The sequence below is a fragment of the Schistocerca nitens genome, chromosome 2 (assembly GCF_023898315.1).
Source record: "Schistocerca nitens isolate TAMUIC-IGC-003100 chromosome 2, iqSchNite1.1, whole genome shotgun sequence".
Lineage (NCBI taxonomy): Eukaryota > Metazoa > Arthropoda > Insecta > Orthoptera > Acrididae > Schistocerca > Schistocerca nitens.
In genome coordinates this window covers 902,685,312-902,973,669 of record NC_064615.1, presented here as the reverse complement: position 1 = coordinate 902,973,669, position 288,358 = coordinate 902,685,312, and the positions used below count along the sequence as shown (strand labels likewise).

The 288,358-nt window shown below is 41.2% G+C and overlaps 1 protein-coding gene across 1 annotated transcript; it reads right to left on the bottom strand.

Annotated features, from left to right (window-relative positions):
* Positions 1-105,167: 105,167 nt before the first annotated feature.
* On the bottom strand, positions 105,168-287,799 carry LOC126237214 (bone morphogenetic protein receptor type-1B). Its single transcript, XM_049947100.1, has 8 exons — positions 287,684-287,799; positions 159,326-159,501; positions 153,124-153,344; positions 142,186-142,312; positions 132,825-133,017; positions 119,339-119,636; positions 110,341-110,656; positions 105,168-106,341 (listed from the first exon to the last, which is right to left on the bottom strand). Exons 1-8 carry the CDS (start codon positions 287,769-287,771, stop codon positions 106,213-106,215), a joined length of 1,548 nt encoding a protein of 515 aa, XP_049803057.1. The 5' UTR covers positions 287,772-287,799; the 3' UTR covers positions 105,168-106,212.
* Between the last annotated feature and the right edge of the window lie 559 nt (positions 287,800-288,358).

Here is a 288,358-nt window from a genome sequence, read left to right as displayed (position 1 = left end):
ATAAGTGTTTCAAAGTTTTACTGACCTTCAAAGTAGTCACCAACGTTGTGTATCACACGTTGCCAGCAATGTGAAAGTCGTAGGATAGTCTTAGCAGTGCCAGTTGTGTTGACCGTTCGACCGGCGAAGTCTATTGGCCGACGAATTTGTAGCAGTTCAGAATGCCGTGAAGTGTTTCCTTCAGTTTAGAAATCGAGTTGAACTCACGAGGGCTTAAGTCAGAGGAGTGCAGTAGGTGGTATAGCACATAGCAGCCCCATCAGCGAAACAAATCAGCAACAGCTTGCACTGTACGTGCTTGAGCATTGTCCTGCAAAATGATGGTCAGGTCCTGCAGAAAGTGTCATCACTTCTGTCTCTATGCTGTTCATTTTTGGAACACAACCTACGACCAGCTTAGAGACAGAACTGATGACACTTTCTGCAAGACCTGGCCATCATTCTGCAGGACAATGCTCAAGCACGAACAGTGCAAGCAGTTACTGATTTGTTTCGCTGATGGGGCTGCTAAGTGCTGTACCACCTACTGCACTCACCTGACTTAAGCCCTCGTGATGCAGTGATTCACGATTCACGAAGCCATCACACACAATGTTGCTGACTCTCGTATTTGTGAACAGATTCTTAAATACCCAAACCCTTTCGGTTCTGCTGCTTCTTGACTATCAACATTCCTGCGAAAGTGCAGCAGACAGTTTTGAGGTAGCGCCTATTTATTGTGTAGACAGATGTGTGCAACGTTTTTCAAAGACCCACAGTATCGTTAGCACAAAACAACTGTGTAATGGCAGTACAGGAAATGCTCCCAACTCATCTGCCGTGATACGTGACGATAAATTTTTTGCTGAACAATCAGTCTATTTGCAACTTGACACTGGAGGTTCAGTGACTTTTCTCAGCCGTAGCACTTACGAATTGCTTGGCAGTCCGAACTTGTGCACATCACCCCGTAAGCTAACGGTGTATAACGGCCAAGACATTCCTGTCTTGGACACTTGTACCCTTCCTACAACTTCCCAAAATCTGAGAAGGACAGCCGGCCGGGGTGGCCTAACGGTTCTAGGCGCTACAGTCTGGAACCGCGCGACCGCTACGGTCGCAGGTTCGAATCCTGCCTCGGGCATGGATGTGTGTGATGTCCTTAGGTTGGTTAGATTTAAGTAGTTCTAAGTTCTAGGGGACTGAACGCCTCAGAAGTTATAAAAGTCCCATAGTGCTCAGAGCCATTTGAACCATTTTTGAGAAGGACAGTGACTTTTCCTGTGCTCCCGAGACTTTTGAGTTGCTTGGATTAAGCGTTCAGGTCACTGTTACTTCCTATCATCCTCAGGACAGTTGAAGTCATCGGCAATGTTGCGAAATGGTTTGAGTCTTATGTAACTAACAGGAAACAAAGGGTATCGTCTCGTCTGTTACGTGCCAGATGCTAAGTTTGTTTTGTTTGCAGATGATATAAACACTGCAATAAGTGGCAAGTCACGTACAGATTTAGAAATATCTACTAATCAAACTTTCACTGACATTAATAAATTGTTTAAAGCTAATGCACTGTCATTAAACTTTGAAAAGACCACTACATGCATTTCAGAACCTGTAAGAGATTTCCTTCCAGCATGTGTATAACATAGGAAAACATGCAGATTGAAGTGATTGACAGTGTCAGATTTCTGAAATTACAACTCGATAATAAATTTAATTGGGAAAGATGCACCACAGAATTGCTGAAGTGCCTAAAAAGCCTGTATTTGCAGTGAGAATGATGTCAGACGTAGGAGGTTATAAAGAAACTTGCATACTTTGGTTACTTTCATTCTATTATGTCATGCGTGATCATATTCTGGGGTAACTCACCGAGCAAAGGTTTTCAGAATGCAAAAGCGCGTAATAAGAATCATGTGTGTTGTAAATTCAAGAACATCATGTAGAAACCTGTTCAAGAAACTTTGTATTATAACCACTGTTTCTCAGTATATTTATTCCTTAATGAAATTTGTTGCAAGTAATATACTTCTATTTCCAACCAATAACTCAATACACAGTACCAATACTAGGAGTAAGAACAGTCTACATAAAGATCTAAAATCACTAACCCGGTTCCAAAAAGGGGTCCAATATTCAGGAAAACACATTTTCAATAATTTGGCAGCAACCATTGAAATCTGGGTTTCAGATAAAACACGGTTTAAACAGAGTTTGAAAGACTTTTTGATAGGTAACTCCATCTACTCTATAGATGAACAGGGACTGTTAGACGAGCTTAAGCAAAAATGTCTGTTAGATTTCAGTTTTGACAGCACGTCGTCACAACAGTCAAGATTAGGTATTTTGTGTATGATAAATTTATTAAAAGTGCATGACAATGTTTCATTCTGACAGTGTATTAATTCTGTAAATATTAGCAGTCCCATTTTACTGTAAAGTATTCACCTATTTTGACAATCTCCTGACAAATGATCAGGGTAGTAAGTATTATATTCAAATGTTTTATGTTTTTTATGTTATACTTCCTGGCGTCTTTCACATCCACGAGAATCATCTCATTTCTGGCTGTACCGAACGAAAACAGAATGTAATCTAATCTAATCTAAAGTGCTGCTAAGTTAAGTCAGAATTTGTTTTCTGAGCGACTTGGCAAAGTCAATGATTTTGTTCCTCATGTTACAATGAGGGTCAATGCACAGCAGCGATTTGTTCGAGGTCGTCCTGTTCCTCACGCTCTTCGAGAACAGGTGTCTCAGGAACTTACTGCTTTGCAGAACAATGGGATCTTAGCACCCATTACGGACAGTCAGTGGGCGTCCCCTCTTATTATTCTAAAGAAGCCATGCGGTAGACTCCGGTTGTGCGTCTGTTTTAAGAATACTGTGAATCCTCAAACGGTCATTGACAGTTATCCCTTGCCACGCCAGGAATAACTGATGGACCAGTTGGGCGCCGGACGCTGGCCGGTGCGGCCAAGCGGTTCTAGGCGGTACAGTCTGGAACCACGTGACCGCCACTGTCGCAGGTTCGAATCCTGCCTCGGGCACGGGTGTGTGCGACAGGTACTTGCAGATACCTCTGGATGAGCAGTCGCAACAGGTCTTTGTCATCAATAAATATCTGCGTCTCTTCAAATTATTGAGATTGCTGTTTGGCAGTGCTTCCGCACCCGCCATATCTCGGCGCTTTCTGGAGCAGCTGACTGCAGAACTTCCTTTCTGGCTCGAATTATGTAGATGACATTATAGTCTCAAGTCGCACTCCTGAAGAACGCATTAGCAGTCTTCGTATTCTGTTTCAAGTGTGATCTGCAGCAGTTCTCGAGTGTAACAGAGATCATTTTATTTTTTTCTGACAAATATTGAGTACTTGCCACTGGTAACCAGGGTGTTCACCCATTGTAAGCTCATGTGCTACATCTGGTTTATTCCTAACACCGCGCGGATCATGGTTGCCTTGCGTCTCTTACGCAGTAAGAATCTTCTTTTTGCTTTGCCGCAAGAGTGTCAGCCTACTTTCCAGAACCTGAAGGATGCTTTGCTTAATGATCGATGCCTTGTTCATATTGATCCAGCCAAACTGGTGTGGTCTTGGCTGTAGATGCTTTCTCTTGCGCTATTGGTCAGTTTTGTCGCATAAATTTGATTCTGTTGACTGCCGATTGCCTCTGCTTCGAAGTTGTTCAAATGGTTCAAATGGCTCTAAGCACTATGAGAACTTAACATCTGAGGTCATCAGTCCCCTAGACTTAGAACTACTTAAACCTAATTTAACCTAAGGACATCACACACATCCATGCCCGAGGCAGGATTCGAACCTGCGATCATAGCAGCAGCGCTGTTCCAGACTGAAGCGCCTGGAACCGCTCGGCCACAGTTGCCGTCTTCGAAGTCGTTGACCAAAGCTCAGTGTAACTAGTCGTAAATTGAAAAGGATGCTCTCGCCATTTTATACGGTATAACTAAGTTTAAGCGGTAGAACAAACGTTATTGCACATGCAACGTCTAGATGACCAAATTGAACAACTGAATTCTCAGTGCCAAGCCTGTGCTGAAGATCAGTCAGCCCCGACTCAGTAATTCTTTGAATGGCCTTGACTTCAAGCATCTTGGCAACTTTTGCAGTTGAATTTCGTGCGTCCTTATTCGAATATGCATTGGCGCATCGTAGTTAATGCTTTCAGCAAATTTCTCTTCATGGTTTCTATGCACTCTACTACGGCTAGTTCCGTGATCCAGGCCTTGTCGTAGGTCTTTGGTCTCGAGGGATAGTGTTGTGACTGACAACGAACCTCAATTTGGAAAATTTGGAAATTTATGGTAAGATCTTATGCGACCAAACTGCTGAGGTCATCGATCCCTAAGTTTACACACTACCTAATCTAATTAATCTGACTTGATTAAGGACGACACACACTCACTGACGCCCGAGGTAGGACTCGAACATCCGACGGAGGGAGCTGCGAGGATCGTGACAAGACGCCCAAGATCGCGTGGCTACCCCGCGCGGCGAACCTCAATTTGTTTCTGTCGAGTTTCAACAGTTTTACACTGTCTCCGGCATAAATCACATCATTCCACCCAAAATCCAATAGTGAAGCAGCGCGTGTTTTACGAACATTTCAGCAACAGATGGACAGCCTTCGTGCCTTTCACACACGGGATCTTGCTCTGTTGCTCTTCTTGTCTTCCTGTCGCTCTCAGTCATCGCTGGCGGAATTGTTACTTGGACGACTCCACCGCACTTTGCTTCAGTTGCTGCACCTGCCACAGCAGGTGGCGACCACTCCGCCCAATCACACAAAATATAACACTAACATTTCGGTCTTTTACAGATTGCATGGCGGACAGAGGTACTGTGAGCGAGACATTTCTTGGACTTTCTATGTTTTTACTGCAGGAACCGAGAGAATGCTGAGACGCCACCAGAATCAAATTCATCCATGTGAACTGCGTTATCCTGCCACAGGCTTTGTGCTTTCAGATTACATACCTGCGTGGACGCAGCAGTGCTCGCTGTATTTGGCTCCTTCTGGGGCCCTGCACTATCGGCGCCAGTCCTGCAGCCGATGGTAGTCGCCGCCCTTTCACGGTCATTGCCACCTCAAGAGCCACTGTCGCCTGGGGATGGTCCCTCCTCCCAGCGGCTGTACCACATGCCACCCCTCTGCAGTCGTCGAGATGCCCCCATCTTCATTTGCTGCTGCGCTTCTGGATGTGGGTGCGTGCCTTCTACCCAGTTGTTCGGCTGGCGTTCCCAAGCGGGCTCAGAGAAAACGCCAGGGAGTGGTCAGGAGCTTAGCACCAGCCTTCGTTTCGGGGCCCATGTCCTCATTGCCACCTGCATCCTTCCTTCCACCGCCCCCCCCCCACCCCCCTGTCGTTCACTCATCCACATTATACAGTGATGATGATGATGTTTGGTTTGTGGGGCGCTCAACTGCGCAGTCATCAGCACTCGTACAAAGTCCCAATTTTTCACTGTCAAGAATGATGAGGGATGAGGACAACACCCAGTCCCCGGGCAGAGAAAATCCACACCCGGCCGGGAATCGAACCCGGAACCCTGTAATTCAGAAGTAGCAACGCTAGCCACTAGACCACAAACTGTGGACACATTACATTTACATGGTGATGGTTAGGAGGCTCGGGGGGGGGGGGGGGGGGGCAGGGACGTGATATCGTACATCGGTACCTCACAATTGCCAACAGAATACATGTTTCTGACAGACGCCGATAGCGGTCGCACCGGGATCCTGGACCCAGTGATGCTGCCCTCTAGGCCGCGCCTTCAGCTGCTCTGATTAAGAGCACTCTCTACTGCTGCGATATAGGATGGCCTGTGGCCGCTACATGCCCAGTCTCAGCCGCAGTCTTCGAGTCTTCAGTCTTATCGTTAGTCAACCTTCAGCTGTTCGCTAGTGTATTGGTAGTGGGCGCCTGACACTGCATCATGCTCTTAGTTACTTCTCGTAATAACTGGACTTTATTGCTGTTTGTTCATTTGTCATGTTTCTTTGCAACGATTGGAGAAAGCTGTGACTTAAGCACAACATCTTTTTACTGTATTTACGTGTCTGCTAATTATGTCCAGCTTCCCAACGACGACAATTGCTGCGCTGCTCTGTAGCGCACCTCTCCTTACCATTGTGTATGAAGTAGTACACAACAAATTGTATCCTGAAGGAAAAGTACTCCTTAAGTATCCATTCGTCTTTGCTCAGATTTCAGTACAGAGCTCAGACGCGGTGGTCATGTTGTAACATCTGCAGCCGGCCGGAGTGGCCGAGCGGTTATAGGCGCTACAGTCTGGAACCGCGTGACCGCTACGGTCACAGGTTCGAATCCTGCCTCGGGCATGGATGTGTGTGATGTCCTTAAGTTAGTTAGGTTTAAGTAGTTCTAAGTTCTAGGGGACTGATGACCTCAGAAGTTAAGTCCCATAGTGCTCAGAGCCATTTTTTTAACATCTGCAAAAAGAGGCAGTAATTACAGGAGTTCCAAATTCCAGCATAGACATTTTTCTGGCTAACCTCTATATTCGGTACCTCAATGACAGTCACCTCAGTGACAGCACCAAGAAAAGAGCAGCAATAGATTTGTGCATTGGAACTGACACAGTAGTTAATGAGGATACTATAAAATTGGTGAAGGTAACAATATCAGATGTGGTTAAGTGGGATATGGACTCTCACTCCCTAGCACGCACATTGGCAAAAATACATATTTGTAATAAATACACTCATCAGTTGCAATGATACTGACGTATTACAGTCCATTTATCATCCGTTGGTGTCACCCAGTAGCAACTATGGAACAGAAGTATGGTGAGCCATAACACATGCTTTTACTTGCAACCTCCCCCTTCCTAATCGACTTCCTAGATTGTGATATAATATTGTCTGTGATCGCGTATGCCTAACGAAATTTTACTGTGAGTAAGACTATTGCTACCGAAGGTAAATAATACCGGTTAGTAGGAGGAAAGTGTACAACAGACCCTCATGAAGGAAGAATCTATTCTAAACATAGTCTAAACACTGATCATAATTTTGAAATGGGTAGAATATAGTGCAATCGCTCACGAACCACACGGGACGGAAAAGGGTGCCACGTAATATTTAATATAAAAAATACTGATAACACAAAAAAACATTGATTAGCTAAAATGGGGATAATTAAACGGTTGCCAGCGCGCTAGGGCAATGAATCTCCAGAATCTTAAGAAAGGTAATGGCAAAAAACTTTAAACAGATAATCACTGGCGTGACAACAGAAGGTAATCATGCTTTTCCACAATACAGTAGTTCACGAGAAAATAAATGAATCAGAAAGCACTGACTTTGCACTTACTTGTCCTGAAATGAAAAAATTTGAAAGTAAAGTTAAATAAATGTAACTAAAACTTTGTTATGCAAAAACTGACTTTCAGTAATCTCCGTGTAATGAAACGCAAAATTTAGAAAAAGGCAAGCAAAGGCTTTATTGAAAGGTTGAATTGAATTTACTTTAAGCAAATGAGCAACTGATTTTATTTTTAAAATAGCAACAATAAAATACACACCAAGCCAGCAGAAGGCACGTGCTAAGATAAATAAGGAATAAATGAAATCGCGCACTTTTAATTTGTGCTGTATCTTTAGTTATTAATTTTTCCAGATAAATTTTACGTTACTTTAAATGAATGAAGTTAATCTATAAATTAGTTAAGCTTCTGTTATGCAATATAGGAATGAACAGTTACTGAGGCAGAAAATTTGGACTGAACCTGGTCCGTAGCAAACAAAACTGACAATAAATAGTTAATCAGTTTTCATACTTTTCCAACACTCCGTGGCTACATGGAAGGGAAAGATACCCTGCTTGGTAATAATGTCTAAGGACAATGATAACACAGCTGCCCTACAAGCTTTAACTATTGCAGGTTGTTATTCAAATTAGTCACACTTTGTGAAAGAAATCCCACTGGGTAATGTCTCTACAAGGTTATGTTTTTCTCACTTAACAATCTTCCGATGTTGTAGCTGTGCGGAAGATGAAGAATGTAGTGACGACAATGCTGAGCTGCCGCTGTTGCTAGTTGAGAACCCGAGTCGTCTCCAGGCAATAGTTAAAACTGCTGCTTCCTCCTCCTGTCCACTACTATCGTGCTCTCAATACTCGAGGGTTAACGAATTGGGTGCGCGTACACTAGCGCGATCGTAGCTGCACATCGCGTCTGCGGGAGCGCCCAACAGACACTTCCGCTCTCTTCCATCTCTGAAGCTGCTTTGCAAGGTTACTAAATAATAAGGTTGGACAGTAAGCGCTCTGCTCTGCCATTGGCTGGCCTAGTGACGTCAGCGTGGAAGCAAGCGCTCACGAGCAGACGACACGGCATGCGCGTTTACGTCAAGTTTTCGGCGGAAGATTTTGTTTATACCAGAATTGAGATGTCTAAACTGCTTTTCTGCTGCTAAAATATTACAGTTAAAACTGATGAGTTATATTCTTTCGCAGATTATGCCTTACACTTCGGTAAAATATCACATCACAATGACACTGACATATACTTGAAATTCGAAACCTCGGCTCAAATAAATCAGAAACTATTCATTTAATCGCATTGAAATGAATTTACTTAAGAGCTCGAAGTTGCACACACTTGTTTGTAAGAACAGCATTCCTTCTTTCTAATGCCGCTATAGTATTCATCAAAGTAACTTTATCTGTGTCTGAAAAAAAACTGTCATCTGTACATGTGCTCTTATTATGATGTTTCTTACTTGGTGACAGCTTTTCCAGAGATCTCTTATGTAGTTCTCGTTTCTTATCCCGTTTGGTTCTGTCTTCTGTTGCGGGTGACACATTGACAGTCGCACTGCTGCACGGCAAATTGCACGAAGGAGCTGCATCTGGCTTGAGCATTCTTTTTTGGAGCAAATTAAGCAATTCAGACTGTAAATCCATTAAGTAATCTGTTTCCGCGAAATGTCGAGAGCATATTTGTGCATGCGCTACATTTACACTGTCTTTCCTACAACATTTCGAAAACCATAGTTTTTGTAATGTTTCATTACGCGGGAAACTGTGATACATTACGTCAGTTCCCTTTGTGCTCAGGTTGTAGGAAAAACAGGCCGTAACAGCACAGCCTGGCATTGTAAAAATTAATTTTTCCATTCACTTGTAGTTTCTCCAATAAGAATTTCACAGGACGAATCCTAAACTATAGAGTTGGCGAACACAATGTTGATCTCGCTGTCCACTATCGCTAACTATTTCAGTTCCGAATCAAATATCAATTACAGCAAAAACCATAACACTCCCGAATTCCGAATGTTTCCCCTGTTGACTGAGTACCTCAGAAGAAAGAACTCAATCAAAAATGCTCCTTCAAACACAACACAACACAACAACAACAATCTCACACAATTCGAACTGTGTACTGTTTGGCACAGCTGCTTCCACTGTGACGTCATGCGCACAACTGAGAAAACACGTTGCTTTCTGCCCATCGCTTTCTGCGCCCCCCTGCTGCTTTGCTTCAACAATGCTCGCAGCGGAGCAGAGACTCTCCACACGCAAAGATAAACAACGGCACAGCTACTGCCATCTCGTCGTTGCTATCGATACATTAAAATAAAGTTCCCTTGGCTATTACCCAGCAATTTACAATGTGTCCATTATAATTACAATCATCTACATCTACATGGATACTTTGCAAATCACATTCAAGCGCCTGGCAGAGGGTACATCGAACCACCTTCACAATTCTCTATTATTCCAATCTCGTACAGCGCGCGGAAAGAATGAATACCTATATCTTTCCGTAGGAGCTCTAATTTCCCTAATTTTATCTTGGTGATCGTTCCTCCCTATGTAAATCGGTGTCAACAAAATATTTTCGCATTCGGTGGAGAAAGTTGGTGATTGGAATTTCGTGAGAAGATTCCGTCGCAACGAAAAACGCATTTCTTTTAATGATGTCCATCCCAAATCTTACATCATTTCTGTAACACTCTCTCCCATATTTCGCGATAATACAAAACGTGCTGCCTTTCTTTGAACTTTTTCGATGTACTCCGTCAGACCTATCTGGTAAGGATCCCACAATGCGCAGCAGTATTCTAAAAGAGGACGGACAAGCATAGTGTAGGCAGCCTCCTTAGTAGGTCTGTTACGTTTTCTAAGTGTACTGCCAATAAAATGCAGTCTTTGGTTAGCCTTCCCCACAACATTTTCTATGTGTTCCTTCCAATTTAAGTTGTTTGTAATTGTAATACCTAGGTATTTAGTTGAATTTACAGCTTTTAGATTAGACTGATTTATCGTGTAACCGAAGTTTAACGAGTTCCTTTTAGCACTCATGTGGATAACCTCACACTTTTCGTTAATTAGGGTCAACTGCCACTTTTCGCACCATTCTGATATTTCTTCTAAATCGTTTTGCAGTTTGTTTTGATCTTCTGATGACTTTATTAGTCGATAAAAAAACAGCGTCATCTGCAAACAACCGAAGACGCCTGCTTAGATTGTCTCACAAATCGTTTATATAGATAAGGAACAGCAAAGGGCCTATAACACTACCTTGGGGAACAGTCACAAATAAGTACACATTACTTCCATTACATATTAACTATAGTTTCTGTAATAAAGCATACATATTCAGAATCATAAGTACAGTACGAGTTATCAATGGATATTAAACGTCGAAAAATTTTGGATGATGCAGAAGGTATTTTATCTGCATTTTCGGTGTTACATAATGTTGCAGAAAAGTTTATTTCTATAATATGTGGTATAAAATCAAGAAACTGCTGTCGTTATTTTTTTCCTTAAAGCTAGGATACTAACCATTATAACTGTGTACATTTGTAATTCGACCATGGGAGTACAACACACAAAGTGCTAACTCTAACCCGCCCAAACAATACCAGGAACTAAGATCAGATTCATTTCATAAGCCACAGAAATGTTCTCTATAAAAGAAACCAACTATACACAGGATCGAGGCTTAACATTACATTACCGAGCTTAGTCACATGTGTGCAAATTGCAAAATTTTAAGTCGGCTAAAAAGAATATTGACTGCTGATGCACAGTAAGATTTCATATAGGCTACATGCGTGTATGCTGAATTATTTTACATAACTACTTAACACTCTATCTTGTTCTCATTCATTTTTAAAATTAATAATCCTGAATCGTTCAGTTGCAAAGCGGAAATATTTCTGCTTTTCAATCAAGTATCTCATATATGAAGTTTATAAAGTAATGACTTCAGAAAAATTATCTTCATCTTATCCAATCCCGTGTAAATTTAATAATGGATTCGTTTACAAAATAACTTTCTCCTGCCAGTCTTTATTTATCTTTTGCATTAAGGTTTCCAGTAAATGAGTCTCATTTTCATTTGTGTTTTTCATGTATTATGCCATTATTCGAGATGGTATTTATGTGTGAGCTACTTCATTGTTCAGTTGCTTTTACTGAAATACGTAAACCGCGAATACAGAAACGGCGAATTTCGAAACAAAATTTGCCGATGAGTATCCTAAGAGCAATCATTAATTACAATATTTTATGTTTATAGGTTACAGTAAAGGTTACAGATTTTACTGTAATACATAAACCGCGAATACAGAAATGGCGAATTTCGAAACAAATTTGCCGTTGACTAAAGAGCAATCATTAATTACAACATTTCATGTTTATAAGTTACAGTAAAGGTAAGAGAACAATGCAGCATCTTACATCGAAAACATAACGAATAAATATTATAAAACACGAAAAACACACTTAAAAACTTTTATCAAATCCCAGAAGGAGTCGTACGAAAGATATACGAAAATGAAATCGCATTTGGCAACAGAGGAAGGTCATATAGTTCACATATTTTCGTTCGCTTCCTAACAAGACGCCAAGCACGATATGTGGACAATACGGAAGTGAAGAAGATGTCTGTCTAACTTCCATCTAACTCTATTCGATCACGAAAGTCCATAGCAGTCGACACATGTGCTAGGCACCTACAGCTGACTCGTATAAGTGATTTTGACGTCGCTTTAGAGGACACGGAGGTGTGAGTAACGCTTCCCTTGAAAGTAATGATGGGCTATTAATTGCAATTACTCGTCACTCGTACTTATTCTGGTAATCGATTAAAATATAGCGATACTGAATTTCTTTCACACTGGTCAGTTTTACATAATTGAATCCTTACGATTGCTAATTTAAAATTCTTTTTCTTTTTTTCGTTTTAAAACCTGTAGACGGTTGATCTTTTGTCTGTAGCTTGATTACATAAAGAAGTCCGACAGTCCCGCAATACTGATCGTGTAACGTTGGCACAAGTCGGAACATTTCGCTTTAACTGTGTCCTGTTTATGATTGCTGCCAACATCATCAATATAACAGTAATGACTCTTGAGTAATGGTATAAAGTCTTGTGTGTGTCTATACAGAAATAAATAACGTAACAAGTATGTTTAAACATGAACGTTTCCATGATGGGCTTTCACCAAACCTTGTTATATCGATCGTAATTTATACCTTAGCTGCTGATCTTTACAATGTGCGCGAGCCCATGAGTATTCAGCACTGGATGGAAATAAGTAAACAATCTCGCTTTCGAGTCCCATCTGTTCCTTCTGAAAGACTATTTTCTAAGGGAAGAGACCTGGCAACAGCTTGCCATTCGATCCTCGGAAGGAACAGATGGCATAAATTAATGTTCCTCAGTTCACTTTGCGATAAAGTTTGGAGCTTCTACGCATATTCAATACAGTTTCTGCGTTAAAAACAGCAATATGAATCAGCTTTTTCTAATAAATGTTAGATAGGTATATATTTCTGCTAAAAATTAACAGTGGTAATTACTCGTATGTATTTCACAAAACTGAGCAAGTATTGTCAATTGCAAAAAGATAAATGTACGTGTATTAGCAATACTTTATTTCTTGTGGAACAAACCTTTTTATCATAAAAATATATTTTTAGGGGAATGCTTTATAGACCTAAAAATAAAGATGTTACATAACAATTTATCAAGTAATCTATCATTAATACAGTTAACCGATATACTTGATCGATTCATATAAATAATCGGAAAGACCAGTTAACCGACTGTAACTCATAATCCCTAACCCTAGTCGAAAGACACAACTAGCGGTGGGAGTGTACAGTGTTGATTATTTAGAAGCCATAATCCCCCATCCCTAGTTGAAAGGCCCAACCAGTGGCGGAAGTTTCTTCTGCTGACTGTTTGCGAGCAACATTCAGATTTATGGATTTTTGGGTTGCACCTCGTAAATGCCTCATACTAATGGAAAGAAATAGGTTTACCTTCCTCTTTCCCAAGTCTTCTTGTCATCACCGGTAACAGAGAAAAATGGATTCGTGATTTCCTGTCAGAGAGGTCACAGTTCGTAGTAATTGACGGAAAATCGTCGAGTAAACCAGAAGCTATTTCTGGCGTTTCCCAAAGTAGTGTATATAAACGATTTAGGAGACAATCTGCACAGCCTTGTTTGATTGTTTGCAGATCGTGGTATAGTTTATCCTTTAGTAAAGTCATCAGAAGACCAAAATAAATTGCAAAACGATTTAGAGAAAATATCCCAATGGTGCGAAAATTGGCAATTGACCTTAAATAACGAAAAGTGTGAGGTCATTCACATGAGCGCTAAAAGGATTCCGTTAAACTTCGGTTACATGGTAAATCAGTGAAATCTAAAGGGCGCAAATTCAACTAAATACCTGGAAATTACAATTACGAACAACTTAAATTGGAAAGAACACATAGAAAATGTTGTGGGGAAGGAAATCCAAAGACTAGGATTTATTGGGAGGAAACTTAGAAAAGATAACAGATCTACTAAAGAGAATGCCTACACTATGCTTGCCCATCCTCTTTTGGAGTACCGCTGCGTGATTTGGGGTGGGCATCATTAAAACAAAGACTTTTTTTGCTGTAGCTGAATCTTCTCACGAAATTTCAATCACCAACTTTCTCCTCCGAATGCGAAAATATTTTGTTTACGCCAACCTACATAGGGAGAAGCGACCATCATAATAAAATAAGAGAAATCAGAGCTCGCACGGAAAGGTTTCGATTCGTTTTTCCCGTGTGCTATTCGAAATTGGAATAACAGAGAATTATTGCGAAGGTTGTTCGATGAACTCTCTGCCAGGCACTTAAGTGTGATTTGCAGAGTATCCATGTAGGTGCAGTTATAGGTTAACTTGCCAGCTTTTGGAAGAGTTTGAAGTGAAAGTAGGAGAAGTGGGTAAGATGTTGGGCGCATAGAGAGAGTGTACGTGCTACTGTCAGAGGCTGAATCATGGGGATCCAGGAGAAGGGACCGCCCGACGGGGTCGCAGGTGTGTGTTTGGCACGGAAGATGTTCGCCGCTGGATATTGCAGCTGTCTGCCTGGCGCTGCTATTTCAGAGCCGGCGAAACGAAGAAACTCATTTCCCGGCCGCAGCGCCGCCTTTAGCCAGATTTAAAAGCGCCGTTCAGCGCAAAGTGCGGCAAAAGTCTCTCTCTTTTTGCTTCCCCACTCGCCTTTGACGAAGTGCGGCAGCCGAGCAGCATATTTCGCCCCAAAACCCTCGCAGCTAAAACTCCACGCGCATGCAATTACACCTAATAGATTCAATATCCTTACATCGGTCCACAGATAAAGTGCTCCAAAGAGTTGTGCCTACACTGGTTTTCGTGTGAAGGACTAATAGTATTAGGAACCTTTATCCATCTTGTTACTCCAGAATTTAATTTTCTCCGCCTAACGAAGGAGTCTCGCGGCGATTTGGTCTGGAAAAGGGCGCTCACTGTGTATACTGACCTGCTGTGTGACGGAGGGTTATTTTATTGTCAGATGTTTACCATTAAAACTACAGTAGGTTAACATGAAAGATTGGTTGTGCTACTCATCCGTATGGGAGAAATTAATTGCGTATTTCGAACTAATAAATAGTCTTAGTGACATTCTTACTGAGGATTCATTCGTTCTCATAAGAATAATCTTCTACATGTCGTTGCCAGTTGGACATCTTCCTACTGCAGCTATCTCGCTCAATCGCTCCTTAGCTGTGAGCTTGTTACTAATCTATAAAGACTACACAAAGGTTACCTTTGCCAAGAAAACTACGACAGTCTTTGTTGGAGGAGCCATATTAAGCTGGGTTCACACACGCTACAGAAGTGTCGCCACAGCTAGTGGCATATTGCAGTTGCAATGCATTTGCATGTGTGGACTCCCAGTTTTTAATGGCGCAACTTAAGAGACGCAACTTTTGTCATGCCACAAAAAGTTCAGCTTGGTTGTAGTTTGTTACGCCACCTTCCTGCCACCACTGCTCCCTGGGGGCAGTATTTCGAAACAGGAGCATTCTGTCGCAGTTATCGTCGAGTAACTGCAGCTGTACTACATTCGATTTGAGGGTGTTTTATTTTATTTCTCCAAAAAGTGAAAACAGTGGTCGGTAGGTACACTTTTGCAGCTTCTGGAACTACAAGAACAGCCACCTCTCTTTGATTTTCTGCAGCAGTGCGTGTGTGTGTGTGTATGTGTGTGTGTGTTAAACCAATGACATATCCCATAAACTTAAGAGTTTTTTCGATACGTAAATAAAAAACTTAATATATGTAACCAAAAAAGCGAGTCATATAAACTTCACGGTTTGTGAGACCAAACATTCTATATATTGTGGATTATATGCAGGAAATAGCTCCAGAGTATGATATGACAACTGTTACTCTAAAAATTAGTTAATCTAAATGCCTATATCAACAAATACAACAAGATTCTAAAATTCTGGTAGAGTGGCATATCGGCAGATGATATTTACATGCCATCTGTTGGTTAGTTTGCCGCTGTAGACAGCATTTTCATCTCCAAATGTTAATTTTATTATAAAGAAATATTATATGTATATTATCAACAATATTCTAAAATCTTGATAGGGTGGTGTGTCTGTAGATGATATTTATGTGTCAACTCTCTGTTAGTCTGCCATAGCAGACAGCATTTTCGTCTTCCGAGTGTTGTTTCTTTTGTAAATGCGTTTGTGGCCCCTGATTTATCCCTGTGTGATATCTGTTTTCGGATCAGACATTTGGGTTTCGTCTTTCTTGTATTTAACTCTTATCACAGCTTTAAAAGGTCATAACTTGCACTATAATATTCATATCTGCACATTTTATTTCAACTGACGCCATATTGAAAGCTGTGCAACAACGTAGAATTTGTGGCGTCCTGGGTGAAAGGTAGCTCATTATGCCACTACAGAAAGCAACAAGCTGTGGCGCCACATTAGATGGGTGTGTTAACCTGGCTTTAGTGATGAGCGATCTTAGTTTTTTGTAATTTCTGTACTTGTGGCTTTAGACCGATTATGTCGGATTCTGTCTTATAGTTCAACAAAACTGACTAAAAACTGTGTTGCATATGAATGCAATAATCAATAGATAACAGGAAGTGGCATTAATGCTGCGTTCACATACACAAATAATGTGATACCAGAGCTTGTGATTTCTGTAGTAATACACATGGTGTCAACTGAAAACATACAGGTGGGTATTAATGTTATACTGACTGACTGATTGGTTTTATTTCATGTTCCATAGGTCCAACTGTGCTGGGTTCACAATGACGTGCACTGAGTCAGTTTTTTACAAATACTATATGATAATCTTATAGCATATACAGACATTTGAGTAAATAATTATATAAAAAGTTACACAGTAATTTCTTTGAGCAGCAATACAGAAAAAAGTCGATGCATATTTTCTTAGAATCATTAAAGAACTATAGAAAAACAGATACAGACCACACAGAGCTCAAGTTAATTAACATTCTTAGTGGCATTATGTCAACTTGTATTATATAATATTAAAATTTTACAGTTTATTTATTTAAAAAATCATCTAGACTGTAAAAAGCTTTTTCTAGCAGAAATACCTTCAATGTTTTCTTAAACTTTCTCTTGATATGAATCTCTGTCTTTATTTCAGGAGGAAGAGCATTGAAGAGTTTTGCTCCAGTGTAGTGGACATCCTTTTGCAACAAGCTCAGATTTCTATACTCGCTGTGTATGTCATTCTTCCTCCATGTGCCATGCTCATGATAATTACTGTTTGGTTGAAACATCTCTATATTTTTACAGACAAGACACATCAGAGAAAAAAATATATTGGCATGTAGTTTTCGAAAGCTATTTCTACATGAGCCTCTTGGGTGCAATCCACATATAACTCATAAATCTTGCTTCTGAGCAACGAACACTTTCCTTGTTAATGGCTGGTTGTCCCAAAAAATAATGCCATATTCAACGAGTGAGTGAAAATAGCCGTAGTATACCATGTTTGCAATGCTAGGTCTGACACATGTAGTGACAACCTGTAAAGGATACGTAGCAGAGCTAAGCCTCTTAACACATCTATAATATGTGAAGACCATTCATTTTTGTGGTGTCACCGCCAGACACCACACTTGCTAGGTGGTAGCTTAAATCGGCCGCGGTCCATTAGTACATGTCGGACCCGCGTGTCGCCACTGGCAGTGATCGCAGACCGAGTGCCACCACACGGCAGGTCTCGAGAGACTGACTAGCACTCGCCCCAGTTGTACGACGACATTGCTAGCGACTACACTGATCGAAGCCTTTCTCTCATTTGCCGAGAGACAGTTAGAATAGCCTTCAGCTAAGTCCATGGCTACGACCTAGCAAGGCGCCATTAATCATTTGTACCATTGCATGTATCGCAAGATAGTCTCACTTGTATCATCAAGAATGCTGTATACCAAAGGACAATATAAAAGTTAAGTGTTCGAGTAGCTACGTTCTTTTCTGTATCACATTCATCACATATCCTGTTCCAGACTTAACGCCAGACGGCGTGAGTTGACGTGTGCCCTTTCGGCTACTTCACTGTGGACTGGCTGCCTTAACAGTCCACTACAATTTTCTTGTCAATGTGTACTGCAAGAAATTTTGTAGTTTCCGTTTTTTCTATTGGCTAACTACCACATCACCCTTATCTCTCTCCTTTTTTCTGTTTTTGTGCAGAACTGAATAAAACTGGTCTTACTGGAATTTAATGAGAGACCATTCACCTTGAACACATTAACCACATCTGAGAATATGTGATAAATGAATTCCTCAGGATTACTACATGTTCTAGTGCTTATAAAAGTTGTGGTATCCTCAACAAATAAAGTAAATTTTCACAGCAGGCTTGTACATGATGGTAGATCACTTATAAAAACCAAGAATAATAGTGGCCCAAGAATTGAGCCCTGAGGCACTCCACATGTAATGCAACTCCATTCAGATTTTGCAGAAACATCACATACTTCACCTGAGCTATTTAAGGTAACTTTTTGTTTTCCGTTTTGGAGATACGACTGTAGCCACTTACCTGCAATACCACTTATTCCTACACATTTTGCTTTTTGCAAGAGAATCTGGTGATCAACACAGTTGAACGCTTTAGACAAATCACAGAAGACACCAAGTGCTAGCATTTTCTCATTAAGAGTTTCTAGGGCTTCATTTGCAAATGCACAGATTGGCTCTTGCTGGGAACTCCATTCTTCATGAGATGATCAATAATTCTTACATGTATTAGCTTTTCTAGAATTTTAGATAAAGCTAGATATAGGTCAATAGTTAGTTATTTCAGTTTTATTACCCTTTTTGTGCAGGGGCTTCACAATGACGTACTCAAGTCTACTTGGAGCAACACCTTTTTGAAGGGAAGCATTGAAAATATGACAGAGAATGTCCCTTATCCACACACACAAGAATATTTCAATAAATTATTACAAATATTATCAACCCCTGCAGAGTTCTTACTTTTTAGAGACATGAAGATTTTTTAAATTTCATCTACAGTAACAGGATTTAGGTGCATTTCTGGAACTGTGTTTGAATATACAGCTTGACAAAGAGTTATGGCTTCATCAACATAGAGCTTGCAACCAATGTGTTGAGGTACTGATAGGAATTGTTTATTAAAAATCTCATCCACATCTTTCGGGTTATCTACTAGGGTACCTTCATATATGATTTAATTTACATCTTCTTTTTGCTCCAAATTGTTATTATTTTTTATTAGAAATATCTATTTTCTTCACATTATAAAGGGATTTTGATTTCTGAATTACTTTCATTAAAATTTTTCAGTATAATTAATTGTGTCCCCATTTTTCTACATCTTTAAATAATATTATTGCAGCATAAGTTTCCCTTTTGGTTTTACGTGACTATTTTATATCTTTTGTAATCCAAGGCTTACTTACAGAATTGGAAGCGCTGTTTCTGATCCATTTCTTTGAAAATATTTCTTCAAAGGTGCACAGAATTCATTTATAAAACAGTTAAATTTAGTATCAATATTATCAAGGCTACATACTGATGACCAATCCACTTGCTGAAACCTATGGTTGAAAGTTCCTTTTGCCTCTTTGTTCATTACTCTTACTAACTTCTATTGAGGAGATTGTTTTTTAAACAGATTACCATCATAAAGAGTGAGAATTTGTCCATCATGATCTGAAAGCTCGCTTATAACCTGCCTGACTGTATAATTCTGATGTCTACTTACATCTTAAAAATGTTGTCTATCACAGTTTGGGACTCAGATGTAATTATTATTGGAAAGCTTATTACTGATATCAGATTATATAAGGTCATCACAATCTCAAACTCAATTTTATTCTTATTTTCTGTCAAAAAGTTTATATTGAAATCAACTAAAACTACAATATCCTTTGCTTTTGCATGTAACCCTGACAGCAGGAGTTCTATTACATATACAAAAGTTTTTATGTCACCTTAAGGCGCCCTGTAGACAGCCAGCACTATTATTGTGTAGAAATTAGTTATTATTTCAGCTGCACATGCCTGACATTGTTGTTCCTTAATATCTATAGCTTTGTATGCTACACTATCCTTAACATAAATTGTTACTCTACCTTTGTCTTTACCTTCCCTACAGTAGTATGTTATTAAACTATAACTTACTATAGATGGCAAGGCACATTTATCAGTAACATGGTGCTCAACTAAGCACAAAATCTGAATATTATTTATACAATCCATGTTATTAAGTAGTTGATCTGTTTTGCTTAAGAGGCCTCCTATATTTTGATGAAAGAAACAGATGCCTTCCTCTTGCTTTTTTATTCTATTAGTGCTGTTGTTACCTGCATCTTCATGTAGTTGTGGTAGGTTGTTAGCATTAGATATTCAATTTCGTTCCATATAATGAATCAGTCCAAACAATAAAAAAATTATGTCAACCCAGTGTCAGTCATGCCAAATGTGATGCAAGTGTGTAATGCATCATATTGAGATCATGTACACTGCAATGTTTTCATCTCCGCTAATGTTCACGTAAAAATCCAGAGGACCTTTGAAAGTCCGTATCGGTTTTCTGTTCTATCCGCTGGTGTAAAGAAATAATAAAAATGATGAACAGCCATTTTCGACTCCCTATTCTTCATCCTGACAGGTAATTATCAGAAGGTACTGCTATTATATTCTGATTAGGCAGTAAATGAGATACTTAGTTCAAATATATAAGGCTGTGTTCGTAATTTAAATTAAAATTTGGCCATTAATATTCATCTATAATATTAAAGTCGTAATTTTCATCATTTACCGAGAGATTTCAGCAAGAATGGAACACTGTAAGTTTCTGTTTGGCTGGTTTAGTAACAATAGTAATAATAATTCTTTAGGGTGGCTCAATGGACTGGTGTAAGTCCTTCAACTGGATGCCGCTTTGATGAGTTGCGTGTCCCTAACCTGTCCCAATCATCCAACCAGAGAAAGGGGGCTTGCAGTAATGTGGAACCCGAACATGAACTGTCTCTCGCGACTTCTCAAATCATTGAGAGGTGAAGGCTACGTTAAAACAAAGACTGAAAAATTCATGGTCCGACGGACATTCGACCCTGCGATTCTCGGTATACAGACACACATTTTTGCGCTAGATAAAAAGGCCTGTCGTAGGATCAGTAATTGAGACGGTATACGCTCACGTCACTTACTACGTGAATTCGAACCTGCCATTTCATAAATTAAAGTGAATTCTTGTTTACAATAAAAGTAAATTGTTTTATCCCACATACCACCAGCTACAACAAGCGGTAAAAAAAATGATCTGATTTTAGAGCGTACAAATTATGAAATAGGGGCTACGCCAGACAGGAAATGTGTATTTATTGAATAGCATGGCCTAGAGTTTTAGAGATAGCAGCTACATACCATTTCATGCGTCTGCTCAGTTAGACTGAGCCACTATGGCATCCTGAACAGAAGGTGTTTTGTTTACTTCTATTTAGCAAGAGTAAGCCAGTGGTTAATGTCGAGCATGGGTTTCATCGACGTTTGGGGATTGATCCTCCTTTGACGAAAAACTTCGACATTGATATCGTCAGTGTGACGAGACATGATGTTTACTCAAAGATCTACCATGCACTTCATATGAAATGGTGGAAAGAATTTGACAAACTTTTATGCGTAGTCCAAGAAAGTCTACGCGTGCGCAAGAAGCGAATTTGCAATTCCTCGTATGACTGGCAAGGCCTAAAGGCCTGGCCAGACAGAATACGGCCTGGCCGTCCGGCCTGTGGCCTTGAACTGCAGCCGGCAGGCAGCACTGTTGAATCGCTCGTTACTGTATGGCGGCGGCCACACAGAGTGCGGCTCTGACGCACCGGCAGCCGGCCTGCCGCACCGGCCGCCGCCGGGTTGTCACAGATTACAGATTCGCCGCAAGCCGGAGCGGCTGCTTGCCTCTGTTGGCGCACTCAACTGCTGTGTGGTCACACTGGAAGCAGCGGCGTGAGGCGGTTTTTGCCTTGCAGCTCGTAGTGCATGCATCATGGACACAGAAAGACTTACAGAGGAGGTGAGACAATACAACTTTTTGTATGATACACGCGATCCTGATTTGGAGGTAGAATACTTTTGCCCTCGATACACTCTTGATAGAAAGCTGAATTCTCAGAAATAGTATTGTCACTGTGACGTACATAATTTCCAATATCAACTACTGTAAACTCGTAGTATGGATCAACGATCGCCAGGAGAACCAGCGAAAAGAATTGTTTGTAACAGAAGAACTGGGATCCACTATCCTTCGGGCATTTTAACCTGATATGCTTTCCGTCTATGCTTCCAAGGCAGTTCAGAATCCCCCTAAGATCTAGAAATCCTTCTTCAGATTTCTTCCTCTTCTCCGTTGTAGGAGTAGGTAAATACTTGGGTTGTAGAACAGTCCATATTGCCTGGCACACTTGTTTCACAATTTCTGAGACTGTTGAACGTCCTAACCGAAAAGAAAAAGCTATGGTCTGGTGACTGTCGCCTGTAGTCAAGTATCTGGAAAAGATTAAAATAAATTATGCCGATAGAACAAATAGATAAGTTAACGACCAATGATACGTTTGTTTAAATTCAATGACTATGTTATGAATAAAATGAAACAAAACAATCTATTAAGTAGAAAGTTCTCTCTAGCGGGACATACGGAACTAAATGTTACTATCGTTTGCTGAATTCGTAAACATTGCAGATAAATTTATCACTCCACTCGTAACTACGTTGTGGGATAGCACTTTCTTCCGCCGAATCTTTCATATGATACAGCAAAACTGAAATGAAATAAATTATATGACTTCTGTTTGAAGCAAAAAGAGGCCACAAATCGTAAAACTTACCTCAAACAAATGGCTGGTCTGTGGCTTGTATCAATTGGCTTTCTCCAGTTCGTTGTGCACTTCTCGGTGCTACCTTTTTATCAGGCGATGCAGTTCCTCGAAACATTCTCGCGACATACGAAAATATTTGAAGAACCTATCTTCGTCAGACTCTAGATCAATACACAGACGATGGTATTCTCCTAAGCTTTCTCTCTTGCTATTAATGTCGTGCACCCAACATCTCTTCTTCGAGCCATTTCGTATCGCTAGTGCGAGCTACTCATTTCTCGCACAAAGATAAAGTGTCCCGCGTGAAGCTTCCAAATCGTCTAACGCCAAGACAATCGCGCTACGCACGCAAGCTCAACAATGGGGTTCGGCCCTTTCCACAGTGTAACAGCTGACGCATCAAGAGTCGCTGCGGCCGGCCGGCCGGCCGTTGCCTGTGTGGCGTCCCTGGCCTCTGACTGCTATGAACTGCACAAACTACAATTACTGCAAATTCTTCAGTTTGGTGATAAGAGGTAATGTGTTGGCTTCAGCAGTGCTGAGCTGGAGAACACGGAAGACACTATATTGTTATCACGATTAGTTTGCAATGACGAAGCGACATTTCATATTAACAGTAAAATGAACTGACAGTGTATCTGCACACGGGGACTTGAGAATCCTCGTGTAATCGTTGAGGGTGAAAGAAATTCGTCTACAATGAATGTTTTTTGAACGATTTCTTAAGCAAAAGTTTATGGCTCTTTCTTATTTAGAGGAAAGGACAGTGACTGGAATGAACTATCTTTGCAGGCTGCAGACTTGGCTTTTCCCACAACCCGAGGAGAAATCTCACAACTTCGTGGCCCAACAGGATGGAAGTTCACCACACTGGCGTTAACACTGTACGACAATTCTCAATGACACACTGCTTCAGTGCTGGATAGGGCGAACAGGATGCCAAGACACTGCACTACATCATTGACCTTCCAGATCTCCAGATATAACCTAATGTGATTGTTCCTGTGGCGATTTGCTAAGGAACGTGTCTTCATCACCATTCTCGCAGGTGACGTAGCTGAAGAACAGAATAATAGCTTCAGTGACTTCTATCACTGTGGACAATTTATAACTAACGTATCTATTTTACTCTCCGAATACAATACACATTGTAACTATTGAAGCATATTAAAGGACTTTGTAGCTAAAGTGATGCAATATTTCATGCTTTGTGAATCACATACTAACGAAATCTCAGTGGAAAAAGCAAACCTTTGAAGGCAGAAAGATTAATTTAAAAAATGGGAACCCAAGAAGAGTCAGATTTTCGTCATTTGAGCAGAAACCACAAGTTACGATTTACGTATTTTCATACTGCCTTATTTGTATCAAGTACTCGATTAGAATAGCTCAGAATACAGCATAGTAGTCTTATAGCAGTTTCATGCAGTAGTTACAAATTTTGAAAAGTGGAACCTATGCACCTGCACAGCAATGAAATTCGACTCCAGCAGACTATTTTCTTATACACCCAATTATAATGCAACCATCATTGTTGTAAGTTAATAAACAATGTATTAAGCGCTATAATTAGTTATTTTAATAGGAGAGAAATGCAATTTTTTTAACTTCAGGTTATGGTAAAATCAAGAGCGCAAATGTTAGACATGAATCCTCCCGAAGATAATGTAATCGAATTTACCTCTGAAGGGGAAGGACCCACCGCTCAAGGGAATCAGTCAACAGCGCTGTTTAAAAAATTATAACTGATTTGTTCTAAGATGCCTGTTTTATTGAATAGTGTAGGTGAAATTTCGGAAGCTCAGACGGTAATGTCTGCAGCGCTGACCGATATTTCGAGGAAACAGGACGCGATGTGGTCTGAATTTGCAAGTAAACAGAATGTTATTGCATTACAGATTTCAGAACTTTCAACAAAGTGAAACATCAGTTCTAAAATTAGCACACTCCAGCATATTACTCGGACACTATACAGGGTGGTCCATTGATAGTGACCAGGCCAAATATCTCACGAAATAAGCATCAAATGAAAAAACTACAAAGAACGAAACTCGTCTAGCTTGAAGGGGAAAACCAGATGGCGCTATGGTTGGCCCGCTAGATGGCGCTGCCATAGGTCAAACGGATATCAACTGCGTTTTTTTTAAATAGGAATCCCCATTTTTATTACATATTCGTGTAGTACGTAAAGAAATATGAATGTTTTACTTGGACCACTTTTTTCGCTTTGTGATAAATGGCGGTGTAATAGTCACAAACGTATAAGTACGTGGTATCACGTAACATTCCGCCAGTGCGGAAGGTATTTGTTTCGTGATACATTACCCGTGTTAAAATGCACCGTTTACCAATTGCGGAAAAGGTCGATATCGTGTTGCTGTATGGCTATTGTGATCAAAATGCCCAACGGGCGTGTGCTTTGTATGCTGCTCGGCATCCTGGACGCTATCATCCAAGTATCCGTACAGTTCGTAGGATAGTTACGTTATTTAAGGAAACAGGAAGTGTTCAGCCACATGTGAAACGTCAACCACGACCTGCAACAAATGATGATGCCCAAGTAGGTGTTTTAGCTGCTGTCGCGGCTAATTCGCACATCAGTAGCAGACAAATTGCGCGAGAATCGGGAATCTCAAAAACGCCGGTGTTGAGAATGCTACATCAACATCGATTGCACCCGTACCATATTTCTATCAACCAAGAATTGCATGGAGATGACTTTGAACGTCGTGTACAGTTCTGCCACTGGGCACAAGAGAAATTGCGGGACGATGACAGATTTTTTGCACGCGTTCTATTTAGCGACGAAGCGTCATTCACCAACAGCGGTAGCGTAAACCGGCATAATATGCACTATTGGGCAACGGAAAATCCACGATGGCTGCTACAAGTGGAACATCAGCGACCTTGGCGGGTTAATGTACGGTGCGGCATTATGGGAGGAAGGATAATTGTCCCCCATTATATCGATGGCAATCCAAATAGTGCAATGTATGCTGATTTCCTACGTAATGTTCTACTGATGTTACCACAAGATGTTTCACTGCATGACAGAATGGCGATGTACATGATGGATATCCAGCACATAGATCGCGTATGTTGAAGCGATATTGAATAGCATATTTCATGACAGGTGGATTGGTCGTCGAAGCACCATACCATGGCCCGCACGTTCACCGGACCTGACGTCTCCGGATTTCTTTCTGTGGGGAAAGTTGAAGGATATTTGCTGTCGTGATCCACCGATAACACCTGACAACATGCGCCAGCGCATTGTCAATGCATGTGCGAACATTACGGAAGGCGAACTACTCGCCGTTGAGAGGAATGTCGTTACACGTATTGCCAAATGCATTGAGGTTGACGGACATCATTTTGAGCATTTATTGCATTAATGTGGTATTTACAGGTAATCACACTGTAACAGCATGCGTTCTCAGAAATGATAAGTTCACAAAGGTACATGTATCACATTGGAACAACTGAAATAAAATGTTCAAACGTACCTACGTACTGTATTTTAATTTAAAAAACCTACCTGTTACCAACTGTTCGTCCAAAATTGTGAGCCATATGTTTGTGAATATTACAGCGCCATCTGTCACAAAGCGAAAAAAGTGGTCTAGCTAAAACATTCATATTTCTTTACGTACTACATGAATATGTAATAAAAAATGCGGGTTCCTATTTTTTTTAAAAACGCAGTTGATATCCGTTTGACCTAAGGCAGCGCCATCTAGCGGGCCAACCATAGTGCCATCTGGCTTCCCCCTTCAAGCTAGACGAGTTTCGTTCTTTGTAATGTTTTTCGTTTGACACTTATTTCGTGAGATATTTGGCCCGGTCACGATCAATGTAGCACCCTGTATATCGTGGCAGCCGGCCGCGGGCGTAAACAAACGAGGACTCTGTTGTTGTTGTTGTGGTCTTCAGTCCTGAGACTGGTTTGATGCAGCTCTCCGTGCTACTCTAACCTGTGCAAGCTTCTTCATCTCCCAGTACCTACTGCAACCTACATCCTTCTGAATCTGCTTAGTGTATTGATCTCTTGGTCTCCCTCTACGATTTTTACCCTCCGCGCTGCCCTCCAATGCTAAATTTGTGATCCCTTGATGCCTCAAAACATGTCCTACCAACCGATGCCTTCTTCTAGTCAAGTTGTGCCACAAACTTCTCTTCTCCCCAATACTATTCAATACCTCCTCATTAGTTACGTGATCAACCCACCTTATCTTCAGCATTCTTCTGTAGCACCACATTTCAAAAGCTACTATTCTCTTCTTGTCCAAACTGGTTATTGTCCATGTTTCACTTCCATACATGGCTACACTCCATACAAATACTTTCAGAAACGACTTCCTGACACTTAAATCTATACTCAATGTTAACAAATTTCTCTTCTTCAGAAACGCTTTCCTTGCCATTGCCAGTCTACATTTTATATCCTCTCTACTTCGACCATCATCGGTTATTTTGCTCCCTAAATAGCAAAACTCCTTTACTACTTTAAGTGTCTCATTTCCTAATCTAATCCCCTCAGCATCACCCGATTTAATTTGACTACATTCCATTATCCTCGTTTTGCTTTTGTTGCTGTTCATCTTATATCCTCCTTTCAAGACACTGTCCATTCCGTTCAACTGCTCTTCCAAGTCTTTTGCTGTCTCTGACAGAATTACAGTGTCATCAGCGAACCTCAAAGTTTTTACTTCTTCTCCATGAATTTTAATACCTACTCCGAATTTTTCTTTTGTTTCCTTTACTGCTTGCTCAATATACAGATTGAATAACATCGGGGAGAGGCTACAACCCTGTCTCACTCCTTTCCCAACCACTGCTTCCCTTTCATGCCCCTTGACTCTTATAATTGCCATCTGGTTTCTATACAAATTGTAAATAGCCTTTCGCTCCCTGTATTTTACCCCTGCCACCTTCAGAACTTGAAAGAGAGTATTCCAGTTAACGTTGTCAAAAGCTTTCTCTAAGTCTACAAATGCTAGAAACGTAGGTTTGTCTTTTCTTAATCTTTCTTCTAAGATAAGTCGTAAGGTTAGTATTGCCTCACGTGTTCCAACATTTCTACGGAATCCAAACTGATCTTCCCCGAGGTCCGCTTCTACCAGTTTTTCCATTCGTCTGTAAAGAATTCGCGTTAGTATTTTGCAGCTGTGACTTATTAAACTGATAGTTCGGTAATTTTCACATCTGTCAACACCTGCTTTCTTTGGGATTGGAATTATTATATTCTTCTTGAAGTCTGAGGGTATTTCGCCTGTCTCATACATCTTGCTCACCAGATGGTAGAGTTTTGTCATGACTGGCTCTCCCAAGGCCATCAGTAGTTCTAATGGAATGTTGTCTACTCCCGGGGCCTTGTTTCGACTCAGGTCTTTCAGTGCTCCGTCAAACTCTTCACGCAGTATCTTATCTCCCATTTCATCTTCATCTACATCCTCTTCCATTTCCATAATATTGTCCTCAAGTACATCGCCCTTCTATAAACCCTCTATATACTCCTTCCACCTTTCTGCCTTCCCTTCTTTGCTTAGAACTGGGTTGCCATCTGAGCTCTTGATATTCATACAAGTACGTAGAGGAAAGAAGAGAGGTACGGTGGGACATGCCCTGAAGCCCTCTCGCAGAACAGGCAGGCACACATGTCTCGCGCTTCGGTGAGAGCAGATCTGAAGAATGGTGATAGTGAATGCCGAAACCAGTGAAGAGATCTATCGCTACAAAGTGCGTAACAGTTATCAGAAATGGTATAAATAACATAAATTACAAACACAATTTCTGATAGAAAAGCAATGTAATCCAATACATACGACATTTACATACTGCATGAAACAGTTTGACGATTTGTTTTAGTCACTTGCACGGTCACTCTCGTGTCAGTACGTGAAGATTCATTACCTGCTGTGTCCGTATGGGATGAGCTCTTATTTTCCGCTGTGTCTGTCGTAGATGGGTCCTCACTGGAGTCATTAGCACATATTACGAGGGTCGTTCAATAAGTAATGTCCCACATTTCTTTTATAAAGCAATTAATATACATAGACAAACTTCCTTGTTGGTGCTTCACATTTGATGTTTGTTCTGTGCGCCAGTGAAGTTTCAAACCGCTCTGGCAGATGGCAGAGCGGTAGTACAGGGTCAAAATGGCGTCTACATACGATTCACGTTACAACCAACGTGCTGTTATTGAATTCTTGTGTGTAGAAAAAGAAACCATGTTGAACATCCATGGACGTTTGTGTGTAACGTAGATCTATGCTGCAGTTGATAGGGGTTCGGTTAGGCGATGGGTAAAGGAAGTTACAGCCTCAGAAAATGCAGGAACAGATCTCCAAGATAAGCCACGCTCGAGGCGTCCTGTCACAGCCACTGCTCCAGATAGGCTGAATCGTGCGAATGCCATTATTCGTGCCGACCGGCGCATCACAACTCGACCACTGGCTCTACCGTTGTCGGGCAGCATTGTAAGCGCGTCTGCAGTGATCGAGACTCTCGGATATTCAAAGAGGTGCTCACGATGGTTTCCACGAATGTTCACAGCGGACCACAAGATTCAAAGAAAGGCCATTTCATCTGAATTGCTGGAGCTTTTGGAGACCGACGGAGAGATTCTCTACGGGGAACACACTTTGAAGATGACGAGAGTGTCAGTCATACAGTGAAAACATGGCTCCGCCTACAGGGCAAGAGCTTTTACCAGCAGGGAATACATGCACTTCCACAACGTTGGCGTACAACCATTGAACGTGATGGAGACTACGTAGAAAAATAGGACATGGAAAAGACATGTTGATCTATACTGTCACCAAATTCTGACTCTTAACAATAAATATGTTCGGAGAAAAAAATGTGGGGAATTACTTATTGCACGCCGGCTGGAGTGGCCGAGCGGTTCTTGGCGCTACAGTCTGGAACTGCGCGACCACTACGGTCGCAGGTTCGAATCCTGCCTCGGGCATTGATGTGTGTGATGCCCTTAGGTTAGTTAGGTTTAAGTATTTTTAAGTTCTAGGGGACTGATGACTTCAGAAGTTAAGTCCCATAGTGCTCAGTTCCATTTGAACCATTTGAACTTATTGCACGACCCTCATAAAATGTCGTCAATTGCAATATCCGCTACACCACCGCGCCATCTGTAATCATGCTCCATCTCTTGCACTTTTCTGCAGTACCCTTCCCAGTCGCTTAGAGACAGAATTAAAGTCATTGTCAGTTTTTTGAGATTGGCTACAGACATGTCGCCAGAGACGTTGGGCTCCCTCACGTACCGTTTAATTTTCGCCCATGCAAGTTCAACTGCGTTCAGATCGCAATGTTACGGTTGTAGGCGATGTGACCTGCACTGTAAGCCAGTTCGTCTGCTACATACGTCTTTTCACTTGATTTATTCGCCTGCACAAGAGCAGGCCTTTGTCATGCTGTCATTGCATTTAACTTTTCTTTTTTGCATCGATTATACATCACCACCCTTGGGTAGTATATTGATGGTGTTTTATCAACCTGCCTACAGTGATATGACGCATTGTCCGTAAAAATGAGAGAATTTGGCGGAAGATTTGGGAGCACCTTCTCCGAAAACTACTTCTTGAAATTTTAGGAGTTCATTTGGCCATGACAATCTCCTTCCGTCTATTGCGCCGAGAACTTTAGCTCCGCTTGCTTCACAAACCCGGTTTTCGAGCCAACACTCGCCAGCCATTACGCCCAATACGTTTTGTGGTCTCTTGCCAGCCTCATGTCAGATTGCTGTCAATCCACGACTCATCAAGATAAAAAATATTTTGTTGTGCTTCCCTAATGCTCTTCATGCACAAGGAAACGAGACCACCAAAGAACAATGTCACCAGGCTCTAGCAAGAGATATCGTTTGTTCATTACGAATTTCCACAGTAATCACGTCAACTTAAGTAAAGTTTTCACTCAGGTACTGCCCTATCTCCAATTTACCTTCTCACGCAGCACTGGAAGAAGTTTTGCCATGCTAGGTATTACTTTCTGTTGTGTGTAGAATTCCGCGATGGTGTTCCTTATAACTAATTTTGCTGAAGTCGTCTAGTTGTTCTTGAATATCCCTGCGTCTCTTCCTAAGTGGAACAAAATAAAAATGAAGTAATTTCAACCCAGAGTTGCCTAGTTGGAAGCATTTACACTTATACAGTACAAATTAGGACTGAAACTGACTTTTCTTTCCTGGGGTACCAGGCGATTCGCCTGGATGAGAGCTTGCAAACACTTCAATCCTATCTAATGTTCGCATTCTTCTGCCGAATAAGTGGCAACTCTCTTAGGCGCCTCAGTGACAGGGTGTAGCAGCTTTTGCTTTCCTTTTCCACCTTGCAGCTCTCCAGCACGTTACGTATCATTTCACGTGAACCGCTTCGTACTATGAATCTCCCTTTCCTTTTAGGGGTCGCGGGAGTCGTCCACGAACCCTGTGATGGAACTGGAGTAACGTCTTCCTCACTTATTTCAAAATACGACGCGAGCATAAGCAATGCACGACACAAGCCAAAAAAAAAAAATAGAGGAGAATACACGAGGCATTCGTTAATAGTTGGCAGTGCTGTAAAAGCTGTAGGACAGGCCCGACCTCTACCGGTAACTTCAGCAATCAAAACAACCTCCACGTAAAACTGCCACGATATAGTGTGCGAAAGTACATGAGACTCTTTAGACGTTAAGGAATGAACTAGTTGAAGTTAAACAGCGCAGCCCGACCTGTCTGAAACTGTTCAGCAGTTATCCACTATTGCTGTCAGGCAGGAGCGATCAATACACGATCAATTCGAATCACATCGAAATCAGTTGGCAGAAGAGCACGCTTCTTGAACATCTGAAAAGGACGCATACATTCTTCAATTAGCTGATACGAAATGCCGAGAAGCTAGAGAAAAAGAGTTAGTTATTGTAATCGGCTGTTAACATGAATCGTTACCTGTTACAAGGACCTGGAGCAAGCACTCACACATCCAACCAAAGCATGGCACACATCACCAATGTGTTCCCTACAGGCAGGCTTGTCTGTAGAAGGCCTCTGCATCAAAAGGCCCCCAGACTTAACATCGGTCTGATTTTTATTTATGGGGCACACTAAAAAGCAAAGCATATACTGACAATCCTACCACAACTGACGATCTTAAACGGAACATTACTAGAGAAATTAACAACAACATGCCTGCAGAATTGCAGCTTGAGCCGGCCGATGTGACCGAGCGGTTATAGGCGCTTCAGCCTGGGACCGCGCTGCTGCAACAGTCGCAGGTTCAAATCCTGCCTCGGGCATGGATGTATGTGATGGCGTTAGGTTTAAGTAGTTCTAAGTCTAGGGGACTGATGACCTTAGACGTTAAGTCCCATAGTGCTCAGAGCCATTTGAACCTTTTGAATTGCAGCTTGTTGCTGGTAACGTCATCACAAAAAGTCAGCGATGCTTGGATGCCCATGGCTACTAACTACAGCATCTCTTATAAACAGATGACTATGTGTTTTTTAATGTTATTATTATAAATTCTTTTTTATTATGAATTATTTTTTATTATGAATTCTTTTTAGTTAGTTCATTGTTAATTGAATCTTGGGCATGAGGCGTACTGGTTGTATGTGGGAAACCCTGTACAACAGTCCACTTTGGATGCTTTCTTTCATTAAATCGATCAGCACTGATTACGTTACTTTATTTATTTATTTATTTATTTATTTGATTAGCCATCCGTAGACATTTTGCAATGTATGGATGTTGTCAGTTTGGATACAGTGATTTTTGCAGATACATTGACACTTTTATATGCATTTACAGAGTATACGAATACAATGACATTTATCACTTAAATTACATTCAAACAATTAAATATTCACTTATTGTTTAGAAACAGTGTTCCTGAAAATATAGTTTAAGGGTTTTCTGTAACAGTACATGTTGTTAATTTCTTTGATGTCCTGTGCAGCTTGTTATACATTTACAGAATATACAATACAATGTCATTATGTCACTTAAATTACATTCAAACATTTAGATATTCACTTACTGTGTAAAAACAGTGTTCCTGAAAATACAGTTTAAGAGTTTTTCTGAAACAGTACATGCTGTTAATTTCTTTGATTTCCTGTGGCAGCTTGTTATACAATTTTACACCCTGATACAAGAAACTTTTTTGGGTCTTATGCTTGTTTCTCCTATCTAGATGAAGGCAGTGGCTTGTTCTTGTGCTATAGCTGTGTAAAATGCTGTTTGTACTATAATTCACTATATTTTTCTTTATATATACTATAGTGTGGAACATAAATAAACAGGGAACAGTTAGAATACCAAGAATTTTGAATAGTTCTCTGCAGTGAGCCCACTTACTGCTTTTAGTTATAATTCTCACTGCTCTCTTCTGCACTTTAAAAACTGTTTGTAAGTTGAGTACATTATTTCCCCAGAAAATTATCCCATAGCTTATGACTGAATGTACATAGCTAAAATATACAGTTCTTAGACATTCATCGCTGCATACTGAGGAGAGAACTCTAAGTGCGTAACACGTTGTAGATATATTTTTTGTGAGTTTTTTGACATGTTCACTCCACCTAAGCTGGCTGTCAATATGCAACCCTAGGAATTTTGTGGTGGGCACTTCGTCTACAGAGGTGTTATGTAGCTTTAACTTTAGGGGAGTGTTTTTTCTATTTATTCTAAAGCGTATGCTATTTGTTTTCTTAATATTTAAAGTCACTTTATTCTCTGTAGACCATTTGTAGACATCTTTCAGTGATTCATTACAATTTTCCAACATTTGTGCTGATGTCTCACTGGTGATTATAATATTGCTGTCATCGGCAAACAATATCTTCTCTCCATGTCGGATATATTGTGGAAAGTCATTTATATAAATCAAGAACAACACCGGACCCAGCACACTTCCCTGAGGGACCCCAATATTAATATGTTGTGGATCTGACAGGTGTTTTTCTATGAACTTTGATCTACTGGAGACATGCGAGATCTCTACCCACTGTACTCTATTTTTTAGGTATGAATGGAACCATTTGTCGAATACCCCTCTTACTCCTAGTGCTTCTAACTTAAGTAATAGATTCTGGTGGTCAACTGTATCAAAGGCCTTTGACAGGTCAAGGAATATGCCAGATACATAGTTGCCTTCATCCAGTGCTTCTAGAACCACTTTAGTGAAATGTGCTATTGCCATTTCTGTATCTCTGCCTGGTCTGAAACCAAATTGGTCATTTGAAAGAAGGTTGTATTTGTTTAGATAGCTCATAAGTCTGTTCTTCATTATGGACTCTATTATTTTGGAAAATGATGACCGTAGGGCAATTGGCCTGTAGTTCTCAATGTTTTCTACATCATCTTTTTTGTGTAAAGGTAAAATTTTTGCATGTTTCAGATAATCAGGGAAACAACCGGCTTTGAAAGATTCATTTATGATATTGGTTAGGGGGGCTTTGATACTATTTATGCATTTTTTCAGCACAGACATTGGAATTTCATCTAAACCTGCTGAATTTTTGCTCTTTAATTTCCTTACCACATTACATACTTCTTCCTCAGTAGTGGGTAGCAATACCATTGAATTTGATGTATATTCCCGTGTTCGTGGATTATGAGATTTTGAAAAATTTTCCTGTAACTTTGTAGCTATACTACTAAAGTAAGAATTAACAAAGTTTGCTAGTTCTTTTGGGGTACTTGTTAGGTTTTCTTTGTTCCTGATTTGGGTGTTTATTTGCCTATGTGTTGCTGTTCCTGTCTCTTGTTTCACTATAGTCCATGTAGCTTTACTTTTATTTTTAGCTATATTTATTAGTCTATCATTGGCCTTTTTTTTTGCAACATTGAGCACCTTCCTATAGATTTTTTTTTAGTTTCTGTAGTAATGAAGAAAATCTGGATCACTGTTGTTGTTTTTTATAGAGTTTAGGTATTTAAAAGTTTGGGCAGATTTTCTAATTCCTGTGGTAATCCACTTATTTTTGGTGGATGTTCCAGTAGAACTTAGTGCTTTGGGGAAGGCTTCTTCGAATATTATCTTAAACTCCGACATGAATTTGGAGAATTTCTGATTCACATTATTTTCTGAATATACTTCTTCCCATCTTTCATGTCTTAATTGTAAGCAAAATTTTTGTATTGCTGCGTCTGAGTAGACTCTTTTAAACATGTGGAGGTTTACTGGTTTTTCTACAGAAGCTTTTACTTTTATGATTTGGCATAAATGATCTGATAGTCCAAGATTTTTGACAGTTATGACACAGTTTTCCCCACCTATATCTGTAGCTACATGGTCAATGGTAGATGTTGAGTGTTTGGTTATTCTTGTTGCACAATTAACTAAAGAGGACATGCCAAAACTATTCAGAATATTCAGAAAAGTGTTACTGGTTTCATCTGCCTTAGCTGTGTTAATGTTTAAGTCACCACACAAGAGTATATTACTTTTCAGGGATGACACTTGTTCTAGGCTTTGCATAAGTTTTGAAAAGAATGTTTCTAAATCACCACTGGGAGAACGGTATACACATAGTACAATTAGTTTTTTGGGCATATCTACAGCTGGTATCTCTACTGCTGACACTTCAAAATGCTTGTCTACACTTAGTAGGATAATATCATTCCTGACTTTAAATGAAATACCACTCTTAACAAAAATACATGATCCTCCACCTTTCATTGAGTTTCTGCAATAAGAACAAGCTAGTACATATGAGGGCAAATTTATGTATTGAATTTCATTGACTTTGCACCAGTGCTCTGTGATGCAGATAACTGGACTGCAACAAACTAAAAATGTATTTTTTACAGATGTTGGAAATGAAGAAATTTTAACACAATGATATCTTCTGAACTGACTACACCAGATTGAGAACAAGCAGTAAAACTAGAACTAACTTGTATTTTTAACATACCTTCACAATTGTCTTCACGGTATTCTTTTGCTACTGAAGTTAGTTTACGCTTGCGAGGGGCTATTTTGAGCTGCAGATTCCATGTTTATTCCTAAAAATAAGCAATAAACATTTGAAATGTACAGTGTAGAAATGTTGTGACACTTTAGAGCTAAAATACTCATAAATAATAAAAGAATGAAAGTAGTCTAAGTATGGTGATTTTTAAGTATATATGTTTTCTAATACATAATCCGAGAAGTGAGAAATTAAATAGAATTAAGTGATTAAAAATTTCACAGACTGACTTTAGTAATATCCAGAAAAGTGATCTGTCCAAAAAACTACGATTTCTTATTCATTGTAACAAGATAACTAATAACTTTGAAGGTATCAGTTATGGCACATCAAGACATTCTGAGAAACATTACTATATGCCTTCTCTGAAAACTACCCAGAACAGATAGTTCGGAACCCTATTCAGAACGGAAGTATTTTAGATCTAATGGCAACAGTTAGATATGACCTCTTTGAGGATTCCCACATCGAAGCTGCTATTAGTGCATACGAGGCGACTGCGGCAACGATGACTGCCAAATTACAAAGGACAGTTAAAACAAGTAGACAGATGTATATGTTCAGTAAACCAGATAAAAAGAAGTAGAGCCATATGTGAATGAGGAAATTAAAACCTTCAGCACAGGACAGGAGCATGTAGAGGAATTATAACTCAAGGTTAAAAGAATAATTGACGATCCACTGCATAGGTATTTACTCAACAGAACATTTCATACGCTCCATGATGTCATGATGTAGAATCACTGTAAAGAACTACTGTGTAATAGTTGTACAAAATAAAGTATAAAAAGGAACATATGACTATAGATAGAGAGATACTGAATGAAACGCGTTTCACTGTCAGGAGAGCAATGCGTGAAGCCTTCAATGACCTTCACAAAACTCAAAAAAATTTTGGTCGTATGTAAAGGCGGTTAGTGGCTCTAGAGTAACTGTCCAGTCACTCGCGAATGAGATAGGAACCGAAATTGAGGGTAGCAGAGCGGAAGCTGAAATGCTAGCTCCGTTTTCAAATGCTCCTTTACGGAGGAAAACCCAGGAGAGTTGCCCCAATTCAGTCCCCACACCACTGAAAGGATGTGTTGAGAAAAAACTAAAATCCTTAAAATTGGACACAGCTATAGGGCCCGATGGAATTACAATCAGCTCCTCTATTAAATTTGCTTCTTACTACACAGGAGAGCCAAAGAAACTGTTACACCTGCTTAATATCGTGTAGGGGCCCCGCGAGCACCCACAAGTGCCGCAACATGACGTGGTGTGGACTCGACTAATGTCTGAAGTAGTAATGGATGGAACTGACACCATGAATCCTGCAGGGCTGTCCATAAATGTGGAAGAATACGAGAGGGTAGAGATTTCTTCTGAATAGCACGTTGCAAGGCATGCCAGATATGCCCAATAATGGTCATGTCTCGGGAGTGGAAGTGCTTAAACTCAGGAGAGTGTTCCTGGAGTCACTCTGTAACAATTCTGGACATTCGGGGTGTCGGCCGGAGTGGCCGAGCGGTTCTAGTCGCTACAGTCTGGTACCGCGCGACCGCTACGGTCGCAGGTTCGAATCCTGCCCCGGGCATGGATGTGTGTGATGTCCTTAGGTTAATTAGGTTTAAGTAGTTCTAAGTTCTAGGGGACTGATGACTACAGAAGTTAAGTCCCATAGTGCTCAGAGCCATTTGAACAATTTTTTTGTCTTGCTGGAATTGCCCAAGTCCGTCGGAATACACAATGGACATGAATTGATGCAGGTGATCAGACAGGATGCTTACATACGCGTTACCTGTCAAGAGTCGTATCTAAACGTATCAGGGGTCCATTATCGCTCCAACTGCGCATTCCCCACACCATTACAGAGCCTCCACCAGCTTCAACAGTCCACTGCTGACATGCAGGGTCCACGGATTCATGAAGTTGTCTCCATACCCATACACATCCATCCACTTGATACAATTTGAAATGAGACTCGTCTGACCAGGCAACATGTCTCCAGTTATCAACAGTCCAATGTCAGTGTTTATGGGCCCAGGTGAGGCGTACAACTTTGCAGTCATCAAGGGTACACGAGCGGGTCTTTGTCACTGACACTTGTTGATGGCCCAGCATTAAAATCTGCAGCAATTTGTAGAAGGGTTGACTTCTATCTTTTTGAACGATTCTTTTCAGTCATCGTTCTGTTCTTGCAGGATCTTTTTCCTGCCGCAGCTACGTCAGAAATTTGATGTTTCACCGGATTCCTGATATTCACGGTACACGCATGATATGATCATACGCGAGATCCCCACTTCATCGCTACCTCGGAAATGCTGTGTCCCATCGCTACCGCACCGACTATAATACTACGTACAAACTCACTCAAATCTTGATAACCTGCCAACTGTAGCGCCGTATTCTCCCTATTTACATAGCTCAGACTTCAAGATGAATATTATAATTCCAATCCCAAAGAAAGCACATGTTGACAGATGTGAAAATTACCGAACTATCAGTTTAATAACTCACGGCTGCACCATACTAACGCGAATTCCTTGCAGACGAATGGGAAAACTGGTAGAAGCCGACCTCGGCGAAGATCAGTTTGGATTCCGTAGAAATATTGGAACACATGAGGCAATACTGACCCTACGACTTATCTCAGAAGCTAAATTAAGAAAAGGCAAACCTACGTTTCTATCATTTGTATACTTAGATAAAGCTTTTGACAATGTTGACTGGAATACTCTCTTTCAAATTCTGAAGGTGGCAGGGGTAAAATACAGGGAGCGAAAGGCTATTTACAATTTGTAAAGAAACCAGATGGCAGTTATAAGAGTCGGGGGACATGAAAGGGAAGCAGTGGTTGGGAAGGTAGTGAGACAGGGTTGTAGCCTCTCCCCAATGTTATTCAATCTGTATATTGAGCAAGCACTAAAGGAAATAAAATAAAAATTCGGAGTAGGTATTAAAATCAATGAAGAAGAAATAAAAACTTTAAGGTTCGCCGATGTCATTGTAATTCTGTAAGAGACAGCAGAGGACTTGGAAGAGCAGTTGAACAGAATGGACATTGTCTTGAAAGAAGGATATAAGATGAACATCAACAAAAGCAAAACGAGGAGAATGGAATATAGTCGAATTAAATCAAGTGATTCTGAGGGAATTAGATTAGGAAATGAGACACTTAAAGTAGTAAAGGAGTTTTGCTATTTGGGGAGCAAAATAACTGATGATGGTCGAAGTAGAGAGGATATAAAATGTAGACTGGCAATGGCAAGGAAAGCGTTTCTGAAGAAGAGAAATTTGTTAACACAGAGTATGGATTTAAGTGTCGGGAAGTCGTTTCTGAAAGTATTTGTATGGGGTGTAGCCATGTACGGAAGTGAAACGTGGACGATAAATAGTTTAGACAAGAAGAGAATAGAAGCTTTCGAAATGTGGTGCTACAGAAGAATGCTGAAGATTAGATGGGTGGATCACATAACTGATGAGGAGGTATTGAATTGAATTGTGGAGAAGATTAGTTTGTGGCACAACTTGACTAGATGAAGGGATCGGTTCGTAGGACATGTTCTGAGGCATTAAGGGATCACCAATTTAGCATTGGAGGGCAGTGTGGAGGGTAAAAATCGTAGAGGGAAACCAAGAGATGAGTACACTAAGCAGATTCAGAAGGATGTAGGCTACAGTACGTACTGGGAGATGAAGCAGCTTGCACAGGATAGAGTCGCATGGAGAGCTGCATCAAACCACTCTCAGGACTGAAGACAACAACAACAACAACATACCTCTGTTTTTGAATACTCATGCCTATATCAGTTTCCATAGCACTTCAGTATATAATCGATCATAGATCTCTGGAACAAAAGACCATGCTCAGTAGCTGAGAGAAATCACAGGTCACACCTGTTTACAATAAAGGTAGCAAAAGCTATCCACAAAACTACCATCCAATATCCTTTACATCGATTTGTTGCAGAATCTTATAACATATTCTGAGCTCAAACATAATGATATAACTGGAACAGGATGACTTCCTCCATGCCAACTAGCATGGATTCTGAAAACATTGATCTTGTGAAACCCTACTTGCCCGTTCCTCATATGACATACTGAAAGTTTTCGATCAAGGGATTCAGGTAGATGCAGTATTTCTTGATTTCCAAAAAGTATTTGACTCAGCCCCATATCTGTACTTGTTGTCAAAAGTACGATCATATGGGGTGCAAAGTGAAATTTGTGACTGGATTGAGCATATTTTGGACAGAAAGTCATCATGAGATGTAGAAGTAATTTCGGGTGCGCCCCAGGGAAATGTAAAGGGACCCTTTCTGTTCATGATGACTATTAATGACCTCGCAGACAATATTAAAAGGAACCGCAGACCTTTTGCAAATGATGCAGTTATCTGTAATGAAGTATTGTGTGAAAGAAGCTGCATAAATATTCAGTCAGATCTTGATAAGATTTCAAACTTGTGCAAAGGTTGGCAACTTGCTTTAATTATTCGGAAATGTAAAACTGCGCAGTTCACAAAACAAGAAAATGTAGTATCCTACGGTTACAATATCAATGAGTCACAACTGGAATTGGCCAACTCATACAAATCGCTAGGGAGACCTGTTGTAGAATATTGCTCAAGTGTGTTGAATCCATACCAAATAAGATTAATAGGCAATATTAAACTTTTACTGAGAAGGGCAGCATGAATTACCACAGATTTACTTGATAAGTGGGGGAGTGTCAAAGAAAAGCTAAAGAAACCAGACTGGCAGACCCTTGAAGATAGATTTAAACTATCCTGAGAAAGTCTATTTACGAAGTTTCAAAAACCAGCTTTAAATGATCACTCTAGAAATACATTACAACTCCCTACATAGCGCTCACTTATGGATTGTGAGGATAAGATTAAGTTAATTACATCATTCACAGACACATTCAAACAGTCATTCTTCCTGCGCTACATATGTGAATGGAACGGGAAAAACCCTAATAACTGGTACAATGGGACATAACCTCTTCCATGCACAGCGCAGTGGTTTGCAGAGTACAGTGTAGATGTAGAAAATGAGTAGTTGCCATACCATTATTCACATATAAGTTGGAGTTTTTTTAAATTTAAAATCAAGAAGCTGTCCTGTCTGAGTGAGAGTAGTGGACATCTAACTTGGATCACATTTTCTTTCACGGTCACGTAGTGCCAACGCAAGCAATTATGCTGCTTCACAAATAAATATTTGCAGCATATAGCCTTACAGTTTCTTATTTTGTACAATAGGAATGACTGCATTCGTGTAATGTAACCATACTATATAGGGTGTATCAGCTAAAACTTGCACCACAAATATTGCAGAAATGGAAAGTGCCATTGATGCGCGGTTTTCGCAGAACAGAGTGGTCGTCAGGGACTCTATTGTCAGCGAACAAACACATTGCAATAAAACTTAGAAAGTGTATTTTTTGAGCAAACAAGCACTTTTTAAATAGAGCAATGCCTATGGACATTAAAAGAAAAAAAATAGGGTAAATTGGAAGTTCAGTGGTGTTTGTTGCAGGATTCTAATGCGAGTCATTTATGAGATATCGTACTTCGAAAATTTCCACATTGACACTTATTTATGCCATTCAACCTACGTAGTTGCTAGGTACAATGTTATTGTGTTTGGTTACAGTGTGCTTGTGTATTCCTCGAGTGCACTGTGACTTGCTAATCGGTTAATGTGTGACAGTCCAGGCGGTAGGTAGTGAGTGGAAGATGGGATTTACCAATGTAGAAAAAGTTGCTATTCTCATAGTGTATGGAGAGTGAAGGAAGAATGCAGTTCATTCGACTATGGGGTATGTGGCAAGTGGCAAGATATCTGAATATACGTCAACCCTCTCGACAATTATTTATTAATCTCTTCAACCAATCGTGGTGCAACACCTAGGCAATGTAACAGAAGGAAACAGTGACAACAGAAGAGGGAGAAATTAATGTTCTTACTAATGTTGCAGTTGATTCACACACTGGCTCTTGGACAACAGCATGAGGAAGTGGCATGTGTCAGACAATTGCATACTCCATCAACATAGATTTCATTCCTGTAACATCTGTCTTCATCAAGAACTGCATGGAAACGATTATGAGAACCATATTAACTTCTGTACATGGGCATTAAGAAAGGATACGCCAGATGTAACATATATCTTCTTTAGTGATGAAGCCACATTACCAATCATGGCCAGGTAAACCGCTGAAACATACGTTATTTGTCTGTTGACAATCCCTTTTTGGTTCGTCAGACGGAGTGTCAGCATCCACGGAGTGTAAACGTTTGGTGTGTGACAGTGAATCATCACCTCACAGGCCCATGTTTCATAGATGGAACACTGACGTGCACAAGTATTGCAGATTCCTAAGTGACCATCTTCCATGGATGCTAGAAGACCTTCCTCTGCAGACTAGGAGGAACCTGTCATATCAAAATGATGGCTGTTCATCCAACGTTTCTAAACATTTAAATCAAGTTGCCAATCTTTGTACTACTTTGAAATCTTATCAAGATCTGACTGAATATTTATGCAGCTTCTCTCAGATAGTACTTGATTATAGATACCGCAATATCCGCAAGAATCGTGATTTTACTATCAATATTGTCTGCAAGGTCATTAACATACAACATGAACAGCAAGGGTCCCAACACACTTCCCTGAGTCACACCCCAAGTTACTTCTACATATGACGATGACTCTCCATCCAACGTAACATGCTGTGTGCTCCCTCCCGAAAAGTCCGCAATCCAGTCACATATCTCAGTTGATACCCATATGATCGTACTTTTGACAATAAGCGTAGTTGCAGTAATGAGCGAAATGCTCTTCGGAAACCAAGAAAGACTGCATCTACCTGGTTGCCATGAAGTGAAGCTTTCAGTACGTCGTGTGAGAGAAGTGTAAGTTGGGTTTCACATGATCGATGTTTTCGAAATCCATATTGGTTGGCATTGTGGTAGTCACTCCGTTCAAGATGCCTCATCATGTTTGAGATCAGAATATGTTCTATGATTCTACAACAAATCGATCTCAGGGATATTGGATGGTAGTTTTGTGTATCCCTTCTACCAGCCTTCTTGTAGACAGGTGTGATCTGTGCCTTTTCCCAAGAACTGGGCATGGTTTTTTGCTCGAGGGATCTATGACAGATTATAGTTAGGAGAGGGGCTAACTGAGCCGTGAATTCAGTTTAGAATCTTGTAGGGATTCCGTTGGGGCCTGGAGCTTTGCTGAATTTTAACGATTTCAGCTGTTTCTCAACACCACTGACCTCTTTATTCATTTTTTCAGTGGTACGAGGATTAAATTGGACCAATTCTTCTGGATTTTCCTTTGTAAATGGACATTTGAAAACGGAGTTCACCATTTTAGCTTTTGATTTACTACCCTCAATTTCAATCCTGTCTTATTCACTAGGGACTGGACATTAACTCTGGTGCCACTAATAGCCTTTCTATACGACCAGAATTTCTTTGGATTTTGTGAAATGTCATTTGACAATATTCTGCTAATATAGTCATTGAAGGCATCACCCATTGCTCTCGTAACAGCCAAATGCATTTCATTCAACATCTCTCAGTCTATAGCCCTACACTTTGTTTTACACCTATTATGCAGTAATCTCTGTTTCTTTAGAAGTTTCTTTACAGTGACTGTATACCATGGAGGTTAGTTACCTCCCATTATGAACTGTCTTAATGGGCACATAGCTATCCAGGTTGTGATCGATTATTCTTTTAAACTTAAGCCAGAGTTCCTCTACAGGCAGCTGAACTGTGCTGAATTTTTTGAGTTCCTCATTGAGATATGACACAACTGATTTTTTTTATCTAGTTTACTGAACATATATATCTTTCTGCTTGTTGTAGTTGTCCTTTGTACTTTGCTAATCATTGTTGCCACAGTCGCGTCATAGTCACTGACCTCCTCAAATAAGTCAGGTGTATTAGTTGCCATTAGATCCAATATAGTTCCATCATGACTGGGATTCCTAACTATCTGTTGTAGATAGTTTTCAGAAAAGGCATTTAGTAATGTTTCACAGGATGTCTTATCACGACCATCACTAACAAAACTGTAATTTTCCCAATTAATTGTTGGATGATTAAGGTCTCCACCGATGATTACAGTATGATTAGGAACTTACGTATAAGCGAACTGAGGTTTTCTCTAAAGTTTTAAATACGGAACCAGTATGTGTAAAAACGCGCTTCATGAATGTGGTAGATGGCATGCCGTACAATACAAATTGCTCCCTAACTGCTTCAAGTAATCTTTCGTCAAATATTAAAAATAATAAATTTTAACAAAAGAAATAACAAAACGAAACGACTTATAACAGCTAACAAAAATGACGAACAACAAACAACTGATATTAACCACGAAAATCAAGACGAAACGAAATATAGTGATGTGACCCTGTGTGGGGGTTATGTGATCAGCTACGGATGGATGAAATCAACAGTCGAAACTTCCTTCCTGAGAAACACTGATGGTCTGGATGTCACCATTTGAAATGCAGTTCAAAATGTTTTGACAGGATGTGACGTGTTGTGATATAACGGCCTGTGTGAATCGATCTTCACACTTAGTACTCAAACTCCCTCCTCGCTACCAGTGTGACGAAACATTTTAAAACTTCCACAGACTGTATTCGTCATTTACCCTCATTTAAACAAACACACACTCAGTGATGGGTCAGTGACCATAGTAACAACAACGAGGTGGTTTTTGTGTGACGGAAGTAGGTCCAACGAATGTATTAAATATAGGACTGTTTCATCACTAGGAATGAAACTCTGGCACATATTAAAGTCAAAAACATTAAAATCCTTCACGTTTTTGGTAAACACTTTGATGTTTAAGCCATGTTTCTCTTATTTCAAATTTTAGTGATCTTAAACACTATGGTTCTGTTCTGTAGATACTGACAGAATTCAATATAAGTGGTCAGTGCAATCCATTTCGTTGTAAAATATTTTAAATCTACATCTATACTCTGCAAACCACCACGAGGTCCATGGCAGAGGGTACGTCCTATTGTACCAGTTATTAGGGTTTCCTTTTCCATTCACATATGGATCATGGGAAGAATGATTATTTGAATGCCTCTGTGCGTGCAGTAATTTTTCTAATCTTATCCTCACGATCCCTATGTGAACGATATAAAGGGAGTGGTAGTATATCCCAACAGAAATCATTTAAAGCCTTTAACCTCAGTGTGCAGAGAAAACGGGAGGGAGAACTTGGTCTCCACGTTGAGGAGGGCTATACAGTGATGCCACTTTAGACATGCCTACGCAAATAATCAGCAGCAATGGTATACATTACTCACGAAAGTACCAAGGTTATGTGAAAGCCTATTATAGAGTTCAGATTCAGATACACTTCTTATGCTATTTATTTTTGAACTGTCACACACAACACCAGTTTGCCACACTACTACATCGAGGTGACAAAGTCATGGGATAGCAATATGCACGTATACAGAAGGCGTTTAAACCCAGAATGGTCAGTGGAGCTAGAAGCATAGGACATTTCATTCCAGAAATTGTTAAGGAATTCAATATTCTGTGATCGACAGTGTCAAGAGTGTATCGGAGAATACCAAATTTCAGACATATCGTTTCAGCACAGACAGTGCAGTGGCCAATGACCTTCACTTAAAGACCAAGGGCAGCAGCATTTGCGTACAGATGTCATTGCTAACAGACAGGCAACATTGCATGAAATAACTGCAAAAATCAATGTGGAACAAACAATGAATGTATCCGTTAGGACACTGTGAGAAAATTTGGTTGTAACAGGCAATGGCAGCAGATGACTGACGCAAATGCCTTGGCTAACAGTATGACGTCGCCTGCAGAGTCCCTCCTGGGTTCATGACCATATCAGTTGGACCCTAGACGATCAGAAAACTAAGGCATGGTCCAATGAGTCCCTATTTCAATTGGTAAGAGATGATGGTAGGGTTCAAGTGAGGTGCATATCCAATGAGGCCATGTACCCAAGTTCTCAACAAGGCGTTATGCAACCTGGTGGTGGCTCCATAATGGAGTGGGCTTGTTTATACGGAATGGACTGGGTCCTTTGGTCCAACTGAATTGATCATTGATTGGAAATGGTTACATTCAGCTACCTGGAGACCCTTTTCAACCATTTGTAGACTTCATGTTCCCAAACAATGATCAAATTTTTCAGGATGGCAATGTGTCATGTTCAAGCAAATGATTTGGCCATCCAGATCACCCAACATGAACCCCATTAAAGATTTATGGGATGTAACTCAGAGGTTAGTTCATGCACAAAATCCTGCACTGTCAACACTCTCACAATTATGGATGGCTATAGAGGCAATGTAGCTCAGGATTTCTGCAGGTGACTTTCAACGACTTGTTGAGACCATATCACGTGAAGTTCCTGCACTACACTGGGCAAAAGGTGGTCCAACATGATATTAGGAGGTATCCCATGACTTTTGTCATCTCATTTTAAAGTGCTACAGCTGTTCGGTCACTGATGGTATCAGTCGTAAATTTATGAGAGACGACATGGAGTATGGTGACATGTACCATTAAGTATTAGGTAGCCAAAGCTCAGCTTAGCACAGGCAACTTGTAGAGTTCATGCTACTTCCCACTGCTGTCAAACGTTGCAATGTGAATGTCACTATAAGTGTTCAACAGGCAAATTTTAATTTGATATTCATTACAACTAATAATTGCAATATTTAATGTAAGTGACTTTAAACCCACCAAAGAAAAGGATGAGTTCATGGTCTGGGAGAGTTTGGATCCCCTCCCCCACTCCCACTGTATCTATGCCTCTGTTTTTATCACAGCATAAAAAAGAACATACTGGCAGTTAACTTCTCTAGTATCCTATATAGAATAAAGACGAATAAAAATTTTTCCCAGTTCAAATTAACAGCAGCCCCTAAGCCTTTTAATTGTTCTTTTAATTGATTTCTACCTTTTTTGATCTGCAAAAATGATTCTTCACACTTCTAATGCATCTAAAAATTACTGTCTATCCTATTCAATTTATTGTCAGCTTGGACTGTTGCATATTTTAACAGTTAAGCTTGGAATTACCTCAAATTATTTAATTTTATTGGGAGGGAACGCAACTTGTGTACCTTCTCCTCCACAGCTTTTTATATGACCACTGACTTTTTATTGCTTCCTTTTCACTACTTTTTAAATTTCTACTGCTTTTCTTTGCCTACTCCTGCCCATGTTTTAACTCTTCCTGTTGTTGTTTAGTTTCCTCTTTTAACTGTTCCTATCATGCAATTATCTGAGTGAACATATCCATTTTGGAATTTCCTTCATTTTCTTATTAAATCATAGACACAAACCTCAAGTAACAAATACAATCCTTATTCTTAAATATACTCATTAAATACACCATCAATCTTTTACCAAATAAAGGTAAGGTTATTGGTCCCATTTGGTTAGAAGCAATAGACACAATATGCCAATATTGTACCCTACAGTAATATTCACAGATCAGACTATCAATCACTTCCATCAATTAAAGTCAACTACCTGTATCAAATAGAGATATTTTTAAGCCTAATATGGTATGACTGCTTTGAAGATTCTTTGACCTGTCAGCTTGATGGCTCAGACTTGTAGTCTACCATATTGGACTATTGTCTCCAGCTTAAGGTAAGGATAACAGCCCATTCTCTTTCCTGTACAAGAGTTTGGAGACATGGATTAGTGTTGTCACGGGTAAATACTTTTCCAACAGTAACTCATGAAATGCTTTGATGCCGATGTTTTATGTCAGTAAATTTCACAACTGTTGTGGCTGCTTCAACATCCTGGCAGGGTTGCCACTTTTGTGAACATCTCACTAAATCCCTGTGTGCCATACTACACTAACTAGAGGTGAAAGCAATGACACCCACAACTACTCAATATCCTCATATGTTATGTTAGTGCAGTATGAAGAAACCCAATATGGTATTTGAAAATACTTCCTATTAAACACCAATTGTTAAATCTGCAATACGAGTTACTTCAGAATAGTATTTATCACTTCTGAAATGACATACCACATAACTGTTAGAAAACACTTACTGCTGCTGAGACTCATGTCTATTAAGTTTAAATTTCATTCAGTGATATAAATGCAAACTTTTTCTTTTGTGAAGTAATGGTTTTAGATTATTTGACAGTACAGTGACTGCAGAGTCTTGACTTTAGTACATTTTTGTTGAACATTCACATATCCATCCCTGTCATATTATTTCTGAACACTTCTTTCTTAGTACCGTACTACTTTTGAAAGTGAACTGTTGTTAGCTCTTGATGAAAATCCTTCAGACTATTTCATTTTGTACTAGATCTTACACTACTCCATCTATCATTTCTTTTTTAATATTAGGGATAGCTTTTTCTTTCTTTTTAAAAATTTTGAATGGAATATCTTTCTTTGTAATAGTTAGTTACTTTTCTTTCTTTTGGGATTAATTGCTAATATTTTTATTCGTCTTTATTCTATATAGGATACTAGAGAAGTTAACTGCCAGTATGTTCTTTTTTATGCTGTGATAAGAACAGAGGCATAGATACAGTGGGAGTGGGGGAGGGGATCCAAACTCTCCCAGACCATGAACTCATCCTTTTCTTTGGTGGGTTTAAAGTCACTTACATTAAATATTGCAATTATTAGTTGTAATGAATATCAAATTAAAATTTGCCTGTTGAACACTTAGAGTGACATTCACATTGCAACGTTTGACAGCAGTGGGAAGTAGCATGAACTCTACAAGTTGCCTGTGCTAAGCTGAGCTTTGGCTACCTAATACTTAATGGTACATGTCACCATACTCCATGTCGTCTCTCATAAATTTACGACTGATACCATCAGTGACCGAACAGCTGTAGCACTTTAAAATGAGATGACAAAAGTCATGGGATACCTCCTAATATCATGTTGGACCACCTTTTGCCCAGTGTAGTGCAGGAACTTCACGTGATATGGTCTCAACAAGTCGTTGAAAGTCACCTGCAGAAATCCTGAGCTACATTGCCTCTATAGCCATCCATAATTGTGAGAGTGTTGACAGTGCAGGATTTTGTGCATGAACTAACCTCTGAGTTACATCCCATAAATCTTTAATGGGGTTCATGTTGGGTGATCTGGATGGCCAAATCATTTGCTTGAACATGACACATTGCCATCCTGAAAAATTTGATCATTGTTTGGGAACATGAAGTCTACAAATGGTTGAAAAGGGTCTCCAGGTAGCTGAATGTAACCATTTCCAATCAATGATCAATTCAGTTGGACCAAAGGACCCAGTCCATTCCGTATAAACAAGCCCACTCCATTATGGAGCCACCACCAGGTTGCATAACGCCTTGTTGAGAACTTGGGTACATGGCCTCATTGGATATGCACCTCACTTGAACCCTACCATCATCTCTTACCAATTGAAATAGGGACTCATTGGACCATGCCTTAGTTTTCTGATCGTCTAGGGTCCAACTGATATGGTCATGAACCCAGGAGGGACTCTGCAGGCGACGTCATACTGTTAGCCAAGGCATTTGCGTCAGTCATCTGCTGCCATTGCCTGTTACAACCAAATTTTCTCACAGTGTCCTAACGGATACATTCATTGTTTGTTCCACGTTGATTTTTGCAGTTATTTCATGCAATGTTGCCTGTCTGTTAGCAATGACATCTGTACGCAAATGCTGCTGCCCTTGGTCTTTAAGTGAAGGTCATTGGCCACTGCACTGTCTGTGCTGAAACGATATGTCTGAAATTTGGTATTCTCCGATACACTCTTGACACTGTCGATCACAGAATATTGAATTCCTTAACAATTTCTGGAATGAAATGTCCTATGCTTCTAGCTCCACTGACCATTCTGGGTTTAAACGCCTTCTGTATACGTGCATATTGCTATGCCATGACTTTGTCACCTCGATGTAGTAGTGCGGCAAACTGGTGTTGTGTGTGACAGTTCAAAAATAAATAGCATAAGAAGTGTATCTGAATCTGAACTCTATAACAGGCTTTCACATAACCTTGGTACTTTCGTGAGTAATGTATACCATTGCTGCTGATTATTTGCGTAGGCATGTCTAAAGTGGCATCACTGTATAGCCCTCCTCAACGTGGAGACCAAGTTCTCCCTCCCGTTTTCTCTGCACACTGAGGTTAAAGGCTTTAAATGATTTCTGTTGGGATATACTACCACTCCCTTTATATCGTTCACATAGGGATCGTGAGGATAAGATTAGAAAAATTACTGCATGCACAAAGGCATTCAAATAATCATTCTTCCCACGATCCATATGTGAATGGAAAAGGAAACCCTAATAACTGGTACAATGGGACGTACCCTCTGCCATGGACCTCGTGGTGGTTTGCAGAGTATAGATGTAGATTTAAAATATTTTACAACGAAATGGATTGCACTGACCACTTATATTGAATTCTGTCAGTATCTACAGAACAGAACCATAGTGTTTAAGATCACTAAAATTTGAAATAAGAGAAACATGGCTTAAACATCAAAGTGTTTACCAAAAACGTGAAGGCTTTTAATGTTTTTGACTTTAATATGTGCCAGAGTTTCATTCCTAGTGATGAAACAGTCCTATATTTAATACATTCGTTGGACCTACTTCCGTCACACAAAAACCACCTCGTTGTTGTTACTATGGTCACTGACCCATCACTGAGTGTGTGTTTGTTTAAATGAGGGTAAATGACGAATACAGTCTGTGGAAGTTTTAAAATGTTTCGTCACACTGGTAGCGAGGAGGGAGTTTGAGTACTAAGTGTGAAGATCGATTCACACAGGCCGTTATATCACAACACGTCACATCCTGTCAAAACATTTTGAACTGCATTTCAAATGGTGACATCCAGACCATCAGTGTTTCTCAGGAAGGAAGTTTCGACTGTTGATTTCATCCATCCGTAGCTGATCACATAACCCCCACACAGGGTCACATCACTATATTTCGTTTCGTCTTGATTTTCGTGGTTAATATCAGTTGTTTGTTGTTCGTCATTTTTGTTAGCTGTTATAAGTCGTTTCGTTTTGTTATTTCTTTTGTTAAAATTTATTATTTTTAATATTTGACGAAAGATTACTTGAAGCAGTTAGGGAGCAATTTGTATTGTACGGCATGCCATCTACCACATTCATGAAGCGCGTTTTTACACATACTGGTTCCGTATTTAAAACTTTAGAGAAAACCTCAGTTCGCTTATACGTAAGTTCCTAATCATACTGTAATCATCGGTGGAGACCTTAGTCATCCAACAATTAATTGGGAAAATTACAGTTTTGTTAGTGATGGTCGTGATAAGACATCCTGTGAAACATTACTAAATGCCTTTTCTGAAAACTATCTACAACAGATAGTTAGGAATCCCAGTCATGATGGAACTATATTGGATCTAATGGCAACTAATACACCTGACTTATTTGAGGAGGTCAGTGACTATGACGCGACTGTGGCAACAATGATTAGCAAAGTACAAAGGACAACTACAACAAGCAGAAAGATATATATGTTCAGTAAACTAGATAAAAAAAATCAGTTGTGTCATATCTCAATGAGGAACTCAAAAAATTCAGCACAGTTCAGCTGCCTGTAGAGGAACTCTGGCTTAAGTTTAAAAGAATAATCGATCACAACCTGGATAGCTATGTGCCCATTAAGACAGTTCATAATGGGAGGTAACTAACCTCCATGGTATACAGTCACTGTAAAGAAACTTCTAAAGAAACAGAGATTACTGCATAATAGGTGTGAAACAAAGTGTAGGGCTATAGACTGAGAGATGTTGAATGAAATGCATTTGGCTGTTACGAGAGCAATGGGTGATGCCTTCAATGACTATATTAGCAGAATATTGTCAAATGACATTTCACAAAATCCAAAGAAATTCTGGTCGTATAGAAAGGCTATTAGTGGCACCAGAGTTAATGTCCAGTCCCTAGTGAATAAGACAGGATTGAAATTGAGGGTAGTAAATCAAAAGCTACAGCGTGTATCGAAAACCGACACACGCGGACCGATACCTGCACAAACTGTCAAACCACCACCCGAGCCAGAAAAGAGGCATGATTAGTACGCTCGTAACGAGAGCAGGACGAATATGTGATCCGCAACACCTCAAACGAGAAATGCAACACCTGGAAACAGTTCTGAGGAGCAATGGGTACTCCACAAATTACATTAGAAGTGTAACAGAGCCAAACACTCGGCGAAGTAAGGAACCAGAAGGAGAAATGTCGGGTACGGCCTTTCTGCCATACATTCCCAGAGTGACGGACAGAATCGGCCGTATATTGCGCAAACATGGCGTAAAGACGATTTTCAAACCGACAAGGAAGATCAAAGAGTGTCTTAGATCGGCGAAGGAGAAAAGAGACCCACTTGCAATGTTGGGAATATACCGTATACCTTGCACATGCGGAAAAGTTTATGTCGGAATGACTGGACGATCCATTAACACCAGGATCAAAGAGCATAAGCGTCATTGCAGGTTGGGGCAGGTGGAGAAATCGGCCGTGGCAGAGCACGCACTGAATGAGACCGACCACGTAATAAAATTCGCCGACACGGAAGTTCTGGCTGTAGAGAAGCACTATCACACGCGCTTGTTTAGAGAAGCTGTAGAAATACAAAAACACGCGAACAGTTTCAACAAGAAAGAGGAAAGCCTTAAGGTAAACGGATCCTGGCTTCCCGTACTGCAGCGAACGACCGTCGCAGGTAGCAAGAGGAGAACCTCACCGGAAATGACCGCGGAGAAGCCCTCGGACGTTGGCGCGCCAGGTACATATAGTCTGCGGCCGCGAGCTCGGCTCCAGTTCACCACCGGCAATGGAGGGTGAAGCTTTGACAATGCCAGCCACTCGTGCTGGCGAAACGTCAGAAAAATCATTAGATGAACGTCGGCCGAAGAACCCGAGACAGAAGCCAATAGGCAGTTTGTCAACAAGTGGCCACGAAAGCCTTAACAATTTTGTAAAAGCTGAAATGCTGAACTCCATTTTCAAATGTCCATTTACAAAGGAAAATCCAGAAGAATTGGTCCAATTTAATCCTCGTACCACTGAAAAAATGAATAAACAAGTCAGTGGTGTTGATAAACAGCTGAAATCGTTAAAATTCAGCAAAGCTCCAGGCCCCAACGGAATCCCTATAAGATTCTAAACTGAATTCACGGCTCAGTTAGCCCCTCTCCTAACTATAACCTGTCATAGATCCCTCGAGCAAAAAACCATGCTCAGTTCTTGGGAAAAGGCACAGATCACACCTGTCTACAAGAAGGCTGGTAGAAGGGATACACAAAACTACCATCCAATATCCCTGAGATCGATTTGTTGTAGAATCATAGAACATATTCTGATCTCAAACATGATGAGGCATCTTGAACAGAGTGACTACCTCAATGCCAACCAATATGGATTTCGAAAACATCGATCATGTGAAACCCAACTTACACTTCTCTCACATGACGTACTGAAAGCTTCACTTCATGGCAACCAGGTAGATGCAGTCTTTCTTGGTTTCCGAAAAGCATTTGGCTCATTACTACACCTACGCTTATTGTCAAAAGTACGATCATATGGGTATCAACTGAGATATGTGACTGGATTGCGGACTTTTCGGGAGGGAGCACACAGCATGTTACGTTGGATGGAGAGTCATCGTCATATGTAGAAGTAACTTGGGGTGTGACTCAGGGAAGTGTGTTGGGACCCTTGCTGTTCATGTTGTATGTTAATGACCTTGCAGACAATATTGATAGTAAAATCACGATTCTTGCGGATATTGCGGTATCTATAATCAAGTACTATTAGAGAGAAGCTGCATAAATATTCAGTCAGATCTTGATAAGATTTCAAAGTAGTACAAAGATTGGCAACTTGATTTAAATGTTTAGAAACGTTGGACGAACAGCCATCAGTTTGATACTTGTGCACGTCAGTGTTCCATCTATGAAACATGGGCCTGTGAGGTGATGATTCACTGTCACACACCAAACGTTTACACTCCGTGGATGCTGACACTCCGTCTGACGAACCAAACAGGGATTGTCAACAGACAAATAGCGTATGTTTCAGCGGTTTACCTGGCAATGATTGGTAATGTGGCTTCATCACTAAAGAAGATACACTCCTGGAAATTGAAATAAGAACACCGTGAATTCATTGTCCCAGGAAGGGGAAACTTTATTGACACATTCCTGGGGTCAGATACATCACATGATCACACTGACAGAACCACAGGCACGTAGACACAGGCAACAGAGCATGCACAATGTCGGCACTAGTACAGTGTATATCCACCTTTCGCAGCAATGCAGGCTGCTATTCTCCCATGGCGACGATCGTAGAGATGCTGGATGTAGTCCTGTGGAACGGCTTGCCATGCCATTTCCACCTGGCGCCTCAGTTGGACCAGCGTTCGTGCTGGACGTGCAGACCGCGTGAGACGACGCTTCATCCAGTCCCAAACATGCTCAATGGGGGACAGATCCGGAGATCTTGCTGGCCAGGGTAGTTGACTTACACCTTCTAGAGCACGTTGGGTGGCACGGGATACATGCGGACGCGCATTGTCCTGTTGGAACAGCAAGTTCCCTTGCCGGTCTAGGAATGGTAGAACGATGGGTTCGATGACGGTTTGGATGTACCGTGCACTATTCAGTGTCCCCTCGACGATCACCAGTGGTGTACGGCCAGTGTAGGAGATCGCTCCCCACACCATGATGCCGGGTGTTGGCCCTGTGTGCCTCGGTCGTATGCAGTCCTGATTGTGGCGCTCACCTGCACGGCGCCAAACATGCATACGACCATCATTGGCACCAAGGCAGAAGCGACTCTCATCGCTGAAGACGACACGTCTCCATTCGTCCCTCCATTCACGCCTGTCGCGACACCACTGGAGGCGGGCTGCACGATGTTGGGGCGTGAGCGGAAGACGGCCTAACGGTGTGCGGGACCGTAGCCCAGCTTCATGGAGACGGTTGCGAATGGTCCTCGCCGATACCCCAGGAGCAACAGTGTCCCTAATTTGCTGGGAAGTGGCGGTGCGGTCCCCTACGGCACTGCGTAGGATCCTACGGTCTTGGCGTGCATCCGTGCGTCGCTGCGGTCCGGTCGCAGGTCGACGGGCACGTGCACCTTCCGCCGACCACTGGCGACAACATCGATGTACTGTGGAGACCTCACGCCCCACGTGTTGAGCAATTCGGCGGTACGTCCACCCGGCCTCCCGCATGCCCACTATACGCCCTCGCTCAAAGTCCGTCAACTGCACATACGGTTCACGTCCACGCTGTCGCGGCATGCTACCAGTGTTAAAGACTGCGATGGAGCTCCGTATGCCACGGCAAACTGGCTGACACTGACGGCGGCGGTGCAGAAATGCTGCGCAGCTAGCGCCATTCGACGGCCAACACCGCGTTTCCTGGTGTGTCCGCTGTGCCGTGCGTGTGATCATTGCTTGTACAGCCCTCTCGCAGTGTCCGGAGCAAGTATGGTGGGTCTGACACACCGGTGTCAATGTGTTCTTTTTTCCATTTCCAGGAGTGTATATGTTACATCTGGCGTATCCTTTCTTAATGCCCATGCACAGAAGTTAATATGGTTCTCATAATCGTTTCCATGCAGTTCTTGATGAAGACAGATGTGACAGGAATGAAATCTATGTTGATGGAGTATGCCCTTGTCTGACTCATGCCACTTCCTCATGCTGTTGTCCAGGAGCCAGTGTGTGAATCGACTGCAACATTAGCAAGAACATTAATTTCTCCCTCTTCTGTTGTCACTGTTTCCTTCTGTTACATTGCCTAGGTGTTACACCACGACTGGTTGAAGAGATTAATAAATAATTGTCGAGAGGGTTGACGTATATTCAGATATCTTGCCACTTGCCACATACCCCATAGTCGAATGAACTGCATTCTTCCTTCACTCTCCATACACTATGAGAATAGCAGCTTTTTCTACATTGGTAAATCCCATCTTCCACTCACTACCTACCACCTGGACTGTCACACATTAACCGATTAGCAAGTCACAGTGCACTCGAGGAACACACAAGCACACTGTAACCAAACACAATAACATTGTACCTAGCAACTACGTAGGTTGAATGGCATAAATAAGTGTCAATGTGGAAATTTTCGAAGTACGATATCTCATATATGACTCGCATTAGAATCCTGCAACAAACACCACTGAACTTCCAATTTACCCTATTTTTTTTCTTTTAATGTCCATAGGCATTGCTCTATTTAAAAAGTGTTTGTTTGCTCAAAAAATACACTTTCTATGTTTTATTGCAATGTGTTTGTTCGCTGACAATAGAGTCCCTGACGACCACTGTGTTCTGCGAAAACCGCACATCAATGGCACTTTCCATTTCTGCAATATTTGTGGTGCAAGTTTTAGCTGATACACCCTATATAGTATGGTTACATTACACGAATGCAGTCATTCCTATTGTACAAAATAACAAACTGTAAAGCTATATGCTGCAAATATTTATGTGTGAAGCAGCATAATTGCTTGGGTTGGCACTATGTGACTGTGAAAGAAAATGTGATCCAAGTTAGATGTCCACTACTCTCACTCAGACAGGAAAGCTTCTTGATTTTAAATTTTAAAAAAACTCCAACTTATATGTGAATAATGGTATGGCAACTACTCATTTTCTACATCTACACTGTACTCTGCAAACCACTGCACTGTGCATGGAAGAGGATATGTCCCATTGTACCAGTTATTAGGGTTTTTCCCGTTCCATTCACATATGGAGCGCAGGAAGAATGACTGTTTGAATGTGTCTGTGAATGATGTAATTAACTTAATCTTATCCTCACAATCCATAAGTGAGCGCTATCTAGGGAGTTATAATGTATTTCTACAGTGATCATTTAATGCTGGTTTTTGAAACTTCGTAAATAGACTTTCTCAGGATAGTTTAAATCTATCTTCAAGGGTCTGCCAGTTTGGTTTCTTTAGCTTTTCTTTGACACTCCCCCACTTATCAAGTAAATCTGTGGTAATTCATGCTGCCCTTCTCAGTAAAAGTTTAATATTGCCTATTAATCTTATTTGATATGGATTCAACACACTTGAGCAATATTCTACAACAGGTCTCACCAGCGATTTGTATGAGTTGGCCAATTCCAGTTGTGACTCATTGATATTGTTTACTTCGAGATGTACATGTGCAAAATCTATCTTTTAGCTGACTGATCATCTCAGATTCTGCATTACCATGTACCTCTTCTTCTTTTTCGGAAGGAAGCAATAATACTTTGTTTGAATTGTTGAAGTTAATTTAATTAGTTTTTCCTTAGGATATTTTGCTTCACACAGTCGTTTCTTCTTTATTGGCGATTCACCAACGGACTGCAAAGAAGCATTCAACCTTTCTAAGGCCTCACTTGCTGCAATGTCTTGTACGTCACTATCACATAAAATCTTTTCACTTTCTTCTTTCACCACAGAATACAGTAGATCATCATCACTTTCTGTGCTAGACATATCACAAATTTCTACTCGTGCAATTTTTTTATGGTAGTTGTCACACACTTTTTGATTTAAAGTTAAGAAAAGTTTTCTTGCTATCATCCATTGTGAAACAGGCCGTTAAGTTTTTCTTGTGATTATTGTGGCCCTTTTCATTAAATGGATTACAGCACAAAGCTGAAATTTTATGCATTTTATATTTCTCAAGTGAACAAACTAATTTAAAAAAATGTTTTTGAAGTTGAATGCCCCAGCTTTCTATATTCAATACTACACGATATTACTTCTCTATTCTTTCACTTCCTGTAAAAAATTATTTCATTATGTTAATAGTATGCAAACATTAGGTGATTGTGGGCATACAAACTCACAGACTCTTGTGAGGTTTGTACAAAAGTACCTTCAAGCTAGATTCAAAACACATTTCAGACTTAATCACATAATTTTACTACAGCTGCCTCACAACAAAAGAATGTGTGGGTCACTTTCAACAATAGGTGAAAATTGCTGACAATATTAACCAGAGATAAAATACTGAATAGATTGCAGATAGTAACACCAAAGAATCATTTTATATATAATCTTTAAAATGAGAGATAGCTTCCTTACCCCCCCCCCCTTGTGGTTTTACAGCTATTAATAAATAGTTAGCACTAAAGTTTAATAAGCAGTTATTCGTTTTAAAAGTACTATTTGTGGACCATGTAAGAAAATCTAATACTGTAATATTTTCATGCGTAGCAAAATAATAGAAATTCACCTATCTGACTGTGATTTTGGAGAATCGTGGAAAACATAAAATTGCTTTTGATAGTGATCCCGTGCTCATCTCAGGTTGAAACTTTCAGAATATTTAGATGTAAAGTGTATCTTTCACATATATTTTTTTGAGAAGTTTAAAATTACAGTTTTTCAAAATTCGATAAATTCGTATCTACATATTAAACTAGTGATGTTTGGTATCATATAAAAGGACTTTAAAAGAGCTTTCCAATGAAGTAAATTTTAGTGTTCTAGCTTAATTAGAACACGAGTTGTAAAGAAAATAACATTGTTCCGTGAGTCAAAAATTTGTCATCTTTTCAATTTTTGAAGGTCCATTACTCGGTAACTTTTTATCAGAAAAATGTGAAAAAATTAATTTATGGTACTATTTATGAGTACTATAGGCATACTTAATTTAATTTAAATCCAAGACGTAAGGTTGAAAACGATGGTTTCATTTGTTGATTTGACGTGGAATAACCCTGACTTGCTATTCTAATGCATAAAATATACAAACAAACGACAACAATGTTACAGTTATAAACAGCAAAAAGTATATATAGTGCATAGCAAAAAAATATAGCGCACAGGAAGAGTTGTCTAAACGAAAGAAAATATAAACACTGCCAAAACTGAAAAAATAATGGATATGAGATAGCTGACTCTGACATAAACAACAACTTATTTTGCTACCAGTTGAAAACTTACTCTATAGTCAGCTATTTTAAATATATTCACAATCATTGTTACAAAAAATAAACATCTATTTTTTATTTTAATAGAATAACTTACATGGACTCCAAACTATGAGTCACAATCATAATAATATTTTACATTTTGATCACTTCAGCTTTCACATTAGATTAGAGATATAACTTGGAGTCATAATGATCCAAATGTGGTTTTTCACTTGGATCAGTATGGCAGAATGTATTTTTCAAAGTAAGATGAATTCTAAAGTGGAAGATTGAGACATTCTTACAAAACGCAGTAGTTTTTGCACTTAGATCAACGTGGCATAAAAATTTATATTTTCTTCCATGTGCCCATGCAAAAAGCCCTAATAACAAAGAAATTTCACTTGGATCTGTATGGTTCTACTGCCCCCATATTACATTAATCCATACACATAATGTTTATTGATTACAAATATAATGGAGTGGATAAGGCAACTGCATAAACATTGTTACATACAGAAACAGAAACTTCCATGCAAACTCTTAGCACATACGCACACAAATACTCCCATCTGTTTTTATTACAGGAAATGCCTATTCCAAGTCACACATAGCATCATCAGAATGCCCCCTATCTAAAGTAGATTGTTCTGGAAACAGATGTTTTTGACTTGTGCTTAAGAGTTGTATGGAATGGATGGTATACTGGAGGCACAAATAGAAGTAACCAATATCTCTCTATTGTTATGGCAAGTGATTATAATACCTTCAACTGTATTATTGCTGAGCTTGAGCATCCTGGGTTTCATCCTGAATTGAATTAAAATTCATGTCATCACTGAGAGTAGTAGTCTTACAGAACTTTCCATACACTAGTGGCCTGAAGTCAGGATCTTGTAGTCAGTGTTCTTCAGTGAGGTGTGCTTCTCTTTGTGACTCTGTGCATTCTCACTAAAAGCAATGAGGGTCATTACAGGCTGAGGAAATTGTACGTACTAGAGCAAATCATAATTATTAGCATTTTCATGGGCTGTCTATTCATTACCTCCATTCAACATATGGCATTGGGTGTGAAGTGTCCCAAGAATGTAACAAAGTTGAAAATAAACATCATACTACTATTGATTTTGGTTGTGTGATATTAACTATATGTGAATAGAATTATTCAGCTTGTTAATGACACATTATCAGTAATATGGATATTTATTAAATGGTCATAAAATTAGAGTTTATGCTGATCACTGTCCATTAAAAATTTTGATGACAAGGAAGTTATTACAACAAAAAAACTAATTGAAGGGCTTTATTTTTACTGTAATATGGCCTAAAATTAGTTGCTTTTAGCCTGACACTTTGTGCAGATTACCGCTAAGTACGGAAACTGATGACTAGTGTATAGATGTTGGAAAAAGGTTTAATGTAACATGAGAGAGTACTAAAATTGTTGGTGAAGAATGTAGCCAATGAACAGTAAAAGGATAGTTGTATCAGCAAAGTGATCAGACATTTAACTGAAGCAAAGGACAATAATAATTGGCTGGTGGTATGAATGTTCTGAGATGGGATTTTGTTTCATAAGAACTAGAAGGAGCTACAGAGGTAGAATGCATGTCTTCTGAAAGCATAAGCCACAACATTGGTTTTATACTTTCACTATGAGTATGGTGACTGTGGACATAAAAATATATATCATACTTTCACAAATTTTATAACAGCAAAAACAATCAATTTTTGTGGATATAATTGGGCAATTGGATGGATAAAAAATCTATTCACCAAGCAGTGGCAGAACACACACATAAAATATGGTTATAATTAGGCAAGCTTTCAGAGCCAGTGGCTCCTTCTTCAGGCAGAAGGATTGAAGGGAAGGAAGAGGTGTGAAGGAAAAGGACTGGACGGGTCTAGGAAAAGGGGTAGATTTCAAAAAAGTCATCCAGAGAAGACTTACCAGACAGGATGAGAAGGAAAGACTGATTGTTGGGGACTGTACTGGATGAGATTTGAAAACATGAGAGCTTAAAGGTGGAAGACAGGGTAATATGTAAGATAGAGATTACTGCTAAAACCTCATGTAAGTGTTAATGAGATTCAGAAGCTAAGTGCACAGTGTATAACAGAGGTGGAAAGGGGATGGTGAAAAACTGACAGGTAAGAAAATGAAAGATGTAGGAAACTAAAACAGAGTGAAAAAAGGAGTAGTTACTGTGAAGAAATGCTGAGACAGAAGAAAAAATACTGCAAATTAAGGCCAGATGGGAGACAAGAACCAAGGACATGATGTAGCGCTAGTTCCTGCCTGCAGACTTCTGAGAAACCGGTGTCTGTGGGAAGAATCCAGATGGCGTGTGTGGTTAAACAGGCACCGAGATCACAATTGTCATGTTGTAGAGTATGCTCTGCAACAGGATATTGTGTGTTGCCAGGATATTGTGTGTTGCCAGTATACACCCTCTGCCTATGTTCATTCATCCTAACTGATAATTTGGTTCTAGTCATGCCAATGTAAAAGGCAAAAGACTGTTTACATAACAGCTGTTATGTGATGTGTCATTTCACAGATGGTTCTCCCATTGACAGTATACGTTTTGCCAGTTGCAGGCTGGTATAAGTGTTGGTAGGAGAGTACACAGGGCAAGTCTTGCAGTGGGGATGGTCTCAGGGGTAGGAACTGTAGGATAGGGAGATGGGTGCAGAAGGAGCATGGGGTCTGACAAGATTATTGTAGGGATTGTGAGGGCAGTGAAAAGCTATTCTAGGTGTGGCGCAAAAAATCTCAGACAGAATGGATCTCATTTCAGGGCATGATTTTAGGAAGTCATGGCCTTGTTGAAGTAGCTGATTAATACATTCTAGACCAGGATAATAATGAGTGACCAAGGCTGGGCTCTGAAGTTGTGTTTTTGAGGTATCAGCAGTACCAGGATTGAATGTGATGGCTTTGGAAGGAGGGGAGGAGGTGAATTTTGGCATTTTGCTGCAATTTGAAGTTGACTTGGTGGATGATACCACCAAGGAAACATGAGGGGCAGACAACTGCAGGATTTTGTAGAAGGAGAGAAGTCTGGTGGAGTGGAAATTGGCTGATGAGACATATATGTCACAGATTAGCCAGGTAAGAGCAAGGGATTGCTGTATTTTAAACTGTAAAACAGGCTGGTGTAGAGCAGGATTACACCAGGAACAGGGACTTCAGTGTTAGGCCTTTTGGAGAACTCCAAGGGTCAAGCAGGTTTCAAGAAATAGAAGGTGTAACCTTAGTTTTGATAGTGCAAAAGCATGTTTTCGAAAAGAATGGATGTAATATGTGATGTGATTCATCAAGCCAAGAGAGGACAGTTTAGAGTGTTAGAAATGATAGAAGTGGAAAAAATGTTTTGATATATTTTACACAGACAATATTCTTGAGAATGAGAAGCACAATAAAGAAAGTGACTGTTGAGACTGAACTCCATTATTTGTGTTCCTTCATTGTTTACTCCTAGATCCCTAAATCAGTGTATTCAAGTTCTGATATACTCTTGGATTTAAGTGTTGCAAGTAAAAATAACTTCTTTATGCTTTTATAACTATAATTTCTTTTATTATCTCGACTGAGATTCATATCACCATTACAAAACTTGAGTGACCAGTCATCACGTTCTGCTGCATTTATGTCTGACATCCAACTGACTAATTAATGTTGGCCTCAAAACAAAAAAGCAAATACAATTGAAAGTCTGATTACAATGTTCATGCATAAAATTTACTATCTATCAGTATAATTCTTTTATTATTTTACAACAAATTATTTTAATTAGTCAATTTTCTTTCATTTACTTCATGTTTTCTAATTTTTGTCTTACATTTTTAATTTGAGCATCCATATACTTATGGCATCTTCTTTACTAGACTACAAGGTAGTGTTTCTGTCTGGACAATGCCACAACAAATGCAGAAAAATATTAATGTATGTATGAAATAGAGTTTTTTAATACTATATAGCTACAGTATCATGGATAGACATGGTTAAAACTGCTGACAAAAAAAATCCCACAGAGTGATGTGAATGACAAAAATACATTATAATTGTCAACAATATTCTTATCAGTGTTTTTAGATCACAGCTGTGCATGATAGATTGTTCCAACTTATCATCTCATTTTTACAAATGTTGATGAAGCTTTTACGAACCTCTAACATGTTGCTGTATGCACTGTAACTGTTCATTTTCACTTCATATTATGTATATCTTTTTGACATGGTTCTTGTATTTTTGTAAATATCGTTTTCACTATCTGCATGATTTGAAAATAGGTCCTGGCATGAAACTAGTCATCAAGTAAATAAAAAAATGAAATTTGCAACTTTGGCTGGTTTTCCGTTGTACTGATGAACCTTTTGACAACTTAACTGATCTTCTTTCTAATATGTTTAGTAAGTGTCATCCTGAAGTACTAAAAAGACACATGGGGAAACCAAGCAAAAGTAGTTATTGAAGCATACAATGCTAGCTCATATCTCAGCCTGAAAGATTAAGAAAAAGATCATGAACCTCTATGACAAATCAAAGAACAAAGAAGAAGATAAACTTCATCTCCTTCAACCAAAGAAGAGGTACAAATTGGAAACTATAGAACAGAAGTGAATGGCAGACAGTAGCTATATTCATCAACCACAAAATAAATGCAAGGCTGCTTGGATATTTATGAATGCAGAGTTGGGTAGTAGTAACAGAACCACTTGTGATACAGTGCACACAATTGTTTCTTTATTAATTCTGGTAACACAGGACACCTAGCACAACAAAATGGCAACTAATAAACACCTAGAAAATACATATCTATGTTCTAGTTGGCACAAAGTGCTGTCAAAGATATTGTGTAATATCTAAAGTATAATTTACTGTTTTTCTTGAATAGTAATGTATTTTATTCAGTAATTAACCTTTGCAGGACAGAAGCCGCTAGAACATTTTATATCACATCACAAATTAAATATTGTGCAACGTTTGTCTATCGCAAAATCCAAGTTCTGTCATCACCTTTTTCCCAAGTCAGCATAGTTTGATGCAGTATGTAATTTATGACTGTTCTCATTATATACATATTATACATGGTGTTAGTGATATAAATGCAGATACTTTATTGGTGACTGAGGACAGTGTACATCAGTATTTACTTCATTTGCAGACTAATAATTATAGCTATTAGGAGTAGTACGTCTTTAGGTTGGGCAGTACCTCTAAGTACATGTGGCAAGAGCAAGCCGTTAAAGCTTATTTTCCCCTTGGCAGCAAGTCAGATGTTGCAGTGTGGACATGTGGGTGCAAAATGATTAATTTATACTGACAGGCATAGTCCACTTATTGTTTGTGGAAAGGCTGTTAGATGCAGAGAAAAAACAACTACCTCACTGTAGTGGGTACATATTGGGTACGAATGATCACAATATCTGCACTCATACCCCTGACACCTTTTACGCATCATATATACACATGTCTCGAAAGAAGGCTATAAGATGAACATCAACAAAAGCAAAACGAGGAGAATGGAATGTAGTCAAATTAAGTCAGGTGATGCTGAGGGAATTAGATTAGGAAATGAGACAATTAAAGTAGTAAATGAGTTTTGCTATTTGGGCAGCAAAATAACTGATGATGGTCAAAGTAGAGAGGATATAAAATGTAGACTGGCATGGCAAGGAAAGCGTTTCTGAAGAAGAGAAATTTGTTAACATTGTGTATAGATTTAAGTGTCAGGAAGTCGTTTCTGAAAGTATTTGTATGGAGTGTAGCCATGTATGGAAGTGAAACATGGATGATAAATAGTCTGGACAAGAAGAGAATAGAAGCTTTCAAAATGTGGTGCTACAGAAGAATGCTGAAGATTAGATGGGTATATCACGTAACTAATGAGGAGGTATTGAATAGAATTGGGGAGAAGAGAAGTTTGTGGCACATTTTGTCTATAGGAAGGGATCGGTTGGTAGGACATGTTCTGAGGCATCAAGGGATCACCAATTTAGCATTGGAGTGCGCCACGGAGGGTAAAAATCGTAGAGGGAGACCAAAAGATGAATACACTAAGCAGATTCAGAAGGATGTAGGTTGCAGTAGGCACTGGGAGATGAAGAAGCTTGCACAGGATAGAGCAGCATGGAGAGCTGCATCAATCCAGTCTCTGGACTGAAGACTACAACAACAAGAACAACAAATACAGGGTGTCATTTGTAATAGTCTTTTTGTTGTGCCTATATGTGACTCTGCATCTCCACTATATGGGATGTAGCAACTTTCCTTTTCATAATATTGCTGCATTCTATCCTGGATTTTCCTCCATTTGATACATATATGGTGCATGAATCTCAGTGATGAAGTGATTCATGTTATGCTACATGGACTGATTTACTGGATTATTGAAATTAAGGTCAACTAACATATATGCATTTCCCATTTGTATCTAGTAAACTATATGTACTCATTGTAACAGGATGGTTTCGTTTCTGCTGAATTTACTATTCTTAATATTTTGGTGTTTTGCAAGTGTGTGGCCTAAGCAGCTACAAGAACCAGTAAGCAAAGTTTGCTGATGTAACATTTTATCCCGGCAGACTGTACTGATAATTGAACCTGCAGCATAATATGGTTTGAATGTGATTTATATGTCATGTTTACAATTAGTCAAATATTTACTGGGGATCCATGGTATGAACTAATTTTCAAAAGTGTAATAATTAAAAATAACAATTTTTAATTATGTTCCTGCCACACTTGCAGTATTTAAAGCAAAACTAAGCAACTCAAAATCAGAAGACTTATATCACCTGTCAAATTTTGTCATTAAAAAGATTACTGACATTATACTACAACCACTTTGTATACTAATAAATTGGATAAATTGGATTTGCTTAAAGATAACAGCATTTGTTGTCCTACATAAAAAAGGAGACATGGCATATATTGATAAATTTTGTCTGACTTCTCATGTGACAATACTTTCAAAAATAGTGGACTATTGTATGCATCAACAAATTTATAAACATGTCATCTATAATCGAACTTTGACTAACACCATCAAGGTGTTGAAAATGTTGTTTCAGCAATACTTAATGCCTCTGAAACAAAATCAACTGTTGATGGCCTGCTTGTCAATCTGATTAAGGCATATGAATTTGTGCATCATTGAATTCTAGTAGATAAACTGAGATACTGTGGCATTCAGAATTCTCTCTTATAGGACCACATCTTCACAGTAGGAAGCAGAAGCTACACTTCAATGATATTACGATATTAGCTGTGTTCTCCTAAATATTTCAAGAGATGTGCCTCAAGGTTCTTTGCTGGGACCCTACAGACTGATATACAATTTTTTCCCATTTACTAAATTTTCTTTCACATCTTTCCTGCTTTATCTTCACCCCACACTGAAAAAGGTATTTCAGAATGAATTTTACTAATTTAATTCTTGGTATAATTATGTTTCTGTTCACAAAAATTGTTGTTATGAATGTGATTGCCTATTTTCAGTTACTCTGATGTATACTTCCTTGTCTGTTGATAAGTTATTTGACTTCATTTTCTATTGGCAGAGTAATATGAAATTGTGATTTTATATAAAACTGTAAGTCAATGTAATCAGAATCTTCAAAAGTGTTGTATGAAGCTAGGTGTACGAGTGATGTAGAAACATATTGGAAGGTTGAAAGAGAAGGTATCAAAAAAAAAAGTCAGAGTGAGGAGAGTGGAGGTGACTGTTGTGCCACATATGTAGTGATATACATTGTGTTCATGGTTGGTGAAAAATATCAGTGTTTGGACAGTGCTGCATTTATGATCTTAGTGTGTACTGCTGTTAAAGACCTAACAACTTTACATGTCACACTGCTCATTTGCCAGAACTGTGTTTTGACTCATTAAACATGGAACTAGTGACCACAGCTGTCATCTGATGTGTGTTGTCTTAGTGTGTGAGTGCCAACTAAGTGCAAGTGTCAATTTTCACACATGCACCAGGTTATTCCGCATGTTCCGATAGGGGCACTGTGTTTTGTTATCATGAAGCACAGAGCTTTTATCCCTTGTTTTGTTACTTTTTGTATGTTGGTTGTTCTGTTTTTTACCTATAGTCTTGTATGGATACCTGTGTACAATGTACCTAGTAACACACAATGAGCTCACAAAGCACAACTGGTCTGTTCTTGTGTTTCTAGTCTTGGGAGCCAGTATTTAGCATTCATCCTTGTGAGCTCTGTATTTAGCATTCTACGATCAAATAAAGTTCCGTTGTTGTGTGGAAGATATTCCAGTGAATGCCTCCTCTAGCAGGATTCAGGACCTGAATCTCATACAATGTGTCCAAACTGGTGACCCCAAAATGATCGGCCATCTGCACGTATGTAACACACATAAACAACACAATGGTTGAAAGTCCAGAGAGTGTGAACTCGACCAAGTCCAGACTAGCCATGAGGTTACCACCGGTCTGACTGCACAACCCAGCCTCATGATTTGTCCAGAAAGAGACAAATTTTTTTCTACTCTCATGTAACTGCAATTGCTCCTAAAGCTGGATTGGTGGTGAGCCAATTGGAACAGCAATACATGGCAGAAGTTCAGGACATATTGTCACTCCACCTGAAGGGAATTCATAGGACAACTTGAAGTCAGAACTGGTCCACCATGTTTCAACATATCAGGTACTGACAAAAGAGGAATTCAGTGACTAAAGACCATCACAGTAGCTCTGGAATCTTAGAAGCAAAATCAATGCAGGTACTGTAGCCAGTTAGCTGTTGTGTACAATCTGGAGCAATTGTTCACCTCCGTCTATCAAGGTGATTATTGTGACACTGTCAGAAACGTCACTAGACACCATGGCAGAATTGACCAGCAACATACTGCATACCATGTCACCTGCGCCCATTATGGTATCAACTGCACAATGCACGAGTACAACGATCATGATAGTGCGTGCCAAGTACAAGGCATTAGCGGTGAATGTCAATCAATTGATGCAACATATTAGTCAACTGATAGGTATTGCAGCATTGGTGGGGATTGTAGCTGACAAAGGAATAGAAGGTTCTCTCACAGCAGGGTCATGACTCACTCACCTGCACTGATGTTTGATGGACTGAAGGATGTCTGTTGGTACCATCGGCATTTTGGGGAACTGCACAATGCTGCACCAATCCACATGTGTACCTAAATGCCAGCGGCAATTGACAGTAGGTACATTGTCAGATTGCTGGCCAACATCAAAGCACTTATTCATCAGTGATCAACACATTAGCTGCACATACCTGATAGACACTAGTTCCAATTTATGCATCTACCCATGCTTGCTGCAACGTCGTTGCTGACCACATACGAAATTTTATCTGGAGGCTGCGAATAACATGCCTATCTCTACACATATCCTGCATGGAACAGAGCTGGATTTCGGCATCTGCCACACCTTCCCATGGAATTTCACTGTGGCAGACATGGGTGAACCAATTATAGGCACAGATTTCTTGGCCTAATATAATCTTTTGCCAGATATGTCAAATGCCCACCTTGTAGACCAGACCACCAGGCTGATGGCTGCAGACTTCCAGCACCAGATATCTATCCAATATGCCTGGCTGATAACAAATGTGAATGATGAATATGCCATGCTACTGAAAGACTTTCCATTGTTAATGAAGCCACCAGGTATATTGAAAGACATCTGGCACAAACTGACCATCACATCAAGACAATTGAGGGGCTGCCAATCTCCTGCTGGCTTCAAAGATTAGCCTGGACCAGTTGAAGATAGTGAAAGTTCAGTTCGATAACATAATCAATCATAATCTGAGAGCCCCTGCTCTTCACCTGTACACCTTGTATCTAAGAAGTATGGTGTGTGGTGGTGTTATGGAGACTACAGAGCTTTGAATGTCCACACTATTCCTGACAGACACCTGGTACATCTGCTCCAAGACTACAGCTATATGTTGAGTGGTGCTTGTGCAGACAGTGTACTAGATTGCGCCAAGGTGTACACAGAGAACGTCCTGAAGACAGCCATTATTATGCCATTTGGCTTATTTGAGAGCAAGTTCATGACTTTCCGCCTATGGAATGCAGTACAGATGTGGCAAAGGTTCATCAATTCAGTGTTGTGCAGTCTGTCATTTTGCTTCACTTAGCTGGACATCATCTTAGTGTTCTATGCATCACCAGAAGAACACCGCCACCATCTTGTCCAGGTTTTCCAATGACTGGGTGAACACAGAATCATGCTGAACGTAGTGAAATGCTTCTTTGGACAGCTGCAGATAGACTTTCTAGGCCAACGCATTACTCCCTCAGGCTCAATCATTGTCGGACAAGGTTGAGGCCAACAGCTACGCCGGTCAGCCACATACAAAGAATTAAGACACTATTTAGGCATGCTGAACTTTTATTGACAGTACCTCCCACATGCAGCTGAAGTTCAAGAGCCACTCACAACCATGCAGGTGGGCCCAAAGGCTAAAAGCATCTTAGCAATTACCTGGCCAGACAATATGATCGTGGCATTTGAGAAGTCTAAACAAGAAATAACAGATGCAGCATTTTTGGCACATCCTGAGCTGAATGCACTGTCAGCTGAGGCAGTAGATGTCAGTAGGATGTCAATAGGCAGTGTGCTTCAACAGCATGTTGGCATGACCTGGCATCCACTAGCTTTCTTTTCTAAAAGGCTAACTGCTTCACAGAAGAAATGGAACATGTACAACCGGGGATTACTGGCAATGTATGAAACCATCAAGTACTTCTGCTCTCATCTCAAAGCTGACACTTTCACAATATTTACTGACCAAAAGCTGAAAGCTGGTGACATTTATCTTCCAACAAATTAACCTGAGCCGCTCACCGAGACAACACAATCAGTAGCTGTACGTAGCTCAGTTCACCATGGATGTTCAGCTCGTCTCAGGTATGGACAACAGCACGGAAGACTGACTCTCTGATGTCACAAGCATCTCTGTGATGGACTATTGGCACTTACAGAAGCACAGAGGTCAGATCAAGAGCTTCAAGACCTGTTACAAAACACATGATCATGATTACAACAACAACTTATGGACATTCCTGGTACTGGCAAACAACTGCATTGCAATGTGTCCACAGCCAAACCATGTCCATACCTGCCTCCAAACTTCCATTAGCAAGCATTCGAATCCCTGCACAACCTGAGCCACCCAGATAAGAGGTTTATGCCCCGTCTAGTTCTAGTTCACTTCTTGTGGCCAGGGGCAAAGAAGGATTGCAGAGAGTGGACAACATGCTGTCTACAGTGCCAACACAGCAAGGTTAGAGGCACATTCATACACAAGTACGTAATTTCACTGACATCACAGTGCACTTTACATGTGTCCATGTCGATGTCATCAGACTGCTACAACCCTTGAATGGCCAGCGTTACTTGCTTGCCATTGTAGACTGAGTCACTCGTTGGCCCGGACCTATTGTGATAGACAATATCTTGGTTGAAACCTTGGTGCAGGCCTTCATAACGCACTGGATATCATGGTTTGGCAGCTCTCTTTGTGTCACAAGTGGTAGAGGCAGACAATCTGAGTCTGAGTTCTTCACAAAACTGGCAGCACTTTGAGGCACGAGCCATCATCGGATGATCAGCTACCACCCAGCCAGCAATGGAATCAGGGAGTGATGGCATCACACCATAAAAGCACCACTAATGTGTCATGCAGCCAGGTGGACTGAGGCTCTGCCAATCATCCTCCTCAGGCTTCACAAACACCTACAGACCAGACCTGGGTGGTTCTTCAGCAGAGTTAATTAATGGGGAAACACTGAGACTATCCTGTGATTTCGTAGAAGCCATCCTGTGACAAGAAATTGACCCATCTATGCTCACTGGGCGTCTCAGAGAGTACATAGAGAAGATACACCCCTCACGGCCATCCAGACATGCTACCGTTCTGCTGTTCGCACACAAGGATGTCAGCTCTTGCTCGTAAGTGATGCTATGTAGTGACAGGATCAGACCAGCTCTGCCCTACAAGGGTCTACACCATGTCATCAGCAGGGACATTCTCTTCAATGGAAGACATACCATGGTCACTGTAGACAGAGTGAATCTGCCCTACATGTTTCATAAGCCGCCACCTGGGCCAACAACCACTGCTCCTCTACCACCTGGTCCAGCATGCACCTGTGCCCCAGAGGTAACCCAGACAACTGCACTGCCTTTGCCATCAGCTTCTGTACCACACTGCACCATGAGATCAGGCCATCATGTGCACTCCCCAGTGGGCTTTCTAGATGGAGCTCCACTCCCACCGGGGGATTGTTGTAGTGACCACAGCCATCTTCTGGCATGTGTTGTGTTGGTGAGTGAGTGTCAGCCTGAGTGCAAGTGTCAATTTTCACACATGTGCCAAGTAGATCCACATGTTCTGCTAGAAGTGCTGTGTTTTGTTCTTGCAACATGCAGAGCTTTTATTCCATGTTTTGTTACTTTTTGTGTGCTGAATACTATGTCTTTAGGTTTTGTCTGGTATGGGTTCCTATGTACAACGTATCTAGCAATGCCAGCAAACAACAAGCTCACTAAGCACAACTGATCTGTTCTTATGTTCCTACTCTTGCAAGCTGGTATTTATCATTCATCATCATGAGCTCTGTATTTAGCATTCTATGATAAAATAAAGTTCTGCTGTTGTACATGTTACTCTTGTAGCAGGCACAGTAAAGTCTCAAGGCCTGATTCTCATACACAGCAGCCAAAACTTTGATATGCAGACCGGTAAGCCGTTGCACCCTAGAAAGACACTATTTTTGACTGCAGGCAGCACAAACAGTTTAATACATGTGAAGGACTATGGAATGAAACAGAAAATATGGTTATGAATATAATAGAGGGAAACATTCCACGTGGGAAAAATATATCTAAAAACAACGATGATGTAACTTACCAAACAAAAGCATTGGTATGTTGATATAGACAATAACAAACACAAACACACACACTGTGAATATGCAGTGTGTTGCTTGCCACATGATTGAAGTGATTGCATAGAAATTTGTGTATGGCATTTACTGTTCTGTTTAAACAACAAACTCATGATTTTAACTATAATTGACTTGGTTAACTGTTGTGTGGACAGGTGTACTGTGAAAAGTGCTGCATCGCTATCGTAAACAGTAAATATAAAAACTGTGGCTAAACTGTATGACAAACACTGTGATGTCAGAGTACGTTATGCATTAATGGGAAAAAGTGTGTTTCATTATTGTTGTTGTATGCAGATACGCCAACTTGAATTAATTCTGCAAACACCGAGGGTGCTTTTTACTTTCACTACTGGCACTCATGATCAAGGACATCAGCAAGACAACAGAAATTATTGGATTATACGCTCAGGGATCATGGACTGATGACACAGATGTTGATAACTCACTGGCAGCATCAGCGAAGTGGAAACTATTTTGAAGGAATATTTGCTAAGAGACACTGTGAACTACACCACTCTAACAAGTGATATAAAAACTCTTTGTATAGAAATAACAATAACATTTCTTAGTCATGCATTTTACATAATTGTAAACTGCTATATTGTAATTTCCCCTCCCCCCCCCCTCCCCCCCGCCCCATGAACCATGAGCCTTGCTGTTTGTGGGGAGGCCTGTGTGTCTCAGCAACAATACAGATAGCCGTACTGTGGGTACAACTACAATGGAGGGGTATGTGTTGAGAGGCCAGACAAACACGTGGTTCCTGAAGAGGGACAGTAGCCTTTTCAGTAGTTTCAGAGGCAACAGTCTGGAAACGACTTAAATGGTTACAGAGACAGCTGCATACAACAAGGAAGCGGTTTCATAACTAGTTAACATAGAAGTTTTTCCTAATTCCAGTGTGTGGGGACCTTTTATATCTCCATGAATACTAACATAGAAGTCGTTTGAAATTTGATGTGTACTCGTACAGAAGGTTGTTCAGTCAACCTACACTGAGGTGACAAAAGTCATGGGATAGTGATGCGCACATATACAGATGGTTGTGATGTCATGTACAGAAGGTACAAAAGAGCAGTGCATTGGCAGAACTGTCATTTTACTCAGGTCATTCATGTGGGAAGGTTTCTGACGTGATTATGACTGCACGACAGGAGTTAATAGTTTTTGGGCATGGAATGGTAGTTGGAGCTAGCTGCCTGGGACATTCCATTTTGCAGTTCATTAGGGAATTCAACATTGTGAGATGCAAAGTATGAAGAGTGTGATGAGAATACCAAAATTCAAGCATTATCTCTCACTGACCCTCCCCCTCCCCCCAATGAACCATAGACCTTGCTGTTGGTGGGGAGGCTTGCATGCCTCAGTGATACAGATAGCCGTACCGTATGTGCAACCACAACAGAGGGGTATCTGTTGAGAGGCTAGACAAACGTGTGGTTCCTGAAGAGGGGCAGCAGCCTTTTCAGTAGTTGCAGGGACAACAGTCTGGATGATTGACTGATCTGGCCTTGTAACACTAACCAAAACAGCCTTGCTGTGCTGGTACTGTGAACAGCTGAAGCAAGGGGAAACTACAGACATAATTTTTCCCGAGGGCATGCAGCTTTACTGTGTGGTTCAATGATGATGGCGTCCTCTTGGGTAAAATATTCCGGAGGTAAAATAGTCCCCCATTCGGATCTCCGGGTGGGGACTACTCAAGAGGACGTCATTATCATGAGAAAGAAAACTGGCGTTTAATGGATCAGAGCATGGAATGTCAGATCCCTTAATCGGGCAGGTGGGTTAGAAAATTTAAAAAGGGAAATGGATAGGTTAAAGTTAGATATAGAGGGAATTAGCGAAGTTTGGTGGCAGGAGGAACAAGACTTTGGGTCCGGTGAATACAGGGTTATAAATACAAAATCAAATAGGGGTAATGCAGGAGTAGGTTTAATAATGAATAGAAAAATAGGAGTGCGGGTAAGCTACTTCAAACAGGATAGTGAACGCCTTATTGTGGCAAGATAGACACAAAGCCCACGCCTACTACAGTAGTACAAGTTTATATGTCAACTAGCTCTGCAGATGACTAAGAAATTGAAGAAAAGTATGATGCGATAAAAGCAATTATTCAGCTAGTGAAGGGAGATGAATATTTAATAGTCATGGGTGTTTGAATTCAATAGTGGGAAAAGGAAGAGAAGGAAATGTAGTAGGTGAATATGGATTAGGAGTAAGAAATGAAAGAGGAAGCCGTCTGGTAGAATTTTGATCAGAGCATAACTTAATCATAGCTAACACTTGGTTCAAGAATCATAAAAGAAGGTTGTGTGCATGGAAGAAGCTGGAAGATACTGACAGGTTCCAGATAGATTATATAATGGTAAGACAGAGATTTAGGAATCAGATTTTAAATTGTAAGACATTTCCAGGGGCAGATGTGGACTCTGACCACAATCCATTGGTTATGAACTGTAGATTAAAACTGAAGAAACTGCAAAAAGGTGGGAATTTAACGAGATGGGACCTGGATAAACTGACTAAACCAGAGGTTGAACACTGTTTCAGGGAGAGCATAAGGAAACAATTGACAAGAATGGGGGAAAGAAATACAGTAGAAGAAGAATGGGTAGCTTTGAGGGATGAAGTAGTGAAGGCAGCAGAGGATCAAGTAGGTAAAAAGACGAGGGCTAGTAGAAACCCTTGGGTAACAGAAGAAATATTGAATTTAATTGATGAAAGGAGAAAATATAAAAATGCAGTAAAGGAAGCAGGCAAAAAAGGTATACAAACGTCTCAAAAATGAGATTGACAGGAAGTGCAAAATGGCTAAGCAGGAATGGCTAGAGGACAAATGTAAGGATGTAGAGGCTTATCTCACTAGGGGTAAGATAGATACTGCCTACAGGAAAATTAAAGAGACCTTTGGAGAAAAGAGAACCACTTGTAGGAATATCAAGAGCTCAGATGGAAACCCAGTTCCAAGCAAAGAAGGGAAATCAGAAAGGTGGAAGGAGTACTTAGAGGGTCTATACAAGGGTGATGTACTTGAGGGCAATATTATGGAAATGGAAGAGGATGTAGATGAAGATGAAATGGAAGATATGATACTGAGTGAAGAGTTTGACAGAGCACTGAAAGACCTAAGTTGAAACAAGGCTCCGGGAGTAGACAACATTCCATTAGAACTACTGACAACCTTGGGAGAGCCAGTCCTGACAAAATTCTACCATCTGGTGAGCAAAATGTATGAGACAGGCGAAATACCCTCAGACTTAAAAAAAATATATATAATAATTCCAATCCCAAAGAAAACAGGTGTTGACAGATGTGAAAATTACCGAACTATCAATTTAATAAGTCACGGCTGCAAAATACTAACACGAATTCTTTACAGACGAATGGAAAAACTGGTAGAAGCCGACCTCGGGGAAGATCAGTTCGGATTCCGTAGAAATGTTGGAACACGTGAGGCAATACTGACACTACGACTTATCTTAGAAAATAGATTAAGAAAAGGCAAACCTACGTTTCTAGCATTTGTAGACTTAGAGAAAGCTTTTGACGATGTTGACTGGAATACTCTCTTTCAAATTCTGAAGGTGGCAGGGGACTGGGAAGAGCAGTTGAACGGAATGGACAGTGTCTTGAAAGGAGGATATAAGATGAACATCAACAAAAGCAAAACAAGGTTAATGGAATGTAGTCGAGTTAACTCGGATGATACTGAGGGAGTTAGATTAGGAGATGAGACACTTAAAGTCATAAAGGAGTTTTGCTATTTGGGGAGCAAAATAACTGATGATGGTCGAAGTAGAGAGGATATAAAATGTAGTCTGCCAATGGCAAGGAAAGCATTTCTGAAGAAGAGAAATTTGTTAACATCGAGTATGGATTTGAGTGTCAGGAAGCTGTTTATGAAAGTATTTGTATGGAGTCTAGCCATGTATGGAAGTGAAACATGGACAATAAATAATTTGAACAAGAAGAGAATAGAAGCTTTCAAAATGTGGTGCTACAGAAGAATGCTGAAGATTAGATGGGTAGATCACATAACTAATGAGGAGGTATTGAATAGAACTGGAGAGAAGAGGAGTTTAAGGCACAACTTGACTAGAAGAAGGGATCGGTTGGTAGGACATGTTCTGAGGCATCAATGGATGACCAATCTAGTATTGGAGGGCAGCTTGGAGGGTAAAAATCGTAGAGGGAGACCAAGAAACGAATACACTAAGCAGATGTAGAAAGATGTAGGCTGCAGTATGTACTGGGAGATGAAGCAAATTGCCCAGGATAGAGTAGCATGGAGAGCTGCATCAAACCAGTCTCAGAACTGAAGACCACAACAACAACAACAACAAAATCTCTCACTGTGCACAACACAATGACTGATGGCCTTCAATTAATGACCAAGAGCAGCAGCGTTTGCAAAGGACTGTCAGTGCTAACAGACAAGCAACACTTTATGAAATAATCACAGAAATCAAGGTAGGATGTTTGACAAATATATCCATTCAGACAGTGTAGCGAAATTTGGTGTTATTGGGCAATGGCAGCAGATAATCGATGCAAGTGCCTTTGCTAACAGCACAACATTGTGTGCAGTGCCTCTCCTGGTCTCATGATGATGTCAGTTGGACCCTAGATGCCTGGAAAACTGTTGCTTGGTCTGATGAGTCCAGAATTCAGTTGGTGAGAACCAATGGTAGGGTTTGAGTGTGACATGGACCCCATGAATCTATGGACCCAGGTTGCCAACAAGGCACTGTGCAAGCTGGTGGTGGCTCCATAAAGGTGTGGGCTGAGTTTACATGGGATGCAGTTGGTGAAAACTGATGGTATGGTTTGAGTGTGGCACAGACACCATGAAGAAAAGGATCCAGATTGTCAATAAGGCACTGTGCAAGCTGATGGTGGCTCCGTAATGGTGTGGACTGAGTTTACATGGAATGGACTGACCATTGGCTGGAAATGATTGTGTTCAGCTACTTGGAGACCATTTGCAACCATTAATTGACTTCATGTTTCCAAACAATGGTGGAATTTTTATGGATTACTCTGCATTCTGTCACTGGGCCATGACTATTTGGTTTAAAGAACATTCTGGACAATTTTATGAATGACTTGGACACCCAGACTGCCCAACATGAGTCCGATCAAACATTTATAGGACATATTTGAGAGGTCAGTTCATGCATAAAATCATACACTGGCAACAGTATTGTAATTGTGGATGGCTGAAGAGGCTGTATGACTTCCTATTTCTGCAGGTGACTTCCATCGACTTGTTGAGTCCATGCCACATCGAGTTGCTACCCTTCACCTGATAAAAGGAGGCCTGACATGGTATTAGAAGGTATACCATAACTTTTGTCATAGCAGTGTATGACTCCTCTGAAAAAGGCAAACGTAATAAAAATATGTATATCGAGGAGCCGATATCAAAGAAGTTCAGGGTTACATAAGTTGAAGTATATCAGTCTCTTTATTGAGATAATAGACTAAGGAAACAAACAGTATTCACCTACAGAGAGAAGTCTTAAGTATTTTAAAGGAAATGAGAGTAGACACATTGTAAAAAGAGCGATGGCATGGTAAAATGTTTAAATATGACGAAAGACTCATAATGAAGAAAGCACATTTTATCAAATGATGTTAAACATGAGCTGGAGTAGTAGTCACTAATGATATATCTAAATGACATACCTGTAGATGAAATGAAAATATTTATGCATGTGAATAAGCAATTATGCATGATATATGTAGTTTGATTGCTGGGATATGTAGTGTAACAGAACATTTTATCGAATAGCCTGGTCCACTATGGGTATTTGAACTGGCTAAAGATGATCGCGATAGCAGATATTTGTCAAGTAGTGTATAAGAAAGGGGCAGACACTGTGTGCCCTGATCTGTGTTTGTAGAGAGAGTGCATGTGCTGTAACAACAAGGACAGCAGCAAGCAGCTGTGTGGTGCGCAGTGATTACTTGCAGTACGAGACCACATGTATCCTTTGGTACTCTGAGTTGGCAGCATCATTGACAGCTCAAAGTAAGAGGGCCACTGACAGTTTCAACAGGGACTCAAAATGAATTAATCAATTTGATGTTGAAAAGAACTCTGATGAACTACTGCCTAAGGGTCAGAAGTTATGCATCACAATGTGTTAATGCTGCATTAAACTATTTTGAGTTACAACCACCGGGGTCTGTCATTGTGAGATTTGAAGACTTTAAATACAGAGAAGTGCAAATGGAAGTTCAGTTTATTTAGTAGCTCAAGATAGTTGTCGTGATCTAACATTTCAGCATCACCCAGCAGGGTTGAAGTACAGAAGGAAGTTTGTACACAGTGGTGGGACAGAGCTGCTGAACCACCAGAACAAGTTCTAAAGTGACTGTTCATCAGCAATATTTATAACTGGTAACTGACAGATCCAACACAATTAAAACATACCAAGTGCAGACAGCAGCTGAAGTTGTATCAGGCCTTCTGCAAAACACTTCTTTTTTATTTATTCACAGTTTTCCTGCAGCCATTTGCCTACCCTTTCCTGCACTATATATTTATTTCATTCTGAACTGACTTATGCTGTTGCACACCTGTCTTTTCATCAGCAATTTTGTTGCTACTTATATTCCTAAGTTACTTGTTCTGCAATATTTCTGTCTTTTGCCTAACATTTTAGCATTTCCTTCTTTTGTTGATCAGTTGAGGTATTTCTTCTGTTTCTGAAACTTTCTTCACAGTTATGTTCTTGGCAGCTGCATTTGTCTGCCCAACTTCTATAACTGCCCTTTTTGGAGATTATTAATTCTTTTCATCTGAACTACTTATGATGGTACTAATTATTACAATATCTACAGTTATAGAGAACTTCAAACACACCTCATCATTCCATACTAAATCAGTATCCCACTTCTTTCCAAGTTAATTCTTGCAGACAATCATCTGAAACTTCAGTCTATTTTTCATCATTACTAAATTATGACCTGAGTCTATATTTGGTCCTTGGTATGCCTTACCATCAATTATCTAATCATGATGTAATCTGGCAGAAGTATTCCCATGTCTCCAGGCCTGTTGCATGTATACCTCCTCTTCCTCTGGAGATTTTTTAACAGTGTATTCCTGTTACTAGCTGACATTTACTGCTGAACTCAATTAGTCTTTCTTGTCTCTCATTCCTACCACTGATCCCATATTTTCCTCTAACCTTGTCTGTTGTTCCTCCCCTACTGCAGTATTCCAATCAATCATGATTATTACATTTCCATCTTCCTTTAGAAACTTAATTACATGTTCAATAGCCTCATGTATGTTCTCTATCTCTTAACCTTGTGCTTGTGATATTGGCCTGTGTACCTTAACTATTGTTATTGGCATTGGTTTGCTATCAGTTTCTGTAATTGTTCATAGCAACTCACTCTGAGTCTTATACCCTCTTATTCAAGATGAATCATACACGTGTTACAGTATTTTCCATTGCTGTTGACATTACCCTGTATTCGTCTGATCAGAAATTCTTATCTTATTTCCATTTCACTTCACTGACCCCAACTTTATCTAGACTGAGCCTTTGAAATTCCTATTTCAGACTTCCTAGCTTCTAGACTTCTGACATTCCATACCTAGACTTGTAGGATATTATCATCTCGCTGGTTGTTTGATCTTTTTCTCGCTGTTATCTTCTTCTTGGCAGCCTCCTCCTGGAGATCCAAATGGGTGACTAATCTGGAACATTTTGCTTTGTAGAGACCATCATGACACTTTTTCAATTACAGACAGATCCTGTAGATAAATATTGTATGTCGTTAATGCAATTGCTTCAGTTTCTTTCTGCATTCTCCTATCATTGACAATTACTGATTCTCCTGCCTGAGGAGCAGTTTCCCATACCAGGGACAAGAGGGGTTCCCTAAACTTCTGACCAGTCCTCCACAGTCATTGACAATGGTATTGCCAGTACAGGGGTGACTCCTTGTACCACAAGTCTTTGGTCACCATTGTTGTTGATTTTCTATTCAAAGATTAAGCAGTGGCTGTGATAGAACCTGGGACTCAGGGCATTTTGATCACTAGTCACAGATGCTATCCCTAGACCACTCAGGTCTTGTATAGTGTAATTGTATCTTGTTTGTAGAATCAGTTTGTCAAGAATGCCACTGAACTCTATACTTTGGTCACAGATGCTATCCCTAGACCACTCAGATCTTGTATAGTGTAATTGCATCCTGTTTGTAGAATCAGTTTTTCAATAATGTCACTGAACTCTTTACTTTGGTCTACAAAACAACATAATGGCATGGTCACATTAGATGAGCATGATGCAGGTTTGCAACAGTGTTCATCCACTTGCGGACACCAGGAGACACAGAAGACTACAACTGAAGTAATGAGTTTGTTGAAGAAGTAGAGGAGGAAATTAATATGGCACAATCACCTAGAAGATTTTACTTTCGTTAACTGCAGACATATAATGTAAATAATTGTGTCAGTAGATTGGCCTTTTGAAATATAAGTTGTGATTGCTTAAGTACTCTATTATCACACAGTTATATACGCTTACTAGGTACCATACTTAACAAAGATACAAAAATTTACAGTTCTCACGTTTTATTCTGTTCTTGTGTTTGGGATGTTGTAAGCTACATAGTGCTTCATCTGCCTCGAATATTTCTATCAATTTTGTTATATATGCGATTCACCATGTATATTTGGGAGTCATACTGATAAACATTGTGTGTCGGACAACTGCAGTGATGCTAGCACTCCAAGCGGTTGATTTCTCCATGAAGTAAACATAAGAGGAATGTTTCCTTTGATCAATCTAAGGCAAGGTGCTAGATTTGATCAAAGAAAATTTGACCAATGTCTAACTTTGACAAAGTTCCTTATTACACTATCAAATTTTATTATAGTCTAATATCGGCCTTACCAGTCCACTTCCCAGCAACCCACTCTGAAACACTGCACACTGCATAACAACTTGTGCACACTGTGGATTTTCACGGGGGGAGGAGGGGGGAGCGTATAAGTCAGGAAAATGTATAAGTGAAAAACATATAAATGAAGTTTTACTGTATACATATTTTAATCTGTCTGTGAAAATAACATGAATTAATGATGTATTATTGCTGTAATAAAGGGTATTTAACATGATCATAATGTATTTAGTGTCTTGTTGGATAGATAGCTCCCTTTGTATTTATTTATTTATTTTTGAGTGTGTTTAGATTGCTTGATAAAGAGTCTTATTTGTGCCAGGGGATGCGAGAGAAATTTTAATCTTTCTCCATACTGTTTCTTCAACCTATTAGTTTGTTTTCATCTTCTGAACTATGTGCAACAACTTTCTCTACCTACTTTAAAAAATCATTTATTACAATTACCTGCTATACATAACCTGCCTGCAAAACTGCCAAAATCTGAAACTACATTGTATTCCTTGGTTTCTCTCTGTCTCTTTGATGATATTCTGAACTGATTTGATTTTTCAGTTATACATTAAAATTAGGAGGCGGCAGATTTTTCCAACAGCAACTTCCAAACCACTTTACTAAATTAAATTTAGATGGCATAAAAGTGAACAGCATTAAGCAGTATAGTTAGTCTATTGTTAATACAGTATAGAGATTCTATGGTGTCTTCGTCTTATGTTGATGTATGCCTTGATTCATTCCACCTCCCTACTCCTTCTTAATGGGACCTACAGAACACGATCAATGAATGAATGAAGTTTCAATCTTAGCTGTCAATTTCAGACAAGATGTACACCTTCTCAGTGTTTTTACAATTTTTCATAATATGACAGTGTGGTTTGTAATATAGGAGTACATCAGAGCTTTTACCAGTTATAGCCATTTACTTTTTTCCTTCACCAAGATAAGCTTATCAATCAAAGGTTTCTTTGGTGATTTCTAATACTTAATTCAATTATTTTTTCAGACACCTGTTTTCAAATCAAAAATGTTTTGAATGTAAATTTTACATTGATGCTTTGTCATTAATCAGTATCACAGTTTGTTTATAACTGTTTCTGAACTTTGCATTAAACTAAATTATGTAATGAGACCTTGTCATGATCTAACAAACCTTTCATTACAGGACAGTATATTATCATCAGGAGTATTGGTCTGTTCAGTACATGATTTCAAGATGTGGGCTTCTGGAGCTTGCATTTATTCTTTTTGTTATGAAACATTGGTCAAATGCCTTTGTGATATTCAAGATGTAGGGTACGTGACCATACTGGTTGTGCAGGAATGTGCATGTGGTGTCGATGACCAAATAAAATACAGTCTCTCTCATCAACTCACAGAAAATCAAAGTTCTAACCTGTTCATAAGTTCTATATCAGCTCAGAGCCCCCATGTGCTACTGCATGAAAAGATTTACTCATACATTACACAGCAAAAACACTTCAGCGAGTCCCTGTTAATATAGTTGAACTTACAAGTTTGACTACACCTTGTCTATGGGGCACCAACTCGCATTCATCACAATGCACCCAGTCTTCCACAAAAGTACTTAACATAAACACAGGCAGGATTTGTTATGCAAAAATCACACCACATTCACATATTTTTAAAAGTTTCACAAATTCCAGTTTATTTTCATTAAGAATAGAGAAAAACCAAAAGTCACAGTTCACAATAAATACATTTCAGTACCTGATAGTTTCTTAAGATCTTACAGCTGGTTGAATAAACCGTAATCAATTGCACTAGTTATCTTTAGAAAATTGTTGGAGTTCCTTGGTATTTAAAACTATAAATTCCACAATGGCTACACACCGAAACCTTTTAAGTGTGGCTGGTATCACATACAACCCAGAAAGTAACAAGTCCATCAGATGCCAAAAAATTTCCATGTCCAAAGACAGGAACTCCGAATAATTCACACATGTGAACTAGTGGCTGTTTCCCTGCTCATCAGATAAAACTTTCTTGGAAAACAGACTAACACAGCCTGACCATCTCCAACTGTGTCTGAACACAGACTCCCTCCATACTGCCACTGTTCACCCAGAAAGCCTTGGTCAAGCACCACTGAAGTCAGTTAAACTACTGAACATGAAAATGACTGAACTTCTTAATTTTAACCTTTAATACTAATATAAGACATCAAATCACTTGGAAATTTTGTGAGAAATGTTTGCTGTTATCAGTTTTCTTTTATCTGCCATAGTTTATTTATAAACAATAATTTCTATGGTTCTCCTCCATTTTTTGATTTGTAAGTGCAAACAATTTAAATTATATGTTAAATAATTTGCTAAAAACAAAGATGATGTGACTTACCAAACGAAAGCGCTGGCAGATCGATAGACACACAAACAAACACAAACATACACACAAAATTCAAGCTTTCGCAACAAACTGTTGCCTCATCAGGAAAGAGGGAAGGAGAGGGAAAGACGAAAGGATGTGGGTTTTAAGGGAGAGGGTAAGGAGTCATTCCAATCCCAGGAGCGGAAAGACTTACCTTAGGTGGAAAAAAGGACGGGTATATATTCGCACACACACACATATCCATCCACACATATACAGACACAAGCAGACATATTTGAAGACAAACAGTTTGGGCAGAGATGTCAGTCGAGGCAGAAGTGCAGAGGCAAAGATGTTGTTGAATGACAGCTGAGGTATGAGTGGCGGCAACTTGAAATTAGCGGAGATTGAGGCCTGGTGGGTAACGGGAAGAGAGGATATATTGAAGAGCAAGTTCCCATCTCCAGAGTTCGGATAGGTTGGTGTTGGTGGGAAGTATCCAGATAACCCGGACGGTGTAACACTGTGCCAAGATGTGCTGGCCGTGCACCAAGGCATGTTTAGCCACAGGGTGATCCTCATTACCAACAAACACTGTCTGCCTGTGTCCATTCATGCAAATGGACAGTTTGTTGCTGGTCATTCCCACATAGAATGCATCACAGTGTAGGCAGGTCAGCTGGTAAATCACGTGGGTGCTTTCACACGTGGCTCTGCCTTTGATCGTGTACACCTTCCGGGTTACAGGACTGGAGTAGATGGTGGTGGGAGGGTGCATGGGACAGGTTTTACACCGGGGGCGGTTACAAGGATAGGAGCCAGAGGGTAGGGAAGGTGGTTTGGGGATTTCATAGGGATGAACTAATAGGTTACGAAGGTTAGGTGGACGGCAGAAAGACACTCTTGGTGGAGTGGAGAGGATTTCATGAAGGATGGATCTCATTTCAGGGCAGGATTTGAGGAAGTCGTATCCCTGCTGGAGAGCCACATTCAGAGTCTGGTCCAGTCCCGGAAAGTATCCTGTCACAAGTGGGGCACTTTTGTGGTTCTTCTGTGGGAGGTTCTGGGTTTGAGGGGATGAGGAAGTGGCTCTGGTTACCGTATTTACTCGAATCTAAGCTGCACTTTTTTTCCGGTTTTTGTAATCCAAAAAACCGCCTGTGGCTTAGAATCGAGTGCAAAGCAAGCGGAAGTTCTGAAAATGTTGGTAGGTGCTGCCACAACTAACTTCTGCCGTCGAATATATGTAGCGCTACAAAGGCATGCTTTGTAGGCACAGAGATAAATACTGGCGCCAAAATCTCTGCGTCAGTAAATACATTTTTAAAAAAAAGGTGGAAGTCCAGCTTTTTTTTCTCCGCCCCGAGTTTCGACCACTGCATTTTCATACATTATCCAACGAAGTAAATACAAATTCCCTATTGATCATCTTCGAATGTAGCAGAATTTCAATGCACTATGAAAATCCGACTGGCAAGACTGTTTGTTGCCAATAGGAACCTGATGAAATGTGAATCACATGCAGTATTCTCTTCACCGTAAGAATAATATGAATATAAACATTTTTCCATATATTCTTTCGTGTTTGCTGCTACCTCATAAAAAACCTATCTGCCTAATAAACTACGAAACTAGAATGAGACAACAGCAAACGCGGAAGAATATACGTAAATGAAGCATGGAAACTGACTAGATTTTTAAATCTAAGATGACTAATTTCTGTGCAGAATTTGATGTATTACAGAAGCGGCCGCAAAGATTTTCAAACGGAGAAAAATTTTCGCCTAACTCTCGTTCAGAACATGTTGTATCATACGCAATCTATTGTTTGGTTCTTGTTGATCATTATCAAAGAAAGCAGCAGTGTAAGTAACAACAAATAGCAGTCTCTTGCCATTGTTTCGCTAATGAGATGATTCCTCTCCTTTTTGTTTTTGGTTTTTTTCTTTTAATTATTGTAAGCGGCGGTAGCGCGCACAAAAGCAAGCCATGCCGCGAGCGGCGACAGGCCGTAAACACGCACTATCAGAATACGACAAACAATGCATGACGCAGTACAGTAAGGCATTTTCAGCTTAGAGTGACGTAAACACCTATAACAAAGAAAACGGCACTTATCAGATCAAAGCAAAATAAGCAATCGATTCAAACCAGACGAAGCACATGAAAAAGGAATGGTACCCGTAAAAATAGGGACAGAGCGTCTGACGCATAGCAATGGCTACCTGGTAAAGCTTAACTGCTAAGCTTACGACTCGAACCAAACTACTGTAGCTGTATCGTCTTTCTTTCAACCAAATTGTGTCTCATATTACAATGGACCAACTTGGAGGTGCGGCCTAAAACCTTTTTCTCAAATTTCAAGTGTGGCTTGGATTCGGGAATTTTTTTTTTTTCCCTTTATTTCGAGACTCATTTTTCAGGTGCGGCTTAGATTCGAGTGCGGTTTAGATTCGAGTAATACGGTATTTGCTTCTGTACCAGGTCGGGAGGGTAGTTACGGGATGCGAAAGCTGTTGTCAGGTTGTTGGTGTAATGGTTCAGGGATTCCGGACTGGAGCAGATTCATTTGCCATGAAGACCTAGGCTGTAGGGAAGGGACCGTTTGATGTGGAATGGGTGGCAGCTGTCATAATGCAGGTACTGTTGCTTGTTGGTGGGTTTGATGTGGACGGACGTGTGAAGCTGGCCATTGGACAGATGGAGGTCAACGTCAAGGAAAGTGGCGTGGGATTTGTAGTAGGACCAGGTGAATCTGATGGAACCAAAGGAGTTGAGGCTGGAGAGGAAATTCTGGAGTTCTTCTTCACTGTGAGTCCAGATCATGAAGATGTCATCAATAAATCTGTACCAAACTTTGGGTTGGCAGGCCTGGGTAACCAAGAAGGCTTCCTCTAGGCGACCCATGAATAGGTTGGCGTATGAGGTGGCCATCCTGGTACCCATGGCTGTTCCCTTTAATTGTTGGTATGTCTGGCCTTCAAAAGTGAAGAAGTTGTGGGTCAGGATGAAGCTGACTAAGGTAATGAGGAAAGAGGTTTTCGATAGGGTGGCAGGTGATCGGCGTGAAAGGAAATGCTCCATCGCAGCGAGGCCCTGGACGTGCGGAATATTTGTGTATAAGGAAGTGGCATCAATGGTTACAAGGATGGTTTCCGGGGGTAACAGATTGGGTAAGGATTCCAGGCATTCGAGAAAGTGGTTGGTGTCTTTGATGAAGGATGGGAGACTGCACGTAATGGGTTGAAGGTGTTGATCTATGTAGGCAGAGATACGTTCTGTGGGGGCTTGGTAACCAGCTACAATGGGGCGGCCGGGATGATTGGGTTTGTGAATTTTAGGAAGAAGGTAGAAGGTAGGGGTGCGGGGTGTCGGTGGGATCAGGAGGTTGATGGAGTCAGGTGAAAGGTTTTGCAGGGGGCCTAAGGTTCTGAGGATTCCTTGAAGTTCCGCCTGGACATTGGGAATGGGATTACCTTGGCAAACTTTGTATGTGGTGTTGTCTGAAAGCTGACGCAGTCCCTCAGCCACATACTCCCGACGATCAAGTACCACAGTCGTGGAACCCTTTTCCGCCGGAAGAATGACGATGGATCGGTCAGCCTTTAGATCACGGATAGCCTGGGCTTCAGCAGTGGTGATGTTGGGAGTAGGATTAAGGTTTTTTAAGAAGGATTGAGATGCAAGGCTGGAAGTCAGAAATTCCTGGAAGGTTTGGAGAGGGTGATTTTGAGGAAGAGGAGGTGGGTCCCGCTGCGACGGAGGACGGAACTGTTCCAGGCAGGGTTCAATTTGGATAGTGTCCTGGGGAGTTGGATCATTGGGAGTAGGATTAGGATCATTTTTCTTCGTGGCACAGTGATATTTCCAGCAGAGATTACGAGAGTAGGACAGTAAATCTTTGACGAGGGCTGTTTGGTTGAATCTGGGAGTGGGGCTGAAGGTGAGGCCTTTGGATAGGACAGAGGTTTCGGATTGGGAGAGAAGTTTGGAGGAAAGGTTAACTACTGAATTAGGGTGTTGTGGTTCCAGATTGTGTGGATTGGAATTTTGAGGTTTTGGAGGGAGTGGAGCTGGAAGTGGGAGATTGAGTAGATGGGAGAGACTGTAGCCTCATTTTCATAATCTGCCACCACAAAACCACTCCTTTTAATACATTACACGCAGTTTTTTCGAAATTTTCCCGAATTTCTCCGTCCTTTAACGTGTTCTGGCGGCAACACAACCACCTAACCTTTGTGCACATCGTTGTCTACCAACCCAAGTCCAACATAGCCCAGCTGTAACCAACACCTTTTCGCCTTTTTCACACCAGATCTCCAGTTACTTTCCAGTTCACCTTTATCTCTCCCCATATATTTTTATTTTCATTTTCATTTTTCAGCCTCATATTACACTTTCCACCTTCTAATACGATGTCACCCTCACAACACCCCCACAACGACCCCATTAAGTTTTATTTACATTCCCTCTGCAAACATGCCTTCGCCATAGCCAGATTACGCTCCCATATTCTATTTTCTCAGGCTTGTCTAACATTTGGCATTACCCCCAAAGGCCTCACACTTAAAGTTCCCATCTCTGGCTGCAACCCTTCTTTCCATCAGTCCCTATACCAGTTCCAAACTGAACAATCCATTGCCCTCACCCACCTGATCCTTCACCTACACATCAACTTAGCCAATGAACACACCCGTCAACTCCTATCCTTAATAAAAGTCCTTAATCTTTCCTCTCCCACATCCACACTGGCTGTTCAGAGCATCCTCCTACAGGCCAACCGTAAATTAGAACAGCATGCCACCCTCCACCTCAAAAAACTATCCAATCTCCTGGTTTCCCACCTCCGGAAAGGCAACTCACTCACCCTTCACAACCTTTCCAGCAAACCTCAACCTCCTCTCATTGCACACAAATCCAGTCTCTCCCATCTACTCAATCTCCCACTTCCAGCTCCACTCCCTCCAAAACCTCAAAATTCCAATCAACACAATCTGGAACCACAACACCCTAATTCAGTAGTTAACCTTTCCTCCAAACTTCTCTCACAATCCAAAACCTCTGTCCTATCCAAAGGCCTCACCTTCAGCCCCACTCCCAGATTCAACCAAACAGCCCTTGTCAAAGATTTACTGTCCTACTCTTGTGCTCTCTGCTGGAAATATCACTTTTCCAAGAAGAAAAATGATCCTAATCCTACTCCCAATGATCCAACTCCCCAGGACACTATCCAAATTGAACCCTGCCTGGAACAGTTCTGTCCTCCGTCGCAGCGGGACCCACCTCCTCTTCCTCAAAATCACCCTCTCCAAACCTTCCAGGAATTTCTGACTTCCAGCCTTGCATCTCAATCCTTCTTAAAAAACCTTAATCCTACTCCCAACATCACCACTGCTGAAGCCCAGGCTATCCGTGATTTGAAGGCCGACCGATCCATCGTCATTCTTCCGGCGGACAAGGGTTCCACGACTGTGGTACTTGATCATCGGGAGTATGTGGCTGAGGGACTGCGTCAGCTTTCTGACAACACCACATACAAAGTTTGCCAAGGTAATCCCATTCCCAATGTCCAGGCGGAACTTCAAGGAATCCTCAGAACCTTAGGCCCCCTGCAAAACCTTTCACCTGACTCCATCAACCTCCTGACCCCACCGACACCCCGCACCCCTACCTTCTACCTTCTTCCTAAAATTCACAAACCCAATCATCCCGGCCGCCCCATTGTAGCTGGTTACCAAGCCCCCACAGAATGTATCTCTGCCTACGTAGATCAACACCATCAACCCATTACATGCAGTCTCCCATCCTTCATCAAAGACACCAACCACTTTCTCGAACGCCTGGAATCCTTACCCAATCTGTTACCCCCGGAAACCATCCTTGTAACCATTGATGCCACTTCCTTATACACAAATATCCCGTACGTCCAGGGCCTCGCTGCGATGGAGCACTTCCTTTCACGCCGATCACCTGCCACCCTACCTTAAACCTCTTTCCTCATTACCTTAGCCAGCTTCATCCTGACCCACAACTTCTTCACTTTTGAAGGCCAGACATACCAACAATTAAAGGGAACAGCCATGGGTACCAGGATGGCCCCCTCATACACCAACCTATTCATGGGTCGCTTAGAGGAAGCCTTCTTGGTGACCCAAGCCTGCCAACCCAAAGTTTGGTACAGATTTATTGATGACATCTTCATGATCTGGACTCACAGTGAAGAAGAACTCCAGAATTTCCTCTCCAACCTCAACTCCTTTGGTTCCATCAGATTCACCTGGTCCTACTACAAATCCCACGCCACTTTCCTTGACGTTGACCTCCACCTGTCCAATGGCCAGCTTCACACGTCCGTCCACATCAAACCCACCAACAAGCAGCAGTACCTCCATTACGACAGCTGCCACCCATTCCACATCAAAACGGTCCCTTCCCTACAGCCTAGGTCTTCGTGGCAAACGAATCTGCTCCAGTCCGGAATCCCTGAAGCATTACACCAACAACCTGATAACAGCTTTCGCATCCCGCAACTACCCTCCCTACCTGGTACAGAAGCAAATAACCAGAGCCACTTCCTCATCCTCTCAAACCCAGAACCTCCCACAGAAGAACCACAAAAGTGCCCCACTTGTGACAGGATACTTTCCGGGACTGGATCAGATTCTGAATGTGGCTCTCCAGCAGGGATACGACTTCCTCAAATCCTGCCCTGAAATGAGATCCATCCTTCATGAAATCCTCCCCACTCCACCAAGAGTGTCTTTCCGCCATCCACCTAACCTTCGTAACCTCTTAGTTCATCCCTATGAAATCCCCAAACCACCTTCCCTACCCTCTGGCTCCTACCCTTGTAACCGCCCCCGGTGTAAAATCTGTCCCATGCACCCTCCCACCACCACCTACTCCAGTCCTGTAACCCGGAAGGTGTACACGATCAAAGGCAGAGCCACGTGTGAAAGCACCCACGTGATCTACCAACTGACCTGCCTACACTGTGATGCATTCTATGTGGGAATGACCAGCAACAAACTGTCCATTCGCATGAATGGACACAGGCAGACAGTGTTTGTTGGTAATGAGGATCACCCTGTGGCTAAACATGCCTTGGTGCACGGCCAGCACATCTTGGCGCAGTGTTACACCGTCCGGGTTATCTGGATACTTCCCACTAACACCAACCTATCCGAACTCCGGAGATGGGAACTTGCTCTTCAATATATCCTCTCTTCCCGTTATCCACCAGGCCTCAATCTCCGCTAATTTCAAGTTGCCGCCACTCATACCTCACCTGTCATTCAACAACATCTTTGCCTCTGCACTTCTGCCTTGACTGACATCTCTGCCCAAACTCTTTGTCTTTAAATATGTCTGCTTGTGTCTGTATATGTGTGGATGGATATGTGTGTGTGTGCGAGTGTATACCCGTCCTTTTTTCCACCTAAGGTAAGTCTTTCTGCTCCCGGGATTGGAATGACTCCTTACCCTCTCCCTTAAAACCCACATCCTTTCGTCTTTCCCTCTCCTTCCCTCTTTCCTGATGAGGCAACAGTTTGTTGCGAAAGCTTGAATTTTGTGTGTATGTTTGTGTTTGTTTGTGTGTCTATCGATGTGCCAGTGCTTTCGTTTGGTAAGTCACATCATCTTTGTTTTTAGATATATATATATATAAACAAAGATGATGTGACTTACCATACGAAAGTGCTGGCAGGTCGATAGAAACACAAACAAACACATACATACACACAAAATTCTAGCTTTCGCAACCAACGGTTGCTTCGTCAGGGAAGAGGGAAGGAGAGGGAAAGACGAAAGGATGTGGGTTTTAAAGGAGAGGGTAAGGAGTCATTCCAATCCTGGGTGCGGAAAGACTTACCTGAGGGGGAAAAAATGACAGGTATACACTCGCGCGCACACACACACACATATACAGACACAAGCAGACATATTAAAAGGCCTTATTATATCTGAAGGGGACTAATTTGAAAAGGACAAGTTGACAATGAATAAATAAAAATACTTTAAGAAAAACAAAAAATTCCATTACCTTTTTATCACACCTGGTATGTATGTGAAGCAGTCTACAAGTAAATGCCATAACTGTCAGTTTGAGTAGATTAGCGATTGTTGTTGGTGTACTTCAAAGAATTAACTCAGCAGTGATTGCTTCTTCCTCTTATGGTCTACCATAATTTGGCTTATTGCACATACCAGAAACATCTTCTTCATGATGGGATACATGGAACACATTGTGCTAATGAATGAATGAATGAATGAATGAACGAACCTTAGAATATTGTTCAGGTATGTGGGACAGCTATCAATTAGGCCTAACAGGGGATATTGAATGTATACAAAGGAGGGAAGGAGGGAGATACAAATGGTCACAGGTTTATTTGACTCACGGGTGAGCATTAGGTACCATATATGTTGGAAAATCTGGACTGACAGCTGCTTGAAGGCATTCACTTATTACCCCATGATGCCTACCTAAAAAGTTTCAACAACCAATATTATGAGAAGTATATAGCTATATTCTTTATGTGAAGATAAGATTATACTAATTACAGCATGTACAGTGACATAAAATCAGTCATTTTTCCTACAATATATACATGATCGGAAAAGGTAGAATCCCTCACATGTGGTACCATGCTAAGTATCCTCTGCCATACACTTCACAGTGGTCTGCTGAGTGCCTATGTAAATGCAAATTAAACTTAGCTGCCAAAATCATGACTACTACCATTAAGCAGCCTAGTGACAGTTTCCTGTTATACATTATGCAAATTAAGTTTCTACAGTTTCCTTGTCTTTTTTTAATACATACCTCAACTTGTTCCACATCATGAGATTCTCCTTCTTGATGGAATTTATGGAATATGATGAATGAGTGTATGAATGAATGAATAAATTGGGCTCTGAGGTCATACTTGGTTCATTTCTGTGACTGAGAAGACCAGCCTTGCTCAAAGAGTTTCAATGAAGCTCACAATATCCAGCATTTTCACCAGAACTTATTGTTGCCCCCTTGGTTTAGACTCAAAAGGAACACTTAAATTACTGAGTTTGAAGGTTCTGTAGTATTTTTTAGTTGTGCCACAGCGATGAGAACTGCGGGGTCTGACAAATGGGTCAGGGGTGCACTACAAAATGGTTCAAATGGCTCTGAGCACTATGGGACTTAATATCTGTGGTCATCAGTCAGGTGCACTACACATCAGAGGCTGCTACCTAAGATGATGACCCCCTGTGGGATGCACACAAATGTTTTTAGACTAGGTAACTCTCTATACAGTCAGATAATGTTAGCTATATGAGATCCAGAATTATTAGTATACAATATAAAGAAATTCCTCTGACAGATGCTACCATTTAAAATTCTAGTGATCAACTGCCAAAGCTTTTGAAATAAAGTCCCATAGCTTGAAATGCTCCTAAAAATAAGTGGAGCTTACTTTATTTCTGGTAAAGATGTTGAGTAAAACCTGAAGTTGACAGCAGTGGTGTATTCACTGCAATAGACAAACTCAAATCCACTGAGATAGAAATTGAAGCTGCATGTAAGATTGAGTGCTCAAGATTCAGTATCATTGGTTGTCATGTAATTGGGTTCTTTTCTCAACCATCAGAATCACCCTCAGATGAACCAAAACTTTAAATAAAACCACAGCTCCTTAGCATGCCCTAATCATACTTTCATCATTGAAAGGACTTTTAATCATTCACAACTCGATTGGAATAATTACCAGTTTTGTAACTGGTGAGTGTAACAAGATGTCCAGTGAAGCAATACTAAATGCTTTTTCTGTAAAACACACAAAATGGATAGTTTGGAAGCTTGCTCAGGACAGTTATGTATTAGATGTAATGGCAACAAATAGATCTGACCTCTTTGAGGATGTTCACATTTTAACTGGTGTCAATGAACATGAGGCAATTTTTATATCAATGGTTACCTAAGTGAAAAGATCTACTAAAACAAACAGAACTATTTATGTTTTCAGTAATGTAGATAAAGAGGCAATAGTATCGTATCTCTAGAGGGTGCTCGAAAAATTTAGCTCTGGTAGGACTACAATGAGGAACTCAGACTCAACCTTAGAAGAATATCTGTCCAGGAACTGGATAGTTACTGGTAGAACAATTCATGATGGAAGGGACACTCCATGGTATACAGACTCGGTATAAAAACTTGTAAAGCAATAGCAGCTACTGCACAAACAATGTAAAACTAAGTGTAGTGCTATAGGCAGAGAGAAGCAAAATGAAATTGGTTTGGATGTCAAGAGTGCAATGCATGAAGCTTTCAACAACTAAAAGAATATTACTAAAAGACCTTTTGCAAAACCCAAAGAGTTTCTGGTCTTACATAAAGGCTATCAGTAGCATCAAAGTTAGTGTCCAGACACTCATGGATGGCACAGGAAGGAAACTGAGGGTAGTAAAGCAAAAGTAGAGTTCCTGAACTCCATTTTCAAATGTTCCTTTACAAAGTAAGAAACAGAACAACTGCCCCAGTTTAACAGTTTAATTCTTGTAGCACTGCAAAGTTGAATGATACAGACATTCGTTATTGAGAAACAGATAAAACTGCAAAAATTTAATAAGGCCCCAGAGCCTGCTTGAATCCCTATCAGATTATGTACAGAATTTCTGACAGCGGTAGCCCCACATTTGACCCTTCAAATAGAGCAGTATGCCCAGTAGTTGGAAGAAATCATAGGCAATGTGGTCTAGGAAAAGGTTAGTAGAAGTGATCCACAAAAATATCATCCAGTATCATTGTGCTATCAAATCTTAGCTCAAACATAATGAGGTATCTTGAGCAAAATTACCTCCATGCCAACCAGAACAAGGATGGACTCCACAAAAGTTGTTCATGCAGAATCCAACTTGCACTTTCCTTACACGACATCCTGAAAGCCACGGATCAAGTAAATATGCAGTATTTCATGATTTTAAGAAATCATTTGATTCACTACTAGTATTAAAGTGATGCTTAATGATCAAAGTGTGATCATTAGGTTATCAGATTAAATTTTTGACTGGATGAAGGATATTTTGGTAGAGGGGATGCAGCTTGTCCTCTTGGATGGACAGTATTGACAGATGTAGGATTACCTTCAGGAATGTCCCACAGATGTATCCTGAGGTGACAAAGGTATTGGGAGACCTCCTAATACTGAGTTGGACCTCATTTTGCCTGGCGTAGCGCAGTATCTTGGCATGGCATGCTGCCTCTGTAGCTATTCATAATCGCGAAAGTGTTGCCAGTGTATTAACTGATGCACAGACCAACTTCTCAATTACGTCCCATAAATGTCCGATGGGATTCATGTCATTTACTCGAATTGTTCAGAAAGTTCTTCAAATCAATTGTGAACAACTGTGGCCCAGTGACATGGCGCATTGTCATCCATAAAAATGAAGTCCATGAATGGCTGCAAATGATCTCTAAACAGCCAAAACTAGCCATTTCCAGTCAATGATCAGTCTAGGTGGACCAGAGGACCCAGTCCATTCTGTGCAAATGCAGCACACACCATTATGAAGCCAACACCAGCTTCCAGTGTGTCTTGTCGACAACTTGAGTCAATGGTTTCATGGGGTCTGTGTCACACTTGAACCCTACTATCAGCTCTTGGTACTCATTTGACCAGGCCATGGTTTTCCAGTTATCTAGGGTCCAACCAATTGGTCAAAAGCCCAGAAGAGGCACTGCAGGTGACGACGTGCTGTCAGCAAGAGCACTTGCATCTTATCATCTGCTGTCATAGCCTGTTAACACCAATTTCACTGCACTGTCATAACAGGTACGTTTGTTGTTTGTCCCACATTGACTTCTGTGGTTACCTGACTCAGTGTTGCTTGTCTGTTAGCACTGACGACTACACACAAATGGTGCTGCTCTCGGTCATTTAGTGACGGCCACCAGCCACTGTGTCATCCATGGTGAGAGATAATGCCTGAAATTTGGTGTTCTTAGCAGACTCTTGACACTGTGGATCTTGGAATATTGAATTCCCTAAAGATTTCTGAAATGGGATGTCCCAGGGATCTAGCTACAATTAGCACTCTGCATTCAAGGTGTGCTAATTCATGTTTTTTGGCCATAACAACATTGGAAACATTTTCACATGAATCAGTACAAATGGCAGCTCTGCCAAGGCACTTCCCTTTTATACCTTGGATATGTGATACTACCACCACCACCTATGTATGTGCATATCACTATCCCATGACTTGTCATCACAATATATGTTCGCATTGTATACAAATAACTTTCGAGATTACTACTACTGTTATCTCAGACTTTCTCCCATGGGACCTGTGGTACTAATCAAAGGCCCCCTTACAGCCAAGGACTATGTGAACATTGTTGAGGACCACTTGCATTTTTTCATGCTTGATATCTCTCCGGATGGCGATGGCAGTCTACAGCAACATAGCTGTTTCAAGGCCAGAATTGTGCTACAGTGGTTTGAGGAGCAAGATAGTCAGTTTTATGTCTTGATGTCTTAGCCATGAAATTCAGCTGGTCTGAATCCAATAGAACACACCTGTGATGCTACCAGTTGTCAGTTCCACACTCACAAACCTCTGGCTTGTAATTTATGTGAATTGTATGACCTGTGCATAGACACCTCGTGCCACATACCTCTGGAAACCCATCAACAATTTGTTGAATCTGTGTTACGTACAATTTGTGTTGTATTGCAATCAAAAGGTGGACCAACATGCTATCAGCAAAAAAGTCTTGTTGTGTCGTTGCCATAATCAAGGCTACATGAAACAACAAAAAACAGATTCCTTGTCACTTCAGATCTTCAATGTACACACAAGTAAAAGGCTCAGTGCAACAACTAATCATTTCACACTATTAGTTTTCGGTTGTCATCTGTCAGTGGTGGAGTATTCATCCCTTGTGAAGAAGAACATTAACTACAGTGCACCACCAACTGCATTTGAAGTGGTGCCAGACTTGAGACAGACATGCTATTAGTAGGTGCCATCAAATCATTTTCAGCAATAACTCTCAGTTTAGAAATATCATTGGTGAGAACCCCCAAACAAAATGAGAGGGCAGGCACATCCTCACAAAGTTGTGGAGAGGTGCATCAGTATTATTCCAGGTGTCACCACATGGAGAGTCTCTATTATAATGGCTATACATGGTTCCCCAACAGAAAGGATCATCATTTGACGCAAAAAATGTGCATACAGAAAGATCCTTTGTTCCAAATGATTCCTGAGATAAACACTTCTAAAGGTTTCTTTGTGAAATGGTTTTATTTTGCTATTTATTTTTCAGGTATATGTTTAAAAATGTTCACAGAACATTTTCAACAATTTTTAATAAATTTACAACATTTCCAAATCAATTTACAACAGCTCACGAACAAAATTTCGATTATTTTAAATGCATTTTTTTTTAATTTGCAGAATATGTTTTAGTACTTCCTACAGAGCATCTCTACACTGCTTTGTGAAGTCAATATAAAACAGTGAGATACTAGAAAGAAACTAAAAATAAAATGTGAATGAAATATATTTTATTTTGGAAAACATTCAGAATAGTACACATATTAAGAAAAATGCGTTTTCATCATCATCTCTCAGGATATTTACGTTAACCCCTGGGAAGCCTGTCCATCAGTTCTACCATTCATGAGATGAGTTCTTAATACAGTCATTTACCAAGACAATACTGCTTCACTCGTACTGTATCTATGGATATTTTTATAATCTACACAAATACCCAACCTGATTCACAAAGTACTCTGACTCGATCAGCTAAGCAATATTCCAACAATGTTTCCATCTATACAATGAAATGGAATTGTGAGAGTTAGATTGAAAGGTTTCACAATGTGATAGAGTTGATCAAAAAAACTTGAGAATATACAGGGTGATTCAAAAAGAATACCACAACTTTAAAAATGTGTATTTAATGAAAGAAACATAATATAACCTTCTGTTATACATCATTACAAAGAGTATTTAAAAAGGTCTTTTTCATTCAAAAACAAGTTCAGAGATGTTCAATATGGCCCCCTCCAGACACTCGAGCAATATCAACCCGATACTCCAACTCGTTCCACACTCTCTGTAGCATATCAGGCGTAACAGTTTGGATAGCTGCTGTTATTTCTCGTTTCAAATCATCAATGGTGGCTGGGAGAGGTGGCCGAAACACCATATCCTTAACATACCCCCATAAGAAAAAATCGCAGGGGGTAAGATCAGGGCTTCTTGGAGGCCAGTGATGAAGTGCTCTGTCTGGCAGCCGATCCATCGCCTCGGGTAGTTACGGACAGATAAGTGCCAATGTGGTGGCGCTCCATCCTGCTGAAATATGAATTGTTGTGCTTCTTGTTCGAGCTCTCTGCTAGCTCTGCGAGTCGATTTTCCTGGGCTGCGAACAAATGCTTGCTGGATGCGTGCTACATTTTCATCACTCGTTCTTGGCCGTCCAGAACTTTTCCCTTTGCACAAACACCCATTCTCTGTAAACTGTTTATACCAACGTTTAATACACCACCTATCAGGAGGTTTAACACCATACTTCGTTCGAAATGCACGCTGAACAACTGTCGTCGATTCACTTCTGCCGTACTCAATAACACAAAAAGCTTTCTGTTGAGCGGTCGCCATCTTAGCATCAACTGACGCTGACGCCTAGTCAACAGTGCCTCAAGCGAACAAATGTACAACTAAATGAAACTTTATAGCTCCCTTAATTCGCCGACAGATAGTGCTTAGCTCTGCCTTTTGTCGTTGTAGAGTTTTAAATTCCTAAAGTTGTGGTATTCTTTTTGAATCACCCTGTATTATGCAATTGTGAAATGTTGTGCACCTATGGCCATGAAATGTGGGGGAAAAGTAATGCATATGAGCTATTACTCTCAAAATAGAGAGATAGTCTACAGCAATTCAGGAAGCTCTAATTAAGTTCAGTATTTTTGCTGGTGAACTACAGGACAGAAACAAAAAGAATAAAAGACTCCAAGGAAAGAGACCCTCACAGTAATGAAATTTACAAATTAATTAGAGTAAAAGATCAATTTGCAAAAAGTTCTGGTTGTAAGTTGTCTCTTTCAAAGTAAAAAGTTTTCGTGTATGAATTCTATTGCTGCCCATTCTACCTTCATGCAATCTCTCTTTTTGGGTGGAGCAGAATGTAAAATAAGGGAAAGCAAACCACTCGCCTACAGCGGATCAATTGTGGAGCACAGAAATACCACAGAAAACGGAATTCACACTAGCTTTCGATCACTAGCTCTTTTTATAGCAGTAGCACACACATTTACACACACAATGATACAGACACCCAAACAGACAATCACGTGGCCTTGGAAATACTAATTACTGATACTCAATTACTGAAAGTCACCTGAGCTGCTGGAGGTGAGGAGGGGGTAGATAAGAACATAAGGAAGGGGTAGTGGGAAGGAGAAAGGCAGGTCTTTGGACAGATGACTCAGTAGCTGCACAACAAGATGAGAAGATCACAAAGGATATAACAAAAAGAGTGACAAAAAGAAAACTCAGAAAGATGAGAGAGAGGGAAGGACTGAACAGGAGCAGGAAAAGGGGAGGGAGGAAAAAGAAAAAGGGTGAATACAAAGAGGGAGAAGGGGAGCGAGGAGGGAGGGGGGGGGGGCAGGGAGTACTTGAAAAGGAGCAAGAGAGGAGACGGAGAGAGAACGCCCACATGCATGTAAGGAGACAGGGAAGAAAAGTACTGGGAGAAGGCAGTGTACAATCTGGGCAGAGGAATGGTGTGGGCAGAAGAGAGAGAGAGGAAAAGACAAGGTGAGGCAATAGGAACAGGTTAGAAGGGATTTAAGCTAGGGTGATTGCGAGAGCACAGGAACTGTTTGAGAGAGAATTTGCTCAATGTAGTTCAGAGAAACTTGTGCTGGAAGACAGTATCCAAATGGCCTGCATAGTCGAAGTCATTTGTGTTATGGTGTTCAGCGTGTTTGGCAACTGAATGGACACATTTGTTGTTTGCCACAGTTTGGTGGTGGCCATTCATGCGAGTAGACAGTTGGGTGCAGTAATTGCAGCACAGGTGTTATGTAATATGGCTGCTTTCGCATGTTGCCCTGGCTTTACAGGATCAGATGGTATGGCCACATAGTCTTAATGATCCTGATTCGTGACCACTGCCATGGATCCTTTGTCTGTGGGGAGAATAATGAGGTCTGGATTGTTTTTCAGGTTACAGATAGCAGTGTGTTCCATAGGAGTGATGCACTCATGGCAGGTTAAAAATGAGGAATTTCTGAAAGATTACCAGGAGCTAACTGAGTGGAAAAGGAGGCGGCTCACATTTTGGCAGAGGCTGGAACTGTTTTAAACGATGTTCTATGTGTGGTTTTGGTTGGCTGTCGTTAGTGGACTGTGTGATGAAGAAATGTTTCCACAGCGAAGAACAAGTAAAGGAAAGAAGGTCCAGCATGGTTGAAATTAGGGTTGGGGCTGAAGGTGAGGTGTTTAGAAAGTACTGAGACTTCTGCAGGTGCCAGAGTTTTGGCAGAGAAATTGACAACAGTGTTATGGGATAAGTGTTTTGGACTAGTGTGTTTCATGGAGGCTGGAGGAAGTTTTTGGGGGATGTGGTAGGTGGAGTACGTCAGTAAGGCATAGTCAGGAGGAGTTGGCAGGGAGAGGGGGGGAGGGGGTGTTAGGATCAGAGAGATAGCCTTTTCTTGGCTGGGACAGCTTCCTCAAGTGACAGACAATATCCTATCCAGATTATCATCACATCCCCGTTTGTCCAGACAATGTACCTAAGACTGTAGTAATAACTCCATTTGGTTGGTTTGAGTTTTTGCAACTTCCGTTTGGACTCCGAAATGCAGCACAAACTTTTCAAAGTATATCGACAATATACTGAGAGACCTCTATTTTGTGTACTGTTATATAGATGAAATTCTAGTGGCATCACAAGATGAAGAAGAGCACAAGAAGCATCTTCAATTGCTTTTCGAATGCCTCAGTAAATTCAACATCAGAATCATTCTGAACAAATGCATTTTCGGTTCAATAGAAGTACCTTTCCTGGGATATGTGGTAACTGCAGAGAGAATTAGACCATTACCAGATCGAGTACACACCATTGTTGACTATCTGCTACCTACAACAACAAAATAACTGCATCGATTTCTTGGCCTCATTAATTTTTACCAAAGAGCACTACCAAATTCTGCCAGTAAACAAGCAGAGCTTTTGAACCTACTCCTTGGGACTAAGAAAAATGATAACAGGAAAATTAATCGGACAGAAAATCTTCGACAAGCCTTTAACGACCTAAAAAATAGCTTGGTTAATACAGCACTTCTGGCTCATCCATCTTCAAATTTACCTCTAATTTTAATAGTTGGCGCTCAGATTACAGTATTGGTGCACCTTTACAACAAATCAAAGATAATAATATGTAACCATTAGCATTCTTTTCCAAGGAACTGACAAATGCAGAGAGGAATTACTCAACCTATGACAGAGAACTCCTCCCTGCCTCCTTGGCAGTGAAGCACTTTCAGTACACGCTTGAAGGATGTGATTTTCCAGTTTACACCAGCCACAAGCCACTCACCTTCATGCTCAAGCAACATTTGGACAAAGCTTCTCCACGTCAGATCCGACACATTAGTTTTATTGGGCAGCTCACCACAGACATATGTTACACTATGGGGAAGGAGAACCTCACAGCCGACACTTGTTCACAAATTGCTTCAATCACTATACCGCCAACTTTTACCATGGAACAATTGCAGAAAGCCACCGATGAGACGAAGAGCTTTCACACATTAAGAATACGAAGTCCCTTGCACTTCAAACAATAATGTTGCCAAATGGAAAATAACTTGTTTGTGACATAGCTAGAGATACGATTTGCCCATTTGTTCCTCAACAACTGCGACAAGGAATTTTCAACTCGCTACACAATCTAGCTCACCCTGGTGTTCAAGCAAGCATTAATTTGGTGAGAAAGCACTTAATTTGGCCGTCACTAAAAAAAGATGTGAAGGCCTGGACTTCAGCATGTATTTCTCGCCAACGAAGTAAAGTCTGGAGAAACACCAACAGCGTAGTGGGACATTACCCTCAAATGACAAGATTCAGTCACATCAATGTGGACATAGTTGGGCCCCTATCTCCATCACAAGGACATTGCTATTTACTATCAATTATTGATCTTTTTTCCGATGGCCAGAAGCAGTTCCGTTAGCTGACATCACAGCAGAAGCAGTTTCATTTGCCATAGTTTCAACATGGATATCTCATTTTGGCATGCCTCATATCATAACTATTGATCACGGAAGGCAGTTTGAATGTCAACTTTTCAAATTTCTCACAATCACACTGGGCATTGTCCACATTAAAACAACAGCATATCATCCTGCAGCAAATGGAAAAATTGAATGACGGCATCATCTCCTTTAAAAGCACAGATGTCTGATGACTGGTTTTCGGAGCTTCCTCTGGTTCTGTTAGGGCTTCGCTTCTACATAATCCTGCAAGTCAATACCTCGAAAGTGGAAATGACTTACGATTCAGCAAGTAGATTACCAGGAGAATTTCTCAGTGAACAGAAATTAGTAACAGAATGTAATCAGCATGTTATGCCCTTAGAATCCTAAAATCAGTGTGTAACATGCAGTGCCTTTTAGTTACATATTATTCACATGTACACTCAATTCTTAGCTATGAGAGTCTTTTTTGGAGAACAAATGCACAAAATATGAGCACAATTTTCAAACTCCAGAAAAGAGTCATAAGAATGATAACCAAAAATACTAGTTGAGCTCATTGTAAAGATCTGTTCAGAACACTGGGGATTTTAACTGCTCCATGTGAATACATTTACCAGTCAGTTGCACACATCAAAAATAAAATTGGTAATTACTGCACAAACAGCTCTGTCCATGACCACGCAACGAGAGAGAGACTCAACTTACATTCACCAAGAAAAAATAAACATAAAACTCAAAACAGCATTTTCTACCAAGGATTAAAACTGTACAATAAATTAAAGAAATTGCAAAAATACACTTATTTAAAAAAGCAGATATCAAGTACCTGTTATGCAATACATTTTATACATTGAAGGATTACTTAGCTAAAACAGAGTAGGTGTTTGATAAAAAAAATTATACAAATAAATAATAATGATTATGAAATATCCAACATTCCACATAACACCTTCACTTTATGTATTTTTTGTTTTTTTTTTCTTCCTTTCAAGAAATACTTGCCACCCAAAATAAGCATGGTACAATAATAACACCTCTTCCTCTTTCTGAGCTCGACATCTCACTCATTATGGAAGGATGCTGACTCAAGTTTTTCAGGATAGCAAATGGGAAGTTGCAGTACAGTAAACTGCCTGGAGATCACTGTGTGTGTGTGTGTGTGTGTGTGTGTGTGTGTGTGTGTGTGTGTGTGTGTGTGTGTGTGTACGAATTAGCTTATTTTAAATTGATCTAAATTTGTAAATACTTTGATATGTCCTATATCCTTGTAAAAAGAGATCTACGGATGAATAAAGCTACCACTACCACTACCACTACTACTACTACTACATCCCAATCTTTGTCTTCAAATTGAAGGAATAAATGAGGAGCCTAAGACCAGTTCCAACAGAACATCACGACCACAAAAAGATCTTTATTTACCCCCAAATGATGACAAGCAATTCATCTTCGTTCATCATTATGCTGCCAGAACACCACTTCAGCCAACATATGACAGGCCATATCTAGTCCTGTCTCGCGATGACAAGTACTTCAAGGTGGATATGTCAAGAGGAAACCAAACTATTAGCATTGACCAACAAACTGGCCTTCCTTCTGACAGACTACACATCGGACAACGTGGAAGACACAGCAGGAGACACCACTTTGGATATTCCATCACACTCCGTTCCAAAGACTGTCAACCTTCAGAAGACAACAGATAGCAATCAAGCCAATGCACCTTCACCACGAATCACCAGATCAGGTAGACAGGTCACCTTCCCTCAAAAATACATGGTTGCTGTCACTGTGGAGGGAGTGTGTGGCAGATTCTAGTGTTAATATTTGTAAATTATATCTCTGAACTTTGTTTACCTTCCTTTTACTTAGGAACTGTTATCATCTCTGATCTCATTCACATCTACAATTTTGAGTGTTCATTAAGTGTATAAATACAACATTTCTTGACTTTTATGGTCATTCTACCATAAACCATAATCCCATCCAAGAAGTAAAACATGACCTCAATCAGCTTCTCAAGGCCTCAGGTCCATCCATAGACCTGACACCCGAATCCATTTCCTTCCTCACACCAGCAACCCACACACTCCTATCTTTCATTTAATCCCCAAGCTCCATAAACCCAGCCCCACAAGACTCCCTGTTGGTTGACCCATTGTGGCTGGATACGATGCTCCTACAGGATGAACCTCTGCCTTTGATAAGCAGCACCTCCAAACTATTGTCCGTAACTGCCTACCCTACATTCATGATGCTGCTCACTTGTTTCACTGCATCTTCACAATTCCTGTCCTATTTCACCAGAGTCCTTGTTGGTCACTGTGGATGCAATGTCCTTGTACACCAACATCTGCCATTTCCATGGCCTTGCAGCTATGAAATACTACCTGTCCTAGTGTCGTTCTCATACCAAACCCACCACCTCTTTCCTAATCTTGTTAACCAACCACATCCTGACCCTACAACTAGTTCACTTTCAAAAGCCAAATCGACAAAAAACGCCATGGTATTGCCATGAATACTCACAAGGCACCATCTTATGCCAACATATTTATGGGCCAGCTGGATGAAGCCTTCCTATCCAGATAACACCTAAAACCTCTTGTAATATTCAGATTCACTCGACATTTTCATGATCTCTACACAAGGCAAGGACAAGCTTTGCTCTTTCCTCCATAACCTCAACACCTATTCTCTAATTTGCTTCAGCTAATCGTTCTCAACTTGTCGAGCCATCTTCCTAGACGATAATCTCCACTTCTCAGATGGCTCCATAAATATGGCATTTCCTACATAATGAAAGGCAAGGCCACATGTGAAAGCAGCTATGTTATATATCAGATATGCTGCAGTTACTGTACAGGGTTTCATGTAGGATGACAAGTAATCAACTGTCTACTCGCATGAATGGCCGCCACCAAAACAGTTGCAAACTGCAAACTTTACCATCCAGTTGTCAAACATGCTGCACACAACACAAAAGACTTCAACAGCCACTTCACTAGATGAGCCATCTGAATACTCCCTTGCAGAACATGTTCTCTGAACTACACAGATGGGAATTGTCTCTCTAACACATCCTGAATTCTCGCAAACCCCCAGCCTAAATCTCCCCCAACCTTTTCTCGCTGCCCCACTTCACCTTTTACCTTCTCTTTTCTTTTCTTCTGTCCACATCACTCCCCCCCCCTCCCCCTCTTCCTCCTTTTCAGTTACTCTACCTTCTCTCCTCCCTTCATATTCACCTCTCTCTCTCCTATTCTCCCCTTCTGTTTCCACCCTCTCCCTAATCTCTATTTGCTGCACCCTCTGTAATCTTTTCATCTTGTGTGGCAGCAGTCACCTGTCCAAAAACCTGCCTCTTTCCAGCTGCCCCCTCTCACCTCCACCAGTTTTTTCAATAATCGTATCAATAATTAGTCTTGGCATAGCCACTGGGATGTGCATTTAGGTGTCTGTGCGGTTGGTTGTGTGAATGTGTGTGTATTTTCTAGAAAAAGAGCTAGTGCTTGAAAGCTAGGTTGATTGCCATTTTCTGTTGCATGTTTATGTGCTCCTTGCACCAATCTGCTGTAGTTGAATAGTTTCCTTTCCCTTAATTTCCTTATTGCTCCAACAATTCTTTTTCTTACAAGATAGTAGTGCAACTAAGAGAGCACCAGTATCTCTATTGTCCCACACTTCAAACAAGACTAAATAGTGTCATTACTTTACTGAGCTATTAAAAGAGAGCTTCAGTAATATAACTATCGTTGCTTAGTGATATTATGAGCTTTGGTTGCTCTCTTTGCTTAAAACAGATTTATTTAAAGCTGTGTATTTGCAGCCTTCCAAGATTCCTAATGAATGTGGCTAACAAGAAACATTTGCTAGTGCGAAGAACTGTCAGCTGTTCAGAAATCACACACGATTATACCTGATGCTGAATATTATTCTGTTCCACAGTAATAAATTGTGACATTTCTTACATCAGTGATAATTGGATAGGAAAAATAAAGAGACCATTCTTTCAAACTGTCTAGAAACAATATATTTCACATTTGTGGTATATTTAAACGGAGACCAATAACACTGCAGATTCCTTACAACCAGTTTCACAATCAAGTGATGTTTAAAACTCTCATTAGTATCTGCAAGGGCCATAAGCTCTGGACTTATAATACACACACGTATTTACAACAAACACAAAATGTGACACAAACTATACAAACAAAATTATAATTTACCAATGAAATACATCTCCATGAAGTTAGACAGTATAATGCTACTCAGCACAGGATAGGCAGGTACAAAACTCACTATCACAACAAACGCTGTACTTACATTTTTGCATATGTAATTTATGAACTGAATCAAAATGGGTTTGTTAACATGTGTCCACAGTACACAAATTTTTCCAAGGGCAAGAAAAGTGAACAGCAACAAAGTTAAGCTGCTTGACAAAAACAAATTACTCATAATGAAATGTATTTTTGAAACACATTTAGAAGGGCGGTATGTTCATACATGGAACACCATTTCCTTAAGGCTGCTGAATAACCGCTGAGCCTTGAAAAATATATATACACAACCTTCTGCAAAAATACAAAACCTTTCCAAAAACAGTGCAAATACTGAAGTAATTTCATCAGTAAAACACCATTAAAAATAGTCACCTTAACTTATAAAGTGAGCAGCAATTAGTTTCATCATTTCTGATGGAAAGAGAAAAAAATAAATATTTCCGAACACTGCAGTCACTATTGTGTGCCATGTCTTTCAGGAAGTATAAAATAATAAATATTTTTTCATATAAAATGTCTATGAAGTAAAAAGAAAGTATCACAAATCTTGAGTCACTTTGGCCCTGATGTCAAGGCAATATCTCCCCCCCCCCCCCCCCCCCCAATTCTCCATAAATGTACACGCACACACAAACACACCACACATTCGCGAACATTCTTCGAAGTACAAAACTGCACAGTGTCTTCCTAATATACACATCGTCAAAATTGCACATCACTTTTACATTTGAGTTGACAGTGTATGTCACACAGAATCCAACAGCGACTACACGATTTTTAATGTTGAATCTGCATGCAATTTGCAGAGTGTTTTCTTTACACGAAGTGCTGTTAATCTCACAGCTGGGTTTGGGTGCCAGCACTCTTGCATTATCTTCGTTAAAGTCCGTAAAACCTGAAATAAAATATATTATTATAGTATTTATACAAGCACATACTATGATCCAACTATCTCGTTTCATAAATTTAACATTTCTCTTATGTTACCAATAATTTTGAATATAACTTAAAGATGAACATTTCGACATCAACTCACATTCAAACTTATTGCTTTGGGAGGTACAGATAGTAAAAGAGTATGGTGAGAACAGGAACTGATGACAAAGGGAGAGAAAATTATACCACTCAAAACAGATTATTTTATAGGATAGATAAAAAAAATCTATTCACCAAGTGGCAGCAGAACACACATATAAAAGACTTGTGATTGGCAAGCTTTCGGAGCCAGTGGCTTCTTCTTCATGCAGAATGGTTGAAGGGGAAAGAAGAAGGGTGAAGGACAAGGACTGGACATAGCAGAGGTGGGAATGGATGGTGAAAAACATATTTTGTTAACTGAATCTTCCATCGGTTCTCGGTAGAACAACATCATAATAAATGGAAAGCACCAGTTTGCTTTTGTTCTACAGTACTGTAGAGCAAAAGAAACTGGTGCTTTTCATTTATTTGTTCAGATGCAGACTCTTTACAGCAATACACCACCATTCTCACACATCAGCCTTCACTCCATGTAATTACCCCACCAGCCTAGTTAAAAAGCAGATTTTCCAGGCCATTACATGCAATCTTGATACTGCTGATCTTCCACAAAACTGCGTCAGAATACACCACTGGTGACTCAGTATTATCCTGGGCTGGAATGTTTAATCAGCTACTTCGACAGGGCCATGACTTCTTAATATCATGCCCTGAAATGAGATCCATTCTGTTTGAAATTTTGCCCACCACATCTAGAATAGATTTCTGTCGCCCTCCCAATCCGCGCAATATTCTTGTCAGACCCTATGCCCCTTCTGCACCCCATCTCCTACCCTATGGCCCCTATGCCTTTGATGGTCCCCGCTGCAAGACTTGCCCTTTGCTCCCTCCTACCACCCCTGTAATAGCCCTGTAACTGGCAAAACACATACTATCAGCGGGAGAGCGACCTGTGAAATGAAATGTCATATACCAGCTATTATGTAAACACTGTTCAGTCTTCTACATCAGCATGATCACCACCAAATTATCAATTAGGTTGAATGAGCATAGGCAGCGGGTATATACTGGCAAATCGCAATATCCTGTTGCAGAGCATGCTCTACAACGTGACTTCTGGTGACCTCAGCGCTTGTTTCACCACACGTGCCATCTGGTTTCTTCCCCCAGACACCAGTTTCTCAGAACTCCGCAGATGGGAACTAGCACCACAACGTGTCCTTAGTTCTCGCCACCCACCTGGCCTTAATTTACGTTAATTTCTTCAGTCTCAGCTTTTCTTCACTATAACTATTCTTTGCTTCAGTCTTAGTTTTCTACATCTTTCATTTCCTTTCCTGGCTATTTTTCACCGCTCCCTCACATCTCTGTTACGTACAATGCACTTAGCTTTTCATTCTTATTAACTTGTGCACAATGTTTTAGTATCAATCTCTGTCTTGCATATTACCCTGTCTTCCACCTTTAAAATAAGCCCTCAGGTTTTCAAATCTTATCCAATGCAATCCCCAACTTCCTTCTCGTCCTGTACAGTAAAGTCTCCCCTGACCCACAGTTCTGGGTGACTTTCCCAAAATCTGCCTCCTTTCCTAGACCTCTCCAGTCCTTTTCCTTCACACTTCTTCCTTCCCCTTCAAGCCTTCTGCCTGAAGAAGAGGCCACTGGCTCTGAAAACTTGCCAATCACAACAGACTTTTACCTGTGTGTTGTGCCGCCGCTTGGTGAGTACATTTTTTTTTATCTATCCAATTAAATAATTTTTTCAATAATTGATTGGTATCGTTGTTATACAATCAAAACAGATGATACTGTTAGTTTCACATGTACTATGGAGGTGATAGTGGAGAGTGAAATGTGAACCAAATAGATAGAAAGCACTGAGAAGATCTGTAGAAAGATAAGAAACAGACTGTTTTCCACACCAAAAGAAATACGATAGACAGAAATCAGCGAACTGTATAAAGAAACTTATATACGCAGAAATAGATGAGACACAAAGAAACAAAAAGAAACCAGGTGACGGATAGGTGGAAGAAAAAAAAAAATTCCCCGGAAAAAGTGAGAGAGTTTGTGAAACTGTATGAAAAAATCTAAGGGGGGGGGAGGGCAGAGAGAGGGTGAGGGGGGAAGGGAAGGGGAGGGGAGAGGAGAGAGAGAGGGGGGGGGGGAAGGGAAGGAGAGAAAGAGAGGGGGGTGAGGGGGGAAGGGAAGAAGAGAGAGAGGGTGAGGGGGGAAGGGAAGAAGAGAGAGAGGGTGAGGGGGGAAGGGAAGGGGAGAGAGAGAGGGGGGAAGGGACGAGAGAGAGAGAGAGAGGGGGGGGGTGAGGGGGGAAGGGGAGGAGGGGGGGAAGGGACGAGAGAGGGGGGGAAGGGGAGGAGAGAGGGGGAGGGGAAGAGAGAGAGGGGGGAGGGGAAGAGAGAGAGGGGGAATGGGAAGAGGGGGGAAGGGGGAGAGAGGGGGAAGGGGAGGAGAGAGAGGGGGAAGGGGAGGAGAGAGAGGGGGGAGGGGAAGAGAGAGGGGGAGGAAGGGGAGGAGAGAGAGGGGGAAGGGGAGGAGAGAGAGGGGGAAGGGGAGGAGAGAGAGGGGGGAAGGGGAGGAGAGAGAGGGGGGGAAGGGGAGGAGAGAGAGTGAAAGAGAGGGTGAGGGAGAAAGGGGAGGAGAGAGAGAAAGAGAGAGGGGGTGTGGGGGAAGGGGAGGGGAGAGAGATGGGGGGAAGGGGGGAGAGAGAGGGGGAGAGAGAGAGGGGGGAAGGGGGAGAGGGGCAGGGTGTGGAGGAGGAGAGTGTTGTGGGGAGGGGAGAGGGGAGGAGGAGGAGGAGAGTGGGGTGGGTAGATGAGAGGGGATGAGGGGAGAAGGAAAAAGGGGTGGGGGTAAAGGGAGATGGGAGAGGGAGAAGGATAAGGGGGACAGAGGGGGGATGAGGCAGGTGGGAGGAGGGGGAGGGAGGCACTTGTCGAGCTAGTGTTGCCTTTGAGCTAACTGCAGAGAAAGTACTAACTGAAGTTGCCAATGTAACAAACTCATAATAATGAATAAACAACTAATTGTCTGGCCTTAGCAGCCAAAGACACAGAGAGTGAATGTGTGTGTGTGTGTGTGTGTGTGTGTGTGTGTGTGTGTTTGTTTGTTGGGGGTGCGCGCGTTCTCTCTTGTGCACTCACGCACACACACTCTCACTCATGGTCTAATGGAGAAGAAGCCTTTTGGTCAAAAGCTTACAAGTTTTACAGTCTTTTTGTTATGCCTATCTTTGACTCAGCATTGACACCATATAGTGAGTAGCAGACTATCCTTTTTATAATACTTTCATTGTTCCATCCTGGGTTTTCTATTGTTTGAGTATACAAGACCAAGTTCTTTAATTTGTTGCTTCCAAAATAGTACATCATCATCAGGTTCCACAGCCACATAAACGGGTTTGTACAGCGTTGTTTTTGGAAGTGTCGAGGTGTCAAAAAATAAACTACTGAAACCAATGAAGATGCAAGTAAGTAAATTAAAAGAACAGTATGCATAAAGGCCACGTAGAGAAAGTGCTGACACTCAAGTGCACACTCAGATAAGCAGATATGTGCATGTTTGCATCTTTATCTTCACTTCAACACAGGTGTAGGTTTAAGTATGGGTAAAGGGTACAACTGGAGATATGCACAAGGAATGAGGTGACAGATTGGGTTTGGCAGTAGGTTGAGAAAGACACACACATTAATGCCATGTGTACAGGGATTTTTGTTTAAATGGAAGTGGCATCAACAGTGACACTCATTGGAATGACACAAGAACTGTAAAGAGGTGATGGAGGAAGGAGTCTGAAGTCTTTACAGAGGTGTATACTATCAATGGACACACAGTGGCTCTAGTTGCCTTTAGTCACATCATTATTTGTAGCACAGTACTCCAACAAAAATGAACTTACCTCATCAGAGTACCACCTCTCTGATATAATGGGACGGATCTTTTTCATGCAGACAACTGTATGCATATCTTCAAATGATGGGTCACTTGGAACACAATCATAGTAAGGCAGTTGATAGTCATCTGCTGCAGTGTGTTTGTTACCAGTAACACACCTCCGGCACATTTCCCAAAAAACAAGGCCTAATGAGTACATATCAGCCATCTTAAAAGCTTCAAAAGCTGTTGTATCAAGTGTTTCATCCAAAACCTCTGGTGCCATATAGCGCCTAGTCCCCACACGAGTATTTGGAGCAATATCAATTTCATTGCTTTCACTGAAAATGGAAAGAAAAATAATATATTTGAAATGGATACAACACAATAAATACATATGAACAAAGGAACATTACTATATTTAAGCACAACTAAAACAGATAAACTTAGGCATTCTCAGACTGAAAGCGACAATATGACACAGCATGTCAGATTGGAACATTTCATTGATTCAGAGACCAATTTCTGCAGAAAGAAATGTTAGAAGATAAACTTTGTAGATGGACAATGTACAACCTTACAGATAAAACTCTAACTGACAGTGCAGTTTTGTCTTTATGAAGGTGCTGAACGTCGCATCAACCCAAAGAGCAACTGTCAGTCTGGATATTCATCTTATGGTGTTGCAGTTCTTCGTATGTCTGTACTTGCTATGAAAATAGGATGAGGAATTCTGTCTTATGCGAGACACCTTTTCAGTTTCGTTTTACCCAGACATGTTTCAGCACTTTTTGTGATATCTTCAGTGGGTTATTTTATTACTGCAAAATTTTTGTTAGATATTAACATTTAGAAAAACTTTTGGCACAAAATATTCACAATATGTCTAAAATTCTAATTACAGCTGTAACTTAATTGGTGAAAGAGTGGCTGATATGTCTTAGTTTACATACCTTACATGAAGCTATTGGGTATTTACGTCTGCAGCTAGTCTGCTACACAATCTACAACTTGTTATCTGCAAACAGCAAAACTTAATTTTTATTTCTCTGCTTATTATGCATTTACAAACAGAAATGAGTATATATCACACTTTTTTGTGTGTAGCTTACGGCTTTGATGTAGTGTTTTCTTATATGTTTTAGCGCGGTGAGTACGCTGATTTCTGTGACTTATGGTCATTTTACAATGCACTTTCTACGAATTTTCAAACATGGGCAGAGTTCTCGCCATGATTACATGTTGTTGTAGCTGTGTGTTATTCATTTGTTTCGTGGCATGTTTGTCGGGTGAGGCGCGCAAGATTGAAGTGTAGTTGGTGTGTGTGTGTGTGTGTGTGTGTGTGTGTGTGTGTGTGTGTGTGAGAGTGTGTTTGCAGGACTGGGGCACGAGAGAGAGAGAGAAACCAAACACCCCAAACGCCAAATACACTTCAAACTTGCAAGCCTCCCTCAGACAAACATACCACCAAGCAAATGAATACTACACAGCTACAAAAACACACAATGGCAGCGAAAACTCTGCCCATGTTTGAAAATTTGTAGAAAGGGTGTTGACAAATGATTACTAGTCACAGAAATCAGCATATTCACCTTGCCAAAACATATGATAAAACACTACAACATCAAAACCATGTTGTTGTTGTTGTTGTTGTCTTCAATCCTGAGACTGGTTTGATGCAACTCTCCATGCTTCTCTATCCTGTGCAAGTTTCTTCATCTCCCAGTACTTAATGCAACGTACATCCTTCTGAATCTGCTTAGTGTATTCATCTCTTGGTCTCCTCCTATGATTTTTACCCTCCACGCTGCCTTCCAATGCTAAATTTGTGATTCTTTGATGCCTCAGAATATGTCCTACCAACCGGTCCCTTCTTCTTGTCAAGTTGTGCCACAAACTCCTCTTCTCCCCAATTCTATTCAATACCTCCTCATTAGTTATGTGATCTACCCATCTAATCTTCATCATTCTTCTGTAGCACCACATTTCGAAAGCTTCCTTTCTCTTCTTGTCCAAACTATTTATCGTCCACATTTCACTTCCATATATGGTTACACTCTACACAAATACTTTCAGAAACGACTTCCTGATATTTAAATCTATAATCGATGTAAACAAATTTCTCTTCTTCAGAAACGCTTTCCTTGCCATTGCCAGTCTACATTTTATATCCTCTCTACTTCAATCATCATCAGTTATTTTGCTCCCCAAATAGCAAAACTCCTTTACTACTTTAAGTGTCTCATTTCCTAATCTAATTCCCTCAGCATCACTTGATTTAATTCGACTATATTCCATTATCCTCGTTTTGCTTTTGTTGATGTTCATCTTATATCCTCCTTTCAAGACACTGTCCATTCCGTTCAAATTCTCTTCCAAGTCCTTTGCTGTCTCTGACCGAATTACAATGTCATCAGTGAACCTTAAAGTTTTTATTACTTCTCCATGGATTTTTAATACCTACTCCGAATTTTTCTTATGCTTCCTTTACTGCTTGCTCAATATACAGACTGAACAACATCGGGGAGAGACTACAACCCCGTCTCACTCCCTTCCCAATCACTGATTCCCTTTCATGTCCCTCAACCCTTATAACTGCCATCTGGCTTCTGTACAAATTGTAAATAGCCTTTCGCTCTCTGTATTTTATCCCTGCCACCTTCAGAATTTGAAAGAGAGTATTCCAGTCAACATTGTCAAAAGCTTTCTCTATGTCTACAAATACTAGAAACGTAGGTTTACCTTTTCTTAATCTAGCTTCTAAAATAAGTCGTTGAGCCAGTATTGCCTCACGTTTTCCCATATTTCTCTGGAATCCAAACTGATCTTCCCTGAGGTCAGCTTCTCCCAGTTTTTCCATTCGTCTGTAAAGAATTCGCGTTACTATTTTGCAGCTGTGACTTATTAAACTGATAGTTCGGTAATTTTCACATTTGTCAACACCTGTTTTCTTTGGGATTGGAATTATTATATTCTTCTTGAAGTCTGGGGGTATTTCGCCTGTCTCATACATCTTGCTCACCAGATGGTATAGTTTTGTCAGGACTGGCTCTCCCAAGGCAGTCAGTAGTTCTAATGGAATGTTGTCTACTCCCAGAGCCTTGTTTCGACTCTGGTATTTCAGTGCTCTGTCAAACTCTTCAAGCAGTATCGTATCCCCCATTTCATCTTAATCTACATCCTCTTCCATTTCCATAATATTGTCCTGAAGTACATAGCCATTGTATAGACCCTCTATATACTCCTTCCACCTTTCTGCTTTCCCTTCTTTGCTTAGAACTGGGTTTCCATCTGAGCTCTTGATATTCATACAACTGACACTCTTTTCTCCAAAGGTATCTTTAATTTTCCTGTAGGCAGTACCTATCTTACCCCTAGTGAGATAAGCCTCTACATCCTTACACTTGTCCTCTAACCATCCCTGCTTAGCCATTTTGCACTTCCTGTCAATCTCATTTTTGAGATGTTTGTATTGCTTTTTGCCTGCTTCATTTACTGTGTTTTTATATTTTCTCCTTTCATCAATTAAATTCAATATTTCTTCTGTTACCCAAGGGTTTCTACTAGCCCTCGTCTTTTTACCAACTTGATCCTCTGCTGCCTTCACTACTTCATCCCTCAGAGCTACCCATTCTTCTTCTACTGTATTTATTTCCCCCATTCCTGTCAATTGTTCCCTTATGCTCTCCCTGAAACTCTCTACAACCTCTGGTTTAGTCAGTTTATCCAGGTCCCATCTCCTTAAATTCCCACCTTTTTGCAGTTTCTTCAGTTTTATTCTACAGTTCATAACCATTAGATTAAGGTCAGAGTCCACATCTGCCCCTGGAAATGTCTTACAATTTAAAACATGGTTCCTAAATCTCTGTCTTACCATTATATAATCTATCTGATACCTTCTAGTATCTTCAGGATTCTTCCATGTATACAACCTTCTTTTATGATTCTTGAACGAAGTGTTAGCTATGATTAAGTTATGCTCTGTGCAAAATTCTACCAGATGGCTTCCTCTTTCATTTCTCTCCCCCCATCCATATTCACCCACTATGTTTCCTCCTCTCCCTTTTCCTACTCTCGAATTCCAGTCACCCATGAATATTAAATTTTTGTCTCCCTTCACTATCTGAATAATTTCGTTTATCTCATCATACATTTCATCAATTTCTTCATCATCTGCAGAGCTAGTTGGCATATAAACTTGTACTACTGTAGTAGGCATGGGCTTCGTGTCTATCTTGGCCACAATAATGCGTTCACTATGCTGTTTTAAGTAGCTTACCCACACTCTTATTTAATTTATTTATTTTTTTTTTCATTATTAAACCTACTCCTGCATTACCCCTATTTGATTTTGTATTTATAACCCTGTATTCACCTCACCAGAAGTCTTGTTCCTCCTGCCACCGAACTTCACTAATTCCCACTATATCTAACTTCAACCTATCCATTTCCATTTTTAAATTTTCTAACCTACCTGCCCGATTAAGGGATCGGGCATTCCACGCTCCGATCCGTAGAACGCCAGTTTTCTTTCTCCTGATAACAACGTCCTCTTGAGTAGTCCCCGCCTGGAGATCTGAATGGGGGACTATTTTACCTCCAGAATATTTTACCCTAGAGGACGCCATCATCATTTAACCATACAGTAAAGCTGCATGCCCTCGGGAACAGCCGTTCGCAGTACCAGCACAGTAAGGCCATTTTGGTTAGTGTTGCAAGGCCACATCAGTCAATCATCCAGACTGTTGCCCCTGCAACTACTGAAAAGGCTGCTGCCCCTCTTCAGGAACCACATGTTTGTCTGGCCTCTTAACAGATACCCCTCCGTTGTGGTTGCACCTACGGTACGGCCATCAGTATCGCTGAGGCACGCAAGCCTCCCCACCAACGGCAAGATCCATGGTTCATGGGGGTTAGGATCAAAACCATAATATACTCATTTCAGTTCGTAAATGCATAATAAACAGAAAAATAAAAATTACATTCTGCTGTTTGCAGATAAGTTGTAGATTATGTAGTAGACTAACTAACAACATAAATACCCAATAGCTTCATATAAGGTATGTAAACATAGGCATACATCCACTCTTTTACCAATTAAGCTATAACTAGAACTTTACACATAATGTAATAAAGAACATACAGTGCATCAGGTCGTTAACACATATCTGAACTGTGAACTGTAAGCAAATGATGTATAATATTTTGCAACAATTATTCATTCATAAATGTAAATATTTTGTACCAAAAGTTTCTCTAAATATTTTTATGTACCAACAATTTTACAGTAAGAAAATAAAATAACCCACTAAAGATAGCACAGAAAGTGCTGAAACGTGTCTGGGCCAAATGAAACTGAAAAGATGTCTTGCCTAATCCTATTCTGGATATTATTAGCTGTGGTGAACAGGGAATCCTGGCACTGCCATGAGATGCTGCATACGAAATCAGAAGAAAGACTTGCTGTGCTCTGACACTGACAAATAATGCCTTGGTTGCAGAGAGGTCAGCACTTTGATCTCTATGTGAGGATCCTAATGTTGTAATCTTGCTGGCAGATAAAGGCAATGCAACCACATCCTCTCCAGACCAATGTACTTGAGCAAGATGAACCAGTTATTCGATGACACTGCATACTGGACCAAAATACAACAGAGAACTTTAGACCTTCCTCAGAACAGCATGATCTCTGATGATGTGCTGAAGAGACTTCATACATAAGCACCTGTTCCTCCCAGACTATATGGATTGCGGAATATTCGTAAGGATACTGCACTTCTTTGACCTATTGTTCTTAATATTGGGCTGCCAAATACAATCTGGCTAAAAATGTAGCAGCCCAATTGAGCCCTTTCGTGGGAAAATGTGAGCACCACATTCGAAACTCGCGTTTTGTCTGTCGGCTCAAGAACTTGCTACTTCCACCATCAGATATTTTCATTAGTTTCGATATTGTTTCACTTTTCACTTTAGTGCCATTGCAGATATCACTATTGCTGATTATGGAGAAGCTAAAAGGTGAATTTATTGATTTGTTTAAGCACATGCTCTCCTTGGCTTACTTTTATTTAGTAACCAATATTTGGAACAGATTGGTGACGTCACTTTGAACAGACTGACAATGTCACAATGGGTAGCCCATTCACACCCATTGTGGCCAACATTTCTATGGAAGATTTAAAGAAGACAGCACTCCAGTCAGTGGAGATGAAATCTATGTGCTTTCAGCGATATGTGGACGACACCTTTATTACCTGGCCCCAAGGTACTGCATCACTGGATTCACATTTACAACACCTAAATTCTCTTCATTTTAAGATCAAGTTTATGATAGAGATGCAGAAAGATAGCAAACTACTATTCCTGGGTGAGTTGGTGCTGAGAAAGTGGGATGACACCTTTGGTCACCCAGTGTACCGTAAACCTACACTTACTTTTCACACACACACACACACACACACACACACACACACACACACACGGGGGGAGAGAGAGAGAGAGAGAGAGAGAGAGAGAGAGAGAGAGAGAGAGACTTATACTTACAGGCTATCAGCTGTCACATCCTGTACAACAAAGTGTGTGCTTAGAACATTGGTTCACAGAGGATAAGCCATATCAAATTCAGACAGCTTATCTGATGTGCTACATCACCTCTGTACTAATTTTTAGAGAATGAATATTCTGAACAGTAGAGTCACTGTACCTTATGCCTAGCGCATGTTAGACAAAGAGAGGGGCTGGGAGAAAGTGATGACATGTCGGGCAGATTTCTTCAAAAATTGAAAGATAACTGGAGAAGTTAAATGTACCTTTTGTCTGCCAACAAAACTCACAGCTCTTTTATTAGCCCTAGTGAAAGATGATCTTGGTTTAAAATGCCTGGTGTCTATACAAATCCTTGTAGCTGCAAGATGTCGTACAGTGGACAAACTTGTCACACTGCAGACAGATGTGTTGAATATTGATGCTACACACATCTGGATCAACCAGAGAAATCTGCATTAGTCTAGCAGTACAGAACACACTATGGAATTGAAAAAAAAAAAAAAAAAAACTCTCTGGGACAATGTTATTAAAACAGCAGCGGAAATACACAGTTCTACAAGTCTTCCGAACAGGGATGCAGGATACCAACTTAGCAAAGCATCGGATCCAGTGCTGGCCATGTGAAAATCACAATGACCACAAAGAAGAACTGTTGATTGTACAAGTGATTACCTGCAGTGACAACATAGATATTCAGATGACAATGAAGAGGATGGGCATACACCAGCATAGAGACACATATCGGCAGGCAGCTCTTGACAGAGGGTGTTAGTTTGGCCAATGGCAGCACACAATATTACTGACAGCCTATGTGTGTGTGTCGAAGCTGTTGGTTCATCATCTGACAGCTGGTGTAACTGTCTCTCTCATTACTGTTCAAGATATCTCCATCACTGGTCACCAATTTTGGTACGTTCTTCTCTGCCTGGCATAAATAAGCAGCTTTGGTCACAGCCTCGGCAGTGTGTGTGACACACCTGATGATGTCGGTCAATCATGTTGGTGAAATGTTCAGGAAACTTCAAAATGACATTGACACCTGGGGAAGTCTCAACAAACACAAGTGTTAATCTGTTCTCTGAAGGCCATGTGCTGATGTTACTGACTGCCATATTAGCCTATCATTATATTACAATTCCACATCTTTCAAAGAAACACTTTTGTCATCTGTAAAGAGAACAATTTGTGTGTGTCATCTGTCACATTTAGTACCAGATCTCAAAATCTGCCCTGATACCTCTTTCACAACTGGCCGCAAAGTTAAATTTTGTTCAGAGAGCTTTCTATTCCCTTGATGTAAAACATTATTTTAGCCCATCTGATGACATTCCTCAACATTTTGGAGTATTGTCTGCAATAAAATTCTGTTACCAGACTATCCATAATATTATGATACAGCTCCAGCTTTGTCCCACATAAAATTCTAATACCATTACTTGTTCATATTGATTGCTTATTAGTAATGCAATCTGTCTGCACTTTTTTAATCAGAAACTGCCGTTAAAGAAATTGATAAAAGGTCATCTGTGTTGTACACATATAGCCCTTCGAGACTGGCTGTAAATGTCTTTATTGCAAGCAGATTCTAATCTTTCAATCCTAATCTGTGGTATAACTATGTCTTGATTCCTTTCAATATTACTACCTGTGCAGCATGGTCTGACACACTGTTACTAATTTGTCACACTGTGTCCCAATTAGTTAGAACATCTATGAAGATTTTGTCCAAGAGCATGCTGCAGTTTCCCTAAGCTCTAATTGGAAAATACGTAGTCTGTACCAGGTATTAAGATTCAAGTAAATCCATGAACATTCTTTTTCTGGAGAATCATTCAGAAAGTTTATATTAAAATTCCCACATAAAATCAACCAGATGTCTTTGTTAAGAACTGAGGCTAGCACAGCATCAAGCCTGGAGAGGAAAACCCTGTAATCTGAACTAGATCTGTAGAGGCCTATAATGAAGAGTATTCATTGGGAAAATTGACTCCCTCCAGCATAACCTTCAAACATTGTGTGTTTACAATGTTTTGATACGTCAACTCCCTTAAGTACAACATATTCGGCATAAATGGTCATTCTTCCCTTCTGCAATGTACCCTTACATAGAAATCAGGTAAGATGCACCCCCTCCCTCTCCCCCCAAAGGAAACTGTAGTATTTCTCTCTGGTACACTGCAAATATGCAGTTTACATATTGGATATGAAGAATCCATCTAATTTGATGGAACAATTTAACATCTTATGCAACACCAAAATCATAAAGGCACAAGAGAGAGAAGAGTAGTTGACCCTATTGTCCATCACAACTTGTTAAGTTCATTTGTAATATATGTGAGGAAGACATAGATATAATAAAATATCCAAATTCACATTTTATTTCATACTTGCAGTCACTATCATTTGGCAACCGTACACTACAGTAAACACTTTACATTAATAGCGCTCATGTAAGAATGCAAGAAGAACATACTTACCTAATATACCTCACTGCCAAGCCAAAGTCAGCAATCGCACACTCTCCATTCTTTTTGACAAGTATATTTTTACTCTTAATATCTCTGTGTGAAATGGCAGGTTTGCCTCTAGTTCCAAAAATTTCTGTATGCAAATGAGCTACACCACTTGCTGCTGATAATGCTAGAGTTAACAGAGACGATGAGTCTAGCACGTGCGTTTGAAGATAGTCATGAAGAGACCCATTTTCATGGTAGTCTGTTATTAATAGCATTTGGGTCCAAGAGCCTGTACCTTTAATATCGGCAGCTATGAATCCTGGAAAAGAAACAATCAAGGTTGTAGTACTGATCTGTGTTAAACATTACAATAAAAAAAAGGAACATTAAATATTATGCTACTAATAGACAAAATTAACAATAGTAACATACCACCAATGAACATAACTTGCACTTAGGTGATAGAAGTCATGAGATACTTCCTAGTATCATGACAGACCCCTACAGTGCAACAACCTGACGTTGCATGGCTCAACAGGTCGTTGGTAGCCCCATGCAGAAATACTGAGCCATGCTGCCTCTATAGCCATCCACAATTCTGAAAGTGTTGCTAGTGCAGGGTTTTGCGCACAAACCGACCTCTTGGTTCTGTCCCATAAATTTTCAATGGGAGTCACGTCGGGCGAGTGGGTGGTCAAATCATTTGCTCAAACTGTCCAGAATGTTCTTCAAACCAAACATGAACAATTGTGGTCCAGTGATATATTGCACTGTCACCCGCAAAAACTCCAATGTTGTTTGGGAACTTGAAGTCCATGAATGGCCACGAATGGTCTTCAAGTAGCTGAACGTAACCATTTCTGCTCAATGATCACTTCAGTTTGACCAGAAAACACAATCAGTTCCATGTAAACAGAGCCCACACTGTTTGAAACCAACACCAGGTTGCACAATGCCTTGTGTACACCTTGGGTCCATGGCTTCGTGCGATCTGCACCACACACAACCCAATTACCAGCTCTTACCAACCGAAATCTGGACTCATCTGAGCAAGACACTGTTCACCAGTTGTCTATAGAGTCCAACTGATATGGGCATGAGTCCAGGAGAGGCACTGCAGGTGATGTAGTGCAGTTAGCAAAGGCACTTGCATCATTCGTCTGTTGCCACAGCCCGTTAACATAATATCTTGCTGCACTCTCCAAATAGATATGTTCATCGTATTCATTTGTCATAAGTCCCACACTGACTTCTGCGATTATTTCAGGCAGTGTTGTTTGACTGTTACCAATGACAACTCTATGCAAATGCCACTGCTCTGTGTCCTTAAGTGAATGCAGTTGACCAATGCATTGTCTGTGGTATGAGGTAACGCCTGAAATTTGGTACATTGGGCACACTCAACACTGCGGATCTCTGAATGTTGGATTTGCTAACGACTTCTGAAATGGAATGTCCCATGCATCTAGCTTCAACTACCTTTCTGCATTCAAAGTCTGTTAATTTCTGCAGTGCAGCCAAAAATTACCCTGGAAACCTTTTCACACCAATCACATGAGTACAAATGACAGTTTCGTCAATGCACTGCCTTTTTGTACCTTATGTACATGACACTACCACCACCTGTATATGTGCATATCACTATCTCACGACTTTCGTCACTTCAGTGAATTTATATTGCAGAATAGGATTTTTCAAATAATTAAACTGGGGAAACATAGTGTGAATCCTTTGTGATGTTAAAGTCTCATGAGTGAGTGCTAAAGTCTGTTACATTTAGTATTAACAGCTATGAAGGAAGTGGTGCAGCACGGCTTATGAAGTAGGCAAAACAAGCTTTAAGGCAGTCTCTTGAGATCTGTAGCCACAGCAACCACCCAGACCTCCATCTCCAAACCCCCCCCCCCCCCCCCAACAACACTCCCAGCTTGGAGTATGCAGGCTGTTTCAAGCGGCATGCTTTCATATGTAATCATACGTTTTGCACAGTGATTTTCTTTATTTTGTATTTCTTACAGTTGCGGGGTTGTTATTTTATCTGACATTACTATTGACTGTCAAAAGCAAGTTCAACAAATGTTATTCAGGGGAGAAAAGCAACATAGCTCTCTCAGCCTGGGTATTGTTATACAGGGTCAGCCAAGAGAATGGTTTGAGTGTTATGGGCCTAAACTGGCAGCAAGTATTCTTGATAAAGGCCCCAGTCATTCTGTTATTATTGATAACATGTCTACTATGGCAAAAGCAAAACTAGCAGACAATTAGCTTTGGTGTCAAAACGTTGAAGTAAGTGATAAATTTAAATAGGTGGAGGTTATGGACCTAACATCTCTCCATAAGCCACAGTTGTCTACATACAAAATATACAAGTTGACAAATACATAAAGGCATACAGTCATTGGGCAGTAACCTTGTCACTGCCATTCCAACCCAGAAGAATGGATATGGACCAAATTGAAGGTTACAATACCAGAAAAAAAAAAAAAAAAGCAACAACAACATCTACAGTATGGCACTCGGCAATGTAGCTATAATAAATCCACTTCTGAAAACTTGAACAAAGCAACCAACCTTACACAGCACATCATGGAAAAAGTTATGTAGAAACTGTTTTTAAAAATTTGTTATAAGAAATGACGTGACAATAAGTAATGGCAATGTTACTTCAAGCATGTCATACAATAAGAGGGGGTAAAAACACACGCACGCACGCACGCACGCACGCACGCACACACACACACACACACACGGGACTTAACAGGAAGATAGGAGAATAGGGAAGCCTACAAGGCTGCAAAAAAGATGGCAAAAAGAGCAGTGGTAAAAGCAAAGGCTGAGGCAATGGAAGACGCATATGAAAAGCTGGAAAGAAGACAGGATGGCAGGCAACTCCTCCGGATTGCTAAAGCAAGAGATAATGTGACCAAGGACATATCAATAATGAATCAGGTGTAGTATTACATGACCTTGAGAAAATCCTGAATTGGTGGTGGGAATATTTTGAAGGGCAAATGATAATTAATTTAGACCCTCAGCTGCTGACAGGTGGTGTTGATATACCTCAATGGGGACAGCTGAAAATGTGCGGCCCGACTGGGACTCGAACCCAGGATCTGCTGCTTACATGGCAGACGCTCTATTCATCTGAGCCACCGAGGACACAGGTGAATAGCACAACTGCAGGGACTTATCCCTTGGCTCTTCCTGTGAGACCCACATTCCCAACTGTCCACAATCTCCATACGTAATGTACCTAACAGATATTTGCCCATCCACTCATTGTGGACAGTTGGGAAGGTCTCACGGGAAGCGTGCAAGGGAGAAGTCCCTGCAGTCGCATTATTCATCTGTGTCCTTGGTGGCTCAGACGGATAGAGCATCTGCCATGTAAGCAGGAGATCCCGGGTTCGAGTCCCAGTCGGGGCACACATTTTCAGCTGTCCCCATCGAGGTATATCAACAATGCCTGTCTGCAGCTGTTTCAATTAATTATGATTTACTCTAGAGAAGCTGCGCAGTCATCAATGGTATCTGTTCTTTCGAGAACAGTTACTATCTTCATATATACTTTGAAGGGCTATTGAATGAGGAAAAGGTAAGAGAGAAGTATGACGATAGAGATATAAATGAAGGAATGACCCAAAGTATAAGTAGGGAAGAAGTCTAACACACAATGAAGAAAATGAAAAATGGGAAGGCCCTAGGGACAGACCAAATCCCAACAGAAGCATGGAAAAGTCTTGGAGAATAGGGAACTGTTGTTCTCTGGGATCTAATGCAGAAGATCCGGAAAGGAGAAAGAAAGCTGCATGCATGGAGGAGCAGTGTACTGGTTCCCATATACAAGGGGAAAGGGGGTATCCAAAACTGTGGAAATTATAGAGGGATAAAACTGATGTCTCACACAATGAAGATCTGGGAAAGGGTAACTGAGAATAGGTTGTGTCTAGAAACTGAAGTATGTGAAGAACAGTTTAGGTTTATGCCGGGAAGAGGAACAACTGAAGCGATATTTGCACTAAGGCAACTGATGGCAAGGCACAGAGAAGTACAAGACGAACTGCATATGGCCTTTATCGATCTTAAGAAGGCATATGACAGAGTGCCGAGGCAAGAGATATGGAGATGTCTGAGAAGTAAATGCCTGCCACAAAAATATATCAAGGTGGTAGAAAACATGTATGAAGGTGCAATGTCATAAGTCAGGAGCAGTGCAGGTGTAACAAAGGCATTTCCTGTGAGAGTAGGACTACACCAGGGATCTGCCCTCAGCCCATATCTCTTTCACCTTGTCGTGGATGTACTAGTTAAAGATTTGAAAAAAGAGGCACCTTGGAGCATGATGTTTGCCGATGATGATGTAATCTGTGAACCCATTCAGGAGGCACTTCAAGACAAGCTTGAACAGAGGAGAAAAGCTCTAGAGGAAAGGGAAATGAGAATTAGCAGGGTGAAAACAGAGTACATGTGTACAAAGGATGCCAAAGACCTATATATTAACCTGCAAGGAGAACAACTGATGCTGGTCAAGAAATTTAAATACCTAGGCTCTTACATGCAAAGTGATGGAGGACTGGAGGCCGAAATACAGCACAGGATAAACAGTGGATGGATGAACTGGAGGAAACAGCAGAGTACTGTGTGATAAGAAGGTTAGCTGCAGAATGAAAGGAAAGCTTTACAAGTCTGTGGTGAGGCCTGCGATGCTGTATAGCGCAGAAACTTGGCCAATTACAAAAGCCCAAGAGAAAAAGATGGAAGTGGCAGAAGTGAGAATGTTAAGGTGGATGAGTGGGGTGACGCAAAAGGATAGACTAAGGAATGAGTACATCAGGGGAACAGGGAAAGTGGGGTCCATAGGGAAGAAGATCCAAGAGAGTAGGCTAAGATGGTATGGACATGTGCAGAGAAGAGGGGGGTACTACGTTGGGAGAAGAATTGAAGACCTAGAAATTGAAGGATGAAGGAGAAGGGCAAGGTAGCAGGGGATCTACAGGAGAAAGGATGGCTCAGAGAAGAAGCAGTCAATAGACATTTATGGAAGAGAAGGATCCAGCAAAGCAATGCCAACCCCACATGATGTGGGAAAAGGCTGATGGCGAGGATGGGAGCTATGGGACTAAACAGCAAGGTTATTAGTCATGCGATTCCGAAGTCACATGCGGAAGAGAGTGGGTCCAGTAAAAGTGGACAGATCCAGTCAGAGGAGTCAAACTATAAAACAAGGAAGTTAAAAGACACACAGTACAAGGTAGAAAAGAGTATCCAAAATCTAAGAACTGGAAAAACAGAGGAATAAGAGAGTGATCTTTGCATGGGGGAGTAATCATGGGTTCCAGACTGAGAAATCATGAAGAGAGACCTCAACCACAACCACCCTAAAAAAATAAAAACCACTTTCATGGAGGAAACTGAGGACCAGTTCAACCATCTGTGAATCGTCTGCTAATATTAAAATAAAGGAATCTGGAAGACTATACTTAGTATGAAGAGTCAAAAGAAGGGGGCATTCCATCAATACATGTGATACTGTCAGTCTGGTTCCACAGCCACACTGTGTGGGTGGTTTGTTACGCAAGAGGAAACAATGAGTGAGCCTGGTCTGACCAATGCTTAGATGGCATAAGACAGTGGACTCCTTCAGAGGAGCGGAAGGAAGAGCGCCACAGTGCAGTAGACTCCTTGATTGTGATAATTTTATTACTGAGAGCAGTAGTGCAACAGGAGTCATTCCACTTTTGGGCAAAGAGAGATTTGATGTAGATCCACATATCCACAGCTGGAATCATGAAAGGGAATGGAAGGTAAATATCTGCTTCAGTAGCCAACAGTCAGCCAGTTCATTCCCTGGGACGGCCACATGACTTGAGACCCAGAGAAAGACAACTGATAAGGTGGCACGGCCGAGGGCAGAGAGAAGGTCATGGATAGCAGAGACCAAAGGGTGACGACAGTACCATCGGTCGATAGCCTGCAGATTGCTCACTGAGTTGATACATATTAAAACACTGTGGAGGGAGGCCTAAGTAATAAAAAGGATGGTCCTGTTAAAGGCCAGCAGCTCTGCTGTGAACACACTGCACGATCCCAGCAACAAACGGTGTTCTACGTCAGTAGGATATGTAAAAGCATATCCCACCTTTTCTATAGCAATAGAACCAATAGTGTAGTATTGGAACTCTGCAAGGATGAAACGTACAAGATGGCGGAAGACCATAGGGGTGACAGGGACCTTAGGACCATGGAATAGGTCAGTCCTAATTTGTGGTCTATGCAACATCCAAGCGCAGGTGTCGGAGGAAGTACATAGGGTGCATTCCAGTGACTGGAAATGGCGATCCCGACAAAGGGAAGTGAGACACATTCCAACCAGCAGTCTCACTGGTGGGCTGTTATCAGGAGGGAGACATCACTCATTTGCAAAAAGGACAGGATACATGGGATGGTCAGGGAATTGGCAAATAGTGATTGCAAAAGAAATCAGGAGTTGGCTCCACTGTTTTTGTAGAGGGGGGAACGCCTCCTTCTGCGAGGAGATTGCAAACGGGACTACTGCGAAGGGCACCAATAGCTAGACGCACCCCACAATTGTGAACAGAATCAAGCATTTTCGGAGCAGAAGGAGCTGCTGAGCCATAAACCTGACTACAATAATCTAGTCTGGACAAGACCAGAGCATGGTACAGATGGAGAGAAGCACGGTCTGCACCCCAAGATGTGTGGTCCAGGAGGCTGAGACAATTAAGCTTCCTCATGCATGTAGACTTCCGGTGGCGAATAATGGGAAACCACATCAGCTTTTTATCAAAAATTAAGGCCCAAGAAAGGAGACTGTGCTACAATATCTAGGAACTGGTCACCTAAATAACATTGTGGACTGGGAAGTACTGCCGGTCGACGGCAAAAAGCATAACCCGCTTTTTTTGAGGGAGAAAATTGGAAGCCATGGGAGACTGCCCATGCAGAGGTCTGTCACATGGTACCTTGAAGCCAGTGCTCAGCAGATGCTACTGATTGGGAACTGCACCAGATGCAAAAATCATTGACGCACAACTCAGGGTAACCAAAGGCCTAACAGAGGTTACAAGCCCAACGACGGCTATGAGAAAGAGTGACACACTTAACACAGAACCCTATGGGATAATTCTCCTGAATCCAAGGGGTGCCGAGATGTGCCAACTCTAACCTGGATGAGCGGATAAAAATCTGAAGGTGGACACAAAAGTGCCAGTCATGGAGAGTAACTAAAATGTGATGGGACCAAGCCTTGTCGTATGCCTTATGTAGATCAAAGAAGGCAGTGACAAGGTGCCGGCATTTAGCAAAAGCCTGTCAGATTGCTGTTTCCAATCTGAGCAAACGGTCAGTTGTAGATTTTCCTTCCCAGATGCCTCACTGATACGGGGACAAAATGCCCCAAGATTCGAGTACCCAACATAATCTGAAGTTAACCATCCCCTCAAGCAGTTTACTATGTACGTTCGTCAGGCTAGTCGGGCAGTACCTGTCAAGAAACATTGGGATCTTCCCGGGCTTAAGGATGGGGATAACTATACTGTCTCGCCACTGTAATGGCAAAGCACCTGTGAGCCAAATGTGGTTGAAGACGGATCATTTGGTTGTGGATGGAATCCGAGCTTGGGGGCTGTGTCATATGAAGAGATAAGAGCCTGCATGAATTCCCCTTCAGTTAAAGGTTCATTACAGGGTTCAGCTTGGTGGGGGTTGTAACAGAGGGGGGTCTGCTCAACTTGACATTTCTGCTGGAGAAATTTAACAGGACAGGAGGAGGATGCCGATGCCATCACAAAGTGCATCGCAAGGCATTCTGCAAGGATCAGTACACAGCACACCTTGAAAGAAAAGATGCTGGACAGTTGACTCTTGCTGGTGGCCCACAAGGCTACGGAGCTTGGACCAAACCTGCATTGAGCCATACATCCCCAGGCAGGGAACATGGCATTCATTTTTACTTTGCTTGATAAGGTAGATAGCCTTAGCATGGAGACACTTAAAAGAAGGAGGTTGGCCTGTGTGGGGAGTCGTTTAAATCACAGTGCCTGTCAACAGTCCTGTAGAATGACTGCAACGTCGTTGGTCCACCATGGTACTTGTCAACGACGAGGGGGACCTATGGATGGGATGACAGCAGTGCCAGGAGCATGAAGAATAGTGGCAGAGATGCCCCACATGACCACATCAATGCAATTCAAGAGAAGTGTCTAAGTGTGCAACAGATATGTATAAAGGACAACTGACCCTGTGGAATGCCCAACATGGGGGCCTGTCTGCCTGGCAGTGGCAGCAGAACGATAGAATCACTGGAAAGTGATCACTGTCACAATGATCATCGTGGGGTGACCAATGTAGGGAAGCCATGAGAGCAGGGGAGATCTTAAGATCAATAGCAGTAAAGGTGCCATGAGTGGCATTGAAGTGGGTAGGGGAACTGTCATTTACGAGAGACGAATCAAAGTCTGTAATAAGCTGGTCAATTAAGAGACCACTACATGTTGAAAAGGCACTCCCCACACAGGGTGGTGACCACTGAAGTCCCCGAGGAGTAGAAATGGGCGCTGGAGTTGCTATATAAAGGTAGACAGATCAACATAAGGACGTGGTCTGCGTGGAAGGAGGTAGACATTGCAAACGATGATTGCTGGAGTTGTTTCCACTCGAACCACTATTGCTTCCACGTTGGTATGAAAGGGTTCCAGTTACTAATGACATCTGAGCAAACCAATGTGTAGACCCCTCCAGATGCTATCCCGGGGCCAGCATGGTTTCAATGGAACACCCGATAACTACAAAACGTTGGAGAGTGGTCATCACAGAAGAGCGTTTCTTGAAGAGCAAAAGAGAATGCAGAACAGGAGGAAACAAGACATTGTATTTCCAGTAAGTGATGATAGTATCCGTTGCAGCTCCACTGGATTATCGTATGGCGAGAGTCCAGGATTGACATAAAGAAGCTAAGCAGAGGTCAGACTCACGGTCAGTGGTCGTCACCAACACGGATGGAGTGACATCCACAAATAAGATGTCACACTCAGGTTGCGAGGGGGGAGATGGCGCCTCCAGGGGTGGTGTGTGTGTGTGTGGGGGGGGGGGGGGGCACGCATGCCTGCGTGGGAGTGGGAGGGGTTGTCCTGCAAATTATATTTCTTCTCCTCCTCCTCTTTCAGAGGTGGAAGAGGTCAAGGCACAGAGGGGGTACAGGTTTATCCAAGATCCGGAAACGAAAAAGTCTGGGCGACCCTCGGGCTCACAGATGGTGCGTCTCATGATGGAGTTGTGGTGATAGGCTTGCGGCCTGAGAGACTCCGGAGAAAGCGGTGGGGGGGGCTCATCACTGGCAGGTGCCGGAGAAGGGGGCAGGCTTCCAAAGGAGAGGGTTTGGGAACTAAAGGGGAACTGGAGATGGGGACGGGGCTGGGGTAAGGGAAAGGTAGGAGGCGGACAGGATGTGGCAAAAGTTGAAGAAAGTGACTCCGGATGGAGGCTCTCATATTTGTGGCAAGCCTCAGCATAAGACAGGCAATCCAATAACTTGTACTCTTGGCTCTTCTTTTGTCTCTTGTAAGCTGGGCAATCTGGCAAGCAAGGAGAGTGCCAGTCATGACATTTGACACACAAAGTTGGTGGAACATAGTGGCTTCCCTCATGGAGTGGGTGTCCACAGGCACCACACACACAGAGGACCCACTGCACAGCGGGAAGACATGCCCAAAATGCAAGCACTGACAGCACCTCAAGGGTTATGGGACATACGGCTTCACATCGAATCTGTAGCACTTAACCTAGACCTTCTCTGGGAGGGTATCCCCTAGAAAGCCAGAATGAAGGTGCCAGTATTGGTGTGATTGTCTTTACAACCCTTCTGCACAAGTTGAACAAAATTAATGCTGTGTCGCTCAAGATTAGCCTGGAGTTCCTCATAAGTTTGCAGGATGACATCCCTATGAAAAATCACTCCCTCCCTGTACCATATTCAGTGACTGGTGAGTGATAATAGACACTGGGACATTGCCAAGATGATCACAAGCATGTAGAGCTACAGGTTGGGCGGCAGAAGAAGCTTTGATCAGAAAGCCCAACTGCATCTTACTGAGACATTCCACTTCACCACACTTGTCCTCGATATTCTCCACAAAAACCAATGTTGCAGTGAATGTGTCCCCATCTGTCCTACTACAGATGTGGTAGTGGGAAAAGTGTTTATCCCGAGACTGCAAGCCTAGCCTTCCTCCCAAGGTGTAACCAGGAAGGAAAGGCTGGGTCATACGAAGCAGCATTCAATGATCCTTCATTATACGAAGAGACAGCCACTTGAGAAAGGTCAGATTTTTGCAGCTTGATACGCTTCATGTGCCAAGCACCCATCCTGATACCACCCACTCCAATCAGAGGCTCTCTCCATGGGTGCCACCCCGCTACAGCAAGGGCCGCCTGGCATGGCGGCCATTGCTGGGAGTTCTGATGCTACAGGAAGACAAGTAACTACTCCTTGGCATACATGGGGAGGGAACAACTAGGGTCTCCATAGCGTGATCCCTTTTTTGTCAGGGGGCTCAGCAAGACAGGTACATTAAAGCCCCACCACAAGGCTGGATACACATGCCAGTGACTTAGCAACCTAGCAGGATGGAGGGGGGGGGGGGCTATGGTGGGGAAGGAAGGGGCAGAGGAATCCACGCTTCAGATGCTAGGGAGGGAGTTCTTTCCCAAATAGTTCACATTAAAAAACAGAAAATTTAGAAGTGTAAGTCAAACCTCAAGTGGGGACCTGAAAGCCAAAAAGGATGAAAGAAAGCAGACAGGAGGAACAAAATTGCAAGCAATTGATGGAACCAGTTGGATAGCCAGGTCAACATTAATCTGAACACAGAGAGAGGGGAAGGAGGGGGCAGTGGGGAATGGGTAAGGATAGGGAGGGAAGGGCAGGGTGAAGGAAATGCAGCCAGGGAAGGAAGAATGGGCTACAAGAGCTCGGGGCCCCGTGTGCCCCACACACAAACTCACAAAAAAAACTGTGATCCCTGGTGGGGGAGGGGGGGGGGGGGTTGTTATTTTTATTATTGCTGGCAGTGTAACCTTCAATTATGAACTGCAGATTAAAACTGAAGAAACTGGAAAATGGTAGGAAACGGAGAAGATGAGATCCCCATAAACTGAAAGAAACTAGTTGTTGAGGGTTTCAAAGGGAGCATTAGTCAACAAGTGCCCAGCACAAGGGAAAGATGAATTGGTAGCTTTGAGGGATGAAACAGAATGCAGCAGAGAATCAAAATGGAAATGGAAATGCCTAGTAGGAATCCCTGGATAGAACAACAGGTCTTTAAATTAAACAACAAAAGTAGAAAATACAAAATTGCAACAAATTAAGCAAGTTAATGGATATTGACAAATTGGTCCTTTGAAAGAGAATATAAAGTTGACTTAATAATACTAGTAGTAGTAATAATAATAATAACACACACACACACACACACACACACACACACACACACACACACACACACACACACACACACACACACACGAGAGAGAGAGAGAGAGAGAGAGAGAGAGAGAGAGAGAGAGAGAGAGATTATCAAAATATTTATTCTGTCACAATTACAAGAGAAACAAAAGACAGACAACAAACTACGAAGTGTCAGCACAGAAAAGAGAGTAGTTTCCAACACAGGTAAAAGGTAGTTCCAAGAGGTGCAAAGAGGTGAAGCAGAAATGGCTAGAGGAGCAATGGAAAGCTGAAAAATTATGCATGGCTATGGAAAAGGCAGATGCACTGGGAAGCCTATATTAAGCAAAGATAGGAAGGCTGCAAGGTGGAAGGAATACATAGAATAGCTACACAACAAAATGACCTGGAAGACGATATTAATGGAAAGAGAATGAGAAGTAGATGAGGATAGGATGAGGGAGGTGATATTAGATGAATTTGACAGTGCACTAAAAGACTTAAGTTGAAACAAGGTACTTTAAACATACAACATTCCAAAAGAATTATTAAATTCTTTGGGAGAACGTTACATGATAAAACTGTTCCACCAGTTACACAAGATAAATAAGGTAAGTTAGCTACCTTTGGATTTCAGGAAGAAATTTAACAATTTAGAATAAGGTGTCGACAATGTTGACTGTAAGACCCACTCTGAAATTCTGAAGGTAGCGCAGATAAAATAGACAGAAAAAACAGTTGCCTACAACTTTTACAGAAACCAGACTGCAGAATAGGAGCTGAAGGGCATGAAAAGGAAGCAGTAGCTGAGCAGGGAGTGAGAAAGGATTGTAGCCTAATGGTATCCCTGATGTTCTACAATCTGCATTTTTATCAAGAAGCACAGAAAATCGAGAAGTAGTCAGAAAGAGAACTGAAATTCAGAAAGAAGAAACAAGATTTAGAGTTTTGCCGATTGCAAGAACAGTTGAACAGAATGCATAGTTTCTTGAAAAATAGATTGCAAGATGAATATCAATGAAAGCAAAACCAAATGTAATGGAATGTAATCATATTAAATCAAGTGATGCTGAAGGAATTAGATTAGGGAGTGAGACACTAAAACAGGTAGCGAGTTTTGTTATTTGGGCAGCAAACTAAGTGTCAATTCCCAAAGTAGGGTGGATATAAAATGCAGACATAGCAATATATCAGGTGATAAGTCGCAACCTGGGGCCAAGGAATCATCAATCTGGTAATGGATGGAAGTGCAGAGGGTAAAAATTGTGGTGGGAGAACAAGGCTTCACTACAGTAAGCAGCTCAAATAGATGTAAGTTTCAATAGTAGTGCAAAGATGAAGAGTATAGAATTGCATGGAGATCTGGATCAAATCATTCTTCAGGTTGAAGACTGCAACAACAACAACAACAACAACAACAACAACAAATTTACCATGTAAATGCAGCATCTAAGCAAGCTATTTTTGACTTGTTTTAAGTTCAGTGGAGCAGTGTAATTAATTATTATAGTATCAGCTAAGTTCTTGGAATGTGCACACTATCGGGTATTACAGTGTAACTTAATTCCTAGTAAACTTTATCTTATTTGTCAGCACTCAGATCAAAGATGGGGGAAAATGACAATAGGTCTTTTATTGACTCCTGCTTAGTACTTTGCTCTCATGAGCTTCAAGAATGATTAAAAAATTAGATGAAAGGCAGTAAATGTATCTTCAGGGTACGTTCATCTACACACACAATTATGGAGTAATATTAACATACATTGATGCCAAGTGACAACTTATTTATACACTTTAAAAATGTAAAGATAATTTTAATTACAACTGCACAGAATTTGAAGGCCATGGATTCTAAATGGTGGAAATAGGGATTGGTAATGACACATGACTTGAAACAAAAAGGAAATTTATTTTAAGCATCTACCACTGCAGAATTTGAATACAACCACTGGAAAATTAAATAATAGCAAATAATAATAGGCAGTATTTCTGTAATCCATGTACTATGCCTCCTTTATCTTTGGAATAGGAGAGAGAACATACCTAATATATTTTCATGACGCATTAAAACTGTCTGGTAAATTTCTGTTTCTCTGAACCAGCTTGCTTCTTCTGTAGTAAAGAATACTTTCACTGCCACTTTCTCTCCTCGCCATTTCGCCAGCCACACTTCTCCGTACCTGCCCTTCCCCACAGAATGTACCATCTGTATTTGCTTTGCTATAGTGCGCTGAACCTATTAAGGAAAATCAAAATATTAGAAGCTAATAAACCATAGTAATCATCTAGTACAAAAATTTGTGCCATCTATAGAGCAAGGAAATGTCTTCTTAATGGCTTATCTTCCTTATTACATCTTTTTATTTCTTACGCAGAACATGGGACTTGGTCACACAAATATTAAATTAACTGTTAACAATGTAGGAAAAGATAGATTGCTATTTACCGTAAAGAAGACAAGTAAAATTGCGGACAGGCATGATTAAAAGACACACTCATGGAGTTTTCAGCCACAGCATCCGTCAGTAAACACACACACACACACACACACACACACACACACACACACACACACACATGCGCGCGCGCGACAGCAAACTCTAGACCCGAGTCTCTCTCTCTACTGATGAAGGCTGTGGCCGAAAGCTACATGTGAGTGTCTTTTAATCATGCCTGTCTGCAGCTTGATTTCTTCTTCTTCTTCTTCTTCTTCTTCTTCTTCTTCTTCAGTAAGTAGCAATCTATCTATTTCTACACTGTTGATATTCCTACCTGGAGTGTCCATTGTTTGAACTTAACACTTAATCTACACAAAAAACCTCAAGTACGAGTTAATGAGCTACAAACAGATTCTAATGATGAACTAGTGCCCCTTAAAGATACTACCCTCACAACATATTTATTACAAATTTGTAAGTATCATACCTTCACTTAGTAATTTTACTGTTAGGGTAGTAAAAAAAAAAAAAAAAAAAAAAAGAGAGAGAGAGGACTTTTCTCTCAAACTGTTCAAATAATAAAAGTAATAGCATACTGATATGCACAAAAACGTATATTCAATACCAACCATTAACTTAAATTACATAGAAAATGTACTAATTATTTTCCATACTGTACACAACATCAATATAATGAATAATTTAGGTCTTCTGCTTGGTGGCTTGCATACATTTTAGTGCATATATTTAAAAAAAAAAAGTGTATTTCAGTTACAACTGTAGTGAAAAGTGCTTCTAGTTTGTCTAAGTTTCCCCATTTAGAACAGCTGAGAAGCAGACGTGCCCTTTTTAGAATTGGTCAGAAGTATTTCATTTCCTTTAAATAACATCCGATCAGGGAGACCATGAGGTGCTTTTCTTCTGCCAGAGAATCAGCAGATTTTTGCTGAGCAGAGGATTTTTTAATATTTGTACATTAATGTGTGAGGTTCTTTGAGTCACTTTTGCCATTACTGGTGGGATTTATTATTCAGGGTGTATACGCAAAAAAAAAAAAAAAAAAAAAAAAAAAAAAAAAAAAAAAAAAAAATTCCAGGATTTCTCGGTTAAAAATACACTTTCTCCCAGGTGGAAACATAGTTTTTCCCTGTTAATTGACAGTATATTTTCTCTCGCAACTGTATAACTTCTCAATCCATTGAATGGTTATGGTTTTATACAGGGACATAGAATTTCCCGGCACTTTAGAAAGCGAAACTCGGGAAAAAACACCTTTTGGAAAGATGTTTGATGTGCAGTAACATGTACGCTGAATATTTTCGTATTATGAAAGTATAAATTCGAATTCCACCAAACACCGCATGTTACTTTCCGAAGCACTGAAATCGAGATTGCGATGTGTATTTGTAAGCCAGTCATAGCTCATGTCACGTGATCTCACCAGCCGATGACATCGGATATTCAGAGCTTCGGACACGTGCTGCAGTCGGCCAATAGCAACATCACTGTTATGTAGCGCGAACACACGAACAGGAAAAGTGAATGGTTTAAATTAATATGTATAATGTTGCTACAAGAAAAACAAAGCTTTCACATATAATATTGGTCTCTAAGGCCAATATGCTGCAAGAGAAGCTAAGCTTTCACATATAAGGTTGGTCTTTTATGCACGTATTACATTTTAAGATATATCATACAAATGTGCCAGTAAATTTTTTTATAACGACATAAAACTGTGATCTTCTGGGGTATACATTCTTCTAAATGGCTCATCATCAAAGAGCTGATTTTTAACCAAGTCCCAGATTCCCAGTGAAGTAGGCATCGACCTGATATTATGCTTTTCAATATGGTTTCAGGATGTAAATTTCCTTGGGTAGCAGTACTTTGTTATCTCATGTCTGTTTCTTTGTTATGGCATAATGCCATACATACTAGAAGATGAAAACGTACACTTGAAATGCACCGAACAGTTGAAACTAGCAAACAGTTTGGAATTAAACCCTCTGTTTCAAATATACTGACTGTCTCAGAGGAAAAGATTAATAAAAGAAAATTTCTTCAGCAAACTGATAAAAATAACTTCATTGTTCTGCATGCCAATTAATGCTCGACTGTCAGAAAGGTGGAAATAAACTAAAATCTGAAACTAATAACGTATTTTAGCTTTCCGTAATTATGTGAATGTATTTTAATTCACATGATAGCTCCCGGCCAAAGAAATCAATTTTGTTTTCATTTGACGTGAGTGCAGTAGACAAAGAGGAAAAAGCAAAATCACTAAATGTAAACACGGGTCACATGGAGACTACCCACTTCCCTATTATAACCCAGACTGCTCTGCATATCAGACCTGTATCTATGATATTTCTGAACCGGGGCAATAGTAGATAGTGGCATCCCTCAAGAGTTTGAGATAGGACGTCAAAAATTTTTAAAAATCAAATTTTTGAAAATATGTTCATTTTTTAGTGCACATCTTTCTGAAGAGTCTGATACATAAAACATACGTGTCCGAGGAAGACATGGTATTTGATCTTAAGTGTGTCAAAGTGCAGCGCCACACCACTTCACACAGCATTCTTCTATCGCACGTCACTGTATTTCGGTCTGTGGAATTGAAAGGTGTAAATTTTGTACTGGATGCCATCAAACTATACTCAGGACAGTGGAAATTAAAATGTCCTATGGTGCCTCTCCTGCTTCCAGTCGGTCAGTTTAACATCCTGCCCCTCATTTTTAAAATAAAATAAAAAAAAAAACAACAGAAAATTTGCACTCTTTATTCCGTATTAGCTAACAACTTGCTGCTTTGTGTGACATAAAATTAAGTATAGGACACATAAAACCAGTAAAGAGAAGACACAAACAAGACAGTGCACATTTCTTCAGTCCTAGCTCCCAGAATTCTCTCTCTAATCTTGCTACAGCTTTACACGGCGTGCTTTCCTTTCTGCGAAAGGATCTGTTACCTCATCAAAGTTCGTCAAACGATTTGCTACATGAAAAATCGAAATGTTGTTGTCTAATACTGAAAAAGCTGTAATTACAAATAGGCCCAAGACTGGTGTGGTTTCTCGACCTGATTACCTGTATTTTGTCACTGTCTGCGAGATACAACAAAATAGGCCTTTATAATACTGCAGCAATTGTAACACACACCAAATAAACGAGACTGTTTTGACAGAAATGGTCATTTTTATAACACTGCAGAATATAATTCACAAAGTACCAATATCAAATGCCTATTAGGCCTACTACAAGCAAAAAGCTTTACGTTAGGAAATAGTTTTACACTTCATTCATATGCTCCGGTTTCTCAAGCAGGAGATCGAAAAGTAGTAGTGCGAAATTTTTATATAAATTTGGAATCGCCATATTCTTCCATAATTTAAGTGATGTCACCGTTTCTTCTCCTTCCTCTTTCTAACAAACAATGTTGTCATCACTAATTCTGTATCTATTCCTGCCAATGTCAAAGCTTATTCACCGGTTAACTTGACTAACTCTGCCAGAATCACCAGTTTAGTTATCCCGCGATTATTCTCTGGTTAGGCATTATTATGTGTTCGTACAACACGTTTTCCGCGCTACTTCCAGAATAGACCTTTAAGCGGCTGCTAGCCGGAGACTGTACAACTGGCCCTTGCTAGTATAACGATCCGGCCAAAATTTTTTCTGTCAAAATTTCCTTTTCTTGGATACACCGAGAAGGTAATATGTAATATTTCTTACCTGTTATTCCTGTTAGTCGTTTATTCGCACTCTGGTAGCCTGAATCTATGGATTTCGCTGGTAATTATAACAAGGCTCATCATTAGCAAACCCAATCAACCACATAATCAGACAGTGGTTGTCTTTCTTTCGTTTGGCTATACTCTGCTCAGCTCGTATAGCCCCTTTTGTCTGCAGGAAAGTTTATCTCTAGATGTGACAAGGATTCCACTGACAGAGACATCACGTACACTATGCACGCATTCACAAATCAACTTATGATTCATTCAGAAATCAACTTGGAATGTGTTCAACAATGTTCAAAAACCAACACGGACACGTTTCGAAGTCATACGAATAATCGATAGACGAACATGCGCTGGATGCTAGGCGCTTTGTGAAACAAGGTTTTTTCCTCGAGAACATGAATTTGCATCCCCCTCCCCTCCTCCCCCACTCCTAGATCCAGGGCTGCTGCGCAGTCTGGCAGCTTGGGCGCGCCAGTAAAATTTTTCCCGGTAGGACCTAGCTGCCCCCCCCCCCTTTTTTTTTTTGCTGTGACTGCTTACACAGCCAACAGCCACATTTCTGTAGCCAGAAGCGGGAGAAGATACTACTCAACTGTGCATGCGCATGATCCCACTTGTAACTGCTAAAACAAATCTAATGTTAACAGTTGTGACGTCATGCTCATCAGAGGCAATTTGTTGTTACGAAGCCTTTAACACATTTTGCTGTTGGCAGACACTTGTATTAGCACTGTGTTTTGTTGCTGTATATGGCACATTTCCTTTGCAATTTAAGTTTTATTTTAGTTTTTTCTCTCATTCATGTTTTATTGCTGCAGTATTATTCTGCAGTAGCAGGATACAGTAGTATCCTTTGTTAGAGTATTGGTTCTTACCAGCCAAAATTACAAAAATTTAACTGAGAACAAAAACAATGAAAAATTACTGGAATTCAAAAAAATTTCTGGGTTTTTCCCAGTTTTCACATAGATGAAAAAATTCACGGGTTTTTCTCAGATCTCCCAGTTGTCCTGGGTCATAGACACCCTGTTATTGTATTTTGCAACTAGACACGTTATCCTCTCCAGTGTAAGCTGAGCCCTTTCAGAAACATTGTAACCATACATTTGCGCATCTAAATAAGGATTGACTTTTTTTCAATACAAGATAGATACTGGTATGTTAGCACACACAAATCATTCATTGTCAGTGGCAAATTCAAAAGTGAGGGTGGCTTTACAATGAAAAGCTAAGTGCTTATAAATGCATTATTTTTCGCACCAGTGTTTAAGAAGGGTAGTATGTTAATCCATCGAACTACAGACCTATATCATTGACATCGGTTTGCAGTAGGGTTTTGGAGCATATACTGTATTCAAACATTATGAATCACATCGAAGGGAACAATCTATTGATACGTAATCAGCATGATTTCAGAAAACATCGTTCTTGTGCAACGCAGCTAGCTCTTTATTCGCACGAAGTAATGGCCGCTATCGACAGGGGATCTCAAGTTGATTCCGTATTTCTAGATTTCCGGAAAGCTTTTGACACTGTTCCTCACAAGTGACTTCTAATCAAGCTGCGGGCCTATGGGATATTGTCTCAGTTGTGCGACTGGATTCATGATTTCCTGTCAGGAAGGTCGCAGTTCGTAGTAATACACGGCAAATCATGGAGTAAAACTGAAGTGATATCAGGTGTTCCCCAGGGAAGCGTCCTGGGACCTCTGCTGTTCCTGATCTATATGAATGACCTGGGTGACAATCTGAGCAGTGCTCTTAGGTTGTTCACAGATGATGCTGTAATTTACTGTCTAGTAAGGTCATCCGAAGACCAGTATCAGTTGCAAAGCGATTTAGAAAAGATTGCTGTATGGTGTGGCAGGTGGCAGTTGACGCTAAATAACGAAAAGTGTGAGGTGATCCACATGAGTTCCAAAAGAAATCCGTTGGAATTCGATTACTCGATAAATAGTACAATTCTCAAGGCTGTCAATTCAACTAAGTACCTAGGTGTTAAAATTACGAACAACTTCAGTTGGAAAGACCACATAGATAATATTGTGGGGAAGGCGAGCCAAAGGTTGCGTTTCATTGGCGGGACACTTAGCAGATGCAACAAGTACACTAAAGAGACAGCTTACACTAAACTCGTTCGTCCTCTGTTAGAATATGGCTTCGCGGTGTGGGATCCTTACCAGGTGGGATTGACGGAGGAAATTGAAAGGGTGCAAAAAAGGGCAGCTCGTTTTGTACTATCATGTAATAGGGGAGAGAGTGTGGCAAATATGATACGCGAGTTGGGATGGAAGTCATTAAAGCAAAGACGTTTCTCATCGCGGCGAGATCTATTTACGAAATTTCGGTCACCCACTTTCTCTTCCAAATGCGAAAATATTTTGTTGAGCCCAACCTACATAGGTAGGAATGATCATCAAAATAAAATAAGAGAAATCAGAGCTCGAACAGAAAGGTTTAGGTGTTCGTTTTTCCCGCACGCTGTTGGGGAGTGGAATGGTAGAGAGAGAGTATGATTGTGGTTCGATGAACCCTCTGCCCAGCACTTAAATGTGAGCTGCAGAGTAATGATGTAGATGTAGATGAAGCATATGACATACATAATGTGAGCCAAGTGGTCCTCATTTTCAAGCATTTTAAAATACCACGGCCTACTGCACCCAGCACCTTTTATTAAAGTGGCACTGCCTAGCAGCTGGTTTTGAGACCAAAGAAACCGCTATCTTTCCTCTTGTGAAGTGCGGTTGGAACACACTAGCAGTACGAGCATCCTTTAGTGGTTGTGATGACAGGTGTTTTCCTTCTTGAATCACTGAGGCAAGAAGTAATGTAGGTAGATGTTTATGCAACAGGTTCCTGTCAAGCCATTAGATGGGTGACAATGGAGTTACATACTATTCAGTGTTCTCCTGAAGAAGTGATTTGGAGTTGTTTCTCCCAGTTGTCACATGGCTTGTTAACACACAAATTGTGGAAGCACCAGCTAGTATCAGTAGTATCCTACTAGTTTTAGTTCAGTGTTTGTTTCCTGTTGCAGGCACTAACAAATTGACCTGTGAATGGTTTTGAGGCAAGTCTGGTATCGAGTACTGTCAGTTGTTTCTTGGCTGTTCAGGTTTGGAAATCTTATCAACATCAAGTACTGATTCCCTACATCAGTGATTACATGATTTGATTTGCATAATGAGTTTATTGATGGGGAATGAATTCTGCATGTCATATAGGAGGAATTGACCAGCCTTCTTTGTGGTGCTGTTTACTGTGTCAAGCAACTGTAATCAAAAGTCTTAATTAAAATGACTGCCACACGGTGGGTGAAATGGTCACTCAGTCATGTGTGTCCCTGTTGGATTGTCTGAAGAGTGTGGTTTATGAAAGAAATGTCCAAGCGAGCATTAAGTTGGCTGGCAGTGTTTTCTTAACTTTTCTTGATCCAGTTGGCTGTGCCTAGTGCACATAGTGGTGCGTATTGGAGTTAGGTTGTTGCTATATATTGAACAGTGTCTTGTCTGAGTATTGTCATCATGTGTGTGGCATTATGTGTCAATCACTGTTATAGAGTTGAAGATTTGTTCTAAGGAACAACGTACAATAGTTGTTGGTAGTTCATCCGCTTGCTCAGTGGGTATCCTGAGCTGCCAGCAGCAAAATCTTACACTAGGAGTTGTTACAGTTCTATCAGTGATAAATCAGTATTAGTGCACTGGCTACTAGCAAGGCCTTTGCTGTACACTTATGTTGTACTGGCACTGTTGATCAGGCTAATGTCCGTCTAGTTATACGAGGGTCAAGTCCCCAGTATAAATCAAAAACCTAGATTAAGTTATGGCTAAAGCCATTTAGCCTAAGTGGGTTATCACCCAATTGTTGGAAGTATGATACACAGCTATTGCCTTCGTTGTAAGTGAGGCTATCTCATTAAAACTAAGAAACATCAAATGAACACACTAGGTTAAGGATCCAGCTGGGATGTATCTCAGTGAGCATCACTATGGTGTGCCTTAATTCACAGTAACCCTTAATATTAACAGGTACAAGGTAACACATGCTTTACATGGCTAACTAACTCTACTATTGACACGGTTTGTCATCATTAACCTGTGGTGACCACTGAATCTGTTTTTATCAATGCCACTAGGCGGTTGTGTTTGTGTGAAATGGTATGCACAGAATCACCAGCTTTATGATAATGACTTTAATTATATTTTCTGCTGTAACACGTAATAACAATCTTGCCAGAATTTTATTTGTTTTAAGTTTTTATTCTGACCAGTTAATGTGGAAAGGATAGTTGCTACTCACCATATAGCAAAGATGCCGAGTCAAAGACAGGCACAACAAAAAGACTGTTGGAAAAGTGAGCTTTTGGCGAACAAGGCCTTCGTAAAAAAAAAAAAAAAAAAAAAAAAAAAAAACACCCACACCCACACCCACCCACACACACACACACACACACACTTCCAGAAGCCAGACTGTGTGTGTGTGTGTGTGTGTGTGTGTGTGTGTGTGTGTGTGTTTTTGTCCATTTTCAACCCATTTTCAACGTGACGGCCTTGCTGGCCGAAAGCTCACTTACCGTCAGTCTTATTCATGACTGACTATGACTCAGCACCTCCACTATATGGTGAGTAGCATCTATCCTTTTCATAATATTGTTACATTCCAACCTGGAGTTTCCATTGTTTGATTTTGCCTGATCAGTTGCGTGTATCATGCAATATTTAAATTGTTGGCTAATTGTATGTCATATATGGTGCATTTTAAATATCAATATTATCAGCCAACTGTGTACTGATCAGATTGACAGAAAGGTGGAATGTCCCATAAGTCACCATAGTTATTCAGATTTCTGTTTCATAATAAAATTGCTTGCGTCTTCCTTTCTCTTCCACCCTCAACAATTCCAAGGTCTACACAATGACTTATCGACAGTCAAGCTGGATCAATTTCTGGTGTACAGCACTGGTTTCACTATGGAGACACGGGATTGTTGAATCTCTCACCTGATTCCAAACACCAACCCGTTGTAAGGTTATAAAATTTGAAACTGAAGGATTAATAGAACAGATTGTTTCAGCCCGACTAGCTCTCAAGTTAAAATAACTAAGTGCTACACTCCCCAACCACATTGCCCTTTTACAAATGTTTGAACAATTATCCCAGTATCCTTTAAGAATATTATTGCTTTCCTATGTAAGTCTGCTTAGCTGTTAAGAACACTTACCAGCAAAGGAAGACCAGATCCTGAACCAGAGCTCTGGTCTATTAGCTCCTGTAGTGTACCACTATTTGTTAGATATGGATCACAACTGTGTTCCATATAAAGCCGTCTATCTTCACGCTTTTTGTACCTAGAGACAAAGAAACTTATGAGTTAGTCTACATCCTTCATTTATCCACACAAAGTCAGAAGTCCAAGAGAAGTAGTAGTAGTAGTAGTAGTAGTAGTAGTAGTAGTAGTAGTAATAATAATAATAATAATAATAATAATAATAATAATACTCCAGAGTTCTCACCACAAACACAATCTATACTTTAAACAAGTTGTCGTAACTGGTGCACAACTCTTGTGAGCACACACAACTTTAATTGATAATGAATCATTTCTCACACAAAAGAACGGAAATGAATCAATATATTTCAATAGAGCTCATGCTAAGGGTGTTATTTTATACCCTTCAGCAAACTATATTCTTTAAAACTGGTGCAACATAACTATTTGCGGGTACTAGTAGCAATCAAACTCATTCATCGAATTCCCCATATGCTATCCACATGGGTTTGTCGAAAAAGTGCACATACGTACACACCAAGTTTGTCAAATTTAACCTCACATTTGAAGCTGCTGTCATCATGTTGCAAAGCATTATGACTCTAGTGGGAATGGCTGCCATGCAGGCAAAGCATTTCTTGCTTTGACTTTAGCACTGTGTACAATGAAGAAAAAGAAAACAAGATGTTGGCCTGGGTTATCATTGAAATCAAAAGATTAATAAATGCATGAAAATCTGCTGAAGGAAATATTAAACTCAGAACCTGATGATTACATAAACTTTCTCCAGACAGACAGTCAAACTTCTAATAACTTGTTAGAGTAACTTCACACACACACTGATGAACACACTGTTATGTGACAATCTATTCTTTTCTACTCAGTCCTCTAATCAAATTTTATTAAAATACACAATGTGGAAATATATCCACTGCCCATGAAAAAAAGATAGCTCTGCTTTTTTAATTTTACCTCATGTGATGTGTATGCAATACTGATTTTCTTCACTGCCTTCATGTGTAATTTATGGCTGGGGTAGATGAAACAGCTATCATTTTGGTTATTGTCAGTGCTCTTATTTCTATCCTTTAGCGCAGTTTCCATAATTGTAGAAACTCTCAAGACAATGAGACTAACTCTTTCTTGCTAAATCTTAGCAGTAAAATATTATGAACAACGTACCATCAATCAAAATTCCTCTTTAACATGTCAAACAGTCTACGTTTGACAAACCTATCTAACAAAGCCACACACTGCCGTATAATTTGACAAACTAGAAAAACTGAAAAACTGTTTGAGCGTTTATGGAAACGCTAAGAAATTTGTATTTTTACCTACATTTTAAATTTACAAATTAAGATGTGTAAGTTTATATAATTTCTGACCTAGCAGTACTAACGCTGTAATACAAATGTCCCAATGTCAAAATAAGGATTTTATCTTTGTGTGTCAGGTGTATCATGTAAGTGGATATAAAATTCCCATGTATACCACAATGGCACACACATTTCAGTCTGGAAGTGGTAAAGTTCATTAACTTGAGACCAACAAGAAGTATCAATAGGAGTATTCCTGCATATTCAAGTATTTTGAGAGTTTTTAAGTCTGTCAGTGAATGGAACAATTTCCAGTATGGTACTTTTAAAAGCAGTTATGAAGTCTTTGTTTGGTGTGAGAAAGCAATGAAGTATAAATACTCTCTCAATGGAAATTGCAGGTGTGGTACCAAAGGTTAAAGTTCCGACTTTCTTAAGGGCAATGTCATTAATTCAAAATAACAAGCTCATTTGGAGAGAAACAGAAAAAGACATTGGCTCTAGTCTTGAAGTTAAATTTGATTCATAATTGGCGGCAATAGCTGCAAATAAAGAATGGTGACAAAAAAAAAATTGTAATGTTGTTGTTGTGGTCTTCAGTCCTGAGACTGGTTTGATGCAGCTCTCCATGCTACTCTATCCTGTGCAAGCTTCTTCATCTCCCAGTACCTACTGCAACCTACATCCTTCTGAATCTGCTTAGTGTATTCATCTCTTGGTCTCCCCCTACGATTTTTACCCTCCACGCTGCCCTCCAATACTAAATTGGTGATCCCTTGATGCCTCAGAACATGTCCTACCAACCAATCCCTTCTTCTGGTCAAGTTGTGCCACAAACTTCTCTTCTCCCCAATCCTATTCAGTACCTCCTCAGTAGTTATGTGATCTACCCATCTAATCTTCAGCATTCTTCTGTAGCACCACATTTCGAAAGCTTCTATTCTCTTCTTGTCCAAACTATTTACCGTCCATGTTTCACTTCCATACATGGCTACACTCCATACAAATACTTTCAGAAATGACTTCCTGGCACTTAAATCTATACTCGATGTAAACAAATTTCTCTTCTTCAGAAACGCTTTCCTTGCCATTGCCAGTCTACATTTTATATCCTCTCTACTTCGACCATAATCAGTTATTTTGCTCCCCAAATAGCAAAACTCCTTTACTACTTTAAGTGTCTCATTTCCTAATCTAATACCCTCAACATCACCCGACTTAATTCAACTACATTCCATTATCCTCGTTTTGCTTTTGTTGATGTTCATCTTATATCCTCCTTTCAAGACACCATCCATTCCGTTCAACTGCTCTTCCAAGTCCTTTGCTGTCTCTGACAGAATTACAATGTCATCGGCGAACCTCAAAGTTTTTATTTCTTCTCCATGGATTTTAATACCTACTCCGAATTTTTCTTTTGTTTCCTTTACTGCTTGCTCAATATACAGATTGAATAACATCGGGGAGAGGCTACAACCCTGTCTTACTCCTTTCCCAACCACTGCTTCCCTTTCATGCCCCTCGACTCTTATAACTGCCATCTGGTTTCTGTACAAATTGTAAATAGCCTGTCGCTCCCTGTATTTTACCCCTGCCACCTTCAGAATTTGAAAGAGAGTATTCCAGTCAACATTGTCAAAAGCTTTCTCTAAGTCTACAAATGCTAGAAACGTAGGTTTGCCTTTCCTTAATCTTTCTTCTAAGATAAGTCGTAAGGTCAGTATTGCCTCACGTGTTCCAGTATTTCTACGGAATCCAAACTGATCTTCCCCGAGGTCGGCTTCTACTAGTTTTTCCATTCGTCTGTAAAGAATTCGTGTTAGTATTTTGCAGCTGTGGCTTATTAAACTGATTGTTCGGTAATTCTCACATCTGTCAACACCTGCTTTCTTTGGGATTGGAATTATTATATTCTTCTTGAAGTCTGAGGGTATTTCGCCTGTTTCATACATCTTGCTCACCAGATGGTATAGTTTTGTCAGGACTGGCTCTCCCAAGGCCGTCAGTAGTTCCAATGGAATGTTGTCTACTCCGGGGGCCTTGTTTCGACTCAGGTCTTTCAGTGCTCTGTCAAACTCTTCACGCAGTATCATATCTTCCATTTCATCTTCATCTACATCCTCTTCCATTTCCATAATATTGTCCTCAAGTACATCGCCCTTGTATAGACCCTCTATATACTCCTTCCACCTTTCTGCCTTCCCTTCTTTGCTTAGAACTGGGTTTCCATCTGAGCTCTCGATATTCATACAAGTGGTTCTCTTCTCTCCAAAGGTCTCTTTAATTTTCCTGTAGGCATTATCTATCTTACCCCTAGTGAGACAAGCCTCTACATCCTTACATTTGTCCTCTAGCCATCCCTGCTTAGCCATTTTGCACTTCCTCTCGATCTCATTTTTGAGACGTTTGTATTCCTTTTTGCCTGCTTCATTTACTGTGTTTTTATATTTTCTCCTTTCATCAATTAAATTCAATATTTCTTCTGTTACCCAAGGATTTCTACTAGCCCTCGTCTTTTTACCTACTTGATCCTCTGTTGCCTTCACTACTTCATCCCTCAAAGCTACCCATTCTTCTTCTACTGTATTTCTTTCCCCCATTCCTGTCAATTGTTCCCTTATGCTCTCCCTGAAACTCTGTACAACCTTTGGTTCTTTCAGTTTATCCAGGTCCTATCCCCTTAAATTCCCACCTTTTTGCAGTTTCTTCAGTTTTAATCTACAGGTCATAACCAATAGATTGTGGTCAGAGTCCACATCTGCCCCTGGAAATGTCTTACAATTTAAAACCTGGTTCCTAAATCTCTGTCTTACCATTATATAATCTATCTGATACCTTGTAGTATCTCCAGGGTTCTTCCATGTATACAACCTTCTATCATGATTCTTAAACCAAGTGTTAGCTATGATTAAGTTGTGCTCTGTGCAAAATTCTACCAGGCGGTTTCCTCTTTAATTTCTTAGCCCCAATCCATATTCACCTACTACGTTTCCTTCTCTCCCTTTTCCTACACTCGAATTCCAGTCACCCATGACTATTAAATTTTCGTCTCCCTTCACTATCTGAATAATTTCTTTTATTTCATCATACATTTCTTCAATTTCTTCGTCATCTGCAGAGCTAGTTGGCATATAAACTTGTACTACTTTAGTAGGTGTGGGCTTCGTATATATCTTGGCCACAATAATAAGTTCACTAAGCTGTTTGTAGTAGCTTACCCGCGTTCCTATTTTCCTATTCATTATTAAACCTACTCCTGCATTACCCCTATTTGACTTTGTGTTTATAACCCTGTGGTCACCTGACCAGAAGTCTTGTTCCTCCTGCCACCGAACTTCACTAATTCCCACTATATCTAACTTTAACCTATCCATTTCCCTTTTCAAATTTTCTAACCTACCTGCCCGATTAAGGGATCTGACATTCCACGCTCCGATCCGTAGAACGCCAGTTTTCTTTCTCCTGATAACGACATCCTCTTGAGTAGTCCCCGCCCGGAGATCCGATGGGGGACTATTTTACCTCCGGAATATTTTGCCCAAGAGGACGCCATCATCATTTAATCATACAGTAAAGCTGCATGCCCTCGGGAAAAATTACGGCCGTAGTTTCCCCTTGCTTTCAGCCATTCGCAGTACCAGCACAGCAAGGCCATTTTGGTTATTGTTACAAGGCCAGATCAGTCAATCATCCAGACTGTTGCCCTTGCAACTACTGAAAAGGCTGCTGCCCCTCTTCAGGAACCACACGTTTGTCTGGCCTCTCAACAGATACCCCTCCATTGTGGTTGTACCTATGGTACGGCTATCTGTATCGCTGAGGCACGCAAGCCTCCCCACCAACGGCAAGGTCCATGTTTCATGGGGGGAAAATGTCATAACAGTTACAATATATACTAACTTATGCAACCACTGTACTTAAATTTCAAAATCATATTATCAAAACAGCATATAATACAGGTTAAGCTAAGGCATGCTGAACTGTTCACGAGCTTGCTGTGCAGCAAGCAAATGGGCTGAACTTCTGTTTGTCTCAGCTCTGGTAGGTCCTCCTTGGAAGTATTCGGTACAGCATGACATTTCATTTAGGGTTGTTTGCACAAAGAGAGGCAGTCTAGTGATCATCGTTAGAAACACTTAAAAATGAATGGTAATGACACAAGAGAAGGATGAGAATTCTCAATATGTATTATGCAGTCATGTAGTCAACATGTACCACAAATTTGATAGGGAACAACGTTGAAACAACATGAATGAATAACTTAAAGATATCACTGACAATGAAAGAGCAAGAAAAGATAATGATTGACAGACAGGGATTTGATTTTCTGTGCATTAAAAAGCACTTTGAGCTAATTTGCAGGCTTGAAGCACATGATGAAATTGGTGGAATGAATATTAAATTTTCTGGAGTCTCACAAAATATTACACTGCCAGTTGCAACAGTTTTCGATGGAACTGAACAAAGAGTATGGAGACACTATACTGTACAGCAAAGTACATTGGGCAACTCAAGGGACATGCCAGGAACGATTTTTCCATTTAAAACTCTCTATCGTTGAATTTATGAAGGAAAAAGGAGACCAGGAATGAAAATTACAACATCCGGAAGGGACTACAGTTCTCGCATTTTAAGTGGACTTTACTGTATACCACCCACATTAAGATATCACAAGGTGAGAACAACTTATTTCTGATCTGATGGGGATGAGTTTAAACAAAAATTGCATTGTGGAAGGGACAAATTCTGATGAAAAACACTGTCCACTCCCGTAAGCTCACCGACATTATAATAATAATAATAATAATAATAATAATAATAATAATAATAATAATGCAATTTCTGAAGAGTTCATTGTGGCCTTTAAAGAATTACAAGGACAGATTTCTAAACATTTTGAGGAAACTGCCAATCTTTTCTGAGCTGTTTTCGAGACTGCTTGACATTGCAGCTGAAAGTGCCCCTGTGCATGTGCAGGTAGAACTGATTGAGCTGTAATGTAATTCCCATTTAAAAGAAATTCTTTTATGGTAAAACTGTCCAAGTGATCAAAGCTGTTTTCCTTCGGAAGAGTTTCCACATACCCATAATGAGACCGCTAATGTGATTAAATATTTCGAGTAACTTATGGTTTTGATGGCTTCTTTCAATTACGGAACTCGGTAAGCCATGATTACTCAGCAACCCAAGTGTGAAAATCTGTGAAACTGTCTATCTATCTGAATGCCAACAGTTTGTGGCAGATAACCGTTATAATATGCCTCTGAAGTGCCAGAAATAATTAAATTTTACTGAAAATTTCTTTTATTTGTGATCTCTGTTGTTGACAAATATGAAATCAAGTAGTGTGCAATGTGACTGCGTTACCATCTAAACAGGGCACATTTCCAGTTTCCCCCTCTTCCCCCTCCTCCTGCTGAGATAGCATGCCGTGGTGGTGGTGGTGGTGGTGGTGTGCAGCCAGGTGAGATAGCTATGCCATCCCCGATACAAAAAATACAGAAATAAAATTGCTAAAAATTAATTGTTTTAAAATACAGTAAGACTGCGGTGGTCCAGCATCTGTAATCCAGAGGCCTGACAGTCTGGCAGGCATCAGAAATTTTCCCAGATTTTTAGCTTGGCACTGTTGGCAGTACAGACGAGCAGTTGATGCCTTTGAGAAATATTTGAACTGTTCAGCATGGTACTTTGTCAGTAACAATTGTCTGCCTTAATGAGCAATTATATTTTCGCCAATATAAAGCCAGTTCCGCTGTTAGCTTTGTGCTACAGTCGAGTCAATGTAAGACTATCTCTGACAGCTAATAGTGCTGTTGCCAGTTTTCAGTGGCTACATGCAAATGGCTGCAGGTGAGAACAACAGCCTCTACAGAGCTATGACAATATGGAGGAATTACCATAGAGATGTTTACAAGACTGTGTTATATGATGGGTTGAGGTCGAAACCCAAAGCTGCTGTGCCCAGCCCACTCCAACCACCAGTGATTAATTATGCCGTGTGTACTAAAGGATCAATTATTTTTCATTCATTAGAGCTAAAGTTACGATCCAAGAAACAAGTTAGCACTTCTGCAATGTTTCAGAGGGCTCAGAAGAAAACAACCAGTGACAGATATGACTCAGACATATTCCATATACCTGTGCATTCCAAAGACAGTGATTCTAATTACATTGCACCATTTAATTGGCAACATTTTGATTAACTACTGCTTGTTCCTTACAAATCAATGGTGCTGATTTTATTTTGTAACTAGTGCACAAAATTTGTCAGAAACTGAGACTATACAAAATTTGTCAGAAACTGAGATCTAAGGTCCCTTGTCGGAGGAAAAAAAAAGGATCTTCTAAGTCAAAGCAATCAAGAGATATGGCTGACCTACACTTGTGAAATTTGGTAAAAAAAGCAAGGGTTTGCAATATGAGTAAAGGAAAAAAAGCAGAAAATTCTTAATTATAATGACACTGTGCAGTCAGATTAATGTGATCACCTGTCAGAATCCTAAATATCCACCTTTTGCAGCACGAAGCACTGCGAGAGATGCAGGAAGAGTGTCAATGAATGAGGTTCTGGAATGAACTGATGGGGGATGTGGAGCCATACCAACTCTAGTACCATGGCAAACTTCTCAGCTGAGGACACATGGCACGAACAGCCTGATCGAGGTCGTCCCACAGATTCTTCATTGGGTTTAAGTCTGGGGAACATGGTGGCCAGAGGAGTACAGTAAACTCAACCTGGTGCTTTTAAAACCATGCTCACACTCTGCAAGCTATGTTACACATTGCATTGTCCAGCTGGTAGATGCCACTGTACTGAGGAATAACAAACCAAATGTAGGTATGGAAGTGGTCTGCAAAAACAGATGCATACTTGTGTTGATCCAATTGTGCCTTCCAGAATACCACGAAAACATTCTTCAGAATCAAATGCCCCCCCCCCCCTTCCTCCAGCCTGGACCCTTCTGGCAATTGTTGCAGGGTGTTTGCTTTCAGGCATTTTATGTCATATACACCATAGGCCATCTGTCAGATTGAGCATAGAACGTGATTAGCCTGAAAAGGCCACCTGGTGCCACTCAGTGGATGTCCAGTAGTGACATTGGCATGCATATTCCAGCCTTCGTCAATGATGAAAAGCAGTCAGCATGGGTACATGAACCAGTCGTCAGCTGTGGAGAATCATATGCAGCAACATTCGCTGAGCAGTCCTGAAGAGATGCCCCTTGGTTCATCTGGGTGGTCAGCTGTTCAACAGTTTAAGGACTATTCACCCACATCCATCACCACCGCTGCTGTTCATCTATTATTTATGCATATGGTGCATGACATTTGCTTCAATGCTTGTTGTAGAGCGCACCATTTTGTCATACACAGTATACTTTAATCATGGCAGCACACCGACAGTTTAAAAACTGAGCTGTTTCAAAAAGGCTTACACCCTTGGCCCAAAACCAATGATCATGTCCTTTTGGACATCAGATAAATTGCTCCTATTGTATATTATGACAATGACTGCACTGCACTCCCCCCCTCCTCCTCCCCCCCCCCGCCCCGCCCCCTGCCCCTCCACCTGACATGCTTTATATCCAGTGGCAATGCTTCCATTTTCAGTCTTTGAGTGGTTATTGCATGTTGACATCAACCACAGGCAGTGGTCACATTAATGTGACTGGGCCGTTTATATCACATGAAAAACATATTTCTTTAGTCATTTGTTATCTGATTTCAAACTTACAATTAAAACATTTTCCAAAGACTTTGAATTCCCTGGACCAATATCTTATCAGTATCAATGCAGATAACAGGCAAAATTTGACAAGATTCTCATTTCCATGAATTGACATACTGTCTACATATATGAGCCATTTCAAAAGCCCTGCACACTGTGCACGTGTGATCATTACGGTGATGTCATCAAGTAGAAATTCAAGTCAGTTGTGAGTGAGACTTTAGGTGTGACAGTCATAAAGGTGTGTGTGCTGGTTTGTGTCACTGCGTGGTCAGTAAATCAGTTTTAAAGTGGAAGCTGAATCTGAGTTAGACTGGATTACATGTTAAGAGAATCCCAACATCAAAATCAAATTGCTACATGGAAAGAATCCAAGAAACTTCCAATGCATTGACAGAGGTGTTTTGGAACAGTGTGAAGGATTTTAGTACACACAATATCACAATGGCCTACTTGTTTCTGTGAAGGTTGGGTTAGCACTGAGGACATCCCAAGAAGTGGAAGACCATCAACTGCAATAGACTACACCTTTCAGGTTATTGTTAATGAGATTTTGAGAGAGGATTGACAAAAACGTGAGCAAATTGCATATGAAACCAGAATATCTGTCACTTCAGTTTACAGAATAATAACAGAAAAGTTAAAGATGAGGAAAGATGCTGCCAGATGGGTTCCACATGAGCTGAGTACAGAGGAGAAAGCAGATCACAAAAGAATTGCAGAAGAATAGCTTCAACATTACTGAAAAGAAGAACAGTTTCTGTAAAGGAGTGTTGCACTCCATGAACCCTGCATACAAGATTTTGAGTCAGAACTGAAGTCTCAGTCATCACAATGGAAAAGTTCCAGTTCTCCACGCCTGAAGAAATTCTGCTGCCAACAGCCAATGGTGAAACTGATAATGATCTTTACGTATGACATGAATGGGGTCACAGCTAGAAATAATGTGTTCCACACAATATGTGTAACAAGCATGTTTCTGCAAAATGTTTTGTGCCTGAAAATTCATCAAAGAAGGCCCCATGCTTGCAGCTGGTGTTCTCATTTTGTATGATAATGCAAGACTGCATACTACCCTACAAGCGAGAGAAACATCTGACAAAAACATTTGACACACAGTCCTGATATGATCTCGCCAGACTCTGAACTGTTTTCCTAATTGAAATAACAACTCCATGGAAAACATTTTGATAGTGCCCTGTTGGGAAAACAAAAGTTCTCAAAACAATGGGAAGCTGTCATATGCAACGAGATTCTATTGAAGGCCTGGGAAGGTATTCTGTAGAATAATTATTTTCTTCAATTGTACCTTACAATGTGCTGAACTTTTGAAATGAACCTCTTATATAGTTAAGATTGTAAAAACCCTGTGAGTGCAAGTCCTACTCGTAGATGGCCAATTTTTTTATACTGTAATCTCCCCTCTTGTGTTTAATAAATAACATTACTTGTTTTTGTCTGTTAAAACTACAGGTTTTTCTAATAACCCTTTTTTAAAACTAAGTATTTGAAAATGGCCTTGGTAACCCATCACATTAGATAATGCAGCACAGAGGCATGAGTCTGCTGGATCATCAAGGTCCTACTGTATTGACTGGAAACAAAAGGTTATATAGCTTTTTCATTATCATATTAGGAATCAGCCTGGTGTCCACTGGACCATGTTACCGGAAGAAAGTGCCTTCACAAACAGAATTTAAATAAAATAGCAGCAAAATACATAACAAATCCTAAAACTAAAACAGTGAACAACTATCAAGACAGAGAGAAAATAATTAAGTGACAGGTGTTTGTAATCTCTATTTATTTGGTTTTCAGACCAGCTACTGGTAACTGACCTACCTCAGATACACACATGCGATGATTACTAGAAAAATTATGAGGCAGATTGTTATTGACACAATGAGAGCAATATAAGGTATGCTCTCATCATATCCAAATCCTGGTTTTGGTGTTGTAACTCTGTTTTCTATTTTTGGTTCAAGATTCTTGTTGCAGTAATCCGTATCATTACAACACAAGATCGATCTCGCTATTTTATGTGGGACCAGATTTCCTTTACACTGCAAAGAACAGGAAAGTACCATATTTATTAAAAACATTATTGTTACACAGTTACTAAAGTATGTATCTTAGAAGTTAATTTACAATGCAATACATAGCATGAGAGAGAGAGAGAGAGAGAGAGAGAGAGAGAGAGAGAGACTATGACAGCTCATTACAGGAACTTCCTTACATCCATTACTCTATATGAATGCTAAGGACAATTTACCCACCTCTCAGTTTGCTTCTTCCTTCCCATTTACTTGTTCTTTCATTGATAATAGACAACCATTTACCATAAGAATACTTGAAAATAACAGCCTTATCAACCGCTGAATATGGTACCCCAGGAAGACTTTACAGCTCATATGTACAAACAAGATGATGTCCGACTAAATAACACAAGAATGATTGCTGATCTTCTCAAATCAACACCTACAGAATGACTGCCAGTACTACGCCCCCTCCCCCCCTCTTTCTGGCCCCAACTACGATGCATTAAGGTTCTCAGGAACAAGTACAAAATGATCATGGATAACAAAAATCTATTAATCCATCAAGATCTCCACGACACAAACCATAACTGAGTCCACTATAGGTGACCACTAGCAATAACAGCAAGGCTCACTGTGGAAGCTGGGTTGAACTTTACTAAAGCATGGAAAAAAATGGTTCTAATGGCTCCGAGCACTATGCGACTTAATATCTGAGGTCATCAGTCCCCTAGAACGTAGAACTACTTAAACCTAACTAACCTAAGGACATCACACACATCCATGCCCGAGGCAGAATTCGAACCTGCGACCGTAGCAGTCGCGCGGTTCCGGACTGAGCGCCTTAACCGCGAGACCACCGCGGCCGGCTACTAAAGCATGGACTCAAGAATTGACTTGACTAATAATAATAATAATAATAATAATAATAATAATAATAATAACAACAACAACAACAACAACAATAATAAGAACAAACCAATACAGGATCAAACAATAAACACCAGGTATTACAGCAAGCATATTATTAAAGATCCCAATACCACAACAGATAAATGCAGACTTTGTAAACAACAAATAGAAACAGTAGATCACATCACAAGCGGATGTACAATACTAGCAAATACAGAATACCCCAGAAGACATGACAATGTCGCAAAAATAATACATCAACAGCTTGCCTTACAACATAAACTTTTAAAACAACAAGTTCCTACATACAAGTATGCACCACAAAATGTACTGGAGAATGATGAATACAAATTCTACTGGAACAGAACCATTATAACAGATAAAACAATGCCACATAACAAACCTGACATCATACTCACCAATAAAAAGAAGAAATTAACACAACTAATCGAAATATCCATACCCAATACAACAAATATACAAACGAAAACAGGAGAAAAAATTGAAAAATACATCCAACAGGCTGAGGAAGTCAAAGACATGTAGCATCAGGATAAAGTTGACATCATACCAATTATACTATCAACTACAGGAGTCATACCACACAATATCCACCAGTACATCAATGCAATACAGCTACATCCAAACATATATATATATACAACTACAGAAATCCGTAATTATTGATACATGTTCAATTACCCGAAAGTTCCTAAATGCAATATAACACATACCGTACAGTTAATAGGAAGTGACGCTTGATCAAGGTCCGCGTCACTTTCCATTCTTAACCAGACTTAACGTCTGAGAAAGTAAAGAAATAATAATAATAATTCCCATGGAGGCTCGGGAAAAGAATAGGCCTCCGGTATGTTCTGCCAGTCGTAAAAGGCGATGAAAAGAACAAACCACTAATAGGGCTAACCCCCCTTTTAGTGTGATTAGTTGGTTCAGGACAGAACTAAAGAAGCCTCGGACAAGCGCCGTCATGATCGGGGACGACGCTTGAACCCTATGCCCGCCCACAATGGTAACGACACTGCTAGCCAACTGGAAAATGATTTAAATCCAAATAGAGGTGTTTTGCAGGATATGCTTCCTGCAACCACCCTAGAAGGAAAACAAAGACAGAGGATGAGATGGTCAGATGCAGTTAATCGACACCTCATGTTCTGTTATTACCAAGCAACAAACCTAGGAACCAACACAACTGGATACAGATCACAAGTATACACAACATTTATTACCAGATACCCAGAATTAAAATTTTTAACTGAACGACGACTAGCTTATCAGATCCGTGTAATAATCAAAAATAACAGGATACCCCAGTCAGAATTAGAAAACATCAAACAACAAGTACAACAAATACTGGAACAAAATAATGTGCAATCAGAAGAAGAAGAAAATACAGTAATGGACTCAAACATCCCAGAGCAAACAAACAAAGAACAACACGCATCAATTAAACAATCAGAGGAAAACGAAATCTTAAGACAGCCACCAGAACAAGCACAAATAGAACACGAAGTGACACACATGTTAGATATAGAAGAAAAATTTCAGCTGACATATATAGAATACAAAGACACAAATACAGACATAAGACCATTCTTGCATAGACCACCAAATAACCCACAAGTCGAAACAACAATAAAAACTATCAACACAATCATACACAACAAAATAAATGAAAACACAACTATGGAAGAGTTACAACTACTGGTTTATATAGGAGCACTCACTACACTAAATATACACACTAGGCAGAGATCAGAACCAACCAACACAGAGAAGAAACCCACAAAACCAGCATGGCAACACAGGCTACAGATCAGAATAGAAAAACTGAGAAAAGACATCGGAAAGCTAACACAATTTATAAGAAATGAAATGTCAGAAAAAAAAATGAAAAAGGTTAGGTAAAATCTCACAACAAGAAGTGATAGAGCAATTAGATGAAAAGAAGCAGAAATTACAAGCATTGGCCAAACGACTTAGAAGATACAAAAAAAGTGAAAATAGAAGGAAACAAAACCAAACATTCAACACAAACCAAAAGAAATTTTACCAGACAACAGATAACACACACATTAAAATAGACAATCCACCAAACATAACAGACATGGAACACTTCTGGAGCAACATATGGTCAAACCCGGTACAACATAACAGGCATGCACGGTGGATACAAGCAGAAACAGACACATACAAGATGATACCACAAATGCCTGAAGTGATAATTTTGCAACATGAAGTCACCCAAACAATTAATTCTACTCACAATTGGAAAGCCCCTGGAAATGATAAAATAGCAAATTTCTGGCTAAAGAAATTCACCTCAACACATTCACATCTAACTAAATTATTTAACAGTTACATTGCAGAACCATACACATTCCCTGATACACTTACACAAGGAATAACTTATCTGAAACCTAAAGATCAAGCAGACACAGCAAACCCAGCTAAATATCGCCCCATAACATGCCTACCAACAATATACAAAATATTAACTTCCGTCATTAAACAGAAATTAATGACACATACAACACAGAACAAAATTATAAATGAAGAACAAAAAGGCTGTTGCAAAGGAGCACGAGGATGTAAAGAGCAACTGATAATAGATGCAGAGGTGACATATCAAGCTAAAACTAAACAAAGGTCACTACGCTACACATACATTGATTACTAAAAAGCTTTTGATAGTGTACCCCTCATGGTTACTACAAATATTGGAAATATACAAAGTAGATCCTAAATTGATACAGTTCCTAAACATAGTAATGAAAAATTGGAAAACCCCACTTAATATCCAAACAAATTCAAATAGTATCACATCACAGCCAATACAGATTAAGCATGGAATATACCAAGGAGACTCATTAAGTCCTTTCTGGTTCTGCCTTGCTCTGAACCCACTATCCAACATGCTAAATAATACAAATTATGGATACAATATTACTGGAACATACCCACACAAAATCACACATCTGCTATACATGGATGATCTAAAACTACTGGCAGCAACAAATCAACAACCCAACCAATTACTAAAGATAACAGAAGTATTCAGCAATGATATAAATATGGCTTTTGGAACAGACAAATGTAAGAAAAATAGCATAGTCAAGGGAAAACACACTAAACAAGAAGATTACATATTGGATAACCACAGCAACTGCATAGAAGCGATGGAAAAAACAGATGCCTATAAATATCTAGGATACAGACAAAAAATAGGAATAGACAACACAAATATTAAAGAAGAACTAAAAGAAAAATATAGACAAAGACTAACAAAAATACTGAAAACAGAATTGACAGCAAGAAACAAGACAAAAGCTATAAATACTTATGCCATACCAATATTGACCTACTCATTTGGAGTAGTGAAATGGAGTAACACAGACCTAGAAGCACTCAATACACTTACACGATCACAATGCCACAAATATAGAATACATCACATACATTCAGCAATTGAAAGAGTCACATTAAGCAGAAAGGAAGGAGGAAGGGGATTTATCGACATAAAAAACCTACATTATGGACAGGTGGACAATTTAAGAAAATTCTTTATAGAACGAGCAGAAACTAGCAAAATACACAAGGCAATCACTCATATAAATACATCGGCTACACCACTGCAATTTCATAACCACTTCTACAACCCTTTAGATCACATAACATCAACAGATACGAAGAAAGTAAATTGGAAAAAGAAAACACTTCATGGCAAGCACCCGTATCATCTAACACAGCCACACATCGATCAAGACACATCCAACATATGGCTAAGAAAAGGCAATATATACAGTGAGACGGAAGGATTCATCATTGCAATACAGGATCAAACAATAAACACCAGATATTACAGCAAGCATATTATTAAAGATCCCAATATCTCAACAGATAAATGCAGACTTTGCAAACAACAAATAGAAACAGTAGATCACATCACAAGTGGATGTACAATACTAGCAAATACAGAATACCCCAGAAGACATGACAATGTCGCAAAAATAATACATCAACAGCTTGCCTTACAACATAAACTTATAAAACAACATGTTCCCACATACAAGTATGCACCACAAAATGTACTGGAGAATGATGAATACAAATTATACTGGAACAGAACCATTATAACAGATAAAACAACACCACATAACAAACCTGACATCATACTCACCAATAAAAAGAAGAAATTAACACAACTAATCGAAATATCCATACCCAATACATCAAATATACAAAAGAAAACAGGAGAAAAAATTGAAAAATACATCCAACTGGCTGAGGAAGTCAAGGACATGTGGCATCAGGATAAAGTTGACATTATACCAATTATACTATCAACTACAGGAGTCGTACCACACAATATCCACCAGTACATCAATGCAATACAGCTACATCCAAACATATATATATATATACAACTACATAAATCTGTAATTATTGACACTTGTTCAATTACCCGAAAGTTCCTAAATGCAATGTAACATATACCGTACAGTTAAAAGGAAGTCACGCTTGATCAAGGTCCGCGTCACCTTCCATTTTTAACCAGACATAAAGTCTGAGACAAGAAAGAAATAATAATAATAATAATAATAATAATAATAATAATAATAATATGCTGTGTTTCACCCACATCCCCTTGCCTTGCCACAGAAAACATGGTCAATACTAAACAGAATTAGAACGCAATACAGCAGCTACAGATCATCAGATACATCACAGAAGAATGCCTCACAAGATCATACAAAGGCAGATCAGAAGACTTCCTGCTGGCGACTCTTAAGTCTATAGATTATAGAAATGCTCTAGAAGTTTTTTTATGAGGTTTTATATTCTAAATATTATGCTCTGCACTATGTATTTTATTCAGCATGTCAAAAAGCCATAGCTAAATAAATAAATAAAATGTTTGCACACAAGATGAACGAGCATTTCTAATAACAAGAAAGGTTTCATGCCATTACATCAATACGCACGTGACCTACAGGATATCTATAGTATATTTTCTGTTTCTGTAGAGACAATAACACTAAAGCAAGGTAAATTTGCAAAACCACGTAGATAATTACCTGCATCAGAACTCCCTCTGGTGCTAAGCAGCCATAAGTATGAATAAGTTCCCAAGTTCCATCCTTCATGGGGGCTTCTTCAATTGCTGCAAAACATTGTCCTCCAGGATAGCCAATGCATGTACCATTTGCATTATCTGGGCAGTCTCCATCACAGTAACACAGAACACCATTTACTGGAAATAAAAAGATAGTAAATACTAATTCTCACTTAATAATGACATATCAATCAGGTTATCATACACATTTTCAATGGAAGGAACCTAGTATTTATAGAAGATATGAAATGGAACTGGTTGAAGAATAATCACCTCTGTGGAGTGTTACTGGCTGCAGCATAATTCCTTTACAAGGAAAAGAACAGGATGACAGATTTAAATATCTGTTTGTAAACCAGTTAGAAAAAAATAAACTGAAGTCCTAGCTTTTTTCTACCAGTAAATTTTACACCGAAAACTAAATACCTGAACATTCATTATAGCCAAGCAGTCGTTTACAAAAGCACTACAAGTTAATGTATATGTTTCAGTACAATGTTATTCAAGCTTCTCATCCTGTCAACCAGACAACTTTGCAGTTCCTACACAGCAGGCCACATGGTGGGGAACAATTCCTCCATCTAATCTGAAGCCACATGTTTGATTGGCTAATAGCAGGGTCATCATCTTGTTAAAGTTCAGACATACTAATTTATTCACAGTGCTCCTCCATTACAGTCCCGGACACACACACACACACTCATAAATACACCACAGAACACTGCTTTCACTCTTTCAGAGATTCAGATGTGACTTGTGACAAAATGACCTGTTGGAGAACATATAGATGACAGAAAAAGTAATGTCTTTAGCTGATGCCTGGGATTTCAAACATCATCCATGCAGTATTATGTGCTGAACAGTTTTTGTAAACATGCAGCTCAGAAAACATATGTAGCAATTAAGAAAAGAGTTTATTTATTCGGCAGAAGAGAAAGACTAGCTAAATCACCACCTGACTGCAATAGAATTTGCTGACATTTCATATCTTCACGTAGTTTGTTACCAGGTTATTTCTCATACTAAAATTGAAGACATGTTTCACACTTCCAAATGAAATTCAAATCTGGCAAATAATATTACATGGCACATGTCTGAGCATTAATATGACTTTACAATTTGTACATTATTTTTAAAAAATGGACAATTCTTTTTATTTAACTGGCATCAGAAGTGCACCAAAAACTAATTCTGCACTACAATTTAAACATTATCCAAACTAATTTTAAATAAATCTGCAATCAAAATTACCACCTAGATCTTGTAATTCAGAGCTAATTCAGAATGAAGACAAAACAGAAATGTGTGTCACTTTACAGAGAGATCTGTCAGTTGTCTTTGACAGTGAAACCATTTGAACATTGAGAGAGAAAAGACACCAGCGAAGAAAAATAGCTACTGCAGCAATATAACTGCCAAAATGTAAGAAAGACAATTTACAACTGCATGAACTGCTAGTCAGCCTTTTTATATTTCAAATGTCATTAACAAACCATGACAAAAGCTCACAGTTTGTTATATTATGAAATCCTCATCCATCATGTAAATGCACATTCTGACTACAATTTCACTTGTTTTGCATTCTATGGTTTACATTCCGGAGTGAGCAAACTCAACATTTATCCACTGTAGTCATCATAAACTTACTTTATTTCAGTATATATTCATCTTCTGATCCATGTGCACCATATTACATACAGCTCACTGTACAGTAAGCATTAAAGGCAGGGAAAAAATTTTCTTCATTTAAAATTCCATTTACTAAAATGTTTCTGCATTACTTATGCTCTTGCTCCTAGAGTAGCACACTTCACAGTAGCTGTTTACTTTTACAGCCACTATATGATTCTTTCATCACTGAAGATATTTTATAATTCTTCATGCAAAATGTCATGTGAATGGCAGAAAACAAATTTTGGTTTTTCTTTTGGTCGGTCTACAACCCAGCAGCCGGTCTATTCCATAAAGAAAAAAAAAAATTATAAGATGGATGAAAATCTGAGAAGGAAGGTGAATGTAACTAGTAGCTTTGTGCCAGCACAGGGAAGACATATAGTGGCAGTTAAAACACCCATAACATACAAGATGTCACCCTAATAACCTGTTTCCCATTACTTTAATTCCCCTACACACCAGATAGTTGCTAAGCTGATGAAAATTAATTCCAGAGGCACTGGATAGTATGTAAATGCATAAAGTGCTGGCCATAAGGAAAGAGTAAAATAAAGAGACAGTATACAAAAAGTGTGGAAGAAATATACTGCATTTTTATCAAAACTGCAATACTATAAAGGAAACATGTAAATATTAAAGACAGAAGAGGACATTCAACATAGACTAATGCATGTAAATGTTCAGACTTTCAGAACAATATGGTATCTACAATTCAAGATCAGTCCCCTGAACAGGTGAGTTACACAAAATGCATGCAAATGTTTTTAAGAGAAATAAATAAGCTGAAGCAACCACCAATATTACACACTACCTAAAATGTGCACTGTTCACAGCAAAAGATGCTACACAGGAGCATTACAGAGTCTGAACAGGAATGAACTTTGTTGTTGTTGTTGTTGTTGTTGTTGTCTTCAGTCCTGAGACTGGTTTGATGCAGCTCTCCATGCGGAATGAACTATAAACTGTTGTAAATGTCATTTGTCACATTATACAGTTGTGGGTCATATGTATGAGTGTAATGCTTTTAAGGCATTGAATGAATCAAATCTGAGCAGATGAAAACTGAATTATTTTATACCTAACAGGTACATCACATGCATGGTAATGGCTGCCTGCAAAGCTCCATCTCCTTTTGATACAAAGCTGGAGCTCTACATCATTTGTACCACTGTCTGATAGTACTCCTTTAGCTGTAATAGTTATTACTTTCTTTATTCCATATAGTGGTAAAGCATTTAGTGTAAAATAAATACTTCCTACAGATGTCTGCACATTGCATTCAAACTGCATTACAAAGCACACTGTAGCAGGGTGAGTATAACTTGGCGAAACTACCTGTAGTTGCTCCTTGTGACATAGCCATGTATAGAGAGTGGAGATTCCCTTGCTCAATCTTCAGTTCACTGACAGACTATACAAATGATGTCAAATCAAATGTGATATGCTTCACTACTCTCTGTTTGGCATTACAGGCAATCCTGGTTTCTCTGAATCAGTGACACTTTCAACTACAAACATTTCTTTGGTGAAATTCTTCACTCAATGCATTTCTGGGTATATATTCTAACAGAAATGGAGGTGACTTTTTGTGAGGAAAGTTCACCACTACTAGCAAGGAGGATAGTTAGTTTGAGTGTCCATTCATTTACTAGATCTGAATTATTCTGTGAGTTTGTCTGTCAGCTAGTAACTGGTAACACTTTTCCATTAACTGAGCATTGGCCTGCCCTTATATTCTACAGGGCAGTTATAAATAAATTTTCACTACCCAGTGCAGAAAGAGGATCTCTCTCTGTTCCTATAAGGTGTCAATACCCACTTCAAGCAGCAGCACTATTGCTGATGTTCTGATAAAAAAAAATTTAACGAATAAAGCCCTGCTCACCTCTTCCAGGACCATGTTGACTGTCTGCAACAGTAATGCACACTAATGTTTAGTGTCATTCTACTGCTGGTGCCGAAGAGCAAGACATGACACTAATACTACTAACAATACAAATCCTGCAATGCACAGTCTGGGCATCATTCCTATAAAGTTGGGTACTCGTACAGCAGAAAGTTTTCATCTACACTGGCTAAAGCAGTAAAAGTTTAATTAAACCACCTTGTAAGTCTCTTTAACTTTATACTGTAACACAAAAGCTCTAGTGGTTAAGGAAGAGGCTTTACCAAATACAGGTTCTGGGCAAGTAACAGTTTTATCTGCCCCATGAAACTCAGACAATGCCACGGTTGGGTGGCTTCCATGCCTAAACAACACAGACAGCGGTACTGTTGGTGCAACCACAATGGATGGGTATGATTTCTGATTATGTGCAGCACCGTTTTCAGCAGTTGCAGGAGTGACAGTCTGGATGATTCACTTATCTGGCCTTATTAACATCATCCAATGTGGCCTTGTTGGGTTGGTACTGTAAACAGCTGATAGCAAGGGTAAACTATGGCTGTTACTTTTTCCAAAGACATGCAGCTCTACTGTATTGTTATATGATGGAATCCTCTTGGGTAAATTATTTTGGATATAAAATAGTTCCAATTTGGACCTCTGGGAGCGTACTACTCAGTACGATATCAATATCAGGGAAAACAAAAATTGGCATTCAGATCCCGTAATTTAGTAGGTAGGTTAGAAAATTTAAAATGGGAAATGGGTAGCAAGGAGTTAAAGAGGAATTCATCTCATAGAACGTAATTTAATCATAGCTAACACTTGGTTGAAGAACCATGAAGAAAGGTTGTAAATGTTGAAGAGACCTGGAGACGCTGGAAGTTTCAGATTGGTTATATAATAGTACGACAGATTTCAGAACCAGAGTTTGAACTGTAAGAAATTTCCAGGGGCAGATGTGGACTCTGAACAGAATGTATTGGTTATGAAACTATCAAAAACAGAGCCTGTGGTCATTTGTGTGTGTGTGTGTGTGTGTGTGTGTGTGTGTGTGTGTGTGTGTGTGTGTGTGTGTGTGTGTGTGGGCGCGTGCATGTGTGTGGTCTATTTTTGACAAAGGCATTGTTGGCTGAATGCTAACTTTCCGACAGTCTTTTTGTTGTGCCTTTCCGCGACTCAACATCTCTGACATATGGTGAGTAGCAACTATCCTTTTCATAATATTGTTACATTCTATCCTGGATCTTCCACTGTTGGATTAAAACTGAAGAATTTGCAAAAAGGTAGGGAGTTACGGAGATTGGACCTGGATAAAATGAAAGAACCAGATGTTGAGGGTTTCAATGGGAGCATTAGAAAACAACTGACTGAAATCAGGGACAGAAATACAGTAGAATACAAATGGGTAGCTTTGAGAGATGAAATAGTGGAGACAGCAGAGGATGGATACAACAGGAGATACTGAATTTAACTGATGAAAGCAGAAAATATGAAAATGCAGGACACAAAGCAGGAAAAAGAGAATACAGATGTCTAAGAAATGAGACTGATAGAAATTGCAGAATTGCTAAGGAAGAATGGCTAGACAGGAATGTAAACTTATAGAGCCAGCCACGACAAACCATTCCACCTGGTGAGCAAGATCTATGAAATGGGAAAAGCCTCTGACTTCAAGAAGAATGTAATAATTACATTTTCAAAGAAAGCAGGTACTAACAGGTGTGAATAATACTGAACTATCAGTTTAATAACTAATGGTTGCAAAATACTGATACAAATTATTTACAGAAAACAGAAAAACCAGATGAAGCCAATTTCGTGAAAGATCAGTTTGGGTTCCAGAGAAATCTTTGAACACATGAGGCAATACTGAACCTTCAACTTCTCTTAGAAGATAGTTTGAATAGTTACAAACCTACATTTGTAGCATTTGTAGATTTAGAGAAATGCTTTTGACAATTGTGACTGGAATACACTCTTACAAATTCTGAAGGTAGAAGGGGTAAAACAGAGGGAGCAAAAGGTTATTTACAATTTGTACCAAAACCAAATGGCAGTTACAAGCACCAAGAGGCTTGAAAGGAAAGCAGCGATTGAAAAGGGAGTGAGATAGGGCTTGTAGCCTATCCCCAATGTTATTCAATCTGCACAATGAGCAACCAGTTAAGGAAGTCAGAAAAATTTGGGAAGGAATTATAGTTCAGTGAGAAGGGGGGGGAGGGGGGGGGGGAAACTATTAGGTTTGCTGATGGCATCGCAATTCTGACAGTAACAACAAAGAAAGAACTTCGAAGCACAGTAGAATAGAATGGACAGTGTCTTGAAAGGTGAATACAAGAGCAATATTAACAAAACCAAAACAAGGATAATGGAATATAATCTAATTACATCAGGTGACACAGACAGTTAGATTAGGGAATGAGATGCTAAAAGCAGTAGATGAGGTTTGCTAATTGGGCAGTACAATAACTGATGATGCATGAAGTAGAGACAATAAAACAAAGAATGACAGTGGCAAGTACAGTTTTTATGAAAAAGATAAATTTGTGAACATCCAATGTAAATTTAAGTGTAAGGAAGTCTTTTCTGAAGGCATTTGTATGGAACTGAAATATGGATGGTAAGCAACTTTTTAGGAAAAAAGAAAGGGAATAGCATATTTTGAAATGTGATGTTAAAGAAGAGTGCTAAAGATGAGTAGATCATGTAACGAGTGACAAAATAATGAGAAGAATTGGGGGGAAAAGCAATTTGGGGCATAACTTTACTAAAGAAGGAATCACTTGATAGGTCACATTTTAAGACATCAAGGTATCACCAGTTCAGTACTGGAGGCAAGTGTGTGTGTGCGTGCGTGTGTGTGTGTGTGGGGGGGGGGGAGGGTGTTGTCAGTTTTTCCCTTCTACATAACCTTCTAAAACTGTTTTTATCAGTTCGTCATTCTTTTTTAATATGTGCCCAATCCAATTTCTTTTTAGTCTTTTTATTACATCTAGTAACTGTCTTTTCTCTCCCACTCTTCTCAGTACCTCTTAAATTTTTTGCTCTGTCCATCCAACTTATTCTTTCCATCCTCCGCCATGACCACACCTCAGAAGCCTCCAGCCTCTCTCTGTCTTTCTTCCCCGAAGTCCATATTTCAGTGCCATACAGAACACTCCTTAAAAGACACTTCATGAGTCTTTTCCTGAGTTCTACTTCCAGACTGCTGCAGAAAATTCTCCTTTTCTTATAAAATGCCTCTTTTGTCATTGCTATTCTGGTTTCAATTTCTGCACTGCACTTCGAGTCTGTGTCTATCCTGCTTCCAAGATACTTAAAATTTTGCACTTGTTCTAATATTTCTCCATTTAGCATAATTTTTATTTCTTTTATTTTCTCCTAGTGCCAATTCTTTTGTTTTCTTTGTGTTAATTTTCATTCCATAATTTTTTTCCATTAGCTTCAATGGTGTCCACTAAATCATGTAATTCTTTTTTCCCTGTGATGAGAAGGACTATGTCATCAGCATACCTCAAACACCCTACTCTTCTTCTTCCAATTTCTACTCCTTTGTCATCTAATGAGCATTGGTCAATCAGATTTTCCAAGTAGAGGTTGAAAAGGGTAGGTGATAGACAGCATCCATGTCTTACTCCTTTTCCTAGTCTGATACAGTTTGTACTTTCTCCTCTCACTTTAAATGAGGCTTTTTGATTAAGATATAATGAGTTTACGAGTCTTCTGGTTTACCAGTCCACTCTCTTTTCCCTCATTATAGTTGCCAGCTTGTCCCAAGCCACATTGTCAAATGCCTTTTCTAGATCGATGAAGCACATATATAGGTCTCTTCCTTTTTCAATAAACCTTTCTCCCAAGATTCGTAGGAGCCCTATTGCATCTCTGGTGCCAGTATTCCATCTAAAGCCAAACTGCTCCTAGCCAAGATTCTCCTCCATTACTTTTTCAAATCTCTTATTAATTATTCTTAACATCACTTTGGCTGCATGTGAAATAGGCTGATTGTCCTGTGCTCACTGCATTTCTTGGTTCCTTTTTTTCTTTCTTTTTTTTTTACAGTAATGGAATCATTACTGTTGTCACAAAGTCCTCATGCCGTTCACCACTGTCATCTTTTACTACATAACTTCAAAATTTCTCTTATTCCATCTTGTTTCAACACTTATTAGTCCGCCACAATATTACTGAACATGGGATTGAGGGTGTTTCGGGCATCTTATCCTGAGATTCAATAACTGTATTTCATGAGGACGGGCTGAGCCACTTGATAGTATATGTGTAACTGTTTTGAAATCATTCAAATGTGATGGGTCGGTTTTCATAAGTCACCACCACTGTACTTGTTTACTGTAATGCCACCACATGTTTCTGGTAATGGCCACAGGAGGCCAAGTGCAATTCTATCACAGTCAGGCAGTATGTTGCTTGTGTGTTGAATCAATTATTTGTGCCACTATACATCAAAGTGAATCAGTGGAGACCTATATATGTGCTTCATCGATCTAGAAAAGGCATCAATATTGTTTCTGAGGATGGCATGGAGTGTTAAGAACATTACTTTACAGAAATAATTTATTTATTATTACCATCATCATCATCATCATCAAAAATGGAATAATACACTCTGGAGCACTCTACCACAAACGTCACGACCCACACAAGTTTCATCAGTGACTATGAGACCATCATACAATTTACATTGAATGAGACGGTCAACAAATCTGGGGAACAAAGATAGGGGATTAACATCCAGTTGACGAGGCAGGATGAAACATGAAATAGGCTGTGGTATTTTCAGCAAACTGTTGTGTATCGAAAGATATTTTAACCTCACTGAATGTGAGTCTAGTGTCTTAATCACTGCATAACCTCATTCAGATGCTTGTCTACGAATTTCTGAAAGGCAGTCATTTTGCATACATACAAAATATTGCACCCTCTGTGAAAATCGAAAGCACAAAATATCGCAAAGATGGGGGCACTACAGGGAAAACAAGAGACAACAAAGAAAGAAGACACTCTGAAGCCATGTGATCCCAGTTAGTCAATACGGACATGAACAACAAAACTACACTATCCATTGTCGTTGATGGCCCATTTCATCTGAGGTTATAGGTTGCTGCGTAAATATTTCCATGCGACTTAATGGATCACTATTTATGAGGAGACAAGGGAGAATGGGAGAGGGACAGCAAACAACTTGTGCGAAAACTTAAATACTGGCGCAGCAATGTCAAAATCCTGATTTTTGTGTAGGCCTGGGCTTAGATCACCAGGAGACCTCTATTTTCTTTAATGTTTGGTAAATTTGGTAAAATTATGCATGCAATCAGAAAAAATAGAAGACTAGCCAAGCAGCACTGTCACTAGCACAGTGTTTGGTCTGTTACTAAATTCAGTAGGAGGGTAACTGAACTCTGAACACAAGAGTGGGCTTTTCTATAATGTATACAACAAGATGGGGTGTCTGAAATTTTAGGCCTTATTTTTAAATTAAATCACATCACATATCTTTTTACAATTATGTTAAGTGTTATGTTATGTTATCTTTATTGCAATAAATAAGGCCTGTAGTATTTTACATTTTATTACACTAACAGACGTACTTTTGTGCTGCTTTTTCAACAGTACACAGAAATAAAATTTTAGAGAACTGAATTCCAGATTCCAGAAAACTGTAGTACCTCTGTAGCAAGTAAATCTTCACACAAAACAATTCCAGAGTTTAAACCTGCACATAAAAACTGCACTCAGTAGGTACAAAAAGAGATTCTGCAAAATTGACAGTCAGTGCTGGGCTCTAAATTTTTCTTTACCACCACTCAGCACACATTTGACTTTAACTAACTTTAGAAACATTCCCAATCAGAACTGCCCTCAAATTTTTTCCTTCAAATGACACTTCTGTTTGCCAACAGAACTGTGATATTTTTTGTTTATTTCTTGATCTATATCACTGACATCTTCCTCCATCCACCAACCAACAATTTCATGAAACTTAATTTTAACATTCCTGATGCGCTCTAGTGAATACATTTTGTACTATACTGAAGACAACAAGGGTACATAGTTCATCAGGCATGGTCTAGGAGACTACAACACGTGTCAACAAACAAACTACCAACCAGCTATCCACCAGGATCAACGGCCACCACCATACTGTGGCCAAGAGCAAAGTAGTCCACCCCATTGCACAACATATAGTTGAGCATAACATGCTTAATTTCAATGACTGCTTCACTACCCAAGCCATCTGGATCCTCCCTTCCACCACCAGTTTTTCTGAACTGCGCAGATGGGCGTTGCCCTTACAACACATTCTCTGCTCTCATAATTATCCTCATAACTTACTGCCCCCACACCCTCCAACCAATAGTTTCAACCCACTCTGTCCTACCATCTCCTCCCCATTCTAGTGTACCACCCTCTTGGTTTGGTACCCTCCACTAACGCATATGGCAATAACGCATTGCAGGGCTGGCGATGTAAGGGGGGGGGGGGGTTAGAGAAGCATTTCACCGGAGATGACATTTGAGAAGAAGTTTGAAAATCTTCACGCGTTGCGCGTGTTACAGGTTAATGGCGCAGGTAGCAAGAGCTACACTTTTAGTTGACATACAAAATGGCTTTGGTTGTCAGCTGCAATCAGTGCACATTTTCTATTATTGTTATTGTTATTATTATTTCTTTACTTTCTCAGACGTTAAGTCTGGTTAAGAATGGAAAGTGACGCGGACCTTGATCAAGCGTCACTTCCTATTAACTGTACGGTATGTGTTATATTGCATTTAGGAACTTTCGGGTAATTGAACATGTATCAATAATTACGGATTTCTGTAGTTGTATATATATTTTGGATGTAGCTGTATTGCATTGATGTACTGGTGGATATTGTGTGGTATGACTCCTGTAGTTGATAGTATAATTGGTATAATGTTTTCTTTTGTATATTTGTATATTTGTTGTATTGGGTATGGATATTTCGATTAGTTGTGTTAATTTCTTCTTTTTATTGGTGAGTATGATGTCAGGTTTGTTATGTGGTGGTGTTTTATCTGTTATAATGGTTCTGTTCCAGTATAATTTGTATTCATCGTTCTCCAGTACATTTTATGGTGCATACTTGTATGTGGGAACATGTTGTTTTATAAGTTTATGTTGTAAGGCAAGCTGTTGATGTATTATTTTTGCGACATTGTCATGTCTTCTGGGGTATTCTGTATTTGCTAGTATTGTACATCCACTTGTGATGTGATCTACTGTTTCTATTTGTTGTTTGCAAAGTCTGCATTTATCTGTTGAGATATTGGGATCTTTAATAATATGCTTGCTGTAATATCTGGTGTTTATTGTTTGATCCTGTATTGCAATCATGAATCCTTCTGTCTCACTGTATATATTGCCTTTTCTTAGCCATATGTTGGATGTGTCTTGATCGATGTGTGGCTGTGTTAGATGATACGGGTGCTTGCCATGAAGTGTTTTCTTTTTCCAATTTACTTTCTTCGTATCTGTTGATGTTATGTGATCTAAAGGGTTGTAGAAGTGGTTATGAAATTGCAGTGGTGTAGCCGATGTATTTATATGAGTGATTGCCTTGTGTATTTTGCTAGTTTCTGCTCGTTCTATAAAGAATTTTCTTAAATTGTCCACCTGTCCATAATGTAGGTTTTTTATGTCGATAAATCCCCTTCCTCCTTCCTTTCTGCTTAATGTGACTCTTTCAATTGCTGAATGTATGTGATGTATTCTATATTTGTGGCATTGTGATCGTGTAAGTGTATTGAGTGCTTCTAGGTCTGTGTTACTCCATTTCACTACTCCAAATGAGTAGGTCAATATTGGTATGGCATAAGTATTTATAGCTTTTGTCTTGTTTCTTGCTGTCAATTCTGTTTTCAGTATTTTTGTTAGTCTTTGTCTATATTTTTCTTTTAGTTCTTCTTTAATATTTGTGTTGTCTATTCCTATTTTTTGTCTGTATCCTAGATATTTATAGGCATCTGTTTTTTCCATCGCTTCTATGCAGTTGCTGTGGTTATCCAATATGTAATCTTCTTGTTTAGTGTGTTTTCCCTTGACTATGCTATTTTTCTTACATTTGTCTGTTCCAAAAGCCATATTTATATCATTGCTGAATACTTCTGTTATCTTTAGTAATTGGTTGGGTTGTTGATTTGTTGCTGCCAGTAGTTTTAGATCATCCATGTATAGCAGATGTGTGATTTTGTGTGGGTATGTTCCAGTAATATTGTATCCATAATTTGTATTATTTAGCATGTTGGATAGTGGGTTCAGAGCAAGGCAGAACCAGAAAGGACTTAATGAGTCTCCTTGGTATATTCCATGCTTAATCTGTATTGGCTGTGATGTGATACTATTTGAATTTGTTTGGATATTAAGTGGGGTTTTCCAATTTTTCATTACTATGTTTAGGAACTGTATCAATTTAGGATCTACTTTGTATATTTCCAATATTTGTAGTAACCATGAGGGGTACACTATCAAAAGCTTTTTAGTAATCAATGTATGTGTAGTGTAGTGACCTTTGTTTAGTTTTAGCTTGATATGTCACCTCTGCATCTATTATCAGTTGCTCTTTACATCCTCGTGCTCCTTTGCAACAGCCTTTTTGTTCTTCATTTATAATTTTGTTCTGTGTTGTATGTGTCATTAATTTCTGTTTAATGACGGAAGTTAATATTTTGTATATTGTTGGTAGGCATGTTATGGGGCGATATTTAGCTGGGTTTGCTGTGTCTGCTTGATCTTTAGGTTTCAGATAAGTTATTCCTTGTGTAAGTGTATCAGGGAATGTGTATGGTTCTGCAATGTAACTGTTAAATAATTTAGTTAGATGTGAATGTGTTGAGGTGAATTTCTTTAGCCAGAAATTTGCTATTTTATCATTTCCAGGGGCTTTCCAATTGTGAGTAGAATTAATTGTTTGGGTGACTTCATGTTGCAAAATTATCACTTCAGGCATTTGTGGTATCATCTTGTATGTGTCTGTTTCTGCTTGTATCCACCGTGCATGCCTGTTATGTTGTACCGGGTTTGACCATATGTTGCTCCAGAAGTGTTCCATGTCTGTTATGTTTGGTGGATTGTCTATTTTAATGTGTGTGTTATCTGTTGTCTGGTAAAATTTCTTTTGGTTTGTGTTGAATGTTTGGTTTTGTTTCCTTCTATTTTCACTTTTTTTGTATCTTCTAAGTCGTTTGGCCAATGCTTGTAATTTCTGCTTCTTTTCATCTAATTGCTCTATCACTTCTTGTTGTGAGATTTTACCTAACCTTTTTCATTTTTTTTTCTGACATTTCATTTCTTATAAATTGTGTTAGCTTTCCGATGTCTTTTCTCAGTTTTTCTATTCTGATCTGTAGCCTGTGTTGCCATGCTGGTTTTGTGGGTTTCTTCTCTGTGTTGGTTGGTTCTGATCTCTGCCTAGTGTGTATATTTAGTGTAGTGAGTGCTCCTATATAAACCAGTAGTTGTAACTCTTCCATAGTTGTGTTTTCATTTATTTTGTTGTGTATGATTGTGTTGATAGTTTTTATTGTTGTTTCGACTTGTGGGTTATTTGGTGGTCTATGCAAGAATGGTCTTATGTCTGTATTTGTGTCTTTGTATTCTATATATGTCAGCTGAAATTTTTCTTCTATATCTAACATGTGTGTCACTTCGTGTTCTATTTGTGCTTGTTCTGGTGGCTGTCTTAAGATTTCGTTTTCCTCTGATTGTTTAATTGATGCGTGTTGTTCTTTGTTTGTTTGCTCTGGGATGTTTGAGTCCATTACTGTATTTTCTTCTTCTTCGGATTGCACATTATTTTGTTCCAGTATTTGTTGTACTTGTTGTCTGATGTTTTCTAATTCTGACTGGGGTATCCTGTTATTTTTGATTATTACACGGATCTGATAAGCTAGTCGTTGTTCTGTTAAAAATTTTAATTCTGGGTATCTGGTAATAAATGTTGTGTATACTTGTTATCTGTATCCAGTTGTGTTGGTTCCTAGGTTTGTTGCTTGGTAATAACAGAACATGAGGTGTCGATTAACTTCATCTGACCATCTCATCCTCTGTCTTTGTTTTCCTTCTAGGGTGGTTGCAGGAAGCATATCCTGCAAAACACCTCTATTTGGATTTAAATCATTTTCCAGTTGGCTAGCAGTGTCGTTACCATTGTGGGCGGGCATAGGGTTCAAGCGTCGTCCCCGACCATGACGGCGCTTGTCCGAGGCTTCTTTAGTTCTGTCCTGAACCAACTAATCACACTAAAGGGGGGTTAGCCCTATTAGTGGTTTGTTCTTTTCGTCGCCTTTTACGACTGGCAGAACATACCGGAGGCCTATTCTTTTCCCAGGCCTCCACGGGTATTATTATTATTATTATTATTTTCTATACAGTAGTCTACCCTACCGATGAGCTGAGTGAAGAAGCTAAGTGGTGCACCAAACAGGAAACGATCTACTGAATGGAAGAAAGAAGTCATTCATATATTTACTACTTTTATTTTCTGCGAATAAATTGTGACAGTCTAATTTATTTCATTGTTACTGTAAGATAAAAATGGCTATTTCTTTTACCTGAAATGTATTCCCTTCCCTCCAAAATGCAACACCACATAAGTCAACCTCCTCTGTCCCCTCTCTTCAATATACTGTACTTGTCACAGCAAAAAGGAAAGAACTTATGTGCAGAGCTAGAGATACAGTTAAGTATCAGGAATTCAATTATTGATTACATTTTTTCTAATACCGATAAGGAATATTAATTGTGTGTGGTAAGAAACATCCGTCTACAAGAAGGGCAGTAGAAGTGATGAACAAAACTACTGAATAACATCCTTGACATCAATTTGTTGTAGAATCTTAAAACATATTCTGAGCTCAAACATAATGGGGTATATCAAACAGGATGACCTCCTCCATGCCCACCAGTAATAGATTCAGAGAACCTCAATCACATGAAACCTAACTCACACTTTTCTCGCATGACGTACTGAAAGCTTTGGATCATGGGAACCAGCAGATACAGTATTTCTTGATTTCCGAAAAAGCATTTGACTCGGCACCACAATTGTCAAAAGTACGATCACATGGGGTATTAAGAAAAAATTGTGATTGGACTGAGGACTTCTTGATAGAGAGAATGCAGCATGTTATCTTGGATGGAGAGTCATCATCAGATGTAGAAGAAAATTCAGTGTGTTCCAGGGAACTGAGTGGGATCTTCACTGTTCATATTGTCTATTAATGACCTCGCATGCAATATTAATAGTAACCTTAGACTTTTTGTAAATGTTGCAGTTATTTATAAAGAAGTAATGTCTGAAAGAAGCTGCATGACAATTCAGCAGGATCTTGAAAAGTTTTCTAAGTGGTTCAGAGACTAACAACTTTCTTTAAATGTTCAGAAATGTAAAATTGTGCTTGGGTGTAACACATTGTAGGGATATGAAATGGATTGATCAGTAGTCTCAGTCATGGGTAAAGCAGGTGATAGACTACAGTTTATTGTTAGAATACTTGGGAAGTGCAATCAGTCAACAACGGAGATTGCTTGCAGATCACTCATGCGACCCATTCTAGAATATTGCTGAAGTGTGTAGGGCCCATAAAATAGGACTAACAGGGAATATTGAATGTACACTGATGAGCCGAAACATTATGATCACCTGTTTAATAGATTGATTGTCCGCCTTCAGAACAAAACACATGACTGATTCTGCGTATCAGGAATCCGACAATTTGTCGATAGGTTTGTGGAGGCATGTGGTGTTAGATGTCTACGCACATGTGATGTAATTCATGTAAATAGCAGTCTGCCAGTTTGCATATGCAGTGATGGCATCCGATAATGACCCAGATGGGTACCACAGGACTTATATCAGGTGAATTTGGTCACCGAGACATCGAATTGAGTTCACTATAATGCTCCTCAAACCACTACAGCACTGTTCTGGATCCAAAACACGCACAATTATACTGGTGAAAGATGACATCAACGTCAGGGAAGACATCAAGTATGAATGGATGCAGGTGGTTCGCACCTGTCAGCGTGTCTTCAATTACTGCCACAGGTCCCAAGCTAGTGCAGGAGAATGTCTCCCAAAGCATAAATACTGCTCCCACTGGCCTGTGTCCACAGTGCTGTACATTTCGAGCCGCCATTCACCTCAATGATGGCGTTTGTGCAGACTGCCATCAACATAGTGAAGAAAAAATGTGATTCACCCGAAGAACGGACACGTTTCGACTGATCAATGATGGAATCCCGACAGTCCCGTGTCTACTGCAATCTTAATTGACGATGTCACTGGGTGAACACATTGGGATGGTCTGCTGCGGAGCTCCATATTCAGCAGTGTACCATGAACAGTGTGCTCCAATGCACCTGATCGTTTGGCAGAGGTGCCACAGGCCACCATCTATCCTACTTTACAGAGCAGACAAGCCTCCAAACCCCACGTTCTGTTAAGAGTCGTGAATGTCCAACCATTTAGTGCCTAGTGCAGTTTTGCTGTCCTGCTGTTTCTGTAGATGCTCGCGACAGTAGCACATGAACATTTGACCAGCTTCACCGTTTTCGAGATACTTGTTCAAATGCCCTGAGTAATAATAATCTGCCTTTTATCAACGTTGTATATCTCAAAGGATTGCCCCATTTGCAGCCTATATCTTTGCCACAGTTATCCCTCATCCACGTCTGTTCCGCTTACATACTTTTGTTAATGTGTCACATGCCCTCAGTGCTACCAGGCAGCTTCCGTCATCACGATGGGCCAAGGTCATCATGTTTTGGCTTATTAGTGTATAATGAGAAGGGCAGCACGAATGGTCACAGGTTTGTTTAGCCCAAGATAGAATGTCACAGAGGTGCTGAAGAAACTGAACTTTCGGACTCTTGAAGGTAGACAAACTATCCTGAGACAGTCTGTTAATATAGGTTCACGAACCGGCTTTGAATGATGACTCTAGGAATGTGCTACAGACCCCTACGTATTGCTCACATAGGGATCACGAGGACAGTATCAGAATAATTAAGACATGCAGGGAGGTATTCAATCATTCTTCCCGCGCTTCATACGTGAATGGAACGGGAAGAAACCCTAATAACTGCTAAAAATGGGACTTGCTCTCTGCCATGCATTTCGCGGAGGTTTGTAGAGTATAGATGTAGGTGTAGACGTATGTAAAGGCGAAAGTCGAAAACAAAGAGTATGCGAAGAACGAAACGTCTCTGCCCTATATAGGACTGTGGCAGTGGTGATTGATTTCCTGGCAGATGGCGCGGCCTCAGAGTGCCACGGCAGGTATTATAGGGCGCGCGGAAAGGGAAGGAGGCATCGCGCCTCACGAAGAACGCGCGGCAGCGGCGGCCCAGACCAACCGGCTCGCCGGCCGCCTCTCGCCTGCGCGGCGCCAAGACGCGAGCAACAAAACACAGACCGCAGCGGCAAGGCGCGCTGCGGCCCAGCCACCGCGTAAATACAGCACAGCGGCCGCAACTCCACACTAGAGCGGGGCGCAGCGGACCAGGCGTGAGAGCGACCTGCGGTATCGACGCAACCGCCGTACCGACCGTAGGCAGTTAGGCTTGTTTAATGTTGAATCTGAAGGAGGTCCGATAGCAATCGGATTGGCGACGTATCTCCAGTCTTGCGTGTTTTCTTGTCTTCCTCTTCATTTCTGCATAGGTTTAGCACCAGACATTTCATAATATTCTCCATGTACTTCACTCATGATCTCCTTCTAGATGTTATTCGTTGCGTCAGTCTCTCAGTAGGTGAACAATGATATGCACTGTATTTCTGTACACACATTTACAATTCGGTAGCTATTTTACAGTGTGGCGGAGGATCAGCGCCACCCCCCTTTCCTAATGGGGAAGTTAAGAACAAACGTCTGTAAGTGACAGAAATAAAAATCAAACACGAAGTTTGGTTTGAACACCGCAGTAGATCTGTTCAATTATTTATGGGAGCACTAGAGTTTAACGTGGACTCACAACCAAGGTGCAATTTGGCATTCTTCACATTAACAAATCATTTCTGCAGATGAAACCAGCGATAAGCTACAGAAAAAAAAATGCTTGGATCAACTCAGGCTAGAATCCCAATCCTTTGGATTTGCAGTCCAAATTTCTCTCTCTGAACCATCGAGCAGTATGAGCTCTAATTTCTCAGATTTTCTCATCGCAGTCATTTCGCTGCCTGACGTGGGAAGAAGTAGACTGTTGCCTGATACTTGTAGGAACGTTATAATCTTATTTTATCAGGAAACCTCTTCGTGATGCTCAACCCAACTCTTTAGTGTTTGCCACTCGAGCTACAGGGGCGTCTCCGTAACGCTCTAGCGCTTACTTAGCGATTAATCTATTACACCTACCAGATGAGCATTTCTGCAAACATACCACCCACTCTAAGGAGAACATCTTTTTATAAGCTACTGCACAGAGCACGGAATACAGTACTTCGTATCAAAATTAGCTACTTCTACTGCGCGGTCAAGTCACATTAATCAGACCACCTCCTATGTTCGACGTCAACATCCCATAACCACACGAACCACACGCAAATGCCAGCACCAGGAGGGCATATAAAGAGTGTGTGTGTGAGGGGGGGGGAGGGGGGGGGACACAGCACAAACGTTGTCGCAATGCGGAAACGGAGCGATTTATCTGGTATCGGAAAGGGCACTATCACTGGCTTTCCGACAAAGGACGGAAGCATTTCTGAAATGGCGAAGTCTGTAAACTGTCGCTTGCCGTTGTCGAATGAAGTGTACCGTCTGCGGAGATGTGTATGGACGAACACACGTGCAACTACTGAGCAACTGGCTGTCCATATGAACCAAGGGGCTTTCAACAGTCACTCCTCAATGACTAATCAGCGAAAGTTGCTGCGTATGGGACTCCGCAGAAGGTTGCGTGGTTCATTCACCCATGCTGACTAGTGTTCATCGACGACGGAGGCTGGGAACTGCACGCGTATATCACAACTGGACGCCCAGTGAGTGGTGACAACTGTCTTTTTCAGATGAGAGGTCGTTGTTGGTGTGTACGGCGTGTAACAGCTACGCCGGAGGAGGAAGCGTTTGGTCTACGAAAGTTTTTCGTGACATTCTCCCAAGATGATCTCGTCACTCTAAAAGGCGCAATGCCCCTATCCTGGTGAACCATATCCACACCTAGATGCAGTTTGTCTTTCCTCGGTACGATGGCATCTACCAGTAGGACAATGCAAAGTGTCCTCAGCTCGTAGTATACGTGCGTGGTTCGAAGAGCATCAGGATGATTTCACCATACAACCCCGACCACTTAACTCCCCAGAGATTTAAACCCAATAGAGAATGCGCCAGACCACCTCAATCGGAATGCACGCGCCATGGATTCTCAATCGAGAAACTTCGCGCACTGGTCACGGCTCAGCAATTAACAAAGCTCCATATAACTTAATACTTTCCAGAACCTCAGTGACACACTTCCTGTACGTCTCGCGCCGGTCCGCGCTGCAAAGGTGCTTATTCAGGCTTTTGATAGGTGGTCGCAGTGATGTGAATGGACAGTGTATATTACATTTGCGTATAGAGCGAACCAAAAATTTCTTTCTATATGCCTCGGTATGTGCCCAGTCTCTTATTTTATTCTATTATCCCTACGAAACATTTAGGATGAAAGCAATAGATTGGTTTCACAATCTTCCTCGAATATAAGCTCTTTTAACTTACCCATCTGGCTTTCGCGAGATCATAATCGTATTTCTTCCAAAGACTGCTACTGAAGACCTTCACCTTCAGCATCTGTTACACTTACATATGGACTACACCAACCTGTTAAAAACTCTAGCAACGGGTCTCTGAATTCGTTCGATGCCTCCTGGCGGCCCCTCCCACTTGATAAAGACTTCATACTCGCTGGAGCAGTTCTTAAGAGCAAGCCGCACTAGTGTGTAGTACGCTGTTTCGTAAACATGTACATCACAATTTCTAAAGCTGTTTCATCGAACCGCAAGTCTTCCGTTCGTATTATCTGTGTTCATCCCAGTTCACGTAACTCCTCCGGATTACTTCCAATATGAAGGCGATATGGCGTGCTTCAGTTATTCACCACTAATCTTGCAACCAGATACCGTAAGTTCTTTCTCTTTCTTGTGCGCATTTATCCGTATTTAAAGTCAGCCGCCACTCATAACACTAAGTGGAAATTAGGTCCAAGTCTAACTACATTTACTTACGATTTGCCAACAACGTTACTTGCGTACTGACAGAAACATCTCTCCGCTGTGCTAGAGGGTTCACGCAGCTAACATCAAATGCGAGGTGCCTCCGCCGTCGTAACTAAAAATGCTATAATCGTTAATCTGAACGACGAGAGAGGGGAGAGGGTTTGTACAAAGGGCGCGCAATAAGTAATGCAACACTTTTTTCTCGGCAAATTTCGGTTGAAAAATCTGGAATTTGTGGGGCACAGCGGAATATTCCCGCTTCAGCCCCTATAGTTACATGACGTTCTGACAGCTAGCGGTACTATACGTAACCTCAAAACGGCGTCTGTAACCGATCTGCATTACAAGCGCAGAGAGCTGTCACTGAGTTCTTTTGGCGGAAAACCAGAGCATCACAGATATTTAAAGGCACTTACAGAATGTCTGCGGAAACCTAGCGGTGAAAAAAATCGCGGCGAGTCGTTGGGCGAGACGCTTATAATCGCAACAAGATCGCGCAAACCTGTCCGCTCTTCCCCGTGACGGCTGGGTGCACACAGTTGTGAATCCTGCAACGTTGGAATGTGCGGACACTCATTCGAGGTGATCGACGGATCTTAATCAATATGGGACTCTGAAGGGGTCATTCTGTTTGATGTCCTTCCTAATGGTATAACGATCAACTCTGAAGTGTATTGTGTTACCCTCAAGGAACTAAAGAAACGGCTTCAGCGTGTTTGTCACCACAAAAATGCAGGCGAACTTCTTCTCCATGACAACGTAAGGCCTCACGCAAGTCTGCGCATCCTGGAGCAGCTCACAAAAACTTCATTGGTTTGCATTCTACAGCTCTGAACTCGAACCTTATGACTTCCATCTCTTTGGCCCAATGAAGAAGGATGCACTCGGCGGGAAGCAATGCGTGGATAATGGGGAAGTTACTGATGCAGCAACACGATTGCTCCAACGTCGCTCAGTAGAGCGGTACCGTGCGGGCATACAGGCGTCCTAGTAAGGTGGCGTAAGGCGTCGCACGGAACGGAGATTATGTTGATAAATGGGGTTTTGTAGCCAAAAGAGTGGGGAATAATATGGTGTATTGGAATCCTGAATAAAGTCAACCTGATTTCAGAAAAATATGTGTTGCATTACTTATTGAACGTCCCTTTTAATTTTCTGTGACCATATGTTTTAAAAACTGAAGGCCAAATAAATGGAAAAGTCTTTATCGTGCTCTTCCACTACCGCGGACTCTGCTTGCCGTATCACACCCATTATATTGCTAACCTCCCTAGGTAGGTACACTGGTGAGTGAGATTTTCATGGATGGATTAGTATAAATCGGCTAAATTTCCAAATGGAACATCAGTTTTGAAGAATACCAAGAAAAAATTTCCCAGATCACAATTTAGCCTCAACCGCCTTACAGTTGTATAGTCTATTCTTCTACGTCCCGCCTCGATCTTCTCGGAAAGCGCCCAACGCAGAACGGGCACTGACCTACCCGCGGTTTCTGTGCTCGTGACCACCGCCCAGAACTAAAAGTGAGGGCATATAATGGAGGGAAACTATAATTATCTCTTTTTTCACACGAGTGCTACCGAAAGCGGATCTCAAACTGATTCCATATTTTTAGATTTCCAGAAAGCTTTTAAGACCGTGTCTCACAAACAGCTTTTTGTCAAATTGCGTGCCTATGGAGTCTCTTCCCAGCCGTGCGATTGGATTCGCGATTAACTGTCAGAAAGATCACAGTTCGTAGAAACTGACGGAAAGTCATCGAGCAAAACGTAAGTGGTATCTAGCGTTCCCAAAGTAAGTTTACAGGTCCTCTGCTGTTCCTAATCTGCATAAACAATTTAGGAGACAATCTTTGCAGCCCTCTTAGATTGTTTGCGGATGATGCTGTTTTTGTTTACTGTTTAATGTAGTCATTAAGAGATCAAAACAAATTGCAGAATGATTTAGACTACATATCTGTACGATACTAAAAGTGCCAATTGATGCTAAATAATGTAGTGCTAACAGGAATCCGTTAAACTTAGGTTACACTACAAATGACACAAATCTAAAGACTGCCAGACTAAATACCCAAGGATTACCATTACGAACAACTTAAATCAGAACGCTCTCATAAAATATGTTGTGGGGAAGGCGAGCCATAGAGTGTAATTTATTAGCAGAACAATCAGAAAATGCCACAGGTCTACTAAAGAAGCTGCCTACACTACGCTTGCCGTTCCGCTTCTGTACTGCTGCACGGTATGGGATCCTTACCAGATAGGATTGACTGAGGACATCGACGAAGTTCAAAGACGGGCATCTCCTTTTGTATTATCGCGAAATATGGGAAAGAGTTTCACGGATATGATAAACGAGTTGCGGTGGCAATCTTTAAAACAAAGGCGTTTTTCGTAGCAGCCAGAGGTTTTCACGAAATTTCAATCACCAACTTTCTCCTCCGAATGCGAAAATATTTTACTGGCGCCCACCTACGTAGAGAGTAAATAAATCAACTAGCAAGGAAAGATTTAAATGTTCGTTTTACCCACGCGCTGGTTGAGGGAGAAATAGTCTGAAGATGATTCGATGAGCTTGCCAGTAGGCACTTAAATGTGAATTGCATAGTAGTTCTGTCGATGTGGATTAACTACAGTGGGTACAAACACGACAGCAGAGGGATCGCCAGTACTATAATGTGTTGCAATATAATGCTCTTGTCTTAACAAATGCAAATCTGTGCACGACCGGAACTCTAAACACGTTCATTGCCACTGTATATTTATTACAACGTAGCGATTACATTGTACATCCAAGATCAGCTGAACGCTTCACACTGATTTTTCATGACATCGTATCTTCACTGATTTCATCCCCACCGTGATAATCACTTCAAGACGCAGTGCACTTCATTTCATACACTGGTTACTAAACTTTTGCTTGATAAATCTTTTATTTTACTTCTGTCCAAAGTTATATGGGACAGTCAAGATAAATGGAACTGCCTATGTATCTACTGTAGCAGGATATCCACGAACCCCCGTACACTGCGTTCCCACAGTGGTGTTATTCCCAAAGACACCGTGGGAGAGTATTCAAAAATCATGTGTTTGACAAAGAAAGTTTAGGTTGGACTTGGAGGTATATCAGAGAGCCAAATGGTCAACGTGACAGAATGTGATTGCAGAAAATTCGGGTTTGAGTCTAGCTCTGCTCAAATTTTTCAGCTTTCAGTACATATCTACATTTACATACATACTCCGCAAGCCACCACACGGTGCGTGGCGGAGGGTACCCTGTACCACAACTAGTTTCCTTTCCTGTTCCACTCGCAGACAGATCGAGAGAAAAATGATTGTCTATATGGCTCAGTATGAGCCCTAATTTTTCGTATCTTATCTCCGTGGTTCCTACGCGAAATGTATGTTGGCGGCAATTGGATCGCTCGGCAGTCAACTTCAAATGCCAGTTCGGTAAACGTTCTCAGTAGCGTTCCTCGAAATGAATGTTTCTTCTCTCCTGGGATTCCCACTTGAGCTCCCGAAACATCTCCGTAACATCTGCATGTTGATCGAACCAACCGGTAACAAAGCTAGCAGCTCGCCTGTGAACTGCTTCGACACCTTCCTTTATTCTTACCTGTTGCGGATCCCAAACATTCGAGCAGTACTCAAGAATAGGTCGCACTAGCGTCCTACATGCGGTCTCCTTCACAGGTGAACCACACGTTCCTAATATTCTCCCAATAAACCGAAGTCGACCAATCGCCTTCCCTACCATAACCTTCACATGTTCGCTCCATTTCATATCGCTTCGCAACGCTATGCCCAGATATGTAAACGACGTGCCTGTGTCAAATAGGACACTACTAATGCTGTATCTGAACATTACAGGTTTGTTTTTCCTACTCACCCGCATTAACTTACATTTTTCTACATCAATACCCAGATGCCATTCATCATTACATAAAAACGTTTTAAGCACCGCATGTACAATTATGCTGCATGGTGCTGGCTGTTTGTTACCCAATTACAAATACAAAAATGGAAATGCATCCACTGGAACAATTAAGACGATTAATAAACTGGAGAAGACTACGCGACCTCAATCAACAGCAGCCCAGTTTCGAGACTATCTAGTAAATTCCTTTCCGCCAATGTTCCAGATCCCATCCTTCTGCTTCGGAGTCACATATGCGACATAAAGCACTGAACTGTTGTGGTACACTCCTGCTTTACTTGGACGGGGAGTTGTTCCCGTGAAGCGTGTCGAATGGCCTTCACGCAACGGTTCAGCATACGATCACCTCCGTCGTCAATGGTAGGTGGAGTTCCACAGTTTCCAGAGCTGCAGTCTACTGAGATACACGATCGCCCTTATATTAAACGAACCCCTACATTCAGAGTTTAGCTTTGACTACGAGCCGCTCATCTTACTGCCTAACATTTTGTATCACGCCGGATGACAGAGTAAGTCAACGAGTTCAACTGTTAATAACTCTCATCTCGTCGCGTCCGCTTTGCCATCACTCTCTTTTTGCGTACAGTTCAAAAGTAACAGAAGATACATGCTTTGCTTCATCTAGTGAAGATACACAGGCTAAGAAAGTATTGAAAATCCCAGCAGAAGACAGAGTTTATTACTGCGAAATCCTTACGATTGGAAGAGCCCTCTGGTGCTCAGCTAATCGCTACGAAGACATTCTTATCGTCACCAAGTTTGAAACGGCGTAGAATTAATAGAACATCACAAACAATTTAAAAACTAATCGCTACGCATTGGACATGCTTCAGTTTCTCTCAAAATAGGAGTGGCAACATAATCTTATACTATTACATAGGGTGAAACGACACACAAAATGAGATGGTACATGAACGGGCGACGCAGGGCGTGACAGGTCTCCCCTACTGTACCTCATCACGTTACACTGATTGGCTGTACAGTGAAGAATTACATCTCGCCGGAACGGGAAGAGAGGTGATAGTTCTCCCAACTGATAAAGGGACGATGCTGTTCAAAATCGAGCACCTATCACTAGACAAAAACCATGATTATCTAAACGCCATACACATACCACAGCTCGCATCACATTGGGACACGAATGCTAGCCTTCGCAGCTTCACATTCATTCTATGAACCTCATCCAGATGAACGTCTAGATCTCAAGTAGGTGATACAGAGAAATTCAAGATTCGACAGTCCGCGGGACAGACTTTATATAGGATTAAAGCGATAAAACCTTCACTCACAATATGATAATGATAGGGCAATTAATCGGCGGACCATGTCATACTGGCTAGATACTTGGAAGCGGTTCTAAACCAGTTGCATTAAGTCCATCAAAAGGTAGAACTCCCAATATCTCCTAGTTTCACTCAATCATATCTGACAGTTATTTAATAAGCCCCTGTAGTGAGCTTTATAGGCTCCCGTGAAGTACCTCAACTATAGTTTGCTATACAGACAGTGTTTTCAGTTGCACAAAATCTTCTCAGCAATTCATGTGAGGGTAGTTGATCTAGTGTGATACTTTTGGAAAATAATCCTTGCTATGGTTTTTTCATGTTACCTTTAATTTTTGATTATGAATGTAAGCAGAGTGAATATCAATTACTTTAAAATGCCTAGGTAAATTATGTTTGGCAGGGCTACAATGGATAAATATACTTTACCGTGACTGAATTATGACACACAAAAATAAAAATGAGAGTTCACGATGGTGACATTAGCTCACTTACAATTTCACCGCAGTGATATGTGAACAATTTACCAACTTTGCCAGCACAGAAACACTGCCGCCCTTCCTCTGAACGTTGGCATGATCGCTTATTGCAGCTGATAGATCGCTTGCGTTACTCACGAAAGTAATGGGCGAAATGCGTACATAGCTCAATGTCACGTAATTATATCTTAAGCTACTGATGGTCACATCTCGTAGGTGGTCATTATTACCTGATTTTACAGTGATCACTAATTTCCTTGCTACCAAGACAATTTTGGAACATAAGTTAAAACCGTTATGCCCACTAAAAATATTATATCAAGAAATAACAGGGCAAATGATAAACTATCACCGGGGTAATAGAGACAGCGAATGACCAATACTGGTAGCAGGCATATCATTCATTGCACATCGCTTAAGGTAATGACACACTTGATTAACCGCATACACACACAGTTCATCTGACACTGAAATGTCGTACCGTCAGAGATTTATTTTACGTTAACACTTTTACTCCGTTGTCGATCCATCGTGCAGCAGTACAGCAGTTGGTCAAAACCACGACGAATTGCGTGACGGAAATTTTACGGGCTAAGTTCCGGTACAGGAATTCTAAGGAAGGACTTTATCGAGTTACAAATTCGCAGCACGCAAAAGGACCGTGGCTGCACGGAAGTAAAAAATAGACGCCAAATTTTCTTTTCACAGCCGCCACTTCGTTAGATATCAGGATCAGGGAGTTAAGTAAGGTGGTTTCTCGATTAGCAGCTGAACAAACATATTCGCGGACGATGCGGAGGGCTGCTTATTTTAATTAGCTTCATTATCGGGCACTAAAATATTAATACCACCTGCCTACACTTTCGTGTACTGCGAAATTATGACATAATAAATACATCTGAGCCGCTGAAGAAGCCCACTGTATTTAATTTATATCGCCTCATGCGCAGGAAAGCACTGTGATTTCACGGGTAAAAGATAGTCAGAGGATATATGGATTGTCACGTTCAATTAGCGTCGCTATTACATCAGAGCTGGCAGGAGTGGCCGAGCGGTTCTAGGCACTAGTGTCTGGAACCGCGCGACCGCTACGGTCGCAGGTTCGAATCCTGCCTCAGGCATGGATGTGTGTATGTCCTAAGGTTAGTTAGCTTAAGTAGTTCTAAGTTCTAGGGGACTGATGACCGCAGAAGTTAAGTCCCATAGTGCTCAGAGCCATTTGAACCATTTTATTACATCAGAAACAGGAAACATCAAAGATCCAAAGTACGATTTCAAGTATGGTGAATACTCGAATACGAGATCACGCGAATCTCTTAAGTGTTTACCAGTAAACCCCGCTTCTTTAAAGAACCGAGGTCCCATCATAAAACAGCTTCACACATTTGATTACAAATGTGTGAATGTATTAAATATATGACGTTAGGCACGGAAGCAAGAAAAAGTTTTGAAAACATTTGAAATTATGTATAAATTTTAGGGCTACTGGAAGTCGCTATGTGCCTCATTATCGAACAATGGATGGATAGTGTCTGGAAATTTGCGCTACTTTGTAAGAAAAAAAAAGCTAGTTTTTCACGCACCTCAATGTTTATGACGTCATATTTCCTGAAATGTGTGTCGTACAATGATGTAATTTTGTAGGTACATTATATATGAAGGCCTTATTTCAGTGGTGGTACCCTCCAATTTTGTTCATTCCGAGATACTGAGGCTTAAACATAATTGAGCGATGACAATAGAAAGAAACTGTAATACCTTGCAAAAGGCGATGGACTGCAATATTTCAGGTAACTCCAGTCAGTGAACTGCCGTCCCTCAATTATGTTTAAGATTCAGTATCCCGAAAAGAACAAAACTGGGGATGTACCACTATTGAAGTAAGGCCTTCAAATACGTAGGTACTGTTTGCAAACTGAGTTGCAAATGAAACAGTAAAGAAGAGTTAAATTAAAACGTCATTTCTGCTGTTTAAGTTTTGCTGCCTGAGCAGCGACAATGTAGAAAGCAATAGACTTTCTTTTGCTTTTATCACTCTGTGGGGATGACAGCGTGAAAAAGTTTCTAAAGGATTGAAACTGTGTGTGAAGTTTGCTGGAAGTCACTAAGTGATCTCATTATGAAACACTTGATGAATACGTCCGGCTACTTATGAGCCGTCAGATACGCTGCCTCAAGACAGTTTCCAACTGCAATACCTGTCTTACTGTGTTAAATTTTTAATATAAGATAATTTTATATAATTATTTAATATAAGATAATATAACTCTTTATGAGTAGGTTATGACAGCATTTCAAATTCATTAATAATTACGTCCAAATCCTGAAAATGAAATTTCTCGAGGCCGTTAGAAAGGCGAATTTCAACTGCTACTGGGTTTCGGGATAGTGATTTAGTAATGTAAATATTGGTGGGAGTATACTGTAAGAGATAACTGAAAATTACGTCAATTTCTTCATCAGATTACTTTGTAGTTGCAGATAACATACTGTAAGATCGAATAATCCATGGACAGATAATAGGTGTTTTAGTATTGTATCATTCATGAACAAAATTCAGCCGGCCAGAGTGGCCGAGAGGTTCTAGGCGCTTCAGCCTGGAACCGCGCGACCGCTACGGTCGCAGGTTCGAATCCTGCCTCGGGCATGGATGTGTGTGATGTCCTTAGGTTAGTTAGGTTTAAGTAGTTCTAAGTTCTAGGGGACTGATGACCTCAGCTGTTAAGTCTCACAGGGCTCAGAGTCATCTGAACCATTTTTTGAACAAAACTCAGATTAGTAAACAAAAAAAGACCTACTGAAAATAACGCAAACAAATTGAATCGTGTTTGATGCATGATTAGAAGTAATTATTTTCCTGAAACATTTTTTCCTCCAATATGTGCCTCTCTAGCAATGACTGAAAAGGGATAAAGAGCTAATTACCGCCATCTCCGCGTGGCACTTATAACCTGTGCCCGAATAGCCTGCGTTACGCGCTTTTTGTTGCCTTGCTGCCATTGCCGAACTAATTCCCCCAGTTGTCCACGGACATGGTCACAAGCGAGGTTACACAACAGCTAAGACACTGAACTCTCATTCGGGAAAGCAGGGAATTCAGGGTTGCCGGATGTTTTCTTACATCGTCAGCGGGATGATTTCGTTGGAAAGAACACTGTCAGTTTATCGCTCGATTCTTGTGAGATCCGAGCTTGTGCGTCTTCGTTAAAGACCCTGATGTGGATGAGTCGTTAACCACTATCTTCATTCCTTTTGAGGTGCTGGGAGAAGAAATAAAAACTTTGAGGTGACGACTTCGTAATTATGCCAGAGGCAGCAAAGGATTTGGGAGAGCAACTGAAAGGAATGGACCGTGGCTTGGAGAAGGGCATTATATGTACGTCAATAAATGTGAAAGACTGGTAATGCAATGCAGTCGAATAAACTCAGACGATGCAGAAGAAATTAGATTCGGAAACGAGATACTAAAAGTTGTAGGTGAAGTTTACTATTTGGGCAGTAAAATAACTGATAATGGTCGAAGTAGAGGATATAAAATATAGACTGGCAACAGCAAGAAACCCATTTCTAAAGAAGAAAAACTGGTAATATCGAACACAGATTTAAGCGTTAAGAAGTCTTTTCTAGAGGTATTTGTCTGGAGTGCATACGATAAACAGTTCAGACAAGAACAGAATAGAAGCTTTTGAAATGTGCTGTTACAGAGGAAAGCTGAAGACTGGATGGGTACATCATGAACCAATGACAAGGTAACGAACAGAATTGGGGAGTAAAGAAATCTGTGACTTTAGTTGACTGAAGAAGGGATCGCCTGATAGGATAAATTCTGGGTCGTAATGGGTTCACCAGTTTAACACTGGAGGGATATGTGCGTAGTAAAAAGACGTGTGTGTGTGTGTGTGTGTGTGTGTGTGTGTGTGTGTGTGTGTGTGTGTGTAGCAAAAAAGACGTGTGTGTGTGTGTGTGTGTGTGTGTGTAGTAAAAAAGACGTGTGTGTGTGTGTGTGTGTGTGTGTGTGTGTGTGTGTGTGTGTGTGTGTGTAGTAAAAAAGACGTGTGTGTGTGTGTGTGTGTGTGTGTGTGTGTGTGTGTGTGGTAAAAAAGACGTGTGTGTGTGTGTGTGTGTGTGTGTGTGTGTGTGTGTGTGTGTAGCAAAAAAGATGTGTGTGTAGTAAAAATCGTAAGAGGAGATCAAGAGATGATGAAGTAAGCTGATCCAGAAGGATGTAGGTTGCAGTAGTTATTCGGAGATGAAGAGGCTCGCACAGGATAGAGTAGCATGCAGAGCTGCATGAAACCAGTCTTCAGACTGAAGACAATAGCGACGGCAGCGACGACCCCCATAAAATGTCTCTTCATTTAGGAAACGCTCCACATACGGAATTTTTTCTGTCTATTCGTCCAGTCGTGCTTCATATGTCCACTCAGTTATCATTACATCTCCTTCCATCACGATATTTTTATTTGAAAGAATGAATAGTGTATCCTGTCGATGATGACGTCATCGGAGTCGCATAACAGGCTCGGAGTGGGGAATGAAATCGGTGATGCCCATTCCAAGAAACCATCCCATCAATAAACTACAGCGCTTTAGGTAAATGGGGGAAAACGTAATCAGGCTGGCTGAACAGGGATTTGAAACACCGTCCTCCCGAATACGAGTCCAGTGTTTTACCATTGTGCATACTTTTGCGTGTTTCTACTCCATTCCTCTTCAGTTCCCAAACACTGGCGTTTCATTTGAACAATCTCTCCTAGACGTAGATGCAGTTATCAAAATAATGTGTACGGAGGAGACTCCACAACTCAGCAGGTAATACTGATCAGCAACGACTAATTTTTTATTGGAGCGAAGCAGTAAAGTTTGGAACCTTCGCAGCTGACTATGACAATGAATGAATAGAGGAATAGAGGAAGGAAAATATTTTTGGTTAGAAAGAGTGACAAGAAACAAACTGCAGAGCATCTAAGCAGTCGTCATCACATATTCGGCTCTGTAGACAAAGATGTGAAGAACAAATGGATAAAACGCAAACATTATACAAATGTGTATGCACTGAGCAAAGTTGTGAGGGATGGAAGAGACCCACTGCGCTTCAGTTTCTCCATAAAGAAAATCGCTGCGAAAGCAGAGAGAGCTTGATCTTCCATTTAAGGCGTCGTAGACAAACAGAAGTTGAATGATGCCAAAATACGTAGGCGAGGGGGGGGGGGTGTTCAAAATGGCTCTGAGCACTATGGGACTCAACTGCTGAGGTCATTAGTCCCCTAGAACTTAGAACTAGTTAAACCTAACTAACCTAAGGACATCACAAACATCCATGCCCGAGGCAGGATTCGAACCTGCGACCGTAGCGGTCTTGCGGTTCCAGACTGCAGCGCCTTTAACCGCACGGCCACTTCGGCCGGCGGGGGGTGGTGGGGGGGAGAGGGGGGGCAGGCCTTGGGAAAAGCATTCAATGAATTGCTAAGTAACAGTTTACCAAGTGATTTGTCTAAAAATATTAAGTAATTTTAGTCTTATGTGAAGTCATTAATCGGGTCTAAATCATTGGTTGGTTGGTTGGTTGGTTGAAGGATTAAAGGGACCAAAAATCATCTATTCAATCGCTCAGTAACCATAGTGGCATCAAAACATAAGACGGCAGAGAGAAGGCTGAAATATTGAATTCGGTCACCCGAAACTGCTCCACCGCAAATTATCATAATACGGCTCCTCCCTTCGTTCATCGCATAAATGCCCAAATGGCAGATACTGTGAAAAACTATCGCTGAAGATAGTCAACTAAAACGGCTCAACAATGGAAAGGCAGCTGGATGGGATTCTCATGACCTAGAAGATAACGTTGGGGACTACGTGAGGCCACTCGCGGACGATGATATCTATAGCAAAGCTGAATCGTCAGACTTGCGAAACGCAGGTAGACCTGCAGAGAATTGACGGGGGACTGGCTGTTGGCGCTGAACGTAGATAAGTGTAAAATAATGCACATAAATGGGCGAAGAGATCCACTACTGTTAGATTAGACTATTGGAGACAAATTATTGTAAACAGTAACTACCGTAAAATACCTCGGAGTAACCATCCGGAGAGACCTAACGAGCAATCCCATATAAAAGTAGGGAAGGCCCATGCCAGAATGATATTCACTGGCAGAGTCCTAAGAAGCCAAAGGATCCACGGTAAGTAGGGAATGTAGATAATGGTTTTCAATGCATTCCTCACTGTGATGCTTTACTGACGAAGAACTTTTAACATTAAGAGCCATTTACACATTTCTTACGAATGTTGATGTCGATCGAGGCGTCGTAATAATTATATCACTGACACTATAATTGGGAGGAGCAGAGATAAGATCTTTGTCCAGTTACCCTGTTTTACGTTTCCCGTCTATACTAGTAAGCGCACGGTGCCTATCTAATGGCTTCCAGGGGCAACGAAAATATTTCGTTAAAATGCTGTCATAAATTACTCATTAAGAGGTATAATATGGTATCTAAGGTTTACCAACCACAGTAAGTACACACACCAAAAAAGGTTTTGCATCACCCCGGTTCCCAAAACTCCTGAAGATAGAAGTTGACTGTGGATATTTTATCATAGACACAGTCCCTTTGACTGTTCAGAAATGTCAATAAACCCGCCCAAAGATGTAAACAACCATGCAGAGCAGCGCCTATTAGACGGAGGGGGTCCGACAGCCGATCAGTTCTGGTCATTCCTCAGGAAGGAAGTGTACGGCTCGTGTTGTCTGTAGTTCAACCATGTCTCGACGGCCAATACCGCGGGGTTCGATCGCGTCCGCATTGTTACTTTGTGCCAGGAAGGGCTCTCAACGGCCGGACACGAACTGAGCAAAATAGACGGGATCCAGATTAGGCCTCACTAATCCCAGCACACGACCTGAGCAACTTTCCCTTCAGGTAGAGAAGCGCAGAGACCTGGGGCTTCCCACCTAAAAGATGCAACCGGCAGCGCCTCCCTAGACCAAGTACGCTTGTTTCTGCTGCTTTGTTCGTGTCCGGCCGTGAAGAGCACGCAGTGGCGAGTTTCAGCATAAAGTTTTGTTAAACGCATATGAGAGTTATACTGAATATGGAGGACAGTGTAATGACAATGTTAGTGAAAGGGGTCAGATATTCATTGTTTACAAAAATTTCACCTTTAGATGCTATAGGGAGTCGAAATCGACTGGCGAGCAGGGCTGGATATGCTCTAAGAATAACTGCAATGCAAAAATTTTTACATTTGGGAATGATCATGTTTTGTCGAGGTGCGACGGAAATCATACTCATGATCCATATTTAGTGCAAGACTTAGGAGGAGAATCAGTGTCGAATTCAATAAATTCAAAAGCTACATGTGACATTGACGAGCGACCGGCAAAACTCACTAACAAGGAGGTGGAGCACCAGAGCCATTTGGTCAACATCCTGACTCATCGAGATGTATCATACACAAGAAACAATATTGTCAGAACAAGGCTTAAGTGCTATCCGAAATTGCCAAAATGAACAGGAGGTAAACTTGGCGGTCAATTCTATTAACACGAAGACAATAAAAGATGAGGAATTTCTATTGAAAAATGATCCTGACTCAGGTTTGATAATTTTTTCAACGGAGTCAAATCTTCGTTACTTATGTGAAAAGGACATAGTTCTGATGGATGACACATTTGATTATGCTCCATAATTTTTCTTACAATTATTTACGATTCATGGCTACAGCTGTGGGATGTATATTCCACTGGTTTTCTGTCTTTTGAAAGATAAAAAGACGGGAACGTACGTCAGTGCTCTGGATTGTGTTAAACAGGAATGTTTAAACAAAGGAATGTGCTTCGAACCAAAAATTTTCGTGGTCGATTGTGAAGCATCCACGGAGCTGTTAATTCAGTCTTTCCCGAGAGTGAAATAGTTGGCCGCCGGTTTCATCTGTCCCAAGCTTGATAAGTTTTCTTTCTTTTTTCCATTTTTTTATCTCATACTAACACAGTATAGTTTCGCTTGGAACTCTATGCAATGTTGACTGTTTTTATTCCTGCAAAGACCACAGATTCTTTTCAGATGTTAAGGTCTACACATAGTTGTCTACAGGGTGTTATGGAATGATTATTTAAGGCTATTTACCAAATCGCAGAGAACTGGATGATTGAGTTTATTTCTTTGTTAACTGTCCACCACCGAATTGTAGTGACAAATCTGAAAAACGCGCCCATTCATTTTATTAAAAAATATTGTATAATATTGGGTTTGCATTCGACTTTAGTTAAATGACACTAATAAAAGCCATTAGTTCTGTACCTGTTTTCAAATACTGATTGCCTGCGTCAGTAAATGTTATAATAAACTGATTAGAAAATATTACGAGAAGTTTGTTAGTATTTATGGATGGCATTAAGTACTTTCATCAGTTTTCAAATGAATACCGTCTAGTGAAACTGTAACAGCCTGTATTTTCCAAAAAACTTCTTTGCTCACGAAATTATGTGAATGAGAAAGTTGCATAATGGAATAGTGCTAATTACTAGCGAACCAGTTGTTCGAAATTTTTCCGCTCAGTTGTACTGAAAATTGTAGGTATTGGAATCTTTTTTTCTTCTTTCTTTAACAGGTGGCGTAAAATTAAGACACTTGGACTTTACAAGGATAAAGAGTGTGAAAAAGGGAAATGGCTTCACTACTGCTTCTCTTTAATGTACATAAAATATGAAGAGGTAGGGAATGCGTTTTGTGATATGAGTAACATGCCAGAAGATTCATTTACTGACACAGTTCTTCGACTATATATCGGAAAATTATATTGACGATGAAAATGCATCTTTCTCGCCTTCTATTTGGGCAGACGAATCCCCTGCACTTTGGAGGACGACGAACGCATGCGAGAGTTTTCATTCTCGTTTTAATTAAATTTTTGAATCAACTTATCCTAACATTTACAATTTTGTGAGCACTTTGAGAAGAGTGCAAACACACACATTCGAATGAATAGTGTTGGCTGTAGTTTCTTACCAAAAACGGACAAGAGAACCAGAGAGAGACAAATACTCATTGATAGAAAAATTGTGCAATTGAGAAATGGCGAAACTAACTGACTGCACTTTTTAAAGAGTGTTTCCTACAAAATTTAATTGTTTTTCTATAAGTTCAATAAATTCTCTGAATAAAAGTATTTGCAAACGAACCTGCAGGTGCGGAGTTGTAAGCTGCTCAGTTCATGTATTGGCGGTCAGGACCGTTTGGGGCAAGTTGCTCACTTCGTGTGAGTCGCTCTCAACAGGGGAAGTGTCCAGATCTCGGAGTGAACCAAAGCGACGTTGTTCAGACATGGAGGAGATACAGAGAGAGATGTCTCGCTCAGGCCGCCCAAGGGCTACTACCTGCAGTGGATGACCGCTACCTACGGATTATGGTTCGGAGGAACCCTGACAACCACCCCACCATGTTGAATAATGCTTTTCGTGCGCAATAGGTTGCATGATGCGCAACTTCACCCCCAACGTCCATGGCGAGGTCCACCTTTGCAACCACAACACCATGCAGCGCGGTGCAGTTGGGCCCAACATGTCGAATGGACCGTTCAGGATTGGCATCACGTTCTCTTTACCGATGAGAGTCGCACATGCCTTCAACCAGACAATCGTCGGAGACGTGTTTGGAGGCAACCCGGTCAGGGTGCAGGCCTTACACTGTCCAGCGAGTGCAGCAAGGTGGAGGTTACCTGCTGTTTTGGGATGGCATTATGTGGGACCGACGTACGCCGCTGGTGGTCATGGAAGGCGCCGTAACGTCTGTACGATACGTGAATACCATCCTCCGACCAATAGGCAACCATATCGGCGAAGCATTCGTGTTCATGGACATTTCGCGCCCATCGTCAACAGATTTCACACTTTGAAGTACACGGAAACAAAGCGGGGCCGAGAGACCGACTACAGGGGAGAGAAATAATGACGGTCGAACTTAACTGCGAAATTATTTCCTGTTTCAATATTTTCTCTTAGAAACACAATAGAATGCGTACCTTCTCTTTCTTTCACGCTATCAGCTATCCACTCTTTACTTGAAAGCAGCAGATCACTCCGCCTTTGTCAATTTGTCAAGTGAATTTTTACTCACACATCCTCATCCATTCTAAAAATAGTTACCAGTTTTGTCTGCGATAGCGATTTCTCTTTTGTTTGGTTTCCAGTGTGAATCATCATGACCCTTCCTTGCTTTTGTTCTCATTTATATAAAAAAACAATAATGCTATAACGCACACTTTAACGATGAATTGATTCTATCTATACGTCGGCGTTAACGAAATCATGACCTGTTCGCCAAATGACCTATTTTTTAGTTTTCTACTCAACGCATCATCCTTACGGTTCGACTCCCTGTAAACCAGACACCAGCGGATAATTCTCCAGCATGAACGAATTTCTTTGTATTCAAAAAGCGACAAAATGGGGTAGAACGAAAGATTTAATGACACTTAAGTGAACGAAAAATAGAGGTGAGGGAAATAAGTCGGTTGTGAAAAAAAAAAACTGTACTGCAGTTCATTGACAGTTCATGCGGCCTTTGAAGTTATTCTTCGACGTACGCTACCTAGCATCCGCCGGCACCTGAAATCACCTAGCAAATATTTTCAACAGGGGGTTACTTCTGGCCCACTCCAACCCTGTTTGAGATATCTGAAAAAGGACTACGTTCTCCAACAGCCCGCCCTGTCGAAGTTTTGCAAATGAAGTACGTAAAAAAAAAAATACAAAAATCCCGGCGGCAGTATACCTTGTTGATCGTTGCTATGTAAGGGCGCTCATACCATAGGTTGTGCGGGGAAGGGGAGGACGAGACAGGAGGTATGGTATATTTTCAACATTTTGGAAAAAGTATGGCGACTTTTAAATGGCCATAAAAGATTCCAGTTCTCACCACGTTAAAAACCTGCGTAATATCGACTTTTAAATCATTTTCTTGAAAGAAAAACAGCGAACTTTCCCCAAAAGGCTGGGGGATGGGGAAGGGAGGTGGGGGGGAGGGGCCGCAACCGACCCTTACTACCCCAGCGTAATGGTGCCCTTGTTGCTAGGTCTGGAGCATGGTTACGGAAATTAATTGCAAGAAATGTCAATGTCTGCTTGAGTACCAACAGGTAGAAACAATGTTTGAAGTTACTCCATGCATCATAGCAATATCCTTTACAACGCAGCGCACAAAATTTTCAGAGGCGATCCCTCTTCACGGGCCCTATTCATTAGATTTGTATCACTAAGCACTAGGCATGTAGAAACACAGCGAACTCCACATATTCAATACTGCATTCATTTGGTGCAATACTTAGCACGATAGGAGCACATTCTAATCAGAGGAAAATATTCCTCTGTCCTACTGACCAATTACGTAAGGAAAGTCATGCAACGCTTCTAAAGACGCAAAAAGACCCGACAATCTCTCTTTATATCACTATACACAATTACTGCCACGACCGTCAAAGGTAAAGATGAACCAACTGACCGTCCAAATGCAATAATCATGAATGTAGATGTAGGAGTTACTATGGATTCGTGCAATGGTACTAACACCAGGGCCCTTAAGGGAAATCAATTCCAAAATTCTCCTGTGGCCCACTTCTAAGAGAATTTTCAGTCAGTCTGCTATAATGACCTCTGATGATTAACAGAAAAGACAGATTCGATCTGGAAAAAGAGATAGGCGATTCAGTTCGCAAAATGCTCAATTGCAGAGAGATGCTAGTGGCAAAACGTTGTCCATCATCAAGTGCAGATTTACAGCACGCCTCTCAAGACGAGTGACGAAATATTACTTCCTTGGACACACATTTAACGTAAAAGTAAAATCTGAGTAATTCATTCTTATATAGGCGCTGTCGCACCCTCCGCCACAAAACCCAAAATAGCTCATGGAGCACAGAGACGGGTGGCGATTTAGCAGCTTCATGGCGCCAAGCTGCTGCTCTCACCAAGAGCTTCTTAGCGGATCATTACTAATCTGATTTTCCTCCGAGCCCTAATTAACTCACCAACACCAGGCGGCGGCCACTGCTAATCGCATGCGGGTTACGCCTGGTTTCAAGAGACGGAGGTTCGTATCCGCGCGGTACTCGTCTGCCGGCGTACCAGGACACCAATGGCGTTTATACGACCTTTTTCCCGAAAGTTTATATGAGCGACTTGTCGGCCCAAATTTACAAACCGTCTTACACGACAAGTTTCGTCTGAGCTAGCATTTTTCTTTGCTTAGGCTAAGCTCCACAAATTGGTACAGCAATACCGAAATAGATGCAATTTCGAGGTATATGCACCAGTACACAGAGTGGTCAGATCAAGTCTGAAAAGCTTGTAAGGGTGTTGCAGGGTTGGCTGTGCTGACAAATAACTGCTAAGAATAAAATTCGATACGTTGCACCGTTTCAGAGTCAGTCAGCATTGAAATTAGCCAATCAGTCCGTTGCGCGCGCAAATTCAAGCAGTGCGTCGGAGACGCCAAACGTTTACTTCGTTCCGTTTCCTAAAACCCAACAGGAAAGCGATAAAATAAATTATAGACATGGGACGGTAGTATGGATGGAACTCGTGCCAAAGGCTGAGCAGTCTCGCGCGCTATCATCTACCCTAAGAGAACAGCTGACACAAATTGTATCTGGCTGGCAGCTTAAGCTTGCGCGCGCAACGGCCAGATTGGCTAACTTCAGTACTAACGAACTCGGAAATAGTGCAACGTATCGAATTTTCTTAATTATTTCGCAGCACAATCTACCTGCAACATCCTTACAAGCTTTCTGACGGTTTCTCACCACCTCGTATACACTAGGATATACTACAGCCTCGTGTCCGAATTGCAATCAGGTCCAGATTAGTGCGGTTTCCAACCTGGGAAACCCTCGAAACTTTGGTTAAAAATACAGGAAGATCACGCTTTAACGCTCCATCGATGACGAAAGGCATCTGGTACAGAGCACAGACACGAGGATGAGGAAGGGAACAGACCTTGCCGTTTCGAAGGGAACCAATCAAACAATTCCCTTAATCTTTCACGCTGTTTGGACTACACTCTTCATCCTACCTCACAGAGGTAGAACTACTGTACCAACATGATAGTATCTATGTAGAACAGAAGAGAACAGATAGCTGTACAGGCTGTGAAACGGAAGAAGGATCTACAGAACCTAAACACTTAAAATCATCTAGTTTCATGGGTCCTTATCAATAAGTACATTTTCTTTTCGGTATCTTAATTAAAAAGTTTGGTAACCGACTTCATATATATTCCATATTTGTGTTCATTATGCCAGTTCAAGTGTCTGAATACTTACACTAGGACTATTAAGAACTGTTTTTGCGACATGGAGTGTCTTGGCCCGACTCCTGTTTCAATTCTGAAGTCTCTTTTTACCCTGAAGTGTAAGGGAAACTGTAGTACTGACGTATATTTTTATTCTTCAGCAGACTAACGTAAATTGTGTCAGTGCCTTGTTTCTCAATTGATGTTAGTTTCAACTGAAACTACACAGTCAAAAGCTGTCTCAAAAATCAGTGAATACCAGGCAAAATGATAAATCATCCCCATTGCTCCGTTCTCTTATTTCGTTCACGGACTGCAAGTGGCCTACTGTGCTACATATTGTGTATTTCTTGCGTTACCTCACTCCTTTGCTTGATTAAAATGTAATGTAATGTATTGTAACCTATTTGATTATTATCTTTTTTTGTGGGACCAGCCTTCGAACTGATTTGATGTGGTGCGTCGCAGTTTCCTTTCCTATGCCAATCCCTTCATTTGAGGGAAGCTGAAAGCCAACATCCTCAATTATTTGTGGTATATATTCCAGCTCCTCTCCTTCCCTACAATTGTTGCCATCTACAGGTCCATGTAGTGCCAAGGGGGTTATTTTGTGATGTAACACGTCCCATCATCCTTTCTCTTCTTCTAGTTGGTCTATTACGCAGTAACCAATTCTGATGTTACGTTTGTCGCGCAACATTTCCCCTACTGCTGAGTAATTTCAGCTATCTACGGTTTCCTCTCGATCCATATTTTGTGCTCAGTGGACTGTGTATCCCATTTAACCGGTGACGTACGTCTTTCTCACTTTAACAGAGGACAGAAGCGTCATCAGCGAATTTTATCATTGACATTATTCCACCTTGCATTTTAATTCCAGTTCTGAAATTTTCTTTCCTTTTTCGCTTCTTCGATACATTCTTCGATACAGAGGTTGAACGGCACAGGAGAAAGACTGTATTCCCGCCTCCTACGCCTTCTATAATCGGACATCTCTCTTTGTGCTCCACTCTTCTAATACTCTTATCTTCTAAATATTGTGTGTTACCTGTCTTCCATGATGATGATTATTAGTATTATTTCAGTCCGAAAGCCTCTTCCTCTCTGCCCAAGTACTGAACCATACAGTAACCCAAACCTGCTTCCTTAGCATGTTATTACAGTTTATACCCCCACTTCTTCCTGTCACACACTAGCGCCCGTAACCAAACTGACGATTCCTTGATGCCTCGGGATGTGTCTTATCAACGTATCTCTTCTTTTTATCAAGTTGAATCGTAAGTTTCTTTTCTCCCCCGTTCGATTTGATACCATCTCGTTAGTAATCCGATCTACCTATCTAATCTTCAGCATTCTTTTGTAGCATAACATTTAAAAAGCTTCCAGGCAGCTCTTGCCTGAACAGCATATCGTCCACATTTCACTAAGTACATGGCTACACTCCACACAAATGCGCTCAGTAGGATTTTAACATATTTCTACTTTTGAGAAACTTTTTTGTTTTGCTATTGTCAGTCCGCATTCTATACTCTCATCGTCGGATATTTTGCTGTCAAAAAAAAAAAAATCATCTACTACTTTTAGGGCCTCTTTCCCAGTCGAATTCCGCCAGTATCATCAGATTTATTTTTCTGATACATTCCAGTACCTTATCTTCCTCATAGCATGACAAAATTTATGGATAAAATATCCATATTAGGCTCATTTCACTTATTACCATACAATGCACGCTTTCACGGCTGATATTTGCGTCCTTCGTGAATTTTGTTTAACGGGCATTAGGCCGTCCGTGGTCCAAAGGTGCATTTCTGCAGCTAACGTGTCGTCTCCTAATGAAGAAGATATAAGAAGGTATAAAGAGTCAGTTAGCAATTCCAAGCTTAGAAAAGCTCAGCAAATCGAACAGTTTATATGTATTCACGCAACTGTCGGGCCATAACAGCATCAGACCGCTCATTGCCTAAGATTGCGGAGTCACGCCGACTTGTTACTATGGAGCTTGTAGTGAAGAAGAATTGGTGCTGTTTGCTTTATTCAGCACTAAGGCTCACAACTTGTCTAATTTCATTCCTTTGTCCTTCCTGTTAAAGCTGTTTTAGACTTTTGAATTTTTATGACCTATGTAGAAGTAAGTCTTCCCCACTGCATGCTCTCAAGATACCTCCTCAAGGACTTCGGCATTTTAACTGCGCCGTCATAGTACACATTTTCGCTAGTGAAATTCATCATAAATAACCCATGAGAAGAACAGATGTACTTGCCTGCAACACTAGAGGGAAAATGACCTCCTTACCACTGTTAAAATCGTGAGTGGCTCAGGAAGCTGTTCAAAGTACAACAACAAAAAATGTTGATCATTTGCTCAATAACATAAAATGACCGACAGCGAAGCAAGTCTTAAATCTAAGTTAAAATCATCTCTCCTGTACAACTCCTATTACACTGACGAATTTCTACTTAGAACGGGTACCCAGTAAAAAGTCCAGTTTTTAAGTGTAGTTGGAGGAGTAGGAATAAAATGAAAATGCCTTAAAGTCAACACTAATCCTGTATACATCCTGTAAACTGACTCGTTTCATATCATTTCGATAAAAAATTGTTCAAATGAGCTATAGAACATGTAACTAAGGTACCTCAGCGCGACTCCGCAATCTCATGCAGCGGTTGCTGTCGACGTTATCACCAACAGTTGTGTGAATACGTATGAACTGTTGGCTTGCTGAGCTTGCTTAAGTTTGAATCTGAGTCTTTATATCCTCTGATGATGTCTCCAGTTAGAAGATGAAACGTAACGCACAACGTTATACCTTGCACCACGACCTAATGCGCAACAAACAAAATTGATCAAATTAACTATGTTTACAGAAAAAACTTGCATAGTAATAGAATTAATTTTTATTCTAATTTATATGCTGCGCCAGTTCTGTGTAAGGGTTGATGATACCGTACCAGTTTCGGTTTTATTGTGAAGTAAACAAAGTGAAACGCTTTCGTAACCAACAGCTCGCGTTCCAGAAATGCTTCCAGTGGATGGTACCATTACGGGGAGTTGCGGCGACGCAACTGCGAAGAGTCGGGAAGAGGACGGACAGGAATGCACAGTGGCGCCACAGTCCGACCGGTGGCGAGGTCACACGAGACGGCGTGCACCAGCGGCGGCCGGGTCCTGCTGTAAACATCTGCCCACGAGCCGACCAGACAAAGGTGCCACAGCTAGCGCAACAGCGGGGGGACCGAGACTGCCGCACTGGCCTACGCGCTCGGTGTCCGAGGCCAGGAACGAGACGACCCCTAGCTTCTGTTCTCCAGACAAACTGAAGGAATCGTGACTCCTATGGGAAAACTTTTGGTCATCCTTGCTCTCGATGATCCCGTGCCCACTACAATCGTAACTATTTTGTTGGGTCAGCATGGGAACATGTAGGAGTCATCTGCTACGGAGCCCATTTTCAAAAGTGTGCACTGAACATTGTGCACAGAAACACTTGTGTCTGCACCGGTATTGTACTCTTTCGCCATATCTGCCGCGGATTGCCGCCCATCCCACTTATCAGATCAGGCACGCCCGTGACGTCCACGTTCTGTGATGCGACGTGGACGTTCTTCAACTACCGGGTGATCAAAAAGTCAGTATAAATTTGAAAACTTAATAAACCACGGAATAATGTAGATAGAGGTAAAAATTGACACACATGCTTGGAATGACATGGGGTTTTATTAGAACAAAAAAAAATTGCTAGACGCGTGAAAGATCTCTTGCGCGCATCGTTTGGTGATGATCGTGTGCTCAGCCGCCACTTTCGTCATGCTTGGCCTCCCAGATCCCCAGACCTCAGTCCGTGCGATTATTGGCTTTGGGGTTACCTGAAGTCGCAAGTGTATCGTGATCGACATAGGTATGCTGAAAGAATACATCCGAGGCCAATGCCTCATCATAACTACGGACATGCTGTACAGTGCTGTTCACAACACTATTCCTCAACTACAGCTATTGCTGAGGAATGATGGTGGACATATTGAGCACTTCCTGTAAAGAACATTATCTTTGCTTTTTCTTACTTTGTTATGCTAATTATTGCTATTCTGATCAGATGAAGCGCCATCTGTCGGACATTGTCAACTCTTGTATTTTTTTTTTCATTTTTGTTCTAATGAAACCCAATGTCATTCCAAGCATGTGTGTCAATTTGTACCCCTCTATCTACATTATTCCGTGATTTATTCAGTTTTCAAATTTATACTGACTTTCTGATCACCCGATACTTTAGAGTGACGTTCACGATATCTGCACGCGCACAGTCTACCAGTTTCGCCCTTTCCGAGACTATCGTTTCCAGGGCCGGGCAGTAACACACTGCTTACCATATCGTCGCTAGAATGATTCCCCATTAGTCTCTGCTCCGCTTATATACTCTCCTTACCGCGTCACGCTTTCGCAATGTCACCAGGCGGCATTTAATCCCGCAGTGGGTAGTGGTCATGATGTTCTGGCTCTTCAGTGTATGTCCTCTTCCTGAAGATATTGGTTTCAGGGTGTTCAACAGCATGGTTATCTATGCCCTGGCAGAATGTAAACTAATTAACGGCATCACGAAACCATCTCCAGTAATGTATAATTATCTACGGTGTGCTCGGGAGATAAAGCACTTGTCTGGAAACCGACAGTTCGCTAGTCTGACCACAGATTTTTCCGATTGCGTTTTAACCTAACGTTCACCTCTCATCTACACGAGAAGTCGCCAGAACGCGTCTCGTGGTTCAGATTCCACGAGAAACTGTAGGTCCCCTTTCCCCGACTGGATAACTGGGGTAAGTCAGCGGACACGCACGTTGTAGAATGGCGTGCTGTTGAACGATTTTGACTAGGCCATTGAGGCACACGAAATAAATAAATAAGTACATAAAATACGAGAGAGCAGCTTCAAGTCACCGGTAACATTACCAGATTAAAGGAGGGTTTTAACAATGAAACTGGCCAACAGCCGTGCAGTTGTGATGTTATGTCTTCGAAGGAAGCACTTGGGATGCGGTTTAGAATTCACGGCATCCACGAGTATATGGTCCAGTATGGCAACATCCTTTATTACTGAGAGATGCATATGGGACCTGAAAATGGCATAATGGAATTCCGAAACCGGTAGTAAGAACAAAATAAAATAACATCTCAACTGCACGGCTGTTGGCGAAATTCACTGTTAAATACTTGACCAGCTGCTGTCCCAGGTCCACAATGGATCACCGGACAATAAATGAAGGTTCGTCGACCACAATTACATAATTCCAACAGTTTTAGCATTTTTACACACATCCATTACCTTATTAATTTCTTCTATCAATAACTATGTGCACAAATTGACAGTCCATTGCACTGTTCCCCTCACTGTCTGACCATAGTAGAGGTATCATGAAGGAGATGATGTGAGTGGCGTGACAGTATGCAGACAATAAAAAAAAGAAAGAAAACTGAATGAAGAACAGAAAGCAAACAAGATAACAAGTAAATTTGTCATTACAAGTAATACATGGAGGAGGGCGTAATTACTACGACAGTTTCTAAGTTATGCAAAATGATCTCAGTGGCTAGGGTACCCTAGGTCCAGTTTTCTTCAGGAATGATTACAAAGGCTCAGTTGTGGATCAAGCAGGTGGCAGTCTTCTGTTTATTGGTAGAATAATGCTGAAATGTAATCAGTCTACAAAGGAGATTGCTTACAAATCAATCGCGCGACCCTTTCTGGAATACTGCTCAAGTGTTTGGGACCTCTAGCAAATAAGACTGACGGGGGATATTAAATGTATACTGAGAAGGGCAGCACGAATGGTCACAGGTTTGTCTGACCTGCGGGTGAGTGACATAGATGTTTGCAGAGCTAACCGACAGATAATTGAAGTTGAAGGCAAACTATCCTGAGAAACCCTACATACAAAGTTTCAAGGACCGGCTTTAAATTAAGACTCTAGGAATACACTACCACCCCATAGCATCACTCACAAAATGGTTCAAATGGCTCTAAGCACTATTGGACTTAACATCTGAGGTCATAAGCCCCAAAGACTTAGAACTACTTAAACTTAACTAACCTAAGGACAGCACAGACATCCATGCCCCAGGCAGGATTCGAACCTGCGGCCGTAGCAGCAAAGCGGTTCCCGACTGAAGCGCTTAGAACTGCTCGGCCACAACGGCCGGCGCAACACTCAATAGGGTTCGTGCCGCCACGTTTAATTATAGCACGCACAGAGGTATTTTAACAATCATTCTTCTCGTGTTGCATACGTGAATGGAGGAGGAGGAGATTAGTGTTTAACGTCCCGTCGACAACGAGGTCATTAGAGACGGAGCGCAAGCTCGGGTGAGGGAAGGATGGGGAAGGAAATCGACCGTGCCCTTTCAAAGGAACCATCCCGGCATTTGCCTGAAGCGATTTAGGGAAATCACGGAAAACCTAAATCAGAATGGCCGGAGACGGGATTGAACCGTCGTCCTCCCGAATGCGAATCCAGTGTGCTAACCACTGCGCCACCTCGCTCGGTCATACGTGAATGTAACGAGAAGAAGCACTAATAACTGGTACAATGGGACGTATCCTCCGCAATGCACTTCAGAATGGTTTGCACAGAGTAGATAGATGTTGATGCAGGGGCGCCGAAACGTCTCTGGGCTAGGGCTATGCCTTCTATAATTTCGGCCCTACCAGTCTCCCATTCGATAGACACATCAGGTCCGAAGGTATTTCCCTTAATTTGTATCGAATCTGTAAGTTTGACAGCAGAGCAGAAGTGAATTTTACTGCACACAACACTGTGACTTCAGTACAGGCATGCTGCTCAGGCCACAGCACCGGCACTGTAGTAGCCGCAGCAACAGCAGCAAGCCAGACCATGCGAGTTCAGCTGGTGGCCTTTTACGTTTCGCGCAGCGGCTGGTTGCTTTCGCAGCAACGAGCAGCTGCAGCACGCTCCTTTTACGGGCACGCGTCGCACGTGCGTGCCACACACGTTCACAGCTTGCTGCCATTGTTCCGTGTCTGAAAAACGGCCGCACACTTGTTTCACGAATCGTGCATATAGTTTGCTCTTCTCCTCCTCACACATTATTTGCGTGCTTGTTCCTGGAGCGTAGATGCCGTTCCCGTTTGAATCACGTAGACGTCTACACTTCTCGCCAGACTTTTATCACTCTAAATATTACTATTAAATGAAGTCCTGCAGTGACTTCATGTCGTGTGATATCATGCATATCCACATCAGAATAATAAAGTGCAAAGTGGTTGACAGAGGAGCGTGGAAAGGGGGACGGGATGTTGTCGGTTCTCCGTTACGAGCAAGTGCAATACGGCTACAGTAGCAGCAGCTATGAAGTTATGTATTGAATATTCCCCGTGAACGTGCTGCACAAAGCTCGTTTTGCAGTATCCCAATAGACACATCAGGTCCGAAGGTATTTCCCTTCATTTGTATGTTTGTATCGAATCTGTAAGTTTGACAGCAGAGCAGAAGTGAATTTTACTGCACACAACACTGCTTTCCCGAGCAACTTCACAGTTTGCTTCACACATTCCGCAAAAGGCAAACACTGCACTGAAAAATCATGTACGAACAGAAGTACAGTTACGTTACAGAACGCAATCTATTTCGTCCGCAGCTAAACCCACGTCCACACTTGACGTAGCGCACCGCAGAGCTCCGCTAAGTGCGCAAACATGCGGCGCATAACTGCGCATATGCAGCATAGCATTCGTCGGTGCGCAGCAATGTTCCAGTGTGCGTGTGTGCGCGCGCGCGCGCGCGCGCAAATACCGACGGAAAACGTGAAACGCCTTCCACAGCCGCGCACAACCGAATACTTTCTTTCATGTACCGACACTCCGCGAAACTAGTTCGTCGTTGCGCAGAGCGGCCCGGTTTAAACGTCGACGCCGGTCGCGCCCCGCTGCGCCGCCTGTGTGGACGCGGGTTAGGATAGGAGTGCGAAATTGACAACTGTGCATATGACACAAGGGACGAGCAAAATCGTAATCTGAATGGTCGTTGCTATGGCGGCTGTTCTGAAAACAAACTACCTATAACTCACTTTGTTAGGATACAGGCAGAGCCAGTTCGAGAACATTTTTCCACATAACCAACATATCATCTGTGCCCCCTCCCCCGCCTTTTCCTTCACCCTGAATCATTAGTTGCCGTTCGTTGATATCTTGGTGAGACGTTTACAAGTCTTGTGGGTGTGGAAATGAATTATTTCTGCTACTAATTATGATAGAACCTGTGTATAAATTTTGCTCTAGGTGCGCTGCTTGTGTCGTTTGGGCCTTAAACCGGCTTGGATACAGGCACAGTTGCGGATTCACGCCACAGTGGTCTTTTCTTCCTTTTAAATGAAAGAGGTAACAAATTTCGCGATGGAAAGCCTGGTAAACAAAATCTGTGTAGGGGATACAGGACTTTGCAGCAAACAGCAGTACCATTTCAGCAAGACGAAAGCAAAAATTTAATTAAAAAATCCAATTCGAAGTCTTGCTCAGGGCATACAATTAACTGAAATTTGCCATTGAAATCTTTCACTACTCGTATACTAATTGAGATATTAGCGATATCCCCGGAAACACAAGTACCACGAAAAATTACCATGACTGAGAAGATCTGCTTCCTGTGTTACTTACAATGGCAACCACTATTTTCTCTAACCACAACAGAGGTAAAGCTGTCCTTACCACCATGCTTGGTCTAAACACCACCGTGTTTCCCTAGTTATGGTCCTACGGATTTTTTAATTGATTTGCCCAGCCATTTGAAAGTTTATCGCAAACTCCGAACCACGACGCAACTAGGCATTTTTCACAAGCTCGAACCATTGCCTGAAGTGAAAGAGCGATGTGCTGAGGATTTAAAAAATATTGCGAGGGCTAACTGAGAATTGAACCTAAAGCTTTGGAGTTTTAATCTAACACCCACTTAGCTATCCCTAATACAGGACTAAAACAGAACCCAATAAATCTGATACATTTCATTCATAATGCTCCCACCGGCGGTATAGTTACGTCACATTATAAAGGCTGCTCACTCTCCAAAAAGTTTTACTTGCTTTTACGTTAGCTTTCAGCTTAGGATCAGCACCTTGGTAGTAACCTATAACTTTTAACATATGTCATCGTCAGATGACGACATGGGTGTTGATGTGTCATTTTATTGTTATTGGAAGGTGGAGATCCTTTCAGTAATACCTTGAGACCATGAAACAGAGAAGAACTTATTAACCAGCCCTACACTGGCTTATGTAAGTGGGAAAAGTGATTAAAAGACACACCTTCAGGATTAACAAAATGGTTCAAAGGGCTCTGAGCACTATGGGACTTAACTTATATGGTCATCAGTCCCCTAGAACTTAGAACTAGTTAAACCTAACTAACCTAAGGACATCACACAACGCCCAGTCATCACGAGGCAGAGAAAATCCCTAACCCTACCGGGAATCGAACCCGGGCAGGATTAACAAATTTACACTAACTGTAGTGCCGGTGGCACACTGTCATGTATTAAGAGTGAAGTAGGTAGAAAAGGAGACGTTAGCATAAGAGAAAGCTTTACGCATCCGCACCATGTGTACTCTATGCTGTTCGATTCGTACACGCAAATCGTTCTGAATGCTGCCACATGACAGAAGCCTTGGTAGAAGTTATACGAGGATGAAGCAAGCAACCGTCAAAATCGCTTAATCGACGCTGTAAAATCATCGATGCGAAATTTTTTTTTTTCATACGGCGTATTGACGAACAATATTCAATAGGACGATTTTAGTGGTACCTAGGGTACACCAAAAGCAGTAAGAAATGCTTAGTGATCTAATGCATCAGCTAAAAATAAGAAATAAATATGTGTCAACGTGTTTTCGCAAATACGTTCTCACACACACATCTATACAACTGTGGTTTGGTGCTGCCGTCCTTGTGTGGTTTAGCGTATCTCCGAGACTGCTTTATTCCTTGGTTTTTGTTCTTTTCTATTTATTCTTCACATACATCTGACACTGGCCGCCCGTGGTTTAAACAGTGATACCAGTGTGGACTTGTTAACAAAGATAACGAGTTTGTGGTAAACATAGGGACAAAGGCAACAACTAAGCCGATGGGCTATTTCCAGAGACTGAGATCATTTAGTTAATTTCACGTGTCAGATGTTTCAGTCCTATCCTCACTTCGGGGGTCATAACCAAAGCGACAAAATTATTTACTGTGTAACATGTGACTCTATTCCTTTCGAAGGAAGGAGCGTCGGTAGATTTTAATTAAGTTTCGACAACGTCATCAGAGGAATCCGTCCTAGCATTCATCTGACGCTATCTGCGGGAAACAAAATGCCAAATGGAGAGGCGGAGATTAGTGTTTAATGTGCCGTCGACAACTAGGGCATTAGAGACTGAGCACAAGCTCGGGTTATGGCAGGAGGGACAGAGAGGATGTATGAAATCGGTGGTGCTCTTGCAAATGAACCATTCCGGCATGTTGCCTGAAGCGATTTAGGGGAATCACGGAAAACCTAAATCAGAATGACCGGACGTGGGTTTGAACCTTCAACCTCCCGAACCACTAACTACTGCGCTACCTCGCTCGGCGCCAAACGGGGAATTTAGTTCTGATCCAGTGTCTTCATCACAGTGCACAGTAATTACTCTCTATCTTATTCAAACAGTGGAACTTGCTGGTGACTGCGTAGAAGGCTTATTTCAGGCACTCTGCTTCACTGGCTGGTTGCTCAGTCCCCGGCAGTCGCGGCTGGCGGCTGGCAGCTGCGACTTTCAATTACTAATGAATGAACTGTTTTAAGATAAGAAAAATTACATTTTGTCACTTGCCTACATCTAAATGTTGGCGCTATTCAATGAAGAAATATCACACTGTCTTCGTATATGTCTAAACATTTCTTACGTATTTCTTCATATTAGAACTATACCTGGTGTCTCTCCTAAGCGCCGTCGGACGCTTTTTCTGTGGTGCCTCTGGAGATACATGCAGTTTCCCTTCCGCAGAGTGTAACTGGAATGAGCCCAAACAAGCACGTCTCTATGCACCGCTCTAGCCTGCGCTGACAGCTACCGCCATTCAGAAGCGCTGCTTAGTCGCTGCTGGAGTACTGGTTTTATTCATCGTATTTTACCGTCCTTCTTAGTACACACCTATGGAACAACTATCACACTAGACCAATGTGGGACCCTCTATCGAATGGGCACGTAAAATTCGGTTTTAAAAATAGCTTTGTTTGCAACGGGAAACAAACCAACGCTTTTCGTTGACACTGGGCGTCGCACGAAAGATGTGATTTTTTTGGTATTTGTTTTAATCCCGATGTGTCGCTGGAGCCAACCCAAACACGGAACAGCAGATATCTGCTGAAACACAAGAAAAAAAAGAGCCTGAAGACTTAGGAGAGAGATCCTTTATACTGGTATTCTCTTAAGTCTCTACCTGCGTGAAAAGTAGCGCCAATTACGATGCAACAATCATCAAACGTCCGAAAAAGGAATCCCATCTCTATTTTATTTTTCAGTAGTTCGCTTGAAGTAATTCCAGTTGATCATGGTTACTGGTTTCTTAAACACGACTGAAAATGACCAATTCTAGCAATACTTTTAAATCAGAACAAACGTTTCATAGCTGGAAATCTCATTAAGAATGAGCAGTTAAAACTGAGATCAAATATGATTAAGAAATGGACAGCTCCTCCTGTGACAGCTTGACACTTATCGTCTTCCCGATACTACTACTTTCGAACCTCTCCAATAATATTATCCAGTATCAGATTAACGTGCCTAAAATGAAATCCCAGCGTTTCATTCAGCCTTTTAAAGAGCCAGTTTACATGTTAACATTGCCTGTGATGCTTCTTCATAATCTGAGACTGGCACAACAAACTGCTGGACCTACGAACGCAGCTTCTCTCAGCAGTTTTAATCTCTTACTGCCGGCATATACGCGCCTAGTGAGGTTCATTGTGATGGATCCATGCGAATCGATAGGTCAGAGTGATTGCCAGTTATAAATCCAAAGATTCGCTCGCGCTCCGATCACTAGTTTGATCCAATGATTTTTTGTGTCATTCACTTCACCTCTCGCAATATTAATGTGAAACACGCGAGTTGTTTCGTGGTTCAGAGTCCTCATTAAACCATAGGTCGCCATCTGATTGGGTGCACAAGTCAGTTCGATGGTCGGAGGAAGGCATGGTTATCCCACTTCCTAGCCGAATGCATTCAATTTGGTGGAACAGCTGGAAACTAGTAAAGCTTGTAAACAATCAATAATCATGATTATATTATAGTAATACGGTATGTTAATAGCGTATGACGATGATTGTGTCTTCAGTTAGAAGACTGGTTTGATGCCGCTCTCCACGCTAATCTACCCCGCACAAGCCTCTACATCTCTGAATAACTACTGCAACCTACATCCATTTAAATCTGATTGCTGTATGCACGCCTATGTCTCCCTCTACAATGTTTTACGCTTCCTCTCCCCCACTTCCCTTCGTCACAACATTAACTATTTCTTGATGTCCCAAAGCCTGTTCTATCAACGGATCCCCCTCCTTTTAGTTTAGTCATGTTTTACGATAAATTTATTTTTCCCATTCAGTCCTTCTCCATCAGCTACTCATCTAATCTTTAGCATTCGTCTATAGAGCCATATCTCTACAGTTTCTATTGTATCCTCGTCTGAACTGCTTACAGGCCGCGTTTCACTTTCATACAAAGCTAAAGCCTTCAGAAAATACTTCCTGCCATTTAAATTTGTATTAGATGTTAACAAATTTCGCTATCCTCTCTATTCCGGTCCTCTTCAGTTATTGTGCGGCCCAAATAACAAAACTCATCTACTTTCAATGATTTATTTCCTCATCTAACATATATTGTTAACATATGGTGAGGAAATAAAATGTTCAAAAATATCTATATCACTAATCCGCTGTCCCAGAACGCAATATCAGTTGCAGGCACCAAAAATTTGGTTCAATATTTTGCGTAATTACTGGCCGAATTTAAAAATTTAAAATGCTGTCAATCTACTCAGTAATAGGTATAATATTATATTAAACGTTTAACACAATAAGAGAAATATTACAGCTATAAACTGTGTCTCTTGAGGCAGTATAAGTGACGGCAGGCAAATATACGGACTTTATTAGTCCATTATTTGAGAATGAGAGCACTTAGCGACTTCCAACATTCATTCACGGCAGTTAGATTCTTTAAAGAATCGAAATAAAACAACAAAAATATATCTGAAGTCTTGAGTAATTAACATTCAACTTAATTACAACTGGTACTGGCTACTTCCGAAAAGGCAGGGGGGTCTGCGGACGAACTACAAGTGTACCTGCACTATTTTACTTTGCCACCATTAGTATGTTCATGCTACGGAATTCTCGAGTTTACGCATATCCACGTGGATGACAGTGGTATTTTTATACAGATTCCCTTAATTGCATTTTAGCCACACGTATTTTCTACTATGGAGAAACACTAATTATTCAACTTTGCTCTTTGGGACTACTGGTAAGATACTCCGGAGTATCCATTTGAACTTAAGGACTGAAACTTTAGAAGCTGCTTTTATAATATACGATGTGCAATTGAATTTACTACAGTACATTAAATTTATCTTTTACAGTTGTCTGCAAAACAGAATCTAACTGTCTGCATAGCTTCTCTACCTGGACGCAAGGATATTTAAAAACGACAAGATCAGGGGAACTTCGTTCCAAACATTCACTAACTTTATAGTTCGAAGTTAAAGCGACCAAACAAAAATTTCAAATAATCGAGAGTTCATTTTAACGGATCAAGGTGGATACAGGAAACATTGGAAATAAAAATTCGATGAGCTGTCTCTAGAACCTGGGTATTTCTTTACCAATAAGCATTCAAAACATGAGAACTCGCCTCCCCGAATCTGCTACCGCTTTGACACTTCAGCCATCTGATCTTTCTGTTTCAGGAATGTTGATTGCGCGGATGAAGGATTTCCGAAAATTTTCGCTGCATCCTCTTTTCCACTCCACATCCCACGACCTCAATGAACTCATTTTGTGTGGAAGTCAAAATACATATACTTCTTTTGGAAACTATAACAAGTTATGCATTTTTCAGAAAACCTAGGAATGTTGTGAAGTACTCATACCTGAATAATTGGTGAAGCAATTCATATTACTTGATGTTATATATCCACATATAGTGGTTGGAGAGCGGTCTCATGACAGTCGCTTCGAGTTCTAGTGTTAGAGTCAAAACACACAAGAGTAGACTTAAAATGGACGTTACATCATATTATGGCAGACCAAGTAACTTTTATTGACTGCTGCACTAGATTTCTAAGCGGCACAAAGCATTTTTCAACATCGTCACCAGGTCACCAGCTCTGTTACGTTAACAGCAGTCTGTACATTCTACCGATCCTTTCTCGACGATAGAAATCCGCTCCTGGTCGAGGAGCTATTCGAGGCGACCTGTATGAACTTCCTCACCGTTGGAAAAGCTGCCCGACCCCCCCCCCCCTTCCACAAATGTTCTTTCAGATTACCGGAAAGATGGATAAAGAATTTCAACAATGTACATGATAAAAGAAATCAGGGCTAGCACGGAAAAATTAAGTGCTCGTTTTTCCAGCGTGCCTGTAGAGAGACAGCATGAAGGTGGTTCATTGAACCCTCTGCCAGGCACTTTATTATGAATAGCAGAGTAATCACGTAGATGTCCATTGTTGATAACCGTCTTAACTGGTCAGTGTCGACTGCGATCGAAAATGGAGAAAACCTAGTTCGTTGCTGTTATTAAACATTTTATTTTGAAGGGCTGGACTGCAACTTGTGTGAAGTTCACGCGAACTCTGCACCATCATTCACGACCATTTACTTCAGGATTAATGAATTTAAATGTGGTCAGACAAGCACCGAAGACGAAGCGCGCTACGGCCCTCCAATTACGGTCACCACAAAGTAAATCATTGACAAAGTGCACGATATCTTAATGCGAGACCAGCGTATAAAATAACATGAGATTGCTGAAAGTGTAGGCATTTAAACTGAGAGAATGCCCTGCACGGAGAATTGGCTGTGAAGAAGCTGTGTGCGAGGTGGGTGTCGCGATTGCTCACAGTCGACCAAAAGGGCATCCGGCACAACATTTAAACACAATGTCTGACTATGTTTAATCGCAATCCGCATAACGTTTTGCGCTCATTCGTGACTGTTGTTGACATCTGGATCCGTCATTAGACAACAGAAACAAAATGCCATTCAAAACAACTGACAAAGGCTGGTTATTGCGACCCGAAGATTGCAAAGATGATTGTCATTTGATAAGGAGATGGTCATTGTTTTTTATTTTATTTTATTTTTTTTGGGGGGGGGGGGGTTCTCAAGGAATAATCCTCACTGATTACTTGGATAAGGGCAGAAACATAACTGGATCCTATTATGCTTCATTGCTGGATTGTTTGAAACTTGCGTTGGCTGAAAAAAGATCAACGCTGGCACGAAAGAAGGTGCTGTTTCAACAGGAACATGCACCAGCCCACACATTAACGATAACAATGTCGAAAATGCATGAACTGAGGTTTGAATTGGTTCCTCATCATCCACCCTATTCGCCAGATCAACCCCAAGGGACTTCTTCCTTTTCCCTAATTTTGAAACTTTGACTTGCCGGGAAAATTTTTTCTCAACGAGTATTTTGCACAGAACTTGTTTTTCTGATGGGTTGTTAAGTTGGGCGATCGCTGGACCAATTGTGTATCCCTCAAAGAACACTTTGTCGAGAGCCGAAGAGGAGTTGTTTAAGAAAAGATACACTTTTCTTGCTTTTTTGGCAGAGTTATCAAACCATCCTCGTATTGTCTTCTGTCAATGCGCCACTCTTGTTGAGCAACGGCCATACGAATACATGTGTAACTAATTTTCCGATGTTCCTACGTACGGTCTCATCTGTTTATGGAAGTTCCTTTAGGGACTTGACAGCTAGTTCAATACCGGGGTGATAACAACCCTACCTTTTCTCATACTACACACTTTACCCCGGAAACCCCAGCACCTACCGCTGTCAGACGCTGCAGAGAGGACGGGACTCTCGCTATTACGGCACGTCAGTCCGCCGCTCCGCCCACTTCCGGCGCGCCCCCGCTGTCTCCAGCGCGGCCCACGTGTCGGGCTATCTTTGCCTCCTGTCTCCGCTGCTGCGGCAGAAGCTACCCCGGCCACGGGCCGCGCGAGTGTTCGCTCTGTCTGCTGGCCAAAACGGCGAGGCGACGTGAAAACGCGCTGGCCCAGTTGCCGTCCTCTGCATTCCCTGCGGCAAACGGCGTGAAGTCCAATAGCGTGCAACCCACAAAGCCGCATTTCAATGTTCCCATGATCCACAATGGATAGAGGTCGGCGCGGATGTAGATTTATTATTATTTCTTTCCTTTCTCAGACGTTATGTCTGGTTAAAAATGGAAAGTGACGCGGACCTTGATCAGACGTGACTTCCTTTTAACTGTACAGTATATGTTACATTGCATTTAGGAACTTTCGGGTAATTGAACATGTATCAATAACTACAGATCTCTGTAGTTGTATATATACGTTTTGATGTAGCTGTGTTTCGTTGATGTACTGGTGGATATTGTGTGGTATGACTCCTGTAGTTGATAGTATAATTGGTATAATGTCAACTTTATCCTGATGCCACATGTCTTTGACTTCCCCAGCCAGTTGGATGTATTTTTCAATTTTTTCTCCTGTATTCTTCTGTGTATTTGTTGTATTGGGTATGGATATTTCGATTAGTTGTGTTAATTTCTTCTTTTTATTGGTGAGTATGATGTCAGGCTTGTTATGTGGTGTTGTTTTATCTGTTATAATGGTTCTGTTCCAGTAAAATTTGTAGTCATCATTCTCCAGTACATTTTGTGGTGCGTACTTTTATGTGGGAACGTGTTGTTTTATTAGTTTATGTTGTATGGCAAGTTGTTGATGTATTATTTTTGCTACATTGTCATGTCTTCTGGTATATTCTGTAATTGCTAGTATTGTACGTCCGCTTGTGATGTGATCTACTGTTTCTATTTGTTGTTTGCAAAGTCTGCATTTATCTGTTGAGGTATTGGGATCTTTAATAATATGCTTGCTGTAATATCTGGTGTTTATTGTTTGATCCTGTATTGCAATCATGAATCCTTCTGTCTCGCTGTATATATTGCCTTTTCTTAGCCGCGTGTTGGATGCGTCTTGATCGATGTGTGGCTGTGTTAGATGATACAGGTGCTTGCCATGTAGTGTTTTCTTCTTCCAATTTACTTTCTTCGTATCTGTTGATGTTATGTGATCTAAAGGGTTGTAGAAGTGGTTATGAAATTGCAATGGTGTAGCCGATGTATTTATATGAGTGATTGCTTTGTGTATTTTGCTAGTTTGTGCTCGTTCTATAAAGAATTTTCTTAAATTGTCTACCTGTCCATAATGTAGGTTTTTTATGTCGATAAATCCCCTTCCACCTTCCTTTCTGCTTAATGTGAATCTTTCTGTTGCTGAATGTATGTGATTTATTCTATATTTTTGGCATTATGATCGTGTAAGTGTATTGAGTGCTTCTAGGTCTGTGTTACTCCATTTCACTACTCCAAATGAGTAGGTCAATATTGGTATGGCATAAGTATTTATAGCTTTGGTCTTGTTTCTTGCTGTCAATTCTGTTTTCAGTATTTTTGTTAGTCTTTGTCTATATTTTTCTTTTAGTTCTTCTTTAATGTTTGTATTATCTATTCCTATTTTTTGTCTGTATCCTAGATATTTATAGGCATCCGTTTTTTCCATCGCTTCTATGCAGTCGCTGTGGTTATCCAATATGTAATCTTCTTGTTTAGTGTGTTTTCCCTTGACTATGCTATTTTTCTTACATTTGTCTGTTCCAAAGGCCATACTTATATCATTGCTGAATACTTCTGTTATCTTTAGTAATTGGTTGAGTTGTTGATTTGTTGCTGCCAGTAGTTTTAGATCATCCATGTATAGCAAATGTGTGATTTTGTGTGGGTATGTTCCAGTAATATTGTATCCATAATTTGTATTATTTAGCATGTTGGATAGTGGGTTCAGAGCAAGGCAGAACCAGAAAGGACTTAATGAGTCTCCTTGGTATATCCCACGCTTAATCTGTATTGGCTGTGATGTGATATTATTTGAATTTGTTTGGATATTAAGTGTGGTTTTCCAGTTTTTCATTACTATGTTTAGGAACTGTATCAATTTAGGATCTACTTTGTATATTTCCAATATTTGTAGTAACCATGAGTGGGGTACACTATCAAAAGCTTTTTGGTAATCAATGTATGCGTAGTGTAGAGACCTTTGTTTAGTTTTAGCTTGATATGTCACCTCTGCATCTATTATCAGTTGCTCTTTACATCCTCGCACTCCTTTGCAGCAGCCTTTTTGTTCTTCATTTATAATTTTGTTCTGTGTTGTATGTGTCATTAATTTCTGTGTAATGACTGAAGTTAATATTTTGTAGATTGTTGGTAGGCATGTTATGGGGCGATATTTAGCTGGGTTTGCTGTGTCTGCTTGATCTTTAGGTTTCAGATAAGTTATTCCATGTGTAAGTGTATCAGGGAATATGTATGGGTCTGCAATGTAACTGTTAAATAATTTAGTTAGATGTGAATGTGTTGAGGTGAACTTCTTTAGCCAGAAATTTGCTATTTTATCATTTCCAGGGGCTTTCCAATTGTGTGTAGAATTAATTGCTCGGGTGACTTCATGTTGCAAAATTATCACTTCAGGCATTTGTGGTATCATCTTGTATGTATCTGTTTCTGCTTGTATCCACCATGCATGCCTGTTATGTTGTACCGGGTTTGACCATATGCTGCTCCAGAAGTGTTCCATGTCTCTTATGTTTGGTGGATTGTCTATTTTTATGTGTGTGTTATCTATTGTTTGGTACAATTTCTTTTGGTTTGTGTTGAATGTTTGGTTTTGTTTCCTTCTATTTTCACTTTTTTTGTATCTTCTAAGTCGTTTCGCCAAAGCTTGTAAATTTTGCTTCTTTTCATCTAATTGCTCTATTGCTTCTTGTTGTGAGATTTTACCTAACCTTTTTCGTTTTTTGTCTGATATTTCATTTCTTATAAATTGTGTTAACTGTCCGATGTCTTTTCTCAGTTTTTCTATTCTGATCTGTAGCCTGTGTTGCCATGCTGGTTTTGTAGGTTTCTTCTGTGTGTTGGTTGGTTCTGATATCTGCCTAGTGTGTATATTTAGTGTAGTGAGTGCTCCTATATAAACCAGTAGTTGTAACTCTTCCATAGTTGTGTATTCATTTATTTTGTTATGTATGATTGTGTTGATAGTTTTTATTGTTGTTTCGACTTGTGGGCTATTTGGTGGTCTATGCAAGAATGGTCTAATGTCTGTATTTGTGTCTTTGTATTCTATATATGTCAACTGAAATTTTTCTTCTATATCTAACATGTGTGTCACTTTGTGTTCGATTTGTGCTTGTGCTGGTGGCTGTCTTAAAATTTCATTTTCCTCTGATTGTTTAATTGATGCGTGTTGTTCTTTGTTTGTTTGCTCTGGGATGTTTGAGTCCATTACTGTATTTTCTTCTTCTTCTAATTGCACATTATTTTGTTCCAGTATTTGTTGTACTTGTTGTTTGATGTTTTCTAATTCTGACTGGGGTATCCTGTTATTTTTTATTATTACACGAATCTGATCAGCTAGACGTTGTTCTGTTAAAAATTTTAATTCTGGGTATCTGGTAATAAATGTTGTGTATACTTGTGATCTGTATCCAGTTGTGTTGGTTCCTAGGTTTGTTGCTTGGTAATAACAGAACATGAGGTGTCGATTAACTTCATCTGACCATCTCATCCTCTGTCTTTGTTTTCCTTCTAGGGTGGTTGCAGGAAGCATATCCTGCAAAACACCTCTATTTGGATTTAAATCATTTTCCAGTTGGCTAGCAGTGTCATTACCATTGTGGGCGGGCATAGGGTTCAAGCGCCGTCCCCGACCATGACGGCGCTTGTCCGAGGCTTCTTTAGTTCTGTCCTGAACCAAGTAATCACACTAAAAGGGGGGTTAGCCCTATTAGTGGTTTGTTCTTTTCGTCGCCTTTTACGACTGGCAGAACATACCGGAGGCCTATTCTTTTCCCGGGCCTCCACGGGCCTCTGGTTCGAAATGAAAGTGACGCGGACCTTGATCAAGCGTGACTTCCTTTTAACTGTACGGTATATGTTACATTGCGTTTAGGAACTTTCGGGTAATTGAACATGTATCAATAATTACGGATTTCTGTAGTTGTATATATATGTTTGGATGTATTATTATTATTATTATTATTATTAGTCTAGTTATATTTGGCAGTGAACTTCGCTTTCTCTGAAGCCCTGATTCCCTTCGTTCTTTGTGAGTGGGCCTCGTCTCGGTATGATTCTTTCATCATCATCTTGCGGAAGATGATCTGACACAGGCAAATTCGGGTTTTATTTCTCGGACCTGAAGGTGGTCTTGGGCATTTCCCAACCAGGAGGGCATTGTGGTTTTCGCGTTCGGGTAAATACAGGTACATTTGGAAGCCTGTTGCCGTCCACCTTTCAGCTTTTCCATTTACGCTTCGTAGTGGCTTGCTAGCTGAGTCCTTTATGTTCACACAGTCGCTTCTCTTTTCCTCCAAAAGGATCCTTTAATTTTCCTACACATTTCGTCTATATTTCCTAACGTCGCGCATGCTTCTACAGCTTTTCAGCTCTTCTCCAGCGATTCCTGCTTTGCAATTTTCCACTTCCTATCTATCTCATGATCTGCACTTTTTTATTCCGTATTACCTGCTCCATTTTTATATTATCTCATTTCATTAATTTAAAAGGCCTGCATTATTGTTGAAATCACACTAACGGCTTCCACTACAACTGCCCTTTTAGTTCCAGAGTTAAGCACTACCCATTATAACTGCATACTTGTTTCTATTATTTTATAAAACACAGTGCGTCACCAGAGGACGGGCAGCATCCTGATATGCCATACATCTTAACTACGGTACAAAGACTTAACTGAATGCTGACAGTATCTTACCTTGGGGTAACACAGGATTTTTTTTCCCCACACGAAAAATAGGCAACAATTGCCGCGCGGAGTGGCCGTGCGGTTTGAGGCGTCATGTCACGGATTGCGCGGCCACTCCCGCTGGAGGTTCGCGTCCTCCCTCGGGCATTTTGTGTGTGTGTGTGTGTGTGTGTGTGTGTGTGTGTGTGTGTGTGTGTTTTCTTAGCACATGTTAGTTTAAGCAGTGTGCAAGTCTAGGGACCGATGACCTCAGCAGTTTGGTCCCTTAGCAATTCACACACATTTCAACATTAAGCAACAATTGCGCACAGAGTTTAGTTCCAGTGTCCAGGATCATGACCTATGTATAATTACATAAATGTCTGTATGCCTAATCTCAACATGAACTTGAAATGGTTCGAAAACCAATGAATGAAAATAAAATAGTATTTCTTATGCAACTGTTAAGCACATAATCATTCACTTGCCCACTTACTTCCTCGAGATCACCGACAGATTTATCGTAAAAGACTCCATGCACGAGAGCTCGCACCGTATTTCTTCGTGCGTTTCAGCAGAACATGAGAAATGTGGGAGCCACGCACATGACAGCAGTGAAGGAGCGGTACGGCCGTCATTGTGGGAGATATGAGCAGTGTACAGGCGTTCGCAACTCTAGCAACAGCTGCCGTCAACATGTCACTGATGCAGTTATTTTGGCTGCGGAATAGTTCATTGAAGAGGGTGAATAAATACCCCGAAATATATCGCTATTCATCGGTGTCCTCGGTGGCTCAGATGGATAGAGTGTCTGCCATGTAAGCAGGAGATCTCGGGTCAGAGTCCCAGTAGGGGCACACATTTTCAGCTGTCCCCATCAAGGTATGTCAACACCACCTGTCGGCAACTGAGGGTTTCAATTAATTATCGAACAGTCAACAGTCTAGCTTAACCACAGTGGAACTGGTTGTTCGGTAAGCTGAGAACCTCAATCGATCCGTGCGACGGCTTCTAAATAAAAGCGTTCCTTGCTACCGAAAAAGTGTCTGGAGCGTCAGAGCTAGAGTATTCAGTACACACTTTAACTTTGCTAAGACAAAGCAACGGCAATCATGAACATAGGTTTTCGAAATTAAATAATACGTGAGGTTCAAAAAATTGTAATGCTAAGTATTATACAAAAAAATGAAAATATCAAAATACAAAACATGACAATACCTAATGCGGTGTAGGAAAGCAGGTGGCATTCGAAACAGCTTTTAGTCGTCTAGAAACGGATAAAAACAGCTACTATAAGGTCTTGAAGGGAATCTTTCGACGTTCTCCCTCCAAAATAGTGGCTAGTTCAGGCAGTGATAATGGAGGTGGATACCGATCACGTACACTTCCCTCCAAAAGCAGACCGCAAAGGCACAAAAATACTGAGATCTGGTAATCAATGTAGATGCGACAATTCTTCCTCGTGCTAACAAAACCAATTCTGGGCGCTGCGAGCTGTGTGAACAGCGACCCTGTCGTCTTGGAACACAGCGTCACCATTGGGGAGCAAACACTGTACCATAGGATGACCTAGATCAGGCAAAATGGTCTCTCAGTTCTTGGCAACAATGCGACATTTGTGAGTAACCATGGTACCCGTGGAATACCACGATATGACAGCCAAAATCATTACGAAACATCCGACATGTTTCACTCTTGGGACGTAAAACCAATCAGAAGATAGAAATTGTATGAAACGAGACTCATTCGACTTCTTCCATTGCTCCGCGGCCCAGGTTTCACGGCTTCGGCACCAAGTTTTGCTATTAAGGGCATCTGCAACACTGACGTGTGGTTTTGGAATTCCAGCTCGCCCTGTTAAATTAAATTCCCAGCTTACGGAGTTCCCTTTGTGTTGAATTGGTGGTGATACGGTTCGCGAGTGCGACATTCCGTTCTGGAGTGACTTTTGAAGCTGTTGACCTCTTATTTTTCGTCACAATTCCCTTCAGTGACTGCCCATCAAGGTCACTCATAACAGATGCTTTCGCCTGCGTTGTGACTTAGCTTAACTGAACTGAAATGTTTTTTCTGCTTTCCCCGCACGCACAAATCTTCGATACGGTGCCTCTTGGAACACCAAAAACTTCGGCTCCCTTGGTCATGCAAGCACCCACCATACGAATCACCGACAACTTGCCCATGTTCGAATTCACTTAGCTCCGACATAATGCACTCAGAAGTACACAAACACTGTTGTGACCACGACTGACACTTGCAAACGCACTGAGGACATTGCAAAGATGCCGTCATTGGTCAAATACAACAGCGGAACCTGCAGGACTGGCTAGCATCTGCATTTTATTTCAGCAGGCATTTGTCGCGGTGTTTTCTTATTCTTGTCCAGCCGTTGTGCCTTAACGCTAACCGTGTGGACACCCGTAAATAGCCATTAATGACAAACAGCGAGCAGAATTGTAGTCTCATCGTCACCGTGCCAACGACGTTGGACATATATTTTTTCTATCTTACGGGTATTTAAAAATATGAAAAACATACAAAGTGAGCACATTTTCAAGAACTCTACTGACAGTAATGTCTCGTTGGAACATTTACTTCTCTGTTCTTAGGGCGCAACAGCTTTTTAGAAATGAATTCAACATCCGCCTTCTCAGTACATTTCGTTCTTATTTCGTGAAAATACAAACTTTTACGTCCCGGTGCATCAACTTATTGTGCGGAGAGAATAACCCATATATCTCTGAATGTTCCGAAGGAATTTTTCGCAAGCTAGGCCAGCACGTTCACTGTCTGGGTCTCAACCGAACGGCTTCTTTCGTTTTTAAGGACAAAAAGCCATCGCATGAGTGGTGCATCTATGTTGTAAAATGGATAGGGAAGCGTCTAGATTTGAGACATCTCTGAAAACTGTTCGCGGTTTGACCTACTGTGAGAAAGACTTGTGTTGAAGATGATCCAATTCATCATTTAATGTTCTTCCGCTTTCTTTCAGCGTCCTTAAGATAGCATACTTCGAAACTTTCTGCGGCTACATGGTTACACAAGGAGTGTTGTCTGGTCAACAGCTGTTGCAGGACGCCAGGGCTGACTTTAATCTTCACTGTAACAACTTTCGTTTTTGGATTCATTTAAGCAATAATACACTGTGGTCCTGGAATAAAAATAATTCCTAAATGCCAAATGCAATCGCTCAATGCACTGAACCGCACACATCCGTATTCTGAGATCTTTTAGAACAAAATAAAATTATCGACGTGAAATATACTTTTTTTCATCTTCACTGCCTACGGCGATTGAATAAGGTGAAGAGAACGAAAATAAAGAACCCTTTACGATCTCTAAATATTTCACACTGTTTATAGCTGCAGCCGTAGATTTCACTAGATGCCGCTATCGCAGCAAGTCTTGGAAGGGAGAGAATGGAGCAGAACTATTTTCAAAATGTTTTGTGTCAACCTCGTAAAACATTGGAGTCAGAAGTGACGAAAATGTGGTGATACACAGTTTTTCACCGCTACACGACGGTACCGACCGGTTACACAAAGGTGACTATCGAGTGTGTGCCAGTGTGCTGTAGATACGACACATGGAACTTCCTTGAAAACTGGCCATAAATATAAATGACAAAAATTACTGTTCATACATTAAACCAAGTAGTTTGGTTTAAAACTGTTGTGCTTCACATTGTGATTCTTCATGTAGTAAACAAAGATATGCAACAATGCACAATTTGCACTCAAAATCTTCAAACATTTTTTCCCGATATTTCATTATCTGGCATTTACTGGACATTAGGGCTGGTTTTTAGCGAGAAAAAACTGTCAATGGAGAACATGGGAAAAACATCTGTAACGTTTGACGGTGTACACTGTACAGTCCAGAAATTAAGCAATGGTAGTTTCATTAATTTGTCGCTATACAACCAGGGTTGTGTGTTCCATCAAAATGTGCCTATCTAAAATATTGGAAGTTGCGTTCAAGTCTAAAAATCCGAACTTCTAGTGTTTTACAATGTGTTTCCGTGTTCGACCTGGAAATCTCACACATCGGGAACAGCTTTCCTCACAAAAACGGTTAAGTCCTTCGCTAACGCAGCAACAACCTTTTTGGTTCGAACACTGTAATTTTGACGAACACTTTACTCAAGATGTGGGGATGTAGCTTATCTGCCAATGAACCCATTATCTCCTCAGGTATTATGTGATAAGGCACGCGAGAAAGCTCCAGACTGCTTGGAACCACACTACACTGACGGAAAAAATTCGGAACACCAAGGAGGAGTTGAGACGCACAATCGAAACTTGGTAGGGTGTTTCTACATTTGAAAAATACTGCCTATTCAAATATCGCACCAGTCGCGTAAGAGTGGCGCTAGTAACGCCACTATGAGGATGCAAATCAGGTTTCCTTTAATTAAATACACGCTGTAACGGTCGTGAGAGTTAGGCTACTTATCTTTGAGATTGGACGTGGTAGCTGATGTTAGTCAAGAAGGCGACAAAGACGCCATTATTAGCACCTCACTGAAATGGAACGAGGCCGTGTAGTACGGCAACGAGAAGCTGGATGTTCCTTCTGCCGTACTGTAGAAAGACTTGGCAGGAATGCAGATAATGTCCATGACTGTTGGTAACTGTGTTCGGTGTATTGTTCGGACGCATCGTTACTGCTTCTGCAGCAGCAATTTGAGCAGTAGTCGGCACCATAGTGACAAACGAAATGTTACAAATCCGTTACTTCAAGGACAGCTCCGAGCCAGACGCCCCGTAGCGTGCATTCCACTGACACCAAACCACCGCCATATGCATTTCAGTGATGTCAAGCGAGAGTTCAATGGAGGGCAGGATGTAGGTCTGTCATCTTTTTAGATTAAAACTGGTTTTGCCTTGGTGCCAATGGTGGCCCTGTGTTGATTACGAGGAGACCAGTTGAGGGCCGGCAATCAACATGTCTGCGTGTTAGACACCGTGGACCTACCTACACCAGGAATTATGGTCTGGGGGTGTGACAGCAGGAGCACTCTCGTGGTTATCCCACGCACCCTGATTGCAAAGTTGTACGTCAGTCTGGTGATTCCATCTGTTGTGCTGCCAGTCATGAACAGCATTCTAGGGGATGTTTTCCAACTGAATAACGCTGGCCCACATACCGCTGTTGTAACAGAACGTGTCCGCAGTGTCGACATGTTGCCTTGGCCGGCTCGACCACCAGATCAGTCTCAAATCCATCACATATGGAACATCGTCGGAGGACAACTCTAACATCATCCACAAACAGCATTAACCACCCTTGTGTTGACCGACCAAGTGCAACAGACATGGAACTCTGTCCCACAAACTAACTTCCGGCAACTGTACAACACAATGCATCCATGTTTGCATGCTTGCATTCAAAACTAATAACCGGCGTAACCGTCAGGAAGTACCAGCAATAGCTTCTCTCGCGCTTACATTGATCTGTGATATTGCAATGTTAGTCACGTATGTTACCTAGAAAACAGTATTCCAGAAATTTCATTACGCTACACTAATCGTTTTTTGGTCTTGCGATTTTTTTCCGCCAGTGTAATTGGAGGTGACGAAGTCCCACCTCTAACTGACAAACCAGGGACTCCTAAGATACGACTTGGCAAACAAATGGTAATGAGATGGGGAGCTATTAATATCAATGGGGGCTACTCTGGGAAGAAGGTAGAGCTGGCAGAGGCTGCAAGTAAGATGGGGCTGGACGTTTTAGCTGTTAGTGACATTCGGGTAAGGGGTGAGAAAGAAGAGGAAGTGGGAGAATACAATGTCTACCTGTCAGGAGTCAAAGCAGGAATAGCACAATGGCGTGTAGGGCTTTACGTCAGGAAAGAAATGGAACCCAGCGTAGTTGCAATAAGGTGTGTAAACGAACGACTGATGTGGATAGATTTGACAGTGTCTAACAAGAAAATTAGGATTGTGTCAGTATATTTGCATTGTGAAGGGACAGATCAAGATAAGATGGATAGTTTTTATGAGGCGCTCAGTGATGTAGTTGTTAGAGTAAAGGACAAGGACAGTGTTCTGCTCATGGGTGATTTTAATGCCAGGATTGGAAATCGAACAGAAGGGTATGAAAAGATTATGGGTAAATTTGGAGAGGATATGGAGGCCAACAGGAACGGGAAACAACTCTTGGATTTCTGTGCCAGTATGGGCTTAGTAATCACAAACTCCTTTTTTAAACATAAGAACATTCACCGGCATACTTGGGAAGGCAGGGGAACCAGATCTGTCATTGACTATATAATAACAGATCAGGAATTCAGGAAGGCTGTGAGGGACACAAGTGTATTTAGGGGATTCTTTGATGACACTGATCATTATTTAATCTGCAGTGAAATTGGGATTGTGAGGCCGAAAGTGCAGGTGGTCAGGTCCATATGCAGGAGGATAGGAGTGGAGAAACTTCAGGATAAGGAAATCAGGCACAAGTACATAACAGCGATCTCAGAAAGGTACCAGTTAGTTGAATGTAGTCAATTACAGTTATTGGAAAAGGAATGGACAAGGTACAGGGACACAGTACTAGAAGTGGTTAAAGAATGTCTTGGAACAGTAGTGTGTAAAAGTAGGATGAAGCAAACAGCTTGATGGAATGATACAGTCAAGGCAGCCTGTAAAAGGAAAAAGAAGGCGTATCAAAAATGGCTACATACTAGAACTCAGGTAGACAGAGAAAGTTATGTTGAAGAAAGAAACAATGCCAGACAGACAATTGCAGCATCCAAGAAGAAATCTTGGGAAGTCTTTGGAAACAGGTTGGAGACTATGGGTCAAGCTGCTGGAAAACCATTCTGGAGTGTAATTAGCAGTCTTCGAAAGGGAGGTAAGAAGGAAATGACAAGTATTTTGGACAGGTCAGGAAAACTGCTGGTGAATCCTGTGGATGCCTTGGGCAGATGGAGGGAATATTTTGAAGAGTTGCTCAATGTAGGTGAAAATACGACCAGTAATGTTTCAGATTTCGAGGTACAATGGGATAGGAATAATGATGGAAGTAGGATCACATTTGAGGAAGTGGAGAAAATGGTCAATAAATTGCAGTGCAATAAAGCAACTGGGGTGGATGAAATTAAGTCGGAACTCATCAAATACAGTGGAATGTCAGGTCTTAAATGGCTACACAGGATAATTGAAATGGCCTGGGAGTCGGGACAGGTTCCATCAGACTGGACAAAAGCAGTAACCACACCAATCTTTAAACATGGAAACAACAAAGATTGTAACAACTACAGAGGTATCTCTCTTAATCAGCGTTGTGGGTAAAATCTTCTCAGGTATTGTTGAAAGGAAAGTGCGAGTTTCAGTTGAGGACCAACTGGATGAAAATCAGTGTGGGTTTAGGCCTCTTAGAGGTTGTCAGGACCAGATCTTTAGCTTACGGCAAATAATGGAGAAGTGTTATGAGTGGAACAGGGAATTGTATCTATGCTTTATAGATCTAGAAAAGGCATATGACCGGGTTCCTAGGAGGAAGTTATTGTCTGTTCTACGAGATTATGGAATAAGAGGCAAACTTTTGCAAGCAATTAAAGGTCTTTACATGGATAGTCAGGCAGCAGTTAGAGTTGACGGTAAATTGAGTTCATGGTTCAGAGTAGTTTCAGGGGTAAGACAAGGCTGCAACCTGTCTCCACTGTTGTTCATATTATTTATGGATCATATGTTGAAAACAATAGACTGGCAGGGTGAGATTAAGATATTTGAACACAAAATAAGCAGTCTTGCATATGCAGATGACTTAGTTGTGATGGCAGATTCGATTGAATGTTTGCAAAGTAATATTTCAGAGCTAGATCAGAAATGTAACGGCTATGGTATGAAGATTAGCATCTCCAAAACGAAAGTAATGTCAATGGGAAAGAAATATAAACGGATTGAGTGCCAAATAGGAGGAACAAAGTTAGAACAGGTGGACGGTTTCAAGTACTTAGGATGCATATTCTCACAGGATGGCAACATAGTGAAAGAACTGGAAGCGAGGTGTAGCAAAGATAATGCAGTAAGCGCTCAGCTACGATCTACTCTCTTCTGCAAGAAGGAAGTCATACCAAGACTAAGTTATCTGTGCACCGTTCAATCTTTCGGCCAACTTTGTTGTATGGGAGCGAAAGCTGGGTGGATTCAGGTTACCTTATCAACAAGGTTGAGGTTACGGATATGAAAGTAGCTAGGATGATTGCAGGTACTAGTAGATGGGAACAATGGCAGGAGGGTGTCCACAATGAGGAAATCAAAGAAAAACTGGGAATGAACTCAATAGATGTAGCAGTCAGGGCGAACAGGCTTAGATGGTGGGGTCATGTTACACGCATGGGAGAAGCAAGGTTACCCAAGAGACTCATGGGTTCAGCAGTAGAGGGTAGGAGGAGTCGGGGCAGACCAAGGGGAAGGCACCTGGATTCGGTTAAGAATGATTTTGAAGTAACAGGTTTAACATCAGAAGAGGCACCAATGTTAGCACTGAATAGGGGATCATGGAGGAATTTTATAAGGGGGCTATGCTCCAGACTGAACGCTGAAAGGCATAATCAGTCTTAAATGATGATGATGATGAGTGTAATTGTCAGTATGGAAATCCGAACTTTTGTGGAGTTTACTATGATGAAGAGAGCTTTACCTCACTTGAATCACATGGAAAATAACAGAGTGATTTAATACTTACGATTTATAGTACATTAGTCTTTATATCCTCCTCAAAATGTCTTGGACGTCCTTTTGAAATCAACGGCCGCGATATCGGTAAAAAACGCAACTTATTTTCTCCATTTTTACAAGAACTTAGCGGAAACAAAACAAATGAGGTAGTGAGAATACTTACAGGATGAGAGGGGATATTATATATAAAATGGGCAAGCCACACTAGTGTGTGGTGGTTTTACTCGTACGGATGTCTTGTCACCATGTTTCACGTCGTCTGCTGTAATAAGAATCAAGCTTCTCCAAATTAACAAAGCTTACATGTTTCACTAAGTCACAGCATGTATCGCAAACACAAAAAGCATACATTTTGGAAACTGCGTTCACTGAAGATGTTATCTACGGGTAACATCGCACCATGATGAGAAACCAAAGAAACGACAACTTCTATACAACTCGTAGGTCTGGGTACAAGATAAGACTTTTTTCAACTGATTACATTTCTCACTCTTTTGAACCTTACAATGTTCATTCTATAAATGTGGGAAAGTACCCTTATCTCTTTCCAACTTACAATTCTAGTTTTTATGGAGCGTTCACTCTTTATATTACATCGAAGGACAGGATTGAGAAAAAGCTGGGTGTTAAAAAACTAGTAGGTTAAACTTTTGTTTGTTGGGATTTTTTCGTGTTGACAAATAGCTTACTTTAAATTCTTATGAATCATTTATTCAAAACACTGAACCATTCTTACAATTACTTTATTCTAAATATGTCGAAAATTTAACAGAACACTCTGAAGAAGTCCCTGCTAACATCAACTAAATCTTGGACAACGTTATAATTTATAAAGATGCCACTAATCTTCAATAACTGTCAGAAGTTTGTTAAGAGTCTTGGGCCTCCTTCAAGCAGACAGTACAAGTATTGCACAGTCTGCCTAACACTGGATAGATCTTTTAGGAAGTCCTAATGAAGACCCCTATAAGAAGCTAACTTTAAAAAAAAGAAGGCTCAAATGGCATTTGAACCATTCTGAGCGAGGAAAATCGCTACCAAACGCTAGCAGCTGGACGTGTGAACGCTCTAAGATTGACACAAACTGAAACAGCGACAATTAATAACATACCTGTGTTACAACACTTAATCTAGTGACTAGATTGTAGTCTAACTATTCACAGTAAAGAGTATGAGCGATATTCATGGGTGATCATACAATATGACTCCCTTCCGTGATGATACTGTTATACACAGGATATTTTCGTGGTGACGATACGAGTATTCGGTAATGACGTAAAAGTGAAAATGTATTAATGTGAGGTAAGGAACCATGGTCCGGGAAAGACTGAGTTGGACGTCCAATGTCAAACGTTTGTGCATACACACTGCCAGTGCTCTATTTCACATGATTGTCGTGCACCTATGTGGCTCCAACTCAGTACTTCTGTACGTGTACTTTTCCTTCAGACATTTCCCAACATGTGGATACGAACAGAAGGCCTTATTTTGTGGTCATGTGCTCCGCCTTATCTGCTAAAATTTTATTTTCTTGTGGTGTTACGTGCAAAGTTTTGTTTACGTCACAGCAGTCGAAACAGGACGATCTCTCGACAGAAGTTCGCGCTGCTTCTGACATTGTCCGGAAAACCTTTTGGATTATACGAAAAAGTACGAAAGAACTTACTTCCGATATCATGACAGCATTGAAGATGGGTGGAGAATGGGTAAAACTTTGAATCACTTTTTGTTAATACAGCATCTTGTAGAAGGTACGCAGATAAAATATTTTAGTACAATGTATTTTTCGTCTTTTGCAGACGAACAGAAAATCTGAATTTTTTTCATTTTCGACTCATACGTTACCGGATCTTTAATTCCTGTCTTAAATTCATACATTCGCCTTTCTACGTTATCCATGACATCATGTAACATCATTTAAGCATTTCCAGCTAATAGTGTGTGCAACTGAGGTATCGCTAAATTGTTCCAAATTTATAACTGCCAAACGTGGAACAGACTAACCAACTAATTCAAAGGCCAAAATGAAAGCCGCTACCACGCATGTATATTGCTTAGAAACTCTGGGCATCGTCGTTCATTTTCTCATGGAGTGTAGATTACAATTCTGTGCTCCTTGTTCTGACTAAACACGAGTAAAGAAGTTTTATAACTGTCCCGTCTGTCTGTCTGTCATACTATATAATCATAATAGGTACAGTCTCTGCCAAATCGCACCACTAGCTCAAACTTCAACCCCTCAAAAGGGGTATATGTCTTTCAAGATACTGTTGGTACCATGCACAAATAATATTCATTAACACCCCCCCCCCCCCACACACACACACAATAAAGCATAATCCTACATGAGACAGAAGACAGGAAATTTGCTCCTTCAACCCTTCGAACGAAATAAGTTCTTGACTCTTGTTACAATATTTTTGTACGGTCCAAACTCAACTGACAGTAATTTGTTTGATCGAAATGTTTAAGAGCTATAATGTTTTCGAGTTGGGAAGGATAGCTGTCGACACGGCGCGTTGGATAGTTTTCCGTCCCTTACGTTCAGATAGTAACCAAGACGCTAACTCAACGTTACGTCGTCTAGCTGTGACTGAAGACAATTACAGAATGCAGTCATAGGTCTGTACGCAGAACACAATTGAGCCTCCCTCTCAGACAGTTCATGACATTGTCCTTTTTCTTTGCTGTCATAACAAGAAACTTCGGATTATATTGTGACAGCTCTAGAGGATAGCCGCGCTCACCTGGAGAGTCGCAACCAAGGGGAAGTCTGTCACTATCTCTGACCCCGATCTTGTGGCTGTGGACATTTCCATCAGCGCCCCGGTCTCTCTGCGACAGCATCAACGTCGGAAAAGCTAAAACCACTATCAAGAGCGCAAAATTCCTAAAGAATTTTGTTTGGGAAAAGAAGTTGGGACAACATCACGCCAGTGCTTCGAATTCTGATCCAAATTTCTATACGAGTCTAGGCATCGTGTCATTTCGCAAAAGCACAGAGCACTTTGTACATACACAGAGCTGTCCATATCAGTTTCTGTTTTTTGCCATTAACTGTACCAAATTCACAGTATTATAACTACCATCTCGTTTAAAAGTGCGGGTATTATTATGATGCAAGGTCTGTTTTAGTTGCACGAGACCAATGCTATGTAAGTCGGACATGTTTATATCAATCAAAAGTTTATTATCTAATTAGCCTGAATCTCGCGATTCCTTTTCTTTCGAATTGCTCACTTAGAAAATGATCAACGTACTGCATGGAAGCGTATAAGATGCTGGCAGATACTGTTGGAAATAATTCTACATGTGTATCAGGGCGCTGTTTTGTTTTGCACTGTACTGGGAACAGTACTGTTTGAAAGCAGTACTCTGAAGAACAAATACTGGATGTCCTTCCGATGATTGCCGTATCTTGCTTGACGAAGGTACGTTGACTTCGTGTGTTTTGTGGTTCTTTTTCCATTCGATCCGGCCGCTTCACAAGGTAACACTCAAAAGCTGTTGGAAAATTTAAAGCAAATTACTGTCAATCAGATGAAGTATAAGTCGATTGAACAACAACAAGTTATTCCCTGACAAAAGTTTTCTTAAATTTAGTGCAAAATCCTCAAGCTGACTTCAGCCTACTAACCGACGTCGGACGACTCACATGAACTGAGAAGCACCAAAGACAGTAGTCGTTACAAATGAAATATGATAATATAGCTATCAATCTATGCGCCTTTGATATACCCCTTTCAAAACAAGCTACTACAGAACACTTTCGTTTCCCGGGATGAGCAGTATTAACAGCATCTTCTTAGTCCAATAAAGATGTCGGAAATGAAATAAGATTCTTGCAAAAGATTCCCGTGTGCAGCGACATTACTTCGGCTTTCGGAACGAGCCCAGTAGTCAAGAAAAATTGCGTTGAAGCATTCCACAGCATGGTTAGTCTGCTATTTGTCAGTAATTGTAAACACTGTCGACAGAAGTTTTTTCGCGAGGCATAAACGTTTCAGCATGTGTAAACATATTTACATGTAGACAAACACTTCGTTTCAGAGCGCATTTGCAAATAAAAAATGGGAAGTCAATGAGTATTCAAATGTCAAGATGTTACATACACATGAACAAACATGTTACAAACACATGCTATTTCTAATAGGATATAAAATTGATACATTTTCTTGATACACAGATGTAAACACATACGTGTAGTGATACATATGCTGCGCCTAGAAATTGTGTAACCACCGCTGGTAACAATAAACAGTTCTGTTTTTTGTCTGAGTTTTATACAGATACAGCTGCATTTCTACCCAGTTATCACCTCGTAATATACTTAGGTACTCTTAACAGAACCAATAGTAAACTGTTTCCAAAGACTGATGTAAACCGATCAAGAACCTGAAGATGAGCCCCCAGAGCTCGAAATGCATCGTGTATCTAAGTAAAAGTCATAATTAGTGATTGAAAACGGAAAAGCGTGTATTTTTGATTGGCTGTGTTATTCGGTTGGGTGCAGTGTTGGATCCGCAATAACGTGGATAATCTGGAGCTTACTGTATTTGAGGATAACTATACGACGATTAAAGACAGTTTTAATCTAGTTTATCTGCACGTAGATCTCTAAGTTTTCAACCTGTGTGGAGTAACTGATCGGTCACTACGCTAAGCAGCTATCTTCCCTCGGCTCGCTACGGACTTCCGTAAAATTTCTATCCTGTGATAGCAGTCGTCTATAAATAACAGTATCAGGCAAGGGTCACTACCAACGGTGGCCAGTGTGAAACTTTTTTATAAACTGCGATCAGCACAGTGCCGTAATGGATGCGGCGCCAGTATTTTCTGATACGGAATCTCCACCAAGAATAACATCGTCCAGCTTCTGCAATCACAAACTTCCCAAGCAGAACCCTAACTCTAGTAACTGCTTCATGCAAATATTGTTATCGATCAGACACGGTCGCCATATTCTCCTGCTTTTCACACAGGTCTTTTGGATTTCCGTGTGATTTAAAATTTGCTCAGGGAGGAAGCAATCATGAAACATAACTTTCTGAAAGACAAAATTCCGGTTTGCCTAGCACTGAGCAGGATCATCGCAAAAACAGTTACAAAGGCAGACTAATCCTAATGACGAAGAATGCACATATGGCTTTGGAAATTGACAAACGCGTTTCCATATTGGCTTTTCCAAAGCCCAAGCAAGGCTCAGCGCGTCAACAAAAATTTAACTAATGGGACTTGCGAGTCCACTGTGTAGCCGCACGACAACGTAAACAAAACTGGTAGTTCACGCTGAATATTATACTTGTTCGATATTAGCTCTGGACTGCAAAGTCGCTAGAGATAACGATCAATATAATGCGTTATGCGCCCACGCCTAAAGAACGAAACAAAATAATCTCTTCTGCTTACATGAACCGATTTCGATAAAATTTAAGTTTATCACCTTCGTCTCAACCAAGCGTTTATCTCATGATTATCAAACAAGCACATATAGATATTTCCCCTAAGATTATCTGTTTTCTGCAGCTGTTGATTGAAACAGTTGACACAGAACTAATAAAATGCCGTGAGTAATCTATTTCTCTAGATCACTGTTAAGTCTTAAGTCATGATACCTGAATTAGAAAAAAAACTGCTGTTTTTGAGAGCGAACGGAGAGTCATCGTATTTCGTACTGGGCGTCGGCGTGACAGCTAAGCGAATAATAGCACGACGCGCGATTCCAGTGCAATTCATTGCCGCCTGATGGTCGTCTGAGACTCCTGAGTCGAGTGTGAGCAGTAGCATGCCAACGTAGCAAGGGTGTGCCAGGGTCTTCTTTAGCGTTTTCACAAATGAACAGTAGCTGTTGAGACGTTATGGTCTTCACTACGAAGTTTGACGCTACTCTGCCCGGTGCAAGCCTCTTCATCTGTAAATAACTTACTGCAGCCTAAATCTATTTCAACTTGCTTGCTGTATTCATCTTTTGGCCTCTCTACAGTTTATACCCTCCACCCTTTGCCTCCAATACTAAACTGACGATTCCATGATGTCTCAGAATGTGTCATATCAACCGATCCCTTCTTTCAATCGAGTTGTGTCATAAATTTTGTTGCAGCAGACTTTGTAATCGGGGCAGCCACATCCTGGATATAAGATTCTGAAGATAAGAACGCTTCAGCTGTTAAGTCCTGCACTACCAGTTTCGCAGCATTTTTATTTTCGACGACCGCTACTTAGCAAAAATTGCTGACTATCAACACTAGGTCATCCCATTCTCTTTTAAAGATCCGAACACGACTTTATTTTATGTGCGCGTTCATCCCGTATATATTTTTATTTTAGTTACGCTTTCTAGCTTTACACGAGTTTTTGTCAATTAATTTGTACAGACTGCACCCGATGATGCAGCTAAAGTGCCGCGAAACCGGCCATGCTTTTATAAAGGACTTAGAGATGAAGCAGTCTTATCTTCAACATAAATTTTGTTCTTCCTAATTTGTTTCAATATCTCCTAATTAGATAGTTGATCTGCCTGATTAATACTCTGGCTGCTTCAGTAGCGCCACATTTCAAGATAATCTATGTGCCCTTGACTGAGCTGCTTTCGTCGACGCTTATTTCCGTACAAAGCTACACTCCAAATAAATATCTTTAGTAAAGAGTTCCTAACAAATTTATATTAGATGTCAACAAACTCACTTCTTTCTGTAATTCTTTTTGTGCTATAGCTACGTTTCATTTTGTATCCTCTATTTCGGCCATCAGTTTTTTACTGCCCAAAAGTGCAGAACTCGCCACTTTTAATGCCTCTTCTGCAAAACTAATTCCCTCAGCATCGGCTGACTTAATATGTCTACTTTTTGTTTCCCTTGTTTTACTTTCGTTAACGTTCATCTTACAATCGCTTTTCAAGACACTATTCAGCCCATTCAACTGCACTTCCTTTGTCTCTGCCAAAATTACAACGTCATCGGCATACCTCATTTTCTTTCTTCTCCGCGACCTATAATTTCTCCAAAATTTACTTGGTTTGCTTCACAGTTTTGTCATTGTACAGATTGAACAACATTGGGGACGGGCTGTAACTCTGTCTCACTTCCTTCTCAAACACAGCTTCCATTTCACGTCATTCGATTCACATAACTGCCGTCTGGTTTCTGCACAAATTTTGAATAACCTTTCACACTCTGTATTTTATCGCTGCTACCTCCAGAATTTCAAAGAATTTAGTCCCGTCAACAATTTCAAAAGTCTTCTCTAAATTTACAAACGCTAAGACATACGTTTTCCTTGCTTTAACCTCCTAAAACTAGACTTACGATCAATAGTGTCTCGCGTGTTCGTATATTTCTCCTGAAGCCAAACTGGTATGTTCAGAGATCAGCTTCTACCAGTTTTTCCAGTCTTCTGTAAACAATTTCTTTCAACATTTTGCAACCATGACTTATTGAACCGATAGTTCAGTAATATTCACAACTGTCACCACTTGCTTTCTCTGAAATCGTAATTATTATGTTCTTCTTGTACTCAAAGTATTTTTCGTATCTTGTAGGTCTTGCACGCCAGCTGGAATAGTTGTAACATGGCTGGCTCGCCGAAGAATTTCAATCAATATGACGGAATGTCACCTACTCCAGGTGTTTTGGTTCGACTAGGGCTTTTCAGTGCTCTGTCACTTTTAGTCACAGTATATCTTCCACCTCGTCCTCTTGTACCTCCACTTTCTATAATTTTGCCTTAAAGTTTATTTCCGCTGTATGGTTCTTCCATACATTCCTTGCATCATTCAGCCGTCCCTTCCTTGCTTAATGCTGGTCTGTCGTCTGAGCTCTTTATGTTCATACAGCTGCTTCTCTTTTCTCCCAGGGCCACTAATTTTTCTATAGTCAACATCCATCCATCCCTAGTTATGCATACTTCTACATTTCTCGTTAAGCGAGTCGTGCTTTGCTATTTTGCACTTCCTGTCAATTTAACTTTTAAGAAGTCTGTATGACAGTACAGTTTTAAATTTTGTCACCTGAGGCTGTTAAATATTGGCAGAGTATTCTGATCATATACAGCGTTTAAACAAATATTGTGACAAAACTGAGGTGTCACACAGATGTTTCCGTCGGCTGACTTCTCGATTTTCATAACGCAGTAATTTAATAAAATTTCCTGGAATCGCTACGTTCCACCTTCTATTAACCATATTCAGAACTGACGGTATAGAACTAGTTCGCATAATTTCGTCGTGTTCCTGCTTCATTAGGTGATTAATTTGGTGGAAATCGACCATAATCGTTATTCCAAAAAACATCTATGTTTTGCATGACATAACTCAAGAGGCTCGCAGTTTGGTTTACCAGGGACGGGGGGAGGGAGGGGGGGAGAGAGAGAGAGAGAGAGAGAGAGAGAGAGAGAGAGAGAGCGCGCAAGCATTGGGCATATCGAAAAGTGCAGTACATTCGAATTCGCTTGAAGATTTAGCTGAGAATAAGATCTGCTCCTGAAGGATTTCACTCAATTTTTATCGAAGCTCAAAACCAGGGTCTCGTCAACTGGAGTATGGAAGTGCTCAAAAAACTGCACCGAAGAAAAGCAAAATACTTCTACACATTTCAAAGTGAATATAGCAGTACGAGCGGGCAAGTAACCAGCAATCATCTGTCTAGGTGTTCCAAGTGGAACAGAACCCACCCAAAAAAAATTTCGCTTGTTTCTTTAATTACATGTCGTCGCTATTGCTCTACAGAATCGAAGACCAGCCCATGCAGAATGATAAACAACATTTTGTTTGTCACAAATCAGAAAATGAAACAACCGCAAACATCGCATCATCGTTCAAAACCATGTCAGCAGCTACAGGACACAGCTAATAACAGGTTATAAGCGGGGCAAAACTTTGACGTCTCATTTCCGTATTCATCCGATTCGTCGCCCAATGACTTGCTTTTGTTCGGTTATACCAAAACAAAATATTCCTGGGGAAGAGATTTTCATCACTTCAAAAGGTTGATGGGTCGTTCCACGACGATATTTCTGAGGTAAAAGCATCATGATGGAGGGAAAAAATGGTTGCTGAATTCTTTCCAACACATGCAAAAACCTACAAACTTTGAAGTTGAGTATTTCCACTCACAATAAAAAGATATTTGATTATATGATTCAATTGTTAATCAAAATCCTCTCCTTTAAAATTACACTAGATTTACGGAATCCATAGAAACCTTAAATGTGGATGGTCGGATGGGGATTTGAACCGCCATTCTCCCAAATGCGAAAGAATTGGCTTACCACTGCGCCTTCTGGCTCGGTTTGATGATACGAGAAATGTAGATGAATACGATGTAAACGGTGGAGGTACAATGTCTGATATCGCTACATGGACTCCCTCAGAAGATCTAATTAAATCAGATATCGGAATATCACAGGCATCACATAAAAGAACCACTAGTCTGATACTGTCCTTCCTCTCAATCACAGAGAAATATGTTTCTGTAGCTGTATGATGGTCTATTTACTATGTCTCAACCATCTGGTCGATGTCTACTTCTATTACTCTCTCGTCAAATTTAAACTCAAAGAAATATCTAGTGTATTCGACTTTCATGATATGGCACGCCAAAAATATTACTAGTTATTTACTAACATATAGTCTAATATATCTTTCATTTTGCATATAACGGCATCATCTTGCAGCTTTCAAGACTGTTCACCTTACCCTTACTACTACTTACTAACAATGTAGTGATTTCGATTGCCCTGCTAGCATTAACACCTACTGAACTCTGCAAATTCAACATTCCAAGTGCTACTTTTTCATAATTACCAGCATCTGAGATTCAGAATGATACTCAGCTCGACTGAGTGGCCCAACTTCGCGCCTCATATATCGCGGTGCCACGCAAAAAGTGCGATTATCCTTGGAATTACGAGCATGTAGTCGGCCTTGAACGAAAGTGAGTAACCTTACTTGCCGCCTGTATACCCTTTCAATCCTCTGTTCAACGGCTAAAGTTAAGTGCCAGTAACACTGACGTGTGCAACCAGAGAGCTTCCCACATCTGGCAGCCTTCTTCGCAATGTGGACAACGTGATGACGCAGTATGTGCGCAGATGGAAAACATGTATTCCAATATGCACAGATTCTCCGGAAAATAGCACATGTTGCACAAAGTGATAACAGCCAGCACGACACGATCAAGTTGCGCGGTCTCGCTCTAAAGCCGTGTGTTTGTGAGGAGTACCGATAGGGTATCACTCCCACTGACGCTGAACCCGCGCATTGGAGCGTGGACGCGATGACTCTTGCATTTGCCTGCACTCCACACTCGTCTGCTAATCTCATTTTCATACTATAACATGAAGACATCGTCACTACCGATTCATTCTTCACGAAGGCGGGAAGGCAGATAACGAGAAAGAAAGAAAGATGCAGAGCCAGACGTGATGAAATAATCTCTCTTGTAGCAAGTTCGCACTATCAAGCTGACTCTATATGACACATTATAGGTACAGGTATTCTCTATTAAATAATCACATATTCCATATGGATGGTGGAAGTCTGACAGTCTTATAACTAGGGTTCACACCTTGCTGCCAACCTAGTTTACGTCAGTTTTTAAAAGAAATGTAAAGAGGTAAAAGGGAACAAAGGTGTTACGCCATTTTTGCTGGAAGCTCTCTAGCTACAAAATATTCTTTTTTTGTAATCCATAAGAGAAATGGCCGTAGCAGAACAAAGACACGAAGTCTAAGTTCAATTAATGACCCATACCAAATACAGACACTGTTAAGTATTAATGCAAATTTCCTAAACTAGTCGTGTGTGAGCATGCACGTACGAAAGAACTCAGTAAAAATGAATTTTCGACCAACAAAAATATTACTTTTTAAAAATACGTAAGCATTGCCGGAGCTTTAAACCACCGGCTTGAAATAAAAATTGTTACAATATTTGCGATTCGAACCCAAGTTCATGGCAGTTGGTTGTGTTCTGGAAACAAGCATTACTGCTTGGAGAAAGAGTTAACAGACGGCCTTGCACAAATATATTTGGAACGGGTCGAAATGACTGATTCGTCGACTTCACAGAAGTTATTAACTGAGTACCGGTTACGCATAAATAAATTCTCTTATTTTCGAGTGTTGAAACAATTCCACCCAATGAGAAGGATTGAATCATAACCTTCAACTTTGTTTTCTTTCGTAATCCGAAGTGTACTGGTCTAACACCTTTTCAGGAATTATCTTCGAGTGGGCCAGACCATTTTGCCAAAGTTAGTCGAAATCTGTCGCTCACACTATCTGAACTATTCTTCGTTAGTTGAGCACATCACACTAAGTAGGTATATTCTGACTCACTGGGCACAAGATAACTGAAGAATCGACATTTAGAAGTACACCAGTAGCTTCCGATTCTTTACAGACTCGAACTCCCGTGTATAAAATGGCTTCGCACGAATTACTTCACAAATTAATGTGGTAAATATTTTACGCTAAGCATTTAAGCTTAAACAAGAGTTAAAATGTTTGAAATACGAGTAATACGTAAAGTTAGTTGGAAGTTGCTAAGTGCTCTCACATTCTCAAATACTGCATGAATATGTAGCATACATCACATTCTAGAAATGTTGAGTGGATTATTTGTTGTTCTTAGGCAGGCTTTAACAACTACAGCGGCAGAAGGGCGATCGATTCTCTTTAAGGGAAGCGGAGGGGAGGAGTCAAAACTGACATCTGTATATAGATGAAGCAACGAGGGAACTAAATGGTATCTCGATGTGGAGATCGCTAGGAGCAGATAATCATTCCTATAACACGCACGTAACCAAAAAGAGCAAAAGTTTAAGATGCGCGATGCAAGTGTACATGTTGGACAGTTAAATGCTAAATTTGGGTAAGAGGTGGAGGAATTTTGCACCGCGGAAGTAGAATAGTTAAGGAACAGAACGGAAGAGAGAAACTAGAAATGATTGCGCATGCCAAAAAAGGCTAGTCTTCGAAAGAAACAGCTGGTAACATACCAAAAGATAAACTCTGAGACCGGAAATAGATTCCCGAAAAGTTGTATTTGGAGCACAGCTCCGGGGATGCGAAATGTGGGCATTGTAGAAGACAGAAACGAAACGATGAAAAGCTTTTGAAGTGTTGTGTTACACGACACTGATCGGCTGTATTTATCTAGCAACGAATGATGACGTACTGCAATGAGCCAACGAGAATACGAGGTCAATAAAGAACACAATGAACAGAAGGGAGAGAACGGTTGTTTACAAATTACTGCAACGATCGTTGCTAAAAACTGAAGTTGAAGGATATAACGGCACACCTACTAGGGGAGAACGTTGGACGACTGCGAGGGACTGCCTTATTTAGAGGTAGCACTTTGTAACATACTTTATATATCGTACAGAACATCTTATATGTTCCATAAAGAGCATTTTGATTGTGCTTTGTAGTGGTTTTGATTGTAGGAGCGTGTGATGATACTTGGTAGAAAAACTGGGTGTCATTTGACGAAATCAATGTGCGACGTAGATAAAAACAAATAATTCTCAAGATGAAGGGTGATGAAAGAATCGCAGAGGCAGGCCGAGTGTCAGGTAGATGGTCGATGATGTGGAAACAGCAGTTTGCTGCAACGAAGAAGCTGAGAAGTGACAGGAATGGAGAACTGCATGAAAACAAGATTAGGATTCGGTGACCAGAAAGAACACACACTGTGCCGCTCTAGTTTTGTTCGGAAGCGCAGAGCACTTCAGGCGCTAGGTTAAAGCGGCCAACGCTGGCGAAAAGGAGAGTCTGAGGCACGGTTAGTAGTAGCTCAAATAGTGTAGGGGGCGATCGATAGCCGGAGCAGAGCAGTGGGTGCCGTGTCCCAGGCCCGTGAGGGGGAGGCAGGAAGCGGCAGCCTCTACAAATCATGCCCCTCTTCTCTCCACTCCACTTCAGTAATCTGCCTAACAAGGTAATGCCGCCGCCGATACAAGGGACTCCATCCGGGGACGCTAGACAGCCGGCGCGCGCGCCTGCCTGCTCTTCAAACACGACGTCAATGAGCAAGTAGGAAATGTCCAACTACATCTACGTTTATACTCTGCAAGACACGTTACGGTAGGTGGCGGAGGATATTTCTAGTACCACTATCATTTACCCCTTCCCTATTCCATTCGCGAATGGTGTGTGGAAAGACAGACAGCCGACAGAACTCCGTATGATTTTTTCATCGTGATAATTTCGCGTATATAGGCAGTGGTACTTGAGGGAGCTGTAGAGGGTAAAAACTTTAAGGGAAGACTACCCGCCGGCCGATGTGGCCGAGAGATTCTAGGCGCTTCAGTCTGGAACAGCGTGACCGCTACGGTCGCAGGTTCGAATCCTGCCTCGGGCATAGATGTGTGTGATGTCCTTAGGTTAGTTAGGTTTAAGTAGTTCTAAGTTCTAGGGGACTGAAGACCTCAGATGTTAAGTCCCATAGTGCTCAGAGCCATTTGAACCATTTTTGAAGACTACCATCGCATTAAACAGAGGAGCTCTCTCTGCCTGATAATGGTCCCACACTGATGTTTCGAATAAGTATTTCGCGAGTCACTTGTTTCATTGATTCATTCTATTTCTTTAATTTCATCATAAAGAATCTCTGCCTGGCATCTGCTTTTCCTACAATTACTTTCATGTGGCCTTTCTACTTCGGGTCACTCCAGATGGGTACACCTGGATATTTTGTGATAGTTATTGTTTCCAGTAATTTTTCGCCAATAGTGTAATCCAAGAGCAGTGGATTTCTTCGACTATTTTGATATGTGAAATACATTTATTTTTGTTCAGGATCAGCTCGCCTGACGGGGCTTCCGACGTTATCCATGTCCATTTTGCGGAAGCAGAGTTTAGCGGAGACCCGCACCTTTTAAAATGATTGCATGCATTAGTTAACTCTGATTTTCAGAAAAGGTATACATTGTTACATAAAAATTCTAGCGGAGATTACATATAGATATATCCTATAAAATTCCCTTGGATATTCCCGAAATCACCTTTATAGCTGTCGACTTCGTTAAGTTACGAACGTGTTACGTTTTATCCGTTACAAAGCCTTCAATCCAATCACAAATCTCGCCCGAAACTAGGTAAGTTTGTACTTTGATCATTACAGTGCGGGATTGCATCCAATGCCTTCCGTAAACGGAATTGTTGTTGAGTTTATTAGGAGGGATTTTCATTCTTCGAAAAGTGATAAGGTGCTATCATCAAATACACTGATCACCCTGAACATTATGACTAACGACCTACTATCGATATAAACCCTTCCAGGCGGTAACAGCGTTACCTTGCGAGGAACGACTGCTAGTCAGACACAGCCACGGTGCATGTAGTATCAGTGAGCGTGTTGTCCGTGAGTACAATGGAGAAGGCGCGCAATCTGAGTTCGACCGAGGACAGACTCACGGGCATTTCGGAAACAGCACGACTTGTCGGGTGTTCGAGGAGTGTTGTGATGTCTTCACAACGTGGCGAAACAACATCCACACGTCGTGGGTTGGGCGACCATCCCTCACTACACATGTCGGACATCATAGGCTAGGCAGACTGGTAAAAGAGGACAGGCGACAAACTATGGCGGAATTAACATCAGTCTTTAATGCTGGGCAGGGTACAAGTGTGTCTGAACACACAGTGCAAAGAACAGTCCTAACGATGGACCTCCGCAGCCGACAACCCATGCATGTGCCAATGTTAACACCACGACATCGGAAACGACTGAAATGGGTGCATATAGTATCGGCACTAGACGTTGGCGCAGTGGCAGAGTGTTGCACAGTCTGATGAATCCCGACACCATCATCATGCCTATCGGAGGTCGCGACTCCGTTGTCTTCCGGGTTAAGAACTCCTCGACACCTGTTCTGCGGGACGGAGAACAGCTCACGGCGGCTCCATTATGCTCTGGGGAACATTCCCGTGGGTATTCATGGGTCCAGTGAGGCTCGTGCAAAGCACCATGACTGTCAAGGCGTATCATGCGCTGGTTGCAAACAACGTACATTCTTCATGACGATCATGTTTCCGACAGCAATGGCATTTTACAGCAAGATAATGCGCCATGTCACAAGGCCAGGAGTGTGATGGAGTGGTTCGCGGAACACAGTGGCGAGATCCAATTGATGTGTTGGCCCCCAACTCGCCAGATCTGAACCCGATCGAATACATCTGGGATATGATTGAACGAGGCGTCAGAGTTCATAGCTCCCTTCCCCGGAATTTACGGGAATTAGATGATTTGGATGTGTGTGTGTGTGTGTGTGTGTGTGTGTGTGTGTGTGTGTGTGGCCACCTCCCTCCAGCGACCCACCAATGCCTCATTGCTTCCATGGCACGACGCGTCGCCGTTGTTATCCGTGTCAAAGGTGAACATACCGGCTATTAGGTAGGTGGTCATAGTGTTCTGGCTGATCAGTGTAGGTCCCATAATTATACGAAAGACTGACGTTAACGATCCCTAAAACAGGGATGATTATGTTACCTTCCGCCGCTTGATCCACAGATGTTAAAGTAACTTCGACAGTATAGGGAGGCAGCATTCATGGCCGTTACTGTTCAGGATATATGTTTTTCTAGGCCACACCTCTAGCCTACGAGACAACACAGCTGCTGAAAAACCATCGTCAGAGTTCCACATCCCCGTACCAAAACGGAGACCCCCTAGTTCTTGTGACCATATCAGTTTCAGAGGATTGTTCAACGTTCTGCTACGCTGTGCTGTGTTTACAGGGTACCTGTATTTTATCTCAGTATTAGGCCTAGATCAAAATAAAATGATTGACTCAAGCGCACGTTTGCAATAGGGAAAGTGTGTTTATGTTGCGCGTTCGCTGTTGCCCGTACGTATAATGGAAGCACGACTAAACAGCAGTAAAAGCTAGTAAACTATTTTGCCATATGCTGATGGGCGTTTCGACCTGAAAGGGGTAACGAATATACTAAATCGATGTCGCAGCTGTTACCTTACATTGCACATAGCAATACAATTCCGCGATCGTTTCAGGATAGCTGATGACAAAATTGCTTTGTAATCAATTGTGTTATAGGATTCCCGTAACAAAACGGAACTTTTTCATATTGTAAACTGACTTATCTCCAACGCGTTGCCAAAATATGGACAGCCTCGAATCGTCCGGAAGGTCTCGGCATTCATGTATCCATGAATTGAAAAAACCGTGTGCCAAGATTAAATAACGAAATACTCAACCACACCACGAAGATGCCTTCTAAGCCAAATATTACACCACCACCACCACCACCACCACCACCACCAGCAAAAATTTCGACGACGCTGCCAACGCTTTTATGAAATACGAGGTGAGCCTTTCACGAGAGGACACGTTGATTTAGGCATACCATTTTAGATCCAAACGCTGTCAGTGATGTAAAATATCAGAACTGACTGGTCACGTTTATTTCACAGGTAACTTCGATTGCAGCCGGAAAGGTTCAGTATTACTTACCAGATGGCCTTCTTCACTACTTCATTTGTACTTGTCAGTTTCAGGACAAGTAGATGTAGCAAAGTTAACTGCAACTTCCAACAGAAACAGGCACTAATACGACAGCAACATATTAATACAGTGATAACGCCTTATACATACATGGCGCTACGTATGCAGGCGGAAAAGCTTGAGACTGTATAGCGGAACGGAATCCTAAGCGCACGCTCCATACTGTGTTTAGTCGCGTTCTAACAAGGGTACCAAACTGCCGGCGCAGAATGGGCATTTGACGACTTGCCGTGACAACTCTTTCACTGCTCCAGCCTTAAACTTTCTACATGTTTCGCAATTAAACATGAATTACTAATCAAGCAAACGGCATATTCTTTCCTCTCTTAGTAAGATTAAAGCTCCTATTTCTAGGGCTAATTTAACGTTCATGTTCTACTTACCGGTAAGGGAAAAAATTCACCCTCCTTCCTTTTACAAAATAGACTCAGTTTGGATACGTATATTATGTTAACTGTCACTGGACGTAGTAATGTACATTTTCGCCACTGAATTATTTATTGTGCGGTCATACGTAACGTTACCTATGCTGTTATCCGTCTGCTCACTTTGCTTAGCGCACAAGAACTGGGAGTTTTTCGCCGGCATATCCTTCACTCTAGATATAGCACTACGTGACGCACCTGTCTGAAACAACTCGCATGACGTACAAGAGAAGAGCTGCACACGTCAATGAGTTTCATCGGACGGTGATAGTGGTTTACGTAGCACTCTGAAAATTACAATGAGAGTGGAATGAAAAAACTGCATCCCCAGGCTCCCACAGTCTCTAAAAGCTAAGTATAACCAGGGACAGATGAAAATGGAAAAAAGACTGAATAGCAGATTTCTCCAAAACGAATATTGGGCGGTTTGTGTACGAAACGAACATACCCCACTTTGAAAAAAGGTTGAAGGAAGACTAGGGTCTAACGCACCATCGACGAAGAGTACATTAGAGACGGAGTCCAAGCTCGGACAGGTAAAGAATCGGCCGTGCACATTTGGAACACTTCCAGCGTTTCACCTTAAGTATTTTAGGAAAACTACGGAATACTTAAATATCTGCAAGTCGGGATATAGTTTTGAACCATAGCCTGCCCAACTGCGAGCCCATTGTCTTACTGCTGCGCTACGCTGTTCAATCTGATTCGAACAGACAAGTGATTCAAAAATAACTAAAAACTCTGCATCCGAACTATAATGCTTAGTGTTGTCTTTCAAATTCACCGCAAGTAACTGTACAGTGGATAGTATTCCGTATAAAGAAAATATGTTTCCTGCCCTATTCCATGCGCATATGAATCGATAGAAGTTTTTCTTCACTGCTTGATCAAAATTATCCGGACACTTTTTGTGGGCATTAATATGGAGTGTGTCCATCCTTCGCCTTTATGGTGGTATGGTGGTTTGAAGGCTCCTGGGGACACTTTTAATGAGGCGTCTGCATGTCTGTGGAGGAATGGCAGCCTGTTCAAGAGCAAAAACCAAAAAAAGATAGTGGTATTGGAAGCTGGTGTCTGAAGAGAAGTCAACGTCCTAACTTATCCAAAGGTTTTCCACTGCGCTGAGGTCGGGACTCGGGGCAGGCCAGTACATTTCATGGATGTTATTGTCCACAAACCACTGCCTTACAGATGCTGCTTTACAGGGTGCACTGTCATGCTGACAATCATCGTTCCCAAACTATTGCTCTACTGTACAATCCTGTAAAATTCATACTGTACAATACTATAAAATGCATGTCCTTCGGCGTTTCGCTTTTTCTTAAGCGAAATAACGAGTCCATGCTCTAACAACGAAAAACACCCTATAACATCAAACCACCTTCTCTGTACTTAATTGCTCGCACTACACAAGACGGCAGATAAAGTTCTCTAGAAATTCCCCATCGGACTGCCAAAGGGTACAGCGTTATTCATCGCTCCAAATCACTTGTTTCCGATCATCCACTGTTCGGCGAGGTCGCTCTTTACACCACCTTAAGAGTCACTTAATACAGGCCACAGAAATGTTCGGCTTATGCGGAGCTCCTCGATCGCTGTACCCTACTCTTATTGCCTCCCTAGGCACCGTCGTTGTGCTAGCTAAACTGCTGGTAGCACTTTCGAACTCACGAGTGCCTCCTTCCACTGGTATTTTACAACCATTTTTCGCAATGCTCGACGGTCCCTGTCAGCACATGAGGTCTGTCTGATCATGATTTAGTTGTGGTTGCACCTTCGCGTTTTCACTTCACAGTCTTATTACCATCAGTCGACTTGGGACGCTTTAGATGAGTTGAAATGTCTCTGATGAATCTGTTTAGCAGGTGACATCAGTGAGCTCTCCTGATCGTCCCATTCCGCTGTTGCTCCTTCTCTACTAACACTATACTCGCCGTATGCTTTTATACTGTCGAGTCGGTCTCTCACATCTGGTGGTCAACTGCGTATTATATAAGGGCGTCCGGATACTTTTCCTCAGACAGTGAAGACGCCTTATGCGCACAAATCTCTTCTTAGCCTTATGATCCCCACGACAGATCCACGATGGAGGACGCAGCATAGTTTGTATTCCTCGAATAACGGATCTTTAAATCCACCCAATAAGTTTTCACGAGAACGTCGCCTTTCTTCGCAAAGATTACCATTTAATCTGCTAGAGAGATTTTGTATGGGATATACCGATCTGTTAGATTCAAGTCAGTACAATATAAAGTACACCATGGCAAGCGACACCTGCTGGGTAAATATAACGTTACAATCGCTCGCCTAATAATGTGTCCACGAGAAACATGATTCAGCACAACGTAGAAAGAAACGAGAGAGGCTTGTACGTTATCTTATTTATTCAGACAATTTTTCAGCAGGTAGCTCCTCTCCTCTCCTGATATTTTCGGAAACAATTGCTCTCCTCTTGGAAAGTCAACAGACACGCAGAAAAAAAAAACCTGAGGTGGTAAAAGAATTCGGCACAATGCCACTTCGTGACCGACGCTTAAGTGCAAATTGCGTGACTTCCTCTCGACAGGCACAAAACGATCGTTTTTATCCGTGCCATCTTTCTGGAAAAGGGGTGCAAGAAATACGAAGGATTTTCCATTCCAAGCGCGAAGCCAAACAAGACGACGACGCGCCGCGGAGCGCGCGAGTTCCAGAAACAGGTTGCAGACAGCAAAACACGACGGTTCCGTCGCGACCTGGCGACTAGCGAGGCAGGTTCGCCCGGAAAGGCAGCAGCTGAGGACTCAGTTCAGCTGGCGTTCCCAGCCGGTGTTCACAACGCACCTCGCTCCTTGCAAGATACGGGCAGTCTGATTCGGTATTTTTCTGTTTGATGTACGACCTTCTCAATGCCAGTGGCTCTCTCGTCCTGAACTAGCTACTGACAACGTTCGTTCAAACTTTGCGAGTTGCATAGTTACACAAACTAAATTACTTCTTTCATGGCTCCTATCCATCACTATTAATCACAAAAAATTATTATATTATTGCTCATATCTGCCTCAAATCTTTGGTACTCACAATAATGGAGAATAGCGTGTATCAGTGAACTTAATCCAGTGCAACCTAAAACAAGCCATCCATCAGAAGAGGCTAAGATGAGCCGGGCACATGGCACGGATGCGTGATATATAGGTACCGAAGAAGATACTAATAAGAAAAAGCTGGAGGGCAGCGCGGGCGCTGTCGACCAAAAACAGGGTGGAAGTGTGTTTCACATCTACAGAGATCAGGGTAAAGGAATTGGATAGCACTAGCGCAAAATCGGGACATACAGCAAAGATCCACAATGAATTTTAAACGGGTAACTGAATTCTCTTTAAATATGTTGAAGACATGTAATGGGGATCAAGACGGATAAGTTTAGCATAGGAACTCATGTCCGAAAACTTAGTTTTCCCGCTACACACAAAATACGACACACCTTCAAATCTAGAGCATTTTCGGCACCATTGACTAGGGTATTACGTCCCTCATTCACCGATCACCTGATATACCATGCCGACTACAGGCTTGTTGACATGGCATTCAGTGATCTGTTATGCTTATGATCTTTGTTCATACAGTCCTACTGTACAGTAGTAATCATTCACTACAGTTTCAGAACGCAAGCTGTATGTATATTTCATTTCTAGTGTGTTGCTGTTGACCAATGTGAACTAGCCTATACGTTTATGGAATACGCCGACATGATATTTGTAAGCCCAAATTCTGCGGGCTGCTCGTCAGTTGTATGCGCAACGTTTTCCACTCCGCAAGACACCTTCGTATTCCCTCTTTGCGACGGTGTATCAGAGGGCCTCAGATCGGTATGTTCACCATTAGCAGGGCCGAATGTGGTGCTCCACAGGAGCGCCACACCCGAGTCTGAAGCGGCTGTACTCCACGCATCAGAAGAGGACGCGATGAAGAATACCGGAGACAACAGGTAGACTGAATGTGCATCACCAAACTGTCTGGTGCGTTCTGCATGAGCAGCAACCGTACCCATACAACCTCCCAGAAGGTACAGGCAATGCAGCCACGGGATTCTGCGTCATGAGCCCACTTTTGCACGTGGTTCTTGCACTGTTGTGTGGACAGTCATATGAGGGCCAATGAAACACGCATGCAACGTCCCACACTCCCCCCATGGGTTTCAGGAACGATTCTGTGTGAAAAATTGGGCAAAGTTCCTCAATGGTTATGTGACCAGGCCATACCTTCTTCTACATCTCACGAGCGCCACGTACTTGCGATTCCTTGATGGCTTACTGCAGGGGCTCTTGGAAGATGTGGCACTGCATATGTATCAAAACATGGTTCCGGCACGATGGCGTATCAACTTCTTTTTCACGTGCAGTCCGAGATCATTTGGACCAATGATTTCGTCAATAGTGGAGAGGTCGTAGTGCCTCGATTGCTTGGCCTGCACATTCTCCCAACTTTAACCCGCAAGACTACGAACAGTCGGGCTGCATGAAATCTTTGATTTACGGGGCACTATGGCATCCTAGGAAGAACTACTGCTATGGATTATGCCTGCAGTGGATGCTGGAGGTCCAGGGAATGGTGATCGTGTGTACCGGAACATGATACGAAGGCACTGTATCTGTGATGACATTGACGGTCTTCACACCGAGCCCTACCTGTCAGTGGACGCAGACGACAAGCAGGAGGAGCCAGAGAGAAACTGTGTTGTGGCATTTTGCATGTAGCCGGAAATCAGTACGTTTTTGGACATGAGATCCTATGATAAACTTAACCGTCTTGGTCCCCACTACGAGTGCTCATCGTCTGCAAAGAGAGTTTAGTTACACTCTGCAGAGGCAAAGAAAAATAAGAATGAGGAAAAGTGGCAGCGCAAAGTTCGTCGATTAAGTTCTAAGCCCAGTCGGAGTGTCTTCAATGTCGCATGGAGTGCAATCGTGTTGATGATGATCCATCCGCCGGATGATGTCATTTAAGTTCACTGCTACTCGAGAAAAGTAGATTATGAGATGGCACTACATTATACTCTATTCCTACTCCCCCCCCCCCATCTCTCTCTCTCTCTCTCTCTCTCTCTCTCTCTCTCTCTCTCTCTCTCTCGTGCGAGCGACTTCATCTCTGCATGACCACTGCACCCTGCATCCATTTCTTCACACTTACTGCAGTCAAGCTTAGGTCTCCCTCTACAGTGTTTACCTCCCCTTCTAAACTTTTTTCTCCCCAATTCGATGCAGTACCCTTAATTAGTTACTCGATCCATCCATCGAATCTTCAACATTCTTTCGTAGCACCAGATGTGAATAGTTCTCTTAGTTCTCTTCTTGTCTTAAATGTTTACTGTCCACGTTTCACTTCCGTACTTCTAGAAAAATACTTTCAGAAAATACTCCTTTGCATTTAAATTCTCTCTCTATTTCAGAAATGCTTTTCTTGCTACAGTTAGTTTGCATTTTATGTCCTCTATACTTCATCAGCAGTTGCAAATAGCAACACTTATCTACATTTTCAGTGCCTCTTTTCAAAATCTGATCATGTCAGCATCGCCCGATTTTATTCGACTACATTCCAGCACCCTTATTTTACTTTTGTTGTGGCTGTTCTCATAACCGCTTTTCGCGTTCAATCCATTCCGTTTAACTGCTCTTCCAAGTCTTTCGTCGTCTGGCAGAATTGCGTCATCGGCAAACCTCGAACATTAGGGATGGACTACAAACCTGTATCCCTAAATGCAGCCAGGTTTCTGAACATGTTATAGATTACATAACTCCTTCGCACTCCGTACTTTACTATGATTGCATTCAACTGAAACTAGGAAAATCAGACACGATGGATTGTCAATGATGTGTTGAATGTTCCCCCTGAAGCGACGACAGCATAGTGAATCAAGGGAAGTGGATGGTAGCTATCATTCTCAGTGAAAGAGTAGCCTTCCTTCTCGGGAGATATCAACAAATACGAGTGATCTCGCCTGATTCGACTGGCCGCAGACAGCGAGGCGAGGATGCCAGCAGCTGGGGGCCCCTCACACAATGAGCGCTATTCAGCGCCGCCCTGCTTGGAGCGTTTCGCCATCTCCCATTCTCCAGCCACCACCTCTACACGGCCAGACAACTATCGTTTGTGTTGGAGTCTCTTATGTTCCCTTCACCTCCCTGACCGTGCATAAACTGTACTGTTTCCTTTTGTCGGTGCGCCTCTCATCTACACCAGTTAATCATTCCAAGGCACGTTTTCCGCTAACACAAGCATTCCGTTAAGAATGTAGAGTTCGCCGGAATGCCGGAAATTCCAGCGATCGAGCGACAACTGCTCAGCTCACTCAAGTACCGCCGTGGACGCCTTTCGGTCGACTGGCTTAATTAAACATGTTTCGTAAGTAAAGGAACCGGTCATCTACGCGAAAACTGATTAGAACCCCACAGTGCTTTACCTGACATTGCCCTAATGAAGGTGATGTGCTGTTAATCCCCTCTAGGCCGATAACCAATTAAATCAGCTATAAAAATAGTAACAGCAGACCCACAATTTTAATGCATAAGCTAAAAGCACACCGGAACAGAAACACTGACGACCTTCCTGTTAATTCTTGTGAATTGCTAGGGTCAATCAGGGATCGAATCGTGAACTTCAGAATTACCAAATTGGCACTAGTTTGATACCAGGTGATTATAATTAAACTGCAGTTATTCACGAAGGTCCAGAGTGGGCTGTAATTATTGTCTGGCAGCGAAACTACGAACACACGCTAATGCGTTAATGCGGAACCCATTTACGCTAAAAAAAATAATAATAAAGGTTCCAATTTTGGCGCTGTACATTTTTTCGACGATGTCTGCAGTGCTCATATTGAAAAAAAAATTATTTAAGTGCGGTTAACGATAAAACCAACATTATGCATCTCTCATTTGTTTGACCTTTTCTGTTCCCATCCCGTTCCAAATCAATACGTACATTTCTATGTATTTTACACTCACAGCGTCAGACTTGCACCTGGTGGCCAAAATTGGAATTAATTTTTTCGATCATAAATCGGTTCCGCATTACCGAATTAGAATATCTATGAAATTTACCTGCCATACCGTAAATACAGCCAACATTAGACCTCTGTTAGTAACTGCACTGTAATTATAATCACCTAGTACATAGCTGTATTTTCCTCAAATCAGTTACAAATCGTTCATAGTCAAATACCGGAATTTGTGCTGCTACTTACCTCCGAGTCACAACCATTTGTGTACAGTGATGACTTCATTATATTCTTTGCCCCAAGACAACAACAAACTGGGGAATAGCCCAGCAGTGGTTCAAAAATCTGACCTAAAATCCGCAGTGGGGTACACGAATTTATTAGAAAATTTTGTTCAGGAACGCTTTTGAGACAAGATACAACGGCCCCACTCGGAAAGAAAAAGATTAGAGTTTAAAATCCAGTGAACGATTTCATTCACGACGGAGCGCACACACTGAGAAGGGTTTAGAAGAAATTGGCCAGGGGACAAGTTCATCCACACCAAGGACGAACTCGTCTCACTCGTCTCAACCCAGATGCAAGGTGAAGTATTCTGCTGCGTATCGTCAACGTCGGAATCACGATAATGAGGCAATAGATGCAGCATGTAAAACCGCGTACGAGGAAACCACTGAGACTGAAAGCAGTCATCCCGCTGCGGTTAACGCTATAACTTGAGGTAGTTATGGAGAGGTGGTAACGAATGGGGCTGGAAATGGAAAAAAAAAATGAGCCATGGATCGTTAATCTGGCCACTAGACCAACGTGTACCGCCTCCTAATTGATCAAACGAAACGAGAAAAAACTACCTCGTTCCACATTGAGAACTTTCCCCTGACCAATGACTTCCTCATGCATAAAGCAGCCACCACTTTTTGTGTCTATTATGCTACCATTTGATGGACTTGTGATCCGGACGCCGGGGAGAGCACATCAAGCCGTCTAGCTGGTAACTTCCGCTCTGTCTTGAGCACTGGACACTGACATCGATAATCTCTTCTATTGTGGAATGGTACTAACTATATACCTGAAGTCTCAGGAGCCAACGTGATGCTTTTCTGAGCTGATTTTAGGCACTATACCATCTATACCGGAACCTTGTTCATTACTGTTTAATACGTTCGAAGAAGCGTTATTCTTTACTCTATCTGTACAACAATTTTACTTCATTATTATTTCACATTTTTCTATTTTTACTGAGACTCGGAAATTTATTGAAAAGGTGCTAACGATAAATCGTCGAGTGCCCTAATACCAAGAACTAATAAAAACCTGATCCTTTCTTTCGTACTTCCAGCCTGTTAACCAGCTCCAACCAAGGTCTATAAGAAATAAAGAATTCTGTAGTAAATGTTTGTGTATTCCCGTAATGAATTCTGTAAGAATGCGCTGCATAGTTGTGTGTTATATCACAGAAGTTCTGTACTAATCTTGCTCATAAAACATGCTCAACATCCTGCTAATAGCTCTCTGAAGACGTAACGCCGTCAGCTTGCCAAGTGCCTACGAATTAAGCAATCGTTTTACATGGCACTCGATTACTTGAAATGGCTTACCGAATCCCCCATTTCTATTTTAATGCTGTTATCTGCGAAGAGCCTCAGATATTCGAATAATACTACGCCAAATGTGTCATTTGACTTTAAAGGCAAAACAAATACATCTGGAAAATAAACTTGTTTAAAAGATCCAGGCAATACTTCGTTACTCATTTTGCTCATTACAGGAATGTAGTTATGAAGTGTGTTCAAGTGATAATTATCGAAACAGTAATGACCGCTTCATTTAAGAGACTGGCACGATTTCATTTCCTGAACGAAGGAAATGACAGCTAAAGGCACCTGCGTTTAAATATGAGGTTTACACGATGAAAGCAGGTAGCAGATCACAGGAGGATGAGAAAGTATACTTCAGATCTTCGACTAGTTACAATCAATAGCGAAGCGCGCAAGGCCGGCCGAAGTGGCCGTGCGGTTAAAGGCGCTGCAGTCTGGAACCGCAAGACCGCTACGGTCGCAGGTTCGAATCCTGCCTCGGGCATGGATGTTTGTGATGTCCTTAGGTTAGTTAGGTTTAACTAGTTCTCAGTTCTAGGGGACTAATGACCTCAGCAGTTGAGTCCCATAGTGCTCAGAGCCATTTGAACCATTTTTTGAAGCGCGCAAGCGACTACGTTTGCTTGTTGCTAACTGGTGTTAAAGGTTGATTATGCAATTAGTAACGACTATATTACCCAATGAATACAGCTGCATTGCAGTTTCCAGAAACTTCACGAGTCTTCGATCTCAGACAGGTAGCAAATTTCTAGTTCGACGTTGTAGAATAAGTGGCCCTGCAGCACTGAGGCAGTTTTATAGGAAAGCAGTGGAATGTGTGTACCTGGAGTGCACAAAGAACCCCTTAGGAGTTGGTATTTCAGTGTTCGTTGGCGACGCATCGATCGAAATTCAGATCGTGGATGGAAATTTCTTGCAGATCGGTCTCTGCTACGTCTACGTCACTTTCAGTTCCGCCCAACTCACCAACCTGCTTGCACCGAGGCAGCATAAATTCAAGTTATCATCTCCTCAGCATTTGGTAGGACCGTTTGTTTCGCTGCTGCTATAAATTCGATGAGCCGCAGTGCTACCACGTCGCACGGCTGGCATCTTTCCCAGAAGCAATCCTAGTTACACGCGAGCAACAAATCGTCCGGAGACAGTGACGTCTCTCTTACGTTTCCAACTCCTCCTTTTTACTCTCCTTACAATTACTGCCTTTCCGCTCAGACTGCTGAAAATTCTCGACGCTGGAAAGAGATTTCCTCAACCTTGTACATGTGAACGCTATGGAAAAGTATAAGCTGAGATATTCAAAAGAGAAGCCCATATTCGGGGCTGATGACTAATAAGACCTTTGACTAAGATTCGAATCCGCTAGACCTCCTGTTGCAGCGCCACAGTGAAGCACTATGAAAGTCGTAGCTATTCGTCTTGAAGAGAGAAACCTTGGGATTGTACAGTTCCTTACAGCCAGACTTGTTGCCGATGTGCTGGATTAATTTCGAAACATCAGCGCAGTCTGTCATTTGAGGGAAGCACATGTTGTTGACAATTATCCGCCCCCCAAATGGACACGGAAAAATCTGTTTTAATAAGAGGAATCGCGGCACTAGTTTCACACTCTCCCTTTTTAACGCCAGCAACACAAACTCCACATCTACCACGAATATACTACTTTGCATGCAACCCTGTATACGTCCGAGTTAAGGTCGATTTACACAGGACGTCACGGAACGTAACGTAAAACACACACACACACACACACACACACACACACACACACACACACAAAAGCGCGCGCGAATCTCGTCGCCAAGGATTCTTGGGAGGAAAGTTTTGGTGCTGACTCGTGCAGTCGTGAGGAGGAAAAGGGGGGGGGGGGGGGGGGAGGCACACTGTTGGGGGTGTACACTGAAAGTTGACCTATTCTCACTGCTCTCACTCAAGTCACAGTGGTGGATTTTGTGTCTTTTTGATCTCGCTCGCTTTCAATGGGTCTATCTAAACGCACATTTGCTCCCTTGCTCATGTGCTAGCTGTTCTGTCTGTAGTATACACAGTACAGAACTGCGAAGGTATCAGCCAATGCCGTAGACAGCAGTCTTGCAATTCATGGATCTATGTTCATTGTTATGTTCACAAAATCGAGCTCACTTCAGAACACAGAATTTATTTTTGCTGTTTATTTACACATAAAGATATTTCTATTAACCTAATAAGAAAAACACAGAATATTTTAGAAAATATTAACACGAATAAGAAACATATCTCCAGAAAGCAGGACGCGAGACGGCAATCTTGCGGTTCACAGTTCGTGTGTGTCCATTGCACTGCGGACTACAAATGCCACTGCATGTCTCTTATCTAAATATGTCCCAAGAGAAGGGTCCCGTAAAGAAAAAGGATTCTTAACAGTCGGACCTACAGACAACAAAATGGTTCAAATGGCTCTGAGCAAGATGGGACTTAACATCTGAGGTCATCAGTCCCCTAGAACTTAGAACTACTTAAACCTAACTAACCTAACGACATCACACACATCCACGCCCGAGGCAGGATTCGAACCTGCGACCGTAGCGGTCGCGTGGTTCCAGACTGAAGCGCCTAGAACCGCTCGGCGACAAACAAAGCGATAAGACATGGGCTCCGTTTTTACAGACCGAGACGCCCTGAAAACGTACCAAACCTGTCGCGTTTTCGACAATTCCTCAATGTGCCAATGCTTTGAAACAGCAGATATCCTTAGCACAAGGGTGAAAAATAAAACCTCACAATACGGACTTTAAGCACAAACGTCGTAAGCCAATATGGCGTCTCCCAGGTTCTGCTTGTGATGTAATTGGCTGGGTTGCTCTCCACACTGTGAAAAAATCTTATTTGACTGTTTCTGCCTTTCACGTTTGGGAATGCTCCGCAACGTGAAATCCCATGATGTGATGTACAAGGATAGTCCAGCTGCACATCCACGTTCGCTTTCACGTTGCGTGAAAGGAGGGCCTTCCACGTTTGTGACATTTGCTCTGGATCTGTGTTGTGCGGAACAGTGCCGGCAGCTGCGGTCCAGCACGCCAGGGCGCTCTGCGCTCTCGCGCTGAGGCACTGGCAACACGGCCGTTCCGGTCGGCGCTTCCCTTTCGTTTCGTTTCAGCCGCGCCGTGGACCATTCATCACATCTCTCACAATAGGACTTGCTCACCAAGGCCGCCGGACAAGGGAACAACTTGTAGGAAGCACCACTTCCAACCCGCGCTCGCCACGACTGGTCTGGTCTGCTTACGTTCTGTTTTTATTTCGTTTCCTCCGTCGCCACGCCACGCATGAATTAATTCGGAGGCGCCGCCCGACGCCGCAGGTACCAAACCTGACACGACCGGCGAGATAAACAAGACGGTCGGCGAGGGGTAAGAGCTTAGTGGAAGGGAGAATCGTGCCGGACCCAGTCTTCTCGGCAATACTTTACATCGCGCATACCGTGGTGGTGGTGGTGGTGGGGGGGGGGGGGGGGGGCGGGTCCGACGATGCCCACTGACCTGTGGCACGTTTTCACGCTTCGCTCCCAAGATTTCAATGTAGATATCCGAACTTGCTCCACGGAACAGAAAAGGAACAAGCAAGCACGAAGAAGACAAAACGCCTGCTGTCTATTAAATGGTCGAGTTCTGAACTTGTTATCGGATCTCTCGGAGACGTGCTGTTTTATCGTCGTCAGCTGTGTTAAGCACATTCGACGGCAACTAGTATCCATCGAGTTTTATTTATAAAATTTCGGGTCGATTGGACCTCTATTCAATGACAGTCACAGAAGATGGCATAATATGTAGAGAACTCATTAAAGCAAAAACAGAATAATAAAACATAGAATTATGAAACGCATGAATGAAAACATCATCATCATCATCATTATTATTGCCGTCAAAATTCACGACTTCCTGATAAAAAAAAACAACGTACCAATAGGACAGGAACGTAACAGGCGAAGAAACAAGGGCCCAAAAGATCAGTTCCTGACCGAGAAAATGATTCTGGAAGTCTTATTTGTAAATGACCTGGATTGACTATAAAAAAGCCTTTGCCTCACTGCCACGCAGTTGGATCACAAAGTGCCTGGAAACCATCGGGGTCAGTAAAAACCTCAGGACATTCACAGAAAATCCGACGGAGCACTGAAGATAGCTAACAATTCGTCGGAATACAGTTACGGACTAGTCAACATCAAGAGAGGCTCATTGTCCATCTGTTGGTCATCATCGCCTTGATTCCATTGTCAACCATCTTACAGGAAACAAACTTAGGTTATCGTCGAGAAATTTTCAGAAAATATCTCGCCTGCTGTACATGGGTGAAGAGCAGCTCTACGGAATATATGAAATTGAAATCAAGGCTTTGGCAAATAAGAGTTTGAATCTTCAGCAATGAAATCAGTATGGATTTCGGCTTAGGCAAGTGCGTCACACTGGCACTGCAAAAGGGCAGAATCTCAGAAAGTGAAGGCGTCGCAGTGCCTAATGGGCAAGCCATCACGTGCCACCGGTCAGAAGCTCCAAACACCTACGTTTTTGCAGATGGACAACATCAAACATGGGTATGCAAAAGGTGAGGTCAGCAAAGAGTTACGCCATCAATGCATTCACTATTTGGGCCATTCCCGTCATCAGATAAACTGTAGTGATCATTATCTTAACGCAAATAAACCTGCGTTAATCTGGATAAGAAAACTCCCGCTAATTCACCATGCACTTCACCCTCACAGCAATGTCGACAGGCAGTAGTTGTCCAGAATAGCAGGCGGTAGAGGACTCTCGCAAGGGAGGGAAGCATGCAGTAGAACTCTTTGTGAAAGATACCCAGTAATCAGTCCTGACTGGAGTCAACAACAGAAAGGTTCTCAAACAACAGTAAACTGAGAATCAATACCAGATAGCTGCACTCCAACGCCAGACTATCAGCCTATGCACTGAAGGACTACATGGGCAGTTTTTGGAGATCAAGACAATAGCTAGAGGAAAAAAGAAAAAAACCATGGTCTTGCTGACCAACGGATCCTAAAAAAGAAAAGTGAAGGACTCATTTTTGCCCCACAGGAAACAACCATGAGAACTTACGCAATCTAAGCCAGAATGGTGAAATTAGCTGGAGACCCAAAGTGCAGACACCGCAAAGCAGCTGAGGAAACAACTGACCATAAAATGGCTCTGAGCACTATGGGACTCAACTGCTGAGGTTATTAGTCCCCTAGAACTTAGAACTAGTTAAACCTAACTAACCTAAGGACATCACAAACATCCATGCCAGAGGCAGGATTCGAACCTGCGACCGTAGCGGTCTTGCGGTTCCAGACTGCAGCGCCTTTAACCGCACGGCCACTTCGGCCGGCAAAACTGACCATATCTTGAACTGCTCAAGAAGAACACTGAGATTAATCACACGCAGAGGCACATGTGCCAAAATCACCATATGCCAGTGGCAAGGGACTGGTGGGACAAAGTAAGTTGTGGAAAACGAACAAAACCAAATTAGTGTCGGACTTCCTGCTTCAGACACAGCGAATGCTGGAATACAATATGTCAGACAAAACAAGTGTAGCGAAAAAGTGTTTATCATTGACGTCTAAGGCGATTGCAGAATCGACCAGAAACAAGTTTAAATCCTGCCAGATACAGGGACTTGAAAATCGAACTACAAAGACTCCAGCGTAAAGCAGAGTACGGGGTCCTAGTGGTTCTAGGCAGTCTGGGGGCCAGAAGATTTTGGCGGGCACTTTAAAACCACTGGCGCTGATAAAAGAAAATATCCATCTTCCAGCTACAGAAAGTAACATTACTGGGTCGGCGCGAATTATCTTCCGAAACATCACGATGACACACTTAGTCTATCGACACTGACTGGTAATAGAAACGTCCTTGGTACCAGATTCTAATTCAGCCACTTCAAAAATTATAAATAAAATCATCAGCAGAGGCGGCCGACGATTTTTAGCACAAGAAGTCACTCTCGAAATGTCAACGGCGTTGTCAAAGGCGGCAGAGGGACAGACAGGTTCAGGGCACACTCTTGCCCTGGGGTGGGGAAACGCTCATTAAGACGAAAGAATAAGAAATGATTAACGGCCTAGGAATGCAGAAGGCAATGAAAACCACAGTATTAAAGAGAGACAATGTGTATCCATAGGGCATGTTGTCTGTAGCTGAAAAGGCGTCACGATGATCTCAACATTGGCAAAAGATTCCGGATTAGTCCCCATTCGGACCTCCTGGAGGGCACTGCAAAATAGAGATGTGACCACGAGAAAAAGATGCATAACTAAAAAAGGGGCAACATTTTACGAGTCTTTTTTTTTTGGGGGGGGGGGGAGTTCGAAAGTGGCAGGGAAGCTACAAAAACAGAAAACAGAAATGAAAATTCAGTCTATAGTGGGGGTCAGTGAAGTGAAATTAAAAGAGTTTTTCCTGGTCAGACGAATATAGAGTACTATCAACGGCTGCAGAAAATTGTATAACGAGAAGAGGATTCGTATGAAGAGGTAGGTAGGCCAGAGTGTGAATTACTGTGAAAAGTTCAGTGATAAGGTTATTCTGACCAGATTCGACAGTAAACCAATGCCGACAACACCAGTTCAAGTACACATGCCGACATTTCAAGCAGAAGATAGATAGATAGATAGATAAAGAGAGAGAGAGAGAGAGAGAGAGAAGCATACGGGAAGTCGTTTTTCCTTAGTTCTATTCGCGAGTGGAACAGGAAATGACTAGTAACGGTACAGGGTACCCTCCGCCTCGCACCGTAAGGTGGCCTGCGGAGTATACATCTAAGATACTCGTATCTTGCATGCTGAATATTAATTGGATTAGACACACAGCAGCATATTCCGAAGAGCGAAAACGTCATGGCATGGATTATCCGAGTCACTAACTAGGAGTCATCCTGATTCATTGATAAATAATCGCAGACTACAACTCAACTCACGGATAATTGTGAGAAGGGGGTTCTAGATTTGCGTATCTGAAAGAGGTTCAGTGGGATGGAGATGAGGGGCATCCACAATCACAGGAATATACGCGGACTGTTCCTCAACACAATTCAGTCACAGGAATAAACGTGGGCTTTTCCTCAATAAAATTCTCACCCATGGATTAATGCGTTTCACGCGTATGATTCAACAGTGGTTTTCTGCAGCTTTCATTGGTGAGAGATAGTGGTAGACCTACCAGAGACCCCACCTCACTGCGTGTTCACATCAACCACGCGACAACACTCCAATAGCCCGAGTGGTGCCTAGTTGACTGGCAGGTTGGAGCCAGCATCTCATTAAGGTTCAAGCGTAATCGTACCTCGTCGCTGGAGTTTTCCAGTGCGTACCACGAAGCATCAATCTGGGAGTCGCTTTTCCATGGTTGGAGCGTCCAAACGCGATCTTTCTGCGCCCAATGCTAATCTCTTGCCATATTCGGAGAGCAGTAAATTGTTGAGGCGATAGCGGTAGTCAACGGCGATCCTGCGGCTGTTTACTATGGCGGTCGGAGTTTTTCTCGACCAGAGATACCCACAGTGCGCCCTCAACACGGTGGACATGGAACACCAGTTTGACATAAATGAAGGTAGAAAAGAATTTGAAATTCGCAACTGTCGACTATCACCATAGATAAGATGCCACAGTAAAATCGTGCATGCCTGTCCTAAAATAACGAGATTCTGATGTGCTGGTCACACAACGCATCCCGGTCTCGCCTAATGTGCGTTGTATACTCGACGGGGGTCGACGACCAAATCGCCTATTTCCTGAGTACACAGCAACTCATTAAATGCGTTGAACATTATTTTTGAAGCCATTTAGCCAGTCAGCAACGTGACTGAAGAATAAATAGCTTATTTTTTGTCCCACCTGCATTCTGTTTTGTTACGATAACTCATGTAATGGAAGATAGATTATAAAGCGAAAAGTTTCAACCTTTATTTCCGGCTGGCAAAAAGATTTTGCTCTCTCTCTTTCCCCGTGTGCCATTTTCTGTTCTTTCGGCTGCGTATATCAAAAGTTACATCTTGCATGTTGCTTCGATTTCCATTTTTGAAATGCTGGACCCATAAAATTTCCTAAGTAAGCTGGTGCGCAGGCATTAGAAAAGCAATGCAGTAGACACATCTTTGTTTACAAAATGTAACAGTTTATGTGTGATGTATTACGACAGAGAAAGGAGTGTGTGACCACAGGTTACACCAAAGTCGTAACACAACAAAAATATATAAATACCCCTGATAATTCGATGTTAAAGTAAGTACACTTAAGCACTATGAACGGTAAAGGAACAAAGACTCGGGAGTAAGTCTGATTAAGAGAAGGAAAGCAACTGGGTGGGGCATATGCTGCATGGAAAAGGGATTCTTACAACAGCTCTCGAAGGCAAAGTGGAAGGACCGAAAAAAATAGGGACTAGAATATAAATGCTGGATGAAGTGAAAAGAGGAAGACACCAGACTACGAAGCACTGCAGTTTTATTGGAACAGGATCAGATGTAAACAGAAATGGTGTTAGGAACCTGCCAATAGAGAGAACACACGATGACGATGATATAGTAAGTACCCTATCATACTCCTATGGGTACACGTGAAGATACTTTCACATCTGACGATTCCTCTCCGTAGGAACGACGTATTAAATTTATCTGCTAGCACGTCCTCAATCTTTAAGACTTTCAGAAGCAAAATAGTGTGAAGACGCAAAATTAACCATTATTAAGTTACCTAAACATCATCAGTAACATCCTATATTATTAAAAATGTACCAAATAACAAGCCACCGTACACAAGTAATTATCAAAACCGGAGAGAGACATCATCATCATCATCATCATCATCATCATCATCATCATCATCATCATCATCTTGGACAGTTTCCAGCCACTGGCTGGGTCTGTCAGGAACACAAGCCTCTCCATCGTGTTCTGTCTTTCCACCATTCCCCCTCTTCCACCTTCGTCCAGTTCTCTCCTCTTCTCGTCACACATTCCTTCACTCCCTTCACCCATCTATCTCTTGGTAACAATTTTAAATAAGCCCAACAGCAGAGCTATGAAGCCTCTCAGGTACAACACAACAAAAAACAATTTAGAACCTTAACTATACGATTTTGTTTCAAATTATCCTATACTCTCACCAGTGACGACTTTGTGATGATCTTGCTGAGACACGTGTTTTCCTAAAGTAGTTTGCACAAGGAAATTATTAGTATACAACTCAAGCTCTTTTCACGGATGATAACTGAGCATTTTCTGGAATAATTACGTGAGATTAATGTCTTTTACTGATGTTCGGTTCTATCTTAATTCCCTTTTTATGTGTAAGTAACTTCCACTTTGAGTTGTGCTTTTGTGAAATGACTCAGCCCACAGACGCAGCAAGATAACAGCTTTTTTTCCTTGAATTTGTGTGTCCATGATAGGTTGAATGAAGGAGGCTGCAGACGCAGAATGTTTCATGAAACGAGAACTTTCCGTCTACGGCCTCTATTATTGAAGTTTGCAAAAATTCCATCTTCAGGTTATCTTTTATAGATAACTGAATCAATCTAGTTTTAACACACGGCTGCTCCGACTGATCTTAATAGCTGTACTGCAGGTACAACCGTAATCTGACACGAAAAACCAAACACGTCGTAATTACCGTAAATAGAAGCACACAGATATGGTAAGGCACTGGCGAGTTATATTTAACAACACTCGATAAAAAAATTAGTCACCCCCCAGAGACATTTCGCTACTCCTGTGTAACATCGCCTCCAGTCTTGTTATGGCCTCGGTTTGATGATGTAGACATTCTACACGTTTATTCTGGTACGTCATATCCAAATGAACCATTACTTTTTATTAGATCCCGCAGAGCTAACAGTGTCGGCGTTGTTGACCACTACGTTTCTAAATAGACCCATGCATTTCCTATGTGATTTGGCTGGCCAGTCGATGTGCGATAGCATGCCTGAATGCTCGTCATACTAAAAACGCGTGCATGCAGCCCTTTGAAGACGGATTTTATCTTGGAAGACTGTAGAGTCCACCAAACTCTTCATGAAGATGTAGTAGAAAGGAAATGTCTAAACAAACCACCTTGTTCATGTTCACGCGACATGAATAAGTGGTCACATGACATGGCACAAAAAAAGCTCAAACATCAAGAAACCACCTGTATACCCTTCAAACCCTACATACTGTGGCTTAAACCCCATATTTGGCCGTAAGTGCATTGCACGACTAGCATCATTTGAAATGAGGCAAAGTCCTAACTCATCAAACAACACTACAAGCCATTACTCAGCTGCTGTCAAATTATTGAGACGTTTGGACCACTCAAAATATGCAGTTTTATGTGGCGCTGTGCGTAATCCTCACGGAGTCACACCTAGTGATACGTGGCTGGCGACCACGGGGCCCCGAGCTGAGTCCTGGCATTGCTTCCACTTACTTATGCCAGGCTCCTCACTTTTATCTTTCCTATCTGGCCACCCTCGGCCAGCTCTTGTTCTTTTCCGACCCTGACGCTATTAGGTTTCGAGGGCTAGGGGTCTTTCATTTTCCAACCTATACTTTTCATGCAGCGTCTGACCCGGAGCGGGCGGCTGCAAAAGGTGTCTGTATCCAATGTTAGGGGCGGCCTCCAGAACTGCGGAAGGCAACGGAATACCACCGCAGATTATCTTCCCTGCATAATGCAGTCTCCATTTTATGCACAAAAAATGGCTTCCTCTTATGTTAAATCAGTGTCCGGAGGTAAAATAGTCCCCCATTCGGATCTCCGGGGGGGGGGGGGGGGGGGGGGACTTGAAAGGAGGCAAAAAAATCAAAACGAGAATTGGTACCTGGAATGTCAGAACTCTGCTACAAGCAGGAAAACTAGAAAACCTTAAAAGTGAGATGGAAAAGAATCATATGGACCTCGTAGGATTTGCTGAGGTAAGATGGAATGGACATGGAGAGTTGCAGTCAGATGAATATGTATTCTACTACTCAGGAGGAGAAGTAAAAGGAATTAATGGAGTAGGAATGATTATGACAAAGGACTTGGCTAAATGTGTGGAATATGTAGACTATGCAAATGACCGGGTTATTGGCGTAAGGCTGAAAGGAGCACAAAAAGATTTACTGATTGTCCAGGTGTATATGCCAACTTCAGAACATGATGACCAAATTGTAGAGGAAACGTACAATGTACTAGAGAGAATAATGGACGAAAATAAAAAATGCTGCAAAATAGTAATGGGAGACTGAAACGCCATTGTGGGAGAAGGGAAAGAGGGAAACATAGTAGGCAGTCATGGTCTTGGAAAGAGAAATGACAGAGGTGAATGGTTAATTGACTTCTGCAGGGAAAGGCAGCTGATAGCGGCAAACACATGGTTAAAGAACCATAAGAGGAGGCTCTACACTTGGAAATCACCAGGGGATAAATACAGAAACCAAATCGATTTTATACTGGTAGAAGAAAGATACAGGAATGGAATCAAATGGTTCAAATGGCTCTGAGCACTATGGGACTTAACTACTGAGGTCATCAGTCCCCTAGAACTTAGAACTACTTAAACCGAACTAACCTAAGGACATCACACACATCCATGCCCGAGGCAGGATTCGAACCTGCGACCGTAGCGGTCACGCGGTTCCAAACTGACGCGCTTAGAACCGCACGGCCACACCGGCCGGCCAATGGAATCAAGAAGGTGCACACATTACCAGGTGCAGATATTAATAATGACCCCAACTTACTTATGGCAGAAATAGAAATAAGAATGAAAAACTGAAAAAGGCGACAATGGTGAAGAAGTGGGATTTAGCGAAGATAAGGTCCAACAAAGAACAAATTACAGAAATGCTGTCTCGGGACTTTCTAAACACATTACGAGACAAAGAAGCACCTGATAATGCCAACAAGTACTGGAATATGCTGAAAGAAGTAATCATTAAAGCAGGACAGCAAAATATAGGATATGTAAAAGGGAAAAGGGGAAAAAAAACCATGGGTCACACAAGAAATGGTTTCCAAGACGGAGGAGAGAAGAAAATTGAAAAACAAGAACACTGAAGATGCAAGAAATATATACCGAAGGTTAAATAACGAACTGCGAAGAGAAACAGAGCAGGCTAGGAAAAAAATGGCTAAAAGAGGAATGTGATGAAATTGAAGAACTGGACAGGAAGGGAAGATACGACTTACTATACAACAGAGTAAAGACTATGACGTGGGAACAAAACAGAGCAGGAAGTGCTACTATGGAAATTTTGAGTAAAGACGAAGAGGTAGTGTACAAAGATCGTGACGATGTCCTCCAGAGATGGGAAGAATATATAAAAGAGCTATATGACACAAATAGCAAACCAGAAACTCTGGAACTTGAATCACGCAACAGTGTAAGTGATGAAGAGAAAGGACCGACCATCATAATGGAAGAAGTAAAGTCTGCCATTGCTGCAATGAAAAATGGCAAAGCAGTAGGTACAGATACAATACCGGGAGAAATACTAAAATGCTTGAACCACAATGAAATAAGAGAAATATTGAGGTTATGTAATAAAATATATGACAGTGGTGAATGGCCTGAGGACTTTTTGACAACAGTAATGATTCCATTACCGAAAAAACAAGGAACCAAGAAATGCAGCGAGCACAGGACAATCAGCCTCATTTCACATGCAGCCAAAGTGATGTTAAGAATAATTAATAAAAGACTTGAAAAAGTATTAGAGGAGAATCTCGGCGAGGAGCAGTTTGGCTTTAGACGGAATACGGGCACCAGAGATGCAATAGGGCTCCTACGAATCTTGGGAGAAAGGTTTATTGAAAAAGGAAGAGACCTATATATGTGCTTCATCGATTTAGAAAAGGCATTTGACAATGTGGTTTGGGACAAGTTGGCGACTATTATGAGGGAAAAGAGAGTGGACTGGAAAACCAGAAGACTTATAAACTCATTATACCTTAATCAAAAAGTTTCAGTTAAAGTGAGAGGAGAAAGTACAAACTGGATCAGACTAGGGAAAGGAGTAAGACAAGGATGCTGTTTATCGCGTACTCTTTTCAACCTGTACTTGGAAAATCTGATTGACCAATGCTCATTAGATGACAAAGGAGTAGAAATTGGAGGAAGAAGGGGAAAAAGAATTACAGGATTTGGTGGACACCATTGCAACTAACGGAAAAACATATGGAATGAAAATTAACATAAATAAAACAAAAGTATTGGCAATAGGAGGAAATAAGGAAATAAAAATTGTGCTGAATGGAGAAACACTAGAACAGGTGCAAAATTTTAAGTATCTTGGAAGCAGGATAGACACCGACTGGAAGTGCACCACAGAAATTAAAACAAGGATAGCAATGGCAAAAGAGGCGTTTTATAAGAAAAGGAGAATCTTCTGCAGCGGTCTGGGCAGAGAACTCAGAGACTCATAAAATGTCTTGTATGGAGTGTTCTTCTATATGGCGCTGAAACATGGACTATGAGGAAAAAAGACAAAGGCTGGAGGCTTTTGAGATCTGGACATGGCGGAAGATGGAAAGAATAAGTTGGATGGACAGAGTAAAAAATGAAGAGGTACTGAGAAGAGTGGGAGAGAAAAGACAGTTACTAGATGTAATAAAGAGAAGAAAAAGAAATTGGATTGGGCATATATTAAGAAAGAATGACGGACTGATAAAAACAGTTTTAGAAGGTTATGTAGAAGGGAAAAGGAAGCGAGGAAGGAAGAGATTCCAGATACTGGATGACATGATGGACGGTACAACATACAGTAGCCTTAAGAAGGAAGCAATGGATCGCAGAAAATGGAGAGGCAAAGGACCTGCTAATATAGCAGATAACTGATGATGATGATTATGATGTGCGTAATACCCTTTTTGTGGAAGTGCCCGAATCCAAACACCCATTGTGTGCAATGTTTGCTCGGACACTGGTCAAGATGGGCCCACACTCGCTGACCGATCGTCGCTGATCAGTCGTGGCATTGTCACTTGACTGAGTGGTACGTCATTTCGCCTACACCCGATGGCCAGTCCACGTTGATGCATCAACAAAATAGGGTAACTTCATTCACGGTGTTGTCATCGGCAAGTCCTAACGCGATAGCTCCTTTCTGCAATTCCGTCATGTCTCCACTTTGGTCCTTTTTATTGCGTTGACTCCAAACAACCGACCGGCGCAAACACGATTTCCGTACCGCGACTCGCGTCAGCCGTAATGGGTCACATCAAGTCCTAGTACCAGATCAACATCACAAACAGCGCTCCAAATGCCTGGGAGAATGGATACAAACTGGGCTGACAAAGTGAAGCAACGGGAGCACGAACGAACAAAATGAATTTAACGTACAAAGTATGAACAACTACAACAAAAAGAATAATTACATCAATACAAAATTGAGACACTGATCCCCCTGAAGCCTTTTACGCAGCAGAAACTCTTAACTTAGTAAGAAGAGGAGTACTTCAGAGATTAGAACTGCTGGAACGAAATATTCTCAGAAACCTCGACGACCAGAAGATGGTCAATTTAGAAGACGAGCGAACCAAGAACTGTATACCGAGATATAGACAGAGTCTTTAACACGTCAGGAAAATGAGTGCTTCTTTTGACACATCCTTAGAATGGGCCAGAACAGGTTAACAGCAAATAATACCATTTCTGGTGAACAAGAGAACACAGTATTCTGGCGGGATCCACGAGATACATAGGGATCTGCAAGAAATGAGAACATGTGAATCAAACACATACCGACCGGGTGGTTATAACTAAACTGACGGTGTTCTGAGTGCCATAATGCGCGGACTGTATACATTGCAAGATTCAAACATCGTAGGTATATTCATTAATCGGTGCGCTCGAGGAGCACGCTGGAGAGAAGAAAAAAGTGCCACTTTCTACCAACAGGAGAAAATACAGCGCTGTAAAGAGCCAGAATGTGAAATGTTTTCCGTTCAGAGGTCAGTGTGCTGTTTGTCGCTGGGCGATGACCGTTGATTTCTTTGGTATAAAGGGTTAAGAAAGTTAATTTTTCGTACGGAACGCAATGTCTACTGAGAAGGAAGACAGTGCACTGATGGTAGAGTTGTTTTACCAGAACGGCAGCAATAACAGCGCGGTCGTGCGGGAACATCGCAAACAGAACTGCGAAGAGGCCCCTTGTCAATACGCTACATCTACATGCCTACTCTGCAATTCACATTTAAGTGCTCGGCAGAGGGTTCATCGAACCACAATCATACTATCTCTCTACCATTCCACTCCCGAACAGCGCGCGGGAAAAACGAACACCTAAACCTTCCTGTTCGAGCTCTGATTTCTCTTATTTTATTTTGATGATCATTCATACCTCTTCAGGTTGGGCTCAACAAAATATTTCCGCATTCGGAAGAGGAAGTTGGTGACTGAAATTTCGTAAATAGATCTCGCCGCGACGAAAAAGTCTTTGCTTTAATGACTTCCATCCCAACTCGCGTATCGTATCTGCCACACTCTCCCCTATTACGTGATAATACAAAACGAGCTGCCCTTTTTTGCACCCATTCGATGTCCTCCGTCAATCCCACCTGGTAAGGATCCCACACCGCGCAGCCATATTCTAACAGAGGACGAACGAGTGTAGTGTAAGCTGTCTCTTTAGTGGACTTGTTGCATCTGCTAAGTGTCCCGCCAATAAAACGCAACCTTTGGCTCGCCTTCCCCACAATATTATCTATGTGGTCTTTCCAACTGAAGTTGTTCGTAATTTTACCACCTAGGTACTTAGTTGAATTGACAGTCTTGAGAATTGTACTATTTATCGAGTAATCGAATTCCAACGGATTTCTTTTGGAACTCATGTGGATCACCTCACACTTTTCGTTATTTAGCGTCAACTGCCACCTGCCACACCATACAGCAATCTTTTCTAAATCGCTTTGCAACTGATACTGGTCTTCGGATGACCTTACTAGACGGTAAATTACAGCATCATCTGCGAACAACCTAAGAGAACTGCTCAGATTGTCATCCAGGTCATTTATATAGATCAGGAACAGCAGAGGTCCCAGGACGCTTCCCTGGGGAACACCTGATATCACTTCAGTTTTACTCGATTTGCCGCCTATTACTACGAACTGCGACCTTCCTGACAGGAAATCACGAATCCAGTCGCACAATTGAGACGATACCCCATAGGCCTGCAGCTTGATTAGAAGTCGCTTGTGAGGAACGGCGTCAAAAACTTTCCGGAAATCTAGGATATTATCATGAAATATCAAGAAACAGATGAATTAGGCGGTGCAGTAGGGAGAGGGAAGTGCCCCATTCCCATGGCAGTTGATTATCGTAGCTATAGCCCACCACGCAACATACGCCTCAATTTCTGCAGCCAGTGCTCAAGCTGTGTCATGAGAATTCTCCCCCCCCCCCCCCCCCCCTTGGTCAACAGTTCAGAAGATTTTGTGGCGCATTTTACACTGGTATCCCACAAAATTCAGGAGGTGCAAATGAAGTCCCAAGATAGGCTACAACACCGTGACTTTGCCCTTCGGTTTTTGGCATGCCTGGAAATGGATAATACGTGGCCGGGGATTACTCTTTGGACGTATTTACAGAATTGTCTCATATGCGGTTCTACTCCACAACGTGTTGCGCAGGAACATTCAATGTTCTCAACTTATGTGGCCGTATGGTGCGGCTTCACAAGCTCCTTCACTCTCTGTGCGTTTTTCTTGGAGGAGACACACCTCGTGGGCCTGTTAGGTGTATAGTGACATCTGCATACTACACAGGCCGCCTCCTACAACACGCGATTCCAGTTTTGCAAGAACGCAACTGTGTCCCTACCACTATTTTCAAGCAAGATGGGGTGACACCACATGTCGCTTGTCAGACAAAAGATTTGCTTCAAGAAACCTTCGGTTACGACGTCATCGTCTCTAGGCAGTTTCTAAATGTGTGGGCTTCCAGCTCCCCCAACTTAAATCCATAAGAGTTTTCATTCTGGAACTATCTAAATGATCAGGTCTATCAGGGACGTATCCCGACTGTTCCTTCAATGTAGGGATGGCATACGACGACATATCGCTCTGATTTTACGAGATATTCTTGATATATAATTCCACTGGGCTCACTGTACGTTGGATCGTCAACTGCTAAGGTTACACGATAGGTCCTGTAAATTTAAAAAATATATGCGGTAAAAATGAAGATATCTATTGGAAGTAATAATCACAGTACATCTTACACTTAAAAAAAAGTGCTATTATGGTATGGGCCTATAAGGTTTGAATAACTTGTACTGAAGATGATCACATAGTGACCGAAATCTGTAAAACATAGGGTTTCAATATTTGTGACCGATGCTCCCATTTATTCAAAAAAATATATACCGGATATGCTGCGAGCAACTATCGACCATGCCGTGTTACGGATGCAGCAGGTTGCTGAAGATCATGCTGAATACACGTTTTAACTAGTGAACACGTCCTAATAAAAGTGTCAGAACCACTGTTACCGTGTGTTACATCGTTCCTCTCCTTTCCCAGAACCAACACCACATTCTGAGTGCTTACAGTGCTGTATTTTCAACTGGTGGCAGAAAGTGGAACTACTTTTTTCAGAATACTCCGAGAGCGCACTGATTAACGAAGATACCTACGATGTTTCAACGTCCTGCAATGTATACAGCCCGCACTACAGCACTCTGAACACCGTCAGTTTAATTACAACCACCCAGTACAACCGTGTGATTTTTAAATAAAAAGTTTAGGCTTCCACAGGTTTAGAGAGCAGAGCTACATCTTGGGCAAACTCGTGGATAGACAAGCAAAGAAGACTGCTAAGTATGAGAATGAAAGAGTGTTGGAGAAAAACAGAAAGAAACGAAGCTGTAGCGAATTACTGTGGTCCTCAGATGGCTAAAACGAAAAGACGAAGAAAAGTTCAAAAACTGCCTTCGTGATCAGTAGTGTACTTTCATTAACAAAAATATTTTATGTTGGACTTAATTTCAAAATCTGTGACGTGAGACAATGTCTCATATGAATCTAAGTACATCCACATTTTCACTGAAACCTAGAATTTTTAACGATAAACGCTTGTTTCTAGAGTAACTTATGAGGATGGAAAAAGCATAACTAACACCAAGTCGCATTTACTCTCATCTCAATGCAAAACATGTCATATCACATACAATTTTTCCAACATAAAATTTGAAAGTAGCTTTGACGTATTACATACCAATGTTTCTTATATTCCATGAAGTCTGCAGGTACACACACACCCCAGTAACTACAAATAATGTATACGCCAGTAGATTAACTGTGTAGTGTAGTCAAGTTTCAAAACAATGTCCAAATTGTAAAAAACGTTTACTTGCTTCAGACATTCTTTGAACGGGGAAGACAGTGATTTGATTTTCGTGAGACAGACGCACTGACCGACACATTTAATCGCCCACAGCCTTCTGTTAATCCACCTCACAGTTCCTAATATTTCTGAGTACCGAAAGCTTCTCGGTAGAAGAGAACAACAAGAAAAGAAGGGCATAGACAACCCTTCCGCTTAAATCTGCTTGTATTACTGCAGTGCGACTCGTATGTCCTACCAACCACCAAAAGGTTTTGGGTGACTGACATATTATCCGGTTGGCAGGTTGGCGGGTGAAGAGACTAATAGTGAGGTCTTCAGCTCCTCGGTCAAAAAAACCTCGGCTGGAATTAGTTATGTGTGCAGAAATTTGAACGAACTATGGAATTACGCAGGAGTGGTAAAATCGAGACACTGAAAGCAATAATGATGACAGAGTTGACAAATAACTAAAGGAAGCGAAAGTATATGAAATGGTTCGGTATGCAGATCAGAAAAATGACGAGGGCTCCCCAGGGCTCATCTGTATCGTGAGAAAAATCTCACCCGCATCCGACCCAAACATTACTGGCTACGACGGTTACGCAGTAAATCATGCCTTCTACTCGAGAAGACACGTAATATTAAAAGTGAGAAGGCTACATCCGTAATGAACAACAGTTGAACCCACGGTAACAAAATAACGTGATGACAGAAATAATCTTCTCGATAGATGGGTGCGGGCCAGATGAGTTTCCCCCTGGACCTGGCGGAGACTTTTGCCAAATGAGTTCATATCGTTGCAAATTGTATAAAGCGTAATTCAACATTATCTAAAATATAGATTCCGGGTTGCCATATGGAATTTGAATTGGGATCACACATACCAGGGAGAAACGGCAGATACACAAAGTCTCAGCACGCTAAAGAAGTTTCGAGCACAAAACAGCCACGAAACCAAAGCCTAGGGTACGATACTCTGTTGCGCAAGACAGTCCTCCGTGCTCGACGGATCAGCCACTGCAGGTTCGCGTGGTAAGACGTGTGCCCCTGTTTGTTTATTTCAGGATCTCGCGAAGGTCGCGAAGCGACTGCGTCTCCTACAGCCGTCGCATCTCGTCCGTGCGAGGAGTTTGCACCTCCTTTGAATATTTAGGCAGAGATTAGATAGCAGCTGCCCTTGCGCTGGATTCTATCACTAGAGAACCTCCGTACTGGGCGAGCTATCGCAACGGAAGCAGCGCATTACGACGTTCCGAGCACACACTTTGATTTCGACGACTTATCGTACCAGATAGACTGATAAAGGCACTACTATTTTTATAGCAGCTGCAGATTTCGAGAAAGCTTTTGACACTATTGACAGAACTATACTCTTATAAACTCTGATGGCAACAGCGATAAAACATAGGGTGGTGGACGATAAGTCATCCGAATGAATTTTGATGCTAGAAGTATATTACTGGTCCAATAGTTTTCAAATTGTGCGCTTAACTTCGTGCAATTCATGGAAATTACGCCTGATTCGTTGCGAGTTCATCGTTTCCTTTGTGAGTCCGCCGTTTCAGTTTTCCGCGATGGCTGACAAAGAACGGTTGAACGCCGCACAAAATACGAAGATAGTGTTACGTTCGTGACGACGAACAGCGTTACACTGACACAGAGTTTCGTGCTCCGGCACACGATGGGCTCCCAGCCCACAGACAATACGCAGATTACATCAAAAATCTGAAGATACTGGATCTGTTTTGGACACGTACCGTACGTTCGCCGCAAAACACTGAAGCAGTTCGAGTGGCTTTGACTCATGGTCCGAGTAAATCAACAAGAAAAGCCAGTGCCGAGTTGGGAATTTCACGCCGATCTGTACAAAGAATTATTCAATCCGACCTTCGCTTGTATCCATACAAGATGACTGTGGCGCATAAGCTTACTGCGAGAGATGAGCGGAGACTGCAGTTTGCAAGGTGAGCAATCGAGCAAGACCAAGAGGCAGTGTTACACAACACATTGTTTTCTGACGAAGCTTATTTTTACGTGAACGGTGTTGTGAACAAACAGAACGTTCGGTTCTGGGCACGTGAACCTCCGCGAATAATCCACACGAAAGACACCAACGGGGAGAAAGTGTGCGTATAGGTCCGATGTCAAGCCATTTCATCATACGTCCGTTCTTCTTCTATGCTACAGTAACCGGTGAACGCTATTTATACAAGCTGCGAAACCAATTCTTTCCTGCCTCATGTCTTCCACTGCAGAGACAATGGTTCATGCAGGATGGAACACGTCCCCATACTGCCAACGTTGTGCTTGATTTCCTACACCAAATACTTTGACGTAGGGTATTGTCAAACAGATTTTCTGAACATTATGGCCGGCCGCGGTAGCCGTGCGGTTCTAGGCGCTGCAGTCCGGAACCGCGGGACTGCTACGGTCGCAGCTTCGAATCCTGCCTCGGGCATGGATGTGTGTGATGTCCTTAGGTTAGTTAGGTTTAAGTAGTTCTAAGTTCTAGGGGACTGGTGAACTAAGATGTTGAGTACCATAGTGCTCCGAGCCATTTGAACATTATGCAGGAGGAGGAATGTGGCTGCCCCATAGCCCGGACATTAACCCATGTGACTTCTTCCTTCGGGGGTTCCTTAAGGAAAAGGTGTACCACAGAAAACCGGAAAATGCAGTACAACTTAGGGCCATCATTGTGGTGTTATGCTGCGCCATTCCAGAAGATTTGTGTTGGAGAGTCGTCACAAATGAACGTGTGCGACTTGAATAAGTTGTAAACCAAAACGGCAGTCATACTGAACAAGTGATTCATTAGGCTGTATTTCCAAGGTGTATTCTTTACTTCTACATCAATGAATTACAAATCTTGTCAACAACAAACGTGTTATGCATGAAACAAATCAGGTGACTTATCATGCGCCACCCTTTACATACATGCAAAAAAATGGTTCAAATGGCTCTGAGCACTATGGGACTCAACTGCTGTGGTCATAAGTCCCCTAGAACTTAGAACTACTTAAACCTAACTAACCTAAGAACAGCACACAACACCCAGCCATCACGAGGCAGAGAAAATCCCTGACCCCGCCGGGAATCGAACCCGGGAACCCGGGCGTGGGAAGCGAGAACGCTACCGCACGACCACGAGATGCGGGCTACATACATGCAAAATATATCTGCAACATCAGCCAGACTACAGCTTTAAGAGTTGAAGAACAAGAAAGGGAGGCAGTAGTTGTGAAGGGACTGATGATTGTAGACTATCCTTCATGTTACCCAATATATACATAGAGCAAGCAGTAAAGAAAACCAAAGAGAAATTTGAAAAGGGAATTGAAGTTCTGGGAGAAGACATACACTGAAGCGCCAAAGAAACTGGTATAGGCATGTGTATTCAAATACAGATATTCGTAAACAGGCAGAATCAGACGCTGCGGCCGGAAACGCCTATATAAAACAGGTGTATGGCGCAATTGTTAGATCGATTACTGCTGTTACAATGCCAGGTTATTAAGTTTAATTGAGTTTGGACGTCGTGTTACAGACGGCGCACGAGCGATGGAACACAGTATCTCCGAAGTATCGATGAAGTGGGGATTTTACCGTACGACCATTTCACGAGTGTACTGTGAATATCAGGAATCCGGTAAAACATCAAATCTCCAACATCGCTGCGACCGGAAAAAGATCCTGCCAGAACGGGCCCAACGACGAATAAAGAGGATCGTTCAACGTGACAGAAGTGCAACCCTTCCGCAAATAGCTGCAGGTTTCAATTCTGGGCTATCAACAAGTGTCTGCATACGAACCATTAAACGAAACATCGATATGGAATTTCGGAGCCAAAGGCCCACTCGTGTACTCTTGATGACTGCACGACATAAAGCTTTATGCCTCGCCTGGGCCCGTCAACACCGACATAGCACTGTTGATGACTAGAAACTGGCCGGACGAGTCTCGTTTCAAGTTACACTGATTGGAAGGACGTGTACGGGTATGGAGACAACTTCATGAATCCATGGACCCTGTATGTCAGCAGGTGACAGTTCAAGCTGGTGAAGGCTCTGTAATGGCGTGGGGCGTGTGCAGTTGGATTGATATGGGACCCCCGATACGTCTAGATACGACTCTGACAAGTGACATGGAAGGAAGCATCCTGTCTGATCACCTGCATCCATTCATGTGCATTATGCATTCCGACGGACTCGGGCAATTCCAGCAGGATAATACGACACACTACACGTCCAGAAGTTCTAAAGAGTGGCTCCAGGAACACACTTTTGAGTTTAACCGCTTCCTCTGGCCACCTAACTTCCCAGACATTAACAGTACTGAGCATATCTGGGATGACTTGCAACATGCAGTTCAGAATAGATCTCCACCCCTCGTACTCTTACGGATTTATGGACCGCCCCGCAGGATTCATGGTGTCAGTTCCCTGCAGCACTATTTCAGAGATTAGTCGAGTCCATGCCACGTCGTGTTGCGGCACTTCTGCGTACTCGCGTGGGCCCTACACAATATTAGGCACGTGTACTAGTTTCTTTAGCTCTTCAGTGTATAAACTCTTAAAATTTGCCAATGACATTGTAATTTTGACAGGGACGATATTGGAGTTGGAAAATAGGGTCTTGAAAATAGGTTACAAGCACTAAGATGATGTTGAGTGAACTTGATTAAGAAATGTGACACTAAAAGTAGATGAGCTTTGTTTGCTATTTGGGGGAATAAACTGGACGGTCAAAGTAGTGATGATACAACATGAAGACTGGGCAACAGCAAGGAAAGCATTTCTGCGAAATGAATACGAATTAACATAGCATATAAATGTTAAGTATTCGGAAGTCTTTTCTGAAGGTATTTATACGGAGTGTAGCCTTGCACGGAAGTTGTATGTGCACGATAACTAGTACAGCCAAAATGAGAAGTGTTTGAATTACGGTGCTACAGAGTAATTAATGAACTATTGATCGAACTGGGGAGAAAAAAAAACTTGTGGCAGAACATGGAGGGAAGTCTCATCCCAAGGCATCAAAGAATACTTGCTTCAGTAGTTTAGGGGAGGGCGAGGGAGAGGGAGACCACAGCTTGACTACAGTAACCAATTTCAAGTGCATAAAAGTTGGAGTACTAATGCAAAGATTGAGATGCCTGCACAGGATAGACTTGCGTGGAAAGATGTATCAAACAAGCCTTAGGGCTGAGAAGTGTAATATTAATAACATTTTCGACGCAACATACCACCAACTCATTGAAGTTGTTTCGTTAGAAGTTCTGCACCAGGGCACAGAAGTTGTTTTGCAGATTGCCAAGTCCCCGCGATCGCGAAGGTTCTGCAGTCCGAAGAAAACCTTCTGTCTGGTAAGATGGCAAAGGTGCAAGAGACTTTTAGCAAGTAATCCAACATATTTTATGGAAACAGGTTGGTTTTTATCCAAAATTCCAATACACCGTATTATTCCCCTCTCTTTTGGTTCCTAAACCATATTTTTTAACAACCTCCGTTCAATGCGACGACCTTACGCCACCCCCCCACTGGGATAGCCTGCATGGTGCCACTCCAATGTTCGACGTCGGCGCCAATGTTCTGCTGCTGCTGCTGCTGCTACAACAACAACAACAACAACAACATCATCATCCACGTACTGCTCCCCGCTCAGCGCATCCTTCACCAACCTAAACAGATGGAAGTCGGAAGGTGCAAGATCTGGGCTGTAGGGTGGACGAGGAAGGGCAGTCCAATGAAGTTTTGTGAGCTTCTCTCGGGTGCGCAGACTTGTGTGAAGCCGTGGAGAATGTGAAGTTCGTTTGCATTTTTGTGGCGGCGGACGCGCCGTAGCCGTTTCCTCAATTCCGGAGGGGGGGGGGGGGGGGTGTACAATATATTTCCGAATTCATCGTCGAACGCGAGGGATGCTATCAAACGCACTAATATCTTCAGAGTCCCTGAGGACTGTCGCCATGACTACTGGCAAAGGGTGTCAGCACTATCAACTTGTGCAGCGTGGTGTTTGCGGCCCGTCAATCATCTCGAACAAGAGTGACCGCACGTTCCGACATTGGAGGAGAGAATTCTGTGTGGCTGGCCGACATGCGGGAGATAGGACAGGTTTGCGCGACATTGTCCCGAAGATGACACACGCCTCGCCCAATGACTAGCCGTACTTTTGTTCACTAACAGGTCGCCGTAGACATTCTGCAAGCGCCTATGAATATCTGTGATGCTATGGTTTTCCGCCAAAAGAAACTCAAGACAGCTCTCTGCTTCGAATGCACCTCCGTTCAGAGGCCATTTTGAAGCTACTTATAGCAACCCGACCTAAAGGAACTTTATGAAACTGCAAGAGCTGAAGCGGGAATATTCCACTATGTCCCACAATAAATCCCGCATTTTTTTCCAACCAAAATTGCCGAGAAGAAGAGGTGCTGCATTGCTTATTGAACGCCCCTCGTATGTAGTTTCAATCTTATCAGGTGGACAGGTAGATTCTGTCTTCCTAGATTTCCGTAAGACGCTCGACAATGTATCGTTATGGCGAATGATGACCAAATTACGCTTTTAAGAGTCCAGTGCGTAATGTATCTCCCAGAAAGCTTCAAATCAGCAGGCACTATGCTGCAGAATGAAAATTCGTTATGGACTAGAAATCTTTTCAATGTGGTGTTACAGGACATTGACAAATGTTACATGAGCCGATCGAATAAAGATCGAGAAATTCCTGGCACGAGTCAACCAAAAAATGCTCAAACAATTTAATGAAACGAAGAAAACAAGTAGTCGATGTGAGTCGCAGCTGTAAACTGGTGGAAGGAAAGAACTGTAGCGGCTGGTCTCTTCCAAGTGCGGCAGATCGTCGATGAACAAGAATGCAGCAGTTATGCTGAAACAGAGGGCGGCTTCAAATCTTTCTTTGGCATAACAACGAAAAACAACAACAAAATACGCATGCGTAAAGCAAATCTTTCCCTGCACTTTATCATTTAACGTCCAACATACACCACTAAACCGACCGTGTAGCGAAATTCCAAACCGAAACCTGCAGAGCGGTACTAAGAAATATACGCTTACGTTTCCTATCCAACTCTAGCACTTTTACTACAAATCTGCAGTTGTACGAAGAAACTACTTCCACTACCAGCAGCCCTGGAGTTAAAAAATTCTCGAACGCTTCGTTCCTATAAGTGTAAGACTTCACAAGCCTACAAATTTAGAACTACGCAAGACTTATCGATATGTCATTGAGTTGTACAACTTTGACACACTTAACTGGGTCACCTGGAAACAAAGTGAAGTTTGGAGAGGTAACTTTAAGCTCCGAGTCGGTGGCTGGAGGTGGTTCGAGTCCCATCTTGACGTGCAACTTTAATCAAATGTTCGTCGTCGCGGCGTGTACTTCTGTATAGTGTAGAAAAAAATGTGTGGTTCTTGCCAATATTACACACACACACACACACACACACACACACACACACACACACACACCACGCGATTTCAATGACACTTATGAAGGTGTATAAGTTCCTGGAAGTGAAAGGGGAGGGCGAAACATGTCATGTCTTTTTTTAAGAATTGTCTCTGTATTAGGCTGTACTGATTTAGAAAAATCGCGGAAAACCTAAATCAGAACAGCATTACGCGTCCAGTGATAATCACTGCACCACTTCGTTCTCTAACTTCAGGTTCAGTGGGTTGGCGTTATCCACCTACACAACTGGAGTACAATTCTTTAGGGTTTTCAGAAAAACTTATGGTCTGGTTCGCTTTTAATGATGGAAACACGTGTAATCATTTATCCGCCTTTCGTACAAGGGGCAATCAAAAACAGAACACCAGCAACAACAGGTACATGGAATGGTTCCATTCAGAAGTAATCACCACGCGCGATAGGACGCTAATCCCATTCGGAGACGAGAAAGTCAATTCCTGTTTCGTAGAACGCCGTCGGATCCACAACCGCAAACACACTTGCACTTCCTCCTCCGACTGAAACCGACGTCCATACATGTCTCTTCAGTCGCCAAAGATGTGAAATCGTACGGTGAACAATCCAGGCTTAAAGGAGGCTGTTGCAGTGTTTCCCAATCAAATCGCCTTCGTTCGACTGAAAGTGAGGGGGGCGTTGTGAAAAATGATGATTCCATCCTGACAGCATTCCGAAAACCCGAGGGCAAACGACAAAGTTAACAGTGGAAACATCTTACATCTCCCCAGTCAAAGAACTCCAAAGCTGTTCCAGTAGCGTCACGACGACCTTCCCCGACTGCAGGGGCCCTCCGCTCTAGAGTTCCTCTAGTGTGAAACCACAACGAATGCGCAGCGCTATGAAGACACTTTGCAGGAAGTGCGACAAGTCTTAAAGTCAAGTCGCCCAGGAATGCTGTCTGACGAAATCATCTTGTTAGACGATAACGTCCGCCTCCCACTCTGCCAATAAGAGGAAGGCCACGCGTCAGCTATTTGGTTGGGAAACACTGCAACATCCTCCGCAGAGTCCCGACCTCCCCCAGTGTGATGTTTGGACCTTTGGCCACCTGAAGAAAGAGTGCATAAACGTCGGTTTCATTCGGACGTGGAAGTGCAAGAGTGGATGCGACTGTGGACCGGTCAGCGGCCGACCGCGTTCTACGGAACAGGAACTTATCTCGTATCCCAGTCGCACTTTCTGTAAAGTGTCTTCATAGCGCTGCACATTGATTGTGATTTCACACTCAAGGAACTCGAGAGCAGAGGGCCCTTGCAGTCGGAGGAGGTCGTCATAACGCTACTGGCACAGCTTTGGAGTTCTTTGGCGGGGGAGATGTGGGATGACGTTGCCCTCGGGTTGTCGGAATGCTGTCAGGATGGAGTCACCCTTCTGCACAGCGCTTGCCCCCTCATAGTAATGCATATTTTCAATTCACTGCAATACGATGACACAAATTTTCTTAGGCTTTAAGTTCCAATACAATAAAATTTCCTTGAGACAGAAAATCTTCTGCTCACAAATCATCACGGATATACAAATCATCGCACGTGAGAAACTCAACTTGCCGGCAGGGAAGCATGTAGATTCAATATTCACATACTTTTGGAAAGCGTCTAACACAGTGCCCCTCTACAGACTTAACGAAGGTCCGAGAGTACGGAATGTTGTCAGACATGTAAATGACTGCAAGACTTCTTAATCTAATACACTAAAGGGGGGTGGGGGTGAGCTGTTACGTTATTGCGTCATCGTAAATTTTACTACTCCGTATTTTATTCAAAGACAATCACAATTTATAGTTTATGCACTAACTCACTATAACATCTCCAATGGTATGTTACATTCAAAATAAGTAAAAAATGTCCAGTTTAACACCCTATACTGACACTACCAGATTGGCGGGAGCCTGATTTGGTACCAACGGCAACCGTAAATTTTACGACGGTTTAGTAACACAGGGTTAAGCAAGGGAACCCATTATGCTATTCTCTGCTGATGACGCTGCAATCCAAGGTAAAACGCCATCGTTTAGTGACTGAGAATACAGGATGACTTCTTATTTGATATGATACATGTGCAGCCTGCTCTAAATACAGAAAAAACGTAAGTTAATGCAGATGGGGGAAAAACAGTCTCATAATGTTCAAATACAGTATTAGTGATAAGCTGCTTGATAAGTTACGTCGATTAAATATTTAGGCATAAAACTGCAAAGCGGTATTAAATGGAACGAGCATATAAGGTCAGTTGTAGGGAAAGTGGCTGGTCGAGTTCTTGTTACGAGGTGTGTTCAAAAATTCCACATTGATACACTGCTCCCATCGCCGTTTCCACTTCCGGAAGCAGTCCTGAAATGAAATGGCTCTGAGCACTATGGGACTTAGCATCTTAGGTAATCAGTCCCCTAGAACTTAGAACTACTTAAACCTAACTAACCTAAGGACATCACACACATCCACGCCCGAGGCAGGATTCGAACCTGCGACAGTAGCAGTCCCACGGTTCCGGACTGCAGCGCCTAGAACCGCACGGCCACCGCGCCCGGCTGAAGCAGTCTTGGTACACCTCTTGCTGGTTTGCGCGAAGCGCAGCCTCAGAATTTTATCTCGCCTATTTTTGCAAATCTTCGTCCTGTCAGCGGGGTTTTCAATTTTGGAAATAAAAGGAAAGTCCGCAGGGGCCAGGTCTGGAGAGTACTGAGGATGGAGCAGCGAGTTCGTTTCTTGTGCAACAGTCGCGCACCAACAGGGATCTCGCCACATTTCAGGCCTTTTCCTTCCCACACTTTGTCGCAGGCGTGGGAAAATGTCCCGATAGTACCATCGATTAACAGTTAGTCCCAGTGGCACGAATTCGTGATGAACTAATCCTCCAAAGTCAAAACTATCAACGTGCCTTTGCAATTTGATGTGACGTGACAAGCATTTTTTGGTCTTGGAGAACCATTCCCGATCTATTATCAAGATTGAACCTTGGTCTCAACATCGTAGACCTACGTCTCATCACCAGTTATTACTCTCTTAAGGAACATCTCGTTCTCATCTGCGCGATCCAAAAGCTCTTCACAGGCGGCAACACAATGCATTCCAAAGTGCTCTGTCAGGGTTTTAGGACATGATCCAACTGGAAAGTTACATTCTTCTGCAATCTCTTGGACAGTCAGTGTTCGACTGGCACACACAATTTCGTTGAAGTTCCTGACACAAGCGTCGTCGGTAGACGTCGAATGGCGGCCTGAACGAGGGTCTTTTTTAACTTCTGTCCGACCAATTTTAAACCGCGTGAATCATTCGTCACACCGAATACGGCTTAAGCACTCATCACCGTAGGCCTCCTGCATCACTTGGTCTCTCTGTATAAAGATTTTCTTGAGTTTCTTGTAAAATTTAATGCAGACGCGTTGCTCTTCTAACTCTGCCATCTCGAAATTCGCAAACTGTGCGACACTACGTTCTACTCGATACAGTAATGAACAATTGCTAACAGACATACAACGATACAGCTGGTTGTTACACATTAAACACAGAGGCGTGTGCAGGGATGCCAACTGCATTTCACTCCACCACACCACTGGCGCGAAATTACGAATGCCCCGGAATTTTTTGAACAGACCTCGTATTGGAGAATTCTAGGAAAGTGTAGGTCGTCTATAAAGGCGACCGCGTACATAACACTTTTACGACCCATTCCTGAGTACTACTCGAGCGTTTCGAATCCCCGCGAGGTCGGGTTAAAGATATCGAGACAATCCGGAGTCGTGCTTTTAGAATTGCTACCGGTAAGTGCGATCAACACGCGAGTATTGCGGAAATGCTCCGCGTACTCAAATAGGAAATCCTGGAAGAGGAAAAATTCTTTCCGCGAAGCACTACTGAGAAAGTGTGGAGAATCGGCGCTTGCGACAGACCGCAGAATGATCCTACTGCCTACATACCAACCGCGTTAAGAACCGCGAAGGCAAGGTAAGACAAATCACGGATCGTTCGGAAATATAACTGTATTCAATAGTTTCTCTCTCGCTACACTTGCTAGTGGAACAGGAAAGGTTGGCTAGCAGTAGTACAATGTACCCTATGCCATTTACCTCATGGTGGCTTCCATAGTATGTAGGTAGATGGTCTGCAATAACTTCCAATAAAAGTACACCTGTCGTTGGTCCCTCCATTCGGACAATAGGGTGTACTTGCGATCATTTGCTACATATCCCGACAGAGTTCCATGGTCCAGTAACGACGTTCGTGGCCCATGTCAATCGGCGGGCTCGAATGTCAGCAAAGCGACATGGTTTGCCTCCTGAAAATACAATCCTGGTAGAAATGAGTTCATGACGCCCCACATTCATATTAGCGGCTATCTGACAGCGAACATCGCCCCGTATTGCTCTTGCGGAAACGACGTGACGTCCTGTTCGTCTGTTTGTGCTAGCAAAAACTTTGTGATACTGAAGATCCACACTAGACCATGTTAATCTTAGAATCCAGCATTGATGTTTATCTCCAATATGGTATGACTCATGCTTTTTGCACAGATCGTCACCCTACATTCAACGTCGTTTAACTCGCGACGTGCCGCGATGTTAACAACACAGTGTGTTAAAGTTTCTGTGCAACTGTGGTTACGAAAAATAAGTCAACGATTGTGTTCATAAAATCGTACTTATTCAAAATAGGCCTAGTCTTCTCCTGGACCACATAGCTGAAATCGTTCTAGAAGTGTTTTGCAACAGTAACTGTAGTCCTTTTTTGGACGTCCTCAACTGTGTTATAACGGTGTCTTTTCATTACCAATTTCACTCTGGAGAACAACCAGATGTAGGCTGGGGCCAGATCTGGCGGTTATAGGACAGTTATCCATTTGCTGGCAAAAAACTGGTGCACAATCTTCGCTTTGTGGGCTGGTGTGTCTTCATGGAGGAGCAACCAGGAACCTGTCCCTCATTCGACGACTTCTCGCCCACAAACGCTGGAGGACTAAGAACTTTATGTTGCCTCACTGCTTTACTGCCATTTTCAGACAAGTGTCGGACATTAACTGTAACATTCACGGCCAGGCTCCTTGCTGCAGTTTTCGAAACTTCTAGGTTCATAACGCCATCACTCGTCACGAGATAACAGTGCAGTTTGCAAATTTCACACAAGCAGTCCCAATGGAACTGGGACACACACTGTGTACGCACATGACTGGCAGACAGCCCAAATAGCGAGTTTAAACTCGTGCAATACACGGCAAATCTTCAGACAGGAGAAGTTCTTCGTGTGGCTCTTTGTAGTTTTGCTTCGGAAGAGTCTTTATTTAGTCTATATCGAAGCTCTTATTCTCCAGCGAGAGTTTGTCTTTATTCTACACATCCCTACCGAAACTCATTTTTCTGGTATGCTGGCTCCCAGTATATTATAGAGCAGCCCAAAATCTGTTAATAAACCATTGACGGACGGCAGTAGAGGGAAACTTGAGTCACATAATAGCAACACCACCTATAATGGCTATTTTTCAAGCCTCGTCGGACGCTTAGTCTGCAGTAACTCAAGCATACAATTTCAGTATCTTCCGCTCCACAGCTTCTATTTGCTTATCGTAGAACGCCTTGTGATAACAGTACAGCACCTGCAGACCTCTCATATTCTCCTATCCAGAACTATCACTCGCAGAACGCTGCAGTGGACGGCCAAATCTCCGCTAGTTTTAAACACAGAGGTGATGGAAAGATATTTCACGGCCACGTTTTTGGCAGAGAGATCGGGTGAGGTTCTCTGCAAATGCAATAGCAAACTCGAACTCACCTTAAAGCCGAGTCTTACAAGTAGCTCGTCCTCACTAACAGGCTGTAATGCAGTGCTGTGCAGAAACAATGGACACGAAGGGAGAATATATGTTCCCCAATTGTGGGACTGGAAGCGATAGACAAGTGTACCGAGGCGACCACGTTCTCCCGACCTCATTCCTATGGATATCTTTAGTGGGGAAAATGAAGCGTCTGGTGTACGAGACACTCTCTCCTAAACAGCTGGTGGCTCGTTTGGCTGAGGCTGCAGCAATTATTCGTGAAGCACCTGATTTTATTGTGTCTGTTGCACAACCATTACTACGCAGGTGTCAGTTGTGCATTGGTGTAAAGGACGGCTTACTCGGCAATATTGCAAAAATAATATACATCACCGATAGTATGAACACCGTTCTAACGATCACTAGCATCAAAACATTCATGAGCCCCTAGCCGAGAAACTATGCACTTTTGTAACATTTTGGTCACACAAACAGTCAACAATTTTTTACATCCTGTACAACAGTCGCAGCTCTCAATAAATATTATTTGAAAAAAATAGTATTACACCACTACTTTTCTCAACACAGACTTTTCACCATAGATTTTTTAATTGATTTGTAAAACAGAATGTGCCGATCTATTACAATCTTATTAAGTTTAATTGGCTGTATCAGACAAAAAAATATATTTTACACTCATTTAACCAAAACGCTGCTACAACAAAAAATATATGAACTGTAATGGAAACTATGAAAGCAAGAACTATTTGCAATACAGGGCCTACAGTCATTAACACAAAAATCTCCGACAATCCTCCTACAGCAATGAAACTGGAATTGCTTTTCATGCTAAACATATTTTGCGTGGTATAAAGGCAGAATGTGATTTATGCCCCAATCATTAACAATACACTTTGCATTCAAAAGATGTAGTAAGACAACGAAAAAACTAAACTGCAAACAGTGCCTAAAGTAAAAAACCAAACCACAGCTTTTTTCACTAATGAGGGGCAAGTAACTGACTTTAATGTAAACAGACAATCTGAGAATATCATGACACATACAGGAACAAATGAACTGCTAGAAACACTTATAGAAAAGAGGAGCAGTATGATAACATTTGAATACAGGCAACAGAAGCTGTGTATGGAGTACACCCTAGCAACGGACATGACACTGGGAAAAAAGAACTACATATGTCAATTGATATCAAAAGCAATATCAGCTGCCCAAAAAAGTAAACTGCCCACACCTCCCAGTAGAAATAAATGACATATCATTACTACTCTTTAACTCTCAATTTAGCATCTCGTTTACAGAAGGTATGTATAGTTATAAAAATCAATCTACATATGCAATCTGCAGAGTTACAGCATATGCTTCACATCTGTAGCAGGTGTTCCTCATATGGAAAGTTTATCTGATATTGGTTCAATCCACTGGTACTTTAAAGGACCTGTTGTGGAAACTATAAATGTAGATTAAAATCTCAGCCTACTCAATTTTATTCACACAATTCAGCTTTAAAATCAATCTGCAGCCAATAAAATACAAAGATATGTAGTCCTATAAATATTAAAAAATACATTATCACATGTCACTACAAGCAGAGAAGGTTGCATACAAACTGCTCACAAAATGTTAAATTAATTTATTACAGAATGGAGTTGACGTTGCCTGTTACACAAATTTCGATTATCATACGTGTGAATGAACCAGATGACAGTGATCCTCAAGGTTTACCCCACCAACTAAGAAAATTTTTTAATGATTAGGAAATGGATGTTTTACCGATATTCAAATACATAAAACTTTATAATCAACAACTGCACATGAGAAAGATTTCCGTGAGATAACAGAGGAAATACAAATGTGATAAACACATACACTAAAATTTTCAATAAACGTGCTTCTCAATACGTCACAACGAGAGAAGTCCACAGGCGTTGCCCTTTATCTGTGTGCTGTTTAATCGTAAATTTACATTTATTCTTAGCCAGAATGTTCAAATCTCTCCCTCAAAGTTTCTTTGAGAAAAAAATCAACGTTAAAAACTGCGAACACACAAGGACCAAAATTTACAAACTAATTAAATGATCACTAACCAATTAAATGATCACAATGGCACTTGACGGATAGTACAGCATATGCCTCGTGTAACAGATACTACCTACTGTTAACATAAGAAATTTTACAATCAAGAGATTTTGCTTTCTTCTTTATTGATTGCTAGTCTCTTGCAATAAACAAACGAGTTCTGCACAACATACTCTACAATTAAAGCGTGTAGTTTAACGCTAATCTCAAAACTACATGTTGGTCTTTAATAATGATATAAATTAAATCCAAAACATTAATCGTCAAATGACATAAACAATGGATTACACATGGTTGGGCGCGAGTACATGAGTGAACTCAAAAAGTTCCTGACAGTGTAAACAAAAGGCATTACACAATTAATATGGCACGAAAGACATCGTCTGGAACGCATACCAAACTGAATTATGCAATTCGTCATACTTCAAACTGCTAGTGCTACTTTTCATTACTGTAGCTTGTTTCTAGTTGTCATACAGCAAAGTAAACATCCGACATAACGATGAGTAGAAGAAGCGCCATCATCTAATGATGAACATCAAATGTATGTTTATAATAGTTTTTGATAAATTTGTTGAAAATATATCAGTGCACTCACCATTTTCACTCTGTCCAACCAAAACACCCACGCCAAGCAAGAGCCCTACATTGCCGCTCCAACCGCTACTCCGACCCATCGCGGCCATCTTCTCTTCTACTACATTGTATCTCTGACGTCACGCCTGCGATGTCGTAATTCTGTACCTGAATTTGCACCGCGCTCCAAGAACAGACGGCCGTCCATGACGTATATGATACGTTTATCGGTCTACAATAAGAAAAATAAACGAAATATGACTTTGAATTTGAACGTAACGATAAATATTTTTTTCTTTAAAATACGTATTAAGTTAGTCTTGGGACAAAATTTGGCCTTAAAAGCTTATAAACTAGAGCGCAAACGAAATCTGAAATTATGTCAACAGTGTCTATTAACAATGAATTTGTGGTATACTATGAATTCTCTGTTAAGCACGTAACACAGGAAACACACCAAAGGCGGAATCTTTACATTTGAGCAGATAGATTTGTACAGCTCGATATAATTAACGCTAAGCTGTTTTGTTCCTAAAGTTTGCACATCTTTCGAAACTACCAGTTAAACTTAATATTACATGTTATATTGTAAGGCATACACTCACTGCTCCTCGAACATCATCTGAACTAGAATTTTAGTTGTTATTTTCAGATAAACTACTGGTTATTTCTCAGTATTGATATTTAAACAGCGCTC

What these genes read in the sequence shown, in the direction of transcription:
- LOC126237214 (XM_049947100.1), bottom strand. Translation starts at nt 287,771, where the DNA reads ATGGCCGCGATGGGTCGGAGTAGCGGTTGGAGCGGCAATGTAGGGCTC. An exon ending in ATCGCATGTGTGTATCTGAG is followed by an intron (nt 142,313 to 153,123) that starts GTAGGTCAGTTA and finishes CTTTGTCTCTAG; the next exon opens with GTACAAAAAGCGTGAAGATA. An exon ending in GCGTCATGAAAATATATTAG is followed by an intron (nt 119,637 to 132,824) that starts GTATGTTCTCTC and finishes TTTCTTTTCCAG; the next exon opens with GATTCATAGCTGCCGATATT.